The sequence below is a fragment of the Girardinichthys multiradiatus genome, chromosome 24, assembly GCF_021462225.1.
Source record: "Girardinichthys multiradiatus isolate DD_20200921_A chromosome 24, DD_fGirMul_XY1, whole genome shotgun sequence".
In the NCBI taxonomy this organism is placed as follows: Eukaryota; Metazoa; Chordata; class Actinopteri; order Cyprinodontiformes; family Goodeidae; genus Girardinichthys; species Girardinichthys multiradiatus.
The window spans coordinates 17155142-17396868 of NC_061816.1; the positions used below are offsets into that span (position 1 = coordinate 17155142).

Consider the following 241727-nt stretch of genomic DNA (forward strand, 5'->3'; position numbering starts at 1 on the left):
CTTTTCCACTGGCTCGATTTGGCCCTACTCAACTCCACTCAGCTCGCTTTGCAAACTTTTCCATTACAGTTTTTTCCATAAAAAATAAAACAAACCCATAAGGCTTCTGCAAAACGACTGTTTCACCAAAACATCTATTATGGTACAGCAGTTAGTAACAAAAAAACTGAACTGAGCTTCCAGTAAGATTATTGTTTATGTAAAGCTCCTTTCTTTGCTGATGAGAGGAAACTTTGTAACACGGTTTTAATAACTTTTCTCTTTTGCCATTTTGTAAATTTAGTCTTTTTACCTTCGACTTTAGTAGTGTGTTTACATCTTGGTAGTGCACTTGCTACAGAGAAGTCACTGAAGTCTATGAAGTGCATCAGGAAGTACGGCTCTATTAAATGAACAACCCACACCTGAGGCGCTACTCGGCGAGTTGCCCAACAACCATTTCCGAACCTGTTCTGTTTAGAAGCATCGATGCTTCTGATGAAACCAAGAGCTGAAGTTCACTAATCTTTTTTCTCTTGGTGTGTTCTGCCTATGGTGTATAATAGGTACTCACTGATGCATGTCAATTGAGGGGATACACCTCTGTGTTCCACTATGTGCTGACTTCTAAAATTGGAGGAAATATAGACTCTGCACTTCAGTTTTACACATATACATGCTTCATTTCCACATTTAAGTTTGTGCATAGATGTGCATATATGCACACATGTATAGTTTCACCCCCACACAGTCTTCTGGTAATGCAAATAGGAGCACATTCTTACCTGTAAAAACATTACACAAGGAAACTTGTTCAGCTGTTTGCTGACTAAACACAGAATGGATCTCTGCAGCTAGTTTACATACAGAGCTTCTCTAGAAATCTTAAGGTGAAGAGTGATTTTATATTTCATCGTCCTAGTGAGTCCAAACAATGCATCCAAAGCAGAGTTGTTATATGTTACCAAGTCAATATTCAGACTAAAAGCTGAAATAAAGTATTAGATTAAGGGTGTACACACCTTTGCAGCTGGGTCAATTAAGCTTTTATAACAAATTTGTTTGTCTTTCATTTCAATTTTACAGGATAAAAGTCACATGTTTTAAGCGAATTAGTAAAAGTTCCCCTATATCCTATACTAGTTTTTATTGAGAAACAACACTTTGTGTCTGAAGCAGTAAATGCACTATGTGGAAAGGTGCAGGTGCTGCTTTGATTAGGCTGATGAGCTCCACCTGTGGACTTGGTCAGGGGCTGCAGCGAAGGACAGAGAGTTGAGAGGAATACCATAGACAGGACATACATAAAACTACTTCAGCCAAACCATTGAGTGGTTTCTAAACCAAAACTTTACACTTGGGTCTCCACTCAGTCGGCAATTTGATGGAGCTTCTTGGAGAAACCAGATGCGAGGCTCCTGCCATGACAATGAACACTCAGTGAAATGCGAGGTGAGCGAATCATATAATTATTTCCTTTCCTTTGTCAATGCAGTTTCAGTGGTCATTATTTCTAGTCTGGCGGTTTCCCATCTCGCAATTTATTAACTTTAATGGTCAGTTTAATTTTTTTACTTTGCAAAAACCTGGCCTTTAACAGAGGTGTTTTACCAATTCTACCCTTTTTTGAATGGCAACAATAACTACAGCACAACAGAAGGCCATGGTTCTATCCCCTTTACCTTTCTGGGACCACGGTAAGACACAGTGAGAACCAAATAATGCCATTGATATGCTCTAGTATATTTTAAATGGTATGTCAATTAATCTTTGTTGGACACATAGTTTATGCTTGTAAAGGTGTTGGTGCTACTTCCCCCTTAGTCTTCTATCACTTTCTGCAGACGTTTAACTTTTTTCCAAAACTAAAAAAGCTAAACTTATAAGCCATTGTGTAAAACACTTTTAGTTGGGCAGGTTATGCTCCACTCCAATAAAACCATCTGCAACAAAGGGATGGATGACTTCGATGCATGGACTGATGCACTTGTTCAGCTTCAGATTGGTAGACAACCAAATCTGATTTGTTCGCCTCCGGCTCGATTTTGGCTGTAATGCTAATTCGTATCCCTATTTTGAACCCAAAAATTGCCATGTCATCGCAACCTACCTCTTGTCTTTTATCTGTAAAGAAATAATTTCGTCCCCATGTATTTAACCATTGAGGATCTCTTCAACTCTCTAGGTAGTTACCTATTTTAATGAATCATAGTGATAAATACTTGTAAATATGCTCAAATGTAAGATGTGACATAACCTGTTTTTATATTCCTCTAGTTAAAGACACAGCTAGTTTAACAGAGGCAGAATATTAGGGGTAAGTTAAGTTTATTTTGTTCATGCCGCGTTCAGTTGGAGAGACATCTGTGTGGTCAATATTACTAAGCTACATCTAAATGAACAGATTCTCAGATCTTATGGAGCAGAGTCTAATCTAAGTTGAGTCTCATTTCTTTAAGACACGACTCCAAGTCAAATCTGATGCTTGTACAACATGAGTTAAAATCAAGTTTTAGAGGCCCGAGTCAGTCATGTCTCAAGTCTTTGGCGCATGAGTCAGAGTCAGATTCACATCTTTTTAGGGAACAGTTCCAAGTTTAAAGTCTTTTGGTACGAGTCTGAGTCAAGTTTTAAGTGTTTGTTTTTGCAGCTTAGTTAGGGATGGACAAAAATTAGGTTGAAGAACCGTGAGTTTAAAGTAAAACTATTTGCAACAATAGGGTTCGCTAACCCATTTCTGAAATTATTCACTCTTAAATCTTCACTGATTAAAGTATAGAATATTTACATTCTTTTTTTTTTCTTTTGGCAGCACTAGTGGTCTTTTTATTATTTTCTATTTAAAAGGAGGCAGACAGGAAGTGGGTTGAACAGAGGGGGAAGTGCCCCAGGATATTTACATTGTAACTGTCCTTTTTGCAAGTAAATGTCTGAAGGCAGATTGGCCATGTTTAGTGGTAATCTTTTCCACCACGGTTTATTATAGGGTAATGGAGAGTATAGGCATGCTGGAGAACAAGAGATGAGCAGGACTTTCAATATTTTTATGGAAAGGAAGTACTGCATGTAACAATCAGGGGACGGTTGAAAAGAACAGAGGAAACAGAAAGGGAGTGGATCAACATTAATAAATCGAGACGTCCCCTTTAATTGTAAGATTGAGCAATAAAAGTACAGGTCCTTCTCAAAAAATTAGCATATTGTGATAAAGTTCATTATTTTCCATAATGTCATGATGAAAATTTAACATTCATATATTTTAGATTCATTGCACACTAACTGAAATATTTCAGGTCTTTTATTGTCTTAATATGGATGATTTTGGCATACAGCTCATGAAAACCCAAACTTCCTATCTCACAAAATTAGCATATTTCATCCGACCAATAAAAAAAAAGGTGTTTTTAATACAAAAAACGTCAACCTTCAAATAATTATGTACAGTTATGCACTCAATACTTGGTCGGGAATCCTTTGGCAGAAATGACTGCTTCAATGCGGCGTGGCATGGAGGCAATCAGCCTGTGGCACTGCTGAGGTCTTATGGAGGCCCAGGATGCTTCGATAGCGGCCTTTAGCTCATCCAGAGTGTTGGGTCTTGAGTCTCTCAACGTTCTCTTCACAATATCCCACAGATTCTCTATGGGGTTCAGGTCAGGAGAGTTGGCAGGCCAATTGAGCACAGTGATACCATGGTCAGTAAACCATTTACCAGTGGTTTTGGCACTGTGAGCAGGTGCCAGGTCGTGCTGAAAAATGAAATCTTCATCTCCATAAAGCTTTTCAGCAGATGGAAGCATGAAGCGCTCCAAAATCTCCTGATAGCTAGCTGCATTGACCCTGCCCTTGATAAAACACAGTGGACCAACACCAGCAGCTGACACGGCACCCCAGACCATCACTGACTGTGGGTACTTGACACTGGACTTCTGGCATTTTGGCATTTCCTTCTCCCCAGTCTTCCTCCAGACTCTGGCACCTTGATTTCCAAATGACATGCAGAATTTGCTTTCATCCGAAAAAAGTACTTTGGACCACTGAGCAACAGTCCAGTGCTGCTTCTCTGTAGCCCAGGTCTGGGGAATGCGGCACCTGTAGCCCATTTCCTGCACACACCTGTGCACGGTGGCTCTGGATGTTTCTACTCCAGACTCAGTCCACTGCTTCCGCAGGTCCCCCAAGGTCTGGAATCGGCCCTTCTCCACAATCTTCCTCAGGGTCCGGTCACCTCTTCTCGTTGTGCAGCGTTTTCTGCCACACTTTTTCCTTCCCACAGACTTCCCACTGAGGTGCCTTGATACAGCACTCTGGGAACAGCCTATTCGTTCAGAAATTTCTTTCTGTGTCTTACCCTCTTGCTTGAGGGTGTCAATAGTGGCCTTCTGGACAGCAGTCAGGTCGGCACTCTTACCCATGATTGGGGTTTTGAGTGATGAACCAGGCTGGGAGTTTTAAAGGCCTCAGGAATCGTTTGCAGGTGTTTAGAGTTAACTTGTTGATTCAGATGATTAGGTTCATAGCTCGTTTAGAGACCCTTTTAATGATATGCTAATTTTGTGAGATAGGAATTTTGGGTTTTCATGAGCTGTATGCCAAAATCATCCGTATGAAGACAATAAAAGACCTGAAATATTTCAGTTAGTGTGCAATGAATCTAAAATATATGAATGTTAAATTTTCATCATGACATTATGGAAAATAATGAACTTTATCACAATATGCTAATATTTTGAGAAGGACCTGTATATTTTTCTGGTGTACATGTAACTTTAGAGTGACCACTTCCAAAACTTATTTGTAGCAGCTGTTTCTTGGTTTCATTCCAGGACCACCGATTGGTGTTTTACTTCTTCAGACCCAGCTTGATGTGTTGAATCAAAGCCAAATACAAAAGAATGTGTGCCATATGCTTCCAATTATCATGGTGAAATCCAAATTGCTGAGAGCATTTAATGTAAAACAAATAGCTTTGGGGAAAAATAAAATTAATATGAAATATTATAAACAGAATTAAATGTGTTCTTTTGTCATGTTGGCTACACCAGTTGGAGCTATGAAATCCCAGCATACTTTAACTGCATTAGAATTTAGTTTTTGCTTCCACCTCAGTTACACAATACTTTCTGGTCAATTACATACAAAGCCATTAATATAAATCTTACAAGTTTTCTTACTGTGTTGCTGTGTATTTAACAACATTCACCTTCTTATTAACTCTAATCAGCTTCCCTGTCCCTGCTGAAGAAAAGCATCCCCACATCATGATGCTGCCACCACTGTTTCACTAATTTGTTACAGTTTACATCAAAACTCATTAACATTTTACTTCCACCTATTTCTTATATTATGTGCTGCTTTCTGTATGGTTTATTATATAAAATCCCAATACAGATACATTTTAGGTTGTAGTAGGACAAAATGTGAACAAGTTAAAGGGGTGTCAATCCTGTTGCAAGGCTCAATAGGTGCGTATTTTCAGGTAATGTGTGACTGTAAGGAATGCAGAGAAAAAAGCACTTGTTGCCACATAGTCTCTCTCTCTCACTCACTGACTCACTCACTCGCACATGCAGGGCAAAGCAACTTGTAACTCCAAGCTGTGGTTTTTCACTGCTGAGTCATGTGCCGAGACGTCACCATGAAAACAGACATCCTGCTGGTCTGAGTTATAGTGATGCCTAATGATGTGATTGTGTTTTTCAACCAGGAAAGACAGAGCGTGGGAAGATGGAGCCGGGCTGTACCGATATCCCATCATCAGGGAGATGATCTGATTTAAAAATTCCCAGCTTTCTCAGTGACTGATGATAACTAAATTGGTATCAAATATTTATGCCCTTTTCTTCCATATTTGCTTATTTACGTACCTTTTGTGATTCTTAAAATAGGACATATCCAAAGCATATTTAGAACTGTCTAAAGCCAGTGCCTTGCAAAGATTTTGACATCTCTTGAATCTTTCCACATTTCCCACAATACAGCTACAAACCACATTGTGTGTTATTGGGATCTTAAGTTATAGACCAACACTGAGTAGTACAAAATTGTGAAGTGGAAGTAAAACAATAGGTGGTGTTTAATATTTTTTGCTAAATAAAAATCTGAAATGTGTGGCATGGCATTTGTAAGCAACTTCCTCACCCTAAAGCCAATGCAGGACCATTGAGTGTGTGCAATAACTGACTCTCACTGGAGATGTAACCAGAGATAACACACTCCTTAGCAGAATTTTCTAGTTTGTTTGAATTCAGCCAGGTTGCAGTGTATTTGAGTATGAGTAGCCTGTTTAGAGTTATGACACCGCATCTCAGTTGGTTTTAACTTTTGAGACTTTGAATAGGCCATTCCAAAAAAATCATTGCCCATTAAGCTCAAGGTGCTGAACTGATGGTTGGATGTTCTGCTTCTGGATTTTCTGATAGAGAACAGAATTGATGGTTCCATCATTTACAACAAGTTGTCCTGAGGCAACAAAGCAGACCCTGGTCATCACACTACCTCTACCATGTTTGACTGTTGGTATGATTTTCTTTTTCCAATGGATGTTCATTTCATGCTGGATGTAACGGGATTTACACCTTTCAAAATGTTCCAATGATGTGTTGAATTTTTTTATTTTAAAGATCCTTTAGCCTACTTCATGTTGTCAGAAAGGCTCTATTTAAAGTGCCTGCGACATTAAATTTTTATGATAAATCCAATTACTCCTTTGCGATTTTTGTTACACTCTTTAATGACGTGAAATGAGAACCCCGGCATGTAAACTGACCAGACCTGCAATGACTACAACATACACTAGCGAAGAATCTGCTTCTTTTGCTATATTTCAGTCACTATCAGGCTTCGTTCACACTGCAGCAAATGCACCCCATGTCCACATTTTCAGAACAGCCTAATTCCGATCTTTGTACCTGTAAACAAATTCAAATTGTGCCACATCCATATGTGGTACTAAATCGGATGCGTCCACAGTCAGAACGATCATGTCGCATTTTAGCCGACTTTTACGTCCTTGTCCTGGCTCCAACTACACATCCACACAAACTTCTCTACAGATGTAGCAGTTACTGCTCCACAAGAGGCCATTGTTAACAGTTGTGCTGTTTTTCTTCTTACCTCTTATCATCTTGTTATAATGTGGTCATAATATTGTTGCTCCTATTGCTCACCAATTTGATAACAGAAACGGCTGCATCTCTGTTTACATCTGTAAACAGATTGCTTCAGTGGGAGGTCTACATTCTCTATCTGCGCATGCAGGTCGCGTTGTGAACCACTCAGACTGAAGTCTGGTGGTTGCATTTAATTAGTAGTTTGACAGCTGCTAAAAAAAAAATAATCAGATTTTAGGAAAAGATCAAAATTGCAAATGAGCCTTTAAGACTTTCAGTGTGAAAATAGCCTCAGAGAGAGACGAGTCAGAAGGTCAGATGGCAGAGCACAAGTTTTTATATGTTGGAGCCACTGGCGGAGCCAACAGCGCCACACCGCAGTGAAACACGTGGAGGCGAAGCTGAGCTGCATGGAGCAGTAGCAACAGACATAATTGATGTTTCAAGATTTGTAGACACTACCTGGTGTGTAAGTTTTTAAAAACGTTATTAGAAATTTTAGAGAATCGTTTATTAAAATATATCGTATGCATGTATAATTTTTCATTTTTAATACAAAAAACATTTTCTTAGGCTATCTTTTCCCATCAGATGCTCTGAACAGGATGGCTATAGACTCTGCTTCAACATTCTCCTTCGTCTATCAGATATCCCGACCTATGGAATCATTTCTCTTGTAAATTCAGAGGTTTTTTGTTCGAAGCAGTTCGCTGAATCACAACTGGCTGTGCTTGGTGGGACCAGCCCATCTGTCCCACCTCAGTTTTCCAGCTCTGATCCTCTTCGCTTCAGGAAAGTAGTGCAGACTAACGGCTGCTGTTGTAGTTTTGCTACGTCCATCAGCAATGCACCGTTTCGCAATATTAACACTGTTTTTAACGCAACTTGGCTCCTACCTGAACAGCTAATTATTGACACTCACACAATGAATGACTGCAGACTTCCCCTTTCACGTAAACACATCACTGCAACTTTGGACTTTTGACAACAAAACATGCCTATTTTGTGCCGCAATTGTCGTTTATTGCATATTTATTCCTAATATAATGTCAATCACTGCCCAATTTCTTCAATACTAAGATGTTCTCTTTCTTTTTCTGCATTTGTGAGAAAGTGTGTCACAGGCACTTAAAGGGATTTGCCTGAGTGTGGCCAGTGAAACTGAAGACAAAAAAATCCATCAATGAATGGAAATCATAATTTGAAACAGGCATTTTTTATTTACCTAGGTTATCTGATATTAAAATTACTTTGATCGGAAATATATACATGTGACAAAAAAGCAAAAATAGAAGAAATCTGTAATCCTAAAACACCTTTATCTCTTGTAAAAAGTTTAATTTAATCAGCAGGACCTTTTCAACATTTGTTTTTCTTTGAATATTTTGTAAATTAGATTTTTAGGTCTTTATTATTATAGTTTGTTACTTTTAATAAGCTATCAAGCAAGCAATAACAATAATTAAAATTATGCTGACTGAGGATCTCGCCATCTTATAAAAAGTTAGGTTCTTTTACCGAGTCACCAAGAACACAAAGTGAGAAGTCCTCCTCCCATTTAGCAATCTTCTCTGGGATTCTTAGTTCCTGGGACGAAGAGCCATCTCTAGATGCATTGCTGCGGGCCCTGATTGTAAATGAGGCAAGAGATTAAGTAAAAGGGAGAGGGGGTGATTACTATTTTGCTTCACGCAGAGTATCAAGTTATGAAGAGGGCTCTTATCCAAGGCGCCAAAATCTTCAACAACAGGGATTCTTAAAACTTTACGGCCCTATGCTGTATACACGGTACATGCAAACTCCTGGTTCTGCCTGCTTGCTAACATCAGTCAGACCGTAGTTTCTTCTAACAGGACCCAGCAGGGACCACTGTTGTTCCCACCTGCAGTACTAACTGTTTGCACACAGAACATTTTATCTACATCTACAAAGTCTAACAGGACAGCGAAGATGTTTATCATGTTCAGTGTGGGTGAACAAAGAAGCTCTCGAACATCTTTGGTTCTTAACAAAAAAAAAAAAGCAAAGCAAACGGAAAAACACAAAGAGTGTAACATTTTCCTACAATTAGTATTGAATAGAAAAAGGTCGCTGGCTTTTAGCATTTTCTCATCACTCATCACACATTCTCATTACACACATCAAACAGATGTTGATGACTCATCTGTAGCAGTTTTTTAAATGAAGACAGCTCATCAGACTCATTAGAAAGTAAACATTTCTTAAAGAAAATAAAACATGTTAAAGCATCCATAAACCCAAAGCAAAATCAGAAACAGGAATTTATGAGCGCTTTTCTTTTAACACATTGCAGCTTCAAGGTTGATGAAATTACAGTTTTAGAAAAACTAGGCTATAATTCAAAAGAAACAATTAGGACCTCGATTAAGCCTTTGCCCTGTCAGACAGGAAATTGTTTGATTTACTGCAAAAATTCACTTTTATATCAATTTATATTTCTGATCTATTTTAGTTTGCTGATTTCTAACTCTTAATGTAGTGGCGGGAATACTTTTTTGATTCAGAGAAGATAAAATAATTATGCATCAAAACATCATCCTTCATTATGCAGTCTGTAAAATTACATTCTCCTTAAATTCGAGGGCTCTGTGTTCTCTATCATGTTTGGAAATTATTTAAATCTAACATCAACTAAACATAACCCAAAACAGATTCCATGCTGTCATTGTTTATAAAATGACAAATTACCTTTTATAAACAATAACTGTCAGTTATTTTCTGTGGGGCTTAATTTTTAATTTAATATTTTTACTGATTGCTATATTTTTTATTTTTTTTATTTTTTATTTGTATGTTATACTTAGTTTTCTTTTTGCTTATTAGGCTTCATAACCGGGACCTGAGTCCGAATGTCATACCTTACCATGTAAATGTGAGCTTGTATGACAATAAAAATCATTGAATCCTTTAATCCTTCTTTGACTCTTCTTTCCAGTGTTGCTTCAGTATATAACTGGCTCATTATTTACATTTTCTTTTTAAGTCATTCTGTTGTAGAATTGCTGCTGAGTCTTCTAATGTATGTAAATTTTGCTGCCGCATTTCTTTCACAGGGACATTCTCCTTCAACCCCCATAGATAAGCCAAATTTGTTCAGTCTTTTGTTTTATTTGTATTATCTTAAACTTCTGATCCCTGCTGATCCCTGTAGTGTAAGATGGGGCTCTTGTTTTCTTTTTGCAATTTCTCTTTGCATTGCACAGTGAGTTTAGGCTAACGTTGTTTTGACATTCACTTTTGGGAAGATTAAAAACTGTATAGAATGTTTTCCACTTCTGGAGAATCTTTTCTACCAAACAAATGACCTTATAACTCTTCGGAGATTGATGTGCAGGAACAGTTGTATCTCACTGCTGGTGTCTTTCTACCTTGTTACTCTAGTAACTGCACTGTATCATAGCAAAAGTTCTTAAGTAATTGTAAAAAATCAGACTGTCATAAACATACAAGGACTCTTGTATACCATTCTCAGGAAAGCATCAGGGAAATTGATGACATTAATCAGGAATAATAATAGGTTTATCATAAAAGAACACAAATATAAAATAAGGTGCTAAAAATCAGGTGAAATGGGCAAGCTGGAGGTAAATTAAAAAGAAATAAATGTCTTCCTCCAGTACGACAGATTTGACGCTACAATCAGTGAAAATAGTTTTTTTCACATACAAAATTATTTCTGATTGCATTTATTTTATTGCCTGGCAACCCTTACATTTTTTGGTGTGTATGCATTAGGGGTGTAATGATACACATATTCATACATAAAATATCCGGTGCCGCCCTGTCCTTTCGGTATGCACGTGTACCAGGCAAATAAAGCGTTGTTTAATACCTGAACATATGCAGGAGGATTATGTGTGCAATGCAACGATCTGTAGGGCAACTTTAACAAGTGACACCAAAACAGAGCGGACTCCCAGCTATCACTAAACTCTATTTGGGAACAATGAGGTTTCTCATTCAGCTACAGTGGAGAAAGAAAGATGAACCAAACCAAAACCTAATGTCATCTTGCAGCTTTTCAGCAGCAATAAGATATGTAGCTCGCTCTGCAGTAAACTGAAATATTCACCTGAAAGACATCAAGCTGAATGTAAACATCACTGGTACTGGAGAAAAATCATCTGATGTCACAGTGGCTCCATGCAGCCTCCAATCAGCTCCAAACTCCAAACATCATATAAAATTCAAGTCAGGGGAATCTCCATGGATGAGGGGAATTTCCCAACCGCTGTTCATGCTGCATTCAGGTACAGTTGGGACATTTGTCTGCATATCAAAACAACTTCAACGTGAGTTAAACGTGTTTTGTTCTCAAATGTGGGCACAATCTTTTTTTAAGAAATTCTAAACATCCACATTGACCGTTTACAGGTGGTTAGATTACTGCATTATCTATCTATCCAGGCAATAATGGTTCCTGATAATACTACTTTATTCAATGAAATAAATCCAACAAAATCTCAAGTCAGTTCTATACTTTTCACTTTTAACTTTTAGAACATTAAACTTATATTAAATTTAGAAAAAAAAAAACAACATTTTTTTAATTTCCTTGATTAAAGCGTACCAAAAACATACTGAATCGTGTCTTTAAAACCCGAATATGTACTGAACAGTGATTTCTATGTACCATTACACCCATGGTTTGCATTTAAAAACAGACCAATCAGAATATGCAGCTGTCAGTTCTCAGCAGTGAAAAAGGTGATAGTCTTCTGGCTGTGGTTGCTGCTGGTAGATGTTGAAACAACCAAAGATTCAGAAGCTACAGTTTTTAAAATCAACACCTCTTTGCCTGCAATCAGACAGCTGTTACATAACACACATTTGTGAGTGAAAAACAGGCCCCCTTGTGTGTTTGTTCTGGTCCCCGTCAGCTCAACAAACATGAGGAGCATTTGACATTTTCAGCTGGTTAGTGTGGCTCTCTGAAGTGGAGCACATGAATGGAGGAGTTTTGCAGGGTGAAAACTAGTGAAAATGTGTTTGGACTTGCAGCAGGGGGGTGAAAAGATGTGGGAACAGCACATAGAATCCAACTGAGCGAGATGACAAAACTCTTGTCTCTCCAAATCAGTTCTTGTTTTGTTCTGCTTTTTTTGCAAAACATCAGGCAAGCTTCTTTGATATCATTTTTCTGTCTGTGTTCATTGCGGTTAAAACAGATCAAAGGGGATTTTTTTTTTCATTTTCTTTTTACAAACACTTTTGTAGTAAAAATTGTAGATTTAGGGTAAAAAAAAAGTCATGTTTGTCCCTTGGAAACCTTTAGTCTGGACCAGTGACTTTTCACTCTTACGCAGAGAACACACACACCTCTTACCCGATCAACTTTGGACTATTGTCTTTGCCAGTTAGTCCAGATTCTGAACAACGCTTTTGTTTGTCTTAACTCAAATGAAATGCTAGAAATGAACAGATGCATTCTGGTGGGATACAGCCGGTCCTTGGTGGATATGTTGGTATGTTTTAGGTCATTGCTATGATTGCTATCTCAAATTTTCCTCAAGCTCCCTCTGATGCATTGAATTCATTGTGGATTCTACAATGGTGCACTGGTCAGGTCCTGCTGCTGGAATGGTTCCCCAAACCATGACACTTTCACCTCTATGCTTAATTTGGTATAAGGTTCTTTACTTGGAATGCTGTTTGGTTTATGCCAAAACTGTTTTGGTGTCCAAATATTTCAGCCTAATACATAGCTGTCTGAACAGCTATCTGAACATTATACTAGAAGACTTGTTTTTTTGCCAGTATCCTCTCTGGTGAAATTCAATTTTACAGAGTCAAACGTTCCTCCTTGCACACCTCCCATGGAAGGTAAACCTATCATATAAATTTGTATTCTTCTAGACCTCTTTAAATTTCCTGCCAGACTTTCTAAAGAGACATCAAACAGCTCTCTGGATCTCAGCTTGGTGTTCTCCCTCACTTTAACAATCAGGAGCATGCCGAACTAAATATGAGGCTAAAGAGGGCGAACTTCCAAATACTGAGTAACGACGTTCTAATCTTGCACGCCTGATGTTTTACACCTGAGTGATTTTAACCACTGGGAACAAATGTGGGCGGGTCCTAATTAATTCCTCACCAGAACTTTTGTTTCACATTTTTGTTTCAAGTTTTTTAATGTACTTGTCTTTCTTATTGTTTAATTTGACTTTAAATGTTCAGTGTTGTTAAACTGATGATAAATATTTGTCCAAATATGCTAGGAAAACCAGACTGTAATAGTGTCTTAAATATTTCACATGACCGATAACTTTTAATTTTTGTTTTATATTTTGGACTCTTTTTTTTTTTTTTCATGTATATGAACCTTTTTAATTCTTCAAAACAACAGATTTGTGGCCACCTCTCATGTTTAATATTGCACACAGAAGAGAGATTAAAATAAAGGAGGACATGATTTTCACACATTGCTCTACATGTTGCAGTGTAATGTTACAATTAATGCTGGTGATTGGAACCAGATCCTCTTCCAGCTTATGTTGCTTGAAATGTTTCTCAGGGCACGGCGTATGGTGTAGCAGTACAGCGTGCGACCCATGTAGGCCTGGATCCTCGACGCAGATGTTCCGGTTTTAATCCCCAACCCTGTGAGTACCTTGCGTCTTTTAACTAAAGTTAAAAAAATATATAAATCACACAGATCAGGCTCTATTGCCGATAATCTGTCCTTTGGTCTTGTCCACACTTGCTGTTTGAATGGTGTAAATTCTAAAATCCAAAGAGCTTCTTCTGACAGCATGCCTCCTTCTGAAGACGTTAATTATCATCAGAAGGCAGCAGGGAGGGAAGGCAGCTCAGTACATGCAGGTAACCGTAGGACAGCTCAAAGATATGTAGTCTAATCTGTTTAAAAAGTATTTTGACCATTAATTATGGAAGTTGTTGAAACATTGAAAGTAAAGAATTGTTAAGAAATGGCTTAGTTTCTAGCTATTTAAGAATAAACATTTTATGACGGTGTTGATTAATTTTCAATAATTTATGTAAATCTAGATTTTGAATGCAGTCTTGCTTTACATGTTGTTTCCTTGTGGTTCCTATTACATTGAAGGGTTACGTTTGACAGCACTAAACAAAAAATCTTAACATTTAAAGTAATTGCTAGTATTTTAACTGATCAGCTGTAAATAATTCAGTTTATTACAGTTTAAATGAGGGCCTTTTAATGAAAAGTCCTGATGGTGTTTCTACCTCTACTGGAACCGGTCAAGCCCATTCCCAGTTCAGTCCAAATTTATTCTGTTAAATCCTGTTGATTTCAGTTCTCAGTTTCAGATTTTAACCTAAATACAAAATTTTGTACCTTCTAACTAAATGTATAACACAGTTGGATTCAGTAGATCATACATAGCCAATTATTATACTGTTGTAGTCCAAGGAGGTGGTGTAGAGGGTTAAGCGCGCAAGCCATAGCCGGACGCTTTAGTTTTCAATGCAGCCGTCCTGGGTTTGAGTCCCGGCCCTGGCGACGTTTGCCGCATGTCTTCCCCTCTCTCTCTCCGCACCCCTTTTCCTGTCCAAATACTGTCAAAAGAAATACTGGGAGTAATCAAGCCCACTAGTGTTGCAAAAAAAAAAAAAATCATCAACTTTAATGTAATTTGTTGAAACTGGGCGATGGTGGAGGGGATCCCCTCCAGTTTTCCTAGTGGATTATTTCTATATGTGTTCCCACCACAGAAAAAACTTGGACATGTCAGATATCACAAGCTGATAGATTTGTATTAGAACAAAAAAATCTAATTCATGTGAATATTCATTTAATTACAATTTAAGTGAATAACCTGAATCAATTTAAACTGAGCTGAACTATATTGAATGTAACTTTACAGAAAAGTTATATCATGTGAAAAAAAAAAAGTTAATATTTGTATCAGTTTGAACCAATGCATAGGTCACATTACAAATGCCTTGATAAGACATTTGCTGTGACTTTGTGCTGTAAGAATTAAATTGACCTGATTTCAACTGACTTGACTTAAACTGAGCATTGCTGAAATTAAAATTGAATTGCAGAAACTGAATTAACCATGAACGAGCCAAACCAAATCCAATTAAACAGAGGTGACCGGAGTTTAATTGGACTGAGCTGAACTATGTGTCACAGTGTGTTTTCGGTTCTGTATTTGTTTATGTTTAATCAGATGTTTTTGACGTCTTTGAGTTCCCGTTTCTGGTGTTTTATTTCCTAGGTTCTGTTCTGATTGACTGTGTGGTTTTATTGTATTTTTTAGATCTGTTGTTCTCCCCGTGTTCTGGTTCCCTGGGTGTGTTTTACAGTTTGTTTCTTCATCTTGCTCCTCCATGTCCTCTTTGTCTCTGTCTGCTTCACCTGCTCCCTCTGCCTCCCTGTCTCCACGTCTCACCTGTTTCCTGTTTTCCTGATCACCTGCCCTATTGTTTCATGTTCACCTCGTCCCTATTTAGGTCTGTCTTGTCCTTTGTTCCACGCGGTGTCGTCATGTCTTTTTGTCACGTCTGTCACGTCTCGTTGATGCCTCTTTGGAGATACTCTTATATTGGATCCTGTTTTCAATGCCAGTGACTGGATTGTCTTGTTGCCCTGCACTCGCCTGCAAGTAGCGGACTCTCTTTATTAAAGGAGTTTTCCCACTGATCCCACTCTGCTTCCTCCGTACTTGTCTGCCTCTGGTCCACCACAAAAACCGTTATGACACTATGTTAGGTTGAAATTAGTTTAATAACAGCGGGCTGAATGTAATTGACTGTGACGAAACAAATTCCCACAGCTAAAAACAAAACAAGGCAAAAGCAAAAGCTGTTTTTTACCCAACACTGAAGGGGAAAACATTTAAATATTTTCCATTTTCATGTTTCCTGTTAAACATTTTTGCCAAAAACTGAGATACTTTAACACAGTGGCTTGTTTTCACAGATGTGCTGGAACTGTGAGATTTCACTCATCGGTTATCCTGTTGCAACATAAAAAAACAACCAAATACTTATTCTCTAGAATCAATTTTTTTTTATATTCCTTCTAATTTTCCTGTTTCTCACAATCCAGTTGAAGTAGGACTGGTGGGAACCCATCATGGTTTAATGACAATGTGAATCACCCCATGTGCAATATTTATTAGTACTGGTTGAAATGATTAATGCAGACGTCAGAAGTTTCCTGGATGTCATGTGAAGTTTTCTTTTGAGTGTCATTTTTAAGTTCCAGGGAAGCTTTGCTAAAATCAAGCTTTAAACTGTAGCTTTGAGTGAGCCGGGGAAAGTCTTTGTGGAGCTATTTTTAACTAGGTGCCCAGAGACTGACTGTTATCCAACATTCATGGGTTGGGCAATCTTTCCTCTGATTTCTTTGGACCAAAGGGGAAATCCCTCCAAAGCAACCACTCTCTGACAGATAAATACGATTACGCCATGTAACGTCGACCGTCTACAACTTAACGGTTGATCTCATTTGTTAAAAATCGAATTCAAAGTAATTGATCACATACAGCTCCTCGCCAGCCTATGGCTTGTTTGGATGTGTATAATGCAATGTTTAGTAGCAGCTCTAGAGTATTTTTTTAACAAAATAGCTTCACAATGTCTGCACAAACTTAAATCTTTTGGAACAATGTTTTATACATTTTCCTTCAAAGAATTCACACGCGTTTTTAAAAACCCCGTTTTTTGTTTAGTGGTTGCATCTTTTTTTTTTTTTACATTTTCTAGAGAATTTTACTGGGCCACAGAAGATATGTACTAGGGCACGTATTCTTGTAAAATTGTGCCTCAGTTGATGAGGCTTTCCAACCTAAGAATATTGCACCAACTGTCAAGCATGGTGATGGCAGCCTCATGCTGTGGGCTGTTTTGCTGTTAGTGAAACTGGTGCATTGCAGTAACCATCTACAAATCCTTTACTGAATTTGGACACAGTTGGGTGTGCCAGCAGAACAATAATCACTAAACACACATCAGATCTTTAGAATCAGAACAAACATAAAGCTTTAAGAAAACTCTGACCTCGACCATGCCAAAGATTAGTGGGTTATGCTTAAAGGCTGGGTCTGTTCCAGACACTGCAAACAATTCAAATATTCTGCCAAAAATACGCAACAAGCTTGTTTGACAGCAACAAAGTGTGTGTTGAGGTGACACTTGCAGAAGGAAATGTATACAGTGTGTGTACAGCAGGTAAAATAAATATTGAACATTTCAACATTTTTTAGTAAATCAATGGTGTCCAAGTCCAATCCTTGGAATCTACTATCCTGCAACTTTTAGATGCGTCCCTTCTCCAACCCACCTGATTTAAATGAAATGCTCATTACCAGGAATGACTGCTGATGAGGTAATTCATGTGTGTTGGATTCACACCAGATGTTGGCAACAACCCAAGTAACCCACACTTGCAAAGAAATCAAAACAAATTAGTTCATCAATTAAGTTTTGTGTAATGAGGTGAAATGGTACAGGGAATAAGTATTGAAGACATGAAGGGAATGTGCAAAAGGCCATGTAAAGTCTAGAATCCATTTGAAATCTGTGTTTAGAAAGCACCCCTGCTGCTATGTACAAATATATCAGCTGGTTTAGTATTAACTGGTGGCCTATTAAAAGGTTTTCCATCACACAGTATTGCGTTCCAACAAAAACGTAAAGTAGTGCCTCAATCCTAATGGCTTCTATGTGCACTCACTGCGCAAGACTCCACTGCTGAAGAAAAAGTATGTTGAAGCTTGTTGAAAGTTTGCTGCAGAAGATTTGGATCAGCCAGTCAAATACTTGGGGAATACAGATGAGGCCAAAGCTGAACTGTCTTGATGTCATTGCGCACATCATATTTGAAAGAAGAATGGTTCTGCACATCACACACATCATTGTATAATTTAGACACTGTGTGGATCAGAGAAAATCCAAAGTAAATTCAAACATTTGCACAGAATCTTGTTTTAGAAAATAATTAAAAATGTTAATTTTCGTTTATCATTCAGCCCTGATAAAGGAACTGCTCAAATCATTAAAATCCTGATATTAATGACATTCATGAACATGATCACTAAATAGTTTATACCAAGCTTTACCAGTGTAAAGCTGATTAGAAGTAGAAGAATATACGTGGTTTCATAGCAAGAATTTAGAGTTAGGAAAATAGTTATCAGTGTTTTAAAACCATTTTTCAAATAATATTTTGGCTGTGAAAAACAAATAGGATTAAGCTCAGTTTTTAATCATCAGAGCAGGAAAGTATGGCTGAGGTCTGGAACTGTTGATCAGTCTGCAGGGGAAGCAGTATCTCGTTGGGTATCTCCATGACAAAAATAAATGATTTCAGTTTGATAAGAAATCTCTATTGCTGCTTGCTAGTTCTAAAGTAGCTGCTGAAAACGCATTGCATTTAAACAGAAAAAATAAAATAAACAGAAGATGTGTAGTTGTTCATATTGAAAAAATAATCCCCAGTCTATATTTGTTTGTTAAGTTCATATGAAGATGTAATGGTGAGGAGACGTGAAAGGTCAAACCAAAACTGCAGCAAGTTTTTGTTCCTGCAGTTTGTAGCTACCAGCAGTTTTTCAACTTGTTAAACAGCTTTGAAAGTGAGTTTAGTTGGGATGAGTTGGACTATTGGTCTCACATCAGATTTGTTTGTGGTTTCTAAACGCAGGGATCAGTCAGTGTGACCATTGAACATCTGAGCATCTCCACGTTTCCACTTGTATATGACATGCAGGTGTGCAGAGGAAGAAAAGCGAAAACCTAATTAGCCTACACATTTCACAAAAAGTCTTAGTGTCATTGCTTGCCCACATAATACTAGAGTAATTACAGTCAGTACATTGCAAACATAATACCTCTTCTACTTTTTCTCAATTTTACCAAACTACAGTCAAGAAAACGGTTAGTTTTTACTGGGATTTTATGTCCTGGACCAACTAAAAGTGCTGCATAATTGGGAAGTAAAGGAAGCACCTTCTCCTTTAAGTTGAACAATAATTCTATTTATTTTATTATAAAATTATTTGGAATATGCACATCTGAATGGAAGAATAAAGATAAATCAGGGGTCTCCAACATGTGGTCTGTGGGCTATTTCTGACCATCCAAACAAGTTAGATGGACTTTTTTTAAGAGGAATGTTTTCATAAAGTATTTGTTTTTTTAAACCACATTTGTTGCTTTTATAGTAATTATCACCACAAATTTGTGACTTTTTCTGAGTATGAGCATTTCTGTCTTGTCTACTACAAGACCATCCTAATGTGTAAATAATCAGAATCATATCCGGTTGAGTTCCATCACACATTTAAACTGTCCATCCATTCATCCAACCACCCAGCCATCTGTCCGTCTAGCTATTGTCCATATCTGCTTGTCATTGCAGGGGTCCTGGGGGGCTGGTGCCTATCTCCAGCGGTCATTGGGCAAGAGGCAGGATACACCCTGGATAAGTCACCAGTTCATCTCAGGGTTATATAAAAACAAACAGGATAAATAATCTTGCATGCACACGCTGGACAATCTAGAGTAACCAGCTGACCTAAAAGTAATGTTTTTGGACATTTTAACAAGCAAGGAGATTTCCGTAGATTTCTCAGATTAGGATTTATTTAGCATCAATGATTACACTTCAGCTCTAAACACATCTCAGGTGTGAAGGAAAAAGTAAAATAACAATTTGCAGGAACTTATAAGCAAATTAGATTTAAGTAGTGTAGCGTACAACACAAATAAAAGCATCCCAACTAATTCATGAGTGGGTGATCAGTTCAAACTGTTTGAGCAAGACCTCTCACTCAGCTGACTGATTCTGTGCTCTGAGTCAGGACTCAGCAGCTCAGCTTAGGGTAGATGAAGATGCCAAGGGAGGAGTCGTCAGGAGGACTGATCCACCAATGGGAGGTAGACTTGCATAAAAAAAGACATACAAAAATAAAGATGGATTCTTTAGAGGGGCCAAAAATCTTTACAATCCATCATTGTAGATAAAACCATCTCTTCTTCAATTTCATATAATTGTTTTGAAAAACAGATGAGCTTGGTTCCATAATTACCACATCAATGTACACTGCTCAAAAACATAAAGGGAACACTTAAACAACAAAATAAAACTCCAAGTAAATCAAACTTCTGTGAAATCAAACTGTCCACTTAGGAACCAACAATGATTGACAATCAATTTCACATGTTGTTGTACAAATGGAATAGACAACAGGGGGAAATCTTTGGCGATTAGCAAGACACACTCAATAAAGGAGTGGTTCTGCAGGTGGGGACCACAGACCACTTCTCAGTACCTATGCTTTCTGGCTGATGTTTTGGTCACTTTTGAATGCTGGTAGTGTTTTCACACTCGTGGTAGCATGAGACGGACTCTACAACCCACACAAGTGGCTCAGGTAGTGCAGCTCATCCAGGATGGCACATCAATGCGAGCTGTGGCAAGAAGGTTTGCTGTGTCTGTCAGCGTAGTGTCCAGAGCCTGGAGGTGCTACCAGGAGACAGGCCAGTACACCAGGAGACGTGGAGAAGGCCGCAGGAGGGCAACAACCCAGCAGCAGGACCACTACCTCCGCCTTTGTGCAAGGAGGAACAAGAGGAGCACTGCCAGAGCCCTGCAAAATGACCTCCAGCAGGCCACAAATGTGCATGTGTCTGCACAAACTGTTAGAAACCGACTCCATGAGGATGGTATGAGGGCCCGACGTCCACAAATGGGGGTTGTGCTCACAGCCCAACACCGTGCAGGACGCTTGGCATTTGCCAGAGAACACCAGGATTGGCAAATTCACCACTGGCGCCCTGTGCTCTTCACAGATGAAAGCAGATTCACACTGAGCACATGTAACAGACGTGACAGTCTGGAGACACCGTGGAGAGAGATCTGCTGCCTGCAACATCCTTCAGCATGACCGGTTTGGCAGTGGGTCAGTAATGGTGTTGGGTGGCATTTCTTTGGAGGGTTGCATGGTCCTCCATGTGCTCGCCAGAGGTAGTCTGACTGCCATTAGGTACCGAGATGAGATCCTCAGACCCCTTGTGAGACCATATGCTGGTTCGGTTGGCCCTGGGTTCCTCCTATTGCAGGACGATGCTAGACCTCATGTGGCTGGAGTGTGTCAGCAGTTCCTGCAAGATGAAGACATTGAAGCTATGGACTGGCCCGCCAGTTCCCCAGACCTGAATACGATTGAGCACATCTGGGACATCATGTCTCACTCCATCCACCAACGTCACGTTGCACCACAGACTGTCCAGGAGTTGGCGGATGCTTTAGTCCAGGTCTGGGAGGAGATCCCTCAGGAGACCATCCACCGTCTCATCAGGAGCATCTCCAGGCGTTGTAGGGAGGTCATAGAGGCACGTGGAGGCCACACACAATACTGAGCCTCATTTTGACTTGTTTTATGGACATTACATCAAAGTTGGATCAGCCTGTAGTGTGTTTTTCCACTTTACTTTTGTGTGTGACTCCAAATCCAGGCCTCCATTGGTTAATAAATTTGATTTCCATTGATGATTTTTGTGTGATTTTGTTGTCAGCACATTCAACTTTATACAGAAGTATTCAATGAGAATATTTCATTCATTCAGATCTAGGATGTGTTATTTGAGTGTTCCCTTTATTTTTTTGAGCAGTGTATATTTAAAGTTTTTACAAAACATGGATTAATTTGGGATTATTTCAAAGCTTTCTGAGTGTTTAGATGAGCAAAATAGGATACATAATTCAAGGAATACTTTGACATGTATTGTCAGACATTTAAACCATATCTATATTTTTGAGAATAACACTTCTGCGTCCCTATCAGTGTGGGGTAAGACGTTGCTATAACCACACCTTTGGTGCGTCCAATATATTTTGAAGGGATTTGAAGGACAATTTAATTTCAAGGTTTCTCTACCAGTGATGCTGTCTGTGCTTCATCTTACAGTAACCAGGACCTTTTAGGTCAGTGCCTGCATGTGTATTTTTTTTATTTTTATTTTTTTACATTTGTGACTTGCAGCACTAGAGGAATATAACTAATTAGATAACTGAAACAAGCTCTGACAACAAACTCAAGTAAAAGGTGAAAGTCAATTGGGTTATGTCATGACTGAGACGTCTTAAAGGAAAATCCGCTAATCGGTTTACCTTTTAGCCTGTGGGCATAAATTGAATATAAGTTTTCTATAATAACAAACCTGCTTATATACAAGCAGCAGGATGGCCCAGAGTCTAAGCAAGTGTCTTTCAGCAAGTCCATAATTGCTTGCAGAGCATAGTAACGTATTGTATATGACCTTATGGATGACCTCCCTTGGGCCTACAGTTGTACATCTTTCTATACTGCTTTGCTCTCCTATTGCATGGAGAACACTCATCTTAATGTGGGATGTCACACACATGCCTCTAGACAAGTTTAAAAAAGGAAAACTATTTCCATTTTTAGCATCTCTTTTTTTTCCTTTATAACTTTATTCATGGAATACAGATGCTTTTTAAACCGCTGTGCCCAGTGGCGGTTCTTGCATAAATCTGCCCTTGGTGAACCCTTCACTTCCTTTTCTACTCCTGACCCCTGGGTATTCACACATAACCGACACCACTATGATAAGCCATAATTTTTTATTATGTAGAGTTTCATAATCGTTTAATTAAACATTGAATTCCATCTAAGGTCATACTGACACCAAAAAAAAGCATTGAAAATGCTCAGTTTTGTGTTTTTCATCTTACATCTACAAATGTCAAAGAATTTCAAGATTGTATTTGAGAAATCAACATAAAGTACAGCAAAAGACTTAAAACGTAAGTGTCTCTCAGTCTGTAGCACGTTTTCCTCCAGTGTGGTCCTGGATTTACCTTCATCCATCTTCCAATGAACTCTGACCAGCTTTCCTGTCCCTGCTGAAGAAAAAGAATTCCCACAGCATCATGCAGCCCCCACTAAGGCAGAAAGGGTTACGGCCTGGTTTTGACTTGCTGTCCATTTGAACAGAAAGAAACCTCAACTGCAAAAGAGTATATGTAGCAGTTACATTGGTAGTCATTTGACTAATGGGATTTAAAATCCTATGTAGACTTAGTTGGGGTAAAAACAGGAAGTTCACTTTGTTTCACTGCGAAAGGTTCATGTGAGTCTTGTATGGTGTCAAAATTAAGAGATGAACACCAACTCGCCATTTTTACTGACATACTTTTTTGGTCAAAAACTAAGTACAGCTATCGATCTAAAAGTATATTGAGCCGTCCACATTTTTAGATGTTCTGTTGTATATTTGCTTCTGTATTCGGGGGAATTGTCCGATTAACTGGCTGATTCTGGATTAAGGCTTAATGTCAGACCTACTGAATAGTCTGGTACACAGAGCAGTTGACCGTCAACACAGTAACTGCCAAACAAAGCCCAAATCATCATCAGCCCTCCCCCCCTGTGCTTGATAGTTGGTTGAGTGTTAGAAAATTCTGGGTCTGGTTTTCTTAGTGTGCTGCTTTAAATTATTCCAGAGTCTTCTACAGGGGTGCTTTTAGGGTCTCAAAACATTGGGGGCTTTAGCCCAAATCCAAAATATTTAGATTTCAATAAGATAATTTATAGGTAATTTAAGATTAAAATAATATAGGACATATTGTACCAGTTCTCTGTCTCGGCTGGTTTTAGACTGAATGTAAATTATTGTGAATCAAACAAAAAAGGTTTGCAATAATTTTACTTTTTATTTTTGTTAGAAGCTGAATGAAGGACAAGGAGAAACAGAGTTTAGGCCTGATGAAAAACCATTTTGCTGAAGCAAATAATGACACATTTTGAGGTACTTAGAAAAGAACTTAATCTGAATTTTTGCTGACAAACGTTTTTCTTAAACTCAGAGATGTTTATTATGGGCCAGATAAATATGCTTCTTTTGTCATCTACATAAATGACCTTTTTAAACGTTACATTCTCATCAAGTGTTACACTCCAGAGGCTCCATTGTCTTTATTCTTATATTTCAAAAAAGGAAAATGGTAAAATCCTAAAATACGTTTATTTTATTATGCCAAGAGCTTTTGAAACATTTTATAAAAATGGTTCCTTCTTTTATGAACCTGTTCTCTTTTATCACCATCTTTTCAGCCCTTCATTCCACTTCTGGAGAAATTTGGCCTGCCAAAAATAATAAATGAAACATTTTTCAACAGTCTTTTGTTCTGCACTGAACATGTGAGACATTATTGCAGTTCTTAATATTAAACACTTTGAGAGGAAAGGGTGTTAAGTTGTGGTGTTTAAAATATAGCATAGAGCCTCAACCTGGACCTCACCAGTACTGATATCACAGTTATTAATAACTGTAGACATATGGTATGTATGTCTCACCTTCAGTAAAACTGTATCCTTGTTTAAGTGGTTTAGTTTATATAAAATTACATGTGTAATTCAGAAAAATAAAAGTTAACTAATCAATGGTCCACCTGTGATTAATTGCTATGATTTATTTCTTAATTATGCTGCATCTTTAAACCCAGAGCTGCATGTTTAGAATCAGCACAGAAGATATGAAAGAGAAGAGGGAGGCTTACATTTGCTCTTTCTACTACGTCTTACTGGAACCAGGAGATATTTTCCTGGTTTACTGAGCAACACTTTTTCTGTCTACATGTAGAACTAGACTATATGACTGGCTGCAGCAATGATATGCAATGTGTTTATCTGAAGGACTTTTATTGTGTTTAGCTACGTTAGGATTAAATGCTTGTATTTTGACTGGAGTAAAGGACCAGATATTTTCACATCATGATGCAAATCCCGCAAGAATGCTGGATTAATCAGTGATTAGCTGTATCAGCCCATTCCGAGCATTCACCTTTTACCGCTATCTTCGTCTGGGTTATACCGCTCTGCGTCCACCTGTTCCTGTACACACACAAGCACCAGCCTCCCACTCTCTGGTTGGCTCCGTGGTTGCTCTGAAATGATCCCTGTTCGAGGCGCTCATTGTAACTTTTCAGGTAATGAAGGAGGCAGGTCGACCTGGAGTAAACTGCTGTTCTGGACTTCTCCAGAATGGAGTCCGTCTCTGGCTGTGCGCGTAGTTGATTCGCGGTGCTGCGAGTGCGCAAATAACTATTTTTTGTCTTCTCCTTTTAACTCATTGTCATGTTAATGTGGAGCGGGGCATGATTATATGGAACACAATTTAAAAAATCTGATTGTTTTTAAATAAAAATCTGAGGTCCAATACCATTTTGTGGCTGAATCTTTTTAATACTTCTAAATTTCTTCTATCAAGAAGTCCGGGGCTATTCAGAAAACATCCGGGCCTTCCGCCCCGGAAGCCCAGGTCTAACTACGCGCCTGGTCTTCTATAAAACCTTCTAAACAAGTGATACATTGCCATGCTGAAGCATTTAGTCTAGCTTGTTACAAAAATAACACCGTAGTATGGCATGTGATGTTAGTCTGTTGCTGTATTTTCCTTATTTAATAATCCATAGTCTAAAAGTTAGCTTTATATATCAGGACAAAATAATGATGTAAAATCCAAACACTGAAAGAAAACACAATTACTTTTTATGGGTGTAAAAGTTTTTACAATTTATACTCCCTCCTCTTCTCAGATGTTCTTTTACAGCAGTGCCAGTTTCCGCCATCCAACTCCATCTTTTATTTTTGCACATTTAATGACCTTATTCACATCGCACTTATTATATCAACCTCTGATCAAGTGAAAAGATTCATATAATCAAAATCAGACAAAAGCGAGCTCTGTCACAGGAAGTTATTGTGACATAGGCTTCCTCACAGGAAGTTTTTTGTTTTCAGAAGCAGATTAAATGGAGCGTTTAAGGCATTCAGTGACTGCTTGTGTTCACCAGAGAAGATGGATGTTATCAGAATACCAATGGCTGAGTATGTGACTAAAGAGAAACTGATAATCTGGAAATCTGTTTGATATTTCCAGGCATAGGAAGAGAGTACACCCTCTTTCAGTTCTAGTTTTACATAAAAATGATCTGGTCCTACCAGGTTCTGAAATGATTGAAATCTTCCACTGTTTCCTAATTCATAATTAAAAAAGATGAAGCCAAAATGGAAAAGATGTGTGGAAAAACGTATTACACCCCATGACTTAAAACCTAAGCCACCTTTACCAGTAATAACGCTCTGTCTGTTTCTGTCTGACTTTATCAGCCTCTCCTAATGATGTGGAGGAGTTTTGGCCCCACTCTTCTTTCCAGCATTGCATTAGTTCATTTAGGTTTACAGAAATTTTTTCTGACCACAGCATTTCTAACAGATCAAGGTCTGGACTTTCCTTAATTTTCCTGTTGATAACCCACATTTGGTCCAAGCTCCAGCTGTTAGACAGATGACATGAAATTACTCTCATGGATACTTCAGTATACAGAGAAGTTCAGATCCAGGTAATGTGGCAGCAAAAACAGCCCATATCATCACCCCTCCACCACCATGCAAGACAGCTGGTGTGAGGCGTTTCTGCTGATATGGTTAGTGTTTTTTTACCGAACATGAGTTGCACATTTAACCCCAAACCATCTTTGTGTCTGGTACCCATCTACGTCCTAAACAGGATGATTGTTGGATGGACATTCCCATATTTATGTTTTCTCAATTTATGTGAAGGGTTGGTAATGTAAGCTTCTGGGCACGAAGAATGTAATAAAACAGGAAAGGTTTGGTCAGGCTTTGTCACAATGAAGGGGAGAAAGGTATTTTTATAAAGTGCATGCAATTATCTGGTTTCAACTGTACCTTCAAAACCAGGATCTAAATCAGTCACTGGGTGACTCTACAATTTAGGGTAAACATTTTCTTTTCCCTCATCCTTGGCTGTAGAAAGGTTACACATTAGATCGAATTGCAGTTGCCGTCACTTCCCGCCCATTTGTCCCCCCTTGATTATGTTAGATGTCTCTCTGCATGCTTTTCAGTTCACCGCAAAGCTGGCGTCAAGAGATTTCCTGGTTTTGTTGATCTGTTTGGCAGTCTTCTTTGTTGGTTCCACTATGCAGAGTGAAAAATCCAGTCAACTGTATTATGGTGCTGAACATTCTCAACACACATGTAAGGTCCTTTCATCCTGCTTCCCTTCCTCTGACCTAATCAAAATGTCATAATTGAATTAACCTGACATGGTTAATTAATCATCTAATCAATAATTCGGATAAACTGAGTTAGGCTTCTGTGTTCCAAATGCCTGGTCTGTCAGTTAAGATGCTAAATATTTATCAGTGGGACATTAATTGGTAGAAAGCAATTAAAATAAATTACGGGGTAAGGGAAATGACATGTTTGCTCAAACATGTGCCTCATATGATTTCACTAATATCAATACCATGTTTGCACTGCTAGAGAAGGAGATTTTTAGCCATACTTTGTCAAATATCTTAAGCTTTGTCGGATTGAATGGACAACATACGCAAGCTTAGATTTAGTACGGGACTTTAACTGGACCATTCTAACGCATGATTATACTTTTGTTTTAAATTATCTCATTGTTGCTCTGAATGTACATTTAGAGTCATTGTTAGGGTGTCAAGTATTTGCAGTACTTGGAAGCTTTCCTACAGGATTGGCTTGTATTTAGCTTTACCTGCTAAAGAACAACATGAACCCTTTAGCAAGGCACTGCATATGCCTACTGTACAGTTTATATAAAAGACGGTTATCCTTCACTCATGTAGTGCATGACAATTATGAAGGTGTGAAGCTCATCATCCGTCTTCCCCAAACAGCTAAAAGTGTCTGCTGCTGTTACAGGAAACTGAATGTAGGTTACAACACAATGAACAGAAAACCACAAGAGTTTTGAAAATGGGCATTGTGGGTCTTTTAATAATCATCCAGCTGGTAAAAAGATAGAGTATATACAGAATATAGGTTTGCTGGCTAATTCAGCTAGAACAACCAAGTTGCACCTGCCGTTAAAAGTGAAAAATCAGATTTAATTAAAACAACTGACAGATAAATAAAAACCAACATAATTGGTGATGCTTTTATGGTTTTAGGCCAGATTGGCAATACTGCCATGCATCAAAAATAGAAATCCTAATCAGGGCCGTAGCCAGACTTTAAAAAATAGTGAGGTCCCCCCTGCACATCAGTTACCATGAAGACCAAACATAAAAACATAACTGACCTGAATGTGACATGTATTTGTGTGTGTATCCATGGGGAGTGACATCATCTGACGCAACAGGGTCTCAGGGCACAACCATGATGACTTGCTGAAATGACATGAATTTATATGAATGTTGATTTTTCACACTGCGCAAACTCATTCAAAACACAAAATCTGAGCATACTTCTTACCTCTGTACTCATACTCACTTGTCTCTCCTGACAAAACAAAAACAGACTAAAGTTATCTACCTGCCTTAGTCTGTTTTTATGTCTGAATTCATTTTAGATTGGACTCACTGAAATATTTTTCTAAAAGAACACAAATATAATTATAGCTGCAAGCAGCATTGAAGGCCCTCGCAGCCAAGCGCCGCTCGACCTGCGTAGCGACCACAAGAGGCTGGCACCGCCTCCTCCACGCCACCGAGGAGCCAGCCGCTCCATTCCACACGTTCCCACTAGGTGGCGCTGTGAGCCACCTTTCATACATTATTTGGTCATGTTAAGTTCTGCTCTGGCAAGAAACATTCCAAATTTGGCCGAAATACAACCTTCCCGATGGAAGCTGCACTCACTTGTTAGTTAGTGGGCGGGGCTAAAATAATGTCGTCAATTGATTGTGTCAACATGTCCAGCATTGATCCATGATGATGTACACTAAATTTCAAGTGGATCTGATGATATATGAAGGAGATAGAGCACTTGTAATGTCCTAGGGGGCGCTGTTGATCCAAACTCTATTAGATTACAAAAATGTAATCTAATAGAGCTGTTAAGTGCCTGACAAAGATCAACCATATTCAGTTTGGAGTGAATCGGACCTTCCATATGGAAGCTACACTAATTTGTTTATTAGTGGGTGGGGCTAAAGTGATGTAATCTATTGACTGTGCCAACATGTTCAGCATTGATCCCTGATCATGTATACTACATTTCAAGTGGATCCGATGATGTATGAGGGAGATATAGCCCTTGAAGTATCCTAGGGGTCGCTGTTGATCCAAATTCTAATGTAATCCAATAGAGGTGTTTGGTGGCTGACAAAGATCAACCATATTTATTTTGGAGTGAATCGGACCATGCATGTGTAATTTAGAGCCAAACGTATGGCTGTGGTGTGACATCAGATTTTGCCACGCCGTCATAGCCACACCCTCCAGCCAAACTTGTCAGTACTGGAGACCAAGTTAGACCATTGTGTTATCTGTGATTGGAGACAGTTTCATGTTGATTAGGTGAAGGAGATTAAATATGGCCCACACTAAGTGAAACAGTACACTTCCTGTTCTCAGGGGGCGGGGCTTCAATGATATCAACAGTTGACCATTGAATATTGTTCCAGTCATCATATGTATCAATCCCAGAAGGTTTCATGTGTCTGTGACTTTCCTTGTAGAAACTATAATAGTTGTTTCATGGCAAGAAGTCATATTTTGAGGCTTAGCCTCGCCCACATTCATGTAGCTAAAAGCTTTTGATAACTTTTGATCCCCAGTGCCTTAAGAGTATACTGAGTGATTTTCAAGTCTCTAAGTCAAAAGCTGTAGGAGGAGTTCGCTCAGATATGCAGGCTAGAAACGTCCAAAACAGGGTCAAAATGGCAACTTCAATCCAAAATGGCCGATTTCCTGTTGGGTTTGACCAATGCTCCAAGAGATCCCGACAAGTTACATATGTGTACCAAATTTCAGATTCCTGGGTCAAAGCATGGCTTGGGGCTGATTTTTTAAAATTTTCTAGGGGGCGCTGTGGACGAATTAGGCCACGCCCACCAAATATGTCATCAGATCTCTGTTGGGGACTGGACAAGGTTCAATCACATGGAATTTGGTGCAGATCAGATGAAGTATGTGGAAATTAGAGCCAAACGTATGGCCATGGCGTGACGTCTGACTTCGCCGCGCCACCACGGTCACGCCCTTTTATGAAAAGTCACTGTGCTTCAAACAAAGTTAGAACCACTGGTTATCAGTCACCTGACACAGTTTTAAGTGGATTGAGTGTAGACAGCCAGATAGCTACCTTTCCCAGTAAAAATAGTGACTTTCTGTTCTCAGGGGGCGTGGCTTTGATGATGTCAGCATATGACCCCATAGGATCGTCGAGAACCCGAAGGTCCTCCTTCATGCCAACTTTGGTGTGATTTGCCGTTTCTTTGGGAAAGTTATTGCATTTTTTCACTTTGGGCATGAACGCCATTTTCGTGCCCCGGCCACTCCCCCTGAACATGGCCGAAAACTCACGAATTTAGTAACTTTTAATCCCCCATGCCTTAACTGCATATTGACCAAATATGAAGCCGATAGCTTAAAATCCCTAGGAGGAGTTCGTTAAAGTTCGAGGTGAGTAAAAGTGAAAAACAGGCAAAAATTGGCCTTTGACCCAAAATGGTCGATTTCCTGTGCGTTTTAGGGCATACCCCCAAGAGACCTTTTTTTCTTGGTTGGAGGAGCTCTACCAGTGTGCCAAATTTCAGATCTCTACAACTTACGGTTTGGGCCATCTCACTTTAGGGGTGCTGTAGAGCCGTTTGGCCACGCCCACTGACAAAGACATTAAGGAACAAGAATTTCACGTGGGGGACAATTTTGGGTTAAATCTTTTGAGTTTTGGTGCATGGCAAAGTCCCCAAATTGCCCCGCAAAGACGCAATGGAAAAAAGACAGAAAGAATAAGAAATCCTACGATTACAATAGGCCCTTGCAGTTTTCCTGCTTGGGCCTAACAGCTTTCCTGCTTGGGCCTAATTAAAGTGTGCTTTAAGTAATACACATAACCTATAATTAAACTAATTTGTACTATATTTTCTGCAGTGAAATTTAGCCTGGATATCACTGTAATAACACATTACATCTACTGTGGTCAGTAGTCTAAAGTGAAAGGTTTTTGTCAGTTTTTGTTTGTTTTGAGCACCACAGGGACATGGGTCTCAGCAACGTATCCTGGCTGGAATGGATGGACTGCAACCATCTATTTAATATATTTTACCTTCATCACTTCTTTGTCATTTCATCACACTCTTTTCCTCAAAGCGGAACTTTGAAAATAACTTTGTCTTAATTTAATGGACTGAAACATTAGTTCTTGCAATAGAAACATCATTATAGCAGTTCAAAAATCAAATGTTGTCAATGGGCGGTAACTATTCTAACTAAACCTAAACAGTGTTATGAAGGGTGAAGACTAGTGAACTTTTATTTGGAGAAGAATGAAATTGAAGTAGAATATTTTTAACAAGTTACCCCTGTTACAAGTCACTGTCAGCTGCACTCTTCTACTTCTGGTCTATTTTAGCAGGAGGGTATACAAAGTTGCACACTTCTTTGTAGACATTGATTTTGGCTTACACAGTTGCAGCACCTCCTACAGTAACCTGGTGGAGCTACTCAGAAAACCACATCATTCGAAAGCATTGTTTTGACAAATGTTTTTATTTTATATACAGCAGAAAAATACTGAGGTCTGGACCTTGGTGTCCTTAATAGTAGCTACGGCCCTAATCCTAGTTTGTCAATAAATCAAAATGAAAATGGAAACATCTCAAAACAATTGTGACTGTGGTGAAGAAGTCTTAAGTTTATTGGTTTTTCAGTTCTTAAGTAACTTCTTTCAGTACAACACATCAGTCTGAGGTCATTGTATTATTAAAGCAGATCATCATGTTTTTTTCCCAGTGTCTGAGCCAAATGGAGAGTTTAAATTGCAGTTTTTGTCTAATCAGCGTTTTAACCTCTCTGATGCAGCAGATGTAAAACATCGTCTTGAAATAAGATTTTAGGGGAAAGGGAGACTTTCAGCTGCTTCCATTCACTACTGCTGTGTTTTCCAAAGCCACTTCAACAATGTAACATCAGAGTACAAATGCTGGTTTAGTGTGATCATTGACCACTGTTGTGAATTGCTTGCAGATAGGGGTCATCCCAGATCACTTTTAAATTCCTATGTAAGATGCAGATTTGTTAGGTCTCCAAGCTATCTCCTATGAGACAGTATTTCTGATTTTTCCATTCTTTTACCAGACCATATAAATCTTTTAAATCTTTCTTGTATGTGCTCACTGTCATAGTTTTCGTAATGGTTTTGACCCACATGCAGAGAGACACTCAGGAGGCAGGAGAAAAGTTTAAAAAGGTTAATTTTTACAGGGATGAATAGTGGAATAGGAATCGAGACTGAAAACACCAAACTGTTCAGGAGAGATGAAGGGAGTACGTTACTCAGAGGAACGGATGAAGACAGTAGAAGAATGATTTTAATTAGCTTACTGGAGCTGGGGTTGAGCTTGGTTGAGGAAGAATGATGTGGAGCCTGGGAGAAAGGTAATGCTGCTGCTGAGTCTGCGAGTCAGTCCAAGGAGGTGGTGAATTCTCAAGGGAAAGTTCAGGTGAAGTCTGGACAGTTTGATTTTTATGTGTGTTATCTAGTGAGGTTTCCAGAAGCTGCATGTGAAGGTAATTGTTAGAGGGTGAGCAGGGTGAGCTTACTGAAGGATGTAGGGTTGAGCTGTCAGCTAGTGCTTGAGCCAGGTAAGTTTCTGAAGGAATATGAAGCTCTGACTGAGGCAGGATCCAAAGCTGAGACTTTGAACCAAGGCAGAAAGTTGCAGGATTTTTGAGGCTTGGACTTGGAAGTCACCTACGAAAGAGCACACAAAGAGGTAAATAACTATGAACTTTGGCATGAACACAGAACTTAGAGCTTGGCTAGATGATGTTACCACAAAAGCTAGCACTCAGGCACTGGAGTGCTGACAGCTCCACCTTCTTATACTCCTCCAGATGAGTGAAGATGAGGAACACCTGCTACCCTCAGCACCAGGGGATCGTGGTGGCATCTAGTGCTGAGTAAGTGTTAGCAGCTGGCAAAAACAATACATGAAAACTCCCAGACTCAGACATCATCCCCCCCCTCAATGGTCGCCACCTGGCGGCCGAGAAGAGGAAGAAGGCAAAGTGGCAACATAATCAGAAATTAATGTGGGGTCGCCATTGAATGACCTGGGGACCCAAGTGTGGTCCTCCGGACCGTAGCCCTCCCGAGTGACGAGGTAATGCCAGCCAACGGGAGCCCACGATCCGTCGGACCGAGTAGACGGGATGTCCCTGGAGGTCCCGGGTGGGTGGAGGGGGTTTGGTCGGAGGGCACAAAGTGCTAGTGAGCACCGGCTTAATTTGGGAGACATGAAAGGTAGGATGTACAGTACAGACCAAAAGTTTGGACACATCTTCTCATTCAAAGAGTTGTCTTTATTTTCATGACTATGAATATTGTAGCTTCACACCGAAGGCATCAAAACTATGAATTAACATATGTGGAATTATATACTGAACAAAAAAGTGTGAAACAACTGAAAATATGTCTTATATTCTAGGTTCTTCAAAGTAGCCACCTTTTGCTTTGATTACAGCTCCACACACTCTTGGCATTCTGTTGATGAGCTTCAAGTGGTAGTCACCTGAAATGGTTTTCCAACAGTCTTGAAGGAGTTCCCAGAGATGCTTAGCACTTGTTGGCCTTTTGCCTTCACTCTGCGGTCCAGCTCACCCCATACCACCATCTCGATTGGGTTCAGGTCCGGTGACTGTGGAGGCCAGGTCATCTGGCGCAGCACCCCATCACTCTCCTTCTTGGTCAAATAGCCCTTACACAGCCTGGAGGTGTGTTTGGGGTCATTGTGCTGTTGAAAAATAAATGATGGTCCAACTAAACGCAAACCGGATGGAATAGCATGCCGCTGCAAGATACTGTGGTAGCCATGCTGGTTCAGTATGCCTTCAATTTTGAATAAATCACCAACTGTGTCACCAGCAAAGAACCCCCATACCATCACACCTCCTCCTCCATGCTTTATGGTGGGAACCAGGCATGTAGAGTCCATCCGTTCACCTCTTCTGCACTGCACAAAGACACGGTGGTTGGAACCAAAGATCTCAAACTTGGACCCATCAGACCAAAGCACAGATTTCCACTGGTATAATGTCCATTCCTTGTGTTCTTTAGCCCAAACAAGTCTCTTCTGCTTGTTGCCTGTCCTCAGCAGTGGTTTCCTAGCAGCTATTTTACCATGAAGGCCTGATTCACAGTCTCCTCTTAACAGTTGTTCTAGAGATGTGTCTGCAGCTAGAACTCTGTGTGGCATTGACCTGTTCTCTAATCTGAGCTGCTGTTAACCTGCGATTTCTGAGGCTGGTGACTCGGATGAACTTATCGTCCGCAGCAGAGGTGACTCTTGGTCTTCCTTTCCTGGGGCGGTCCTCATGTGAGCCAGTTTCTATGTAGCCCTTGATGGTTTTTGCGACTACACTTTCAAAGTTTTCCCAATTGTTCGGATTGACTAACCTTCATTTCTTAAAGTAATGATGGCCACTTGTTTTTCTTTACTTAACTGCTATTTTCTTGCCATAATACAAATTCTAACAGTCTATTCAGTATGACTATCAGCTGTGTACTGTATCCACCTCCTGCACAATACAACTGATGGTCCCAACCCCATTTATAAGGCTGGAAATCCCACTTATCAAACCTGACAGGGCACACCTGTGAAGTGAAAACCATTTCAGGTGACTACCTCTTGAAGCTCATCAACAGAATGCCAAGAGTGTGTGTAGCAGTAATCAAAGCAAAAGGTGGCTACTTTGAAGAACCTAGAATATAAGACATATTTTCAGTTGTTTCACACTTTTTTGTTCAGTATATAATTCCACATGTGTTAATTCATAGTTTTAATGCCTTCAGTGTGAAGCTACAATATTCATAGTCATGAAAATAAAGACAACTCTTTGAATGAGAAGGTTTGTCCAAACTTTTGGTCTGTACTGTATACGAAGGTTGGCAGGGAGACGGAGACGGCCTGAGGTTGGACTGATTATGGACTCGATTTCATAAGGACCTATGAACCTGGGCGACAGCTTCCTGGACATGGATTTCAGAGGTACAACCAAACTTTCTGACCGGGTTGATAATGGGGAGCAGGAGATCGATTTCTGTCGGCAAACTTCTTATTTTGCTGAGCGGTGTGATGGAGTGCTTGGGTAGCAGACCCCCAGATCAGTTTACAGTGGCAGATATGATTGTTGACAGAGGTAACGGCAATCTCTTTTTCATCGGCTGGAAACGGAGGGGGTTGGTAACCGAGATAGATCTCAAACAGGGCGAACCCCGTGGCAGATGAAACGTGTGCATTGTGGGCGTATTCCACCCAAGGTAGGTATTTATTCCAGTCTACAGGATTAGTGGACGTAAGGCATCTAAGGGTTGATTCTAGTTCTTGATTCATGTGCTCACTCTGACCATTGGACTGTGGGTGATAACCTGACGTGAATGATACCTTGGCTTCCACACCTTGGCACAGAACTGTTTCCACACTTGCGAGTTGAATTGGGGTTCGCGATCAGAGAGGATTTCCTGAGGGATTCCATGTAACCGGAATGCTTCACCAGAAGCTGGGCCATTTGGAAAGTGGAGGGAAGTTTCCTGAGAGAGATAACGTGACAGGATTTGGAGAAACGATCTATTACGGTTAATATGGTGGTCATACCTTGTGAACAAGGGAGTGCGGTGACAAAATCCAAGGCTATGTGGGACCAGGGTCTTTTGGGTATACCGAGTGGTTAGAGATAGCCTGCTGGGGGTTGATAAGATGACTTGTTTCTTGCACAAACTGAACCGGCTTTGACATACTCCTTTACATCTTTATGAACTGATGGTCACCAAAACCTCCTAGAAATGAGAGCTATGGTTCTACTGTTTCCAGGATGTGCTGAGAACTTGGAGGTATGAAACCAATGGATGAGTTTGGAATGGACTGCCGATGGCACAAAGGTACGGTTGGGTGGATCGGTTCCAGGATCTGGTTCGGAGCGTTGAGCCTGGGTTACCATGCCCTTGATCTCCCAGGTGAGGGAGCCTGCAATGCAGCTTGGTGGCAGTATGGTGGTAGGGTTATTACCCAAGTCGTGGGGGGAATATTGGCGAGACAGGACATCCAGTTTCACATTTTTATCACCAGGTCTGTAAGAAATGGACAGATTAAATCGGGAAAAGAACATGGACCAATGAGCTTGACGAGAGTTCAACCGTTTTGCTGATTGAAGATAGGCTAGGTTCTTGTGGTCCGTCCATACTAGCACCGGATGTTCTGCACTCTCTAGCCAGTGGCGCCACTCCTCTAAAGCCAATTTAATAGCAAGCAGCTTGCGGTCTCCCACATCATAATTTCGCTCAGCATTGGATAGTCTGCTGGAGAAAAAGGCACATGGGTGAAGTTTACCATCCAATTCTGAGCATTGAGATAACACAGACCCTACTCCTGTGTCTGAAGCATCCACCTCTAAAGTGAACTGCTTAGAGGGATCTGGGTGAGTGAGGATGGGTGCTTGGGAGAACCTCTCCTTTAACTGTGAGAAGGCTGTGTTGGCTTCGGTTGTCCATTTGAATTCTTGTTTCGTCGAAGTCAGTGCTGTTAGTGGAGCTGCGATCAGACTGAAATTTCTTATGAATCGTCGATAGAAGTTTGCGAATCCCAGGAAACATTGAAGCTGTTTTTGTGAGTCCAGAGTGGGCCAATTGAGTACTGCTTTGATTTTCTCTGGGTCAGAGCGAACCTGCCTACCCTCTAGGATGAAGCCCAGGAAGGTGACTGATGGCTTGTGGAACTCGCACTTTTCAGCTTTTACAAAAAGCCTGTTCTCGAGGAGGCGTTAAAGAACCTGGCGGACATGACGTTGATGTTCTGTTATATTTCTGGAATAGATGAGAATGTCATCTAGGTAAACGAAAACAAAGATATTCAGAAAGTCTCTTAACACGTCATTTACTAAAGCCTGGAATGCTGCAGGAGCATTACTGAGTCCAAATGGCATTACTATTCAAAATAACCAAGGGGGGGTTAAAAGCGGTCTTCCATTCATGACCTTGCCGGATCCGGACAAGGCGGTAGGCGTTGTGAAGATCGAGTTTGGTGAATATGGTGGCATCCTGGACTGGTTCGAATGCTGATGATAGCAGGGGAAGTGAATACTTATTTTTTACAGTGATTTGATTTAGTCGTCTGTAGTCAATACAGGGGCGAAGAGAGCCATCTTTTTTGCTTACAAAGAAAAACCCAGCTCCCAATGGGGAGGATGACTGGCGAATGTTAAATGTTAATGAAATGTTAAATAGACGACTGGAAGGAAGTGGTGCACCAGGAAGGAGACCTATAGCGCAGTCATATGGGCGATGAGGGGGAGGAGAAGAGGCCTCTAATTTACTAAAAACTTGTTTTAAATCCAAATACTCTTCTGGAACTTGCGACAAATTTGATGGCTCGGTTACCTCAGAAGCCGAAAGGGGGGACAAGGGCGTGGCTGCGGACTGAAGACAAAAAGATAAGCAGTTAGTGGACCAGAACTCAATGCGACCTTCCTTCCAGTTCAAATGGGGGTTGTGATGATGAAGTCAGGGAAATCCTAAGACCAAAGACAAAAATCTTTATTTTTTCACGTTGGTTACCTGAAATGATGAGTTCGAGAGGTTTGGTGCATTAAGTGACTCGGTTAAGTATCTTTCCATCCAAGACGAGAACCTGATGGGGTGGATTTAGTGGTTCGATTTTGATTCTTGCTTGTTGAACTAAGGTTTGATCTATTAGATTTTGTTCACACACAGAATCAATGAGGGCAGACAGACTTAACTGATCCTGGTTGAATAGGAGAGTTGCAGGCAAGGTTAATCTAGGGGTTTTCAGGTTAGTTTTTCAGTCCATCAGCCTCCCCTTTAAAGGTGACAGACTTTCTCTTTTGGTCGCATTGGGCAGGCTACAACAAAGTGATCTGGAGACCCACAATAAAGGCATTGGTTAGATTGTCTGTGTCGTTGTTTTTCTTCTGGGGTTAACCGGATCCTCCCAGTTGCATAGGCTCTGGTTCAGGCTCAATAGAGTTATTTTGTGGACGAGGTTGTTGGGGTGGCACAGGAGGTTGGGGTCTCACAACAGTCTGCTCTAGTCGAGAGTGCTTCCTTTCTCTGATCCGATTATCCATTGGAGTAGCTAGGGCAATATATTCATTTAAAGTCTTGGGTTCTTCTACAACAGCAAGTTAATCTTTTAATGACTCATCTAGGGCCTGGAAAAAGGCTAATTTCAGTGCACGCGAATTCCAGCTGGAAGCTGCTGTTAGTGTGCGAAACTCTATGGAGAACTCTGATACTGGTCTATTTCTTTGCTTATTAACCATCAAGTGACGAGCCACACTTGTCTGACATAAATCAAAAGAAAAAGTCTGTTTAAACTCCTGGATAAATTCATCATAGGAACAACCAAAATTGGGTAATCTGTGAATCTAGCTTCTGCCCAACAGAGTGCTTTTCCTGTGAGGAGTCCTATGATAAATGCTTTTTTGACATCGTGGGGGAATGACTGTGGGGAACGGTTAAAGACAAGGGAGCACTGTAACAAAAACCCTCCACAACTTATGTTCCCACTGGTTCGGTGTGAACGCACCACAAGATAGCTGAGTTTGAACACAAACAAAACCAAACTTCATAAACGAAAAAATGTTTAGATTATTTCATTCTAAACTACTTCTCTCTCTGCCCAAACCTAACCTCTTAGGTGAACCGTGCTGAGGAAAAGTTGTCCAGGGCGACGAAGTTTGAAGAAAGCATCCACAGTGAACAAAGGGTTGACTGCAGCTAATCTCCGGGGTGGGGCGGCTTGTTCTGTCGGCCGGCCAAACTGCACGTTACTGCTGTAACCACGGTGATGCAGTCCCATTGTCCTTCCTTCAGACCGGGAATACTGCTCCACTCGGCGTCGTAGAGACTGGGTTTCTGCTGGGAACTCTCTAGAACAGAGTAGAGTAGACCTCAGAGAGAAAGTCAAGAAACACTTTTACCTTAATTGCACCGTTCATGAATGAATACCGGATACACAAACAGCAATTCATTCCTACTTAACTTAGTGCATATGATCGCGTGATCGTATGACACTCTTCGATCCAGTTTGAAGAGTTATGTCTGTTTGCCAGTAAAGAGACCCTCCGTCCAGTTCCTTTAGGGACCCGTGTGGAAGAGACAGGATGTAGCTAAAGCGGCGATTTTATTTGGACAGTGACGTTACGGGAAGTCCGCTGTTACCCCTTTTCCTGGCTGTGCTGGAAGTAGGTTAATGCGATTTATTTAGAAAGTTCCAGAAAAGTTTATACTGGCCATTCATTTTGTAACCATGCCCGGGGTCCCAACACTGTTAATCATCCTTTGTAGCATAGGCAAAATGTACAACGGTAACTTATCAGAGGACTTCCCAAGGGGGGAAATCAAATTATATGGAGCACCAGACTCCATCTAATGCCACAAGCTTCTATTGGTGGTGCTGCTCCATCTGCAGGCCATACACCCCTAAAGGGTCACCACTTCATCTTTACCTCTATAGCTTTAAAATACCTCCCTGCTCATTGAACTGCTTCTTGAGTGGTGGTCAAAATCCACCAGGTGTTCTTCATTTTAGGTAAATTGCTCAGGATGCAATCAACTGCCATAAAACTGAAAACATGCAAATAAAACCCATACTAAGAAACATTAATCTTTTTCCTTGTTTTTCTACATTTCTGGAGTCAACGGAAAGGATTCATTTTTGGGGACCGATTTGTAATGTGGTCAAATTTCCACTGATTTAATGTCTTTTGGGTTGTTAATCAAAACTCAAATGTAAGGTTAAACATTATTATGCCGAAGTTAAGGAACCAAAGTTTGTGTGTGTGCATTACGTCATGCCCGGGCCTTGTAGAAACAGGAAAACAAAGGTGTGTGTGTGTGTGTGTCCTTTTGTGCATAGTGTTAGACAAGCAGGTTAGACAGAATATTTTAGATTAGATGTTTATTTACACAAGCCATCAAACTCCTCCATACATGCTTGAGTGCTCAGTGCATTCCTTTTTTTACCTTACAGTACTTGAAGAGTACATGACATCCACATAGGCAGTGTTCATTCATATTATAACTGCTGTTTGTCAGTCAGATACATTCTCACACACATTAAATGGATGACTGTAGCCACATTGACACAAGCATAAATACACACATTCACAAATTCACTGACACGTATAGCAAAAATCATCCATATTGCTGACATCAAGCAGTAGGTCACTATAGTAAACACTGAACATTTTAATTCAGAGCTCAACAATACAGCAACAGAAAAAATAGTACTGTTTACAGATATAATGGAATTAAATATCACAATGACCTCCAATTCCTCATGTGTCTCACCATACCAAGCCAATTTATCAATTTCCTGACCAATTTACTGCCAAAAACACCAAAACACTGTTCAGAAGCCTCTTTCATGTTATTCAAGCTTGGAGGCCAGACTGTTACAATTTAAATTGTTCCTCTGCTTTTATGTAACACTTGTAACACTAGCTCACATGTTTGGGTTTTTTCCTCCTCTGACATATTCATGGCAGAGAAGCCTACACCTCGGGCTTCTATTTAAACTTGACAACAATCTAAGAAGAGTTGCAGTTAGTAGTAAAGTTGTTTTGTGAGTTAACCCTGTAGGAAACATGTAAAAGGTTTTGACTTGAAAATACTAAAAACAAATAGTCTGTAAACTGCTTTTTCCATGAAACCCAGTAGTCTGTGGGTTATTCAGGCTGCAAGAGAGGGAGAGAGAGAGCAGACTAAAAGTAGATAACAGGAAGGCTGAGCAGAGGACACAAAGAAGCTGTTTTATCCTTTTGAGCTTTCCATTCTCTGGGGTCATTTGTAAGGATGTATATTCAAATAAGAGTGAGGTAGGTTGAGGTACAATCGATATCTGCTGCAGACAAGACACTAACTACTCTTAATTACTTCGCACAACCCCTCAACAAAAAAGGAATCCCTTTTTGTCAGTGTCGGTGCTGACGTCATTTGTACTAATTTAGTTAATCACAGAAATATTAGTTACACAAGTATTTTGTGATATCATACTAAGTGTTTATAGTCTGTGGTTCTAGAAAGCATTTTACAGTGCTTCTCATTCACTCGCACACAACAAAGCAGTGGAGGTGCAATGCAAGGTGGGGGACTACCTGGAGGAATTTGCTCCGAGACTCTTCAGCATGTAGAGGGTACACCTTGGATGCTACCGCAGGCTTGCTACCACCTGAGCCACAACTGTCAAACGCTGTTTCAGACGCAAGATTTTTTAAGTCGAAACACAATGAACATTTATGAACAGTTTAATTAAATACATTTATGCTACATAATAAACATGTCAATAAAAATGAAACATCGCATGAATCAGTATAAGTTGCAAAGATGTTCACTCATTCCCTGAGTGAAAGTTCGGACACCGAAAATTCTCTGAGCTTTTCTGGCCTTTGACCTTTCCAACTGGCACTAGCAGTGTGCAGCAAAGTAATAGTGAGGGAAACTGAGATCTCATGAAATCAACATTTTCACAAGAAGAATCTTGCAGAATTGTTGTATGAAACAGCCAAGTAAAGTATAATTACATCTCACTGATTTGTCCAAATAAATTCTTTGTGATTTCATTTTTCACAAGTAAATATTAATTGTGGGCTTATTGGTCACTGGCCCAGTAATACCTGTTTGGCCAGTAATGATCATATCTCTTGAACTGATCACATTTTGTCCCTCTACATCTACAAACTTCAGCCTATTTTATAGGGTTTTATTTGACCCACCAACACAGACTACTTTGTGAAGATAAAGGAAAACTATGCAGGTCGTTGCTTTCAACAACCCAAGTAGGGGATAAAGCAACGTGGAAGAAGATGCTCCGAGTGTGACTGGTAGAAAACCAACATTACCCATAACACACAATCCCCAAGCTGAAGCATGGTGGTGGTAGCATATGCTATGGGGATGGTTTGACGGTTTTGTTTGACAGCATTTATCTGGGTTTCCCTACTGACCAATGCACACACAAAGCTTTCACAGATCATCTGCATCATTTCAATATGAGCTTCGATCCTTTATCTCCAACCAGCAGGCTTTTACTGTTAAATTGATTCATTGATGGTAAATAGTAAAAGCAACTGAGACGTTAACATGACAGTTTCAGAAAACCCCTTTTGCATTCAACAATAATAGGCAGAAAACCACAAAGTGAGTGGGAGCAGTCTTTAATTGGCTGCTGGAGATTTTCTTGGTGCTTATCAGTTAAAGAGCAATGACCATAATGAAATGAAAACACCCAGAAAATAAACATGGGAAAGTCATTGCAGCCAGTTAAACATCTCCAGCACGTGAGAATTCCACAGGCAAGATTACACTCTTCCAAACAGTCTGTCCAATAAATATAAATGTGAAGAAACAAACTACACTGTTATTTTCATACATTTTCCTCTGTGTGAGGACGATCAGTCCACAGGCCCGGACGAGACAGTTCTAGAGGTGCACGGCAGTTCTCTTTGGCCAGTGTCGTCTCGGTCACAGAGCTCCTGAATTTTCCCAGCGGGGCCTTGCAGGCTCCCAAACAGAAAAAGTGCAGCACGCTGGGGGAGAGAAGGATGAAGACCCATGGATCGCTGATGGAGTTGAAGGAGATGAATCGCAGGGCTTTCAGGTCCAATTCATGGGACTTCAAATACAACCCTGTAGAGTTGACGTACACTCGGATCTGCGAGATTGATGGAGAGAGGTGTGTTAAATCAGCTTTAACGGTATGAACACCAGCCATGATGTCAGAGATGGGCACATCCTCACTAACATCCTCGTTACAATACGGCCCTTTAGAACAGTAGCTACACATAAGGGAGCAAGAGACCTTCGCCAGTGTCAAATGATCAAAATAGTGTTTAAATATCAAGCAAATACCCATCAAGTTTTGTTCAAAGTCTTAAATGTCAGATTTATTTTTCCACACTGAAGATGTTTAGAGATCGGTTTGATAACACATCAGATATTACTTTATGGAAATTACTTGTACAGAGAAACTGGATATTTGAGAAACATCCCTTTTGTTTTTGTTTGTTAGAGAAATACTGACCACATACGTCATTGTGACCGAAAACCACAGTTCACCTCGACGGCTCTTGCAAAAGTATTTACACTCCTTGCCATTTATCGCATTTTGTCTGACAAGAACTACAGAATTTAATGTATTTTTGTGGAATTTTATGAGACAGAATAAACAAAAAGGTTGCATAATTGTAAAGTGTTGCACAATTGTATGAATAAAACCAACGGTCATTTCATTCTAACTGCAGTGATCGTTGAATTTGGGGATGGCGGAAGTAATCTGTGGGCAAGACAACTATTAGTGATGGATGTAAGAAGAAAGTCATTATTGGAGAAAAGCTTTAAGATGTCAATTTAAAGTCTGCACAACTCATGTAGGAGGAACACCAAATGTGTAGAAGAAAAACAACTGAACTTTTTGGCCTTCGTGTGAGGCTACACATCATCCTGAACACACCATCCCTATAGTTGGTGATGGCAGCACCAGGCGGTGGGGATTGTCTCTAGATGTCTAAAGTTGGTATAACATACCCCAAAAGATTAACTGAAGTGAAAGGTGGTTCTCAGAAAACTGCCATCTTAAACACTGTTCCCACGGTGAAACATGGTGGTGGCAGTATCTTGCTATGAGGATCCAAATCACAATTTTCATTATGTACAAAAAAAACCATTTTCATTCTTGCTCACCAAGATGCACCTCTTTGTGTTGATCTGTCACATAAAACTTCAATAAAACTCCTTGATGTTTCTGGGTGTAACAGGAGTGAAATCTTTATAGGAGGGTGAATACTTTTGCATGGTACTATTAGTGAGCATGCACATGTGATAAAGGAAGACCTGTGGGCCTAGTGGGTTATAGTTTCACTTCTCTGTGGGTCTGAAAACGTGATCATCAGCACGACATTAATAATTTACATGACTAAAAACTGCTTTCGGTTTTCGTGCTAAAAACAGTTTTCTTTTCTTAGTACTACAAACATGCAAATCTCTAGGGAGATAAAGGGGTTCAAAATCATATCAGTGTCCAACTAGAGTCAGCTTTTGTCTTTATTCTCCACAAAATAACCACATGAAGGACATCTCTGTCCTAAAATAATTACTGCAATGACAGCCTCACGCAGCTATGGAGATATAATGGAGATGAATGGGAATGTCTGCCTTCCACTCACAAGCACTTTACACTACTAAGACCACAGTGGTCATTTCAACCCACTTGGATAATTAAGAGTATTTGCTTTAGGCTGCATTTGTTAGAGCATACTAAGAGCAACGCTTTTGTTAAAAAAACAAACGTAAAAGTGTCACAAAAGCCTCCTGATTTTATCTGTAATATGCCAACAGGATGTTTACAGAGCACACAATAATGTTCTTGGTTCAATCAGATATTAGAGGTTGTCTTAAGCCTACGACTGAAACACATATCTACTCATTTGAGTGTTTTGTGGATTTATAAGAGCCGGATGTTTATGGTGAGCTGGAAGGAAATTTACATTCCTCTGCTGATATCCATCATTGAGGTTTACACACAAGATACACATTTAAATAATTGGCTGCTATTAAACAAAGATTACGAACTTTAATCTACAGCCATCTTTAACTTTATCTGTGAATTAGCAGATATCACATTTCAGAAGATGAGGTTCATGTGCTTCATTATCACTTGCTGTACATTTTTCTTAATTTTAAAAGCTGATTACACTTAGATTTAAACATTTTTACAATACCAACATTTTGATTTTTGAAGCAAAAGCTTCTGGTACGCTAACAATAAAGGCTCACCACTTCTCTGAAAGTTTCTGGAGAACTGTTTAATCCAGCATCTGAAAATTAAAAGAGTTTGGTAGTATACCAAGACAAACTGGCTAAGCAATCTTCTATTAAGCACCTTTTCCAACCTCTTTATTAATCGATTAATCAAAAAATAGTCTACAGATTAATTAATTAGTAAAACAATCATTAGCTGCAGCCCTACAGAAAATCATGTTATTTTCCTTCCACTTTACAACTGTGTACTACTTTGTGTTGGTTTATTACATAAAATCCCAAAGAAATACATTAAAGTTTGCAGCTGTAATTAATTAAATTACTTTTCCAAGCCAAAGACATGCCTGTTAGGTTAATTGGTCACTCTAAATTGCCCTTAGGTGTGTGAATGAGTGTGTGCATGGTTGTTTGTGTGTTGCCCTGCGATGGACTGGCGACGTGTCCAGGGTGTACCCCGCCTCTCGCCCGTAGACTGCTGGAGATAGGCACCAGCTTCCCCGCGACCCACTATGGAATAAGCGGTAGAAAATGACTGACTGACTGACTGACCATTTAATTAGCCTTCCTGGTGTGGGGAATGAGCAGCAGGTTTCCCTGGTTAGGTCCCTCTTGCTGAGTGAAATAAATCAGCAGCTAGGACAACTTGAATGAGAAGCTGTAAAATTCCCTAGAGCCATGGCCACAAGGTTGGGAACTGGCTTTTTAATACAATCCATGGAAGCTATGACTACTTCGCAAGTTTAGAAACTCCCCTCAGGGGGGTCAGAAAGGAACAATATATGGTTATATTTGATGGGAAAAGCAACCTTTGTGGAGTCAATGTATTCTCTAACACTACTTTAATTCATTTCCTGCCTTCCATTTATCCTTTTCTTATTGTCCTCTGTTTCTTGCTGTCTTCTCTGTCCCTCTTTTATCTTTGCCTTTTCACTGCATTTTTTATCTACTTTGTGCATAAATGATGAAAAGGCATGAAGCTGAATTTGCTGTTTTAATTGCTGCAGACTTATATCCTGAACTGCATTTTCCACAGCTGTCTTGCATAGCGGTACATCAGCAGCTGTTAATGTGAGGTATAGAAAAAAGGTTTATAAGCTGCGTACGTTATAGAAACTGTGAGAAGATTCTGTAAACGCAGTGTGGACCAGCTTTTAAACAAAACCACATGGCATCATTTGTCTGTTTACTGTCAGTTCTTGACGTGTGAAAAACAAAAACGGCTTTTTTTTGTTTAGCTAGGCTGAGGTTCACACTGCGAAAATATTTTCCATTCCTCTCTGAGCAGCAACAGGAAGTGTAATGAAAACGTTAATGCAGTGAGGCTGTGAGTGCAGTGATTACAGAACAATGTCTTCTATTTTAGTTTTTCTGTATAAAAGACGGACTGAAAAGGCCTTACTAATACGTTTTCTCCACCTCTCCATGAGTTTCTTTCTTAATGTCTGAAAAGCTGCTGTTTGGCCTTTTGAATGATTCATGCAATCAAATATGACCACAGGATCATCACATTCAAGCGCATCATCTTGCTGCAGCTTCATATTGGAAGAAAAATGTATTATTCACCTTTCTGAGTGTGTGTGTGTAGACTGTGGTATCACTTTCTTCCACACCCATGAGTATTGATATAAGGGTGTTAGTGAATTATTAATCTGCTGTAGTAGGTCTAAATGTGCAGCCTTGGGCAGCTATGAAACAGTCATCATGGCTGAAATCTATCAGAGAAGCAGCTTTATATCCTGAAAAATGAAATGTGTGTTAAGGCAAGATAACCAGAACCATTTTCACTAACTGACTAAAGTTCAAGCAAAAGTTGTCATACCCCTTAAACCTGTTCATGTTTTGTCAAGTTTTCACCAAAACCTAAAACCTAATTTACAGGGAATTTCTTAGGGCTACACAATAGTAGGATAGTGTGACATTGTTGAATATTCCCATGATGAGATCAGTTTTAGTTAACCCACAAGATCAAGATATTCACACACATCTTGAGCTGTAGCAACAGGTTTGCACATCAAGGACAGTGGAAGATCATCCAACTGGCCAGATCTATGTTTGCTATGCAGGGAATGAATACACTGCCCTTGAAATATAATAGCCCCCAAAACCAAGCATCTAAACAGTCCTTCCTCTGATATAAATTCTGATATTGCACTCATTGAAACTTTGATGAGGATTTAAAATGAATACATAATGTAGTTCTAAAATGCAGTGGACAATTGTGAAGTGAACAGCTAAGCATACCTGGGTTTTACTAACAAAAATCTACAACATGTGGCGTATGTTGCTGTGCAGCTCCCCTGACTCAGTACTGTGTAAAACCACCTTTCACCTTAACTTCATCTGCGAGTCTCTGCTAGCTCTACATCTAGAGACCACCCCCCACAGCATGACCCTGCAACCACCATGTGTTACCATGGTGAGCCTGTGTCCAGGGCCATGTGCAGTGTTAGTTTTCTGCCACACATAGTTTGGCATGCAGGTCAGAAAGTTCACCTCTGGTCTTATCAGACCCGAGCATCTTACTTCACATGCTTGCTGCGTCTTCTACATGGCTTGAAAACTGGGCTACTTCTGGTTTGCTTTAAACATTGGCCCTTTTTTTTTCTTGACACTCTTCCATAAAGCATAGATTTGGGGAGTTTCAGTACTAATAGCTGTCCAATCAACAGCCTCCCACCTGAGCTTTGGATATTTGCAGCTTCTCCAGAGTTACCATAAGCCTCTTGGCTACTTCGCTTCACAATACTCTTCTTGGTGAGTTTTAGTGGAGTGCCATTTCTTGATAGGTTCGCAGTTGTGCCATACACTTTCAATTTTCAGATGATGGATTAAACAGTTCTATATGAGATTAATGATTTATAACCTCAACCTGATTTAAAATATTTTACAATTCGTATGCATTTGTCCCTAATGACTGCAACTTGAAAATAAAGCAGGAAAGTCGGGTAAATCGAATGGACCATAAATTGTCTGTATATGGCCCTGCTCATCCCCAGTAGCCTGAATGACTTAACATTATATGGAACATTAGGAGAAAAACGGGCATGGAAATTGCATTTAAGGCTGGATGGTAGCTGAGTGAAAGGCACCACCGCCGTTTCCGTGTAATCACGGGTCGTAACTTGAAATGAAATATTGGTAAGGCTCCTACATCCTACTGCAGGGCTACAAGTGGAAACCAATGTCAAACAGGTTAATTAGACAGTTGCTTGGACATATGAGGAGATTTATATGAATGATTTCAAGCTATCACCACATGATGAGATAATAGACAGGATATAAGCCAGACATGAAGACTCTCCAGTGTAATCATCAGTGTGTAAACAGAGAAACACAGGGAGGTGGGAATGTCTGTTGTTTCTCAAAGGCCTTGCCAAAGTCTAGTCTACTTCAGCATTACTGAACCCAGTCACCTGAGGCTTATACTACTCAGTCTTTTGCTTTTGATGTTTTTTATTTAATTTATTTTTGTTATTTTATGGGTTTTGTGTCTAAATTACAGGTTTTTCTGCCCCTTGTGGGTCACATGTGGCCTCATCTGTTTATTAAACATGGACCCGTGTCTCTATACCTCAGTAAATTTATACAGGATCTCAACTGTTGTCACAGAAGTCAGTTTTGTTTTTTTAAAGTTTATTTTTTCCTGAGCTAGCTGTCTATAAAACTTCAGCCTGTTTGGTTTCTGTTAGAAAGGTCAGAGGTTAATCAGACCAATGGTGACCCACTCTGTTTCAACAAGTTTTTATAGGAACCTGTATGACCCACCTTGAGAAGTTTAGCAGCACCAGATAATCCTCTAGATGCATTAAGACTTGCCCCCCATTGTACAATCTCTTGTTTTTCCCTTTCTTTGGACCAGGCTTTTTAGATCCTGACCTCCACAATCTGAAAAACATCCCACAGAAGATGCAGCTGCTAAAATACTGTAAGAAATTCTTCCTCATGCTCACTCATTCTACTTCCAACACATCACCTTGAATGGCAGACAAGCTGATATAACCTACCCACTCCGTTATCTTGGCTCTGCCCTGCTGCCATTACCCTGGCTGTCCTTGGTTCTCCTCACTCTACCCAGATCACCTATTATATTTTGCCAACCAATGAGATGGTGTTGAAAGCTGATCAATTTATTTGATCTTTTTTCTCTAATTGTTAGACCTACAAAAACTCAAAAATATTCATACTCCTTAAGCTTTTCTACATTTTGTCTAATTAGAGCCACAAAGGTATTTTACATGATGCAATTTTCATCTTATGGATGGTGTATTCATCTGACCAGAACACCTTCTTGAACATGACTTCTAATGGCTTTCAATACCCCCTCTTGCATGAACACCATACTTTTAAGAATATATGTTAAAAAAAATATGCGAAAACCACATTTCATTTTCCTTCCGCTGCATATTTACAGGTCCTTCTCAAAATATTAGCATATTGTGATAAAGTTCATTATTTTCCATAATGTAATGATGAAAATTTAACATTCATATATTTTAGATTCATTGCACACTAACTGAAATATTTCAGGTCTTTTATTGTCTTAATACAGATGATTTTAGCATACAGCTCATGAAAACCCAAAATTCCTATCTCACAAAATTAGCATATCATTAAAAGGGTCTCTAAACGAGCTATGAACCTAATCATCTGAATCAACGAGTTAACTCTAAACACCTGCAAAAGATTCCTGAGGCCTTTAAAACTCCCAGCCTGGTTCATTACTCAAAACCCCAATCATGGGTAAGACTGCCGACCTGACTGCTGTCCAGAAGGCCACTATTGACACCCTCAAGCAAGAGGGTAAGACACAGAAAGAAATTTCTGAACGAATAGGCTGTTCCCAGAGTGCTGTATCAAGGCACCTCAGTGGGAAGTCTGTGGGAAGGAAAAAGTGTGGCAGAAAACGCTGCACAACGAGAAGAGGTGACCGGACCCTGAGGAAGATTGTGGAGAAGGGCCGATTCCAGACCTTGGGGGACCTGCAGAAGAAGTGGACTGAGTCTGGAGTAGAAACATCCAGAGCCACCGTGCACAGACGTGTGCAGGAAATGGGCTACAGGTGCCGCATTCCCCAGGTCAAGCCACTTTTGAACCAGAAACAGCGGCAGAAGCGCCTGACCTGGGCTACAGAGAAGCAGCACTGGACTGTTGCTCAGTGGTCCAAAGTACTTTTTTCGGATGAAAGCAAATTCTGCATGTCATTCGGAAATCAAGGTGCCAGAGTCTGGAGGAAGACTGGGGAGAAGGAAATGCCAAAATGCCAGAAGTCCAGTGTCAAGTACCCACAGTCAGTGATGGTCTGGGGTGCCGTGTCAGCTGCTGGTGTTGGTCCACTGTGTTTTATCAAGGGCAGGGTCAATGCAGCTAGCTATCAGGAGATTTTGGAGCACTTCATGCTTCCATCTGCTGAAAAGCTTTATGGAGATGAAGATTTCATTTTTCAGCACGACCTGGCACCTGCTCACAGTGCCAAAACCACTGATAAATGGTTTACTGACCATGGTATCACTGTGCTCAATTGGCCTGCCAACTCTCCTGACCTGAACCCCATAGAGAATCTGTGGGATATTGTGAAGAGAACGTTGAGAGACTCAAGACCCAACACTCTGGATGAGCTAAAGGCCGCTATCGAAGCATCCTGGGCCTCCATAAGACCTCAGCAGTGCCACAGGCTGATTGCCTCCATGCCACGCCGCATTGAAGCAGTCATTTCTGCAAAAGGATTCCCGACCAAGTATTGAGTGCATAACTGTACATGATTATTTGAAGGTTGACGTTTTTTGTATTAAAAACACTTTTTTTTTTTTTGGTCGGATGAAATATGCTAATTTTGTGAGATAGGAATTTTGGGTTTTCATGAGCTGTATGCCACAATCATCCGTATTAAGACAATAAAAGACCTGAAATATTTCAGTTAGTGTGCAATGAATCTAAAATATATGAATGTTAAATTTTCATCATGACATTATGGAAAATAATGAACTTTATCACAATATGCTAATTTTTTGATAAGGACCTGTATGTGCTGCTTTGTGTTGATCACTCATAATGAAATCCTAATAAAATGCATTGAAGTATGTGGTTGTAACATGAAAAAATGTGGACAAGTTCAAATTCTTCCAGGTACTGTATAGCAAAGATCATTTTTAAAGTGTTTTAAAACATATCAAATGGTAAAGTTAGTAAAATTTTTGTTTTTGAAGGTTTTGGTTTAGAAAATGCTGAATTAATAAAAAGATTACTTTAACTGTGCGTGTTGTAAATAAGTCTCTGAGAGAATGCAGCTTGAACAGTTAGTTCAGCCTCCATGTGGTCTGTCTGTGGAATATTAACAACACTGTTAAAAAAAACAGGCTAAAAAAAACAGGCTCCAAGCAGAATTCAGCTTTCGCTGCAGAGATGATGGTTTCCAGCAGCAGCTGAGACAACGGTGTACAACATGGCACTTTGGTCCATTACAGCTGTCCACACTTAAGTGTACAGCGCTGCAGGGAAAACAGCATCGATTGTACATCTGATATCAGAAGTGTCACTTAAAAGCCAATGTGGTTCCATACGGATTACTCAGGAGACGCATTGAGACAGCATAATGGTTTGGTGATGAGTCATTTATGGGTACTCATTGATTCAGGCACCCAGATTCCCCTGTCTCTGCACCACAGCCATTAGACGTAGTCCAGTGAAAGCACCAAAGTCACCTTTTCTGTCAGCTAATCATAGGCTTGTTTCAGATATTTCAAATTCAAATTCAAAAATACTTTATTAATCCCAAAGGGAAATTAAATGTTGTTATAGCTCATTATGAAGGTTTCTTCAAAGAGTCGTTGTAGATGCTGATGGCTGTGGGCAGGAAGGATCTCCTGTAGTGGTCTGTCTTACAGCAGATCTGAAGAAGCCTCTGACTGAAGACACTCTGTTGTTGTAGGACAGTCTCATGAAGAGGATGATCAGGGTTCTCCATTATGTTCTTCATTTTATGAAGAATCCGTCTTTCCACAATGATCTCCAGAGGTTCCAGAGGAGTCCCCAGAACAGAGCCAGCCTTCTTTATCAGCTTGTTGAGCTTTTTTAAGTCCCTGGCTCTGATGCTGCTTCCCCAGCAGATGATGGCAGAAGAGATCAAACTCTCCACAACAGACCTATAGAAGATATGCAGCATCTTGCTGCAAACACCAAAGGACCTAAGCTTCCTCAAGAAGTACAGTCTGCTCTGTCCCTTCTTGTAGATGGCTTCACAGTTGCATCTCCACTCCAGTCTGTTGTCCAGATGAACACCGAGGTATTTATACTCCTCCACCACCTCCACCTCTTCTCCCATGATAGAAATAGTTTTTGACTTATTCCTGTTTCTCTTAAAATCTACAATCATCTCCTTTGTTTTAGTCATGTTCAAAATGAGATGATTGTTTCCACACCATGTCACAAAGCGGTCCACCACCTTCCTGTACTCAGCTTCTTGTCCATCTCTGATCCACCCCACGACTGCAGAATCATCCGAGTATTTCTGCAGATGACAGGAGTCTGTCTTGTACTGGAAGTCTGAGGTGTACAGAGTGAAAAGGAATGGTGAGAGTACCGTCCCCTGTGGTGCTCCTGTGCTGCTGACTACCTGGTTAGACTCACAACCCTTCAGTCTCACAAACTGTGGTCTGTTTGTCAGGTAGTCTTTGATCCAGGAGATTGTTGAGGCCTCCACCTGAGTCTTCTGGAGTTTCTGACAAAGCAAATCAGGTTGGATTGTATTAAATGCACTGGAGAAATCAAAGAACATGATCCTCACAGTGCTGCTGGCTTTGTCCAGATGACAGTGGGTTTGTTGAAGCAGGTGTTTGATGGCATCTTCAACTCCAACTCCACAGCAATAAGCAAACTGAAGGGGGTCCTGATGGTTTACTGTTTGCTTACTCAGGTGGGCCAACAGGAGTCTCTCTAGGACCTTATTTATTATATCTGTTTAACCAAACTTGCTGTTATTGTGCAGCTGAGAGGTTTACATACACTCATCATCACCATGAATGTTATAGAGCTGAACAGTTGTTTAATGGAGGTGAATCATGATACAAGAAACAACTGGAGTATATTTTAAAAACAAGAATTGGGTGCACACCTTTTAAAATTCATTGTGGATTTTTAAATTCACAGTGGGTTAAAAATTGGGTTACATTTACATTTACATAAATGACCTCATTCTTAAAGAAAATGTGTAGATTATGCCTAAAAGTGAGGTCAATGAATGAAAAACCTACACGATGGCTACAAAAATTGTGTAATTTCTGAACAACGTGCTGAGGGACATTCAACCAATTATTGGAGAGCCTGCATGTTTAATTCTGGCGATGTCTGGTTAAGCATGTGTACCTAATTCTTATATTTAAAAAACACTAAAACTGTATCCTCATTCCACTGAAAAAAGAAATGCTCATATGCATGATTACACACCCGGAAATGACATTCAGGCCCATGAGAGCAGGTAAACTTCTCACCAGCCAATCAAAATGATAAGGAGCGGGGTTTCTTACTCCTGTTCATCAGGACCCACTGTCCTGCATGTTTTAGGTGTTTCCCTGCCAATGTACGCCTAACTTGAATGAACGGGTGATTAACAGGCTTTTGCAGCACTAGATGGCATGTTGAGATCATGCAATCATTTGAATCAGGTGTGCTGGAGCAGAGATACATCTAAAACATGCAGGACAATGGCTCCTGAGGACCTGGGTTAAGAAACACTGATCTGGAGTGAATTAAAGTTCTGTAGTCACATTTACATGGTCACTACAGATCTATCAACCAGCCAAACTAAAATCAGCTCATTCCTTTTAGGTAGACGTTTGGGCCGGCGGTTATTTAGCTGATCCATCCCAGGTTGTTATCAGACACATCACAGATGTGTTGCGCATGTGAAATTTATTATTTCAAATTTCAAAGCCAGGCACCCTTATCTTCTCATTACAGGTCCCATCCAAACTGCTTCCTGATGATATTACTGATCACATCCTGGTTTCTCCAAACTTCAATTACAATTTATCTGCAGCCAGCTGGTAGCAAAGAGGTTCTCCTTCAGAACAAAAGGTTTGTTTTGTATTTCTGGTATACTCCCATTTTTACTCATCTCTTGTGTGTATATATATATATATATATATATATATATATATTTTTTTTTTTTTTTTTTTTTTACATTTTACCACAGTATTAGACATCTTTAAAACATGTATTGATGTATTTAAATGTTCTTTTAGGGAATAAATCTACAAACCTTACGCACAATTTAAAATTCATACCTATCTAGCATTTGATCTAGCATTCTCAATACAGAGATGGGCTTTGCCAGTTATCGGTCATTTCATAGTTCTGTTTTGGCCGTTTTGGAAGCGATGTTTTTCAGGTACAAAAACATGCAGTCAGCTGCAGGATGACAAGCCAGGCTTCTGGAAACCTAAGAGCTACTAGAAAGGTCTACATTTGGGGGTGGACAGTTCTGGTCGTCAAAGGCAGGTGTCCTGTGTCAGACATTTGAAACTGCTTGAACATAGCTGAGTTAAATGACTGCATTGTTAGCAGGCCCACGCCAAACTTGATGACAGGCTGAGGAAGGAATTTAATGATCAATCAGGTGTTGGAGCAGAGACACGTCTAAAACATCTGAAACCAGCCCTTGAGGACTGAAGTTGCCCACCTCTAGTCTGCATTCTCAAGGGAATGACGTTAATAATGCTAACTGTGCTAATCACTAATATAAGATGCTTAAGATTTTACAATGTCAACTATAAATAATTTTGTCACATAAACCCTGTTTTACAGTGCATGCTCTGTCTCACACACAGTGTGACATCACATCTGCTAATAATATTCATACGATTTTATGACAGCACACAGCAGGAGGGCTACAATGAAATATTATGAAGATTTTAACTATAATTAGAGAAAGTGGAATCTGCTAACATTTGTATCATTTGATTGAAGCTATAGATCAGAATTCAGTCAAACTCTGATTGGGGGATTTCTAATCCTGGCTGTTAGAAGCTCTGTTGAAGTACAATTTACTAGTTCATAGCATAGCGATGCTGATTGAATAAACTGGGTGGAAGACACAACTCACTGATCTTTGCACCACAATCATCCTGTGAGTCAAAAACTAAGCATTTTCTAAGTTATAACACCAAGGTGTGTGTAATCTGCTGTCATCTTACCACCAGGGGCATTGTGCAGACGATGAAGATGATAGTCATGAAGACCAGCGGGATTAGATGCTCCACTTCATGAGCCACGAACATCCTGTGCTCGTTGCTGGCTCTCATGCTCTTCATCGCTGAGCCTTGCTTGTTCCGACGCCGGTACATCCGGAACAGCTGGTACACCACAAATCCGTTGCAGGCTACAATTGACAGCACCAACACCAGCATAATTGTGGCGTATAAATTAGCATAGACCCGGTCTGCAACTTTCGTGGGGTTCATGTCAAAGAAGCACCATGTGCCAGGGCAGTATTGTACATATGTACCGAATCCCACAAAAGGAAGCAGACAGAATAAGGTACACATAAGAAACATAACAGGAATTGTAATATAAGCCCATTTCTTGGTGACAAGCCGGTTGTACAGGTAGGGGTGTCCTATGGCAAAGCATCTGTCCAGTGCTGTAATGAAGAGGAGCGACATGGTGGCCAGGCCGAAGAAGGTCATGCTGACACCACAGTACTGACATGTGCTGCTAGTGCTGATGATGGCAGCAGAACTGTTGGAATTCTTTGCCATCCCAATCAAAGTCATGTTCCTTGCGTATGCAATCAGCACGATGGGGCTGATCATGCATGTCCCAGCCAGGTCAGTAAACACCAGCGAGATTACAAAGATGTGGAACAACCCCCTGTGTCGCCTGTCATTAGCCTTCAAGTCCCTGCGCCGACGGATTTCAAGGATCACCATGGCAGCAACGTTGCCAAAGATTCCCAAGCCAAACATGATGGCACTGATCACTGGGGATTCATCACCATCTATAGTTTTCTTACTGGGGCAAACGTGGTAATCTGTCATGGCAGGAGCCTTTCTTCTTTCCCTTAATGAGAAGCGGGTTCTGCAAATCCAGCAGAAGCTTAACAATGGGTCTTTAAGTAGTTGCCTGGGGTCATCCTGTTAAAACAAAAGGAAAAATATTTTTGAGATTGCGAGCAGCAACAATTAAACTAATAGTCTTATCACCTAATCAGCGGATATTTAATCTTCTGTACCTCCGTTTTGCACTCAATCATTGCAGTTTCATCCCTTCCTACTTTCTTGTTGTACCTGGAAATCTAGTACCAATGTACCTAAACATTAAATATCAGTTCATTTCTCTTGGTAGTTAAATACTTCCATAAATTATAGAGATAGACTCATAAAATTAAAACAAGTCAACATCCTACTTTCAGATAAAATTTACTGAACTCAACCAAATTTTCTTACAGAAAATTATGAGAAGAATACTGAAAATTACTTTAAATCATCAGTTATCAAGGCAACAAAACATCACAATTCTGGTACAGATTGGCATATGACTGGTATAAAATGCCTCTTTTTCCTTCCCAAGTACCGAAATGTACAAAATGGCAAAAGGCTGAAATGTCTAGAGCCCCTTTTTTCCTTTTGCTGTACAAAAAAAAACCAAAAGCAGTTCTTGAAAAAGGGTAACGTAAACTGCAAAGGGTAAAACATTTGCCTGTTTTAAGAAGAAATTGGGAAGGCTAACTGAGAGACTCTCAAGCTACTGATAAATATTATTTTTAATGACAATAAAGCAATTCTGGTCACTTGGAAGTAAAATTTAAAGGAACATGGGCTGGCACAAGATGTTTTTTTGTAAGCAAGATGAATTCAAGTCTGACTAAACTGAGTTCAACTCAATAAAATTCCAGGTAATTTCACAGACTTGCATTTAGCATAAATGTATGTAAAATCATAAATCCTTAAACCAGAGCATTCTTGAGGCTGGGACCAGCAGTGAAGAGAAAGGTCTCCCTTTCAACAGAAGGAGACCTTATTGTTTGTAAATATCTACTATGAATACATTTGTATTATGGTTAAATTAAAGAAACACATTTTAATTTCTTGTAGGTTTTAGAACAATAAAGAACATCAACAAAAACACTTTCTCAAATGGAACATGCCATGTTTATGTTAAATAAAAGAGGAGCATAGTTTGCCGCTTAATGAGAAATAAAACTGAACAAAACAAAAATAATCATTGTACCATTATTAATATCATGCTGGGGAAAATATATTCAGATATTGCAGGAAACACAAGGAATACCTGCCAAAACTAGACTTATTAAGAGTCACTGTGGACGTTGTAAAGAGCCTCATCCTGGAGGTTGCAGACCCACTTACAGCCAGTCGGATCAGAAACAGCTCATGTGATTCTGCTCGAATGTCAGATACTGTGAATGACTGCCTTGTTCCAGCATTTTAAAACCTGCTTTAATATGCTTACTTTCCACTCCCTGAACAAAGCATCTGAGAGTCTCATCTGTTTGCTTCTCTTCCAGAGTTTCAAACTGTTTGGATTAAAAGTCAACAACTGTGACTCGGCTGCACCACTCCAATTTGAGGTTTTAAAACTTAGTGTAGACAAACTTGCGCTGTACGACTACACGGAACGGTAGTACTTCTGCTATTAAAACAAAAATGCTTTGCCATCCCGTACTTCAAATACTGTTCCAGTTATGGAGTTGTGAAATCCAGAATTGTTCCTCTTCTATCTCATGATTTAACCGACATCAACTGACAAACTGAACTGTGAGTTATTTATTTCCAGATTAAATGGATGACAGCATGTACACCAGAAGCTTTTTGCAGGGGGACACAGCATGCTCATGTATTCAAGAGTCCTGTTTCTAAAACAATTGTTGCTAGAAAATTAGGCCTGTAAATGTGTGCAGATGTAGCCATGCTCAGATTGTATCGATTCATGAGTATTCATACCCCTTCAACTTTTTTACATTTTATATTACAGCCAAAAACATCAATGGATTTTTCTTTTTTTCTTATGTTGGCATCAACAAAGTAGTGCATAAAGTTTTTGGACCTTGGGAGTAAGCTAGACCACATGTAAAGAACCGAAGCATGCATGGGGAGAGCATGCAAAGTCCATGCAGAAAGAGCGGAGGTGGGATATGAATTCAGAACCACCTTACTGCAAGACAATGCCACTTCACAGTTCCTGGTTGCTTTAAGAGTTAGCAATTGGTAAACAGTCCTGATCAATCCGTTGTCGAGAAATAAAAAAGGGTGTGGCACAACTGCCACACATGGTCATCCAACCTATATCCACGTTTGCAGTTCGCCACAAGGCATGCCGGGGACACAGGTCAGATTAGGCCAAAATGTAACTTTTTCACCTACATGCAAAAATGTTATGTGGTAGTAAACAAACATCGCACATACTTCTGAACAGTAAAATATGGTAGTGTCTGTATCAACTTTAAGGAAAACCTCCAGATGGCTGTGAAAAACTTGAGAATAGGGGAGAGGTTCACCTTCAAGGTTGTCAGTGTCACTAAACCAACACCCAGAGCTACAATATGACAGATCAAAGTGTATTCATGTGTTAGAATGAATGACCCAGTCAAAGATAGAAATCCAATTAGGAATCTGGGGCAAGGCTTGAAAAATGGCTTTCAGCGATGCTTTCCAACCAATCTGCGTGAGTTTCAGCAATTTGGCAAAGAAGAATGGGCAAACGTTTCAGTGCGTAGATGTGCTAGGCTGGTAGAGACATACCCCAAACGCAACTATATTGGTTGATTCTTCTACCACGTTTTGATTCATGGATGCTGAATACAAAAGCCAGCCACACTTTTCAGTTTTTGTAAAAAATTAAATAAAATTGAAAGCCATGTATTCTTTCACTTCACAATAGGAAATTACTAAGTGCTTGATTATCACATAAACTCCAAATAGATATAAAAATGGGATATAAATATTTTGCAAGGCACTGGATAGCCAGACTGGGTTTAGGAAACTCCTATTTTCAGACTGTTAAAACAGATCTACATAACACCACACATGGGTTCCAGTTGCATGACACTGCGTGGCCCTGTGCCCACTTAGCTCACTTACTATCTTTTTTCTCCTGCGGTTCCTGCTGAAGAACGGGACATCAGGCGTCAATCAATATATAGTGGATGAATTTCCACCAAGTTTTAACCACAAAGACCGCATCCTTGACAGATGTGTCCATCTGAATTTGTCCATACTCTTAAAACAAAAAAGATATTTTTACTTTGTTAAAGCAAGTAAAGCTTAATAAAAAGTTTATACCCTTGGTTTCATTATACTTTGAACAAAGAGCACTTTTGAGTGCGGTACTCAGGTCAAAATGTCGCAAAATTCGTTTAAAACCTGGAATTTCGTTTGAAATAATTACGATCACTGTGTTACAAACTAGTACCAAAGCAAAGAGCTCGAAATAAAACTCGTATCCCTGGTTGTAAATGCGCGGTAGATTGTTTTATTTTCATCAATGAAATGTTTACATGAAGAAATATTTACACGGAGCGAGTCCCGGACTGTCAGATCCGCGTGGACCTCCCAGCGACAAAAAGCATCCAAATAATAAAGTTCTCACCTGCTTTAAAAGTTGCTCCCAGCGTATTTCTCCTGTTGTTCTTGTTGTTGTTTTCCACTGTTTAAAAGAAATAGCACGTCTAACTTTAGGTCCCAAATATTCCGATTTATCTTGTTTTTTTCCCCCTCCGGAGCCGTTCTGCTGCTGACGGGGTTTGAGGCGCGAGGCGATGTGATGAGGCGGGCATGAATTGACTCGCATGGAGCGAGGCGGTGACGTCACACAGCCACGCCCACAGAACTGTGCAAGTTGGAACTGGTTAGCTCCCCAACACGCCTTCACATTGTTCAGCTTTTAAATCACTGCTGGGTGGATGAAGATCTCAGTGTTGTACTTAAGTGGTAGAGAAAAGCCGAACCACAGCATTCAAAGGGAAATCATATTTATTGCTTCCCAGCAGGGGCGTTTTTAGGGTCTCAAAACATTAACAGTAACTGCCAAACAAAGCCCAAATCATCATCAGTCCTCCCCCCCTGTGCTTGATAGTTGGTTGAGTGTTAGAAAATTCTGGGTCTGGTTTTCTTAGTGTGCTGCTTTAAATTATTCCAGAGTCTTCTACAGGGGTGCTTTTAGGGTCTCAAAACATTGGGGGCTTTAGCCCAAATCCAAAATATTTAGATTTCAATAAGATAATTTATAGGTAATTTAAAATTAAAATAATATAGGACATATTGTACCAGTTCTCTGTCTCGGCTGGTTTTAGACTGAATGTAAATTATTGTGAATCAAACAAAAAAGGTTTGCAATAATTTTACTTTTTATTTTTGTTAGAAGCTGAATGAAGGACAAGGAGAAACAGAGTTTAGGCCTGATGAAAAACCATTTTGCTGAAGCAAATAATGACACATTTTGAGGTATTTAGAAAATAACTTAATCTGAATTTTTGCTGACAAAAGTTTTTCTTAAACTCAGAGATGTTTATTATGGGCCTGATAAATATGCTTCTTTTGTCATCTACATAAATGACCTTTTTAAACGTTACATTCTCATCAAGTGTTACACTCCAGAGGCTCCATTGTCTTTATTCTTATATTTCAAAAAAGGAAAATGGTAAAATCCTAAAACACATTTATTTTATTATGCCAAGAGCTTTCGAAACATTTTATTAAAATTGTTCCTTCTTTTGTGAACCTGTTCTCTTTTATCGCCATCTTTTCAGCCCTTCATTCCACTTCTGGAGAAATTTGGCCTGCCAAAAATGATAAATGAAAAATTTTTTTACACAATCTTTTGTTCTGCACTGAGCATGTGAGACATTAGTGCAGTTCTTACTATTAAACACTTTGAGAGGAAAGGGTGTTAAGTTGTGGTGTTTAAAGTATAGCATAGAGCCTCAACCTGGACCTCACCAGTACTGATATCACAGTTATTAATAACTGTAGACATATGGTATGTATGTCTCACCTTCAGTAAAACTGTATCCTTGTTTAAGTAGTTTAGTTTATATAAAATTACATGTGTAATTCAGAAAAATAAAAGTTAACTAATCAATGGTCCACCTGTGATTAATTGCTATGATTTATTTCTTAATTATGCTGCATCTTTAAACCCAGAGCTGCATGTTTAGAATCAGCACAGAAGATATGAAAGAGAAGAGGGAGGCTTACATTTGCTCTTTCTACTACGTCTTACTGGAACCAGGAAATATTTTCCTGGTTTATTGAGCAACACCTTTTCTGTCTACATGTAGAACTAGACTATATGACTGGCTGCAGCAATGAGATGCAATGTGTTTATCTGAAGGACTTTTTAATGTGATCAGAATTAAATGCTTGTATTTTGACTGAAGTAAAGGACCAGATATTTTCACATTATGATGCAAATCCCGCTAAAAGCTCACAGAGAAGGTTGCTACTGTTTTCTATCACAGACAGATCATTTAACATCACCTGTAGCTCAGGTGAAAGTTCCTCATCATGACCCTGATGATGCTCATTAGAGTGAACCTCCACCTCATATCTTGCTGGGTGAATCAGTGATTAGCTGTAATTTACAATTAGCCCAATCCGAGTCAGCATTCACGTTTTACCGCTATCTTCGTCTGGGTTATACCACTCGGCGTCCACCTGTTCCTGAACACACAAACCCACCAGGCTCCCACTCTTCGGTTGGCTCCACGGTTGCTCTGAAATGATCCCTGTTTGAGCCGCTAAGTGTAACTTTTCAGGTAATGAAGGAGGCAGGTCGACCTGGAGTAAACTGCTGTTCCGTCTTGGGCTGTGCGCGTAATAACTATTTTTTGTCTTCTTCTTTTAACTCATTGTCAGGTTAGGTGGAGCGGGACACAATTGAAAAAATCTGATTGTTTTTAAATAAAAATGTGAAGTCCAATATCATTTTGTGGATGAATCTTTTTAATACTTCTAAATTTCTTCTATCAACAAGTCCGGGGCTATTCAGAAAACATCCGGGCCTTCCGCCCCGGAAGCCCAGGTCTAACTACGCGCCTGCTTCCCAGCACCTCTTGTGGGCTTTCCAAATGTGGTCTTACCTGTTGAACCTTTTTATATTTTGGTCAAAACCAGTTTTTCTTTTTGCTTTTGGTATTAATTGTGATAGACAGTCATACAGCCAGCCATGTATGTGAAGAGGAAGGGACATCTGAAAGTGTCACTTACATAAATATTCAGCTCTCTTTACTGTGATAGCTCGGAATAAAATCCAGTGCAACAACTGCCTTCAGAAGGCACCTGATTGTTAAATGGAGAATGAAATTTAATCTCTGTATAAATCCAGCTGTTCTGTGAAGGCCTCAAAAGTTTGTTTGAGAACATTAGTGAACAAATAGCATCATAAAGACCAAGGAACAAAGAAGACGGGTCAGGGAGAAAGTTGGTTATGTTATTTAACAATATCCAATTCTGATCACTGTTCAATCCATCTTCTGAAAATGGATGAAAGAGAATGGCACAGCTGCAAACCTACCAAGAAGAAAGCCATTGGTAAACAAAAGCCATCACTTTGCAGTTTGATTCAAGGTGATCTGGTGAGATGGGACTAAAATAGAAATATTTGGCCTACATACTAAGCAGTATGTGGGAGAAAACTGACTCTCCAATCACACCATCACTACAGTGAAACATGGCACTGGAGGCATCATGATGCCTTCTTCAGGAAGAACACTCGTTGGACTTCTCTAAAGACTTGAGATTGGGGCAGAGGTTCACCTTAAACATACAGCCAGAGCTACAACACTGTAGTGTCACAAGGGGTCGGAAGATCTCATCTGGGTACCTAATGGCAGTCAGGCTACCTCTGGCGAGCACATGGAGGACCATGCGGCCCTCCAAAGAAATACCACCCCACACCATTACTGACCCACTGCCAAACTGGTCATGATGAAGGATGTTGCAGGCAGCAGATCTTTCTCCACGGTGTCTCCAGACTCTGTCATGTCTGTCACATGTCACATGGACACTACGCTGACAGACACAGCAAACCTTCTTGCCACAGCTCACATTGATGTGCCATCCTGGATGAGCAGCACTACCTGAGCCACTTGTGTGGGTTGTAGAGTCCGTCTCATGCTACCACGAGTGTGAAAGCACTACCAGCATTCAAAAGTGACCAAAACATCAGCCAGAAAGCATAGGTACTGAGAAGTGGTCTGTGGTCCCCACCTGCAGAACCACTCCTTTATTGAGTGTGTCTTGCTAATCGCCAAAGATTTCCCCCTGTTGTCTATTTCATTTGTACAACATCATGTGAAATTAATTGTCAATCAGTGTTGCTTCCTAAGTGGACAGTTTGATTTCACAGAAGTTTGATTTACTTGGAGTTATATTGTGCTGTTTAAGTGTTCCATTTATTTTTGAGCAGTGTAGCTAAATCAGTATAATTCACTGAAGGGGGTAGCTTGGTTTCCGTCAAGTGCAGTTATATATAATACATACTTGTAGTCAGAGTCATACCTGCAGTAGGCAGCAGTCAGAGTGATCCCAGTTTAGAGAAGTTCTCAAGGAGGAATCAAGCTAAAAGCTATTCAAACCAGGCCCAATTTAAAAGAAATGGTCTGACATTTGAAACTATACAAACTAAAAACTGTCCTAGCAGTTTGAGGAAATGCATTAAGTATTTTTACACACATTTTTGCATGAAACTTTTTATAGTATCGCTATTTTCACAGTTGTTTCGAAGTTGTGTGAACTGTTGCTTAGGTTCAAGCAGCAGTAATTATTAAAATTTTTACAATTTTTCCTTTTCAACTGTGATCGGGCTTGTAGCTCACCATATTTAAAAAAGCAAGAAAGAGGCCAAGGCATTGAGACAATCGAGGACGCAGCTGAAAGATGCGGAAGCGAGATGACATTACACTTGAAAAGCCGGAAAGTTTGGGTATTTATTGCATTGTCCGCCCAACACAGGCAGTGACGGCAAAGCCTTTCGCATGACTTTTCCAAGGAGAAGAAGAAAGTCATGGGAAATGTTGTGTAGGTACCTTAGCTTAAAGATCAAATTAAAAAACTACAGAGTGATTTAAAGCCACTGCCAAACCAGTCATGCTGAAGGATGTTGCAGGCAGCAGATCTCTCTCCATGGTGTCTCCAGACTCTGTCACGTCTGTCACATGTGCTCAGTGTGAACCTGCTTTCATCTGTGAAGACCACAGGGTGCCAGTGGTGAATTTGCCAATCCTGGTGTTCTCTGGCAAATGCCAAGTGTCCTGCACGGTGTTGGCTCTGGACACTGCGCTGACAGACACAGCAAACCTTCTTGCCACAGCTCACATTGATGTGCCATCCTGGATGAGCTGCACTACCTGAGCCACTTGTGTGGGTTGTAGAGTCCGTCTCATGCTACCACGAGTGTGAAAGCACCACCAACATTCAAAAGTGACCAAAACATCAGCCAGAAAGCATAGGTACTGAGATGTGGTCTGTGGTCCCCACCTGCAGAACCACTCCTTTATTGAGAGTGTCTTGCTAATCGCCAAAGTTTCCCCCTGTTGTCTATTTCATTTGCACAACAACTGTGAAATTAATTGTTAATCAGTGTTGCTTCCTAAGTGGACAGTTTGATTTCACAGAAGTTTGATGTACTTGGAGTTATATTGTGTTGTTTAAGTGTTCCCTTTATTTTTTTGAGCAGTGTATTTCGTTGTATTAAAAATTCATTTTGACTACTTTCACTTTCAGGTCTGTAATTCAATTTCAGTTCCAAAGTTCAGTTTTTTGTGTCACACATCCGGGTCCTTGAGGATAGCCACAGATTAATCAAACACAGATTCATCGATTTACGTTTCACCTCAGGTTAAACTTCCTTTACGGCATGTTGAGCTGGAGCAGTGCAACTACATGAGTTTGGCGGATGTCAATCACCAAGTTAAATGAACATCTATAAGAAGCATCATGTAAATAAATGATGGTCAAACAGTAACATTTATGCTACCTGTAGCTATTAGCTAAACATGCCAGATTAGCTTAGTTTGCCGCCGGTGTTACATCGGTCTGCGTTTCTGTTGCCCTTACCTTAGCATAACTTCTGTTGCCTAGCAACCATGTTAGCACACGGTTTTTATTTACCCTTTTACATATTGCTGATGGCTTATAATGCTGTTTTGTTTTAAAATGTTATTGTTTTATGATCTTGTTCATTATTCAACCATTTAAAATGTTGAAAATATTTTTTTTTTGTTCATAGATATAAAAATCTAACACTAGATAAAATACATTGATGACAAATATCATTTGTTTAATTTATTTGTAAAGCTTTAAACAACTTAAACACTAACATTAAGTTTAAATCAGTTTATTTGCAGGGCATAATAATAATAATAATTATTATTATAAATAAACCAAAAACATTAATATTAGATTTCATTTGACTGAATTATATCTGTTTAATCCCATTGGGGAAACCCAGCGGGATTATGAAAACAACGTGCCGGGAGTCAGCTGTTCTCTTGGGGTTTAGCGCACCTCAACCACCCGGTCAGCTGACAGCTGGGACAGCGGACGAACATATCGGCGCATTTGTGTAATTAAGTGATATCTTGATAAACTGATCAGATATTTCAGGTTTACACAACTACATTCTCGTCTAAAAACATTGTAACAATTCAGCTGTTTCACAGAATGCGCAATATATCCAATTTTATTCACAGCTTTTTTCTCTCCTCCGGCCTTTGCTACTTCCGTTTGAAGAATCTACTTCGACCCGCAATGAATCATGGGATAGGGTGGGACACGGAGGATACACCTGACCCATCCTTCAAATCTGGGATAGGAAGGACGCATTTCTTGGAACCTTGGAGATTGGACAGCATTCATCCAGGACGTTATAGGCCTACAATCCTTCAAAGGATGCAGTCTTGAATTTGGACACAGCAACAGTGAACGACATCCGTGAGTCATTAAATCTGTGTTTGATTAATCTCTGGCTTCAGGAACCCGGATGTGTGACACAAAAAAAATTGAATTTCAGACCTGAAAGTGAAAGTAATCAAACGGAAATTTCAATACAAAGCAAAGCAATTTTAAAACAAACAAGTTCAGTTTTAAACCATTATATTCAGTTTCAGTTTAGTGAAATTCATTTTCAAACCAATGCATTTAATTTCAAATTACACAAATAGAGATTCAGTCTGAGCAAATCAAATTCAGTTTCTGATGGCACAAGTTTCTTCCCATAGTGGGAGGACCTTGGAAAAATGTTCCTGAGGTCTCAATCTTTATTTCTTTCATGATCAAGTGAGGTTTATAAAGTAGATAGATGAGTAAATGGAAACCTTTGCCTTTCAGATGAACTCTTTCTTCTCCAAAACAGACCGGGTTAGCATTTGGATTACTGACTACATCAAGTTCGCCTGTTTTATTAAAATTTAGTTAAAAAAACGAAATTTAAACAATTGTTTTTCTCTAACAAAAAATTATCCTTTAACTTGTAACCAGCTAGAAATGATCCATTCCACAGATAAAAAGGAAAACTAGCAATGTGTCTTTTACGCAAAACAAAATTACCCTTTAAATAAGCCATCTCTCTTGTCTGAGAATGTTGCATCTGCTGCAAATTGCTTAGAAAACATTCTATCCTATCCAGGTCACAAAATGAAATTAATGCACCTTAGGTCAATAATAGATAATATTAATGTAGGCTACTTTGTTATGCACGCTGTAAGCCTTTTAAGGTCCTGAGGCAACAATTCTTTAAATAACCAGCTTAGATTATACATGCCACAGCGAAACATATCTCCAAAAACCTTCTGCAGACACTGTTTCCTCTTTGCAATGCGATTCTTTGAGGATATGCAACATTTGGTATGTGCATGTGTGCATGCGCCTCCCCTCCCGGGTAAAAATGTGTTTAAACTGGAGTTTGAAATATCTGTCTTTGTTTCCTATTTGTGTCTCATGGGTTTCCTCTTACAATTTAGAACTGAGGCTCTCATTTCCTTTCTGGATTAATATGACTTTCTTCTCTCTATGATATGTCCCTTATGAACCGAAGATATAATTAGTAACCTGGCCCCATTTTGCAATGGCAACAACAAAGTAAAGAACAAATCAAGTGACTAAAAATAGTAGTTTTTTGGAAATATTTATTTTGTTTTTCAGGGTCCTGTTCTGCTATATTTCTTTTTTATACAACAGATGGTTTTGTGCAATCATCGTGATATCAAATATAAAGAAACAGAACATGTGCTTAATGAAACATATTAAGTGCTCCATAATGCATTGAAGTGTTATTGTCACATCATTTCCCCTATTATCAAGAGCAAAATAAAGGCCTGTCTGGGTTCAAAATGGGACGTGATGTATGCTGAAAGCATTTAAATGACAAAAGTGCTTTCATTCAGGCCCATTAATGAATCCCTAATGGTTCTGCTGTATTTTTGTATCTTTGTCCCTGGTCTCTCTTCTTTATACTGCACTCATTTCTCTTTATGCCCAGTTTCAGTTCTTTAGGACATTCACAGTTTTCTGAGCTTATCTGAAATAAAAATCTAAAAAAGTGTGATATCGAGATGCATGCAGCCTTCCTATCTAGCCTCAACTGACACGACACATTATCTGAATAACATTGTCCTTTATGGTGGCAGTTTCATGCTTTGGGAGACGTTTCTTCTGCAGGGACAGGCAAAATATGATTCTATAAAGTATCAAAGACTGAATGAAAATGTACACCACACTTTTCAGATTTTTGCTTTTCAAAACAATTTATGACCATGAATCATTTTTCTTTCATTTTGCAATTATGCGCTACTTATGTTGCTCTGTCATCTAACATCACAATAAAATCTATTAAAGTTGTGGTTTTACAATTACGAAAATGGTGAAGGGGTATGAATATTTTTTAGAAAGCATAGGTTTCTCAGTAATGTATATAATAAGGGTTTTATAACCGGACTCTTTCTGATTGTACAGATTTATGTCTCAAAATCTAAATATAAATCCTGATCTTTCCACTTGTTTATCTGCATTGCTGTTTCCTTTTTCCTTTGCTCTATATTTTCTTCCTTTCACATCAGCACCTCTTTCGCCTCATCCTCTGCCCCAATGACATGGAACCATATTTCACTTCCCTTACCTTCACCTTTCCTTTTCCCTTCCTTGCAATATTTATTTTTGCCTGCCTTGTTGCTTTTTTCTGGCTCTTCTTGGCTCGGGCTCTACGTGTGCGCCGTTACGCTCCTTCTTTCTCCCGCTCTCTGTTGCAGTACACGTCAGCCCCCGCTCAGTCTGAATTATTAATGCATTCATTGATTTTTATTGAATATCAGATGTCTCTGTTAAGACCTGGTGCACCCAGCATCCTGTAATTACACAGGGGGACGAACAGAGTGCTGTTACACAGAGATATATAGCATGACTTTAGGTATAATTCAAACGCCACTTCATAATCCAGTGTATTTGGCTTTATGTCAAGTTTTATTGAGTGAACAGTCATTACAGTATGTTTAACTCAACATGATCAGCTACAAGTTTAGGGATGTAAATACAAGGAGTTATAATTCATCTCAGAACAAATATATGAAAACGCTGTTTTGTTTGTGTCAAAAAGCTTGCATTTGGCTCCACCTATAGGTTTCTCTACGTAATTACACCATGAGCTGACTGGTTCATGGAAATTCAACGTTTTAGTAGCTAGTTACAACTAACTAACCTTGTTCTTTGTTCTTTGATTTTAATTTCTTTAGTTTTGTCTGGCAGGTCAGATGGAAGACACTCAGATGTGTTTCATATTGACGTTTTGTCACATTTACACTCCCTAACATTATTTAATTGCAATTGTATTTAAAAAAATCTAAGTTTGTATTTACATTTGTATTCACCCCAGCGGAGTCAATACTTAGTAAACCAAAGTATGAAATCAAATATTTGCCCATTCTTTTTTTATATAGCTGAGGTTTAGTCCGATTGGATAGAGAGCATCTGTGAACGTCAAATTTTCATCAGGTTTTCCTCCACTTCGTGATTATGCACTACTTTCTGTTGATCTATCAAGTACAATCCCAGTAAAAAATGTTGTATTTGTGGCTGTAACATGACAATAACAAATGTTTTAGACATCAAAATACTCTGGCAAGACAAGGTGTCTATGGTCACTGTGCTAACATGTCTTCTGAGAGTTTTAGATGGGTCATAATTGACATGTGTAACAGTCATGCTGACTTGAAACGCACAGCCTGCCAACTTCAGTCTTATTCAACATGTCACATTTAGACTGATGGTTCACATCCTCTTTACGATACTTTTGCTTTGTTTTAAAAAAAAATTGAAATGTTTTTTTTTTTTAATTGAAGTTATCTTTAGTCATCTTTTGCTTTATCAGTGCAACCATCAGCTTGGTGATTCGGGCAAATCGTTGTCTAAATCACAGACAGCGCTCTCTGCTGGAATCTGTTATTTTTAAGCATTACTCCAAAATTTGTCTGGCTTCAGCTTGATTGATGTAAAGCTCTTTTTTCACTTAAAACTGAAACAAATATGGAGGTGCTTCTCATGCTCTGGCCATATGTAACAACTTATTTATCCTAATGTGACCTTTTAACTAAGATGCATATTTGGATCCTACCGTTACTGAATTTGCTAGAAGCAACATTCAAGACTGAGAACACAAGGAAACGATTTCCTAATCTGGTGAGAGACAAATTCCAGGCACTGCAGGGAGGTAGCCAAAAAAAATCAACTCCGAAGTACACACTGGATATCACTGAGAGGACTGGGCCTGAAATCCTGGGAGCATCTTTAGAGAAACCTAAAAAATTTGCCTCATTTGAGTTTGACGGAATTAGAGCCAATTTTAAAAAGTTTTTACAAAATGTGGTTTAAATGCTGGAGGCTAAATGTGGAAACATTCAATTTTAGTATTTGAGTTTGCATTTCTGTGCTCTCCTTCACTCCAGTAATGTAGATAAAGTGGTATAAATTGAACAATCATTCAAAGTGACACATTTGATGTCTTTAAGGCAGAACTGAAGGCAGCTCTGTATTTCAAAAAGCAGTTATTCTGTATACTTTGGTGCGTCCCTGCTTTTTTAATTGGATAGTAATAGGTTGACATTATAGTGCACACACTATAGAAGATACCTTAGAAATGTGATAAATGTATGCCTTTTGAGGAGCTAAAAAGCAAACATTTTCCAAAATGTCACACTAAAAATTGTGCCACATTATGGTACACCTCTGCAAACCAGCTTGCAATTTTCGATGCAGTAACTTGATAGTTGGGAATTATTCTATGTGGAGGTGTCATGTCACAGCAACAAGAAGAAGGTTCACATAGTGCAGTTTTATACACTGACTTAAAAGTGTTTTTATCTCTCGTGTTACCTAAAATTTTAAATGAATTTGCATTGGCTAATAAACGCTGCATGGTTACCGCTTTGAAAGTGCAAAATCATTTTAGCTGTTAAACAAGACAAAATAAAAATCAACTCTTCACTTCCTGTTTTTGTACAAACCAGTGTTAGTTCTGCAGCTTAGCTAGGTTAGAAAAGTAACCTTTTCAAGGTCTAACGATTCACCAGAAAATTGTTGCAGAGACAGTTTGGTGTTGCTCTGGATGTTGCTGAAATGTCACCAATTAACAGCCAACATGACAAACTGTCCTTTTGCAATCAGTCAAGACTGAGTCTGAAATGGAAAGCTTGCCCTTCTTGTTTATTTACAAGCTAGCATTGGCACCACAGCGAAGCAGCAGGAAGTTAGAAAAGTAGCAATTTTGAAATCCAAGTAGTTATAGCTTCAAAAATAAGTGAGAAGTCAGTCATAGTGACTCAAATATGTTCCCTGAAAATGTTGTGTTCTCGCTTGCTTAAGCCCCACAGTACAATTATGTTATCACCATGCTTTAATTATGGGATTCTCTTGGGTGGGTCCCCAGATGTTTTAATTATCATTTTTTCTCCTTAAAGCAATGAATAAATCACCATGAAGTTTGACTTTTGCAGATTTATAACCTCAAATGCTCATATGTCATGATACATTAATCTCTTACAGTGTTCTCTTTTGCCTTTTGGTTACTTTCATTGGTTTTATCCTTATTTGGGGTTGTTGCCGAGTCTTTCACAACAGCTTTTCTGTACAAATATACTGATATCATTTAACATGTGTGACAAAGAGAATGAAGTAAACTAATTATGTGACTTGTGAAGTCTTATCTTGATTTATGACTACAAATTGAAAAGTGTAAATCCATGAGCAAATTCACAATAAAGAAAAACTACCAAATCCAAAAGTGGGATTATATACTTCAAAAAATTGTAAGATAAAACTAACAAGGGGTAACTTTTTCATTAAAAAGCTTTAGAACACATCAGATTTTTTTCCTTGAGTGTAAATTGACAAAGACTTGCAAAAAATACTCATACCCCTAAATTATGACATTCTTCCATGTTACAACCACAAACTTCAGTTTATTTTATTGGGATTTTAGGTGACAGACCATTATGTAGCACACAATATGTTTCGCATTTTGTTTAACAAATAAAACTCAAAATAATGTGTCGTGTGCATTTTCTTGGTATTCAGCCCCCCCGAGTCAATACTTTGCTGAAGCACCTTTGATGCAAATATTTATGCAAGTCTTTTGGAGTATGTTTCTACCAGCACAACTAGAGACTGAAATTTCTGTTCATTCTTTTGTGAAAAACATTCAGTCAGAGCGGATGGAGAGCTTCACGGGACAAACTCTGACCTAGATTTACATTTTTGCTCTAAATCATTTCATTGTAGTTTTGGATGTATGTTTAAGGTCATTGTCCTGCTGGAAGGTGAACCTCTGTGTTCCACACTAAAGTCTCTAGCCGCCTCTAACAGGTTTCCTTCCAGAAATGACCTGTTTTTAGCTCCTTTTATTTTCCCATAATTTCTGACCAGCTTTGATGCCCCCCTGCTGAAGAAAAGCATAATGCTGTCACCACCATGGGTCTTTGTGGGAATGGTGTGTTCACCCGTGTGCTGCTAGGCAACTTCTGAAAGCAATTGTTTGCAGTGGAGGTTATTAAGGTGTATCATAGTAAAAAGCTGAATATAAATGCCATGTTTTTTGTTTTAGTTGAATTTGCAAAAAAAAAAAACAATCATGTATTTTCCTTCAACTTTACTGATTGTAAAGTCACATAAAATCCAAATAAAATAAATGAATGTCTGTTATTGAACTTTAAAAAATGTGGAAAAGTATAAAGAGTGAGCAAAGATTACCAAAGAGGTTGTTAAACCTGGACACTGCAATACACTGTTGGAGACGCTAGGTGGCATAAATGAGCCGGGATGATGGGGCCACCTTTAATTTGGGAAAGAACAATAAACGGATGAATAAAAATATACATGAGAGATTAAAGTTTGTGATTTTCCTCTCTATTATTAGTAATGTTTTAATGTTTCTTTGTATGTTGAACAGAGTATTTTAATCTTAATAGTTAAAAAGTTTCTAATTCATAAGTGAGCCAGGGACTCTGTGTGTGAGAGAAAAGTGATTAAAAAGTTACACAACCATATGTCTTCATGAGTGTTGAGAAACAGTTACTGTTACATCCGGATTAAAAATGCTCCATTTCTCTTCTCTCTAATTCGAGCCAGATGTTACTTCCAGCACCGGGCCGCTGTCACTCAGCGGGCCTGTGACCAATCAGAGCAGACCTAAGCTCCTCCCTCCAGCCCGGCTGCAGCTGCAGGGTCTCGCCGGGGTTCTCCTCTTTTCTCCTGCTCCGCTCTCTGAATCCGGCTGCACCTCATCGTCCTGTTTCTGCTCCGTCCCAGAGCTCCCCGGCCTGCCCATGGACAGAGGAGCGATGCTGACCGCGGCTCTGCTGTGCTGCTGGAGCTGCTCCGTGTTTGTGGTCTCAGCCATCCGGAGGACTGATCTGTTTCCTTACGGGATTTCACAAGGAGATTTAATTCTACCAGAGGGCGACGACGAGACGTCCAGAGCGCTGACCCTGCCTAGACCCCTTTACTTTTTTGACTCTTCTTTCTCCCAGTTGTATGTAAGTTGAAAACTCATCACTTTTTCCTTTTCCCTATTTTTACCTCCACAATAAGTTTCTTTCTTACTTTAACACCCTAAATTTGCTGTTGCAGAAAACGGTTAATCCCATGTAACCTAGATTCATATTTGCTCCAGTCTGTCATTTCTCTCACAAGGGAAACACGACTTACATTGAGGAGATGTAAAAAAAAAAACAAAAAAACAGATTATTGGCTGCTTAAATAGAATTGTACATCTGTGTGAAAATAATGGTACCAGCCCCAAATTCAAGATATTTTTTTATGTAAAATACAAAACGTTTCCCTGTAAATCTTAAACAAAACAAAACACAAACTTAAAGGCATTTCCAGTTCTATTTTATGTGATTAACACAAAGCAGCGTGTGAAGTGTAAGGAACAGGATACGGGGTTTTCAAAACACTACACAGAACCCCAAACACACAATACCCATGCTGAAACATGGCGGTGGCAGCATCATGCTGTATTTTTTTGAATAAAGGTCTGAAAGGTATGATTTGTATTTGGCCATCAACTGACATCAGCTAGGCATTTCTGTCCACACAAATGCTTCTCGGTGAGTTTTTTCTCTTTTTGGGACCATTTTCTGTAACTAAGAAATTGTTGTGAGTAAAGATCCAAGTAGATCAACAGTTTCTGGAATATTCAGACCAAATAATGTGGCAGCAACAGCCATGCAACCTTTAAAGTCACTTAAATCCCCTTTCTTTTCCATTCTGATTCGCACCTTGAACTTCAGCAAATCCTCTGAAGGCATATACACGTTATGGGTAATTGTTGCCACCTGAATGGCTGATTATTGTTTTTAACATTCAAATAAACAGGTGTACCTAATAAAGTAGCTGGTGAGTGTTAATAATTACTTAACAGAATGCTGTGCATAGTCATTTACCTATCTCCAGTGTTAAAGGAAATATTTGGTGTTTTAAGTCCCTCAGTGAGAACAGTGTGAACTGATCATCCTATATTCTTCTGATTACAGATATTCAAACTTCAGATGCACTTTTTTGTATCTCATCTTAAAGGCTTTATTTATCATGCTCTGTCATCTAGGATAATATCAGGACAATACTGAAAGTCATTAAAAGTGGTTTGCTGGTTTCCTGAACATAATCAGGTCAAGGCAGGGGATCCTTGAGGCTGTTCCAGTGGTTTATGGAGTTCATTATGTGGTTCCCAGGGTCCATCAGGGAGTTCCAGTGACTTATAGGGGATGTGGGTTCATTTGGAGGTGCCTTGGAGTCACATTTTTTAACACCAAAGCTACTTTGTCTCCTGGTTTAGGTGGCCACCAATGGCATCATCTCGTCCCAGGACCTGCCAATGGAAAAGCAGTATGTTGATGATGGCCTCCCTACAGACTTCCCTGTTGTGGCGCCGTTCCTAGCTGACATTGACACCAGTGGAGGACGAGGACACATTTATTACCGGGTTACTGAAACACCCAGTGTACTTAATAGATTCACCAAGGTATGTCAAGTTTAAATTTGCCTGATTTTAAACTAATAGCAAACTTCAGAACGCCGACCCTACCCACCATAACCCTAATCCTAAGTGTTTAAAATGTAAAAACCGTACTTCAGATCTGGATTCTTCTCTGTTTGGTTCATCCTCCATCAGTGCATTCCATTGTCCTTCCCTGTTTCATTTCTCAATCTTCCCCTTCTTCATCCATTCGTTCTTTCACCTATACTCCCAGGAGGTGCACCGGGGCTTCCCAGATGCAAAATTCACTCCCACACATGCTGTGGTGGCAACATGGGAAAACGTTGCTGCATATGAAGAACAAGCTCGAGCCACTGGCGCTTCAAACAAGGTAAAACAGACGAAGGCACTGAAACTTGTAACCTTTGTCCAAAATCTACCCCTTCCAGTGGACTTTGGTGTTCTTTAGACACACACTCCCAAATTCCTGTACTTTGAGTTTCATTTGTACTAAGCCTATTTGTAACGCCCACCTTTCCCCTCCTTATCTGCCTCTTAACCTTTTTAAAAGGTCAGAGGCCAACTTTAAGTGTCATCAAAGACTCCCCCAGCCCAACCAACCCATTATTCCCTCCTCCAGTTCCCACACTACCTTGCCTTGACCAGTCATGCATAGACCAACACTCCCCTCTCTCCATGTTAGCCAGTGTTCATAAAGCAGTTATTGGCTGTTTAGGAACATAGTTTTAGTATATAGTTTGGGGGTTTTGAAAGGAATGTAGAGAGGAAATAAGTTCCTGCAACTGGGTCAGTTGCTTAGCTGTAGGCTAGAACTTGAGTCATGTTTGTTTACCCTAAATCTGTTCTCATTTATGAAAACTTGCAATTAATGTATCAACAGTCATCAGTGGAGCTGTTCAATACCCCAGGAAGTGCTAAAATCATGTTTATCCTCAGACAAATTGAAGAATTTATCTTTTCTTTTGCTGTAATGTTCAATTATGTCCACTTGTAACACATGCAGCAAACACAAAGTGCAAAAAGTGTGTGTATTATGTCTGTACAGTTAGGATGTCAACAAAACAATCCAAATTCAAGTGCAAAAGTCCAGGAATTCCCTGCATAAGCTGTTTGGCAGATGTGTCCACTGCTTCAGCTGTTGCTCCGATGATAAATGGTGCAATAAGTGGGCCAAACTAGCTTCATGTTGTGCACCTGTTCCTTTCTTTCCACAAAAAAATAAAAACTCTGACTCATGATTTATTTTAATCTGCACAAACTAGTGGACCAGCTTTACAGGATTCCAAAATGTATAGGTACATACAGCGCCTTGAAAAAGCATTTTGGCACATAAAAACCACAATCTTTTATTAAAAAGGGTTGATGAAAAGAGTTTGGCCCAACTGCCAACCCACAAGACATGGGGGTCCACCTAAACTGATTGAGCAAGTAGAGGATTAATCACATAAGCATCGAAGAGGCCAATGGTAAATGTGGAGGAGTTGCAGAGATTCACAGCTGTGAATTCTTCAGCTTTTCTGTCCATCACATAAAATTCCAATAAAATACAATAATGTTTGTGGTTGTAATGGGGTGAACAAATTATGTTCAAGATGTATAAATGCTTTTGCAGGGCACGATATTTGAATTTCCCCTACAAAATGAAGCCTCTAATCTGCACCCAGTTATTAAGAGTATAGAACCTCCATCTGAAATGTTCCTCTGCTTCTTAAAGAAACGAGTCATAGTTACAGACCTATTAAAAAGGCTTGGCTTGAACTGCATCAGAAACTCTGTTTAGGTTAAATCCTGGGAAAGACTCCAAGTGAAGCTAGGCTGACTGAGGTAATCGATTGAACAAACAGTGCTTTGTAGTTCCTGGTGTGCAGCATGTGGGATGTTGGGATGAAGGGAGTAGCAGATTTAAGGAAAACCCCCAAGGGATCTTTCTGTGAGCATCCAACCTTCTCAGTGTTTGCTCTTTGTCTTTCCTTTCATTGCATATTTTTTTTTTAGATTTATTTCTGTCTTGCTTTCTGATCAATAGCCAAATATTGAAACTATTATCTGAGGCGGATATGCAGCATCTAGCGTCTTAGGACTCAATACCTGGTGCTGGGTATGACTCCAGTGGAGCCAGTGTATGTTTTTAGGTCTCAGTCCACTTGTCCCACCTGGTATCCACCTCTTAAAGAGCACAGTGGCTCTACAAGTTGCTGTTAAAAGGGTCTGTCTAGCATTGTAGAACCGAGTTGGGTCTCGGCTGCAATGTACCTCCATGCTTCTCACTTTGGACTAATAGCATCTTCTTGTGAAGAGATTAGCCAGAGGTGCAGGGTGGGGTTTAATGGGGGTAGGGCAGTATGTGTGTGTGAACTGATTAACCTGAGGTGTGTGTTTTTAGGGCTGTGTATAAGAAGTCATGGGGTGATGTTTTGGGGGAAGGGCCAGACTGTGGGGTATTCTACAGTTGGATGGGAAACAAGAAGTGATTGAGGAAAGAAATAACAGACCTAAAGACCAACAAAGCAGAACAGTCAACATTCACATCACTTTTGATTAAAAAGCTTGTTTTTTTTTTGCCTACATGCGAAAAGCCTTCTTAAAGATGCTGTTAGCATAAACGCTAAGCATTTATTTAAATCCGTTTGAACACAGGGAGATCGTAATATATCACGCTTGCTCAGTTTGATAATGACTGCAATGATTTATGCATCTCATATACGCTCTCAGTTTGTTGGAATTTTTTGGTTGTTTTTATGGAGTATATTTGCTAGATTGTACATTTATTTTAGTTTTGCTAAACCTACTTAGCAGAATAATATAGAAGGCTTGTTGGGCCAGCTTTCTTTGTACCATAAGTGTAGTTTCAAAAATACAAGTTTGAAAAAAAGAGGGATTTTAGCTTCTAATGTCCAAATTAAACTAGCAGTGATGTTTTAGCTTAGCTTAGCTTCTTTTAAAAGCCAAAAAGCGAGATATAGATGGGTTGATGTCCATGTTTATTCAAACATATATATTAATAGTTGAGTGTTAGTGGTTTTTTCCAAATGTGTTTTTCTCCTATTACACATAAGGCCAAAAACAATTTTAGAAGCCAATATCAAGCCATCATAGCTGTATTTGTTACTGCTTCTAGTCTGATATACGCTTAGCAACTGCGGGTTTTATCTTCTTATTTATGTCTTTATAATAAGGCATGTTCAATTATGTCGATGTTCATCATCCAGTCAAAAATCAACCAGTCTACCCAAAAATTAGCTAAAGAATAAATTCGTTACTTTTCCAGGGAATGACGTATATCACTTAAGAAAAATCTGGAGATTTCTGTATATAAAAAAATGATTGTATTTTGAATCAACACTAAACATCACCAAACTTCAGATACGACCAAACGTAATTTTTTATTATTCTAAAATCTTTTCATTAATTATTTTATTAAAAAAAGAAGGTTAAATGCCTAAAAAAGATTAACAACAAAATCATCTAAATACTAATTACAACTGGTGATGTAAACTGGGGAATAAACGTTCCAGATATTATCTAAAATGAATTAAGATCCAATATTTATCAAGAGTTTATTAGTCTCTCAGGAGTCTAAAGAAAAGTGTTTTATGGGCTGGTTCTGAGTTTTAATACCTACCTTAATCTGAGAGGGGAAATGAAAAATGACATGATTTACATTCAGAACCAGCCATGGTTTATCATCTTTCAGCACCAAAATCATCACAACAGAATGGAAACGATTTCTTTACTTGGGTCCGATATGGGCTGTTATGTCACCTCTTGCATAAACCCAATTTGGATGTGTTGATGTGTGATTCCTGAACTCCCGTCTCTTGACCTAGAAGATAGATTAGGTTACTTGGAGACTCAAAGGTTGTCCGTTATGTTACAAGCTCTGGTTGTGTAAAGTTTCCTCACTTTGGATCAAGACAAACTGAATTTCTGATCTTAAAGTTAAAAGCTCCGCTTGATAAGTTTACTAAGTAAAGCAGACAGAGCCTCCATGATGTGTTTGGAGAAGAAAAAAATGACAAAGTCCTGCAGGAACATCATGCAGAAATTGATTAATGTTTTGTAATTTTCTGAAAGGGTGATCAGGCCTCTCTCTGCCTCGGTTATGACAACCTTCTTGATCGAGGTTCGATCTGAGTCCAAACCCAGCTCTCCAGATGCCTGTACCTCCAGGGGAGGAAATGTCATGACGTACTAGGCAACCAATCAGAAGGGAACATGGGGTTAACATTAGATGACTAAGGGTCACATTAAACAGCTAATAAAAGGTTCTTCTAAAACTCATTATTTAGACTGAGAAAAATGTCAGGAATCAAATAATGTAGCCATGCCTCTATCATGATGATTGTTTTTAATTATGAAGTTTCAAACATATATTCCTTAAATAAAAGGCAGCATTCACATTCAAGGTTTGGGTTTGACACCAGCACAGAGTAATATTTCAAGTTAAATTAAGGCTGTTTTAAAGGATTAGGAAGGTCCTGGGTTCAATTCCCGGCCAGGGGTCTTTCTGCATGGAGTTTGCATATTCTCCCTGTGTATGTGTGGATTCTCTCCGGGTACTCCGGCTTCCTCCCACAGTCCAAAGACCAGCTTGTTAGGTTAATTGGTCTCTCTAAATTGCCCTTAGGTATGTGAATAAGTGTGTGCATGGTTGTTTGTGTGTGCCTGTAGACTGCTGGAGAAAAGCACCAGCTTCCCCATGACCCACTATGGAATAAGCGGTATAGAAGATGAATGAATGTTTTAAACCTTTTTGTCTTATTTTTTTACAGCATAACAGGCAAGGTTATATATTGTTCATATTCTGAGACATTAGGACTACCCTTGCATGCAGTAAGAGGTCATTTTGACCATACCTATAGTCATCTCCAGGAACCTGGAGAAAAGCAGGTAAAACTGCTGCTGTGTGTAAATAATATATTAAATATATTTATCTGCTTTTGTCTCTTTACATCGGGATTAAAACTAACACAGCATTTCAGAAAAAGAACATTATACAGACAGTCTAACATGGTGGTGGTAGTCTGATGTTCAGCGCTATTTTAAATTCTCAGGACCTGAAAAACTTGCTGTTCTTGGTGAAACCATGAATTTCACTTGCTACTAGAAAATCCTAAAGGAGAATGTCCAGCCATCAAGACTACCTCTGAATGGCTAAAAAACATCAATAATAAATGAAGGTTTTGGAGTGGTCTAGTTAAAGTACAAACTTAAGTATGACTGAGATGCTGAGGGAAGACCTTTAACAGGGCGTTTATGCTTGAAAGCTGTCAGTGCTGGCTGAAATAAAACAATCCTGCATAGAAGAGCCAGAGACCTTTATAGGAAGAGACTCAAAGACAAAGATTTTGGACTGTAAAGTTGGTGTTGGTAAAGAACCATCTTTCTAAGTCAGGATTTCTCCGTTACAAGGTTTTTTTAAACCAATTTTCTGACTTTTAACCTCAACTTTCTTGGTTCATATATAATTGACATTAGTTCTCCTGTCTCACTTATATGAAAGCCACAAGTGTTGAACTTGGTTCTCTCTTTAGCGCCATAGGAAATGTTTTAGGATTATTTGTTGTTGCTGAGGCCCCCCCAGCTGTAACAATGGGGGATGTTTCTTGGATTATGTTCATTCAGCCTCACAGCATGTTCTGACCGAACTTCAACTTGTTATTCTGGCCACATGCAGTGGGACTCCTTTAGATTTTCAGGTTTTTAAAAAGCGAGGATGACCAAAAATGACTTTGAATATGATAACCAGCCTAGGTTTGTGGGCAAAAGAAAGATGGTTTTTCTTTCAACAAACTTTTTAAGTACCAAAGAACATGTTCCAAAACAGTCTGAAAGGTTTAAAATCTGCTGCTCAACATTTAGGTTGTGTAATTTCTTCCTTTATGTTACAAGCAAGATTCATTTTAAGCAGACAAAAATGATAAATGGAAAAAGAAAAAATGTTTATAAGAAAAGAGTGGAACTATGGACTGTCCCTGACCAGAAATCTGGTTGGTAGTGTGTGTTAATGTGTGTGTGTTTGTGTGCCTGTGTTGCCGGTTCCCACGCTTCAGGCAGTTCTGGTGAAACTGGCAACTGGACCACAGCTGCTTTCTGTCTCTCTCTGCCTGTTTGCAGCTGCTCTGTGGTTAATGGGATAAACACCACCAACCAAAAACACACGTGTGGAACATGGATCCTGACCTCTTTCCACATTATGTTCCAGGACAGGACTTTGACTGGGCCATTCTAACACATGTTGATCAGAAGCCTTCCAGTCTTTTGCTGCCCCTGACAGGTGTTTTTTCATTATTGTGCTGTGTTTATCTCTTCCTATCAACTCTTACTAGCTTCACTGTCCTGTCTCAGGAAAACCAGCATGATGCTGCCACCACCATGTTTCATCACGGGGGTGGTATTTTCAGGGTGATGTGCAGGTGTTGTTTTTTGCCCTACATAGTTCTTTGCATGTTGGCCAAAACGTTTGGGTTTTGGTCTCATCTGACCAGTGCACCTCCTGCTTTGCCCGCTATATGGCTTATGACAAATGTTAAACAGGACTTTCTTCTTATCTTAGGGCTCTTGGCTGTTTCTTTGAATAATGCTCTCCTTGCCCATTTTGTCAGTTTAGGAGGATGGCCATGTACTGTTAAGTTTTTTGTTTTTTCATACCATTTCCAGTTTTGCTTGGGATATTGTTTTAAGCTTACTCTCCCTAAAGCTACTTTACAAATGTATCTCTGACCTGTCTGCTCTCTTCCTCAGCCTCCATGATGCTGTTTGTTCACTAATGTCCTCTAACAAACCTCCGAGGCCTTCACAGAACTTCTGGATTTAAAGTTATATTATTTTACACATAAGTGGACTCAATTTAGTAATTAAGTGACTTCTGAAGGCATTGCTTGGAGAGGATTTTATTTAGGAGTATTAGGATAAAGGGGACTGGAAACATAGCCCTGCTGCACTTTTCATATTTTTTGTTGTAAAACATGTTAATATCAGTGTAACATTTTTCTTTAGCTTCACAATCATGTCCTACTTTGTTTTTATCTGCCACATAAAATACATTGATGTTTGTAGTCATAATGTCAATGAAAAAGAGGTGTGAAGGGCACGGCGCTGGTGGTGTAGGGGTTGAGCGCGCAACCGTGTGCGGAGGCTGCTGTCCTCGAGGCGGCCGTTCGAGTCCTGGGCCAGGCGACATTTGCCGAATATCTCCCCCTCTCTCTGCCCCTCTTTCCTGTCTGCCTACTGTCAAAAAATTAAAAAAGATAAAGGCCACTAGTGCTGAAAAAATATCTAGAAAAAGAGGTGTGAATACTATTGCAATGCACTCTAACTGAATTAATGATAGCTTGTCAGAGTGGGCCCAATGTAAAAAATAAGGGGGCCTGTGCAGTCATATGTTACATTAAGCCTTATTGTAAATAAATCAGAATCAGAATTAACACACAGATCTTAGGTTGATTAAATGAAAGACTGTGACGAAATGTGGTTTCTTACATGTAATGTGAAACACGTGAAACATATGTTGCTGAACCGAACATACCAGAGAAAACCAAGCAGAAAAACGGTGTGATTCAAATCTAAAGCAGACATTTGAATTTGAAAAACAGAATACAACCCCTGAAACTTAAATCTTTGACAATCTCTGAAAAGAAAAACAGCAGCAAAAGGTCTGCAGTAATCACTGTCTGTGTTTGTTCCTGGTCAGCATGACTAGTGTTAGCACTCTGTCTCTAAAATAAGACAGAGGTGTGAGGGAATGCCTGCAGGGAAGTTGAGTACTGAGCGATAATCTCTGAAAGTCTTTCATCTCTGTTGGCCGCAATTTGTTTTCTTCCAGCTGCGAGTCTATAAAGAACACCAAGACGTCTTGGCCAAGGCAGAGAAACAGCACATGCCTTTGGCAAATAGCCAAACGGATTGAGGTGGGATTGGGGGGAAGACATGACTAAATGGGCCTTCCCCAATATACTGTTCTAGGTGAAGAGAACCAAAGAATGCAGCGTTAGTCATCCCAAAAACATTAGTTATTGTAACACCATTAACACAAAAGAAGTAGATTTCTAATAAAATCATTGTATTTAGTGTGGAAGAGTGAGGCAGTGATACTTAGTTAAACAATTAAACACAAAACTCACATCTGTCTCTCCTCCCAGTCTTCATAGGGGGACTTATTTGCTCGCAGTGCACAAAATGTCTTCATCAAAAATCCCAAACCCAGCCATAAACTAGAAATGTGTGTGTTCTGCCTGTGGAAAGATTTAATACTGAGGTTTATTTACTATAAATTATACTGTAAAGCTATCCTTACTACTGTAAGGCCTCTGACCACCCTCCAGTCTATGTAGCACTGACTAATTTGCATATTGTCTTGGACTCTAATTCTTGAGTAAACGTAGGTAGCAGGAATTACTAATCTGGGAGAGAGTAAAGTACAAAGTTGTTGATCACCTACCCTCATTGTTGTTTTAACATTGACTTAGTGCTATGTTGAACTTAGTGCTTATACAGGTTACCAGTCCATCACAGGGCAGCACAGGTACACACAGGACCAACAATTTTGACACACTTACTTCTATGGGCATTTAAGACTATTTAACATAACCCAAATGTTTTCGGACTGTGGGAGAAAAACTGGAGTACTAGGAAAGAGCCCACACAAGCACAGAGAGAAAATGCAAACTCCACATAGAAAGAAGCCATGCTGATTAGAACCAAGAACATTCATGCTTAAGGCAAATGTGCTAAAACTGCCCCACCATGTAGCCCCCACTATGAACCTCAAATAATGACTAGATAGTAAAAGGTTTTAGGCCAAGTCCAAGGCAGGTAGACAAGATAACGTGCATCTTTTGGCTTTCCCTTTAACTCCTCTGTCTTCCTGGTACAGGGGGTTAGAACTGGTGGGTCTGAACTTCTGCTCTGTATGACTATATGTGATAACCAGTGGCGTGCACAGACATTTTGGGGGGCAGGTGCTCAAGTGGCAAAAAAGGGCACCTTGTGTGGAGCTGTCGGTTGCCTTTGTAGTGTGAGATTTATTACAGGCACAGCATGAACATAATTTATATGTATTACTAAGCATCCCCAAAACAAACTGTCCTGTGGGATGTAGGGAAATGACCACCCAGGAAAAAAACTCAAAACAAGAATGCATTTTACAAAATTCTTAAGATTAATAAGGCAACAAAATTATCATAGATAGATTTAAAGTTAAATTACTGATTCACAACCTGAACTTCCTGAGTCAAATTTGAAACTTGTGTTAACCTTCATTTATTTTATTTTTACACAGTGAGCACAATGTGTTTGTCCCAGCGGAGCATCCTGATCTGTTATGGAAAAGAACAGAGGACAGTGGGTGTTGGCTCTGGTGGCAAAAATATCTACTGCTGCTGTCCCAAACAGACACCATATTTGTGCCACCACGGAAGGGTGAAGCCTCCACTCTCTCACCCAAGGTCCGCCTCTGGAGAGCAAATCTGCACCCAGATTCAGACGTCCCGGGACGTGAGTAGCTCTGATAGACAGAAAATGTATGCTGCACCACTGTAAGAGGGTGTGAGATAGTTTCAGGAGAGGAAGTGAACGAGTCCCTCCCTGTCTGTTTATGTATGAAATCACAGTGGTGTCTGTCCTGACCAGAACATGTTGGTTTAACAGAACCTGGCAGAAATGTTGCAGAGCCAGCAGAACCGCTAAGAGCTCCAGGTAGTTTATGTGGAGTTTGGATTGTACTAGTGTCCAAACCCCTTTCACGGCCATGCCATCGCACAACACGCCCCACCCCCTCAGGGAGGCATCCGTGGATACCACCTTGCGAAAGGTTACTCTCCCTATTGGCGAACCTCGGCACAACAGTCCTGGTTCCCGCCAAGGGCTGAGAGCCGACATACAGGCAGTGGTTATCGTTAGCTTTCTGCTGCGGTGACGCCATGCACACAACCGGTGAGAGCGGGTCAACCGCTGGAACGGGAGCATCTTCAGTAGACCGAGTGGTACTACTGCAATCATAGATGCCATCATACCCATCAGTTGTAAGATGGTCTGGAAACGCAGTTTGTGTCCCAACTGAAACTGAGCGAGGCAGCGGTGAAACGCGGCCACTCTGTGGTCGGAAAGACGTGCCCTGCTTGTAAGGGAGCATAGAAATGAAAATTGCTGACTTGGGATCAGCGAGCTTTTCTGAGAGTTTACCAAAAATCCTAGGGCTTGACTGTGCGACAGAACCCGAGACAGCTGCACTGTCGCCTGCACTCTGGAACTGGCTATTAAAGCCCAGTCATCCAGATAAGTTAAAATGCGGACCCCTGTCTCTCTGAGAGGTGCTAGCGCTGCCTCTACACATTTTGTTAACGTGCGAGGTGCTAGAGACAGACCGAAAGGCAGTACGAGGTACTCGTACGCCTTGCCCTCGAAGGCGAATCTCAGAAACTGTCTGTGGTCCTGGTGTATTGCTACGTGAAAGTAAGCGTCTGTCAGGTCGATCGTGGCTAACCAATCGCCCGGGCTGATAGCACTCAGAAGCTGCTTGAGTGTTAACATTTTGAACTTGTATGTTCGGAGGTATTTGTTCAGAACTCTCAAGTCCAGGATTGGACGAAGCCCGCCCCCTTTTTTCGGAACAACAAAATAACGGCTGTACCAACCTCTGTTCATGTCCGACTCGGGAACCGCACGGATAGCTCCTTTTGCCAACAGTGTATTTATCTCCTCTCTCAGAACCTCTGCTGCTTGGGCCATTACTGCCGTGTTTACCACGCCAACAAAGTGGGGTGGTCTCCGGCGAAACTGTAAACGGTAACCCATAGCAACGGTCCTCTCCACCCAAGGATGGAGTGCGCATGCGCGCCACATATGGAGACGTGAAGCCTGCGGCACTGTTGGTGGAACGGTGCTGCCCTCTCCCGACGTGCGAGAGAGGTGCAGCCTCATTTGGCTGTTGCCTGCAGCTCTTTGATTTTGACTTTTTTTCATAGAAAAACTGTCTTTATTGAAACATTTGGAGCATCCATACAAACATTTGGAACAACTGCAGTGCTCAGAAACACATTCAACGCACCCAAACTGGGGGTTTTTAGTGCAAATATATTTGTTGGGAAATTGTGCTTGGGAGACTGTGTGGGGGAAACGCAGCGCCTCTTGGGACTGGGATCCCGAACAACACCAGCAAAACCTCTTTTGGACGGCACCCGCCGACAACTGGCAAACATGTCCCCCTGCTCCCGAAACTCCTGAGTCCCGAGTCCCACAGCTAGGAGGACTGTGTTTTCTTCTTTCGGGACATCGAGTCCCTCTGGAGCCCCGGAGGAGGACCCCTGCTCCAGGCCGTCTTTCGGGGAGCTTGGCCGTGGTTTTGTGGCTGTGCCGTCTGAGGGTTCAAGCTCATGGGTCGCGTCATCCTCTTCGCTGGGGGTGGCGGTACAGCTGGTTTGCGAGTGCCCGAGTTGGATTTGGGTCTCACATCTCGCCTGGGGATGATACTGCGCAGTGCTTCGGTCTGCTTTTTCCTCTGCTTGAATTTCGCCTGTATGGCGTCGAGAGATTGTCCAAACAGCCCGTCGGCTACCAGCGGTTCATCCAGGTAGACGGCTCTATCCCTATCTGGGATGTCAGAGAACGTCAGCCACAGGTGCCTTTGGGCAACCACCGTCGATGCCATCCCTCTGCCCAGTGATAGCGCGGCACAGCGGGATACACGGAGGATGTAGTCAGCGGTGATTCTCACCTCATTCAAGAGTGGCATCACAGGGCTCTCCGGCGGTGTTGCGGCTCCAAGCTCCACCAAGCGCATAACTTGGTATGTTTGCAGCATGGTAATGGAGCTCAGGGCACGAGGGGTGGTCGCTTGAGCCTTGTAGATTTTCTCCAATTGAGCAGCGGAGAACCTACAGTGCTTAGACGGAAGCGATGTTGGACCACCCACACCGTGATTTTGGGATGGGGCCAGATATGCTGCCAAAGACGGTTCCATAGGCGGAAGATTCACCAGTTCGGCTTTTTCGGCGCCTTCCAGGTCCAGATACTGTCCCGGTACCGTGACGCGGGTGGACAGTGGTTTGTTCCATGAAGACGTCAACTCAGAGATAAAGTCTGGGAACATGGGTAGATGATGCTTGACTGCGGCCGGCTCCGAGGGGAGATAAAACCCTGCGAATCGCGATGGCTTCTCCGCAGGAGGTGGGGAGGGCCATTCCAGCTGCACGGCGGCAAAGAGAGAAGAAAGACGTGTCGCCCGGGTCTGCTGGCGCAGCAGCGGCAGCCTGACTCGGCAGAGACTCATCTTCATCATCGGACAGACCATGAACATCCAAACCGATGTCCAGTACGTCCTCTTCTCCCTGAAGGGGTTCTAGCTGAAGCTGAGACCGAGCACCTGCATTATCGGCTAACCCATCAACATACTCCATATGGTCTGCCCAGCTGGAAGCGGGGACTTTGACCGAAAAGCCGTCCTCGTCAGAATTGGACGAAACTGGGTTTCCCGCCTCGGAGAGCAGTGGGTCTCGCCGTGAGACAGCAGCCTCTCCCAGCGCCTTTTCGAGGAATTTAACCCGCCTCTCCAGGGTCGAGCGATGAAGCTGGCAACAGAACGGACATGCTTCGGGCTCCGCCAACGCTCTGCGAGCGTGAACGATCCCGAGACAGACGGGACAAGCCTCAAGCTGGTCCTTCTCATGAAGCGAGAAGCCGCACCCCTGAGGACAGGGACGAATAGATTACTTCTGCTTCGCTTGTGTTGGCTTTGTGCTCACCCCGAACCACAAAGCCAGACCGAACTGCTTGAAATCAGCGCTTCGCGGGCAGACACGCTTACCAGCAGGCAGCAGTGACTAACTCCAACAAAAGCAGTTGAACTAATTCCAAATAGCCCTTTGAAAAGAGACACAGAGCTAACCAGCAGCAGCTAGCTAGCCTGACTCAAAGAGGTGTTCTTAGCGAGGTGAAGAGCGTAAGAACTGAGTAATGACGATGATGACGGAGAGGTATATAGTGCAGGTGGGGCTTGTCACCTGTCGTCATCACATCATTTGCCTAGGAGGCGTGATTAGAGGTGGCTTCAGCCAGGACACGCAGGGCGTGATATCCCATACTCATGTGTTGTACTGAGTGAATCGACTGAAAGGGAACATGTCTCCACTGTTCTAGAGTCCAGTGGCAGCATGCTTTAAACGACTGCATTGGGAGCTTTGCATTGCACTTGGGGATGCAAAGCTTCTTGTAATGCTTCAATGCAACTGTTCGCCCATGAAAACCTTTTACATTAGCATCTCTTTGCTTTGTTCTGGAGGTAAGTAAGGCCACATTTAGTTTGTTGGTCTTTGGCTATTGATTTTCTGCACTATGTTTCTAAGCATCTGCTGACCTCTGTCTGTGATTTTACAGTGCCTTGCGAAAGTACTCGGCCCCCTTGAACTGGTCAACCTCTTGCCACGTTTCAGTCTTCAAACATAAAGATATAAAATTCTAATTTCTTGTGAAGAATCAACAAGTGGGACACAATCGTGAAGTGGAATGAAATTTATTGGATGTGTCAAACTTTTTTAACAAATAAAAAACTGAAAAGTGGGGCGGGCAATATTATTCGGCCCCCTTGCATTAACACTTTGTAGCGCCACCCTTTGCTGCAATTACAGCTGCAAGTCGCTTGGGGTATGTCTCTATCAGTTTTGCACATTGAGAGACTGAAATTCTTGCCCATTTTTCCTTGCAAAACAGCTCGAGCTCAGTGAGGTTGGATGGAGAGCGTTCGTGAACAGCAGTCTTCAGGTCTTTCCACAGATTCTCGATTGGATTCAGGTCTGGACTTTGACTTGGCCATTCCAACACCTGGACATGTTTATTTCTGAACCATTCCCTTGTAGATGTTGCTTTATGTTTTGGATCGTTGTCTTGTTGGAAGATAAATCTCCGTCCCAGTCTCAGGTCTCTTGCAGACTCCAACAGGTTTTCTTCCAGAATGGTCCTGTATTTGGCCCCATCCATCTTCACATCTATTTTGACCATCTGCCCTGTCCCTGCTGACAAAAAGCAGGCCCAAACCATGATGCTGCCACCACCATGTTTGACAGTGGGGATGGTGTGTTCAGGGTGATGAGCTGTGTTGCTTTTACGCCAAACAGATCGTTTTGCATTGTGGCCAAACATTTTGATTTTGGTTTCATCTGACCAGAGCACTTTCTTCCACATGTTTGGTGTGTCTTCCAGGTGGCTTGTGGCCTCTTGGCTGCATCTCTGATCAGTCTTCTCCTTGTTTGAGATGAAAGTTTAGAGGGACGGCCGGGTCTTGGTAGATTTGCAGTGGTCTGATACTCCTTCCATTTCAATATGATTGCTTGCACAGTGCTCCTTGGGATGTTTAAAGCTTTGGAAATCTTTTTGTATCCAAATCCGGCTTTAAACTTCTCCACAACGGTATCTCGGACCTGCCTGGTGTGTTCCTTGGTCTTCATGATGCTCTCTGCGCTTTGAACAGAACCCTGAGACTATCACAGAGCAGGTGCATTTATACGGAGACATGATTACACACAGGTGGATTCTATTTATCATCATCAGTCATTTGGGACAACATTGGATCATTCAGAGATCCTCACTGAACTTCTGGAGTGAGTTTGCTGCACTGAAGGTAAAGGGGCCGAATAATATTGCACGCCCCACTTTTCAGTTTTTTATTTGTTAAAAACGTTTGACACATCCAATAAATTTCATTCCACTTCACGATTGTGTCCCACTTGTTGTTGATTCTTCACAATAAATTAGATTTTTATATCTTTATGTTTGAAGCCTGAAATGTGGCAAGAGGTTGACCAGTTCAAGGGGGCCGAGTACTTTCGCAAGGCACTGTACGTGGCCAGTCTTTTTTATAATACCACTAACAGTTAAATGTGAAGTATTTAGTTGTGAGGAAATTGCACAACTGATTTACTGTACAAGCAGCATCCTATCAATTAACATGCTGGACTTCCTTGACCCCTTGAGAGCAACCCGTTCCTTCAAAAATGTTTGTAGAAGCAGTCTGCATGCCTAGGTACTAGATTTTATACCCCTGTGGCCATGGGGTGATTGGAATACATGAATGCAAAGGTCTCAAGGGGTGGACCAATACATTTGGCAATGTTGTATACTTCCTTTTCCTCTGATTTACCCACCTCCTAAATTGTGGCACACAAGCCCTTGTCATTATGTTTGAAAATAGCTCGGACCCACATACAGAGAACACTCAGGAGGAGGAAGTGAAATAAAGGTTGTTTCTTGAAGATATAGTCAGGAATGGAACGGATGAAATATCTCACTGTAAGGAGAGAAATGAAGAGAATGGATGAGTGTGGGTAACAGAGGAAAAAATGAAACTAAGAGCAAATAATACTCAATTGACACCTCTGGCTTTATCTGGGAAACATGGAATGTGGGATGGATACGAAGACTTGAAGGAAGGCAAAGACGAAGAGCAGACGGACTAATTACCGTTTCAATCTCATAGGGTTCAATGAAACGAGGCGAAAGCTTCGTAGACATGGATTTAAGGGGCACATCACGTGCCGACAACCAAACCTTTTGTCCAGGTCGATACTCCGGTGCAGGTCTGCGTTTGCGGTCAGTAAAACGCTTGTTTTGATCTGCAGTGGGATTGAGGCTCTGGACAGTTGAGTTCCAAATGGTCTTACAGCGGCAGACATGTTGGTGGACGGATGACACCATGATTTCTCTTTCATCAGCAGCAAACAAGGGTGGCTAATAGCCCAGTCAGGCCTCAAAAGGTGAACGTCCAGTGGCAGAGGAGATGTGAGAATTTAAAGCATACTCTACCCAAGGTAGATATGCGCACCAGTCAGAAGGGTTAGTGGACGTGAGACATCGTAGGGTTGATTCTAGCTGCTGATTTAATCTTTCGGTCTGACCATTAGACTGTGGGTGGTAACCTGAAGTTAATGAAATCTTGGCTCCGAGAGCTAAACAAAACTGTTTCCAAACCTGCGAAATGAACTGTGGACCTCGGTCAGACAAAATGTCCTGTGGAATTCCATGGAGACGAAAGACGTGTTTAGTGAGGAATTTGGCGGTTTGAAGGGCTGAAGGAAGTTTTCTGAGAGGGATGAGATGGCAGGCTTTAGAAAAACGGTCTACAATTGTGAGAATAGTTGTCAAAATCCAAAGCTATGTGAGACCAGGGACGACTTGGGATGCTTAGAGGTTGGAGAAGACCTGCAGGGGGCTGGTTACAAGACTTATTCCTAGCACACGACTGAACAAATTCCTTCACATCTTTATGTAATGTTGGCCACCAAAACCTCCTTTGAACCAATGCGATAGTTCTACTAACACCTGGATGAGCCGAAAACCTTGCTGTGTGCAGCCAGTTAATTAATCGAGCTTGTACTGTAGATGGGACGTAGATACGGTTAGGTGGCCCATTGCCAGGATCGGCCTCCTGTTGTTGAGCCTTTAACACCGTGTCCTCAATCTCCCATCTAAGTGCCCCAACCGTCCAACTGGGCGGTATGACGGGTGCAGGTTCCCTCACCGAATCGTCTGTGGCGAATTGTCTGGAGAGGGCATCGGGTTTAGTATTCTTAGGTCCGGGCCTGAAAGAAATACACAAGTCGAAACAAGAGAAAAATAAGGACCAGCGAGACTGACGTGGGTTTAGCCTTTTGGCTGACTGTAGGTAGGCCAAATTCTTGTGATCAGTCCAGACTTGGATGGGATGTTTGGCCCCCTCAAGCCAGTGGCACCACTCCTCAAGGGCCAACTTTATCCCCAGGAGTTCTGTCACCCACGTCGTAGTTCGTCTCTGTATTGCTGAACCTGCGAGAAAAGAAAGCACAAGGATGAAGTCTTCCATCTTCAGAGTTTTGCGACAGCACTGCTCCGACCCCGACGTCCGATGCGTCGACTTCCAGGATGAATTGTCTTGCATAATCCGGATGCACCAAGATGGGGGCGCGAGAGAACTTCTCCTTGAGGGTACAAAAAGCCGCTTCGGATGACCAGGAAAAGGAGATCTTAGAAGAAGTTAGAGCTGTTAGAGGTGCAGCAATGAGACTATAGTCCTTGATGAAACGTCTGTAAAAATTGGCGAATCCCAAAAAACGCTGAAAAGATTTGCGTGAGTCCGGCACCGGCCATTCTAGTACAGCTCTTATTTTCTCTGGATCCGAACGTACCTGTCCACCCTCAAGGATGTAGCCCAGGAAGGTGACTGATGACTTGTGAAACTCACACTTCTCTGCTTTTACGAACAGGCGGTTCTTCAGGAGACGTTGAAGAACTTGGCGAACGTGTTTGCGATGCTCCTGCATATTCTTAGAGTAAATCAGAATATCATCTAAATATACAAAGATGAAAATGTTCAAAAAAATCCCTGAGAACATCATTGACCAAAGCTTGAAAAACCGCAGGAGCATTACACAGTCCAAAAGGCATGACCAAATACTCGAAATGACCCAACGGCGTTTTAAAAGCCGTCTTCCACTCTTCCCCCTGGCGGATCCTGACCAAGTGGTAAACGTTACGAAGATTTAATTTGGAAAAAACCGTGGCACCATAAACGGGTTCAAAAGCAGAAGTGATGAGGGGAAGTGGGTACTTATTCTTAATGGTGATTTGATTTAAACCACTATAGTCTATACAGGGACGCAATGGACCATCCTTCTTCCCTACAAAACAGAAACCCACCCTAGTGGTGATGAGGAAGGACGAATAATACCTGCTGATTAAAAATCATTGATATAGTCTTCCATTGATTTCTGCTCAGGACGTGAAATGTTGTAGAGTCTGCTAGAGGGCAAAGGTGCGCCGGGGAGAAGGTTAATTGCACAATCATAGGGTCTGTGAGGAGGTAATGATAGAGCCTTATTCTTGCTAAACACTCCTCTCAAGTCATGGTAGTCTTGAGGTACACGAGTCAAATCGATTCCTTCGTCCTCACTGCTAGCCTGTGGGGGTAGACTTGGTGTGAACGCTGATCTTAGACACGATGAATGGCAGTTAGCGGACCAGGACTCTATACGACACCTTGACCAGTCTAGATGTGGATTATGTTGTTGTGACCAGGGGAATCCTAAAACCAGAGAACCTTGAGATGCTGGAAATACAAAAAGTGATGTATTTTCCCTATGATTGCCAGATAACATTAGTTCCACTGGCTTGGTTCGTTGTGTTATCTGTTGTAGTCTCTTTCCGTCTAAAGCTAAAACTGAACGTGGTGATTCAAGAGACTCCACTTCTATTCCTGCCTGGTTTACCAAATCCAGATCTATGAGATTCTGTTTGCAGCCGTAGTCTATAAGTGCAGATACCGTCAATGTACGCTGACCCACTAAAAGAGTCGCAGTTAAGCTGAATCTGGGGGCTTTACTATTCTGAGCTTGGTCCACCAACCCCCCCTTCAAAGCCGGTGGACCCTTTCTTTTAACGGCCCAGGGCAGGCAGGAAAGGTTGCTACGAAATGATCTGCGTAACCACAGTAAAAACACTGCCTAGAAACTCTTTGTCTTTGTTTTTCTTCAAAAGATAAGCGAGTTCCTCCTAACAGCATGGGCTCAGGTTCGGTAGCTGATTGTTGTGACGAGGCCTTGACAACGGATGGAGAATTACTCCTTAACTGGGGGTGAAAATATGACCTTTCTGCTCGGGCTCTTCTTTCTCTTATTCTGTTATCTATCCTAGTTGCTAATGAAATAACCTCATCTAAAGTAGGAGGATCCTCTACCATGGTTAATTCATCCTTTAGAGGATCATCTAAGGCGTGCAAAAAGGTAGTCTTTAGAGTCTCATTATTCCAGCCAGATGTAGCTGCCAATGTACGGAATTCAATAGAAAACTCAGTAATGGGTCTGTGACGTTGTTTTAAGGCCCTTAAACGTCGGCCAGCACTGGATTTGTCTAATACAGGTGAAAAAAACTTTCTAAATTCTTTAACGAAGCCATCAAAAGTACAACCAAACTCCCTGCAATCAGGGAAACAGGCTTCAGCCCACTGCAAAGCTTTGCCGGTGAGTAATCCAATTATATATGATATCTTTACATTATCATGAGGAAAAGAGTGGGGGGACCGGTTAAACACCAAAGAATACTGAAGCAAAAAACCCCCACAATTTCCTACCTCACCAGAGAATTTGTCCGGATTAGGGGATGTGACGTCACGAAAATGGGGTGACTGAAAGGATTCCGGAAACGCAGAAGCACCCTCTGGAGGAGTGGTGGATGAAGTACCTAGCGTTTGTTGTAACATGGTGGCGATCTGTTCTATCTGTTGGTTGGTTTGACGTTGCTGTTCTGTAAGGGAACGAAGAGAGGAATCATGAAACTGGATCTGGTTAGCCTGTTCAGAGAGAGTCCTCCTGAGTGCTTCTGCTGGGTCTTGTTGGCGAGAGTGTTCTGTCATTATGTTCGAAAATAGCTCAGACCCACATACAGAGAACACTCAGGAGGAGGAAGTAAAATAAAGGTTGTTTATTGAAGATATAGTCAGGAATGGAACGGACGAAATATCTCACTGTAAGGAGAGAAGTGAAGAGAATGGATGAGTATGGGTAATGGAGGGACAAACGAAACTAAGAGCAAATAGTTATTTTGATACAGAGATCGGCCTACTGAGTTATGATGGTCAGGTCGCCAAGGGGAATGAGATTCAGGGTCCGGGTCTTAAGCAGGTATATCCGTAGAGAGTTCACTTGGTGCTGTTCTGTGGAGCTCAGGTTACCGTACACAAGTTCGATGTGCGGTGGCTTACGTTGGAGGGTGGACAGGGTACGCTTGTGGCTTGGCTCAGGAGATGAAGAGCACAGGAAGCTACCAGCTTGATGCGAATCCAAACGAAGGTAGATCACAGGATAGAAATCCTCAGAACGAAGACAGGCTTTATCTTCCAGAGTAACTTTCAGAAACGTAGTCCAGAAAACTCAGTGAATTAGATCCAAAGCTTAGGCTTTCAAAATCTGCAGAGGAGCAAAAAACAAAGTTAAACGAGGTCGAAGAACGAAGCATAGACTTAGAGTGTGGCTCGAGTTTGTACCACTGTGGCAAAACACCCTCGCATTGAAACGCTGGCAGCCTCCTGCTTAAGTACTCCTCCTGGCAATCAGTGGAATAAGTCGCACCTGTCACCCAGCATACCTGAGAGCTCCAGCACCACCTGAGAATGAGCACATGTAGCAAGCACAAAAACACAAACACAACCCCAGATCCTGACAGCCCTATTCTGTTGTTTTCCCTACGATTCTACAGCAAAGGCTTGCAGGACTGTCAGAAAGTACTACGTCAAAGATTGCAAACATTATTATTTTCTTTCAAATCTGTCACAGCTTCCTTGTAAAATGTTCAGAAAATGACAGCCGGACCGTGTGTATAGATACCCAGCAATCATTTGGTGTATGTTGATCTGTATTTTGCTTTTCACTCTCTTGGTGTATATTTTTCTTCTGCCAGAGCCCTTTAATGATTGCAAGAAGGACACACACAAATATGCATTCAAACACACTTTCAGTACTTTATCCCCCTCTCTTCCTTGCCTTAAATACACCCCATTAATAACACGTATTAAAACAAAAACAAAAAACGTCTCATCCTCTTCTTCTTCTGCAAGCCCCCTCCTCAGTAATTACAAAGAGTCTGGACACTACAAAGTCCTCCCCCTCATACAAACAACAAGATAGGTTTAAGATGTTGATGTAAACAATTACAAGCAGACCCACATACATTCACTTGAGATGACTATAAGCTAAGGGACATCTGTGTTTGTCGGTGCCCTATGGCTCTCTGTCTAATGAGATCTGGTTTTCAAGTTATAACACCACCCTTTAAGACCTTCAGACTTATAGAAAGACAGCTGTGGAGCTCAACATCTGGGCTGAAGGTGGTCAGTACAAGGGTTGTTATATATACATTGGTTTCTGTGTGTCTATGTTGGGGTGCATGCAGGTAATCGGGAGCTGTTCCAAAGAAAAACAACGTAGGATTGTTCAAAGTGCTTCCTTCATTCATAAAATCTGAGTGTTGTTTAGTGTGGTTTGTAGTAGGCAGAGTTGCCTACGTTTCCTCATGCATCAGTCCGTATAGATTAAATGTTTGGAAAGGCAGATCAACAAATGGTTGTGGTGGGTACAAGAGGCGGAAAGAGGGGTGAGAAGCCCACAATACCCAGCAAAGCAGGAGATGAGAGAGGAAGGGAAGGAGACATGGAGGAACAGGAGTAGGAGAAGTGAGAAAATTAAACATTAGAGGTGAGTGTTTGAAACATTCAGAGGGTGACTGAGCAGAGGAGGCTGCCTTGTCACTCAGGCAATAGCAGAAAGTAGCAAAGGCTGATATACAATTGTTACTATATGATAAACTTCAATAAAAATGTGTTATTAACATGAATTGTAGAATATAAATCCATAACATGATCTAATTCTTTTGTGTACATTGACAAACATGTATATCTAGTGCCACTTAAACAATAAAGTATACTTGTTATTACTGAGCTCCTCAACTGGTGTTTGAAAACAGCATTATCTTAATGACTGTTGTGTGGCACTCCTTTAGTTTCCATGCCAGGACTCATTGGAAACATTTCCAAACTGCTACATTTCTCTTTTTTAATAAATAAAAGGAAAGAGCAGTAACCTTGTTTCAGCCAGCTGACTGGAAGTGCGCAGCAACATGTGAAGGATGGGAAGCTCTGCGTTACTCTGTGTTACACTGTGTTCCCTGCAGCCATTAAAAAATCCATCAGGTTTTCAGTGGTCTCCTTAAAAGCATTTAAAGCCATGGCAGCAGTGTGACAGGACATTTTTGTGGTTTTGAAACTGTAGCTTTTAGGAAGGTGGAGAGCTCCGGTAACTGGCCCTGGCCTACTATAGGCTAATACCTAACCTGATAAACCTAACACAAACTTCAGGAATCTTTATTTTTTGTAACACTAGCCCTTGGTCAACAATGAAAAAAACATTATTTAGTTTGTTTACCTACTATTTTAACTTGATGAATCTCTGTTGAACAAAACATTCTCTTATTCTTTCCAAACCAAAGCTCTCTATGACAACATATGGACTGAAGCAGTGACTATGTTGTTTGCAGATGACATTGTGATCTTTAGTAAAAGTTGGGAGCAGGTGAAGGAAAACCTTGGGAGGTGTTAGCATGGTCTCAAGTGAAGAGGAGGTTGAACAGAAGGGCAAGACAGAATATGAACAGGAGGGAGATAGGAGAATTGTGAAGCTGCAAGAAGTGGAGATACTTATACTGATACTGATATTGAGCTTTCTTAAGTCCCCGGCTCTGATGCTGCTATCCCAGCAGATGGCAGAAGAGATCACACTCTCCACGACAGACTTATAGAAGATATGCAGCATCTTGCTGCAAACACCAGCTTCCTTATAAGCTTCCTCAAGGAGGACAGTCTGCTCAGTCTGTCTGTTCTTGCAGATGGCTTCACAGTTGCATCTCCACTCCAGCCTGTTATCCACCCATTCAACATGCAGTGAACAACAGAGGTAAAGAAGAGAGTCCAGGCTGGATGGAGTGAATAGAGATGAGTGTCAATAGTGATTTTGCAAGACATTTAAAAGTCTTAATATGCTACACTGTAATGTGGCCAAATCAGAGGAAGTAATACAGTGTTCATTATACATCTTACAGATACTGACCTTAGTGGCCTAGGTGGTAAGCATACATCTACTGTTTCCTACAGAGCAATAATATGTAAAGGAAAGCTTTATGAATAATAGTTAAACTGCATCAATTTGTAAAATATGAACATGTTTGGGAATGTTTCTTTTTATTTTGCTCAATAAATGTTTACATTTTCTATCAGCCAAATTTGGATTTGGAGAAAAGGCCTCATCAAAGGTTACATTTTACTTTGACATATGTTCTGAATCCTATTCAGAGTCAGTGTCTCACTTCTTTCCATAAAGGTCAATACGTTCCAAGCTGTGATTGGATATGATGAGACAGACTCGTACGTTCTCTTCCTTTATCCCGAAGATGGACTTACATTTTTTGGGACACGGCCTAAGGTAACATGCTGGGCTATATGTGCATATGTACTGTATGTGTGAACTGCAGTGTTGTATACACACAGTTTGTTAATATTGTTTCTGCTAACAGTGGTTTAAAATCACTTGTATCATATTTTCCCCAGGAGTCCTATAATGTGGAGATAGAGCTTCCTGCTAGAGTTGGCTTCAGTAGAGGAGAAGTTTCATTTTTCATTATTTCCAAAACCGATGGACCTTTTTATACCGTTGCCCAAGATGAAAACAGTGTTAAAAGGCTTTCTCAGTAAGTAAAATCAGGATACATGTTGCTCTTAGAAGCAGCAACCTTCGGCAGCCATCTAGCATGTATAATGTAAAAACAGTTGAGTGAGTAAAACATTTTTAAACCTCGCAGGTTTGTTTTAAAGTTGAAATATGAAAAAATAACTTAATGTGACTATATGTTTGTGTCACGCATTACCTAAATTTGGCATTATGATTACCAAGAAAGACTGTAAAACAATATCTTCAGCTTTTAATATCTTATGGAGCAGTGTTCAGTCTCTGTAAATCTACCAAGACAGAGACCCCCATCAAAATTGACAGACAGAATAAAAAGAACATTTAATCAAAGAAGCAGCCAAGAAGCTTTACGATGGGCTTCTTCTCTGGAAGATCTGCAGTGATTAACAGCTCAGGTGTCAGTTGACAGGAAACCTGATAGTTGTGCACACAAGTTTGGTCTGTATGGGAGAGTGTCAAGATGAAAGCCACTGTTAAAACAAATAGACAGGAAGTCCTGCTTGAAGTTTGCCTCAAGCCATGTAGGGGACACAGCAAACACATGGAGAATAGCACTGAAAAAAAGGGCATGGGAAGACTGACATCGCTATTCACCCTGAACACACCATTGCAATAGTGTAACCTGCTGGGGGCAACATTATGCTGTGGGGATGTTTGTCTTCAGCAAGTACAGGGAAGCTGGTCAGAGTTAAACTGAACAGTACTGGAAGAGAGTTAGAGGCTGTAAAAGACTTGAAATTGGCACTTTTCATGTTTTTAGTCTTGGAAATAAGAAAAAATGTATTACGTTCCTTTTACTTGATAGGATGATTATAGTGTGTTGTTTGTCAGTCAGTCAGTCAGTCATTTTCTACGGCTTCTTCCATAGTGGGTCGCGGGGAAGCTGGTGTCTATTTAGCAGTCTATGGGCAGGAGGCAGGTTACACCCTGGACAGGTCGCCAGTCTATCGCAGGGCGATGTGTTGTTTGTAATATGATGAAATGTAGAAAAGTTCAAGAAGTGTGAAAACTTTGGCAACAGATAATAGAATTACCTAAAATAGGAATAATGTTGTGGATTTTTTGGACATGCCTGTCCTTATTTGGTTATTACCTCTCCTCCAGGGTTGGAAATACTGGGGTTCCAGGTGTTTGGCTTTTCCACACTGGAAAACGGTACTCTTTTCAAGCCATCATTCCTGCATCAATTGGTGGTCTCCTTGCTACACCATCTACTGTTGGATATGGCCTCTACCTGGTAATCTTATTGTCCGTTGTTTAGTCCAACTCTTAGATCTGTCTTACTATAGTTCTAACTTTTCACTGGCTTGGTCTTCAAGGACACAACCACCCCTGAATATGAGTTTGAGGATTATACCTTTGAGCCAGAGACCCAAGAAGAAGTGGATAGCTACACTCTGGCAGGCAAAGGCCCTGACTTCCAACCAGATTCTGCTGGTAGTGACCACTCAGACTCCATTCAACCTGGAAGTTCCGACTCTCCTCCTTCTCGTTCAGAAGATTCTGACCGCCAGTTGTCATACAACAGAGAAGATGTACCATTGACTTTGGAGCCAGCAGAAAGGCAGTACGCTCCACCTCGTTTTCCACTGACAGGCCCAGAAGGACGCACTCAGCGGCTCCAGGAACAGCAACCGCAGGTAACAACACCAAGTTCTGGCCAGTGATATTAAACATAAATGAAAAGTTGTCTTAATTTATTTTAGTGGTCATAATTATTTATTTTCCTGATTCCATGCTGTTTATTGAATTGCTGAACTACAAAACATAGTCAGTCTTTAAAAGCAGTCCCTCCTTTGTTCGTTCCGTCGTTTCTTCCTTCCTTCAATTATTCTTTTCCTAACATCCTTCTTAGATCCTCCCCCCAAAACTATCCTTCTTTCAATCCTATCTTATTTACTTTTTTCATCCTTCCCTCTTAACTTTATTATTTCCTTCATTCAGTCATTTTACTTTGCTTCTTGCAATCCTTCCCTCATTCAACCATTTTCCATCCTTGTTTCCTTTCTCCCTCCATTCCTTACATTAATCATTCAATCCTTCCTTCAGTCCCTGTTCTTTTCTTCAATCCAATCTGTCCATCCATATCAAGCTCAATCCTTCCACTTGTGAACAACACACCAAAATGCTTGAACTCCTCCCCTTGAGACAGACTCTGACACTCGACCAAGAAGAATTGGGCTACATTTATTCAGTTGGAAACCATGGCCCTAGACTTGGAGAAGCTGACTATTATCATAGCTTCTTCATCAGTTCAACCCACTCCAGTGGATGCTGCAGGTCATGGAATCACATCCTCTGCAAAAAGCAAAGATGGGAACCTGACGTTCCCAATCAGACAGCTTTTTCTCCAGGACCTCACCTTGAGATCCTTTTCATGAACACCACTTACAAGAGCAGTGACAAGGGGCAACCCTGATGGAGAACATGATCTGGGAACAAGCTAGAAACTGTGCATAGGTGTCAGGACTTGCAAAATGGAGGACCCCAGAATGCAGACGAGCAGGCAGCATGACGGTAAGTGAAGAAAGGATTTAATTAACAAAAAACTCACTCAAAAGAGGAGGCAGGAACCAAAACAATAAACGAGCAGGCAAGACAGGCAAAAACAGACATGGGCAGGCTGGCAAGACAGGCTTGGCATGAACAAACGGACACAGGTGACATGATCTGAAATGTTTCTGCGTGTGTATATATGGAGTGTGAACCAGGTGGAGCAAGGAGACAGATTTCCTTGGAGCAGGTGAACCGAATAAAGATAATTGACAGACAGAACAAAACGTGGCTGGAGCAAAACAGAGACTCTTGAATACAATCTAACAGAAACTAGAAAAACATGAAACTAAAGCATAACCAGATCCAAAAACCAAACTTGACAAAACATGAACTAGAAGACAAAAACTAAAGCATGACCAGGAAAATAATAAACAGAAGCATGATTCAAAAACTGTGAGAAACATATAAGAAAAAAACAGAAACCAAACAACCCCAAATCATAACACTAGGACGAGGTCACTGGTCTTGCTTTAGTTATGATGTTATCAAATAGATCTTAAAAAAAATCCAGATATCCACTACTCCTGCACCATCCCCTAAAATACCTTGAGGGACACAAGTGTGTGCCCTCCCCAGGTCCACAAACCACATGTGAACTGGACAAACAAACTCTCTTGACCCCCTTATCATGTCCATGAAGGGTAAAGATTCAGTCCACTGTTTTCTGGCCAGGATGGAAGCCGCAATGCTCCTCCTGAATCTAAGGTTAAAGAAGAACAGAGCCTCTTTTCCAACACCCACTTTCCCAATGGGGTTGAGAAGTGTGATCTCTTGTTGGTCTGGTCCCATTTCTTCACTCACTACAGAGGATTTCAAAAGAGAAAATTAAACTTTTGTTATGACAATTTTTAAAGCTGTAGTAGCTTTTCTCCTAATTCTGTGGGTGCAGGGCAATGCTGTTTTGGAATGTTTTGTTGTGTAACAAAACTGGTGTACTGCCTCCTGTAAACTAGATGTGAGGTTTACCCATGTCATTGTTCTGTAGTTTATAGTGTCTGGAGAGGGTTAATGTTCTGGTTTTGGTCTCAAAGGTACAAAAAACTTTTGCATTTGGAAGTTGATTAACTTTTGTTTCCATTCTGTCTCCTTCTGTAGTTTACTTTGGAGGTGGTGGACGTTTACCCCCCTCTTGGAAGCGAAGTACCCCTATCCCCTGGAGGTCACGTGGTCAGTGTGGATGAAGATGATGTTGAGTTTGACACAGGAGGTGGGATTCAAACCACATATGCATCTGTTTTTGTCATACTGAGAATAACAAGGAAAAAATAAGTCGGTTTTAGGTGTGGGCTTTCTCTGCATCATTATGTAACTCCAGACTGTTTCCACTATACTGAGATCAGACTGTTGCTGGAACCAAACAACTTCCCCTGGAGGATTTGTTTTGTAATTTGGATTAAGATGGTTGACTTTCTGCATGAATAAATAAGATGTTTTAACATTTTATGCAACACCGTCTCATGGTAGTTTGGTAAATTAGATCAGAAAGTTTATAAAAAGCAACACTCTCATAAAAAATCAATGACTATCCCTAAAGATTGGTGAGGATTTCATGATTAGATATAAAAAGAGCATACAGCAGATGTTTACTTTTTTCAAGCAAGGATGAATAGTCATTGCACACTTTGTGCCGAAATGATAAAAACTAAACGTATCAGAACTGTGTGGCCGACTTCTGATTTTTTTGAATTGCCAATTTCAAACTTAACAGATAGCATTTTTTTAAGAATTATAAGAAGATTCTCCTGAGATTTCCAAAAAGTTGAGAACATTTCCACATCAAACATGTTTTATTACAGAAGGGTTGAAAGAACAAGAGGACAAATAAATAGCAACTTTTCAGTACTGCATTCAGCCTTCATTTTATATGCTGAAAGTCTTCCTCTCTCCTGCAACCGGAATAAACTGAGGACATGTCTTAACATGTCATAGGTTTCCTTTTAAATGCTTAATTTAATAAAAATCTCCTTGCTTATTTGGAAAATCGCTAAATTCAGCTCTTCATCCCACAGTAATGACTTCCACACCGTAGAATGTAGACGTTAGAACAAAGGATCATGCTAAAAGTCAGACAATCACATGTGGAATTATATACTGAACAAAAAAGTGTGAAACAACTGAAAATACAGGGGTTGGACAATGAAACTGAAACACATGTCATTTTAGTGTGGGAGGTTTCATGGCTAAATTGGACCAGCCTGGTAGCCAGTCTTCATTGATTGCACATTGCACCAGTAAGAGCAGAGTTTGAAGGTTCAATTAGCAGGGTAAGAGCACAGTTTTGCTCAAAATATTGAAATGCACACAACATTATGGGTGACATACCAGAGTTCAAAAGAGGACAAATTGTTGGTGCACGTCTTGCTGGCGCATCTGTGACCAAGACAGCAAGTCTTTGTGATGTATCAAGAGCCACATTATCCAGGGTAATGTCAGCATACCACCAAGAAGGACGAACCACATCCAACAGGATTAACTGTGGACGCAAGAAGAAGCTGTCTGAAAGGGATGTTTGGGTGCTAACCCGGATTGTATCCAAAAAACAAAACCACGGCTGCCCAAATCACTGCAGAATTAAATGTGCACCTCAACTCTCCTGTTTCCACCAGAACTGTCCGTCGTGAGCTCCACAGGGTCAATATACACGGCCGGGCTGCTATAGCCAAACCTTTGGTCACTCATGCCAATGCCAAACGTCGGTTTCAATGGTGCAAGGAGCGAAAATCCTGGGCTGTGGACAATGTGAAACATGTATTGTTCTCTGATGAGTCCACCTTTACTGTTTTCCCCACATCCGGGAGAGTTACGGTGTGGAGAAGCCCCAAAGAAGCGTACCACCCAGACTGTTGCATGCCCAGAGTGAAGCATGGGGGTGGATCAGTGATGGTTTGGGCTGCCATATCATGGCATTTTCTTGGCCCAATACTTGTGCTAGATGGGCACGTCACTGCCAAGGACTACCGAACCATTCTGGAGGACCATGTGCATCCAATGGTTCAAACATTATATCCTGAAGGTGGTGCCATGTATCAGGATGACAATGCACCAATACACACAGCAAGACTGGTGAAAGATTGGTTTGATGAACATGAAAGTGAAGTTGAACATCTCCCATGGCCTGCACAGTCATCAGATCTAAATATTATTGAGCCACTTTGGGGTGTTTTGGAGGAGCGAGTCAGGAAACGTTTTCCTCCACCAGTATCACGTGGTGACCTGGCCACTATCCTGCAAGAAGAATGGCTTAAAATCCCTCTGACCACTGTGCAGAACTTGTATATGTCATTCCCAAGACGAATTGACGCTGTATTGGCCGCAGAAGGAGGCCCTACACCATACTAATAAATTATTGTGGTCTAAAACCAGGTGTTTCAGTTTCATTGTCCAACCCCTGTATGTCTTATATTCTAGGTTCTTCAAAGTAGTCACCTTTTGCTTTGATTACTGCTCCACACACTCTTGACCTTCGTTGATGAGCTTCAAGAGGTAGTCACCTGAAATGGTTTTCCAACAGTCTTGAAGAAGTTCCCAGAGATGCTTAGCACTTGTTGGCCCTTTTGCCTTCACTCTGCGGTCCAGCTCACCCCAAACCATCTCGATTGGGTTCAGGTCCGGTGACTGTGGAGGCCAGGTCATCTGACGCAGCACCCCATCACTCTCCTTCTTGGTCAAATAGCCCTTACAGAGCCTGGAGGTGTGTTTGGGGTCATTGTTCTGTTGAAAATAAATGATGGTCCAACTAAACGCAAACTGGATGGAATAGCATGCCGCTGCAAGATGCTGTGGTAGCCATGCTGGTTCAGTATGCCTTCAATTTTGAATAAATCCCCAACAGTGTCACCAGCAGCCTCACACCATCACACCTCCTCCTCCATGCTTCAAGGTGGGAACCAGGCATGTAGAGTCCATCCGTTCACCTCTTCTGCGCCGCACAAAGACACGGTGGTTGGAACCAAAGATCTCAAACTTGGATTCATCAGACCAAAGCACAGATTTCCACTGGTCTAATGTCCATTCCTTGTGTTCTTTAGCCCAAACAAGTCTCTTCTGCTTTTTGCCTGTCCTCAGCAGTGGTTTCCTAGCAGCTATTTTACCATGAAGGCCTGATTCACACAGTCTCCTCTTAACAGTTGTTCTAGAAATGTGTCTGCTGCTAGAACTCTGTGTGGCATTGACCTGTTCTCTAATCTGAGCTGCTGTTAACCTGCGATTTCTGAGGCTGGTGACTCGGATGAACTTATCGTCCACAGCAGAAGTGACTCATGGTCTTCCTTTCCTGGGGCGGTCCTCATGTGAGCCAGTTTCTTTGTAGCGCTTGATGGTTTTTGCGACTGCACTTGGAGACACTTTCAACGTTTTCCCAATTGTTCGGACTGACTGACCTTCATTTCTTAAAGTAATGATGGCCACTCATTTTTCTTAGCTGCTTTTTTCTTGCCATAATACAAATTCTAACAGTCCATTCAGTAGGACTATCAGCTGTGTACTGTATCCACCTCCTGCACAACACAACTGATGGTCCCAACCCCATTTATAAGGCTTGAAATCCCACTTATCAAACCTGACAGGGCACACCTGTGATGTGAAAACCATTTCAGGTGACTACCTCTTGAAGCTCATCAACAGAATGCCAAGAGTGTGTGGAGCAGTAATCAAAGCAAAAGGTTTGAAGAACCTAGAATATAAGACATATTTTCAGTTGTTTCACACTTTTTTGTTCAGTATATAATTCCATATGTGTTAATTCATAGTTTTAATGCCTTCAGTGTGAAGCTACAATATTCATAGTCATGAAAATAAAGAAAACTCTTTTAATGAGAAGGTGTGTCCAAACCTTTGGTCTGTACTGTACACTGCTCAAAAAAATAAAGGGAACACTCAAATAACACATCCTAGATCTGAATGAATGAAATATTCTCATTGAATACTTTGTTCTGTACAAAGTTGAATGTACTGACAACAAAATCATCAAAAAATCATCAATGGAAATCAAATTTATTAACCAATGGACGCCTGGATTTGGAGTCACACACAAAATTAAAGTGGAAAAACACACTACAGGCTGATCCAACTTTGATGTAATGTCCTTAAAAGAAGTCAAAATGAGGCTCAGTATTGTGTGTGACCTCCACGTGTCTGTATGACCTCCCTACAACACCTGGGCATGCTCCTGATGAGACAGCGGATGGTCTCCCGAGGGATCTCCTCCCAGACCTGGACTAAAGCATCCGCCAACTCCTGGACAGTCTGTGGTGCAACGTGACGTTGGTGGATGGAGCGAGACATGATGTCCCAGATGTGCTCAATTGGATTCAGGTCTGGGGAACGGGCGGGCCAGTCCATAGCTTCAATGTCTTCATCTTGCAGAAACTGCTGACACACTCCAGCCACATGAGGTCTAGCATTGTCCTGCATTAGGAGGAACCCAGGACCAACCGTACCAGCATATGGTCTCACAAGGGGTCTGAGGATCTTATTTCGGTACCTAATGGCTGTCAGGCTACGTCTGGCGAGCACATGGAGGACCATGCGACCCTCCAAAGAAATGCCACCCAACACCATTACTGACCCACTGCCTAACCGGTCATGCTGAAGGATGTTGCAGGCAGCAGATCTCTCTCCACGGTGTCTCCAGACTCTGTCACGTCTGTCACATGTGCTCAGTGTGAACCTGCTTTCATCTGTGAAGAGCACAGGGCGCCAGTGGCGAATTTGCCAATCCTGGTGTTCTCTGGCAAATGCCAAGCGTCCCGCACGGTGTTGGCTCTGGACACTACGCTGACAGACACAGCAAACCTTCTTGCCACAGCTCGCATTGATGTGCCATCCTGGATGAGCTGCACTACCTGAGCCACTTGTGTGGGTTGTAGAGTCCGTCTCATGCTACCACGAGTGTGAAAGCACCACCGACATTCAAAAGTGACCAAAACATCAGCCAGAAAGCATAGGTACTGAGAAGTGGTCTGTGGTCCCCACCTGCAGAACCACTCCTTTATTGAGTGTCTTGCTAATCACCAAAGATTTCCCCCTGTTTATTCCTTTTGAACAACATCATGTGAAATTGATTGTCAATCAGTGTTGGTTCCTAAGTGGACAGTTTGATTTCACAGAAGTTTGATTTACTTGAAGTTATATTGTGTTGTTTAAGTGTTTTCTTTTTTTTGAGCAGTGTAGCCAATGCAATATTCATAGTCATGAAAATAAAGAAAACTCTTTGAATGAGAAGGTGTGTGGTCTGTACTGTATATATATATATATACAGGGGTTGGACAATGAAACTGAAACACCTGTCATTTTAGTGTGGGAGGTTTCATGGCTAAATTGGACCAGCCTGGTAGCCAGTCTTCATTGATTGCACATTGCACCAGTAAGAGCAGAGTGTGAAGGTTCAATTAGCAGGGTAAGAGCACAGTTTTGCTCAAAATATTGAAATGCACACAACATTATCGGTGACATACCAGAGTTCAAAAGAGGACAAATTGTTGGTGCACGTCTTGCTGGCGCATCTGTGACCAAGACAGCAAGTCTTTGTGATGTATCAAGAGCCACGGTATCCAGGGTAATGTCAGCATACCACCAAGAAGGACGAACCACATCCAACAGGATTAACTGTGGACGCAAGCGGAAGCTGTCTGAAAGGGATGTTTGGGTGCTAACCCGGATTGTATCCAAAAAACATAAAACCACGGCTGCCCAAATCACAGCAGAATTAAATGTGCACCTCAACTCTCCTGTTTCCACCAGAACTGTCCGTTGGGAGCTCCACAGGGTCAATATACACGGCCGGGCTGCTAAACCCAAACCTTTGGTCACTCATGCCAATGCAAAATGTCGGTTTCAATGGTGCAAGGAGTACAAATCTTGGGCTGTGGACAATGTGAAACATGTATTGTTCTGTGATGAGTCCACCTTTACTGTTTTCCCCACATCCGGGAGAGTTACGGTGTGGAGAAGCCCCAAAGAAGCGGACCACCCAGACTGTTGCATGCCCAGAGTGAAGCATGGGGGTGGATCGGTGATGGTTTGGGCTGCCATATCATGGCATTCCCTTGGCCCAATACTTGTGCTAGATGGGTGCGTCACTGCCAAGGACTACTGAACCATTCTTGAGGACCATGTGCATCCAATGGTTCAAACATTGTATCCTGAAGGCGGTGCCGTGTCTCAGGATGACAATGCACCAATACACACAGCAAGACTGGTGAAAGATTGGTTTGATGAACATGAAAGTGAAGTTAAACATCTCCCATGGCCTGCACAGTCACCAGATCTAAATATTATTGAGCCACTTTGGGGTGTTTTGGAGGAGCGAGTCAGGAAACGTTTTTCTCCACCAGTATCACGTAGTGACCTGGCCACTATCCTGCAAGAAGAATGGCTTAAAATCCCTCTGATCACTGTGCAGGACTTGTATATGTTATTCTCAAGACGAATTGACGCTGTATTGGCCGCAAAAGGAGGCCCTACACTATACTGATAAATTATTGCGGTCTAAAACCAGGTGTTTCAGTTTCATTGTCCAACCCCTGTATATATATATATATATATATATATATATATATATATATATATATATATATATATATATATATATATATATACAGGGGTTGGACAATGAAACTGAAACACCTGCCATTTTAGTGTGGGAGGTTTCATGGCTAAATTGGACCAGCCTGGTAGCCAGTCTTCGTTGATTGCACATTGCACCAGTAAGAGCAGAGTGTGAAGGTTCAATTAGCAGGGTAAGAGCACAGTTTTGCTCAAAATATTGAAATGCACACAACATTATGGGTGACATACCAGAGTTCAAAAGAGGACAAATTGTTGGTGCACGTCTTGCTGGCGCATCTGTGACCAAGACCGCAAGTCTTTGTGATGTATCAAGAGCCACGGTATCCAGGGTAATGTCAGCATAAAACCAAGAAGGACAAACCACATGCAACAGGATTAACTGTGGACGTGAGAGGAAGCTGTCTGAAAGGGATGTTCAGGTGCTAACCCGGATTGTATCCAAAAAACATAAAACCACGGCTGCTCAAATCATGGCAGAATTAAATGTGCACCTCAACTCTCCTGTTTCCACCACAACTGTCCGTCGGGAGCTCCACAGGGTCAATATACACGGCCGGGCTGCTATAGCCAAACCTTTGGTCACTCATGCCAATGCCAAACGTCGGTTTCAATGGTGCAAGGAGCGCACATCTTTGGCGGTGGACAATGTGAAACATGTATTGTTCTCTGATGAGTCCATCTTTACTGTTTTCCCCACATCCGGGAGAGTTACAGTGTGGAGAAGTCCCAAAGAAGCGTACCACCCAGACTGTTGCATGCTCAGAGTGAAGCATGGGGGTGGATCAGTGATGGTTTGGGCTGACATATCATGGCATTCCCTTGGCCCAATACTTGTGCTAGATGGGCGCGTCACTGCCAAGGACTACCGAACCATTCTTGAGGACTATGTGCATCCAATGGTTCAAACATTGTATCCTGAAGGCGGTGCCATGTATCAGGATGACAATGCACCAATACACACAGCAAGACTGGTGAAGGATTGGTTTGATGAACATGAAAGTGAAGTTGAACATCTCCCATGGCCTGCACAGTCACCAGATCTAAATATTATTGAGCCACTTTGGGGTGTTTTGGAGGAGCGAGTCAGGAAACATTTTCCTCCACCAGTATCACGTAGTGACCTGGCCACTATCCTGCAAGAAGAATGGCTTAAAATCCCTCTGACCACTGTGCAGGACTTGTATATGTCATTCCCAAGACGAATTGAAACTGTATTGGCCGCAAAAGGAGGCCTTACACCATACTAATAAATTATTGTGGTCTAAAACCAGGTGTTTCAGTTTCATTGTCCAACCCCTGTATATATATATATATATATATGTATGTGTATATGTAAAAATCATCTTTTTCTAAACAATTGTGTATTACATTGACAAAGAAACATCTACGGAAATCACAGTCTGTAAAGGCCAATACTGAAAACCGATGTAGGATGTGTGTTACAGCCAAAACCTCAGTTTATATTGTATGAAACACCTTCACGTCCCAATGAACCATTGTTACTGAGCACTTTTTTGCTGCATCTAGAAAAGTAACCAGAAACAAGACGAAAGTCGTAAAACAGAAATACCAGCAGGTTTTCTGGGTGTGTCTGATCTTCTGTCAGTTGGACACAGAATCAGCAAACAGTATTGTACAATAGCTGCCAAGCTAATCTACATTTTCACCTGCCTTTGGGAAAAAAAAGCTAAACTGGGTTCAACAAGCCACCAATTAGCCAAATTCGTTATGTTCATACATCTCATGGAATATATCTTGGAGAGCCATGTGCTGAAGGTTCTTGGTATTTCATCAGAACAAACAGAGACATCTGCATAGCGTTCAACAATGAGGCTTCATGAACAGAGTGTGTGGTGCCTGGCAAGTAAGCCTGGACAGTGAACTGGATGACTTTTATTTTGAAATGATGCTTAGCAAATAGAATAAGTGAGTTTCAGATCTTTCTCCCAATGAAAATAGAAGCTACGTTACTGCGGTAATAGACTGCCACTGCACCCCCAACATTTTTTGATAATTTTTTGCTAATATGGGGTTCTAGGTTAAGCTATAGTTATTTATATTTACTCTAATAATATCCTTTACTCATAATTTACTTACTTGTATCTTGTTGTGTCTAATAAAACTTTCTTGAAAGTGAGTTCCTTGCAAAAGCTTTACAACCACAAGCTTAAATGGATTTTATTGGGATTTTATGGGACTTGTGGTTTTCAAAATTATTATTAATATTAGAATTGAAATTTATGGCCTACATGCAATACACTATGTCTGGAGAAAAACTAACAGTAAGCGCCACCACCTGCGGTTCAACATGGTGGTGGCAGCATCATGTTTTGGGAAGGGACAGGGAAACTGGTTAAACTGGTTAAAATTATCGTGTTTTTTTTTTTTTTACAACTGGCTTGCATCTGGGTCTACTAAATCAGCAACCCCTAGACTCCATATTCCAGAACACAAATGGAAGCAAATTATCTCATCGAGACAATCCGGTAATATTAGCTTAAAGCTACTTAAATATAACTGGATGATGCAGACATGCATAACGCCTGTCAAATTAAATACATTTATGAAAAAGATCCCAGAGACTGTTGTGCATTGTGTCTGGGAGTACAGCATTATTAGAGATTTGTGGATGGACATCCACGAACAATCTGTTAGATGCACAACAGACTTTGTTACACTTGAACAATAAGAACCTTAAACTAACACACCAGCAGTGCAAATTTATAGATTTTTCAATATTACAAGCCAAAAGAATCATAGCTTTTTGCTGGAAAAAATTCGACCCACCTACTATTAGAGCTTGGATTAAATATTTCAATAAAAACAAACGAGATTCATACAAAGAAATCAGAAAGCCATTTACAAATTACATTAAAATGACTAATATTGGTCATCTCCTACGGGAGGGGTTGAAAGGTATTATTTACATTCTTTTGTGCTCTACTTTTATGTTACTTTGAAATGTAATTAGTTTGTATAATGCATATTTGATTTTAAGGTACCTTGCAATACTGTGAGAGTGTTTGATGCTTTTTGTAGAATTTAAGTGTGAATAAGAGCTGGGTTTTGTTTTAAATTGTTCAATTTTAGGGTGGGAGATATATTACAATAATGTCCATTTATAAATTGGCTTGTAAATGCTGTAAATATAATAAAGATATTAATAAAAATAAATATTAACACAGGGGAATTGAAAACAAATGCACACTACACTTTTCAGATTTTTAAAATAATTTTCCTTCCAATTCATGATTATGCACTACTTTGTATTGGTTTAACTCATACAAGTCCCCCTCAATCTCTTAAAATTTTATTATTGTATTGAGATAAATTGTGTTCAGAAGTTCAAAGCAAAGCAAGCCATTATATGTATCTAAATATAAGTCCTCATGAAAGGAAGGTGAAAAGTAGAAGGGTAACAAGACCTCCTCTTTCTAGCTGCCCAGCACCTAGCAGTACAATACAGCCGTTGTGCAGGGCAACTCCAGGTGTGTGTTCAGCATTCCCTTCATTGCTAGTACTCCCCAAGGTTTTAGCCCTAAACAAGAATGTGTTCTCAGTGGACCTGTATGGTTACATACGATTTAAACAGTTGAACATATGCTTATGAAGTCATTTAGCTCAAATAGGAGAAAGATTATCTGGGAAGAGATTCATCAGTAAGCCTAAATATGTTCCACTGAGCAGTTTTAACTCTAAGGTATAAGGAAACCTAATTATTTCTTTCGGGTTTTTTTTTTAGTTTAGATATTTTGGTATAGTTCAGGAAAGAAGGACCTGTGTATGAAGATTCAAACCAACCAGAAGTCATAGTGTGAGGCCAAACAGGATGTATATGTTAAATATATAAGAGTTAAGCAGAGAAACAAGATTGAAAAAGCTAATTCACATTACAAGGAAGTCATACAGTCTGTATGATAATATATTTAAATATATTATCACGTTACTTAGACCTTTATGAGATAGACCAACACAAAGTAGTGCATAACAATGAAGTGAAAGGAGAATGAAACATGGCTTTCAAGATTTTTTTGCAAATAAACATCAGAAAATTGAAGACTGCATATGTATTAATCCCAGTCCATTATCTCTACCAGTTTTGCACATCTAGAGATTTTGCCAATTCTTTGCACAATTATTTCAATTCAGTGACACTGGATGGAGACACTGTGAGTCTGGTTAGCCTTGTCACACATTCCCAGTTGGATTTAAGTCTGGACCTTATTTGGGCCATTCTAACACATGGATAAGTTTTAATCAATGGTGGTTGTTTTATAATCACTGCTCTGGGGGATCAGCTCCTTCTGGTTTCACTCCCCACACCACATGGTCCCCACAAAAACAGTTACTCACATATTGTCCCAACAAACACCAGCTAGCCCTTTCATTCTGTCATGGAAGCTTGGTTCCCATGGGCTCTGACCCTATCTCTTTCCCTCTGCATGATGCTGCCACCTCCATGTTTCACTGTGGTGGTTTTCCAGGTTATGTTCAGTGTTGTTTTTCAACCACACATAGTGTAGGTCAAAGTTGCAGCTGTATTTAAACAAAGATTAAATCACAAACAGATGGACCCTATTCGAGGCCTTTCTGAATTTTAATTGGTTGTGTTGAATCACATTTAGGGGTATCCAAGTAAAGGAGGTGGAATACAAATGCCTGCTAGACTTCTTAGATTTTTATTAATAATACATTTTGAAATCCAGGCATCGTATTTCTATCATTCACAGTTATGCACTGTTTGAGGTGGTCTATTACATTAAATATCAATAAAATACATTGAAGTTTGTGGCTGTAATGGGAGAAAATGTGAAAACTTCAGAGGATATGAATACTTTAGCCAGGCCCTGCTTATTTTTCAGAGTTGTTACTGGTTTAAAGTTTGACTTCTCCTGCACTACAACAGAGATGTACCTACGCTGTGCCCCTGTGGGAATGAAGAATGCTGTGTTCTGGTTCCAAATCAGCCATTTGTATATAAACAAAATAGAGAACAGACACATGCAGAGGGAAAATAAGGGAAAGAGTCACTTGGAAGTATTGAGTGATGTTTATGTCACTTTTAGGTTTACTCAGCTCTAGGAAACTGTAAAAGGTTCCTAGAAATCAGTCTGTTTATTCCTTATGTTAGAAAAAAAACTCTTCAGCTTTTCCGTCTTTATGTTGACTACTACATTTTCTTTGCTCTTTGTTCAAATAACTTGCAAATAGATTGCTTGACTTCCTGCATTGAAGCATTTTCAGTAGTTAAGAATAAGCCCTGATCATTTATAGACTTGCAGCAAAGATGATCCTGTTGGCCATTTCATGATTGATTTAGGGGTTAAAACTGGGCTGTGCCGGTAAGGTTATTTGGTTCAAGGTTGAACTAAACCATTTAGTTGTGTCGCTAAAGGAACCAGAAAATGCCTTTTGCAACATGTGTTCACTAACAGAAAGGAGTGGTAGTTTGGGCTGCAGCAGCTGGTTTCTTTCCAAGAAGGGTCTTGATATATGTTTGTGTATGTCTACATATTTTCCCAGATCCCTTCTACATGTCCTGCCTGGTTTTCCATGCATGAATTCCAGCCCTGTTTATTTTTCATTTTCCCCCAATTTTATCTTTTAAGTTAATGTAATTATAAATGTCGTAATTAAGACAATAAATCTGGTGCTTATGGAAGTATACACAGGACTGCACTGGTCTCAAACAGGTTGACGGGAGAGTCAAGGCAAAAGCAATGAAATACAACTAAAAGATGTTGTATGTAATTAAAGCCTTTAATTTAACTATTGGATGGTTTGTGATATGACATCTTGCAAAGGTATTCATACTTTTTCCACTTTTTGTCCCATTACAGGCAAAAACTTCAACGTATTTTTATTTTCATTTTATTATGCGATAGACCAACACAAGGCATGCATAATTGTGAAGTTGAAGGATTTTTTTTTTTTTTACCTAGCTGCACAAACTAGCAACCCACGTAAAAGACAGCAATAATCCCAGAAGCAGCAGAGAAAACTATGGTAACTTGGGAGGAGCTGCAGAGATTCACAGCTCAGACAGGAGAATTTACCTCACGACTATTTGTCATCCACGCCAGAAATCTGACTTTTATGGAGAAGTAGCAAGAAAAAATCTGTTTTTGAGGGAAGGCAGAAATGAGATAACATGTGATAGAACAGGTTCTGGTCAGATGAAACCTAAATGAAACGTTTTAGGCTAATATGCAAAATTCCTTCCATTTCACAATTATGCACTACTTTGTGTTGGTCTATCACATAAAATTACAGTAAAATAGACTGAGGTTTGGAGTTGTACTTGTGAAAACATTCAAGCAGTACATATAACAGGATCTCCGTTTCTCTCCTCAGTGATTCAGTACACTACAGAGAATAAGGAAACATGTGCCAGGTTAGTGAAAACTCCATCATATGATGAAATCCTGATAATATCCTGTTTAGCTGGTAAAGTTTTATCCATTTGCTTCTAATGTTATAATAATGATGGTACAGCAACTTTAAGTCTAAATATGTACATATATCCTTGTTCCTTCTCATTGTTTAGGTTCCAGATGCAATGCTCCCAGAATGCATTCTGCTCAGACTATGCTACAGGATTTTGCTGTCACTGCCGACCAGGCTTCTATGGAAATGGCCGTCAATGTCTACCAGACGGTAAGAACTTATCTTCTGACCGACATTTTTTGGTTTTTTTTAACACAGTAAAACTCTTTTATCTATAACAGACTTCTTCGTCATTAAAAATTGTCCTGCTGTGTAATCTGTCTCCAGGTGCTCCTCAGCGCGTCAGCGGTAAAGTGAGCGGCACAGTGATGGTGGGTTCGACTCCAGTTGAGCTGAATAACATTGACCTTCATGCCTACATTGTGGTTGGAGACGGAAGAGCATACACAGCCATTAGTGAGGTAGATGATTCAAAACACACCCTTTAACCTGAATTAAATCAAGAAACAAAATGATTATGGAGTTGACATGTTTAACAGTTCTTAGCATCTTATATGAGTTATTAGCACGATTAGCAGCTTATCCTTTTGTTTGTATAGATACCAGAGCCAGTGGGCTGGGCCATGATGCCAGTTTCACCCATCGGAGAGCTTTTTGGATGGCTGTTTGCTCTGGAGCTGCCCAATAGCCAAGCAGGATTTAAAGTCACAGGTGATCTTGTTTTTGCCTGTTTGCTTGGACAGCTTATCCACACATATGCAGGGAGATGAACTGTTTTGTTAGCGAGGACATTCTGTGTCCTGCTGAGTGGTCACCCCGACCAGATGTATTTTCTCCAGAGATGTCATGTGACATGAAGCTTCTACCTCCCCTCTTTAATAGGAAACAGCTGCATATGCGTTTGTTTTGGAGAGCAGATTTCTTTCCCCCTTGTAGACAAATGCAGCACCATTCTGGACTTAAATCAGTGTAAAAACAGTAAACCCAACAGGGATTGATTGGTTGACTTTTTGTGTTACCAGGTGCTGAGTTCAGTCGTCATGCTGAGGTGGTGTTCAGCCCTGGCAACCAGCGCCTGTCCATCACGCAAACAGGCCGTGGTCTTGACGAAAATAACCACCTCAGTGTGGATACTGTAATTCATGGCAATGTGCCATTCGTACCACCCGGAGCCGAAGTTACTATGGAGCCCTTCAAGGAAACCTACCAGTACTACCCATCTGGTAAACATAATATTATAGACGAACTGAATTTAAACAATTTCAAGGCTTGCCTAAATCCTTTTTTTACATCCTGCAGTTGCCACCTCCAGCTCTGTCAGGGAGTTTTCCGTTGTTACAGCTGAACGTGGCATAGAGTCCTTCACTTTCCACCTGAAGCAGAATATCACTTATCGTGATTGTCGCCATGACAACCGGCCTCCCACCTCCGAAACATTGCGGATCAACATGGAAAGGGTGCTCGTGATGTACGTCAAGGAGGAGCAGATCCTGAGATACGCCATCACTAACAAGATCAGCCCGGTTGGAGGTGAGTAACATCTAGGTTTGTTGGTCCTAAACTGCATTTAAAGTTGAAGTAATCAGCACTAGCATCTTCAGCTTGCTGCCCAACAATCCAACTGACAAAAGATTGCATTCGTGTTTATAAGTGAGTTTTTGAGTTGTTTATAAGTGCTCACCAGCAGAGGGGTTTGAAGAAGATAAACTATATGTTTTTACGACTAAGGATTCTTCAGAAGAATGTTTCTGTAGTCTGCATTCATCCTTTAAGAATTACTGCACAAGTACTTGACATGAGCACTGCTTGGGATTAATTATAAATATGCTTGTTTGATAGAGATTATATATATATATATATATATACAGATAGAACCCAGGATGAGTATTTATACAATAATTAAGAATACATATTAATATTCCCAATAATTTGAAATCATGTATATGTAAAAATGTTCATAAACAGACCCATTCAATAAATTAATATATTAGTGATAATTTATTTCATCAGTTCAATTCACATGACACATATTATATGGATTAATTAAACACAGATGGATGTTTTCAAGACTTTATTTCTGTTAATTATTGTGCTTTTTTGCTAACAGCTAATGAAAGCACAACATTTAAGGCTAGAATATTACACTCATCGGCCACTTTATTAGGTACACCTTGCTAGTACCGGGTTGGACCCCCTTTTGCCTTCAGAACTGCCCTAATCGTTCGTGGCATAGATTCAATAATCTACTGGAAACATTCTTAAGAGAGTTTGGTCCATATTGATATGATAGCATCACACAGATGCTGCAGATTTGTCGGCTGAACATCCATGATCCGAATCTCCCGTTCCACCACATCCCAAAGATGTTCTATTAGATTGAGATCTGGTGACTGTGGAGGCCATTTGAGTACAGTGAACTCATTGTCATGTTCAAGAAACCAGCCTGAGATGATTTGTGCTTTATGACATGGCACGTTATCCTGCTGGAAGTAACCATCAGAAGATGGGTACACTGTGGTCATAAAGGGATGGACATGGTCAGCAACAATACTCAGGTAGGCTGTGGTGTTGACACGATGCTCAATTGGTACTAAGGGGCCCAAAGTGTGCCAAGAAAATATCCCCCACACTATTACACCACCACCACCAGCCTGAATTGTTGATACAAGGCAGGATGGATCCATGCTTTCATGTTGTTGACGCCAAATTCTGACCCTACCATCCGAATGTCGCAGCAGAAGTCGAGACTCATCAGACCAGGAAACGTTTTTCCAATCTTCTGTTGTCCAATTTTGGTGAGGCTGTGCGAATTGTAGCCTCAGTTTCCTGTTCTTAGTTGACAGGAGTGGCACCTGGTGTGGTCTTCTGCTGCTGTAGCCCATCCACCTCAAGGTTCGATGTGTTGTGCGTTCAGAGATGCTCTTCTGCATGCCTTGGTTGTAACGAGTGGTTATTTGAGTTACTGTTGCCTTTCTATCAGCTCGAACCACTCTGGCCATTCTCCTCTAACCTCTGGCATTAACAAGGCATTTGCCCCCACAGAACTGCTGCTCACTGGATATTTTCTCTTTTTTGGACCATTCTCTGTAAACCCTAGAGATGGTAGTGCGTGAAAATCCCAGTAGATTAGCAGTTTCTGAAATACTCAGACCAGCCCGTCTGGCACCAACAACATTCAAAGTCACTTAAATCACCTTTCTTCCCCATTCTGATGCTCAGTTTGAACCTCAGCAGATCGTCTTGACCATGTCTACATGCCTAAATGCATTGAGTTGCTGCCATGTGATTGGTTGATTAGAAATTTCTGTTAACGAGCAGTTGGACAGGCGTACCTAATAAAGTGGGAGGTGAGTGTACATCAGACCAATAAAAACACATTTTAACACAGAATTGTTGGCTTAATAAAAATTTTATTTAATATCTGCTTGGTGGTCAATATTTTCAAAAGGTACTTGTATTCACACCAGGAAAGTCCTTTGGTCCGCTTGTTTGGTCCGGACCAAAAGCGAACTTTATTTTTTTAATTTGGTGCGGTTTGTTTTCACGTTGTACTTTTTGCAAGTGAACTATTACTTGTAAACAAAGCCACGCGGGTGTCGATCATGGCTCCCATTGGACAGAAATGACGGGGGCGGGACCTAGCACAGACCCAGAAATTTAGGAAAACAGCTGTAGACGTGCTGCGTGCTGCACCTCTGTTCTGCATATTTTTGCTGTTATTACAGCTGCAATATTATTGCAAGGGTGAAGAGCAGCTCATTCAATTCAGACTTTGAGACATTCAATTTATAATTTTGGAACCCCGTCGGACAATGCGTGCTGAACGCCAACGTTCTCTACGTGCCTTGTCCCACAACAAGCCGGTAGCGTTGCTAAGCAACACACATCTTACCAGGTATGATTACCTTACAACACACACATTTGCTACCGGCTACGGTGGCTTTTTATGTCCGAAGAGACGTACGCTTTTTGTAGTTGGTTCGGATCGGGGCCGGTTTGTATTCAGACCATAAGCGAATCGCACCAGAGTCCATTTGGAAGCGGACCGAGACCACCTCAAAAAGTGGGTCTCGGTCCGGTTGTTTGGTCCGGACCAGGGTTTGCTTGAGTGTATTCACACCTGCACAAAAGATCTGGACCAAGGGGGGAAACGAACTCTGGTCCGTTTAAAGCGGACCAAAAGTGGCAAGTGTGAATACATCTGACAAACGACTCTCACCAAAACGCGTCTTCTAATTTATTGATAGGAATGTAAATTAAACACTAGAGGACCATGGTCTATGCCTTGTAGAACTCCATAAGTAGTATCTGAAGTTTTTATTCTTACATTTTCATGTTGGCTTTTGGCCCTAGGTCATACAAGGTCAACAACACGAACCACGGAAAGAAAACGTTGTTACACATGGAAGCGATTAACACACTGATAAAACGTCAGTGCACAGGCAGAGTGGGACCTTTGGCTTGACTGTTTGTTCCTAATTTTAACCTGGTTTATCCTGGTAGATGGTGGTCCAGATAACCCAATGGCATAAATGGTCCACCTAATAATGACAGTATGGATGCATGAATAAACCTGAGAATGTGGCTACAAAGCTCAAGATGTTCATATGTAAATCACCTCCGTCACTGGGATAAAAAGTCTTGTCTATTCAAAATAAGTAAGCAACCTGATTCTGTCTGTCTGTCTGTCTGATGGCTTCATCTGTTAAACTCTGCCTTCAACATCTTGTATTCGGTCCTCTGGTTCAGGACTATGGTCCTCCACTGTTTAAATCTGTTGTTTCCAGTCGTTCAGAACTTTGTACCATTGGGTTGCTTTGATGATCAACTCCTTTATCTGGTATCAGTGAAATTGGAGTAACACACGTTGTGGGCAGCGGCCTATACACAGCTTCAGTGCTAGTGAGTAGTCAATTCTTCAGAGCAGTTAGGAGTATGTCACCACCTAAGATTTTGCTGACAACCTCAGCAAAGAATTACGTTGTGCAGCTGCATTCAGTTGAGTCTTCTGGGCCAAGTGTAACCAGGTTTCTACACTCTTTCAGATTTCCAGGTTGGTGACTTTAGCAGATAGTTGGGAGCTAGCTTCTCAAATGCTGGAGCATGCTTCTTCAAGATCCCCCAGTTCAAGCAAGGATAAATGTCGGCCATGTTGTTCCACTGCAAAACAGACTATATCACACTTTGTTTCTAGATGATGACCAGATGTTCTGAATTTAGCCATCAGCTTCTCCAAAATACCATGCATGTACTCCATACCATCGCTTACTGAAAGTCATTTCTGTTCTTTGTACCACATTTTGAAATTGAATGTTAACAAAAGATTGCTAGAATAACTGCCTTACAAGCCAAAGTTTAAATAATATGTAAATATAAATTTCACTATAGACTATAGTGTAAAGTAGCTAATGGCCCTAACTAAACACTGTAGGTTTAACCTAGGGCATTGTGTTTGGCTTCCTGCTTAAATGCTTTCCAAGCAAGTTCAATGGCCAAGTGGACCAACACCCAGAATGGTAATTGTTGCAGTTCTACCACAGAAACCACAGCCAAACCACTGGGCTGTGTTGGATTGAGCTCAGGCTCAAACACACATGCATAATGCACTAATAACGGTGATCATTATACACTGAAACCACTAACAAAGTATATTTGTTACTATTTATATTAATGGGTTCATGTTCTATCAAAGGCTGCAGGCACAAGGATAGTAGATGAACCTTCAATGTTTGTGTCGCAGTTGACTTAAAGCCATTTACAGATTAACCTTTCTTCATGCATATAATTGCACTTACTGCCTGAGTGTTTGCTAACATTTCTAGGTAAAGTGATTTAAACAGTGTCGTGCCTGCAGGAAAAACAGCACAATTTGAAAAGGTTTGATAGGTGTGAATACTTTTGCAAGGCACTGTATATCATTGTACTTCATCAGCACTTATTCAAATATAAAATGTTTTTTAATTATATCACCAAGATTTTAGACAGTGTAGACGGGATGTGTCATGTTTTGTTTCGGTCAACACACAATCTTTGTTCAGTCTTTCTTTATCTAATCTGTTCAACAAAAAGGTAGTTAAAGATGAAGGCATCTTAAAAGATGAAGTTGAAAGAGAGACAGCCAGATAAATGCTGCTTCTTTCCACAGTGTTTGGACATAGACCATATTTCTGTCACTGGAACGTTACTGCGCTGGTTAAATGGTTGATGATGACACATGTCATGCACGTTCATGCTGACACACAGTGATATACTCAGAACACAGCTGGGAGAGCTTGCTGGGATAAGAGGTTCTATAAACATGGATTAAGTGGTGTGTGTGTGTGTGTGTGTGTGTGTCTGTGAAAGAGAGCTTTTTTTGTGTTAACGGATCTTCCACTTTCTGGGAAATAATATCTCAGACAATGACAGATTTTCTTAAAGAGGGGGGTTTCTCATGAACTCACAGGGCAGAATAGCTGCCCTGTGAGTTCATGAGAATGAGAGATTGCAGACATGCTTAAGGCACTGAAGTGATAACACAACCAGAGAACTAATTATCTGTACAGCACTATATATTCGCCTTTAGGAGACTTTGTCCCTTTGACCTAAACTATTCCGCTAAAGCTCTGGCTGTAGATTCAGGCTTCTTGTCCTGCTGGAAGGTGAACCCCTGCCCCAGTCTTTACTTCTTTGTAGCCTCTAATTGGTTTTATTCCAGGATTGCCACCCATCTTCCTATCAACTTAAACCAGCTCTTCTGTGCCTTGTGAAGACAAGCATTCCCACAGCATTATACTACCACCATTTTGCATGAAGGCCAGAAATAAAAAATGTAATCCACATGTTGACTGTGACACTGCAGGGTTAACGACCCAACAGGACTGTTTGTGGCTTTCCTCCTAGAATATCTTTATTTTTGCCTCCCTACAAAAAAGGTCTGATTTGATAACTAATAGTTATATTTTTGGCAGATTCTCCTACCTGAGCTATGGCTCTTTGCAACTCCTCAAGCGGTACCATGGTCCTCTTGGTGTCTTCTCTGATGTATGCTCTTCTTTTCTGGCCTGTCAGTTTAGGCGTACGGCCATGTCTAATTAGGGGTGTGGTGGTGCCATACTCACCAGGCATGGTGTGTATTTGATCTTCATGATGCAGTTTGTTCACTAATGTTCTCTAACAAACCTGTGAGGTCTTCTCAGATCAGCTGGATGTACAGGTCCTTCTCAAAATATTAGCATATTGTGATAAAGTTCATTATTTTCCATAATGTCATGATGAAAATTTAACATTCATATATTTTAGATTCATTGCACACTAACTGAAATATTTCAGGTCTTTTATTGTCTTAATACGGATGATTTTGGCATACAGCTCATGAAAACCCAAAATTCCTATCTCACAAAATTAGCATATCATTAAAAGGGTCTCTAAACGTGCTATGAACCTAATCATCTGAATCAACGAGTTAACTCTAAACACCTGCAAAAGATTCCTGAGGCCTTTAAAACTTCCAGCCTGGTTCATCACTCAAAACCCCAATCATGGGTAAGACTGCCGACCTGACTGCTGTCCAGAAGGCCACTATTGACACCCTCAAGCAAGAGGGTAAGACACAGAAAGAAATTTCTGAACGAATAGGCTGTTCCCAGAGTGCTGTATCAAGGCACCTCAGTGGGAAGTCTGTGGGAAGGAAAAAGTGTGGCAGAAAACGCTGCACAACGAGAAGAGGTGACCGGACCCTGAGGAAGATTGTGGAGAAGGGCCGATTCCAGACCTTGGGGGACCTGCGGAAGCAGTGGACTGAGTCTGGAGTAAAAACATCCAGAGCCACCGTGCACAGGCGTGTGCAGGAAATGGGCTACAGGTGCCACAATCCCCAGGTCAAGCCACTTTTGAACCAGAAACAGCGGCAGAAGCGCCTGACCTGGGCTACAGAGAAGCAGCACTGGACTGTTGCTCAGTGGTCCAAAGTACTTTTTTCGAATGAAAGCAAATTCTGCATGTCATTCGGAAATCAAGGTGCCAGAGTCTGGAGGAAGACTGGGGAGAAGGAAATGCCAAAATGCCAGAAGTCCAGTGTCAAGTACCCACAGTCAGTGATGGTCTGGGGTGCCGTGTCAGCTGCTGGTGTTGGTCCACTGTGTTTTATCAAGGGCAGGGTCAATGCAGCTAGTTATCAGGAGATTTTGGAGCACTTCGTGCTTCCATCTGCTGAAAAGCTTTATGGAGATGAAGATTTCATTTTTCAGCACGACCTGGCACCTGCTCACAGTGCCAAAACCACTGGTAAATGGTTTACTGACCATGGTATCACTGAGCTCAATTGGCCTGCCAACTCTCCTGACCTGAACCCCATAGAGAATCTGTGGGATATTGTGAAGAGAACGTTGAGAGACTCAAGACCCAACACTCTGGATGAGCTAAAGGCCGCTATCGAAGCATCCTGGGCCTCCATAAGACCTCAGCAGTGCCACAGGCTGATTGCCTCCATGCCACGCCGCATTGAAGCAGTCATTTCTGCCAAAGGATTCCTGACCAAGTATTGAGTGTATAACTGTACATGATTATTTGAAGGTTGACGTTTTTTGTATTAAAAACACGTTTCTTTTATTGGTCGGATGAAATATGCTAATTTTGTGAGATAGGAATTTTGGGTTTTCATGAGCTGTATGCCAAAATCATCCGTATTAAGACAATAAAAGACCTGAAATATTTCAGTTAGTGTGCAATGAATCTAAAATATATGAATGTTAAATTTTCATCATTACATTATGGAAAATAATGAACTTTATCACAATATGCTAATATTTTGAGAAGGACCTGTATACACAGGTGAACTCTGTTTTCGAATTAGATGACTTATGAGTTCAATTGGTAGAATTGCATTGGATTTCAAAGTAAAGGTTTCACGATCTTGTTTTGGTTTTCTTTTGGGTTTGTGTTTTGACGTCTTCGTTGCTGTTTATTATATTCTTAAGGCCCATCCTATTTCCCTGTCCTCAGTATTTCTTAATAGTTGTTACAGTATTAGTTCTCAGTTTATTCTAGTGTTCTTTGTACTTTTAGATCCTTTTCCTGTTAGATCTCTGGTAAACATTTTCCCTGGGTTTTCTTGTATTTCCTTTTATAAGCTTTCTGTTGGTTGTTGTTTGTTTCAGATCTGTTTCCATGCCTGAATACTTTTACAAGGTACTGTGGGCTTCTGCTGCCCAACAGTTGACCATAATGTTTTAGAACCTGCTCCTGCTGCAAACCCAGCCTTTCTCTAGATGAATCTGCACATTTGTGTTTGTTTGAGAGGAGGAAGAACCACGTAAAAAGCAACAGGTGGGAGGCTGCAGCCGTCACTTTGATGGTGTGCAGTGCAGGTGTGGGATGTGTGTTTTCCTCACCCCTCTGTCCTGGTCGCCTTCATTCTCTCCCTGTCTCTAATTATCCGTCAGCCATTTTCTCCAATCCATGTGGATCTCTGCCTCTCATCTGCCCTCCTTCCTGGCCACATTACACTTTGAAGACTCTTTCTCCCTCTCTGATAATGAGCCAAAATTGTTCTCTGGCCTGGGGAGATGAAGGGAAGCTGTGTGTTTTGTTTATGTTGTTAATAGTAGAAAAAGCTCAGATGGTTGCCTAAAACTCTTACATGTCATAAAAAACAGACATTACTATTTCTTCCTTGTTCCATGTTAAAATGATGTCTGAAATCTTTGTATTTAAAGTAGGCCCACAGTAATGTGCGGCATTCTTGAAAGTGTTGTGTTTTTATGTGGAACGACAAATGGGACACCACAATTCTGTTAAACAATTTTTGAGAATCACTCTCTAACGTGTCTTTAATTCTTAGCACATGTATACTTCTTAGATTCTTTTGTAATTATTTCCCAGTTTTCTGCTTTGTCAGTCTGAGGTTTTTTTTTATTTGCTTTTGAAATTATTCATCTGAAACAGACGGTAGTATGAGGAAACTCCAAATACCCCCTCTTCTGCTTGGAAGCCTATGTTGTCTCCTCCCTAATGTCCTGAACATTTGCATCTAACTTCATCCACATGTTATTTGTATTGAAAACATGACCGGAGTCCCCTTTTTGGAGAAAACCGTTGCATGGGAATTCATCTGGAACGTTTTACATGTGTCCCTGGTTAGGTTGTCCTGTAATCTCAATTAATCTGGAAAAGATGGGAGGTGCTGAGGTGGTACTATTGCATTGTTGCATTTTTTCTTTCTTTTGGTTAGTTAGGATCACCAAAGTTATTTCTATTTGCTAAATGTCAGAATTATGAGAGAGACATATGTTATTACTTTCTTAAAATGTTTAAGTTTACAAACACTAAGATTACTGTGCTTTTAAATGGTTTGGGAAAGCCCTGGTGATGATGATGCCATGCCTTTATATGATTCCTATTTGGTGGAATCACAATATTTGAGTTAATTAGAGGAACACCTGTGGATGTATTTTCAAGCAACATCTAAAACACATTGCTTCCTTGTATGACATGAAATAATTAGACATTAGCCAAGATATCATGAAGAGCTTCACAGGTTGGGTTCATCCTTGGGTGCACATTCCAGGCACCTGAAAGAGCCGTGCTCATCTGTTCAAACTGAATGACGTACTATTATAATGTTCAGGAAGGAGATGGGTTCTGTGTCCCAGAGGTGAAGGAGTTTTGGTGTGAAATGTGTGAATCAACCCCAGAGCAAAAGCAAAAGACCTTATGAAAATTCTTCCTGAAAGGCTGCTCAGTGAGGAAGGAGCCATTACTCCATAAGTAATATAAAAACCCAGATTACAGATTGCAAATGCACTCAGGCTCAGGCACAGAGATATGTCATTTGGTCTGATGAAACTAAAAATGAAGTGAAGCTAATGACCATTATTACACCTGGATGAAAAATCTGCACTGCACAATATCAGTGGTGCCATGAGGAAAGAACATTATATGGAACTATTACAGCAACATCTCATAACGCCACCCAGGAAGTTAAAGCTTGGGCACAAATGGTCCTCTAAATGGACAATGACTGTAACTATATGGTTACATTTGTTATAAAGTGGTTTAAGGACTACAAAGTCAGCGTTTTGGAGAGGCCATTACAAAACCCTGATCTCAGTCCAATAGAAAACTTGTGGGTGGAGCTGAAAAGATGCATTGTGAGCAAAGTGGCCTATAAACCTGTCTCATTTACACCAGTTCTGTTGGGAGGAATGGGATGAATGTCCAGCAAACTATTGTGGAAACCTTGTGGAAGGATCCACAAAATGTTTGCACAGTCATTTAGTTTCTACCAAATACTAAGAAAATGTAGGTAAACCACTGACTTTGAAGAAAGCATTAGAAAAACCTTTTATTGTTCTGGCTTTCAGCAAATAGTAATAATGTTGGTAATCCTAACTGACCTAAAACAGGAAATGCTTAGTCTATTTGTTTCATCATGTTAAATTCAGTGTTTTATTGTAACCTTTGCTGATCTTGTTCTCTTGTATCCTCCATATTATTTGTTGCAGATTCTTCTATGGTTGAGCTGTTGAACCCCTGCTATGCTGGGAACCATGACTGCGACACCACAGCACAGTGCATCCCACTGGAGGACCAAGCCTTCCGGTGCCAGTGTGCTACTGGTTATAGTGGAGATGGACAGAACTGTTACGGTAACACCAGCTCTCTGTCTTTCTGTTTTCGCTCATACATGTTGACATATAGTTCTGATCAGAAATTTCCATACATTCATCATAGGCGCAATGTCATGTTTAGTTTGGGCCTTTAATTATTTATTTGAACTGTTTTTATTCCAGGGTGGAAACATTTTAAAACATTCAAATTCAACATGAATTAGAAATATTATTTTATTGCAGATTTAGTAAGAGCATGATGATATTTTATTGATACACAACAACAACTCATTTAATTGTGTCTAATCATAATCTATAACATTTAATTAATAACAATGTCAAAGTACTAATTATGACCCTCTGGGTTTCATTTACATATACTCACACTCTGAATGTTTAAGACAATGCGCCTGAGCTTCTGCAACATTTCCCATTCTAGTGTTGAGGTTTCAAGTACAGTCCGGATGAATGGAACCAGAAGTATTATCTTCCTCTTCTCATTTCCTCTGTTAAAAGGGACATGTAAGACTGAGCTGATGAAAGGTTGGTCCTCAGGCCAGCAGGTGGTCTCTGTCTCCTGCTGACAACACCAAGAAGGCCCCTCAGCTCAGTCTTGGTTCCCATGGGTGGACATCAGTGTTTCTCACTGATGAGTTTCCTGTCTTTTGTTGTCTGTGTAACACAATGCATTTACAGCGAAGAATTCAGGTATGGGCCTGGTTAGTAAGGAGGGAGTTTATGTTACAGGGACAGTAATTACTCCTTTTATTGTCCCACATATGGCTTGGTGTTGGCTTAGGATGGGGTATTCCTGGTTTACAGTGTCTAATGTCTCCTCCCTCCCTCTGATGCAGACATCGATGAGTGTGCAGAGGGTTTGAGTTCGTGTGGCGATTACTCTCAGTGCCTGAACCTTCCTGGTACACACCGCTGCCAGTGCCAGAGCGGCTTTGAATCTGGCTACAACAGCCATACCTGCGTTGGTAAGATCAACAGAAATACTCTGCCTGTTTTTGACTTGTTAGGTCTAAATCATTTAAACAGGCAAGTCGTTAACATTCATTATTTTCCGCACATTAAAACCACAAACTCAAGCAAGTCAACACAAAATAGTGCGTAATTGTGAGGGGAAATCTTTGGCGATTAGCAAGACACTCAATAAAGGAGTGGTTCTGCAGGTGGGGACCACAGACCACTTCTCAGTACCTATGCTTTCTGGATGATGTTTTGGTCACTTTTGAATGTTGGTGGTGCTTTCACACTCGTGGTAGCATGAGACGGACTTTACAACCCACACAAGTGGCTCAGGTAGAGCAGCTCATCCAGGATGGCACATCAATGCGAGCTGTGGCAAGAAGGTTTGCTGTGTCTGTCAGCGTAGTGTCCAGAGCCTGGAGGCACTACCAGGAGACAGACCAGTACACCAGGAGACATGGAGGAGGCCGTAGGAGGGCAACAACCCAGCAGCAGGACCACTACCTCCACCTTTGTGCAAGGAGGAACAGGAGGAGCACTACCAGAGCCCTGCAAAATGACATCCAGCAGGCCACTAATGTGCACGTGTCTGCACAAACGGTTAGAAACCGACTCCATGAGGATGGTATGAGGGCCGACGTCCACAAATGGGAGTTGTGCTCACAGCCCAACACCGTGCAGGACGCTTGGCATTTGCCAGAGAACACCAGGATTGGCAAATTCGCCACTGGTGCCCTGTGCTCTTCACAGATGAAAGCAGGTTCACACTGAGCACATGTGACAGACGTGACAGAGTCTGGAGACACCGTGGAGAGAGATCTGCTGCCTGCAACATCCTTCAGCATGACCGGTTTGGCAGTGGGTCAGTAATGGTGTGGGGTGGCATTTCTTTGGAGGGCTGCAGGGCCCTCCATGTGCTCGCCAGAGGTAGCCTGACTGCCATTAGGTACCGAGATGAGATCCTCAGACCCCTTGTGAGACCATATGCTGGTGCGGTTGGCCCTGGGTTCCTCCTAATGCAGGACAATGCTAGACCTCATGTGGCTGGAGTGTGTCAGCAGTTCCTGCGAGATGAAGACATTGAAGCTATGGACTGGCCCGCCCGTTCTTCAGACCTGAATCTGATTGAACACATCTGGGACATCATGCCTCGCTCCATCCACCAACGTCACGTTGCACCACAGACTGTCCAGGAGTTGGCGGATGCTTTAGTCCAGGTCTGGGAGGAGATCCCTCAGGAGACCATCCGCCGTCTCATCAGGAGCATGACCAGGTGTTGTAGGGAGGTCATACAGACACATGGAGACCACACACAATACTGAACCTCATTTTGACTTGTTTTAAGGACATTGCATCAAAGTTGGATCAGCCTCTAGTGTGTTTTTCCACTTTAATTTTGTGTGTGACTCCAAATCCAGGATTGATTTCCATTGATGATTTTCGTGGGATTTTGTTGTCAGCACATTCAACTTTGTACAGAACAAAGTATTCAATGAGAATATTTCATTCATTCAGATCTAGGATGTGTTATTTGATTGTTCCCTTTATTTTTTTTTAGCAGTGTACATCAGTGTGTATGGTTAGCAGATGTGCTACACTGAACTTTGTGACGCTCATTATTTCCTTTTTTTGGAGATCTGATTTAATTTTTCTTTTTTTACTTAGACATCAATGAGTGCAGCTCTTCCCCATGTCACGTTAGTGCCAAATGTATCAATGAACTGGGGTCCTTCCAGTGTCAGTGCCTGCCTGGATTTAATGGTAATGGGTTCCAGTGTTCCCCTCTGGCAGGTTGGTACAACAGTTGCCCGCTCAGATCCTGATGTCACAACAGTAGCACTGATTAAGGTTTGTTTTCTTTGCTTCATTTTTAAAAATTTAAACAGATCGGCTGAGGAGCCAGTGTGAGCAGCACAGAGATGGTCTACAGAGTGGAGGACAAACAAGTGATGGAGCCTATATCCCTCAGTGTGATTCTGATGGACAGTATCGACCACGGCAGGTGGGCTTTAGCTAACAGATCGCTTTTATACATGGTTATGTGTGGAACCGAGCCAGGACTCAGGGTCATTACTCCACTTCTTGGAGTGCACTGAGCTGTTTTTTTGTTTTTTTGTTTGTTTGTTTTGGTTTTTTTAGTTTATTCCTTCAATTGTTAAAATGTCTAGTTTAGTTTTTTTTTACTGTCAGCCTAAGTCTAAGGATTATCTTGTTTTGTTGTTTGTTTCCTTTCTTTTTTTCCTTTTTCTTCTGCTATTAGATATTACACGGTTGGAGCATAAAGAGAGAGGGATCTTTACCCATTTCTCCTTGTGTAATCCTCTCGATTGTTAACGATAAGTTTTCTTTAGGTCTGGGGACTGAGATGGTCATGGAAAATGTTTGTCTTTGTGTCCTGTGAATCATTTTGGTGTTGATCTGTTGATATGATTTGGATCATTATTCTGTTTAAAAGACCCAATGACAACACATTTTCAGTTTTCTGGCATTTCAAAGAGCTTAAAATGTAATGCACTCTTACTAGTTTCCCAGGGCGTTTGGATTAGAAACAAATATTGTTAGCCTCATAGCATATTTTCTAAATCATATTTTGGCTTAGTGTTACAATATCAATTAAAAATATAATGTGCTTACTAAAACAAATGTTTTTTGTTGTTTTCTGAAAACATTCAGATAGGACTTAGGCAATTATGCTATGAGGCTAAAGACATTTAACAATATTTTAATATATTTAACAATGTCTAAACTGTTATTTTACTGTACATGCACCCAATACTAATACTAATTTTGAATGGGACTTTGCTTCAGAATCCTGTCATGGCTTGAGTTTTCCCTGTTGTGTTCCTGTTTCTACCAGTTTTTCCTTCCACTCAACTTTTCTTTGTTTGCATACATTATTCAGTGGACAGTCAGCCATTTAGCAATGGTATTTTTTGGCTTGTGAAGCATGTGACTTTTTGCTGGATAACTATCAAGTGATTAAAAATAATTTTTATTTAATGTGAATTTTGGGTTTTCATTTGCTTTAAGCCTTAGTCATCAAAACTAGTAGAAACCCCTTTTAATATATATCATCTGTGTCTTTGTTATATAAGTTTTACTTTCTGAATAAAGTTTCTGACATGAATAAACTTTCTGATGATATTCTAATTGTGTGAAATATGTGAAATTTTGAAATATAAATGTGTAGGAACCTTGAATAACCTGAGGTAAACAAATTTTGGATTTGAATGATTCTTTGCAGTGCCATGGTTCTACTGGACATTGTTGGTGTGTGGACAGTAGAGGACAGGAAAAACCAGGAACAAGGACGCCCCCTGGTACAGCACCTAAAGTCTGTGATATATTAGGTACAACCTTATTTACCTGGATAAATTCTTTAAAAAAACCTAATTTGTCTCTGGGTGTTAATCTCATATTTTGTTTTCTTTTACCTCAACAGTTGACCCAGAACGTCCTAAGACTCACTGCGAGCACCACAGAGACAGAGTTCACACCACCAGCTCTGATGGGCGTCCTCTAACTGGAGCTTATGTGCCTCAGTGTGATGAAAAAGGACAGTACAGACCACTGCAGGTCAGCACATAAAGAGTGATTAGTCAAATAAAGCCGATTGAACTCTTGTTAGGTTTAAACAGTAATGGATACAATTTTGTTTCTATAGCTCTTTTCATAAGTTCAAATGAAAAAACTTAAGAGCTAAGTGTAAATTAAATATAAAATATGAGTACTTAAAAAGAATTTAAATCCAGTTAAATGTTTTCTTAAATATAAAGGGGTTTGCCTTTAAAATTTTATATCTCCCTACAGATCCCCAGAAATGCTGCTCAGTTATTGACCATAACTACAAAAGTTCTTTTTTCTCAATTTAGGAGATTTATAAAGAGCAGCATAGGCTAAACCGTTCGGTCCAGAGGGTTCTTTAATCCAAAGCAAATCAGACAAATAACCTAGACTAAGACATTCAAAGCTTTGAATACCAGTGAAAGAATCCTAATATCAAACCTGGAAGAGAAAGAAAGCCCAGTCAGAGAGCTTGGACTTCAGATTAATGTGGCATTTCTTTTTGTTTTTGTCAACACATGTAGCCCAGTGTTGTTTTAATTGCAGTCATAAAATGTGTTTTTCTGGAAGACTAACAATAAGAAGATTACAATAATCAATTGTACAGGTGATTAAAGCATGGATGAAGGTCTCTCTGGTAACTTTCTTTAAGTCAAACATTGCTGTCTATGTAACATTACTAACATGTGTTAGAATTTAGTTGTGAATCAAAAATGACACCACGGTTCTTTACATTTCTCAGTGGGTGTTGTGCCGGAACACTTAATGGCACCAGCCACTATATTAGCTTCACCTTGCTGCTACCCGGTTGGACCATCTTTTGCCTCAGAACTATCTTTATTGCTCCTGTGGAAGTCTTTGGAGTACATTGAAAGTACTGCTCTCCTCAAAGCTGAGATGATTTGAGCTTTTGGCATGGTGTATCATACTGCTGGGAGTATCCATCAGAGCCTGGTAACACTATGGTCATAAAGGGATGGACGTTGTTGGTAACAATATTGATGAAGGCGTTTGGCTTTTAAAAGATATTTAAGGGGTACTTAGGGTCGCAAAGTAAGCCAAGGAAATATCCCCCACACCACCAGCCTAAACATGGCAGAATGCATCATGTATAAATTCTACTATATGAATGTCTCATATGGAATAAAATACTCATAAGACCAAGCAACATTTTTCCAATCTGTTATTGTCTTAATTGTGGTGAGCCTGTGTAACTTGTAGACAGGTTTTCAGTAATTGCTGCATATTTGACCTGCTGCTGCCTTTCTATCATCTTAAACCAGTCAATCATCAATACACAACTGTCTCTTACTGGATATTTTCTCTGTTTTGGAATATTATTTGTAAACTTGAGGGACTAACCCGTATGGTACTAACAACCCTGCTATTTTCAAATTCAGTTAAATTCCCTTTCTCCCACATTCTAATGCTTGTTGGCTTGACACGAGCCTGTCATCTTTACCATGTTTAGAGGGATGTTTGCTATTTGTGTTAAAAAGCAGTTGTTCAGTGTACCAAGTAAAGTGGCCTGTGACTGAAATTTGGCATCAAGTTTGTGTCTGTGTTCCTTTAGGACTGATGACCAAGACCTCTGTTTTTTCCTGGTTGAGCTCAGTTCTTTCATGTCTTGCGATTTAAGATTGAGATAAAAGGCAACTTTAATATAAACAGCATCATCTGCACGTTGAAACATAATAATTCCACCTTTTTTTAGTGCCACAGCTCTACTGGATATTGTTGGTGTGTGGACAGCAGGGGAGCAGAAAGACCAGGAACCCGTACTTTACCTGGTACACCCCCAATAGACTGTGACAAACCCGGTAAGTGAGACAAACGGCTCTCTCAATGTTCTCCACTTCCCATGACCCTCTGTAGGTATCTTATCATCTGGAGTATGTTCGCGAGTGTAAGCAGGTGTATTATGTCACATCTTTTTAAAGCTTTCTTGTTAACCAATGACCTGTGAACCCACTAATTCCCCAACTCACAGGCAACTTAGACATCTTGTTTATGTGAACTAGTGAGTTGTGTGCTGTTAAGGTCACTAGGTCATAGGCTTGGAATGCCTGGAAAAACAGGTGGGTGGGAATGAGCAAGGTTGGTGGTCAAAAGCAAAGAGCCCCATATTGAATATAAAGCTTAACAAATTGAAGAGAAATATAATAAGCGAGTCTTAAGTGGTTGTATGTTTGGGAGAAAAACTGAATCTACAAATTTCAAAGCACTTGAGTGGATATTTATGGGTTAATAAATGTCACAAGCATTAGAAAAGTAAGGAATGACCCTAAGGGTTAACATAGACCAACATGTTTTTTTCATCAACAGAAAACTACTTTACATTTAATTCAGTTTTATTTATACTGTACACTCACAGTTTATCCTGTTCCTCTTTTTCAACCTTCTAACTTAGAGCGGCCTAAGACTCACTGTGAGCACCACAGAGACAGTGTTCAGACCACCGGTCCAGATGGACTTCCTCTTCTTGGAGCATATGTACCTCAGTGTGATGAAAATGGACTCTATCTACCACAGCAGGTCAGACTATCTTTGCTAATTTCTTTTCTTTTAGATAATGTCTAGTTATTACAGTTTTAAAATTGAATCATAATAGTCAATCTATTTGATGTTTTATTATTTCTAGTGCCATGGTTCTACTGGACATTGTTGGTGTGTGGACGGTAGGGGACAGGAGAGAACGGGAACTAGGACTCCACCTGGTACACCTCGAGTAGACTGCAGCAGAGCAGGTGAGGCTCCAAACTATAGACTTTACACATAAAAATAGGAGTGTCATGGTCATTTGGAGCCAAAATCCATATAGAAATATAAAATGTAATCCAAGGCAAAGCCCTTGCAAAAACATATGAGAAACTTTATAAAGTGAAGCTTTTAAGCCAATAAAGCTTTTTACAGTAATCTAAAAGCAATGTGAATCATAACAACAACTGATGCTGCAGAGTTTGCAATAAACATAGTTTATGTTGCTGTCGGAAGTGGCCAGGACTGTATTTATAACCCTTTTAAATGTATACAGCATTTGTATATGAGGCCCCAGGTCCTGCGAGTGCAAAGTAATCCCTTATTAACAAACTACCACCACCATGCTAGACGGTTAGCAAGGTTTGGCTGCTCCAAAGAAAACATGTTCATTATGACTGAAACATCACTGCTTTGGTGTCATCTGTCCAAAGGAAATTTTTTAACCACCTCTTCTGCTAAGGCCATGCACGCTTCCCAATAAACTGTGTAAATGTGTGTCGCATTCTTTCTCAGATGAGCGGCCTAAGACTCACTGTGAGCACCACAGGGACAGTGTTCAGACCACCGGTCCAGATGGACTTCCTCTAGATGGAGCCTATGTACCTCAGTGTGATGAAAATGGACTCTATCTACCACAGCAGGTCAGACACATTTCACTGATCTTCATCGTTACCTAGTATAGTCACCAGTGTTTATTAGAGCTTCACTGAGCCGATTTTTTATTTTCAATTTCTGTTTCTGGTAAATCTTTGACCTGCTGGTACAGATTGTAGCAGTGCAATATAAGAAAATATAAGAACAACATTCAAAATACATTTTCTAACCTTCCTGTGGTGAACCGTCATTATTTGCTGTGGGAAAAATATTGCCCCCCTTAAAGAATAGTTTTGTCGCATTTAAAGATTTCAGAACATCAAAGAATTTTTTACATCACAGACAAACTGGGTAAATACAAAAAGCAGTTTTCAAATTATTTGATTTATTAAGGAAAAAAACTATACAAACCAACCAGGCCCTATGTTAAAAAGTCATTTCTTCCCTTGCATTAACGTAGATAAACCGCTTCTTTTTGGTTTAGGTTTACTGACCACAGCCAGGCCTGGTTACTGTCAGACCTACAGAATCAAGATTCACTTAAATTGAACCTGTCTGACCACTCAAAGTAGTCTAAAAGATCTTAAAAAGTGACATACCTAAAGAATTTTTAAGAAATGAGAAATAAAGTCACTGACATTTATCAGTCTGAACAAGTTATGTAGTCAATTCTAAGATTTGGGACTCCAGTGAACCACAGTTGGGAGCCATTATCCTCAAATGGAGAAAATATTCAACTGTGGCGAACCTACCAAGGTTCTTCCCAACCGTGCATCCAGGAGGTCACAAAAGGAATCCAGAACAACATCTAAAGCACGACAGATTTTCTGTACCTCAGTTAAGGTCAGTGTTCATGACTCAACAATAAGAAGAGACTGGGCAAAATCTGCATCTATGGTAGAGTTCCAAAAAACCCACAAAGGCCTAATTCAAATTCTCCAGAACATCTTAATGATCCCCAGAACTTTAGGAAAAAGGATCTGTTGACTCGCAAGATAAAAGGGAACTTTTTTGAAGGTGAGTGTCCCTTAACATCTGGTGGAAAAACACACTGCATTTCAGGAAAAGAGCATCATGCTAACAGTTACACATGTTAGTGGTAGTGTGATGGTCTGCTACCGTTCATGCAGAAAAATCCCTCAGTGTGGCTGAACAAAAAACATTTCTGGAAAGAAGAGTGGGCAAAGGTTCCCCCACAGCACTGTAAAAGTCATTTCTAGCCATTGGAAATGCTTAGTGACAGTTGTTGCTGCCCAAGGGGGCAGAACCAGTTATTAGATTTAAGGCACAATGACTTTTTCACATTTGATCAGGTTGGCTTTTTTCACCTCAAAATGAGAGGAATGCATTTATCATTTGAAAACTGCATTTTGTATTTTCATAGTTTATCTTTGACATTAATGTTTGTTTGTTTGATGACCTTAAACATTTGAGTGTGAGTAAAAAGAATATGACAGAAGTAATCTGTAAGGGGCATTACACCATGAGTGAGCGAGCAGACGCCGTAAAACTAACGTAATTAATACAGAGTTTAGTTTTTAAAATTGTGTTTAGCGCCCTGTGTTAGTAGTCTGCACAATTAACCCACCTAACATGGATAAATGAGTAAAATATAGATCCTTACCTTGATTGGGAATTTCAAAAGGTTATCCGCATTTCTAAATCCAGCTGTTTCTATAACAGGCAGTTTAAAAGACAGCCACTTTACTGTAAAAGGGTCAGCCTTACTGGTGTCTGCTGAAGTTCTTGCTCTCTCTCACTCTCCTGCAGTCTGAATGAACCCCAATCACACTCTGACATGCTGTGGAAAGCAATTTCTTTTTTGATAGTTTCTCTCATCTCTGTTTTCCTCTGACTTCAGTGATAAATTAGTGTTTTCTTTATTCAGTAATGGCTTACAAATCAAATACCGTTACCTTATAGCACTTACCTGTGGCGCTTAGTCAGAAAAATTCTGGATTTTTGGAGAATTGAACCAGCCGGTCAAACTAAACATTTTCAGAGACTGCTCATCAACCAATTTCTTAGTGAAATCTCTAGTGTTTATACTTTAAAATGAGACTCTTTATACCTACATGATAAATCTTCACTGTTACAGTGCCATGGTTCTACTGGACATTGTTGGTGTGTAGATGCTAGAGGACAGGAGCTGGCAGAAACTAGGACTGCACCTGGTACACCTCGTGTGGACTGCAGCAGAGCAGGTAAGATTTCACATTTCTTTGGTAACACGCTGAAATTAAAAATGTTTTAATATTATAGTCATTAAATGGTTTAAGCAGAGTCTTGAAATGCATTCATAGAGATGTACTTCTAATTGTTGAGCCTAATGATTTGAGACCATCAGAATTCGTTAGCCGTACCACCCTGACCCACCTATTCTGCTAATACAACGTCCTGAATAAATAGTGTAAGTGTGTGACTCATTCTTGCAACAGTCCATCCAGAGCATCCAAAGACTCAATGTGAGCACCACAGAGACAGTGTTCAGACCACCAGTCCAGATGGACTTTCTCTGGTTGGAGCCTATGTACCTCAGTGTGATGAAAATGGACTCTATCTACCACAGCAGGTTAGACTTTCCTTACTGATCTTTACTTCTTCACATTCATCTAACGCCTGACACGTGGAGTCATAATCCATTCAGGTACACTATATCATGTTTATTTACTGTTTCTAGTGCCACGGTTCTACTGGACATTGTTGGTGTGTGGACGGTAGAGGACAGGAGAGAGCAGGAACCAGGACTCCTCCTGGTACACCTCACGTAGACTGCAGCAGAGCAGGTGAGGCTGCAAACCTGTCAGAACATAAAGGGTATTATTTACAGTTATTTTTCATAGTTTCTCCTATTAACATGTTAACATTTTAACCTCCAAACCAAATCCTATCTAATGGTGACCCGTTCTTGTTTTGTTTTTTCTTGAAATTGATCAGTTTGCTGTTTTCTGTCTGCTGTTTGAGAACTGACCACAGGTTCTCAAGGGGATTAAGAGCTGGGGAGTTTTCTGACCACAAGTCCGACATGTAAATGTTCTGATTTTTCAGTAATCTTTACATTAAAACCATGGCACTTTTCCTCTGTGTGTTAGTCTGCCATTTGTGGGTTTTTTTTGGACACAAAAGGCTTTTTGCTCCCTTTTTTGTCACAGTTTGGTTCCCCTGAAGTATTTTTCATGCATATTCACTTCATAGTTATCTACTGCCCAGGTTGACCAAGCTCTGCACTGGTGGCAACGCAATTATGTTGCTCTCTCCTCAATTAGAAATAGTCATGCCACTTGCTGGACACTCGTGGACATCCTAAAGCTTTCCTCACTGCGGTTAAACACTTCACCTTGAAGTTATCCATGATAGAGAAAGCTACTCATTTGGGTGCATTGTTCTTAGCAGGATTTTCCTCACAGGCTACAATTAATGGAATCGATCTGCTGTTTAGATTGATGATAGATTCATACAGTAATTTGCAGGCGTTCTTCACAATAAGGAAAGGTCTATCATTTGACTTGAGTATTTTCCAGGTATGGATAAGTCTAGAAATGGAAATATACAGAAAAATATTCTTATTTACAGACCGTTCTACAGTCTGTAAATAAGAATATGGTCTCAATAAAGTAATTATATATATATATATTCAAAATATTCAGTGAGCGGCAGTTCTGTGGGCGCAAATGCCTTGTTGATGCCAGAGGTCAGAAGAGAATGGCCAGACTGTTTCGGGCTGATAGAAAGGCAACAGTAACTCAAATAACCACTCGTTACAACCAAGGCATGCAGAAGAGCATCTCTGAACGCATAACACGTCGAACCTTGAGGCGGATGGGCTACAGCAGCAGAAGACCACACCAGGTGCCACTCCTGTCAGCTAAGAACAGGAAACTGAGGCTACAATTCGCACAGCCTCACCAAAATTGGAGAACAGAAGATTGGAAAAACGTTGCCTGGTCTGATGAGTCTCGACTTCTGCTGCGACATTCAGATGGTAGGGTCAGAATTTGGTGTCAACAAGATAAAAGCATGGATCCATCTTGCCTTGTATCAATGGTACAGGTTGGTGGTGGTGGTATAATGGTGTGGGGTATATTTTCTTGGCACACTTTGGGCCCCTTAGTACCAATTGAGCATCGTGTCAACGCCACAGCCTACCTGAGTATTGTTGCTGACCATGTCCATCCCTTTATGACCACAGTGTACCCATCTTCTGATGGTTACTTCCAGCAGGATAACGTGCCATGTCATAAAGCACGAATCATCTCAGACTGGTTTCTTGAACATGACAATGAGTTCACTGGACTCCAGTCACCAGATCTCAATTCAATAGAGCACCTTTGGGATGTGGTGGAACGGGAGATTCACATCATGGATGTGCAGCCGACAAATTTGCACCATCTGTGTGATGCTATCATGTCAAATATCACATCCTAGATCTGAATGAATGAAATATTCTCATTGGATACTTTGTTCTGTATAAAGTTGAATGTGCTGACAACAAAATCACACAAAAATCATCAATAGAAATCAAATTTATTAACCAATGGAGGCCTGGATTTGGAGTCACACACAAAATGAAAGTGGTAAAATACACTACAGGCTGATCCAACTTTGATATAATGTCCTTAAAACAAGTCAAAATGAGGCTCAGTATTGTGTGTGACCTCCACGTGTCTGTATGACCTCCCTACAACACCTGGGCATGCTCCTGATGAGACGGTGGATGGTCTCCTGAAGGATCTCCTCCCAGACCTGGACTAAAGCATCCGCCAACTCCTGGACAGTCTGTGGTGCAACGTGACGTTGGTGGATGGAGCGAGACATGATGTCCCAGATGTGCTCAATCGGATTCAGGTCTGGGGAACAGACGGGCCAGTCCATAGCTTCAATGTCTTCATCTTGCAGGAACTGCTGACAAACTCCAGCCACATGAGGTTTAGCATTGTCCTGCATTAGGAGGAACCCAGGACCAACCTCACCAGCATATGGTCTCACAAGGGGTCTGAGGATCTCATCTCGGTACCTAATGGCAGTCAGGCTACCTCTGGCGAGCACATGGAGGGCCCTGCAGCCCTCCAAAGAAATGCCACCCCACACCATTACTGACCCACTGCCAAACCGGTCATGATGAAGGATGTTGCAGGCAGCAGATCTCTCTCCACGGTGTCTCCAGACTCTGTCATGTCTGTCACATGTGCTCAGTGTGAACCTGCTTTCATCTGTGAAGAGCACAGGGCGCCAGTGGTGAATTTACCAATCCTGGTGTTCTCTGGCGAATGCCAAGCATCCTGCACGGTGTTGGCTCTGGACACTACTCTGACAGACACAGCAAACCTTCTTGCCACAGCTCACATTGATGTGCCATCCTGGATGAGCTGCACTACCTGAGCCACTTGTGTGGGTTGTAGAGTCCGTCTCATTCTACCACGAGTGTGAAAGCACTACCAACATTCAAAAGTGACCAAAACATCAGCCAGAAAGCATAGTTACTGAGAAGTGGTCTGTGGTCCCCACCTGCAGAACCACTCCTTTATTGAGTGTCTTGATAATCACCAAAGATTTCCCCCTGTTGTCTATTCCATTTGTACAACATCATGTGAAATTAATTGTCAATCAGTGTTGCTTCCTAAGTGGACAGTTTGATTTCACAGAAGTTTGATTTACTTGGGAGTTATATTGTGTTGTTTAAGTGTTCCCTTTATTATATATATATATTTATATATATACATATATATAGGAAATAAAACTTGTTTTTTCTTGCAAATATGTATATATACGTTTTCAATTAAGTCAACCAGCTAATTTTAATGCCGGGCCACTGTGGGAAAAAAAATCCAGAAATTGATTGTAAATTATTGCAATTAAATATGAGCTTAGGGACAGAGAACTTCAGATATTAGAGTCTGGAAAACTGTAAAATGTTGATAATGTGTGAAAACCACACATCTGGTTTTGAAACATGACACCTTTGTCCCATGTCTGCAAAACCAGCCCAGATCATTAACACTCCACCACAGTTATCTGTTGGGTTGCTACAAGCATAACGATGTGCATCATGAGCAGACATCTCTACTATGGTCTAATTTATCCAAACAAAGTTTTGCCATCTGTCCAAAGAACATTGTTACCACTTCTTTTCTGGTCAGCTAAGAACATTTAGGTTTAATTCATTCTGCAATTGTGTGTCCTATTCTCACAACAGATGAACCAGAGCATCCTAAGACTCACTGTGAGCATCACAGAGACAGTGTTCAGACCAGCTCAAATGGAAATTCTCCAGTTGGAGCTTATGTACCTCAGTGTGATGAAAATGGACAGTATCTACCACAGCAGGTAAGACTATCTTTACCGATAATTACTATGAGCTTTCATGTAAATTAAAGTAGTGATACATGTTGTTTCTCATACTGTTGTAGTGCCATGGTTCTACTGGACATTGTTGGTGTGTGGACAGCAGGGGACAGGAAAGAGCAGGAACCAGGACTCCACCTAGTACACCTCACATAGACTGCAGCAGAGCAGGTGAAACCTTTATCTTGTTAATGTTGCAGCAGTGTGCCTGCTGAGAGGATCTATGTTTTTCTGAGGGTTGGACAGATTCTGCGGCATTCTGGATGATTTCAGTTATGAAAGAGCCATTTCAGTTCTCTTGCCACAGTAGTTGAATTTCATCAGCATATTGAGCAATTTTGAGAGTAGGCTGCAGTAGTTCGGCATGTTGCGTCCAAGCATCCTTAAGCCAAAAAAGCGTAAAAACTGTTGAAATATTTTCCAGATCAACCGGAACGTCCCAAAACTCCCTGTGAGCACCACAGGGAAAGAGTACAGGTCATCAGCTCACATGGATACCCTGTAGCTGGAGCCTATCTGCCTCAGTGTGATGCTGATGGAGAGTACATACCACTGCAGGTTTGCAAGCATAAAACTACTTCTTTGTATTGAAACTTTAAATACCTTTATGAGAATAAAGGTGTATGCTACTCATCTTTATTGATGTTTTAGTGCCACGCATCCACTGGTTATTGTTGGTGTGTCGACAACAGTGGACAGGAGAAAGCAGGAACCAGGACACCACTGGGTACACAGCCAAAGGACTGCGCAAAACCAGGTATGACGGTTGGGTTTAGTTAAATTATCTGTTAGAGGATATAAAGCAAACTTTTATGTTGAATTATGTGAGACAAAGGAAATCACTCAAATTCGTCAGAGACCAATTGACTGCTGTTAATGAAACACATAACACCCTTTTAAAATAGCTTTATTTCTGGTACTTTTTTCTTTGTGAACCAGATGCTCCTAAAACGCACTGTGAGGAGCAAAGAGACAGAGCACAAGCCAGCATTCAAGAACGCTATCCCATAGCTGGAGTGTTTGTTCCTCACTGTGATGCACAGGGACAGTACCTACCTCAACAGGTGACTATAGACTTTCTTTTTGCATCTCTTTGGTCTTTCATTCATTCATACTATGTGTTCCTTTGTCTTGTTCCTCTTAAACCTTTTATTGTCATCTATTTCAGTGCCATGGTTCTACTGGACATTGTTGGTGTGTTGACAGCAGTGGACAGGAGAGAGCAGGAACCAGGACTGCACCTGGTACCACACCTGTAGACTGTAGGAAACCAGGTAAGAGATGCTTTCAGCAGAGAATGGATTATAGCAGTGTGCTGTGATTTTTAAGACCATCAGATAATTAAAAATAGTCAAAAAATTGAAAACTGTGTGAAACACTGAGTATACTACCCCCAGGACAATAATAACTTGAAGAACCACTTTTTTGGCTAATTATCCTTTACAACATTGCTTCATTTCAATTAGGTTAATAGCTCTCCTATAAACCCAGCACAGCATTTTAATTGGACTGCCGTCTGGACTTTGACTAGACTGTTGCAACACCTGAATTATTTTTATTTTCTGCCCTTATGTTGCATATTTGATGTATTTTGGGATAACGGTTCTTTTGATGATGCAGTTTTGGCCAGACCTCATCCATTACACAGACCCTCCCACATTTGCCTCAGGAATACTAAAGTATCCAGAGGAGCTCATCTTACACTCAGAGACCACAAAGTGCTCAGGTCCTGCCCCTGCAAAACAAGCTCAAATCATCACCTCTCCTCCACCTTGCTTGACAGCTGGACTGAGCTGTTTGGTTTTCTCCAAACGCGTTGCTGCACATGAGGGCCAAACATCTCCAGTTTGGTCTCATCTGTCAGAAGGGCATTGTTCCAGAAGCCATAGCTATTTATTTATTTTTGCAGCACTAGTGGCCCTTATTTTAGGTAAGTAGGCAGACAGGAAGTAGGCTGGAGAGAGCAGAAAGACATGCAGCATACGTTTCTGGGGACTCGAACCCGGGACCGAAGCGTCGAGGACTAAAGTCTCCGTATTTTGGTCACGCGCTGCAGAGATCAGCTGCTGTCTTAATTGTTGTCCACTTGTGAATATGTTTTCTCAGAGTAGATTGATGGACTTCAGGTGGTTGGATATGACCTTATAACCTATCCTAGATTCATGGCTAACGGGAGCAATCAAGTCTCTAAGGTCATTGCTGATGTCTTTCCACTTTGGCATTGTTTTCACATATACAGTAACTATATGTCCTCCGGAGCAACAAACATCTTTAATAACTTTAATCGGAGTGATCACTGTGGTGATGATCAGTTATGGATTAGTTTTTTGCACCTGATGTCCTAGATTTGTTTTATTTTATCACCAAAGCAGAATTTTATTGTCAAGTTCTAAGCTTAGACCTACTAGTACAGATTTTAGCTGATTGTGTTTTTTTCTTTAAGGACCATAGTAGAAAGCAATGTAAGAACAGAATTTAAAATGTCTTTTTAGCCTTCCTGCTATGTACACTAATTATTTATTCATATCAGGAATAAATGTGACATAACATCTTGTGTGCGAGAAAGCAATTGCCGGAAAACAGTATTTTATTTTTAAACAAAAACAAAATTGATTGCAATGCTTAAACTGACTTTAGCACCTTATTTTAGCAATTAACAAATAGGAGTATTGTATTCCTTGAAGAATGCAGAACTTTGCCTTAACTTTTAGATTTTTAAAAGGTTGTCAACATTTCGAATTCCAGCATGCTCTATAATGGGAGTTTTAAATCTCAAGCGATGAGACGAACTGTTTACCCTTCCTGTTATCTGCTGCAAGACTGGCTCTCTCTCATTCTCCTGCAGCCTACATCACCGCAGACAAGACTTCATTCAAAACATGTTACTGACACTGAAAATAGTTAAATTCGTGCTTTTTTCACTCAGTTACATCATCCAAACCAAAGAGTGTCATTGTTAGTGGTAGCATTAACTGATCTGAAAGGTAGAGTTTTGAGTTTTCAAACAGGTGGACATCCGGTGCATCTCTAGTTTTTGCCTCCACCACCTTCCTTAAGTGTTTTAGGAATTTCTTATTCCTTTTTGTTTTTGGTTCGTATCTTCAATACTGAAGAATATTTATGAGGCTTTAACCCTCAGATGCCCCCCTTTTCAGTTGTATTCATCTTTAACCATCCATCTTTTGTGAAAACATATTTACTGGTTCACATGAGGCCCACATTAAACTCTGGTCAAAGCCATTTGAGTCATATAGCTCAGTGCCAACAAAGTACACAAGCCTGAGGGTTGAAACCTCCTCTGTGTGCTATTTGTTCTAAACCACTAAATGCAGTGGATTGTGAGGTTAAATACTATGTAACATTTAAACCACTACAATCAAACTTGCCATATTTCAAGAACCTCTGTATGAATAGGTGAGAAAACATAAGACCAGTTAAGTTTTAATTTGTCTTTCTCTTTTTCTTGGTCTGCTGGAGTTCTGACCACTGAACTGCACAGACAGAAGCAAAAGGCCTGTATATGTTAGCAGAAACCTAAAATTGTTTCAGGTTCAGTTATAAAGCTCCTCTGTACAGTGAGTTATTAAATGGCCTCTAGGCTGGCAAACAGTTTGGAATGAGGGGAGATGTGTGTGTGCCTCTTTAAACAAAGGGCATTCACACACCATTAATAAAGCACTCCACATCACATTGCGACATTAACTCAGAGACCTGGGAAACAGATGCTGTACTTAGTTGAATAAATACCAAAAACTGTCCACAGAGGAAGATCTGAGTTAGTATTTTATTAGCCTGTTGGGTGGTTGCTAGGTTTAAAACAGATTTGTGATCCTTAAAGACTCTGCAGTATCTAACAATCGACTGGAGAGCGTGTGTGAGAGATGGAAGGCCAGTGTGATCGAGCACTACGGTGGAAAACCAGACCCCAAGCATTATGTGCCCCAGTGCGAACCAGATGGAGAATTCAGGTACATCGATATGCAGTATCTCACAAAAGTAAGGACACCCCTCGAATTTTTGTAAATATTTTAGTGTATCTTTTCATGGGACAACACTGAAGATAGAACACTTTGATACAATGTAACATATTCAGTGTACAGCATGTATAACAGTGTGAATTTGCTCAACCTCTTTGGTCAACCATGGTGAGGCCTGTTCTGAGTGCAACCTGTGCTGTTAAACCACTGTATGGTCTTGGCCACTGTGTTGCAGCTCAGTTTCAGGGTGTTGGCAATCTTCCTATAGTATAGACCATCTTTAAAGTCTTTGTTTCAGATCCTCAGAGAGTTTTTTGCCATGTTGAACCTCCAGTCACCGGTATGAGAGTACGAGAGCGATAACACCACTTTTAACACGCCTGCTCCCCATTCACACCTGAGACCTTATAACACTAACGAGTCACATCACAGAGAGGGGAAAATGGATAATTGGGGACAATTTAGAGATTTTCTCTTAGGGTTGTACTCACTTTTGTTGCCAGCAGTTTAGACATTAATGGCTGTGTGTTGAGTTATTTTGAGGGCACAGCAAATTTACACTGACTGGGTTATATTGTATCTTCAGTCTTCAGTGTTGTCCCAAGAAAAGATGTAATAAAATATTTACAAAAATGTAAGGCGTGTACTCACTTTTACGAGAAGCTGTACATGCTAAACAGCATTAAACCATTTTAATGTAGCAACAATCATTCTGCTGGTTCTGATTGTTGTGCACTCTCAGTCCTGTCCAGTGTTACGGGGAGTCCACTTACTGCTGGTGCGTAGACCAGGAGGGGCGGGAAGTCCCTGGTACCCGTTCACATGATGATGTGAAACCTGCTTGTAAGTCAACCTCATTTTTTACTCTTTGATCAGGTCTTTAATACATAACACAGTGCCTTACAAAAGTAATGACACCCCTTAATTGTTTTTTACATTATACAACGTTGAAGCCTCAAATTTTATTGTATTTTTAGGGTTTATGTTTTAGACCAACACTAAGTGCTTAATTTGGAAGTGAATTGAAAATTATCTTTGCTTCTTAAAATGTTTACAATAAAAAGCCAATGCATGCCACTGAACAGTGTGGCATGCATTTGTATTCACCAACCCTAGGTCAGTACTTTGTAGAACCATCTTTCACTGCAGTTACAGCTGCAAGTCTTTTGGGGTATGTCCCAACCGGCAAACTAGCCCAAGCTCAGTCAGATTGGATGGAGAGTGTCTGTAAACATCAATTCTCAAGACCTAACAGATTATCATTGGGGTTTAGGTCTGTTTTAAACCATCCCATTGTAGATCGTATTATGTGTTTATTGGTGTTGTCTCATGCCATGTAGACCATCTGGTTCCACCCCTATGCTCCCTAACTCTAACTAGCTTCACTGTCCCTGATTTTTACTAACTTTACAGTATTTTTTACCTGTGCTGTACATTTCCCCTTACTGTACAGTCTTTTTGTTGTCTTGTTTCTCTATTTTTTACCTTGTGTATATCTGCATGCTTCCGTTTGCCTGCCACTTTGCTGCTAGTACACCTGAATTTCCCCACTGAAGGACCATAAAGGATGTTTGTATTGTATTCAATCAAGATGAGCATTCCCACAGCACAAAGCAGCCGCCACCATGTTTCATTGTTGGGATGGTGTGTTCAGGGTAATGTTCATCTTTGGTCTCATCTCACCAGAACACCTTCTTCTACATGTTTGCTGTGTTACCTACATGGCTTGTTGTAACTTTGAATTGGACTCCTTATGGCTTCTTTTAACAATGGTTTTCTTTCTGGAGTGCGCAACCAATGGTTGCTGTGTTGGCAGAATCTCCCATGTGAGATGCAGACCTCTGCAGCTCCTCCAGAGTTACGATGGTCATTTTCCCCTTTTCTCTAATTAATTCTCTCCTTGCCTTGCCTGTCAGTGTAGCTACACGTTCATGTCTTGGTAGGTTTGCTTTTGTGCTGTCCCTTTACCATTTTCACATGATAGATTGAGCAGGAGAGGAGATGGATTGGGATATTGTTGTATAACCAAAACTTGAGGAATAGGTTGCACTGGTATTTGTTTAAGGGTATTAGAGTAAAGTAGGCTAAATACAATTGCATGCGACACTTTTCAGATTTTCCTTCGCTAAAAGAATAGAAACTCATGTTGTTAGCCTTACAGCCACCAAGAAATAAATGTTATCTGTCCAATCTTGTGCCAGGCCTCCCATCAGTGGCCCCGCCTATCATACGTCCTGTGACCCGTCCAGATGTGACCCTTCCGACAAACACCGACGTTACTCTTCTCTACGCTCAGGGACAGAAAATAGGAGCTCTGCCTCTGAACAGGACCAGACTGGATGCAGCCCGGTCCAAAACACTGTTGACTCTACATGTAAGAGATGCTACCAGTTTAAATTTTCCATCAGATCTTTTTTTTCCAGAAGTAAAAAAGATATCTCTGATTTAGCCTCCATTTGTCATTTTTATCGGCTGTCTACACACAGGGTGTGAAGTGATGCAATGTAGGAGAAACATCTGTGTAACATCTGCTGCGGATGAGTTTTATATGCCTACTCTGTAGCAGACGGGTTCATCAGACAAATAACTTCTAAATGTTACATGTGCGAATTCAAGCTGGGAAATCACATGTTGCAACATATTAAAAAATAAGTGTTTCATCTTTCCATTCTAAAACGATATGTAATATGAAAGCAACATGTTAGATTATTAAAAATTACCTAATTACTCGTTCAACTGAAGTCATGCGATAATCATGAAGCAGTGAGTGTTTTGATTGGGGAGACTTTGGCTCAGTAGGAAGAGTATCGCAGTCTGAAAGTTGTGGGTTTCATTCCAGCTTCCTCCTGTCACATGTCGACGTGCCCCTGGGCCAGGCACTTAATGCTTTGAGAGGTCGATATGACAAGAAAAGCACTATATAAATTTATTCCATTTACCAATTATGTGTATCCTTACTATCTCCATGTGACTGAACTGGGCAAGTAGCATCTAGGTGTTGTTAATCTAATAGATTTTATTAAAATAAGAATATTAGTGTGAGCACATCTATTAAAGCAGGACTCTTCAGATGTGGCCTTACAGATGTGTGAACGCCAAAGCGGAAAGACAACGGCAATGGTCTTAGATAAGCAACTTTTGCTGCCCATTTTGGGAAGAGTTATAAGGTCAATTTCAAATTATTTGACGTCCACCATTCTAGAGAGAAAAATTATTCCTAAATAGAAAACATGAAAGGCAAAAACCAGTCTACGAAGCAGATTCACCTCAAGCTCAGACTGCTCAATGCTCAGAGAAGAATCTACAGGTCTCAGACTGTAAAGTGTTAAAGTTAATGACTTGGACAAGTATGTCTGGCAGGGTGGCCAGGCGAAAGCATTTTATATCAGCAGAAACAACTTATGACAACTATCAAACACGGCAGTGGAGCCCCTGTAATTCAGGCTTACTTTGCAGCTGCAGGCACCAAGCAGTCAGTTAGTGGACTATGGACTCCTCTGAGAACCAAAATATTTTTTGTGTCAAATGGCAACATAACGGGAAAAATATCTGCTCAAAACTAAAGGCTCTTGACGTTTTTTAAGCTGTGTTTAAGATGTGTTTGTTTATGCCCAGGGCTCCATAGTTGTTGGTATAGCCTATGACTGCAAAGAAAATAAAGTCTATTGGACGGATTTGTCAGCAAGAACGATTAACAGAGCTTCGATGGCATCTGGAGCTGAGCCTGAGATGCTCATCAACACAAGTAAGAGTTTCACGTAGTCTTCTTTGTCTGTTATATTGGTTTTGAACTGGTTTAAACAACAGTGAGTCCGCCTGTAGATCTCGTCAGTCCGGAGGGTTTGGCCGTTGATGCCAAACGAAGGTTGATGTTCTGGGTCGACTCGAACGCAGATGTTATTGAAAGCGCCGATCTGGATGGCAGCAGGAGGCGGACCCTGTTTGACTCGGACCTGGTCAACCCGCGGGCCATCATAGTGGTTTCATCCACTGGGTAAGACTTTTTCTCCATCATGTTTATTAATAATAGCGGTGTGACAAGATCTTGCATCAGTGTGTTAAAAAGTATTTAAATAGGACTTTTCAAATATTAATTTTGTGTTTTTCATCCCTTGGGTTTGATGAGAAGATCCATTTACTAAAACAGGGGGTGGCCTTCTTCTGTCACCAGGACCACCTCAGAACTAGACAAGCATAAAAATCATACTTTATACTATACACCTTTAAACTTTACTCTTTGTCCTAATTAATACTAATTCAAACTTTTTAAAAGGTTTGGAGGTTTAATGGTGTCGCTTATTCAGTGCTGAATGACTCAAACAAACAAGCGGCCAGACTCTTTCTCCTTCACAGAGGAGTGTGGCCTCCTGAAGTGCTCCACAGAGATGCTGTGACTCATCCAGGGTGATGCATCAGAGCAGGGAACACATGGTGTGGCTTATTATTAAAACCAGGAAATTTAACGCAGGGTCTCAAACAAGCTGTGAGTCAACAAAGCACGGATTCGGTGTAGAGAAGCACTGATGCATTTTCCACATCTTTGAGTCTTGCTGAGTCTGGTGTCTACGCATGAGACTCTAACCTAAACATGACTCCTTGATAAGAGACGGAAGGATATCTATGAACTGGAACCTCCTTGAAGTTTGTGTTTCATACGTTTGTTTAACGGTGTCTACATATGAACCAGGAAGACTGTTTGGCTTAACCAGTCCTGCATGCTTTTTGATTTGTTAGATCTGCGGGAATCACATCTACAATAACGAGCTCTTTTCCAAGTGTGTGTATTAATGTGACTCATGAAACTTGAAATGTATCATCATCATCATCATCGCCTTGACAGCTTTAGTTTCTTACTCAAGGCCAGTTTGAGTGTGTTCTGGTAGAGAGCCAAGTTTCCCATTAACACACACACGTAAACGCATCTGGACCTGACCTGATCAAAGGTGGCGAGTTGCTCACAGCCGCCCACCATAAACTTGTCAGCAGGAAACACAGTACTCTGCAAAAGTATTCATACCTCTTGAACTACAACAGGCACAAGCTTTAGCGTGTTATATTGAAATTCTATGTGATACCAGCACAAAGTAGTGAATCATTCTGAAGTGAATGGAAAATGACAAGTTTTCAAAGGTTTTTTGAAATAAAATCCAGAAAAGTATGGTCTCCGTTTGAAGTCATCCTTATGTGCTCTGTGCTTCTGTAACAAGGGTTTGCTTCTGTTCTTACCTTTTGATACCCAGGAGTCTATATTGGACTGACTGGAACAGGGAGGCTCCAAAGATCGAGACGTCCACTGTGGAAGGTCAGGACCGTCGAGTGGTTGTATCTGATGGCATCGGTTTGCCAAACGCTCTGACGTACGACTTCTCTTCTGGACAGATCTGCTGGGCTGATGCAGGTAAACATGACGCTTGTGTTTGAAAACTCTAGTGGGGCTCTGAAAGTCCATCTGAAAAGGCATCTCTTACCTTTTTGTCAGGCACAAAGCGTTTAGAGTGCATATCTCCAAATGGCTCCAGCCGAAGAGTGATCAACTCTGGCCTCAACTACCCATTCAGCATGGTCTACTACAGCAACCACTTCTATTATAGTGACTGGAGGAGGTAGCCATCTTTAGTTATCATCCTGTATCAGTAATTACCCAAGTCTGTGCTTTTATTGCTTTGTTACTGATTAGTAATCAGTCTGAGTCTTCACAGGGACGGCGTGATCGCAGTGAACAAAGACAGCAGCAAGTTCACTGATGAATACCTCCCTGAGCAGCGCTCTCACCTGTACGGTATCACCATAGCAACCACCCACTGTCTACCAGGTGAGATGTAGGTGCTGTTTAGACATAAGTATGGTAGGAGTTCACTCCTCTATATACAGTGCATTAGAAAAAATAAGTGCATCCCTTAAAATTTGTTTTGGTAAACAATTCTAACTCAGAGCTGTTTCATTGTCCTTGATGAAGAATAAAAACCCCCATAGCATAAGGCTGCCACCAGTAGGTTTCACCATTGAGATGGTGTGTTAAGTGTGATGTCCAGTGTTATTTTTGCATCATGTTTGGCATGTAAGCCGAAAGTTCAGATTTGGTCTCATCTGACTAGAAGGAAAATGATACATGTGGGAAGTATTTGTATTCAGCCCATTCAACCATATTTTACTGCAATTACAGCTGCTTCTTTTGGAGTATGTCTCTACCAGCTTGGAAGTTTTTACCTATTTTCCTTCACAAAATAGTTCGAGCTCAGTGAGATGGGATGGAGAGGGTTTTTACGTAGCAATTTTCAAGTCTTTCTGGAGATTCTTAATTAGAATGTGGGTAAGGACTTTGACTAGGTCATTCTAAGAGCTAAATATGCTTTGGTCTAGACCAGGGATCAGCAACCCCTATAACCCCAAAAGCCATTTTTGCCTTCGGTCCAGCTAAACAAAATTTGCTTCGAACCACAAATGTAACATGACTTTTTGAAAAAAATTGTTTTTTAACCACTATAGAAAATTAGCTTAGATTTTTAAATTAAAAAACAAACATTTTATTTCAATTTTTCGGTTTAATACATTGAATGTCCCACTACATCTGTAATGGGACATTCAATTTTTATAGAAAATGACATCCAAAAAAGGGTACATTGTTTGCAACCTGTTGACAAAAAATTACTTTATTAAAAACAATAATACTTACACTCTTAGTGTCATTCTTTGTAGAAACGTTATGCATATATTGTATGACTGCTAGGACACACTGCTAAAACCAGCATTTTTGGCATAATTACAGTGCCATCCCATTGTAGCTGTAGCTATATATTTAGATTTTTTTCCTCCTGAAAAGAGAATTTCCACCCAAGTCCTAAGTCTTCTGCAGCCTTTGACAGGTTTTTCTTCCAGGATTGTCCTGTATTTAGCTCCATGCATCCTTGTATTAACTCTGACCAGCTTCCCAGCCCCTACTGCTGGTGGCAGCATCATGCTGTGGGATGATGTTCTTCATCATCCCACAGCATGATGCTGCCACCATATTTAACTGTCAGAATGGTACATTCAGGCTGATGTGGAGTGCCAGTATTCTAACAGCTCATTTAAATTGAGCCCTTTGTGTTATTAATCATGTAAGATGTCAGTAAAGTATATTGGGATTGCAGTCGTGGAAAAAATTTGAAAAGGTTCCTGAAAAGGGGGTGATAATGGTGATGGAATTCTGCTGGGTTTAATGGGATGTTTGTGTTGTGACACAGTTGCTGATCTGAAAGTGTTGCCCTGATTTCAGCAAGTTTATTTTCAGGAATGTCATCAAATCTTCGCACCAGTGATAACTATCCATTTATGTCTTGTGGAAAAGGTGTGATGGCGCGCACCATTTATGAAGAAGACAAGAACCATCACGCATGTGAGGCGACCCTCCTGACTCACTGTGTGTGAACCAAAGAGCGATGATTACACAGTTGTTGACGACCCCTCTGCCTGTACTTTGGCTGCATGGTGTCTGATGTGTTCATGTCTGTAGATGTCCTCGGGTCCTTTCAAAGCTATGTTTTTAAAACACCTTCAAAGTGCGACGGAACCCTTCTAAACACAGGATAATCCTCAAAGTGGCACCCTGGCAGATGTTACAACCAGAGCCACACATCTGCACAGCGCCGAATCTGGTCACAATGATGAGATTGCTTGTCACTGTTGTCCCGGCCCCCCTTCAAAGGCACCCAATGACAGCTCTAAAGCACACTTGTTAGGGGTTTGAGAGATGGTTGGAAGAGGTTTAAAAGCCATCATTGTTGAAGACATGAATACAGAGACAACTCTCTCAGGGCTTTGTGTTTGTTCTGTCATTAAAGACAACTGAGGCACTAAAAAACATTTGGATTCACAAAGGAAGGCAAACCTGACTTCCTCATCTGGCTAATTAGATGTCACAGAAATAAAAAAGGTATTTTTGTGTTGTTTCACAGGGAGCCACTAACAACAGACCAGCAATCACAGGGTCCTATGGTGCTATAGATGTGGGAGCTGATCACTAGATGGAAAGAAGGCCGGAGCAGATCAACCATCAGAGCAGAGTCACAACCCTCACCCTCAAAATATAACCCAAAGTAAATGTTTTGTAAATTTGTTTTATACCTCATTTTTTCTACTGCTTTTTTTTATATTTTGTGAGTTATTTTGTTTTCTATCAAAGCTACAGAACAATGACACGAGTGTGCTGTTTTCCTATCACTTAAAGAGGTCTTTCAGGATTTGTGAAGTAAGTTTCTGGTAAAAGGTTGGAAGCAGCTAATATCTTACCTGCAGTGGATACGTCTCCTGCTGCCTTCATTTAGAATAGTTGACTGAAGCTAACTGCTAGTGTGAGAGGGGAGAAGACCAAAGCGGACATCCACCGTCTTGAAACAACTGTCTCAAATACGTCAAAACACTATTTTATGAATATTAAAACCAGCGCTACATTTGCATTTGGGGGTCATTAACACGGAAATCGCTGATTACTTGCACAGGAAATGGAGGCAAGAGGCAGTGCACCATCGATCATCTTCATGTGAACACATGCAAAGAACAGAACATATAAAGCATTTCGGGTCAAAGTAATCAGTTCACATAAAAATGAGGTAGCATAACACTAGATGGGGTTCACTTAAACCACTGTAATGTTTTTTGCTTTTTATTCCCTTTTACTTTTATATTGGACAGTTACTCTGACTGGAAACATTTGTGTTTAACAAAACCAAAAGAAAAAAATCAGCCTGTTATCGAACTGTGCGTCCAGCATGGTAGCCTTGTTTCATACGAAGGCTTTACTCTGTTCTCTGTTGCTTGCACCTCTGTTACTACCAGATTTCATCAACGTAGTTTGGTCTGTAACCACTCAATGCAAATATAACAATGGTTTAAAGGTTTATAAAATAGTGTTAAAACCCCTTTGAGCTTTTGGGCCCGACAGTTGTCTACTGCAAGTAAGATATTAACTGCTTGTTACTTTTTAACAGGAACTCACCTCAAAGATCCTACGTATAGCTAAAGAAAAACACGAAGCATCAGGGTTTTAAAAATACTGTCCAGTGTGACCACTTAAGTTTTATTTGACAATTTAGGACAAGTCATTCGAGTGCTTCCTTATTAAAAATGATTTGGACTCAGCAGTATTATTATGGCTCTAGAGCCAGGAGATGGTAACTTCCATTGCATTTCAACAAAGACTACAAGTGTTGGTTTTATTAAGATTATTCCCCCGCTTTAGCTTGCAGAGGTTTAAAACTTGTCTGGGTCCAGGATCAACTAAAACAAAAAACTGCAGCTTGCTTGTAAGGACATGATAACAGGATTAATTGGCAGTTCTGACATAAATGGCGCAAATAAGCCTGATTGTTTTTAAATACCCCCCCTCCACCCTGTTTTATTACTGTTAAGATAAATTTCTGAAATGAAAATAGCACAAACTACAGTCAGACTTCAGCAACCAGTTCTGGATTTATCACAGGAGAAAATGTCATGTTTTCTTTTTTTATATTTTTACATTTTAAACCTTTTGTTAACGAAGTGTGATATTTATATCAATAAAATGTGATTTGATACAAGTTTTTTTTTATAATTGTATTCAAGTCAAAGTGTGCTCTGTTGTATGAATCACATCCCATGTGATTTTCATCGTCTGAAAATTAACCTTTATTCCATCTACAGAAACAAAATAAAAATGAACAAATATGTCAGAACAAGAGATAACAGGACAGCTTTGAAGAGTTCAACAGAATCCTCAATCTTTGAGGAAATTCATTATTTTTCCTGAACTACAATAGTTTTTTCTACAGGTTTTTCCTCCCTTCTGTAAGAAATTTAATGTTTGCATCTCAAACTTGGACCTTTGCTCATAGTTCATCCGAATCGGCCCATCTCATGCAACAACTGAAAACAACAAACTTATTCATGTCCTTCAGACGTCTCAAAAAAAAAAGGCCTTTTTCTCAGCAAATTAACTTGAAAACTCCTGCAGCTCAGTCCTCTGCTCCCTCCAGCACCTTTCTTCGACCTCCCCTCTCATCTGCCGACCTTGCCCAGCCGGTGGTCCGTCTTGGGGTCAGCTATGATGGCCTGAACGGCAACAATGGCCTCATTGATCTTCGTCTGCAGCTCCCGCAGCTCCTCGATGTGCAGCAGGCGCAAGATCTGGGCTGCTTCGTTCAGGGTTGCGTCTGTAGGGAGAGGAGGAATTTTGTTACTAAGCAGGGCAACATCTTTAGAGAACGCATGTTTAAGACGAAAACAAAGGGCGATTTATCCTCCCTCACCTCCGGTGTCGAAACCTAGAACGTGCTTGCCCAAAGCGACCGGAACACCCTGCAAAGAAACATTTTTAAGCGAAGTTCTAAGTTCAAATATTCATTTGGGATTTAATGTGCACGTGTCCTCAGTTCACCTCTCTGTTCTGGTTGGCTTTAGCAATGGCCTCTGGTGAAAGTCTCTCCTGGATTAGAATACGGATGGCCTGCCAACAGCAGGAAGATGTGCACTGATTAGAGAGCACCTCAACAAGTCCTCAGAGTCAACCACCTAATTCTTCTGATTTAGAATCAAAACACCAACTTATTTCTTCGGTCAGTGTGCAAACAGGTTTTCCAACAGTTTACAGTACCTTGAGAATGTTTTTACACCCCTTGAAATTTTCTAACTTGTGCTGTAGCAAACAGCCTTCAATGTGACAGACCAACACCAAGTATCACATAACTGTGCAGTTAGAAGAACGATGTGCTACTTTGTGTTGGTCTATCCGGTAAATAAAAAATATACAATGGAGTTTATAGTAGCAACATGTCGGAATATTTAAGAAGCATAACAGAGATTATGTGGATATCACACACACTCACCTTTAGCATGATCAGGTAATCGTCATGCCGTTGTATCTTGAGGATGTTTGCTAATGCTGTAACTCCTGCTTTAAAATCTGGAGAATTACCTAAAGGAAAGGGAAAACATACAGAAACATGACAATAAACTGAAACAGTGAGAGACGGTGAAAGGAAAACCATGGTGAGGGTTTTACTTACTGTCAAGGTTGATGAGGGGATCCACGGCCTTATCGCTGTTGGCGGACGTGGCCAGCGTCGGGCAGTCCCTATACTTTTCAACTGCACAACAAAAAACAACTAAATTTTATTGTTCTAAATACTCACCACTCCGTAGGGCATCGCAACTTTCTATATTACACCTCCATCTAGTGGTCATCATCGGTATTCCAACTACGGGGCACTTCCAAGGAATTTCAAGTAGTGCCTTCAAGTATTCACACCCATTGAAAAGTAATGGCATTTTAATTTTAAATGAATTGTTGATGTGAGTTTATAATCTGGTGCTTTTATGTTTTCATATCCTATATAACCAAATTTGAAGGACTGTTTGTAGTTTGTTGCTGATAACAGTAAACAATACATCGGCACACAGAATGGAACAGAGTGCTGTGAGGCTAAATATGAGAATGAAGGAAAAGAAAAGTTAAGAGCCAGTGGAAAAGGGGGAACAAGACAAAAACAAATTATGCCAATGATTTGGTGTTTGTGCACATAAGCTTCAGTGTAATATATGCTGATTGTTGAAAATAAAGTAACGCACATAACATTCTCTGTTTTAGTGCGACTAGCTCTTAGCGTTGGTTGTGGAGGGATTGGGTTGATGTCGGAGAAAAGTTTCAACAAAGGAAAACTTCATACTGTCAGTAGGGTTCATCTTTGTAAGACTGGAATCTGTACCCCTTCAATGTTTTAACTGACATGTTACAACTACGATGGTTTTCATGTGACAGAACAACAAAATATCCATGATTGTGAAGTGGCAGGAAAAGGAAACCCTGGTTCTGTAAACTGCCTAAAAATAAAAAATTGAAGAGTGTGGTGTGCATTTGTATGCAACCCCCCCTATCCAAAACTTCACTGTAAGAGCCAGAATTATCTTTCTGCCCATTCATCGTTTTAAACTAGCCCAAGCTCTGTCAGATTGAATGGAGAGCATCTAACAACACATTTTAGGTTTCAAGTTAGAACATCCAAACACAGTGATGTGATCTAAACCAATTCATTGCAGCTTAGACTGTAAGGTTGAGGGTTGCTGTCCTGCCAGATGGTAAACCAGTCTGAAATCTAACAGGTTTTCTTCCAGGAAGTTTCAAATAAATAAAAACTGTTGGTCAATCACATAAAATCCCAATAGAATACAGTGATCTGGTATTAGTTTTGCAGGACACTATGTATCATCTGCTCTACGTCTTACCATTGTCTCCATATTCATAGCGTACAGCCAGGCCCAGCAACCAGTCCAGAGCCTCTTTCTTCTCCTGAACCCCAAAGGGACAGTTCAGATCCTGCAGGTACTACAGAAACACAAGCAGAAGGCTCAGACACAGTTCATGGTGTCCAGATTGTCCAACAGCAGCATCAGCAGTCTCACCTTCTCAAAGGCTTTGGGCCAGTCTAAGCTAGGGATGTTCCTCAGGTTGCCTCTGTCCTCGATCTTATAGTGTCGGATCTTCTGGTCCTCCAGCCACACGATACAATTCCTGAACTGGGTTTCATCTGAGCAGGGGTGACAAGCAGACGCTGACATACTAACCAAATGATTAAAATAAAAGGCTCCCGAGGAACTATTGGCTCTAAGCCGGTTATTATTAACGAAAGCAAAATATAAACCTGAGCACAGGAGTGGGTTGGTGCATTTATTAAAGGCATACCAGTCAGATTGATCAATTAAGTGGCTTTAATTATTTTAACTAAAAATGTTAAAGTTTCCTAACCTGATTATATAGATTTGGCCAATTAGGACGCCTTAAACTGCATTTATAATAATTTAAAGCTTAGAATACCTCCATATATTCCTATTTTTAGTCTGGCACTTCACTGTCTCCTTATAGTGACAGGGCTCTGAATACGTACACACGTTAGCTAGCTCCGAGAAAAAACTGAACCAAACCTGCTAATTAGACATTTTTTTCCTCACCTGAACACTCAAATCCGTTGGGGTCGTGATAATCTAGCGCAGTCAGTTTTCTGCGAAACATTTCACAATAAATGTTTTGCACTAAACGTCCGTTTTTCTTATTTACTGAAGACTTGTGCGGCTACTGCTCTGCTAACGCCTTGTGTTTAGCAATGCGCATGCGTCCCCGGACCCCACAAGTTCCTAGCTGCCCTTTCAAAGTAAAATCCTCAATGCCTTGCTAAACATTTGAGGTTTTATAGTCACACAAGAAATTTGAAATATGTAAAAATAAACTGGAATTTCCCTCCAAAAATAAAGCCAGTGACTGCTAAACCAAAATGGAGTAAAGCTGGAAAATAGTTTAAAGGAAGTACTGTGTTCCTTTTAAGAAGCCTTTTTACACCAGGCACAAGAGCACATGGCATACAGACATTGAATAACTTTCTCAATTCCACTTTGTTCTTCATGGGGTTTTCTAGAAATGGTGTTTTTATTTTTCCTTGACATCGAGTTTTTTCCCCTGCAGTCTTGATAGTAATCTACAAACAGGTAAACAGCCAAAATGACTTATGTATTTTTTTATCCTTGTAGCATCCCTAGTCCTCTGTTGTATAAGGTCAATATGTTTCAAGCCATTGTTAGGGGAAAATACACTCTTAATTTAAATTTTAAAAAAGTTCTTTCAATTATAAAAGGACCATCAAAGATTTAGGTTGATATGTCAGTCTATCAAAAACTTTATTTCAGAGGCTGTTTTACAGAAAAACACACTACTACTAATAATAATAATAAGAGACTTAGTTTTTTTTGGAAAAAAAAAAACAGCTTTATTAAACACCAAGTTTTATAAAATGAGGGAAAGCAATTTAAGATAACTGAAAAAAAAACAAATCAGATCCATCACTCTGTGGGAACACACTGATGTGTATGAGTGTATTCAGAAGGGCCTCATGCGCGTGCTGAGGGGTGGTGCTCTGTTTGGTGGTGTGATGGCTATATCCAAGTAGTCTCCGATCTGGAAACGCTGAGATTGCAGAGTCATGGAGTCATCTAGGCCCTTCCTTCCAGACATAGTGCTGCCGATCTCCTTCAACCTTAAAGTGATTAATGTCAGTTACCTATTAATCATATTTTCCATTTGTCTAATCAGCACAGATTCAACTAGACTTACTTGTACATCTTTGCTCTAGGATCAGGGAAGACAATGGCAAAACTGAAGTGGGTCCCCTTTTTCCTGGCTTCTGGATACACTTCCTTTACTAAACTAGTTAGCTCTTTCAATGTAGCATCCATCCTGAAAGACAGAGTCAAGAGTCCAGCTCTGATGTCATCTGCTACTTCTATGACAGCTAAAACACACACAAACCACGAACTCTTACCATGTGTATATTTGGAGTTCACTGGAGGGCACATTGCCCCGAGCAAATTCATCTGCTCTGTGGTGTCGCCCACTGTTGGTAGTAAATACTCTCAGTAGAAGGGGGCAAGTCTGCAGCAAACAAGGAAATCAAGCATGATAACTTTAATATAAGCAGTATGGATATAGTGAAAAAAACATTCTATACAAACAAATTAGCTTAGAAATATGCATCGGTATGCGAAGTTTAACTGGCGTTAGGAGCAGTTGAGCACTCAGTATTTGTCTTCAAGTGATATTTTGAAAGGTTTCACCGAACTTGTGCAAAATAGAGCCATCGTGACTGCCATCTAGTAGCAATACTAAGTTCCTACGACTCAACATTTTTGTTCAGGTCGGTAGACACTACTTCAAACTACGTACAATCGTTCTTACATGCAAAAGGTCAAAGGTTATTTTATAAACGTGTTATGGGGTAAATTACCAACATTTACTGGTGTTAAAGCACACCAATAACTTTAACAAAAGCTGATCAAGAGCCAATTAGCTCTATTTGTCACCTGTATACAGACATGTGGTTCGGGCGCATTGCCTTTCTTTGTGCACACGAACAGGTCAGTCAATGCAGATAAACTACTGTTCAACCATAATAAAACACACACAGACACCTATTAATACACATACAAAAAGAGTACATTGGATAAGACTTAAGATGTTAAAGTTCACATAGATTTAGGCATTTCAGTAAAGGGATATTTTGTGTTTTTAAAGAAATCCAGACTATATATGATCAGCTGTAGTTAAATAGCTAAACCACTTAAAATAGCCAAACGTAGGCATTCTATCCCCAAAGTGGTAGCAGCACCAAGATCTGGGGATACATCTGCAGGGTCAGAGAAGCTGGCATAAGGTGGTGGGAAGATGGACGGAGTTAAACACAGGACAATCCTAGAAAACCTGTTAAAGGTTGGATTATTCGACAATAAACAAGGATTCCACTTTATAGGAGTATTAGAAGGGTTTTCAAGTTAAAGGGGTTACATTTTATCTGCACTAGTTCAATTTAAACCAACAAGAATATCTGAACTTGGACACACCATCCCCATGGTAACACATGGCGGTGGCAGCATCATGCCATAGGTGTGCTTTCATTCAGCAGGGACAGGGAAGCTAGATGGAGCTAGATACAATGCTGTTACAAAAAAACAATTGTCCTAAAATAAGACTTCAGATCATTTCTGGGAGTTCTGATGCGTAGAATGCTTTTTTAACTTGGTTTAAAACCAAAATGGTTAAACTAGTCAACTCTGAACTAGATTGACCCACATATCAAACATCATCTTTTATGTTTCAGTTTAAGGTTTGTAAAAGTATCATTTTGATTTGTGAAATTTCAAAAATGACACATAATACATTGAAATCAGACAATTTATTTGTTTACAGAAAAAGCTTAGAGGTTTCACAGATCACAAACGCGCTTTCAAAGATAATGCAACCAGTATATGAACATAGTTAAGGTTTGAGTGTTTTAGGTTTTGAACCAGAGCTCAAAGGTATTTCAGATCGATTAAAACTAGTGTTAATAGCCCTGTATTGAAGAACTGATTCAGAAGCTAACTTCGGCGTCTTGAATAAAAAGAGCGCGTTTGGTTGTAATTTTAATTTATACGGTGCAAGTTTACATTGTCGGCAGAAAATAACAATAAGACGTGTTCTTTATGGTACAAAATGACATCAAGTCAACAAATATTTAGGTCTTTTAACGTCTTTTAAGGCTCACGCTTAATTAGCTAGTAAAGCATTAGCTAGCACGCCACAGAGGCGTTTCGTTGTTTGCCTGCCCTTATTTTCCGTAAGTGTTGAATAGTTTAACATTAACACAGCAAAATGTTTACATAATATAATTTTTTGTTGCAACTGACCTGATATTACAAATAATTTTAGAAAGGTTTGCTCTCATATTAGCAGCTGCTATTAGCAGCATAGGCTAACCAGGTTAGCTCGGGTCTCCAAAGATAAACAAGCTGCGGGGAATTCAGGAGTAAAGTCCGGTTGTGTACCTTTTCCCGGTCGATAGGTTTCTCGGGCTCCTTTTTTATTTCCTCCTGTGTAATCCGCGATTCAAGCGCCATTGTATTTTATTGTTATAATCATACAGCGAGGTCTGCCTTCGTCTTCTTTCTGAAAATGCAGCAACGAACAAGACAGTGAGCGACACGCTTCTTCCTTGCAGTTTGAAAGTAGGATGGAGCATTACGGCCCCCTGCTGGTTATTTCTTCTTCTTCTTTTCTTTGTTGGCAAGCTTAAACTTAAAGGTGCATACCGCCACCTACTGTACAAGAGTGTGTAGCTTTATGTTTTCCACCTACTATGTTCTTTTTCTTAATTTAGTATTAAGAAAAATACTAAAACAACGCTTTATTAATAATCCTGATTTCCTCCCTATGCCCGTCTGTTCCTAATATTCCCTTTAAACTCGATTCTCTCCCTGTTTCTCTTATTACTTCCCTCATCCTCTCTCTTTCAGCTTCATATTAATAGCATTTATCAAAACATGATCCACAATTTTTTTTCTCTAAAACCCTCACATTTATTGTTGTTCATTTTCCCTAGTATAAAAAAAAAACATTTACGTAGGTATGGCCTACTCTGAGTCTAGTCAGAATCACATCTTCCCTGTGGTTCTTTCTCCATACTTTTTTATTATTACAGATTCTTGAATTCTGTATAGTTTTCTTTCTTTCTTATCTTCATTCTATCTTTTTTTGCCACATTTCTGTTTCTTTTATTTTAATTATTGATTTACCTTTCCCTTTCCCAAATAGAATCTGAACCATCATCTCCTTCCCCAAAGCCTTTTTAGCAAGTATATATGCTGTTTGATTTCTTCTCACCCCTTCATGTGCTGGTACCCTGCAAACCTGGATATCTATTCCACACCTAGATAACCTGAATAAATTCTGATGGATTTCCAGGAATAAATCTTTTCTATGGTTTCCTTTTGATTGAATACTTTCTACTACTATTTTTGAGTCCGTGCATATCACAACCCGTCCGGTCTAACTTCCTCCACCCATTGTAAATTGATAATAGTTGCTACCATTTCTGCATTGTATACAGACAATGCACGAGTTAATCTTTCACAGATATGTAATTGAAATTCTGGATTGAATATCCCTATTCCCACATTTCCCTTTGTATTTTTATCATCTGTATACATTTTTAAATAACTTTAATAATATTGTCTGATATACATGCTGGTTTTAACCCCAACTTTACTATATTTCTATTCTCTTTTCATTTCGAATATAAATTATTCAATAATATAAATAATTATTCACTGATAATTTGAAGCCCTATATCTACATATAATGCTGATTTGATGTATTCATTTAGATTTGTAAATGTCATATATCACATATCATTAATCATAATATTAAACAGTACAGGGCTTATTACTCTCCCTTGTGGTGTGACATTTTCTACCTTAAAATCCCTTCAATGTTCATCCCCTACTTTAACTCTTATTTTCCTGTCTGTAAAAAAACTTGCTATCCAATTGTACATTCTCCCACTTATTCCAATATTTTCCAACTTTATCAGGAAATCTTCCCTCCACATTGAGTAGTACGCTTTTTCTATGTCAAAAAATACTGCAATCATCAATTCTCTCATTTTTTGCGCTTTTTCTAAATCATTACTATCTCTCACATACCCTTTCCATGTATTTGGAACTATACCTTCTATCCAAGTGTTAAATAGGTACACTAAATTTAATGTTACTTCAGGAAGCTTTCGGAACATAGCATAACATAGGTTAGAGTATCCTGCATCTTTCATTACTGTTTTAATTTATTTTATACTTATATCTTCATATAATGTTGACAAAGGTCTACCTTTTGTCTTGTATATATCTCTAAATTCTTTCAGTTTTTGTTCTTTTTGGAGCCTGTGTGTATATTCTAGCTGTTCCCTACTGTGCACTGCAACGAACCCCTCACCCAGAGCATCTGCCTTATCTTTATTTAATACCACTATTTCCTGACCGCTAACCAGTGCTGGTAGTCTAACTTGACTTCTTTTCATATATTTTGTAATTTTACTTCTGCTCCTATGGAAGAGCAATAATCTCTTCATGTTTTCATCTTGGCATCTTTAATTCTTTTACAAGCCTCTGCCCTTTTCTTCTTAGATTCAATAAGATTTTCTCCTGTCATATTTTTCTGTAATGTTTTAAAAGCTTTATTTCACTCTTTAATGACTCTACTACAATCCTCATTCCACCATGGTACCATTTTTGCCTTTCCTTTAATTGTTGCTTTTGGTATACTAAGTTCTGCAGCATTTAGTATATGTTCTGTTACCTGTTTAGTGCATTCATCAATGTTTCCTTTTAATGTTACTAAGTGACTTGTCTTTTCACATACTGTTTTAAAATTTTGCAATTTAGCTTTTTTAAAGCACCATCTTATTATTATGAATTCACCTTGCCTAAATAAATGATCTTTAATAATTGTGCTTACTAGAAAATAATCATTTTCTTGCATAGACTCTTCCCTCTCAACCCACTCACATGAACTAACAATTGAACAAGAAACTAATGGAAGACCAAGGCATGACATTGTACTTTTATTTATGTCAATTCTTGTTCCCTGGCCGTTGTTAAGGGACACCAGTGATCTTTCATTCATCGTTTCTTCCACTACTCTGCCATTTTTGTCTATCTGTCTGCTTCCCCATAGGCTATAATATGCACTGAAGTCACCACACACAATTTTTTTAAATACCTCACTCTCTACATTTTTACAGGGTTATAATAGTTAAATATCTTCCAATCCTTTCTAAGTTAAAGATTTCTACACTCATAACACATTCATAATCTCCTGGGATATGGTTTTCCTTTATATGCCAATCCATCTTAAATGAACGTTGCACACCCTCCTCTACTACAATTGTTACTTCTGTCTTTTCAGACTGAACTGTATCCTGGAATTTTAAAATCTAACTTTGGGTTTAATCAAGTCTCTTGAACACAAATAACCTTTGGAGCCGTTTCTAATTTATTCGTATATTTTTTAAAGTTCTTGACTATTTGCTGTTAGACTTCTAGCATTCCATTGAAGTAAATGGATAACCATAATTAAAATTTAAATACTTTTCTTGACCATTTTCCTTTGAACACAGAAGGTTATGCATTTGATCAGCTTGGATTTCCCAATCAAGATATGGACCTAAAATAAATCTGTGGCCAGACCTAAAAACTCACAGATGCTTTCCATCCAGTCCAACTGAGCTTGAGCTATTTTGCGAAGAAGAATGGTCAAATTCTGGTCAAAAATAGTGTATTTAGTCTTTAGAAATTCAAAGCTGGTGCAGAGCTTCTCCAAGAGATCTGCAGCTGTAATCGCAGTGACTGGTGGTGAAATATTGAATAACTGAGACTGAAGGAAATGCAGGCCCCACTTTTCAGATTTGCTTTTGTAACAAAAACTGTAAGCCAGTTTCCATTTTCTTCCACTTCACAATTATCCAGTGCTATGGGTTAATCTGTTGTATACAATCTGTGACACAATGTGAAAAAGTTCAAGGAGTATAAATACTTTTGCAAGACTTTGTTTATGTGCTGCATGAGTGTATCTCCATCTCTTATCCCAATGCAACAACAAAACTCTAGGATCCTACATATTGATCAATGTGTCCTTTCAGGTTCCTTTCTTCCTGACTCCTTAGTTCATCTGCAACTACAGTAGATCCAGTAAACCTCTTAGTGATTCAGATGTTCTTTTTATTTATGCATGATAATATGTATAAACCTCCCAAAACACTCTTAGTGTTTCAGTTTTTCTAGAAATTGTATCTTACTTTGCCTATGCAGACTCTCACACACGCGTGTTGCTGACCTGGGACAGGTCGGCCAAGTCCCCCACCAGAATAGAAACCTGCTATTCAGTCACATGCTACAGTCCCCCTCACTCATTAAATTGTCTGTGGGCGAGTGTGTTTAGACTTCTGGTCAACATATATGTGAGTGTATGTTTGTACAGTGCAGCTGCACGGTGGTGCAGTTGGTAGCACTGTTGCCTTGCAGCAAGAAGGTCCTGGGTTCGATTCCTGGCCAGGGGTCTTTCTGCATGGAGTTTGCATGTTCTCCCCGTGCATGTGTGGGTTCTCACCGGGTACTCCAGCTTCCTCCCACAGTCCAAAGACATGCCTGTTAGGTTAATTGGTCTCTCTAAACTGCCCTTAGGTGTGTGCATGGTTGTTTGTGTGTTGCCCTGTGATGGACTGGCGACCTGTCCAGGGTGTACCCTGCCTCTCGCCCATAGACTGCTGGAGATAGGCACCAGCTCCCCTGCAACCCACTATGGAATAAGCGGTAGAAAAGGACTGACTGACTGTTTGTACAGTATGTGACAGTGGTTGTGTGTGTGTGTTTCCTGACAGTGCCACTCTTTGTTCCCTTGCTGGCTAGCTGATCAGAGCCCAGGGACTACTCTAACAATCCACTCCCTTTCACACTCTTTCACCCTGATTCCCACATTAGCACTCATAGACCAGACTGAAACGATCCACCAAGCTTTTCTCAGATGTTTCTGCTCCTGTCCTGATAGAAAGATCAGACAGTGGCTCTTTGAGTCTGCCCCTGACATCGATACCATTCCCTGAAGCTGGGCCTTGTATTAATGACATTTGAATCATTCACGTTCTGTCAGATTACAAACTTACATGTGTTTTATTAGGATTTTATGTGATAGACATAGACCAACCCAAAGCGGAGCTCTTTGACCTATACACAAAACACTATATGTAGTGGAAAACTAACTGGTCAGCCCGAATACAGCAGCCACACAGTGACACATGGTGGTGGCAGCATCATGCTGTGGGGATGCTTTCTTCAGCAGAGAAAGGGAAGCTGATTAGAGTTGATGGAAAGATAGATGAAATTAAATACAGAATTAAATACATTCCTAAAGAAAATCTGTTATACAGGTCCTTCTCAAAAAATTAGCATATTGTGATAAAGTTCATTATTTTCCATAATGTAATGATGAAAATTTAACATTAATATATTTTAGATTCATTGCACACTAACTGAAATATTTCAGGTCTTTTATTGTCTTAATACGGATGATTTTGGCATACAGCTCATGAAAACCCAAAATTCCTATCTCACAAAATTAGCATATTTCATCCAACCAATAAAAGAAAAGTGTTTTTAATACAAAAAACGTCAACCTTCAAATAATCATGTACAGTTATGCACTCAATACTTGGTCGGGAATCCTTTTGCAGAAATGACTGCTTCAATGCGGCGTGGCATGGAGGCAATCAGCCTGTGGCACTGCTGAGGTCTTATGGAGGCCCAGGATGCTTCGATAGCGGCCTTTAGCTCATCCAGAGTGTTGGGTCTTGAGTCTCTCAACGTTCTCTTCACAATATCCCACAGATTCTCTATGGGGTTCAGGTCAGGAGAGTTGGCAGGCCAATTGAGCACAGTGATACCATGGTCAGTAAACCATTTACCAGTGGTTTTGGCACTGTGAGCAGGTGCCAGGTCGTGCTGAAAAATGAAATCTTCATCTCCATAAAGCTTTTCAGCAGATGGAAGCATGAAGTGCTCCAAAATCTCCTGATAGCTAGCTGCATTGACCCTGCCCTTGATAAAACACAGTGGACCAACACCAGCAGCTGACATGGCACCCCAGACCATCACTGACTGTGGGTACTTGACACTGGACTTCTGGCATTTTGGCATTTCCTTCTCCCCAGTCTTCCTCCAGACTCTGGCACCTTGATTTCCGAATGACATGCAGAATTTGCTTTCATCCGAAAAAAGTACTTTGGACCACTGAGCAACAGTCCAGTGCTGCTTCTCTGTAGCCCAGGTCAGGGGAATGCGGCACCTGTAGCCCATTTCCTGCACACGCCTGTGCACGGTGGCTCTGGATGTTTCTACTCCAGACTCAGTCCACTGCTTCCGCAGGTCCCCCAAGGTCTGGAATCGGCCCTTCTCCACAATCTTCCTCAGGGTCCGGTCACCTCTTCTCGTTGTGCAGCGTTTTCTGCCACACTTTTTCCTTCCCACAGACTTCCCACTGAGGTGCCTTGATACAGCACTCTGGGAACAGCCTATTCGTTCAGAAATATCTTTCTGTGTCTTACCCTCTTGCTTGAGGGTGTCAATAGTGGCCTTCTGGACAGCAGTCAGGTCGGCAGTCTTACCCATGATTGGGGTTTTGAGTGATGAACCAGGCTGGGAGTTTTAAAGGCCTCAGGAATCTTTTGCAGGTGTTTAGAGTTAACTTGTTGATTCAGATGATTAGGTTCATAGCTCGTTTAGAGACCCTTTTAATGATATGCTAATTTTGTGAGATAGGAATTTTGGGTTTTCATGAGCTGTATGCCAAAATCATCCGTATTAAGACAATAAAAGACCTGAAATATTTCAGTTAGTGTGCAATGAATCTAAAATATATGAATGTTAAATTGTCATCATGACATTATGGAAAATAATTAACTTTATCACAATATGCTAATATTTTGAGAAGGACCTGTATGCATCATGTTTTAGAATCACTGTAATTATGTTAGAATCACTGATGTCCTCTAAAACTATTGCTGCTCATTTTGCACCATTACCAAAAACATCTAACTACTATGCAGTTTAGCATATGGAAGTTTTGTCTCAGTTGGAGGATGGCTTTCCTAAAATCACAGTTTTTTGGTACTTATTTCCTAGATTGCATCCCTGACTTGAATTTGGTGCCTGAAGTCTTTCTTTGACTTTCAAGAGAACCCATAGTACGAACTGAGGAAGTCATTTTGCTCCCACACTTCAACAAACTGTGGGAAAAGCTCATATGTCCCAGTCATCAGCAGCACACAGAGCTGCACTGTCCCACTCGCTGGCCGCTGCCAAGACATAATTCAGATCTGAGAAGTCCTTCGGACGCTCTAGCTGTGTCCAGTTACACTCACAACAATCACACACAGACACAGTTTCCTACACACACCTACACACCACAATGCAACATTGTTCTTTCAACTGTCGGACTTCCAAACTGCTGGTTTGGGCACAGAATAATGCAACTTCTAGCTGCTTTGGTTTATTGTTGTTGAATAGTCTCTTCTGTGATAGCTATAAAGGCTGATTGTAACTGTTGTAACCATACACTGTCAAAAGAGACATAATTAAATATGAAAAATGAGGGACACTCTAGAGTGAAAGGGCCTCGTGCGCGTGCTGAGGGGTGGTGCTCTGTTTGGTGGTGTGATGGCTATATCCAAGTAGTCTCTGATCTGGAAAAAGCAAAAACTTCTATATAGAAACAGTAAATCTATAGAGTTATGAAAGCAAACAAAGTTTTGGCAGTTTCTGGTCTGGAGCATGAAGATGCATGTTAACATAATAAAAGACAACAGCATTATCATTTAATATCAGCAGGTCAAATCACTACTTCAAGACAGTTTTCTAATTCTCAAGATTGGTTTTATCTGTCCAACTTAAGTAATGGTACAACAGCAAATCCACTAGGACATGGCCGTCCATCTAAACTGACAGGCAAGGCAAGGACAGCATTAATTAGAGAAGCAGTGAAGAGGCCCACGGTGACTCTGGAGGAGCTGTAGAGATCCAAAGGTGGAACAGTCTTTTGGCACAAAATCTGGCACTGTACAAATCTAGCCTTTAAGGAAGAAAAAAATGTATGATTTAAACAACATTTAAATCTTGTAAACATGTGGAAGAAGGTGCTCTGCTGTGGTCAAACCACAATTTAATTCTTCATCTGGCATGTATAAATGCTAATGTGGAACAGAAAACTAGCACTGCACATCACCCTGAACACACCATGCTACCACCACCATGAAACATGGTCATGGCAGTAATGGTGTGGGGAAGCTTTTCTACAGCACAGACAGAGAAGCCGATGGTTGGAGCTAAATACAGGGCAATCCTGGAAGAAAATCTGTTAGAGACTGTAAAAAACTTGAAACTGCAGTGGTAAGTTCAACCTCTAGCAGGACAACAGCTGCAGCCCTGTAGCCCTACATCTGTCACTGCTCTGAAAAGTGGTTTTACAAAGTACTGACTTTAAGGGTCTGAATACATGCACACTACACTTTTCAGATTTTTATTTGTAGAATATTTTTTAAAAGGTGTGTGGGTATAATGTGACCAAATTTTTTAAAAGTTCAAGGGTTATGAATGCTCTCTACCATCCAGCACACACACTCTTATCAACTTTGGTTCTGTCCCAAATCAGCCCTGCCAAGCTCAAAAATTCACAGTACAGATTGCTTCCTGTCTACAGAAACGGCTACACATCCCAAACATGGCCCCCATGAATTTTATTTTGAAACTCCTTGAAGGAAGTCATCCTGTTCAAGTCTTTGCTGTTTTACGGTGGAAGGGGCATCTTTACTTAGAGGACTTAGGAGCTGCAGGTGTGTGTCTTTTGGCTCTGGAGAACATATTCAGATTTAGTTCAGTTATATTATGTCGGTTCTGTGATTTCATTTAGGTGAATGTTTTTTATTTTTGCAGGAAAAGAAAATGGGGACCTTTTTACAGCCAATAACCTGACACACTGTAGGCAAGGTGAGAGAATTGTTCTTGTTTTTTTTATTATTATTTTAGGCATAAATTAATAATTGTTGATAAACAATTTTCAAAACAATACATTTTTGGTATTTTTTTTCACTTTATAAAAACATTTTCTATTTGAGAAAATCTCTATTAGCTAAGTCTAGTTTTTACAGTTCAACCTGAATCATTTAGATTGTTCCTAGTTCAATAACTGTAAATGGGGAGACTTGGTGTATTTTTGTACAGTGGAGTGAGTTTGCTTTTTACAATAATGGGCTCAGTTTCAGTGGGCAGCGAGGTTCATCAGATGTTCACATGAATGCTGGCACTGGGCCTTCTCCATTCCTCCTCTCACTTTCATTCCTTTTCATCCCCTTCCTCTTTCAGAGATGTCTTTTGTTTCAGTGGATTTCACTGCTTTCATCTTTTGCCACTGAGCTCCTCAGAAATATCTGTATTCCTGACCCAAAGGATAATGAAATAGATTTTTGTAGTTCTGAGCAGAAGTCTGGAGTCATTTAAAAAAAAATACTAAACCTTTAGTAATGTAACCTCTAGTTTTGTGGAATAAAAAGTAACTTTTCTGAATATTCATGTTTCCCTTTTCTTTGTCTGCCCCTGCTCTAACAGGATGTCTTGGGTGGCTCTGTACTCTCAGCTGGTTGGTGCCAACCGTCATGCCACCTCCCTGGGAAAAGTCTGGCTCTCTGTGCTGTTTATTTTCCGAGTGATGGTGCTGGTTGTAGCTGCGGAGAGCGTCTGGGATGACGAACAGTCTGATTTCACCTGTAACACACTACAGGTAGCACACTCAGGGGCATCTGAACAGTATCATATGTACAGGGCCAGTGAGAAATGAACACACACTTATCATGGGAATGAGTTTGTCATGTCTTGGGCTTTTAAAGACACGTTCTATCTGTTGTCTTTCAATGGTGTAATGTAATGCAAAAAGTACAATCAGTAATATATCTAATGAAAAGGAGAGTCAAAAGGCAGATAAAAATATATAAACTTAACAAATGTTTCAAACATGCCCATCTTTGCTATCTAAGAGTATAACTACAGACAATGTTTATAGTAGTAACAAATAATAATGCTTAATGTCTAGTTTTCCTGTCCACTGTTGCCCAAGGCTTGGGTAGGATAGGGGAATGTCTTAAGACTTGATGCCTACTGCTGTTTTTCATAGATGACAAACATTTTATTGATTGGCTTGAATGGGTTTTTTTTTTCTGGAATTGCATTTTATTTGGTTATTGAATTGAATGTGAATATGGATGTTATGATTGAAATGAGAAGGAAATCAATTTGAATGTGAATTTAAATTGTTACTCTTTTTTGTAAAGTACCCGGAGGTGACTTTTTTTTTTTTTTTTCAGAACAATAGAAATCAATTAAATCATTTTTTCTTTTACTTGACCCCAGCTTCCAGTTTTTGAACTTGCTAATTGTTGCAGCCATTTGCAATAGTCTAAACTGTTGAATACCTCCCATTGCCAATTCCTGCTCCCCTTTCATATTTACTCACTTTTTTTTCTGCTCCCATTTAATGACTGTAAATAAACAACATTTTGCATATATGCTTAGTAAATTTCCTTACTTAAGATTTTAAGTAGAATCTAGAAAACAATTTGACTGTTGGTTGTTAAAGTTGGTAAAAACAAATGTCTCCAAAGAAGGGACTAATTGATGAATGGTTACCAGTATCCAGTCAGCACTGACACCTGCTGGCTGCAGGATACTATTTGGTTTATTCACTCTAAACCATTTATTAGAAACAAGTGCAACACTAGCTGCACGGTGGTGCAGGTTTTAGTACTGTTGCCTTGCAAGATGGTAGAGCAGCTATAGATGATGGATGGATGGAAACCTAATACAGATTCCCATCATTCAGTAATTTATTTCCGCCTTTTCTTCTACCAGCCTGGCTGTGAGAACGTCTGTTATGATCAATTCTTCCCAGTGTCCCACATTCGCCTCTGGAGTCTTCAGCTTGTCTTTGTGTCCACACCAACCCTCTTGGTTTCTATGTATGTGGCCTATCGTAACCACTACGATAAGAGACGACTCCTTCAGGTGGATGTTCCTTTTTTATTATTATAAAGCTAAGGTTATGTGCAAGAAACCACTGCTGTAATGAAGTGATCTGTCTTGTCAAGTGATGTCATGCTTAAATATTCCCAGTGCCTTAGAAAGTATTCATACAGGTGGAACTTTTTTACATTTTGTTACTTTACGACCACAGACTTTTAATGTGTTTAAATGTGGACTGATGAGACAAAAGAGGACAGTTTTGGAAGACGCGTGTCCTGCTTCATCTTGTGGAAGACTAACACAACATTTCTGAAAAGAATGTCGTACCCACAGTCAAACGTGGTGATGGTAGTGTAATGGTCTGGGACTGCTTTGCTACTGCAGGACCTGGACAATCAGTCATAATTAATAAAAAAACATAAATTCTGATCTCTACCAGAAAATCCTGAACATGAATGTCTGACCATCTGTTTGTGACCTTAAGCTCAATTGGAATTAGGTTATGCAGCAGGACAATGATCCAAAGCAAGTCCACATCTGAATGAGCCAAAAGAAATAAAGTGAAGTTTTTTTAAGTGGCCTAGTCAAAACCCTAAGTTAAATCCAATGATATCCTGCAGCATGACCTTAAACAGGCCATTCATGCTCAAAGAGAAATAAAAATCTCCAGGGTGTCTGAATTAAAACAATTCTGCAAAGAAGAGAGGGTCAAAATTCCACCGCCATGAAGCACAAGACCAGTTATCACAAAAGCTTTGCAGCAGTTGTTGCTGCCAAGGGTGGCAATATCAATTATTAGGTTAAGGAGGCAAATGCTGTTTTACTTAGGGACAGGCTGGTTTGAATCGTTTGTTTCTTGATTAATTGAAATTATCGTTTGAAAACGGCATTTTGTATTTTCTCGGGTTATCTTTGTCAGATTTTTTATTTGAAACTTGCAACTGCAGCTCAAACAGAAGAAATCTCTAGCAAGTGTGTTTTTACAGCACTCTATGTTTGGCAGAAAACTGATTCTTAGCTTAAACCCCAAATACTTGATTACAAGCTAAAACACTGTGGTGGCAGCATTATGCTGCGGGGATGTTTTTCTTTTACATGGAACCTACTCAGACTTAATACAGGAAGATGGAGGGAATCATGTTAGACATTTTCTACTTTCATTTGTATTTTCTTTTATAAACAAGTAAAATGTTCATTCTGTCCACTTCAAAGCTATTTATTACTTGTGTCAGTACATAACATGAAATCCTAATAAAATACATTCAATTTTGTGGTTATAATGTAACTAAATGTGAAAAACTTTACGAGGTATGAATACTTGTCCAAGGCACTGAACTTTGAGCGAAGTTTTATGTGATTTTATGTCTAGATTTTTCCCACATCAGCTCTTCACATTTGTGTTCATCTCAGAAGGTGTTGAGTTTTGTTTAGTGGTTGTCTGTTGTTTTATCTTCCCATGGACTGCCTTCTTGTGCGACAGGGTTCTGGTCGAGCAAGCATCATCAACAAGGAACAAGAAGAAGAACTGGAGAAGCTGAAGAAGAGAAGACTCCCGATAGCCGGTGCCCTCTGGTGGACATACCTCTGCAGCCTGGTGTTTAAGATGCTGTTTGAAAGTGTATTCATGTAAGATGTGGGATTCAGGTTTTCTTTCTGTCTATCGCCATACTGGTTTGGCTTAAGCAGGCAGTTTATCTCCTTCCCTCTCCAGGTACGCCCTGTATGTGGTGTACGACGGTTTCCAGATGCCACGCCTGGTGCAGTGTGATCAGTGGCCATGCCCCAACCTGGTGGACTGCTTTATCTCCAGGCCCACAGAGAAGACCATCTTCACTGTTTTCATGACTACTGCCTCTTCTATCTGCATGGTTCTTAATTTGGCTGAACTTGCATATCTCATCGCCAAGGCTCTCAATAGGTAGAGGTGTTGATCAGTCACACTATCAGGTGATAAACCAGAGATTTCATTGTTTTACATTTTTAGATTACTTTTATGTGTCTTTGTTTTAAGCTAACAATTGACAACATCTTGCTTTAAAGGAAGCCAGAAGGAGAGGAAATCAGCAATTCAAGAGACAGATTTGGGTTTGAACAAACCAGAAGTCCACCTGTGCCAGGACGAAGGTGCAGTACCATATAGTTCACCACAAAGCTTTGTAAATACAGATAAATACACTTCAAAGAGCAAACGTCTTCTATGAGCCCAGAAATGATGACCTGCATTCATCGTGTGGTGAAGAGGATGTTAGAAGTCAAACACTGGACTTTTATGAAGAATTGTTTGAGCATGAATGCCAGAAAAAATTTGTAATATGTGAAATAAACAAAAATACCATTGTGGAACCATTGGACCATTTATTGGACAATAACAAAACTGCATTTGTCAAAGTATTGACAGGCTCTCAAACTGACAAGCCCAACCCCAAGTACTGGGGGCAGAATTTAACTCTTGTTTTCTTCTACTTTCTTACTGCAAGTGCCATTAGTTAAACATAAACATATGTGGTATCCACAGAAATAGTAGAATTTTGGCAAAAATCTGATATAAACCATGAAAAACAAACACCACACACAGTTAAAACTTAAGGCAGCTGAATCAGAAAATAAACTCCACAAAATGGGGTAACCGCAAAACTCGGTCTCAGCAGTTCACCACACGGCTTCTACACACACAACCAGCTTGTCTGCTGTAAACAGAGAGCTCACAGATTCCAAAAAATACATTTTGTTACAATCCAAACAGGTTTTACTCAACCAGCAGCAAATGAAGGCCAGAATTATCACTCCCATTTGAAAAACGTAATTATTAACATAATGATTGTTTAGATAGAGTACAGGTCCTTCTCAATAAATTTGCATATTGTGATAAAGTTCATTATTTTCTATAATGTAATGATGAAAATTTAACATTCGTATATTTTAGATTCATTGCACACTAACTGAAATATTTCAGGTCTTTTATTGTCTTAATACGGATGATTGTGGCATACAGCTCATGAAAACCCAAAATTCCTATCTCACAAAATTAGCATATTTCATCCGACCAATAAAAGAAAAGTGTTTTTAATACAAAAAACGTCAACCTTCAAATAATCATGTACAGTTATGCACTCAATACTTGGTCGGGAATCCTTTTGCAGAAATGACTGCTTCAATGCGGCGTGGCATGGAGGCAATCAGCCTGTGGCACTGCTGAGGTCTTATGGAGGCCCAGGATGCTTCGATAGCGGCCTTTAGCTCATCCAGAGTGTTGGGTCTTGAGTCTCTCAACGTTCTCTTCACAATATCCCACAGATTCTCTATGGGGTTCAGGTCAGGAGAGTTGGCAGGCCAATTGAGCACAGTGATACCATGGTCAGTAAACCATTTACCAGTGGTTTTGGCACTGTGAGCAGGTGCCAGGTCGTGCTGAAAAATGAAATCTTCATCTCCATAAAGCTTTTCAGCAGATGGAAGCATGAAGTGCTCCAAAATCTCCTGATAGCTAGCTGCATTGACCCTGCCCTTGATAAAACACAGTGGACCAACACCAGCAGCTGACACGGCATCCCAGACCATCACTGACTGTGGGTACTTGACACTGGACTTCTGGCATTTTGGCATTTCCTTCTCCCCAGTCTTCCTCCAGACTCTGGCACCTTGATTTCCGAATGACATGCAGAATTTGCTTTCATCCGAAAAAAGTACTTTGGACCACTGAGCAACAGTCCAGTGCTGCTTCTCTGTAGCCCAGGTCAGGCGCTTCTGCCGCTGTTTCTGGTTCAAAAGTGGCTTGACCTGGGGAATGCGGCACCTGTAGCCCATTTCCTGCACACGCCTGTGCACGGTGGCTCTGGAGGTTTCTACTCCAGACTCAGTCCACTGCTTCCGCAGGTCCCTCAAGGTCTGGAATCGGCCCTTCTCCACAATCTTCCTCAGGGTCCGGTCACCTCTTCTCGTTGTGCAACGTTTTCTGCCACACTTTTTCCTTCCCACAGACTTCCCACTGAGGTGCCTTGATACAGCACTCTGGGAACAGCCTATTTGTTCAGAAATTTCTTTCTGTGTCTTACCCTCTTGCTTGAGGGTGTCAATAGTGGTCTTCTGGACAGCAGTCAGGTCGGCAGTCTTACCCATGATTGGGGTTTTGAGTGATGAACCAGGCTGGGAGTTTTAAAGGCCTCAGGAATCTTTTGCAGGTGTTTAGAGTTAACTCGTTAATTCAGATGATTAGGTTCATAGCTCGTTTAGAGACCCTTTTAATGATATGCTAATTTTGTGAGATAGGAATTTTGGGTTTTCATGAGCTGTATGCCAAAATCATCCGTATTAAGACAATAAAAGACCTGAAATATTTCAGTTAGGGTGCAATGAATCTAAAATATATGATTGTTAAATTTTCATCATTACATTATAGAAAATAAGGAACTTTATCACAATATGCTAATTGTTTTAGAAGGACCTGTATGTCAGTTCTCAGAAAAATTCAGTTAGATTTGCACATTATTTTGAGCTCAACTTCACAAAACCCACAAGAGGTTAATGTGATTAACTTGCTTTACTTTTCTGTTTAAATGTCAGTATTTTGATCATCATAATTATATATATATATATATATATATATATATATATATATATATATATATATATATTTATATTTTATATATAAATATATATATATATATATATTTATATTTTATATATAAATCTCATCGTTTCTGGAAATGCATTTAGAGATCAGTGTCAAAATTTATCTTTCTAATTGAATATTAATAAACAGGAGAATGAGAAATTTTGTTTAACGAGACTTAATATTTTTAGATAAATATAATTTCAGTGAGTTACTCCCATTTTTCAGACATGGCAAACATATGGAAGAACTCGAACCTTTGGGTCTACATGCTAAATTGTATGTGTGGTTTAAAACTAACAAGATATACAGTATTAAAACATAGTGGTGGCAGCACTATGCAGTGGAGCTACAGGGACATTGTTCTAAGTTTATGATATGATGGATGGAGCTAAATACAGGGCAATCCTGGAAGAAAACCTGTTAGAGGCTGCTGAAGACTTGAGACTGGGGTGAGGGTCGCAGGACAACAACCCTAAACAATAACCTAGAGCTTCAATGGAATGGTTTAGATCAGAGCAGATTCATGCGTTAAAATGGCCTCATAATGTGGCAAGACTTGAAAATCGATGTTCCCAAATCCTCTGAGCTTGAGCTAAATGTTTGTCCTAAAGAATGGACAAACATTTCAGCCTGTAGCTGTGAAAAGCTAGTAGACATACTCCAAACACTTGCTGCCAAAATTGGATCAAAAGGTGGCTCAGACCTGCTTAATGCACACACGTTTAACATTTTTACTGGTAAATAAATGGAAAACATTTCCAATTGTGTTGCTTTATCCCATAAAATGCCCCAACTCCCATTTTATTCGTTCCTTTCCCACCCTTGTTGGTTTTTCAAGAATGTGACGTCTGACTCGCCGCTACGCACACATTTACGCACGCGCGCAAACACACCCCATCGCCCCCCGCGTGCGCCCCATGCAGGGTTACACCAGTGTTTGCGACAGTGGCGGAGGGCCTTGGCCACGCGGGACGCAGCCGCTGCGCTTCGCGGGACGGCTTCCACACGCACCCTTCTTTAATCTTCTAACACCAGAAGTGGAGTCACGTCTTTTGAAAGAAAAACTTCTCCATCTTTCTCCCTGCGTCTCTCTCCATCCCCCTCCTCTCCCACCGTGCCCACCTACTACCGTCGTGGATCGAGCCCACCCGTGGGACTGAAATAACGAACAGAAAGAAGGGAGGGAAAGCAAAGAGAAGCCCGCCGCCCGGTGGGAGACGTACCTCGGAGGGGAGCGGTAAGCAGGTGGATGCTGGAGTGATGGGGTTTCCTGATGTGGGAGGGAAGAGGAGGGATTATCATCCTTCCACCTGCTGGATTATCAAATCCCTCATGCTGTGTTCGCTGCCTTTTGGAAACAGGAAGCTTCTGATACTCTATGGCACAGTGGCACAATTTTTTTTTAATTCAAGCGTATTTGATTTGAACCAATGAATTAAATATAATTATTAATAGATATTAAACAGCCTACTTTTTACATCAGTCCTCTAAAGGGAACATGTGTTATTGTAGGAAAAATCTAGAATGGCTTACCTACTGATGATGATAAGATGCCCTGTTTTGGTGCAAAAAGTGACTGCCATGAAAAGTCTTTCTTTTGGTTAAATTGTTCACGACTGCATCTGTAAACTCTTAACAGACCAGAGTTTTAACTGGTAACTTTTTAATTTGATGTGGCCTATTGTTTCTTCTTCGGCAAGGCTGTGGCAGCATGCTGTGGGGATGCTTACATGTGTACTTTTTAATGCTTTTAAATCTTTACATTCTTACAACTCAGGTATTTAAATACTAATCATGCATTTTATTGTTAGCAAACATTTGCAAAATGCAAGTTTTTCAATTCTGTTCAATTCAAAAATACTTTATTAATCCCAAAGGGAAATTAAATGTTGTTATAGCTCATATTATGAAGGTTTCCTCAAAGAGCCGTTGTAGATGCTGATGGCTGTGGGCAGGAAGGATCTCCTGTAGCGCTCCGTCTTACAGCAGATCCGAAGAAGCCTCTGACTGAAGACACTCTGTTGTTGTAGGACAGTCTCATGAAGAGGATGCTCAGGGTTCTCCATAATGGAGTGCTTTTGATATTGGTCTTTTGACTGCTTGTACACCCTTTTAAATAGTTACCAAAAGTGCATGTGCTTTATACATTTTTTCCTCACATTTATGCTTTGCCATAACCTATATATTGATTTCATCAGTTGCAATTTACATGCATCAAGCAATCTAGCAGAAAGGTTAATCAAACTACAGTATTTGTAAATACATGCGGTATGAAGCTAATTGGCTGACTGTCATAGGTGATGGCTACAGCTTTTATTGTGAGTATTTTGGGATGCAATCGTCAATCCAAGAGTTAACTGTTTGGGACGTTTTAGACAAAGAGCTCTGATCCATCAAAAGCGTGCACCAGCCTGGACAATATCCATCTGGCAGCTTCTCTATTGTCTTCCCTGACCAGTGGTATTTCATCACGTCAACACATAATGTACATCTACACATGCAGCTGCCAGACTGGTGTGTTAGACACTGTCAATGATCTGGTCAAATGTTAGCTGAGAGAAGGATTGAAGTAAAGGGATTTGGAAAACTCCATACATGTGTCCCTGGTTAGCTTTAGTAGGTACGATCTGACTGTTTTCCACCACTGAATTTGAAACATTTGTCATAAAAGACTGATGTGTTTAGAACACACTTTCACTTTAAGTAAGTTTTAGATTTTTTTCATGCGTTTTGCTTCTCTTTTTGAGTTCTTCGGTGCCTTGCAGGACAAAGATAAATGGTTTTCAAAAACATTTTACAAGTACAAATCTGAAAGCTGTGACATGCATTTGTATTTAGTCCCCCTGAGCCAATATTTTGTGAATTATCCTTTCACTTCAATGAAAGTCTTTTGTGGTATTCCTCTAACATTGTACATCCAGAGCATACAACCTTTGTTCTCTGTTTATTAGCTTAAGCTCAGTCAGATTGGATAGAAAGAGTCTGTGTAAATCAATCTTTAAGTCTCTCCACAGATTCTCAATTGGATTTGGGTCTGGACTTTGACTGGGCCATTCTAACACATAAATATGTTTTGATCTAATCCAGTGCTTCTCAATCCTTGTCGTAAGGAACACCCCTTTATGGCATGCTGATGAGGTAATTGAATCAGGTGTGCTGGAGCAGAGAGACATCTAAACATGCAGGACCGTGGCCTGTACCTCTGGCTGTATGGTTCGGGCTTTTGTCCTGCTGGAAGGTGAACCCCAGACCCAGTGTCAAGTTTCTGCAGCCTCCAATAGGTTTTCTTCCTGCCAACTGTGACCAGCTTTCCTGTCCCGGCTTTAGAAAAGCTTCCCGACAGCATAATGCTGCCACCACCATGTTTCACCCTGGGGTTTGTATGCTGAGGGTGATGTGCAGTTTTTTTTTATTTTTGGAGGAGGGGGACCAGATCAGTGAGAGTGTCTAACACACCAAACTGAAAGCAGGACCTCTTAAGGCTTTCCTTCAACGATGGCTTTCTCCTCGCCACTCTTTATAAATGCCAGATTGGTTGAGTGCCTGTCTAATGGTTTTCCTGTCAACAAATCTTTCCACCCGAGCTATGGATCTCTGCAGCTCATCCAGAGTTACCTCTTGAATGGTTCTTTGATTAACGCTCTCTTTGCCCAGCCTGCCTGTTTAGGTGGACGGCCGTGTGTTGGTAGGTTTGCAGTTGTGCCATACTCTTTCTACTTTTGAGTGAACAGATCTCTGTGAGTTGTTTGAAGCTTGGGATGTTGCTTTTAACCTAACTCTGCTTTAAACTTCTCCACATCTTTCTCCCTGAACTGCCTTCTGTGTTCCTTGGTCTTCATGTTGCTGTTTGTTTACTTATGTTCTCTGAGAAAAAATCTGGACCCTCTTTACTAATTTGACAGTAATTAGTGAAGCTGTATTTAACATAGGTGGAAGCAGAGTAAAGGGGGCTGAATACAATTGGATGCCAAAAGTTTCAGATTTTTATTTCTAGAAAATTGTTGAAAATCCTGAGCAGTTTTCTTTCTAATTGAAGTTTGTGGTTGTAGCATAACAAAATGTGGAAAAGTTAAAGGGCTGGTAATATTTTTGCAAGCCACTGTTCTTCTTATGAGGCGCTCCTTATTTAAAGCTTTCATAAATGTTATAAACCATTAACAGCCTCATTTTGAGGTGACATTTTACGCTCTTTGCACTATAAAGAGCTACATGTATGTTTGTGTGCATTCATATCATTGAATCTCAGGAAAACATTCGCTCCCCTCAGCATTCCTGGGATGTGATGAGTCCAGCATTCAACAGGGACAACCTGTTGTCTACTCATTCACTTCCCACAGATGGCGAGCCATTGTCCTGTCACCAGCCGCTCCTAGTGCACACAGTCACACAGTTATGGAGGGGCATTTCAGGCAAAAATACAAATTCAGTACGCTGAAAATGACGATTATTATTTTAAAATCCACCCCTCATCCAACACTATGTACGTACATGTGAAAAAGACAGGGTTAGCTAGTCCTGCTTTGTATATTGCCTGTTTATTTCACCTGTTACTTCTATAAAACCGCAACCTTACATCCTTGAGTATTACAGCATAAAAAATGCATTAATATCTAAAGAAAAAGAGAAGAAAGACATTTAAGGGATTAACTATTTATAAAAGTTTGAAATTTTCTTATATGTGGTGGCAGCCAAAGTTAATTATGGAATTCATAAAAAAATTGGGAGATAGATGTAGCAAAAAGTACAGGAACCCCAAGGGCAAAAAATGAAATCATTGTTCACTTGTCCAGAAGAAATTACTATAGCTGTAATTCCTTCTGCTGAAAATATCCTCTTAGATGATCAGAGGTTGCTGGTGCACACAGGTTGTGCTGCTTGTCTGGGATATTTGGGATGTAACGGAGCAATGTGAGGAGGTGGTCACATGTTCTAGTCGTAAAAAAATGTTGGTGAACCAACCAAAATTACTCAAAAAAACGAATCAACAACTCAGTCAACAAGGAAAGACTGGGCTAAAATTTTTCCCTTGGAGAGTTCAAAGGTCAAAACCACTGCTGACTAACAAGAAAACAAAGATCCATTTCATAAATTCCAAAAACCATCTTGATAATCCCCAAGACTTTGAGCAAAATATTTTGTGGACTGATGAGACAAATATGGAACCGTTTTAATACTGTTAAATCTAGTGTAAAACCTACACAGCATGGAGGTGGTAGTGTAATGTTCTGGGGCTGCTTTGCCGCTTGGAGACCTGGACGACTCGCTGTAATTGATGAAACCAGTAATTCTGCTCTTTAGCAGAAAATCTTGAGAATGTCCGGCCATAAGTGCGTGCATATTCAGCATCTTCACACAGGACCAGAGCCCTATGTAAACATGCTGGTGTAAATGTCAAAATGTGTTCTGCAATCGTCAGGATTTGCTGTGATAATTACTTTTGTCTTCCTACAGGCTAGAAAATTAGGTGAAGCATGGGTGACTGGAGCTTTCTAGTGCGGCTGTTGGAGAATGCTCAAGAACACTCCACTGTGATTGGAAAGGTGACTATCCATTAACATCCATAATTCACGTCCTTCATTCCTTTTTCTTTAGAATATTCTACCCTATCCCCCCACATCTTTTTGAAAAGTTATTTGAGTAATTTTAGGTTATTGTAAACTTTAAAAATATTCTGTTTCAGAAATATCAGAATATGTCAAAGGTTTTTTTTTAACTTTATCCAGAGAAGGTCTGCAAAACTGGAGAAACCACATTATTTAAATTTTACTGACCTACCTGAGGTGAAATGCTGAAGATGACTCTGTAACTTAAGATGATATATCATGCCATAAATTTGATTGATGTTGGAATCTTTACCTACTTTGTCCAAGGTTCAAAACATGATAAGTAGCTATCTACGTAATACAGATTAAGAAGACATTATTTTCATCCATTCCACTTCCATTACAAGGCAAAAGTGACTCGGATATCTTTTTCTAACTAGTGTTTTGTAATTGTTTCATCTTCCTTTTCCAGGTTTGGCTTACCGTTCTATTCATTTTCCGTATCTTGGTTCTTGGCGCAGCCGCTGAAGAAGTTTGGGGTGACGAGCAGTCGGACTTCACCTGTAATACCCAGCAGCCTGGTTGCGAGAATGTCTGCTACGATGAGGCCTTCCCCATCTCTCATATCCGTTTCTGGGTGCTGCAGATCATTTTTGTCTCTACGCCCACTCTCATCTACCTTGGCCATGTGCTGCATATTGTGCGCATGGAGGAGAAGAGAAGGGAGAGGGAGGAAGATCTCAGAAAAGCTGGACGACATCAGGAGGACCTTGACCCTTTCTATCACAATGGAGTCAGTGATGGAGGAGGAGGAGGTAGTAGAAAGGAGAAACTCCCAATCCGGGATGAGCATGGGAAGATCCGGATCCGTGGGGCATTGTTAAGGACCTTTATCTTCAACATCATCTTCAAGACTCTGTTTGAGGTGGGCTTTATCTTGGGGCAGTACTTCCTATACGGCTTTCACCTGAGGCCACTTTATAAATGTGGCCGCTGGCCCTGCCCGAACACTGTGGACTGCTTCATCTCCAGGTTAGAAAGTACACCTTTATTCTTCTTCACTATACTTATGCAAGTTTTATGTGCATGGTTTATATGTACAGGTAAAACTGAACATTACAGACACTTTGTAAAAAGACACATAACATTTTCTCATAACAATCCGGTCCCTGTACGAGCGGAGCAGGAGTTTGGTCCGCATTGCCGGCACTAAGTCGGACCTGTTCCCGCTGCATGTTGGACTCCGGCAGGGCTGCCCTTTGTCACCGGTCCTGTTCATAACTTTTATGGACAGGATTTCTAGGTGCAGCCAAGGGCCGGAGGGGGTCTGGTTTGGGGACCAGTGGATTTCGTCTCTTCTTTTTGCAGATGATGTGGTCCTGCTGGCCCCCTCTAGCCAAGACCTACAGCATGGGCTGGGGCGGTTCGCAGCCGAGTGTGAAGCGGCTGGGATGACGATCAGCTCCTCCAAGTCCGAGGCCATGGTACTCGGCCGGAAAAGGGTGGCTTGTCCTCTTCAGGTTGGAGGGGAGTTCCTGCCTCAAGTGGAGGAGTTTAAGTATCTCGGGGTCTTGTTCACAAGTGAGGGAAGAATGGAGCGGGAGATTGACAGACGGATCGGTGCGGCTGCCGCAGTAATGGGGGCGCTGTGCCGATCCACTGTGGTGAAGAGAGAGCTGAGCTGAAAAGCGAAGCTCTTGATTTACCGGTCGGTCTACGTTCCTACCCTCACCTATGGCCATGAACTTGGGTCATGACCGAAAGAACGAGATCCCGGATACAAGCGGCTGAAATGAGCTTCCTCCGTAGGGTGGCCGATCACTCCTTTAGAGATAGGCTGAGGAGCTCGGCCATCTGGGAGGGGCTCGGAGTAGAGCTGCTGCTCCTCCATATCGAGAGGAGCCAGTTGAGGTGGCTCGGGCATCTATACCGGATGCCTCCTGGACGCCTTCCTCGGGAGGTGTTCCAGGCACGTCCCACCGGGAGGAGGCCCAGGGGATCGCCCAAGACATGCTAGAGGGACGATGTCTCTCGGCTGGCTTGGGAACACCTTGGGCTCCCCCTGGAGGAGCTGGAGGAGGTGTCTGGAGAGAGGGAGGTCTGGGCGTCTCTGCTGAGTCTGCTGCCCCCGCGACCCGGTCCCGTACTAAGCGGAAGACAACAAGTACGAGTACCTTTTTCTCACTGTCTGACAGTAAATCAGATTCAACTTTTCCTATTTTAGGTCAGTTGGGATTACGAAATGCATTTATATTTACTAAATATCATATTACAACCCCAATTCCAATGAAATTGGGACATACAAACGTAAATAAAAATAGACAGTATATTTAATGTTCAAACTGATAAACTTTATTGTTTTTGCAAGCATCAAATTCAAAAGGAGTGAATATTTGCAAAAAAACAATAAAGTTTATCAGTTTGAACATTAAATAGCTTGTATTTGTAGTAGAATGAATTGCATATAGGTTGAACCGGATTCACAAATCACTGTATTCTGTTTTTATTTACGTTTTACACAACGTCCAAACTTCACTGGAATTGTGGTTCTAAGCTTCTGATTGGGAAATTCACAACATTTATGACTGCAGACCTGAACTGATAATATTGTTGGGCGATGGATGGAACACTTCAAGGATCTTCTTAAACCAGTCACCATTCCCTCTGTCCAGGTGTCTGACTGGTCAGGCAGGTCCATCACCACGGCAGAGGTCACAGAAATTATTATTAATCTTTCCATTATCAGGGTCCTTGCAGTCAGTGGGATTCATAATCAGGCTGTCATGGTTGAAATAACTCTTCACTGCCAGATGCGGAGTGGCAGACCAGGATGGTGGTCCCAATTTTGGTAACGTTGACTTATCCAACTATAGAGGGATCACACTTCTAAGCTTCCCCAAATAAGCTTCCTCCAGGCTGTTAAAAAGGACACTTGACTGATTGTCGAACCTCAGATTCAAGAGGGGCATTGTGACTTTTGTTCTAGCTGTGGAAAATGGACCAGATCTTAATCCTTGCAGAGTTGCTGAAAGGGTCATGGGAGTTAGGTTGTCCAGTCGATATGAGTATTCTGAATCTAGGAAAGGCTTATGACTGTGTCCCTTGAGGCATCTTGGTGCCAATGATGCTTTTAAGGGCTATCTAGTCCTTGCATAATCAAAGCAAGAGCTATGTTTGCATTCTGAATACAAAGTCTAGCTTGTTTCCAATGCAGGTTACATAACACCCGGGCTGCCCCTTGTCACCAATCCTGTTTGTGGTGTACTTCAACAGGATTTCAGTGTGTAGTCTTGGAGAGGAGGCTGTCTAGTTTATGAAGCTAAGGGTCCATCTTTGCTTTTTGCAGATGATGTGGTTCTTTGAGCCTCCCCAGTGCATGACCCCCAGTATGCAATGAACCAATTCAAAGCCAAGTGTGATCCGGCTGGGATGGGTATCAGCTCCTCTTAGTCTGAGGCCATGGTTTTCAACCTGAAAAGGGTGGACTGCTCCCTCCAGGTTTGGTGTTAATCTCTGCCTCAGGCGAAAGAGTTTAAGTATACTGGTGTCTGACTGTAAGGTGGAGAGTGGGATGGACAGACAGATTGGTCACTTGTCTGCAGTAATGTGGTGAGTTATCCGGTCTGTTGTAGTGAAGAAGGAGCAGTGCCAAAATGTGACACTCAGTTTTCACATCCCTTTGTGTTCTGAATCCCACCTATAGCCATGAGATATCAATCATGACTAAAAGCACAAAAACTAAAATGAGCTTCCTCTTTAGAGTGGCTGGGCTCAGCTTTATAGATAGGGTGAGGAGCACCATCATCCATTGGGAAATCAGAGAGGAGCAACTGCTTCTCCGCTCTTAAATGGGCCAGTTGAAGTGGTTATGGCATCTAATCAGCATGTCTCCTGGATGCCTACAATTGAAGGTTTTCCGGCAACATCACACTGCGAGAAGAAATCACTGAAGGAACTATAAGTACCTTCTGGTCTGGGAACACCTTGGGATATCCCAGAAAGAGCTGAGGGGTGTTGTTGAGGCAATGAATGTCTGGGTTTCCTACCTGGACCTGTTATTCCCAAAACCTGATTGTGAATAAGCAAAAGATGGATGGATGGATGGATGGATGGATGGTATTGCCATTTCGCTGCCCTCTCCTACTGTGGACTAAAGACTAGCTAGTTTAGCATCAAGGCTCCTATGGCCTGGCCTTGTAATAATATAGAATGGCGTTTAGCATTGACCCAACTGAAAGGGTGTTCCTGAACATTTGATGTTGTAGCAAAAGCTCTAAGTTGGGCAGGGAAAACATAGCTGCACCATTAGTAGTCATTGTTCTGGATGAAGCACTCAAGAAGATCTTCATATTACACTTTGTAATTTTTGTTATTTTCCTTTTAAATATTAACCCAATCTTTTTGTTTGTTGCACTAGGCCTACTGAAAAGACAATCTTCATAATTTTCATGCTTGTGGTAGCATGTGTCTCACTGGTCCTCAACCTACTTGAGATCTACCACCTGGGCTGGAAGAAAGTTAAGCACGGAGTCATGAAGGAGTTTGCTCCAGACGGTCTGTCACTGATAGGTGTCAATGGAGCTGGAGATGCAGAGACGATTCCTAAACAGACCTCTCCCCCGGTGCTCGAGTGTTTGCCAGTGTGTTCTAATGTGTGCGTGGCGGGGGCTGGTACAACTGGAGGAGGAACTTACAGTCCAACTGGAACCTCCCATACAGTAATCTCCTTAAACCCTAGCATGACTAGAATACCTATGTCTAAAGGGCTTAATGTAGATAGTGCTACTTTTCACCAAGATGATTTCCTGATGGAGTCACTGCCTGCTTCTGTCTACGGTGAGAGTGAAGAGAGCCACGGACACCTTGCAGAGATGCAGCAGAATTGGAGAAACACGGCTTTGGAGCTTCACAATCTAAATGAGGAAAATTCCCCCGCATATCCATCTCCTTTCCCACTTACCAACTCCTCTCAGGAAGAGTTGACAAGTCTGGAAGAGAAGAAACGCTCCACATTTCCAACACTTCCTCGCAATACACCTCTATCTCCACTCGCGCCTGAGGAGACAGCTGTGGATTCAGGATACACTAATTTCACAGCACCTAGCATTGAACCACATGATGACTTCACAGTGATAACAAGGGTGGAGATGCATCCACCTCCCACTTCTGTAGGGACAGACTTAAGGAGGCAAGGAAGCAAGATAAGTGGTGCCCGAGCTCGCCCCAATGATCTGTTCGTGTAGCTAAAATGTACACACTCACAGATTTGCAAAACAATCCACATTGTTTCCCTTTACCCATACGCAAATAAAACCAAACCACACTAGTTTATTTCAAGAAGCAAAGGGCTTCATGAAAGAAACACAATGAATGAGAGTAAGATTGGAACATTATTAGCATTCTCGTGTCTATGTGATAACTATGGAGATTGGGTGCTAATCAACATAGCATATTCATGGAAAAATTGGATATATCCAATATTGCCAACTGTAAAGCTTAAAAATACATCAAGAAAGATATTTCAGAGCTTATGTCTTTTTGTCCTTTTTTGTATTCCAAACACAAACTAATGTTTTAAAATTAAATTTGTAATTACTTGTTATATTTAGTTAGTAGGTCTTCTGATTCTGAGTTTTAAGAAAGAATGTGACAAAAATGCTGGTAGTTAACAAGCACGGGTAATTTTTAGACCAAGAGAACTTTTTTAAACTAGACAGACAATAGTAAACGTTTCATATTTAACTGACTCAAACTACAAAAATGTTAAGTTTTAAAATGTTAAGATTTATGAAAGACACGCTTTCATAAATCTTTAAACAAGATGGAGCAAGGGTGCAATGATTAATTATTATTATTGAAAAATGGGTCTTTTAATAAAAGCTTTGAATTCTAATTACAGTACAATTAGCTTGTAAAAATTATGAAAACTCTCTAATTTCACAAATGTGTTATTCAGTAACTTAACACCAAGCAAAACCAAAAAAAATTTTTTTTAAATAGCACTGTTCAGCCTCTGTTTGTGAAGTGTTTCTTTAGTGTTTCAGTGCATAAAGTTGTGAGAAATAGATTATTACTATTTGCGTAATAGCACCACAGCAATAACAAATTCCAAAGTTTTAATAACTTGCAATCAGGACGTGCTCAACTTGGAATGTGGCGTCGCTCCCAGCTTGAAACTCTGACTTTTATTACAATTTCAGGAAAGCAATATCATCCTTAGTCTACCACTATTTCCAATGAGGACCGTGGTAGATTGTGATCCATAACCTTGAGCAATCAATTTGACTAACAGATGTGTTAAGCGGATCTGCCCAAATGTATTTGCAAAAATAAAGCAATGTAAAAAATTAACTCATTTTACAGATTTTCAAACTCCCAAAAGATAAATGCACAATAGGAGTATTGCAATGCAACACTTTATTATTACACATCAATTTTGGCTTCACTGCATTAAAGTGCAACACAAACAACTGAACTTCAGCCATAGGTAGTTTAATCAAAAGCAGCAGCACTTGAAATTGGGTGGTGAAAAGATTGCTGGACCCAGCCCAGATGTTGTGGGTTGTTTAATTGAAATTATTAGAGCCATATTTTTTTGTGTCAATCATATATCCCTTATTAGTCTTCCATTAAATAGCTAATATGGTCAGATAGTTTTAACAATTTCTGTTTTGCAGTACATGTTTCAAACACAATGGGTACTGCTTTGGATGCAAATCTACCACCAGCTTTCTTATAAATAACCATAGATTTCTAAGACCATCCATTGAGATCATCATGGCAAATTAAAGATTTATAAAAATGGTTTGACATTGTTTGACCTAAAGTGTAATAGAAGCAAACGTCTCCCCCAAGCTAGTTTTCGTTAAGTAGACAATAAAAAGACAACCTTGCCAACTTTTAATTGATTTTCAGTTTCATTTTTTGGGGCACAATAAAGAAAAGTACTGGCCAACATAAAATAGCCAAAGATATCAATGGATAGACAGCTGCAATTACTGAACCATCTCTTTCAGAAATTAATTACATTTTATTTTTCTGTTCTTTTCATTGCTGCTCTTCATTTTCTCCACTAGCTAGTTTAGTAACCTGCTCTCAGCCTTTATGCCAACCTGAATTGGCCATGAGTCTATACCTTAACATGTTAAAGGATTGATCTTTCAGTCTAACTCTACAGTTAGAGATTAACTCAATTGACTACTTTCATTCCTATTATGTGTTGTTGCGACAATTAGTAATAACCTTTTCATTTTTCTTTTGTCATTTCACCCTAGTAAATATTGTTTTGATATCTGACCAAATCCCAGCTAGCTTTTTCAACTGCTTTTAGCATTTATGCTAGGCTAAGTTAGCCATGAGTCTTTTTTTGTAGATAATAGATAATAACATGTTAAATGTATTGAGCTTTCAATCTAACTCTACTCTTAAATATCAACTCAGTTAATATTCCTGCTTCTCATCCATTTTTTAACAATTGGCCATAAACAAGCTAGCTTATGTACTGCTTTTAGCATTTAAGATGATAAGCTAGCTAAGAGTAGGTTTTAAAACGTGCATTGTAGTTTAGAGGTACCCAAGTGCAGTCCTCGTGAGCTGCTATCCTATATCTTTAAGATGCATTCATTCACCAACACACCTGGGTCAAATGAATGGCTCGTTAACACTCTTCTGCAGAGCTGACTGATGAGGCAATGCAGCCATTTGATTCATGCATGTTGGAGAAGGGATGCATATAAAAGTTGTAGGATAGTACCACCTGAGACCTGGATTTGGGCACACCTGGTATGAATCTTTCAAGTAACGTTCAGGTCAGAGCTTTTCTAAATGAATTTCTTTGTGCTTTTTTGTCTAATATTATGTGATATTACTGAAATTACAGGCTGCACGGTGGTGCAGTTGGTAGCACTGTTGCCTTGCAGTAAGAAGGTCCTGGGTTCAATTCCCGGCCTGGGTCTTTCTGCATGGAGTTAGCATGTTCTCCCCGTGCATGTGTGGGTTCTCACCGGGTACTCCGGCTTCCTCCCACAGTCCAAAGACATGCCTGTTAGGTTAATTGGTCACTCTAAATTGCCCTTAGGTGTATGAATGAGTGTGTGCATGGTTGTTTGTGTGTTGCCCTGCGATGGACTGGTGACCTGTCCAGGGTGTTCCCTGCCTCTTGCCCATAGACTGCTGGAGATAGGCACCAGCTCCCCTGCGACCCACTATGGAATAAGCGGTAGAAAATGACTGACTGACTGAAATTACAACATAGGCCCCTAAATATGCATGCATACATTTTAAGTAAATACATAGCCAGCACAAACTAAAGTATGCATTTTGTTCTTGATGATGAGAATTATTACTAAATTGATTATTAAGCATTGGACCTTGGAGACAGCAGTACTCTTTCACTTATATAGAAGAAAAGGTTTGCACTTTTAGCTCTTTAATTTTTTTCATGATAACAAAGTTGATCAGTCTTTTGGGCTGAACATTTTCTCCATGTTTTGCTAGCATGCAGCCTGTAGTTTCAATGAAGAGAGGGATTGACCAGTGTTACACAAGAAAGAAATTTCGCAATCCCACCCTGAGACAAAGTCATTAGGCTTCTCAGGATGTGCTTGTAAATGGGCATGTGTGTGTGTTCAGGTGCCTTAATCTTCTTTTAATGTTTACAAAATGAAATCTCTGCAGTTGAATCAGGGTTAAACTATATAAAGTTTATAAATATGTAAATGATGAAAAATAGTGCTTTGATGTATCATGACTGCATTTTAACAAAGCTAGTCTCAGATCACGCTGCAATTCAGACTTTTACCAAGAAAACACAGAATGAAAAGTATTTTAGTTTTTTTCTGGGATTAACACAATACACTTTAGTGTTAAAGCAGTTGAGGATATTGGGAGTAAATAAAGGAGAGCTAAGACCTTTTTTATCATCCTTGCAATTTTACGTTTTGCAGCTTGAATAGAGGATAAAAATTGGTCTCTTTTTTTTAATGATTGTGTTTGCAGTGTTAGAAAACTATTGAGTGTTCTGTCTGGGAGGATTCTCAGTTCCTTTGCTAGATGAGCAGCAGAAAAAAAGTTGATTTATATTTTTTGTTTATTTTTGGGGGGGAAAAAAAACGTAATATGAACTAAAGATTTTTTTCTATTTGTTCAAACACTCCACTAAAGAATGGTATTTGTTTCCTATTTTTCTTATTAATTCCTGCCACAAAAAGTTAAAAAGAATATAGGTGATTAGATTGTGGTGTATGTTCGTTTCTGTTGTGAATAACCAAGGTTCTAAAAGGCTCAGATTTAGCCATCTTAGTTAATATTATTTCTTGGAGAGGGTTTTTTGGGTGCGGGTCATTATGTTGTTTTGCCAGTTTGTACCATTATAGTTTTGGTCTGTTTAGACCAGATGTTTTTGAGTATGAAATGGAGCTGTCTGCCACAGGACGTTTCATGCGAACCAGGCATCCATTTATTACCTGCCAAGACACTAAACACCCAGGAATGCATCTAAAAGTTTGGCTAGCATATTTGGTCTGTGTTTTACTCATTATGGTTTACCTGTAATACGGTGTTGTAGCTGTCACAAACTTGCAACATTTGGAGGTTATTGGTTATTAATTTAATGTGATCTGTGGACATCAACCAACATTTTATACTGTTAGAGGAGACATAATAAAGTAAAAATTGGACAAAAAGAAAGCCCAAATTTCACACACATTCAGTTAGGTGGTCTTGCTATTTAGTTCCCGTTTATACTATCTGTCATAGCTTTTGATCTTTGCAGCAAAAGTGCTCACTATATCCTTGTATGGTGTAGAAATGAAATCCATTTGAAATGTACCCATGTAGTCCTTCTTCTTAAGAAAACAATGTGTCTAATACACAATAGCCCATCAGACAGTTTATGCCGTTTGTTTATGTCTTTCATTAAACTTAGGTTGCAAATTAACAGTGTCAGCACAACGGAAAGTAAAGACCTTAATCTTAGTTGCAACAAGTATAATAATACCAAAAATGTTCACCAAAGAAATATGTGTTCCTATTAGTTGTAGTTCGAGTTTCAAACAATTGGTGAATGCTGGAGGAAGAGAACTGTCTATAAGACATAATGTTGAACTTTGTCTTAAAATGTGTTGAAGCAAAGTTTATTTTACTTATTCCTTTTGGTGAAATGTTCAGTTTTAACCAGTAGTAGTTTGTACTTTTCATATGTAAAAGAAGATTTAAACACTTAAGTTCTGAAAATAGAGTAACTGGGGTTTTCTATTTCCTATTGTTCATTTATGGAAATAGCAATTGTTAAAAACCACAGGGGCTGATATTTCCTCTATCCTGGACATGGATTGAATGACTTTTGCCCACTCTAGCTCTTACACCATAGATGTGCCTTGAATCATCGTCAGATGAAAAGATTTGGATATTGCTCAATAGCTCTCCAACAATTAGGTTCTCTTGCTTCTACTTGTTTTAAAGAAACATCACTCGTTACCATCTAGACCAAAAAATCCCTTATCTTTTGAAGCATGCCTTGCTGGCCTTTTGAAGTGCCTATCGGCTTAGCATTTTGTTAGGGAACATGTTGATTAGGGAACATGTTGATGTAAATGTTCATTTACCTCAAATGTTTACAGAAATGTTTCTGAATAAATTTTTTGTACCATAACTATGGATTTTGGATTTTGTTATTTAGATTATGACTCTCACAGTTGAAATGTACCTATGAAAATAACAGACCTCTTCATTCTTTGTTAGTGGGAAAACTTGCAAAATTGATGATGTACCCAAACGCTTATTTTCCTCACCGTATACAATAAGATAAAATTTAACAAATTTAGTTTAACATTATTGTCCTGGAAGAAGTAAATTCATAGCCGGTTTACTGGTTTGCTACTCGGACATTTCTCCTATTCCAGCACAGAACTGAGGCATCTGCCTCACAAAACTATCCAAAATGTTTTAATCTCACCTATCTTATTCACATGGAGCTGAAACTGCATGCACTCTGAAAAGACTCTCACAGTCTTACATTAATACAGAGTAAACCTTTTCTATTTTATGCCAGTCAGGATTGCCCAAATTATTTTAGCTTTCAGGATTTTTCTGAGATTTCTGATTTTTTTTATTTATTTATTATTCTACCGGCAATAGATAATTAGTCTGAACAGGACCAAGACTAAAGTGGACGTTCAACCATCTAAAAACAACTCAATATTATAACATCATAGTGGCTAATGCTAATAAGATTGAATGAACCTTCAAACTATCCTCATGTTTACATTGCAAGGTTACTGTGAAACCAATTATTATTTCCACTGGAAACGATGGCAGGTAAATACTTTACATGTTTTATTAGTAGGCCTATATGTTTTACACGGAAAGATGATTAGTGGTGCACTGTGTCCTAACTCCATTTCTCATGTCAATAATCACTGGCCACGTGTCCAATGCAAACATGATGGTGGTTTATAGGTTCATAAAGCAGTATTAGCATAAACTTCTATGATGTTTGAAATTGGAGTTATTTTAAGATGGTTGAAGTTAGCTTTGGTCTTGGCCCCACTATTAACTTCAGCTTCCATCATCAACTAATCTGGATTTTATAAAGATGCCTACAGTCTTATCTCCTCCAGGTAAGATGTTATCTTCTCATAACTTTAGTCAGTATCTTTTCTGCAGTTCACTCTGAATGTCTTACAGTTCCACTCTGACTAGCTGTTAGCTTTAGCCATGAAGGCTAAAGCTAACAGCTAGTCAGAGTGGAACCAATACAAAAGCAGATTTGTGCTATCTTAACAGCTTCAGTATTGAAAATTTGCAGCACTTCATGCTAAATTTGCTTTATAAATCTTTAAGCATTATCTTACATGGTTAAATATGTAAAGGTTTGTGGAAATTGTACATTTTCTTTTGAGTCCTTGGGAGTAAATGCCACAGTTAGATTTGTAGATTTGAAGTTAATCTTAGAACTACAGACATTGAAAGGAAATAACATTAAAATTACTGGTTGTGATAAATAGTTTTTCTGGGTTTGCAATGAAAACAGTCTGATCTGTCTACCATTCATGTGTACGTGCTGTTATGTCTCTATTTTTATGCATGTATGTGCACGTGCGAGTCCTCACTGTCTCGACTATGAATATGTGCTGAGGCCAGTGTTTCCTTTATGCTTGCTGAAAGTCACAGGGATTTTGACTGAACAAAGACCTCTCCAGGGAGTGAAAAGGCCTTGCATGCAGACTAATGCTGCCCTGACCCCAGGACAGGCTGAAGTGTATGGGTTCATGTGCTCCAAAATGGGCACAGGCAATGTGTAAAACCCTGCAAGTTGTAATAATGAGCAAGACTGGGAGGATAATACCAGTTTTGTTTTTAATCAAATGCATGAGACAAATGCAAATGTTCTTGGTCTGTTTAGTGGTGGAAAAGCAGGGTCAATGTTCTCACATCAACAGAAGCTTCACGCTAGATTCAAGCTCCTTCTTAATCTTCCTGAGGTTGTTTAATTTACCTAGGTGTGTTGTTGTTGTGTCTTAAAATAAAAATTATAAAAAGAATGTCAATTGGGTTTAAACTTTTTCATTTTGCCACATAAGCATTGAAGTTGTGCAGCTTTGTGATAGTTGTCTAAACACGTTCCAGCCTAATCTTTTAACAGTTGTAGGGTTTTGAATTTAGAAATCATTTTGTTCCAGTCATATTAATGTTTTACTGGGGTCTCTACAGGAAGGGCAACAGAAAGGGTAACAATATTAGTTCTCCCAGTTTCCTTTTTACCTTAAAGAACTAAAGTCAACAATATCATTCATAGATGCAAATTTTAATAGTGCTAAAAGAACTGCACCTATGTTAACTGGATTCTGACTTTCTCAGCCTTGCCACACATTTTTTATTTCACAATAACATATTTTTTCCAGACTAATCTTCAAAATACTCATTTTTGTTTATATGGCATGTATTAAAAATATGACAGCTAAATGTCCAACTGCACTGTCACAGAAAAGAAAGAAGAATAGAAGGAATAATGGAAGGGATGAATGGGAAACTGAATAAAAGATTGAAGGGAAGAAAGAACAAACGGCGATAAAGAGATTTAAGGAAGGATAAAATGAAGATGAGGAAGAATTAAATCAAAGATGGCAGTATTTAAGAAATTGAGGAAGGAATACACACAAGCTGTTTTTTTTTTGCTTTTTATTTGCCAAACAAAAAACAAACCCGTTTGCATGAAACAAGGTTTGTCCAAAGTTCCAAATAAGATGCCATACATTTTCCTCTCTTTGCACCATTCAACAGATGATAATTCAAAATTCATTCTGACTTTTTTGTTTACAGATAATTTATTAGCATTTTTAATTATACTTAAGTTTGTTTTTCAGAGATATTTCTTCACTGTTCTTCCCTAATCCTCGCATGGCATAATTGCTGAGGTGATGGCCACAGGCACAGGAGCGATCCTGCCCATCGCCAGTATCATGGGGCTCTCATAGCGATAAAACTGCGAGCCTCTGAATATTTTAATTCCGTCTTCACCGCACAGACTGGCATCAATGTTAGACAGCGGCAATGGCACAACTCGACCAACAACCCTGGGTGTGGCAGTGAGGACAATGTCACGCATCCTGTTCCCTGTTGGAAGAAATTTGTAAAGATATTTGTTTATCCTGGAGCCACCACTGAGCTTTGCTAGCTTGCTAACATTTAAAACATGTCACTAGAAATAAGTATTTAGAAATTTTACCTTGAATTATGTGAGCTATGTTTTCATTTGGACATACAAAAGCAGCATCCACAGGTCCCTCAATGCCCAGCTCCTCCGTGATGGTTTTAGGGTAGCCTTCAATCAAGGTGAAGTGAGCATCTGCTTTATAGATGTAAACCTGATCGCCCTGCAATTGTTGGATTAACAGCATTTGTTTCATATTATTTCCCATTTTAATGTCATTCTAACATCAAATAGGGAAGAATCTTGAAGATGAGGACTACCTTAATCAAGTAGATCTTGTTGTCATAGGAGAAAACCGCATCAACTCCGTCATTCACTTCCTCCCATGCCCTTGTTATTGGGAAAGCATGAAACCCATCACGGTGGCTGTCCACTCGCATGTAGATTGGACCTAAAGAGATTAAAAAGACAGCAGGTTTGGTTATTTCTTCAAATTCTTCAGATTGCATGTAGTAGATCTACTGTTTGAACTTCTTTGAATAATTATTTAGGGAGATGCTCGTTATTTCACATCAACACCATTAAGTATCTTTCTAGTTTTTGCTGTTTCATACTTGATTTTTGTCTTTTTTCCCATATCGTGTTTGCTGTAACTGGCAATAAGTATTTTTAATCCCCTCTTATATGGAGAATTTTTTAATTCTGCAACACTGGACAGTTTGTGAGAATGACCAGCCTGTTTAAGGTTATAGGACAGCATATCAACCCAAGTTACGTCCAGTTTTACTGGGCCACTCCTAACCTTTATCTTGTTTATTTTTTAGCCATTCAGAGGTGGACTTGCTGGCATGATTTGGATCCCTGTCCTGCTGAATGACCCAAGATCGATTAAGTCTTAGGTCACCAGTTAAGGATTTTCTGCCAAAGAGCAGAATTCATGTTTCCATCAATTATAGAAAGTTTTCCAGGCCCTCAGAAAAGCAGCCCCAGGCTATCACACTACCACCACTATGTTTAACTGTTGGTATAATGTTCTTTTCTGAAATGGTGTGTTTTTACACTAGATGTAATGGTATAACAGAATGTTCCACTTTTATCTCAGTCTAGGTAAGGTTTTGCCCAAGGTCTTGGGGATTATCAAGATGTGAAACAGGCCTTTGTATTCTTTATGGTCAGCAGTGGTTTCGGCCTTGGAGCTCTTTCATGGATGCCATTTCTGCCTAGTGTCTTTCATAGTGTTTAATCATAAATTGATTGTAACTGATGCTAAAAAGGGCTGTGGTGCGTAAAATGCTGTTCTGGGCTCTTCTGTGGCATCCTGGATGAGTCATCAGTGTGCTCTTGTTGTAATTTTGGTAGCAGGCCATCCTTGGGAAGGTTCACCATTTGCATTTTAGAGTTTTGGCTGCCAATGGCGTTATTTAATACTTGAGTAAGTTTTTTACCTTAATCAACAAAAAAATAAATAAATGACTCTACCATCATTATTATAATTGCATAAAGTTGCATACTGTATTTTAAAGTCATCATACGTTCATATTTTTAAACCGCCAAACCTCTAAGCCAGGGGTTCCCAAACATTACAGGCTGTGACCCCCAAAATAGCAGTACTACAGCCTGGGGACCCCCTACAAATACATATCATTCACTCTATATTTATTTATTTATTAAATAAATATAGAGTTTCATACCTGAATGATATATTTAATTATGTATTAAGTAAATAAAACGTACAATTAAATTATTTTGTAGGACATTTCATGGTACATTTATTTATTTAATTTTGTCCCATTTGGCCCTCCATACTCCTTAGGGGACACATAATCTTGTAACCCCCACTTGGTGTCTCATGACCCTACCCCAGGGGGTCCCAACCCCCACTTTGGGCACCCCCACTCTAAGCAATGATATTAAAGAAAATCGGAGTGCTAAATTTAAGACTCCGCCGACTAGTTGAGTTAATGATGGCTTGCACCTGTCTGAACTACAGTTTATGCATCCATCTTTCACTATATGACATACAAGTACGTTTTTAAATTAAATGGTATTAAACTATGAAGCTAATATGTCGCAGAAATTTAAACTTTTAATACCATTCTTGTGTTACCTGCAAAGAAATACGTCCTGCCTCCATCATCTGTGGTGGCTGCATTCAGCTTGACGTCACTGCATTTAAGGGGTTTACGATCACCTCCATGACCTGCAGTCAAACGCAAGAAATCCAACAAGTGTGGGGCGCAAATAAAGCAGTTACTTAGCTGTTATTTCTTTTACTAAACAATGAAAGTGGTGACATTTACTTGTTAAAGAACTCACCAAAGTTGGGGCAGTTTATGAAGTAATGTCGGGCATCTTTGGGGTAGGTTCCAGTCACCTCTCCTGAGACGGGGTTGAAGCGGGTAAAGTTGTGTCCGTGGAAACAGTAGTAGTGCTCGAGCCAGCGGAAAGCAGAAGTGCAGGAGGGCAGGTGGGACCATGTCTTGGTCTTCACTGTTTTTGTGGTAATATCATAAACATGCGCATCCTGTCCTGTGGGGAGAGATTTTGTGTTTCTTTAAATCTCTAGTTTTTTCTCTGTACTATTTCAAAAACTCCAGCTTGTCTTCTTAAGATGAATATTTTAGCTTTTATGATCAACAAACCTTTAAAAAACAAAACTGAATCAGTCATGCACTCTCCTTTGGGACACTCCACTGCCGCATCGAGGTGAGTGGGCACTCCAGGAAAATCCTCTTCAATTTGTTTTGGATACCCCTCCTCCAGATTTTGGTTAAAGTAACTGTACACTTTATCATCCTGGATGTCAAATCAGCAACAGAGTTCCTCATCAGGTACCATATTAAATGTGCCTTCTCTGCAGTCACTGCTGAATTTATTGAAGGACCTATACCTGGAAAAGGTAGATGTGATCATGATCATCTGGGTTTTCAGTGTTGTGCATACGGAAAGCAGCGTTAACAGGACCATTCAGCTCCTTAAAGTACAGAGTGGAGAGCTGAGCTGAACCAGTGAAGCCATTCCACAGATGGTCACCTGAGAAGAAAAGCATTTGAGGAAAAATACAGTTTTGACATAAATTACAGAGGGACAACAACATTAAGATTCAGTTTTTTTTCTCCATAATGGTTAGGACTGAAATGAGACTACAAGTTTCCCAAACCTTTAAAGAAGAGAGTTTTTCCTTTTTCATTAGGCGTGATGGCGTCGAACTCTACACCAGCACAACGGTCTACAACTGCAGGACTTGTATCACCATCTAGAGGATAAAATATAATCTGTTATTATTACAAATAACAGATTTATTTTAAATTTGTAATGGTACAACCAAAAACCTAAATGTATTTTCCATTGAAATTAATGTGACCGATCACCACAAAGTAAAATTTTTACAAAAAAAAACTAAAAAGTGTGCCATTAGTATTCAGCCCCCCCTGAGTCCATTTTTTGGATTTGGTGTTTAGCTCTATCCATCTTCCCATCAGCTCCATCCAGCTTCCCTATCCCCGATGAAGCAAAGCATCTTCAGGATCCTGTCATTGCTGTGATTCAAAAGATTTAGAGCGCCCACGGTATTTGTCCTTTTTTTCTAAAAGAAGGGGTATTTTGCAAACTGTATTTGAGATGTTTTTGCAGAAAGCTTCTAAGCCCATATCACTGTGAGGTCTTCTAATTTGTCCTGGGTTCATGTTGACAACCACTACACAAAAAATACCCCCCCCCCCCCCCCCACCCCCCCTAAAATAAATTTAAAAAAAAAGACTTATGTGTGTATTGATGGATTGACACATTTCTAGAAATATGTTTATGAGGAGATTCTTCGAAATTATGAGGATTGTTGGGACATACAATATTTTTATTTGGTCAAGGCCTGTCAATCTCTAAGTCTTATCTTACCTGACCAGAACACCTTCTTCCAAAGAAATAAACTGAAGTTTTTGGTTGTAAGGTGACAAAATGTGAAATAATTTTGCAAGGCACTGATGATGTGACTAATTAAAACCACAAGGACTCACCTTCTACTGCTGCATCTTGCCTGTGGATGATAAAAATCAAATTACCCTTTGGCGTTCTTCAGTGGAACATTAAATACCTTTTTATTTTTTAAAGGCTGACTCGTCAGTCAATCAATGATTCCAGCACTTTGACCAAAAGATGAGCAAGCACTCCTGAGCTTGGTTTATTGATCCAGCTTCTGAACTTTTTGAACCACTGAACAGAATTGCATAATGAATCGATGGTAACTTTAAACTTCTGACTAATACAGGAAAATAATTTAGAGAAAAGTGAAAATATTTTATGAGGAAAAGCTAAAGACACGTTTTAGCACTGTCATAAGGTTCAACAAAAAATAAAATGTATTCAATTATTTACACCTCACATTTAAGATTTAAAATATAAGATTACCTTTACCATACAAACTGCTGTGATTTTAACAGTGGCACTAACATAGCGTCTATCGGTACTTACAGTGGTGCTGCGGTGGAGACGGTAAACAGCACGCACAGAAACAGAGTTTTAGTGACCACCAGCTCCATGTTTGCTCTGCTGATGTCCTCAAATGTGGCGTCTCACACTGGAACAGAGCTGTGAAGTGTAGCTGAGACGTACTTGAACAGTGTTTTTATGCTGGTGTGTGTGTGTGTGTGGGTGTGTGTGGGTGGGTGTGTGTGTGGGTGGAGCAGTTAGGAAACTCTGAGATTGTGTGTGCTTGACAGTGTGTTTATTTGTACAGATAAACAGGTGGAAGTTTCGTTGTTGCATTATTAGGTTTTAATGTCAGTACTCAATGTACTCATGTTCTTTTACAGGCATTTGATTGTACATGTTTTGGTAATGGGGTAAAAGCAGCAAATCTAGTTACCATTTCTTGTAGCTTGCAAAGAAAATAATTGATCCATTTGGTTAATTTTTTACAAACTGTAAATTTGAAGTTTTCATATTGGTCAAGACTTGGGACATCGCTTTGCCCAACCTGTAATAATTATTTATTGCTTGTTTTTTTGATAAAATATTTGAGATTGTGGCAGGTTCAATTCATTATTTAGGTTTTCAGGTTGATAAATAAATATTTAACACCTTTTACATGGAGAAAACAATAGTGCATGTGATTAAAATCCTTTTCATGTTAAAATACTTTGCATGTCTGATCTTCTAAATAAATAACAAAAACACACAGACTCTTAAATCCATTTTAGTAATAATGTTTATAATATATTTTTATCATAACAAAGATACACATAAAATTCAAACTGCATCTAGGTCATCTCTGCTGTATAAATTAATCACTTATTGTAATTTTTAAAGTACAAAGGGAGAGCTATAGTGTTCAATTCAAAAAGTGTAATACTTAAGTTTACTTGTATCTTGTAGTCTTCTATACTACTGTTCACAGCTTAATCATAAAGGGCTACCATATGAGCATTATTTGAATTTAAAGGTTGTGGGTTGATTTGCTCCTTTGCCAATTCATGCCTCCTTTTCAAACCCAGACATGGCAATTTCATCTCTTCTTACTTCCATTTTGTACCAGTTAACAAACCAGTTCATACCCTTGTATTTCAGATGCTGCTTATCAGTTTGGTTTTATGGGAGTAAAGTATGTTTTCATGAAATATGGAGATAGATCTAATTTCATTAATAATTTGATCTATATCTATAAACCTGTATTCAAGTCCAGGTTCCAGGACTCGAATGCATCCCTATAATTTAATAAAACTACATGATATTTCCTGAAAACTTTGTATTGTTACCGCATATTGTGGTTCAGATTCTTTATGGCCCAGTTGAGTTTTGTGAAATATTAGAGATTATGACCCCTGATAAAATTCAATTAACTCTGATTGACCTCCTGATATTAAGGATGATTTATGTGAGGCATATAACTAAATTTCCTTCGAAAAGACTTGGATCAAATTAAAGAAAATTACTTTAAACTTACAGCTGCCAATGCAGGTATAAAACATCGCTCTCTCAGGTACATATTGATGCAAGGTTGTTGGGAAACATTCTTCTTATTTTCATTCTGGGAAGAAAAGTTGGGTACAAAACAACCACAACTGCAGAAGTCCAAAATGGCAAAGAGAAATCATCAGCCACTAGATTGAACTATTAACAAACATTTTTTGTTACATTTTGTTGTTTTTTTTTTATTTGTTTTTTTTTATTTCTGTGTTCTTCTGCAATTCATTTGTAGCGATAGATCTTAATGCAATGATTCATGCTGTCTGACACAACCATTTGGCCATCATGGAGAAGCGCCAGCCCTCGTGGGCTATTGAGGTTGTCTGTCACAAGAGGCCAGCCCACACCCTTTGATGGGTAGATGAGTACACGGTGGTGTTGCTTTCCCCAGTCGGCCACTAAGACATCCCCATCACGGTCTATACAAAGACCCCAGGGGCAGGTCAGGACAGGACCCAGGCCAGAGCAGACCCCAAGGATTCTGATGGTGTTCCAGCCAGGTTCCAGGACTCGAATGCATGGAACACGACCAGTTTCATTGCCTCTTTCTGAAACGGCCATAAGGCCAGTGGTGAGACAGGCTGCTACCAAGTAGGGTCTGTGATACCCAGTTACAACTGTATGTTGTAATCTAGTCCCAGTTTTGGGGTCTAAATTTAAAGCAGTCAAGGTGCCACGCTTAATGTCTGCAACTACAAATTCATCTTGACATGTAACAGTGACCCCTCTTGGAGCATCCAACTCCTCAGTTGTAGAACCAGTCATGGTGCCACCAAATGTTTGCAGAAGGCGTCCATGACGGCTAAAGACCAGCAATGCTCGTTCTGCAGCACAGGTCAAAGCAATGAGGCCTTTTGAATTTACAGCCACATCAAAATAGTTGCAAATTCGGGAAGACCTTTCTGAACCTGAGGGAGAGACTTGCTGCACAACGTTCTTCTGAAGATCTGTCACTTGAATTCGGGCATTACCACAATCCACCACAAACAACTGCCCTTTGGCAGTTGCATGGACACCACTTGGCAGGTTGAAGTCAGTTCGACCTGATCCTTGTTTACCAAACTGTTTGACCATGTAAGCTGAGTCTAAGGCAGCTGAACCAATCCTTTCCTCCGATACCCTAAAAGGCATTTCGACTGTGTCTTTCTTGTCCTTGTTGCATAGCACAGATTCTTTCTGTTTATTTATTTTGTCCCTATCGATGGCTGACATGGACAGAGATCTGCTGACACGGTTTACACTTAAACTATGCGTAACCCGAGTTTGAGATCTTGATTGCCTTTTAGGGCTGATGATGCTCTTGTTAGATTCTGTAAAGTTTACTTGGCCTTGCTCAAATGTTGACGGTTCTGAGGCAAGACGCATTCTGCTGACTCTTCTTATTTTTCTGCACTCAGTCTTATCGTTATTCAAAGGACGTTCATTACTGAAAAGATTTGTGGTGCAGCTTGAGCAACAGTGGTCCTGCTTAAGAGATTTATTCCATGTAGCATCTACAGTATAGGTGTTGCAGGAATCCTCACTGTCCACTGGGGATGAAGGACCTCTGCTGTCCACTGCTATTTCCCTAAAGGAGTTCTTCTTTGAGAGGCTTTGTTGTGAAAGAGCAAGATGTTTTGTTGAAAGGTCTACAAGACTGTGGCTGGAGACTGAACCCTTGCATCTAGTCTTTGAAAATGTCGTGGCATTGCTTCTTTTATCAACATTTTCTCCCAGAGGACATGATGGTTCTTCACGTGAGACCATAACAAGGGCTTTTTGCCTTCTTTTACCTTTCACCATGTTGCGTCGTTTTGTTTCATTATGTCTGCAGTCTGAGTCATCACCTTCAGATTGACTAGAGACAAGGGGAATAGCAAGAAAAAGATCTTGCTCTTGTGTTTCTGAACAGAGAGATTCTACCTCTTCATCTTGGGAAGATTCTGATACACCACAATGTCTTTGAATGGGAGAGGTTGTTGGTCTAGGCTCATCCTCGTTTTCTGTAGAGCTTGAAAGATGTAGCTTCCGGACAACACGAAAATTTTCACTGTTTGCCCTGATGTTATCCACTGGACTGCTCCTTTGCCCACCTCTGTTTGGTTGGGGTTCCTTTCGGATTTCACGAGGATTAATGTTTGAGAAATTTGTATCACCAGAGTGCAAGGCACATTTGTGTCCCTGGTCACCACACACTCCAATGTGGTAGGTCATACCTTGTTCATGAATATCAACCTCCCCAAAATTCAAAGTCTTATACTGGGACCTTGATAGATAACTGACCCTTTTCAGTGTAAGAGAGATTTCCCATGGTTGTGTCACCTCTACTACGCCTCTTTGAAACTGATTTTTGTTCGATCCATCAGCTGTAAAACCCCTTCTCTGGATCTGTTCCTTCAACTGTTCAATTTTACAAATTTGCTGATCAACAAGTGACTGCACAACTCTCACAGCTGCAGCATTTTCTCTCCTCACTTGACTAAGCTGTCGCTGGGCTTCCCTGTAGTCCTGCTCCACCTTTTGAAGAAGGTGCCGCTCCTCTCGCTGAGCTTCAATCACTGCATTGTCCAATTCACGGTTTACTTCCTCCACTTCAGTTTGCTGTCTCTCCCTTAGGCTCTGAAGTTCTTGTTCTCCTTTCTCCAGTGTTGAAAGTGCCTCTGTCACCCAAGGAGGTGATAAAGTAGGAGATTGTGGTGTAAAGATGGAGTCCCTTTGGGTAAAGTACATGGGAGATGAGAAGGTCACATCTCTCTCTGTTGGAGTGCTAAGTGTCAGTAATCCTGAGAAGCCGGGGAGGGCTTTTCTTTCAGAGTGAAACCTCATTAACATTGTGAATGGGAGATTTCAGAAGCCACTATTAAAGGGGGGTTTCACCTTTCCCTCCGTTTTGTCTGTGAAGATAAAGAAATGCAGCAAATTAAAACAGTGTAGCATATACAGTTCAGTTGTTTATACTAATAGCCGTGTGTTTTAAAAAAAGTGAGTAAAGCATCAAGTTTAAATCAATAAAAAAACAAAACAGGCTGTTCAAAATGGTAACACTGTTTGCATTTCTGTTCACAAGCTCAAACATTTACTGTGTAAACTGAAAAATGCTTAAACATTTAGCTTTAGTTTCTTGTGCCTGTAAACAGCTGTTCCAGTCCAGGACGATTGGACTACATTCCATCGCTCTCTTACTGATATGTTTGAGACGATTGTTTTGTCAAAACACCAATTTCAAGGCTGTTTCCTCTTCAACAAAGGGCAGGATGCCCTCTTCAACTATTTCACTGTATTCAAACTGATCCTCGATCCCTGGTATGCAGTAGATAAGCCCAACATCATAGAAACATCCCAATACCACGCTGCTTGAGCCACTATACTTTAATGTATTTGAAATACTCTTTGGCTTAAATTAAGTGTTTGGGCATCATCTGACAAACTATCTGCACCCCCTCTTCAGCCGATGTAATTTTTCTTCAACAATGGGACTTTGCGGGGGCTTATTGCCAATAGCTTAGCCTCTAATTGTTACAGTACTTACAAGTAACTGGAGATCTGCTTTGATCACCTTGGAGCTGATCATTGGCTAAGTCTTTGCCATTTTGGCTATTCCTTAATTCATTCGAAGGGCATTTTTTCTGTTTTCTTCCACATCTTTGTGGTCTTGTTCTATTTTATCTATTTTAAGGTAATTTTAGCCAGACTAATATAAATATTACTCATATACCAGTAAACCCATCTATGCCGTTAAACAATTAAAAGGTGCTCTAAAAAGAATAATTGTAAAACAAGAAAAAAAAACACCATTATTTGTAGCTAACAGGACTAAAAAATAAACTGTAACATCATTCCTCACCAACACACAGTCACCCTTTGTTAGGATGTGTATCTGTTTTAAAACTGGGCCACAAGCTTGCTTTCATTGCAACTTTACCTCACCCGGACAAGATTTGGTTTCTCATGGGGAAACTAAAGTGCTCTCAGGTAGCCAATGTTCTTTTTCTGAGAGGTTAATTATGTCTTCAGACCACCTACTGATCACTGTAACATTAAAGAAAATAGGGTTCAATATTTTGCATGCATACATCCAATTTGTATCTACGTTGCCCCAAAAAAGAGGTCAGTAGTTTCAACTGGTTCTTATTTTTGCTATTGTGACCACAAATGCATTCCTGTTTCAACATTTTAAAGTCTGGGCTTTGACTGGGTCATTCTAAGACATGATTTGACTCTGGCTGTATGTTTATGACTGCTGTTCTGCTTCAAGGTGAACCCATTTTCAACCTCTAACAGTTTTTCTTCCAGGACTGCGCCATATTTCATTCCATCCATCTTTCCATCACTCTATCAGTATTAGTATCACTTTATTGTGTCCCCTTAGGGAAATTCTCCTTACAGCAAGGTGGGACAAAAATAAACAAGGACAATACCCATGTACACAGAAACAATCACAATGTGGCAATCTTTCTTGCCCCTACTAAGAAATATGTGCCCCCGACATGATGCTGCCACCACCTTGTGTCACAATTGAGATGCTGTATTGAACAGTTCTAAATGAGATGCTCAAAGCTTTGGATATTGTTTTGCATTTACACAGAAATTGGAGTACGCACAAGCAGACTCTGTTTACTAATTGTTTGGACTGGATTTTAGGGTGTCAGCATAAAGGGGTCGGAATACAAATGCTCTGCAAACCTTTCTAAATCTAATTTGGAAAAATATTTGAAAACCACGTGTGTTCTTTTCCTTACACTTCACAGTTTTGCACTCCTTTGTGTTGGTCAATCACAAAAAATTCGAAGAAAATATTTGTTTGAGGTTTAAACATTAGAAAATGTGAAAACGTTTAAGGGGTATTAATACTTTTGTACATTACCACTCTGGATCTGGGTGTCTTCTAACAGTCTGAAGCAAATAATAAAGGCTTTTGCAAAGATAAAAGAGGCAGGTGTCAATTTACCTCCACATGCTTACACAAAGGGACCTTTGGAAACATGCGACCTCCTACTGTCAATTGATTATTTCAATGATTAAAAAATCATTTTATGTAAAATCAATTAAAGTGCAAAGATAAATGTGTTGATCAAAGTGAGAAAAACTTCAGTTTACATGTTAACAACAAATTCCTGTCGCCCCTCAGCATTGGAAAAGTTAGATCATCTGAAGTTACCCCACTTTCATGTTACATGAGAGGCTCCGGTTGCTACGTTACTGGGCAACCTTAGCTGAGGTGCTGGGACTGTAGCATTTATGATGCCATTCATAATTGAGGAGATTATTCAGAATGTGCAGAAGGGGTCCAGCACAGCAAACCTCAACAATGAAGCTTTTCACAGTGAGTTACACAAACTAAACCTGAGCTCAGGAAAAAAAACTGAAAATGGCAATTAAGGTCTACTTCAGTTAAATAGATAAAAGAAGAAAAGTTAATCATACTTAACTCCTTACACAAGATTATTCATTCACACCCTAGATACAGCACTGACACATATGTATGTTTGCAATTACTGCAAATTTATCTGGACGTACCTGAGTTCAAGGTATGTGCTTCTTCCTTTCCTGCTCGCTCTGCTCTGTGCTGCAGCCCCCTGTTTATCTTCCCTCCTCCCGTCCCCCGTCACACCCCCATCTCACCCTTCTACCCTCCCTCTCTGTGTCCTTGTATGCTGACACGTTGGATTACAGTTGCTCTAAAATGCCTATTTGTTTGACCAGTCTTAACAATGAACCTTTGACAATACAATGCTACTGAGAAAAAGTGGCAAGTATTTACATATTACACCACTGGATCATAGCGAGGTTGTAAAATCCAAAGAGAAGAGACCGGAGCACAGTAAATAAAAGAATAGAGGGTGGTTAGAGCCTGACCCAAACAATAAACTCCAAAACAAAACTAAGTGTCAAAAACGACTCAATGAATGGCCCCACCATTCTTGTTATCATTTCATAAATCTGTTCAGACATGCTTGATGCTAAGTAGGCAAAAAGAAAACCTTATTTGTTTCTGGAGTTTCAGCAAAAAAAGTGAACTGCTGACCCTCCAGCTAACTGTCACATGTCTGTGGAGTCTTAAATACAATCTGGCGTCAGTGATAAGTGCCTCTACAGCGTAGATCCTGAACAGACAATGCTGTCCTTGGTGTTTTACGGCAGATACTGGCTACTCTGCCTGCTCTGTTATCTCTCTGCACTTTTCAGAAACATTGTCCCTCAAAGTATCTCATTATAGTTTACAAGTTCTGAGCAATCAGTATCACACCTGCAAAAACAAGGCTGCTTTCAGAAAGGATACAAGCTTGTCAAGCTGCATCACCTCAGCTGTCTGCGCTTTATGCTCTTTCTGATCGTTACTTTAAAACCTTTTCTAGGTTAAGGATGACCCATAAAATGCTGAAGTTTGATGTTCGCACACACGGCCTCAGGTGACAGTGGATGTTTTGAAGGTAACTTCTTCTAGCACAACAGAGGACAATGGCCCTTGAGCAGTATATGAACAACAGTGGTGAGTTTGACTGGCTTTTAATCCATGTTCATAATAATGCTATTAATATATGTGGGGTGAAATAACATCAGTGAGGTGAGTGTCTTCTATCGAGATGTATTTAACAACTTCCACCCTGATATCAGACCATCTACACAGTTTTATGGTCAGGGGGATATCCTCATGGGGTATTAAAGTGCACTTAATACATCACATAATCTATATTGAAATACAGGATATAATAAAAATTGGCTGTCAGATGTCTTATTTAACACTCTATTATTATTATTATTATATTTCACTTTGGTCCTGTTCTACAACTCCAGGCACTTCTACACTGGCCCGAAAATAAAGTCAAATTGTAATCAAAAACCTGAACACAGCCTAGATTAAAAGCTGAGAAATTGTATGGTTTAATTGTGAGCCTACAGCCTTCTACTCTTTGAATACCTAAGTTTTTATGAATATCAAGATCAAACTGACTGTCCAGCAACATGGACAGCAGCTATCCCCTGAGGTCTGGTTCAACGAGACTAAAAGACTAAAGTGTATTTGCAGTATGTCTCTAGACTGAGGAACACTTTTACATATGTGGATATCCCATTTAAGGATGTATGAATTTTTTACCATAAGAAAGAAATCAGCACATCCATTTTAAGGTTCAGTCTTATTAAGTTACATTAAGTTCTTATGCCTGAAGGTATCTAGAGGAAGGGCATCAACAGAGCTGACATTTGTTAATGTAAACATCCGTGGCTATCCATCTCAAAGTTGTCAATGAGATTTAGATCAGGGGCACATGCAAGATGGTCCAAATGAGGGACATTACTCTCCTGGAAAACTGCCGTTGTGAACTGTTGAAAGACTCAGTGTCGGATGCCTGCTGCAATATCTCCACATAGGCCAGCTGTGGTTAGCCCCTGCACACCCTGAAGCTCCATTGCTCTATTGAATGAGAAAGCTCCCAGATCATGATAGAGCCTCCTCCACTGTGTCACTTAGATAACATTTCCAGTTGGATCTTCTTGTCACGTTAGTATCATTTTAACGTATCCAGACAGTCCATGTTGAATTTTTTCTTTTCAGTGTATGAACCCTACCTCCATGTTTGGTGCTCGTTTGCAGTAAACCTTTGGTCTTTCTCCTGCTACAGGAGGCTCAGGAGCACAGGAGTCCTGTAGCAGCAGTCCTGCTCAGTGCTGGCAAAATTCTTTGGGTCTACCACTCGACCTTTCGTGACAAAAAACAGCATAAAAGCCTGATTTAAGAGCAGATTTAAACTTTTCTTAGGGTATGGTAGACATTAATATTATTATAAGATAACAATTACCAAGACTAGGATAATGTACCATAACAAAGATCCGAAACATATGTGACAAAAAAGGAAACACTTTTTCACAGCACTGTAGCTGCACCCATCGAGTTATATTAAAATGTATAACCTTTACTGTCAACTACATGAAATCTTTTTTTTTCAACAATATGTCCCCTCTAGGTGAAGGTTAGCTGGTTGCTGAAATTAAAGTGAATATCTTAAAGTTAAAATGTGAAGTATAATCGCATGCTGAAATACATTGGGGTAAATACACTGCTCAAAAAAATAAAGGGAACACTTAAACAACACAATATATCTCCAAGTAAATCAAACTTCAGTAAAATCAAACTGTCCACTTAGGAAGCAACACTGATTGACAATTAATTTCACATGTTTTTGTACAAATGGAATAGACAACAGGGGGAAATCTTTGGCGATTAGCAAGACACTCAATAAAGGAGTGGTTCTGCAGGTGGGGACCACAGACCACTTCTCAGTACTGATGCTTTCTGGATGATGTTTTGGTCACTTTTGAATGTTGATGGTGCTTTCACACTCGTGGTAGCATGAGACGGACTTTACAACCCACACAAGTGGCTCAGGTAGTGCAGCTCATCCAGGGTGGCACATCAATGCGAGCTGTGGCAAGAAGGTTTGCTGTGTCTGTCAGCGTAGTGTCCATAGAGGTCATACAGTCACATGGAGGCCACACAATACTGAGCCTCATTTTGACTTGTTTTAAGGACATTACATCAAAGTTGGATCAGCCTGTAGTGTGTTTTTCCACTTTATTTTTGTGTGTGACTCCAAATCCAGGCCTCCATTGGTTAATAAATTTGATTTCCATTGATGATTTTTGTGTGATTTTGTTGTCAGCACATTCAATTTTGTACAGAACAAAGTATTCAATGAGCATATTTCCTTCATTCAGATCTAGGATGTGTTATTTGAGTGTTCCCTTTATTTTTTTGAGCAGTGTATATTGAATGATATAAAATACAACAAAATCAGTTGCCATAATAACGTGTGCTTAGCTACTTTTTAAATTTTGTTAAAATTAAAGTTGTAAAGGCCACAAAACGACACAAATAATGGTACGACCAACACAATTTATCCCTTTACTTTTTAAATGAAAATGCAAATAGTTACTTCTTTAGTAGATCTGAAATATAAAAACACAGACAGGATTATCACATCAGTTTAAAATATAACTGCAAATTATTGATTTCCCGTCAAATGAACTTGTATCACATAATATTACCATTTAGCCACTAGATGTCAGCAAATACAAACCACTAAACCTCAGCCTGATTCAGAATTTATTGTTTCAAATTACAAATTTAAAATAAGACACATTTACCAATATATTGATCCATACAGATGGCCAATAGTTAAATATAGACATAAAGCAAAAGCTATCATTGATAAGTGAGCCAAAAGTGCCTCTGATTGATCAGAAATATTTTTATTCTCACAAAAAGGTTTTTCGTTCAGTTCTTTGCCTTCTGGCCAGATGAACTATCTTTCTGTAAAGTCCACATATCCTCATGTTTCATTGTCACTCAAAAAGAAAAAGAGTTTGTAGGTGTACGCTATGCGTCACATTGTTCTGCACTGATTATTTAGATTTTTTTAATTGACGCGCGTGTCCAGAGCTTACTTTGTCTCAGCTTAATATTTGGTGGCAGGCAATTTCAGCATGTGCCCTGCAGTATTCTGTTTCATTGTGGGACTTTCACAGAAAGTATTTTCTATTCTCCTGAAATGTAACTTTGGTTGTGTCATTTTAAAACAAGGAAGAAATGCCTCAAAGAAAATATACAGTATAGAACTAAGCAAAACTATACCTGACTTTTCAATATTTTGTCATGTTACGACCACAAGCTCCAATGTGTTGTATCCAGACTGAGTGTGACACACAATATTGTTCATTGTTTTGAAGTTGGAAACCAATTTAAAGTTAAACACAGATAAAATTTGAAAAGTGCAGCATTTATTTTTATTTACCCTTTTTCCAGTTGCCTTTTAGATATAACTTAATTAGTAAAAAGAGTCCTCCTTTAATATAATTTTATATGCAAAACATAATCCCATTTTTTAGGTCTCATGGACCACTGTTCTATCCCACATGATGGTGACAGCATCATGTAATTGTTTACTTTAACAAGGCCAATGAGAGTTAAATACAGGATAATCTTGGAGTATAACCTGTCAGAGGCTGCAAACGACTGGAGACTGGGGCGGATGTTTACCTCCAACAGAACAAAAACATACAGCGGGTCCACTAAATGGTTTAGATCAAAGCATATTTGTAAAATTTAAGTTTTCTAGAACTGAAAAGTTGGTAGAAACTTACCCCAAAACATTTATTTGCATTAAATCTTGCTTCTACCAAATGTTTACTAAAGGCAGCTGCATATAAATGCTTTCCACCCTTTTCAGATTCTTATTTGTATGAAAAAATGAAAAACATGGACAATTTTCCTTCTGCTTTACATTTATACACTACTTTTGTTATGTGTCTATCACATAAAATCCCACTAATATGCATTTAAAGTAGTCCACCTGTCTTCCCATCAACTCTGACAGGGTTCCCTGTCTTTGCTGATTAAAAGCATCCACAGAGCATGATGCTGCCACCACCATGCTTTACAGTTTAGATGTATACTTGAACAGTGCTCCGTGAGATGCTCAAATATGGGTTTTTTGTTTTGTATTCATGTAGAGATTATTTAAGAGTATTAGCGTAAAGGGAATGGATACACATGCACTCCAAACTCTGATTTCTTCTTTATGTATAAAGAGCTGCGTTCAACATCTTGACCAATAACTCTTAAGATATTATAAATAATTTTAAAGGCTATATATGGGATGTTAAGTTTTTTCTTTATATCTGCCATGAGCAGCAAAAGTACCATCTTAGTGGATGATCCAACACCTTCTCACCAATTATCGTCACCCGCACTCTCAAATACACACACACACACACACACACACACACACACACACACACACACACACACACACACACACACACACACACACAGGGAGGGCTGCCCCCTGGACACAGATGGGTCCAGAGCCATCATTGTTGCTGGATGTCACACGGGGTCCTACAGGCTGTCTTGCTGGGTGCTGTGACTGATTATTTCCATCTCCCACTCTGTCAGGAGAGATGGAAAATCATACGGGCCTGAGGTGGCGCTCCGTTATTGATATCACTGTTAAAAGTCTCCGATCCAGCTGCTCGCCTCGCCTGCAACATCACTGCAATTAAATCTACATGCTGCTCCTAGCCTGTCTGTGTGGCAGAGAGTAATGGCCCCAATAGTTACTGTAACAAAACAATAATGGGATTCATCATGGCAGCATAACAACCATACATAAATGTATACATATATTTATTTGTGCCTAATATGACAGGGGATAATGAGTTTTTATTATCACTCCCAAACAAATGCGAGCAACACAATAAATTAGATACTAAGTGGACTTGTTGCATACAAACAATTAAAAATAAGTTTATAAGCTCCTTTTATTTATGGAATTAGAAAGACGGTAAAGAAATTCATACTACGCTCTCCTCTTCCACTTTGCATACAAAAGGCAATATTAGGTGATGAATATGGTAATGGTCCTCATTCTGGTGGGACTATCTCCTTTCAGAGGGGAAGATCTGGTTTGGCTGTTAGATTCGATTAATTCCTCCTCATGCCACTCCTCATTTCTATACCCACCCTACCCCCAACCCTCCACATCCTCTCTAACACTTTCAGGCCTATAATATTAGACCTACAATCGCAGAAACAAAACGAGCTGGAACAACCAGGATGGGAACAGATGGCACATAATTGCCTCGTGGAGGAAGCCAGGGAGTCAATTTTTACCCATCCTGGGGGAGTTGGAGTTGCAAGGAGGAAAAAAAAAGTGCAGGTGCATTTGTTTTGATCAGCTTTGGCCCGGAGGAGGCATCTGAAAAATATTCATCACCCGCACATTAAGAAGGGGGAATTTAACAAAAGCTTTGAGGGGTGCAACGGTGAGCATTCGTTGGGCTAAGATGGAGATGAGTGGCTGAGCTAAGAGCAACAGATGCACCGTGAATGAAAATTGCACCAAAGTGTTGCAGAAACTGTCAAACTCTCAGATGGTAGCAGTCTGCCCACAGATTTACCAAGCAAATTATAATTAAACTACCACCTTAATAGTTAATTTAAGACAATGATAGACAAAGACAGATTTAACAATACTTTTAATGGTATAAAATATTGCCTTTTATTTTCTTGTTGCGTTCATATCTTACAAATTATTTAACATATTTATATGAAAAAATCAGTAGCACAGCTTTCAACAGTTTATTGACAAAAGAAAACTTATGATTTAGGCTTTTGACTTTTAAAGGGGCTGTAGTATGTTGTGTTGCATTAATTTTACCAAGATGAGGCTTCAATAAATAAAAAATGGTTAATTAACAACAATTCCCTGAAGACTCAGCTGATCTGTTCACACAGTCAGTTTAGACACATGAACCTGTGCTGCCTGAATTTATTTGCAGTTACGTAAAAAATAAATATTGGTGTTTTTTTCTCTCTTTAGTAGAAGCTAAATTAGAGATTCTTCATTTGAATACAGCAAATAAAATTCATATAACTGTAGGTATTTAGTATGAAAATGTGTAAAATTACGTATAAATGATGATATTAATGACTCTGACCATTAGACGGCTGGCAATCTGTTTTCAACAAAATCCTATGTATGTGTGGAATATGCATTAGCCAGCATTAGTTAGATACATGAACCCCCCAAGCCTCATAAAGCTTGAATATCATGACTTTAGGTTTCAATGGATTTATAGACTAATACGCCAAATTCCCTGTTGATGCCTGTTTTACACATACCAAGGTTGTGATTTTCAGAATATTGAAGCTGTTTTCTGACTTATATGACAATGGACCACAGTGGACCACAATAAAAAGAAAACGTTTTTTAAGCACATATGGTCTTTATTTTTTAACATTTTTTTGAAAGTGAGTTGACAGAAAATAGGTTGGAGAGACAGGGGAGGACATGCAGTAAACGTCTACGGGCCGGGACTCAAACTTGCAAAAACCTACGTCAAGGACTTAGGCCTCTATATATGGGTTGTGGACTTTTACCCCTGCACACCCACATCGCCAGAAAATAAAAGTACTCGTACTCGTACTCGTACTCGTTGTCTTCTGCTTATCTGGGACCGGGTTGCGGGGGCAGCCGACTCAGCAGAGACACTCAGACGTCCCTCTCCCCAGACACCTCCTCTAGCTCCTCCAGGGGGAGCCCAAGGCGTTCCCAGGCCAGCCAAGAGACATAGTCCCTCCAGCGTGTCCTGGGCCATCCCCTGGGCCTCCTCCCGGTGGGACGTGCCTGGAACACCTCCCGAGGAAGGCGTCCAGGAGGCATCTGGTATAGATGCCCGAGCCACCTCCACTGGCTGCTCTCGATGTGGAGGAGAAGCGGCTCTACTCCGAGCCCCTCCCGGATGGCCGAGCTCCTCACCCTACAGCATGCGCTGTGGCGGTTCGCAGCCGTGTGTGAGGCGGCTGGGATCAAAATCAGCTCCTCCAAGTCAGAGGCCATGGTACTCAACCGGAAAAGGGTGGCTTGTCCTCTTCAGGTTGGAGGGGAGTTCCTGCCTCAAGTGGAGGAGTTCAAGTATCTGGGGGTCTTGTTCACGAGTGAGGGAAGAATGGAGCGGGAGATCGACAGACGGATTGGTGCGGCTGCCACAGTAATGGGGGCACTGTGTCGGTCCGTTGTGGTGAAGAGAGAGCTGAGCCGAAAAGCGGAGCTCTCGATTTACCGGTCGGTCTATGTTTCTACCCTCACCTATGGCCATGAACTTTGGGTCATGACTGAAAGAACAAGATCCCAAATACAAGCGGCTGAAATGAGCTTCCTCCGTAGGGTGGCCGGGCACTCCCTTAGAGATTGGGAAAATAAAAGTTTTCAAATTTAATTGTTAACCAATTCAGGTAGTAAGGGATTACACTGAAGATAAATACGCTAAACTGTGAACTGCAAAAGGGTAAACCAGTTTCCCTCTTGTGGTCTTGCTCCATCTAAAGTTTTGATGCTCGCTTTGGGTTGGTTTCTTCCTGTCTCAAACAGGATAGTTTCAATAGGAGTTCATGTTGATTCATCCTGCAGCAACAGTTCTGCCTATCAAAAGTGGTCCACTGCACAGCTTTAATTCGTAGTGTCCCACGCAGAAGGGTTCAAGTATCTTGGTGTCTTGCTTACTAGTGATGGCAGGATGAAGCAGGAAAAGGATTGATCGTCTGGGACTTCAGTAACAGTGATGAGGGTGTTGCTCCAGTCTGCCAAGATGAAGAAAGAGCTGAGCTTAAAGCCAGTGTTTTCCATTCATTGGTCGATCTACTTTCCAACCCTTCCCTATGTGCATCAGATATGAATCATGATGAAAAATATCCTGGTGGCATTAGGCTAAATTAATTAGGATAAAAATATGCATCCTCCATAGGGTGGCTAGGTGAAAAGGTTTGTCATCTGAATTTGAGCTTGGGGTAAGGCCATTGCTCCTCTGCATCGATAGAAACCATGTAAAGTAGTTCAGGTGATCCAGAGACCTCCTGGATTGTTTCATTTAAAATTTTCCAGCACCCGCTGTAGTGGTTTACATCCCAGTGTGAACTAGACAGAGTTAGGAGTATGTTCCCTTCTCTGCCTCATAGTTCCAACCAGAAAATGGTGGGCCACCCTCTTTGGTTCATGATTGCTGGTTAGATGGGGCAGAGGAGGGATAGACGAATTGGGACCTCATCTGCAGTAACGTGGGTGTGGTCTGTCTGGGTAAAAGCAGAGCAGAGTCAAAAACTGAAGCTATTTATGTACCGTTTACATTCCAGCCCTCACCTGTCGTTATGCCATTTGGATCACTGAAAGAATGAGATGGTGAATACATTAGGCTGAAACAACCTTTATCGCAGGGTGATCAGGCACTGCCTTAGAGAAAGTGCAAGGCGTTCAGTCACCTATTGAGTTCTCAGTAGAAACACAGCTCCACCACATTGGTATTTTTAGACAATAGGGGTATTCCATCAGAACTCCCTCTTGTGAAGGTTTTCTGGACTCGTCGTGCTGGGAGGAGACTCTGGGACATACCTAGAACTTGCTGGACTGTAATATGTTGTTGGGAAACTGGATGTGTGACCTCCAGTGTTGCCTCATAGTGAGTTGGGCTGCTGGCTTCAAATGTCACCTACGGCATTTTGTTTTGGAGATTGTTTGTTCTTACTTACAGTGCAGTGCCGTTTTTGTTTAAATGGGCAACACAGGCAGACCCCCAGGGCGGCATGAAAAGAGAGGTGCATTAGCACCAATTAAAAAATAAACCAAAAAGGAGTCTTTTTGTCTCTCAGTTGCCCCATGAATAAGTTTTGTCATTTTCTAAGTAAATTTGTGTCATTTTTTGCATATGCACTATGCAGCATTTATACAAGAAAGCTAGAAACCTAATCCATCTTTCAAGCTAGAGTGGTTTTACTTGTACTAGACCTCATCAGGAGCAACAGTGTAGCTTTAAGGGAGAGTTCATTGCCTTGATTTTTAGTGTGCAACTTGGAAATTACCTAGCAGGCATGAAAGGGTTTTCAAGACCTTATGCAAAAACATTTATCCCATAAAATGTCTAAGTCCCAACTCTTCTGGTTATTCTTATGAACCTTGTGAAATTTTTCCAATTGCTTGTGTTATTTTTGTTAAAATGATAAAAGTTTTGCATAGTACATTCATAGTAGGGGTTCAGTCTTGCCTGTAAAGCTGGATAACACTATTTGTCTGTAGCTACTTCATCCTTGGACATGAATCAGTCACATATTGCACTGAGATGAGTTCTTGTTCCTCTGTCCTCTGAGCACTGACCACATCTGTTCAATTACCAGAGTGGAAAGTGCATTACCATTGGCTTTGTTGTTGGAGATGCTTGATTTTCTTAGTAAAAAGCAGATGAATTTATAATGCTGTGATCTCCTCTGTTGTGAATCTCTTCAGTGGACCGAGGCCCCCGGATCCAAATAAGCATTTTGATGAGCTATAGACGTCTCTTCTTTTTACAATCCCAAACTTGCGCTGGCTGCCCAATACCAAACTAATAAATTACAGCCCCCGTCTCCCACATAACTCACTGATAAATAAAAAAAGGTCTGCCATCGTGTGCAGCTGTGACCCAGGGTTACCTAGCAACAGGTCATGCCCAGACGTGATACACAAGGTGGAGATACACCTCTAAGGAGCAGGAGAAGAGGCAGGGATGGAGGTAGAGGAGGGGGAGGAGGGATGGGTCTCATCCTCACTTTCTATGACCCTTGACAGATAGAAAACGCACTCAGAGGAAACGGTGTTTGATTGACAGGGATATCTGAAGAACCTGAGAGTCCTTAGTTCCTGTTTTATCGCTTTCAACCTGGACTCTATACAGTACAATTAAAATGTATTTGTCCCTTTCGGATTTTCTTCTGTTTTTTGTCATACCTAAATGCTTCTCATATTTTAAACATATTTTAATATTAGACAAATATGTCCTGAATAACTACAAAAAGCAGTTTTCATTTGTTGAGAGGGAAAAAGCCATTCAATTCCAACCTGGCCTATCTCAAAATAAACCCCCCTTGTTGTTAAATTACGACTTAGCTGCAACTGATCCCATTTTTTCGGACAGCCTGATTACTGCCAGACCTTTAAAATCAAGAAGTCCCTTTAATAGAAGCTGTCTGACAACATGGGCTGAGCTGAAAAGTCCTAAAATGCAACACATCATGCCCCGATCTATAGATATGCGAGAACACAAAGACACAAAGTCATTGACATGTTTGAGTCTGGAAATGATTAAAGGTTTCTAAGGCTTTGGGATTCCAGTAAACCATAGTTAGAGCCATTATCCACAAATGGAGAAAACGTGGAATGGTGGTGAACCTTCCCAAGAAGGGCATACCTACCAAAATTACTCCAAAAACACAATTGTAACTCATGTAAGAGGTCACAAAAGAGCTGAACCGCATCCAACCCCCTGGTGACTGAGCAGGACAAAAGTTCTGACTCACATTTACCAAAACAACATGACGACAAACTTTGAGAACATTTTCCGTATAATGACAAGGATAAAACGTGGTGGTGGTAGTGTGATGGTCTGGGCCTGCTTTGCTGCTTCAGGAGCTGGATGACTTGCCATAACTGAAACCATAAATGTTGCTCTGTACCATGAAATCCTAAAGGAGAATATCCAATCATCAGATTGTAAGGCTAAAACTCAAACGCTCTTAGGATATGCAGCAGGACCATGATCTGAAGCACATCAGCAAGCATGTGGCAAATAAAATAGGGCTTTGGAGTGGCCTTGTCAAAGTCTAGAAGCCTAAATAGACTTTCTAGACTTGAGATGCTATTGCATAACATTAAATAAGCCGTTCATACTTGGAAACCCTCCAACATGGATGAATTCAAATAATTCTGCAAAGCAGAGTGGTCCAAGATTCCTCTTCTGTGATGGAAAAAACTTACCAATTAGGTTTAGGGAGCAATTACTTTCTTTTAAATACTCTTTTAAATATTGAAAAATATAACAGCGAAAGGAGTTTTGTTTCAGCTAAAGCAATGGAATACAGAACAAATGTATCTTTGTGTCTTTGTATTGTATTTTACACGTGCCATAAAGAAAGCAATCCAATGTCTTGATCGTAATTCCTCCTGAAGAGCCAACTTGTGCTGTCCTCCATGCCCTGCATGCATACTTTACCATAGAGAGGAAACGCATCTCCCTCAGTGAAGTACACAATCAGCCTTCCAACCTTGCTGCCTCTGATGAAAACCCTAACTGACAGGCCTAAAAAGATTGAGCAATAGCACAAGAGACACCCAACTGCAGAGGTGTGCGATGTCTTTGCCAGAGTACTGTGGGATGGAAATAAGTGCTCAGTCGTCCCCCCCCCCCCCCCCCCCCCCCCAGCCGCTTGTTTCTGCTTTTCTTCTGTTGCCTGTGTGACAAACCCTCAAGGGGGCTCTGCAGCTGTGTGGGGTTAGCACATGGTCGAGTTAGGGGCCACACGAACAAACAAACATACACACACACTCACAAGCAGACAAATATAGATTTTGGTCTTTGCAAATATGGAATATTCATGCTATGTAAACTGTAATAACGTGTCCTTTTAATTAAAAGAAATCTTGTGGAATGTTTTCAAAAGGCTTCAAAATGCAGCTGCCAGGGTTATTCTCTCCATATTAACACACTTTCATCCATGTTATTATCCATGCAGCATACAAGGCTTTACCAGGTATTCATTCCCTTTGAACTCTTTCACATTTTGCCACTCTGCAACCACAAAGTTTAGTCTATTTTATCAGGATTTTTTGTGATGATAAATGTAATGAATTAAAACCTTCATAGCTTAATATGTATTTGTATTCAACTCCTTTTTTCTTAGATGTTGTTAAATGAAACCCAGTGCAACCCTGAGGTCTTTGGTCTGATCATGAAGCCTAAGGAACACAACTGACAGCTCAGGGATGAAGTTATGGAGAAGTTTAAAAAAGGATTACGTTATAAAATAAAATGTCCATCATCTGAAAATGGAGAGAGTAAGACAAAACTGCAAATCTACCAAGACATTAACGTCCGCTTGAACTAATAGGCCGTTCAAAGAGGACATTAATCAGAGAACTAGTCAAGAGGTCAAGAGGTAGGAGCTTCAAATTTGTCAAAAGGACAACTATTAGTTGTGCGGTTCACAAGTTCTATCAAGTTGCACCGTTGCTTCAGCAAGGAGAGGGACACTGGTCAGAACTGATGGGACAATGGATAATGGTAAATACAGAACAATCCTGGAAGAAAACCCGTTAGAGGCTGTAAAAGGGTGGAGGTTCACCTCAAGTCCTGACATAAATCCAATTCAGAATCTGTGGCAATTCTGAAAACCTTTGTTTAGAGTTTGACCTACTTTGCAGATAACAGTATGGCCAAAGTAAATGATTGAAAAATGTATTTATGACAGCAGCTTAACAGTTCCTAAAACAGAATTTGCATAAAATGCTTGAAAGTTTATGAAAATTGGGTTTTCCTAAGACTGTAGAAATATGCTTTTGTCTTGGTCGTGAATTGGCAGAACAACTAACATGCTCCATATCAAAATTAGGCTCATAAGAGAATTTTATTTACTATAGGTAAGTTAACTGCTAGTCACCTTTTTAAAAGGACCTCATTTAAAAAAAAAAAAAAAAAGAATCTGTTTTCCTTATTACACAGTAATGCAAATTGGGAGGGGTAAAGGAAACCCTCAGTGAAGAAAATGCTACACTTACCAAACATCTTCCTATGCACCAGGTGAATAAAGTTAGGTGTTACACAGGCACCCGGGGGGGTTGTACACCTCTTCATGCAGTTAATGGACAGCTCACACATGGTGATAATTCACCGCTAGCAAACGTGACATACACCATCAGATGCTCGTATGAGTAAAACCGGCATCCATCACAGCTGCTAACAACTCTGATTAAAAATACATAATCTGCAAACGGCCCCCTGGTACCGGCGTCAAGCCTTTTTGGGGATAATTGCAATTGGTCTCCGTTATGATCAAAGGCAAGTCACACCTGCTCGCCCAGCGCTTTCGTTTCACTGATTACACTTTCAAATTTCATCAACGTCAAGTGGAAAGATATGAAATTATGGCATAAACCTGTTTACTCCTGGTCAGCACAGCCACACTCCCCATCTTGGGGCTGGTCATTCAATCCATCCTCCCGCTTCTCACCTTGTGTTTTTAAATCTAATCAAGTATCATAGTGTGTTGGACAATGGAGAAAATAAGCAAAGGGGTCAAAGAGCAGCCCTGAAAGACAAAGTATAACTCATTGTCCTGTAGAAATGAAGAAAAATACACCACCGCTCCATTTTCTCTTTACCTTACCCTTCACCTGTATCTCTGAAGGGGGGGGGGGCATGAAGAGACAGAGCACCAAGCCTTCACTGAGAAGGCTTTGCACCCAGCGCTCACCCAATTTACACCTCTAGCTTTCCTGCAAACCCCACCCAGCATCCCCTGGTGACAGCACCATGCTAACCATCACCTCCCTGCTGGCATGACTGTGTGTGTGTGTGTGTGTGTGTGTGTGTGTGTGTGTGTGTGTGTGTGTGTGTGTGTGTGTGTGTGTGTTGCGTGCGTGCGTGTGTTAGAGAAAAGCGGGTGTGTTTGGATGTGTGTAGAAAACAGGAATGGAAGAAAGAGTATGTGTAGTATCCTTGGAGAATAAAGTATTGGACCTTCAGAGAGGGTTCATTTTAGAAATATTTAAGCAGGTTTTCATTTTGCTTTTTTTTCTTCAACAGAAAGGTGCACCGTATCAACTTTATTTCGCGAGTAAATATTGGAGTAGCCTTTTCATGAACGATTATGACCTTTTTCTGTTTTCAACAATCCTCAAACAAAAAGTGAAATAATTTTTTTAAAACATGTAATAGTTTTTCAAATGTCAGCTCAGGTGGACATGTGTTTGGATTTGGAAATGTGTAGTTCTTTGAGTTGGCTTTTAGCACCACCAATAAATAGAGACACGATCTGTGCATTACACAATTATAAAAACTGCAAGTTACAATTTTATCCCAAAAATAAATTTTCTACTGCTGAAACATTTACTGCTGTTGGAGTATTTTTAAAAACAGCCACATTGATCTTGCTAATCCTAGATAACATATTTCCAGTGGTGAATGATGACCACTTTAGTGGATAGATGATTATTTGCAATAACCTCTCAACAAAATTTTAGTACTTACACGTTTTATGAATTTTATTAGTACCAAGTTTTTTATCGTTGGTGCCAACATTTTTACCTCTTGGTAGATCATACTCTAGAACAAAGAAGCAAGATGCTTCTGAGGTGCTCAGCATTTCTCGCTAACTGTTTGACGGAAATTTTTCTATACCTGCACCGGCTGCCCAGTAGATGACAGTACATTCACAGGGGTACCTTTCATGATACAGCTTTATTTTTAAAAACCTCGTAAAAACACATTTACACATACCCAGCATCTGATGCTGCAGGTACTTACTCAAAATTTAAACAATGCAAGGAAAATCACAATGTCCGTCCTGTTTCCAACTCTAGTCATGACAGACCACAACACTGCCTCATCTTTTTCTAATGGTCTTCACCTAACGCCATGTTCCCATACACCTAGCTTCAAAGCTCCTCAATAGTAGCAAACATCAGAATGGGCCTTTTAAATCTTTTGTACCATACCAGAATAGAACTGGCACTGAAATTTAAACATTTGTGAGAAACCTACAATCTTGGGGGTGTACTTAGTTTGTTGTAAGACTTTCACGGTTGAATATGAATACATCCCATTTGACAACTAGCATCATATGATAAGGTGGAAGCCTAGCCCGTATCCATTAAATTTAAATGATGAACACATAGAAGAATAAAATATTCTTCTTCGAATGAGTAGCAGGGTGCAAAATCTCATCTCCAAATAAAGGTGGAATGCTCTGTGGTTCAACATTGATATAATTCAAGAAGAATTGTGAAGATTTAGCACCTTTTGGTAAAGTTAAATTTCCCTTACAATAAACTTTTCCTTAAGTATTTTGATCACTTTTCACCTTAAACTTACCAAGTATTTTGATCTGCATTGTGCACAGACATCAGGGGACATTGTTTACATAAGTGTGAATGGCCTTCAGAAATTCTTAGGGGAGTGTTACATGTCAGAGTAAAATCCACATGTTCTCCGGTTTCTCAGCAGAATATTTTTCAAAACATAGTGCATCCTGGTGCCATGTGTTTCCCTGGTGAGCGATATATGCATTAGACAATCCGTATGACATAAAAGAAATAGTGATTCATCAGACCAGGTCACTTTCTTCCAATGTTTCTTGGCCCAGCTCTGATTCTCTCATGCCCATTGTAAGCACCTTATGAAGGTGGACCAGAGTCAGAATGGACACTCAGTGTATGGTCTCCCACCCGATTTTGTCACTAGTACACTATTGTTCCTTTCTTGGACCAACTGTGATAGATACTGACCAATCCATAGCATATCTAGGGTCGCCTTTAAAGACAGGGTGAGGACCTCTATTATCTGGGTGAAGCAACAAGTAGAGCCATTGCTCCTCTTCCTAAAAATAACTTAGCTGATATGATTCAGGCTAGGATGCCTCTTGGGCACCTCCCTTTGAAGGTATTTTGAGTTATGTCCCAGTGGGAGGAGAACTCAGGGCAGACCAAACCTCGATGGAACAACTATCCTTTCTGGATAAACCATTTGTGGTCTTGGGATCCTGAAGAATGAACTGGAGATCTTGTCTGGGTTTACCCTTAAGGTACTGGATGGGTGATTCCACACCCTTTCCCAAGTTTTACTGGTTTCAAAACATGAAATTTAAAGGGAAAAAAATGCTGACTTGTTGCCTATTATGTCCCACCTACACATAGATGCTCTGATAATGAGATAATTGGTGTTAGCCACATCACCTGTCAGTGGTTATAATGCTTTGGTAGGTTGTGTGTCCGTCACAAAGTATCTATAGTGGACTATTTTCTGCTGGAGGACAAAATAAAAGACTACTTGAAGAGCTGACTGAACAGAAATAACGAAGCCAGCTCAATGTTGCAACTAAACTTTAAAAAGTTTGAACAACGGTTAAATTTTTCTTTTCTAAAATTCTTTGAAATGAGCTTTGTCTTCTGTCAGCCACATTCCAGTTAACCAAAGAGACAAACTGTGGGGGACACAGCTGGTGGTTATTGCACAAAAATTAATGTCGGATTTTACAGTTGCAAGCGATCAAATTTTGCAATTACGGTCAAGAGATAGATTTAAGATGGGCACATAAGTAGGGACTAAATGCACCAAAAAGGAATGTGATTACCAAACAGTACAGTGATATCAGCACCTAGGGAATCTTCATTCTAGCTTCCTCCTGCCTGAACCTAACCCCAAGTTACAATGATGAATAAAGGGTCATGAAAAACTCACTGACAGGTTTTGAAATGATGTACCTACTGTACGTAAGGCCTGTTTCAACATCTTGACAGGATTAGAGTGCAGTTAAACTGCTTTGCGGGTGCAGTTAATTGAAGCGGATGAGGTTTTTAATAAAGCGTGCAGTGTTAGCAGCTGACAAATGGCTTCGCTGACACACATGGGAAATTGCATTTAATGGCGTCAGGTATGTGCTTTGCTGGAGCTTATCACATTACACTGATGGGTGCACACATACATACACACTTTTACTCGCACGAACCTGCATAAATGTCCTCACACATGCTTTTATCTTTGTTTTGTGTGTGTGTGTGTGTGTGTGTGTGTGTGTGTGTACAGTGGCCCACATAAATCCTCAAACATTAATTCACGCTTACTTGACCACTCAAGGTGTTTTCCCTTGAGGATGACGATTCACTGGAATGCTCTAATCGGATGCAAAACGCTAGAATAGGTCAGTTATATAATATGGACAGATGAACCTACCATGAACTGCTGTTGGAAGTTGGTAAGAAGTTCCAACAACTGCATTTTGAACAGATTCGAGCAATATGGAGGTAATTTAGCAAAAGGATCATTTTAGTGCACATTTGAGGAACATTTTGTAGTCACTGGAAAAACAATGATTCAGTGGCTTGTTGAACAGCTACTGTATAACTTGAAGTAGCTGCACTTTCATTATATCATAATAGTTTTAATGAATGTTATTTTATAAGGCAAACGATATACAATGAACAAGCAATCTTTTTCTGACATTATTAATCTCTCACATGGTTGTGGAGAAATTTCGGCCCACTTTATTTGCAAAATTGATTCAATTTAAAGAGGTTTGTGGGACTTCCTTCTTGAATAACTCTTTTTAGTCCTTGTGGTGTGTTTGGGATCATTGTTCTGTTGATTAAGCTTCAGCTGCCAGAAAAATGGACTCACCTTTGGATTTGGAATACATGGAGAAGAGTATGGTTGACTCAGTGACTCCAAAGTGCTGAGGTCATGTGGCTGCAAAAGAAGCCCAAATCATTATTCCTCCACCAGCTTACTTGACAGTCGCTGTCAGGTATTCTGGTGTGCTGTCTGTTTTTTTTCCAAACATGGTGCTATGCTCTACTTTGTTCTTATCTTCATAACGGACCTGGTTCCAGATGTTTTGTGATTCATTCAGAGGACTGTTGCAAACCTAAAGTGAATACATATCAACAGTGCAGAGGTCCGTCTCCTCCATTTATTGTCCTTGGTTGGTGCCTTTAACACTCATTGGACATGACTTGCCAAGACTCAACAAAATACTTCAGATGTTGATTGTTTTATCAGAATTGCAGTGTTGCAGTGCTTCTGAAAAGAGCAGGTTCCAAAGGGATTGTTGGCTGCCACACCATGAAGTACCAGACGGCGACCAGACACCCCTTGTGTGGGTTGTTTGGTCACAAAATAAAAGGGGTGTGTTCTGCCATATTCTTTTCACAAAAGGCTTTTTCTAAGACTCCACCAAGCAGGCCACGCATTTTCAGTTAAACATGCTAACTGAGACCTCTCTGAATGATGGACTTGCAAATGACCTTAAACCCTTCCCAGGTTAACAAGCAACAACAGATGCTTGTTTTGGCAAGGCAAGTATATTTGTTATAGTAGCCCAGTCCATGTGCTAGACTGTAGATGGCTGTAAACAATTTCCCTTCAGGGGATTAATAAAGTTATCCTGAATGCTTGGTAATCCTGAATTCAAATTCAAAGTACTGTAAAGAATAAAGAAATGACAAGAGAATAATTGTTACATTGAGGACGAGCTTTAAAGTATAATTTAAACAATACATGAAAAGCAAGAAATAATCTTCTGCAAATCTAAAATAAATAATAAGGATTTGCTTTTTTTATTGGCAATAAAGTCAAGATTATTGCTGATGTCTTTGTCAACAAGGTGCCAAAGCTATTAGAGGTTCTCACACTGATGATGATCAGATAATCCAAGTGTATTTGTTTGGCAGCATCTTGTTTCTGCTTTCACTCTCAAAAGTATACATTAGCCAGAAACTGAAATTATGTATATTTAGTTTATATGTAGTTTATTTAGTTCCTTGGCTGGATTGAAAGTAATGGAAACTGTCTTTTTTTGGAGACTGTACAATGTACATGATATTTCCTTTAGATGGGATAAGTGAAAGGGAAATCTGATGATAAATTTGTAGCTACCATGTAGAGACATTTAGCTACTTTAAGATAAATAAATGATCATAAACCAATCAGTGTATGTCTAGCAAAAATTAATCTGAAGGATGAATTCTTAACCTTTCCATTGAGCGATCTGTCACACAAAAATAATTTCTCAAGATCAATGAAGAACCAATGCAAACATTAATTTATGCTTCATCTACAGATTATAGGAAAATTCAATGAGAACTTAGCACTAATAGAATGAAGAATTAATTTTATTATAATCAAACAAAATATGTTCACTAATGATTTCACTGAGCAAAGAAACATGCAAACAGACCTAACAAGATAACATTAATTCTTCTCTACAAATCTATACTGAAAGGACATTTTCTAACTAAAGAATAAACATTCAAAATATTATTGCCTGAAATGATTAAAGTATAAGAATCACAAAGAGGGTTAGGGTTAGGGGTTATCAGTTACCAGTTATCTGTTACCAGTATCTGAAAAGCCTGAGTTCTGATCTCTACTTGAAAGTAAAAAAAAGGTGACCAAGATTCAAAACTCACCTTTATCAGCTTTCAGGACCAGAACTACCACAACAGAACAGGATAAAACACCTTACATGGTTGGAAATCCCATCCCGAGTCAAGTCAGCTAGAAGGTCATAAAGCAGACCATCAGTTCTGGCACAGACTTTGAATAACTTCAGGTTCCCCATATTATCCTTACACAGATTTACTAGGTTAAGCGGGCAGAGTCACACAGGCACTGTGTGTATGGTGGAAAAATATTACAAAGTAATGCTGCAACTTTAAACAGAAATATAGGACTGTAACATGGTGGATGATGCAAACAAAAACATTTATTGCAACCGGATCTTGAAAGGTTGATCGGTCCTCTTTCTGTTGAGCAAAACATTCTTGATTGATTCTAACCTTCTTTCATAGCCGCAACTCTCTTGGAGTCTCCACTTTCTAGGGAGGAGTCACCATGAGGACGTGATCAGCTAATCAGAAACAAACTATGAGTAATTTGAGAGATATGTGGTGTTACACGGCCAATGGAAAATCGGTTCTGCTATTTTCTCTAGAACACTTTGGAAACACTGAAAGACTCCGTCATGTTCAAAAAATTTCAATCATCAATCATTTTGGTCATAATAAATGTCTCATGCCAGAAGCTGATTTCACATTCAAACTTTCAAACACTCATCCAAGGTTTGACTTCATCAACAACATTTGAAGTTACAATTAAACATGAATTAATTTAAATCTTTCTAACTTTGTAAATTACCAAAAATCATTTATAGAAAGACTTTGACATGTACTAACATGCATACAGGTAAATTTTATTCTCATACCAACTTCACAATATAATTTGCTTTCTTAGTGTGGAGATTCCAGGGAATAAAAAGTTGTTTTGACTTCAAGAACATTTTGAAGTGACCTGGAAAAAGGCAGTTCTTGTATGGTGCTGAGAATGAGAACCAGAGCTGTAAATACATTTCCTCAGTGGGGCAATGTGTTCAAATGACTCCATCTGTTAAGTCAAAGCAGCTATTCAAAACAACCTTGCCTTATTTAAAAAAGCCATGCCTCCTACTTGTTAAATCATAAAATAATAAAGATTATCCATGTTCCTTGGAAATCTCAGTTTAATTTCATTCACCCCTCACAGACATTATTACCAGATCTGTGGAATCAAGAAACCACTTAAGAAGAAACTGTCTGGTAACATTAAACGGCCAAATACTTAGGCAAACGGGGTGGTAGTGTGATGGTCTGCATTGCTGCTTCAGGACTAAGATGACCTGATGTAATATATGGAACCATAAATTCTACTCTCAACAAGTAAATCCTGAAGGAGGACGTCTGGCTATCAGTTTCCGACCTTAAAATGGGGTGCACTTAAATTATGCAGCAAAAAACAAAATGGAGGTTTTGGAGTGGCCTAGTCAAAGTCTAGAAACTTATATCTGACTTGGATGTCGTGGCATGACCTTAAACAGGTTGTTCATGCATAAACTCTCAAATATTATTCACAGGACATCATCATAAGAGAACATTTTTGTTCTCCCTGGAGGAAAGCACTTCTGAGAAGGGAACACCTTGATGTAGCTATTACAAAAATAATCAAAGCCCTAAAAAAACTCCAAAACCCCCCAAAATTATTATTTTAATTTCTTGTTTCTGTTTTTGAACTGACTGGATGCCATGTATGCAAAGAACTGTCAGAAAGGACAACAAACCCACATGAATTATTTCAAGTGATATGTTGGGAGACGACTGTAGATGCCCTTCAGGAGTTGTCAGTTTGATATCTCACCCAGCAGTGCACACCCACACACACACACACACACACACACACACACACACACACACACACACACAGATATATATATCCAGAGTGTAAGAAATTCCTCATATGAGAACAATTAGGGAGTCTCATTTTTTCCTAATATCAATCATGGAGCTCATGAATAAAGACAATTAGGTCCTGACGAATCCATACAATTGCATCTGCCCTTTGAGCTTCCCCCCTCCGGTTTAGGACTGATGCCTCTCGGGTATACAGCACTCTCATCACTGCAAACTCAGTGTGAGCCGCCGCAGTCAATAATAGGAGACAAAACAGAGGAGGCAAGGGCCCAGTTGCGGACTAGATCAGATCCTCCGGACGTGTGTCACTCTTCATTAGGGAGGTGGGGTAGCAGGGGACACCCTTAAGGTGAGAACGGTCGCAGACTGGAGCTGGGGATGTGGGCAGGGAGGGGAGGGGCAGCGTGGCAGCTGTGGAACAATGACAGAATCTGTGTCCAAGGGCCCTTCAGGCCAAACACCAGCTCTTCTCCACCCTGGACTGATCTCTCGCCTCTGGACCCACAGCGGGAGGGAGGGAGGGAAGAAGAGACAGAAATAGACCAGTCACACTTGGTGGACTTTCTATCCAGACTTGCTGTTTTGAAGACCGACAGACATTGATGGAAGACATCACATCAATGTGTCTAATGTCATATTCATAGAAATGTGATTGGTTTACCTCAGGCATGGGTGGTTCTCCCAGCAGCACAGCAGCTTGGGTAATGTCAGGTATTAATCTTTTATAGCCTCCATTAAATTAAGAACTTTGATCACCTATTATTAATTTATACTGATTAATGCAGTGTTGGTGAACATGCAGGCAAAGCCAGTTACTAAAGGATACCCCTCCCTGGTACTGCCCTTTTGGGAGACTGTGATATTTGCACAAGCAGGAATAAACATTTCTTAGTGTAATTTAGTTTGAGTAAAACACATAACCTCATAGTGCATGCGGTTTTATTTTAAATGATGTATTATAAGAAATATCAAGATTATTTAATCTTTAAAATTACATTAATGAACAAACAGCCTAATGAACACCAAGGACCACACCAGAAGAGGAGGTGTAGGTTAGTAACCATGATCCAAAAACGGAAAGAGTCCGACACAACCATAAGCTTACCAAGACATGGCCGTCAACCTAAACTGACAGGCCAGGGATTAAGAGCAATATGCAGAGATGCTGCCAAGAGGTCAATGGAAACTTTGGAGGAATTGAAGAAATCCACAGCTCATGTGAGAAACTCTGTCAACAGGACAACTATTACTTGGGCAGCACACAGTCGCTGGTCTTTAGTATAGAATAGCAAGTAAAAAGCCATAAGGAGTCTCTCTTGCAGGTTGCTACATGCCATGTAAAGGACCACATCAAATTTGGAAGAATGTCTAGTGAAATTTAAATGTATGGCATACATGCAAAACAATGTGTGGGGAGAAACTGAATTCACATCACCCTGAACACATCATACCCACAAAAAACAACATGGTGGTGAGAGCATTACGCTGGGGGGATGCTTTCCTTAGCAGGGACGGTAAAACTATAGTCTCAGGTGATGGAATATGAATGAGCCAAATAAAAGACAACGGGAAGTTTTAGATTTAAGCATATTGAGCTAGAATTGATGGAACTGTGAATTGTGCTTTCAACAAGAAAATCCTGAAAGAGAATGACTGAAGTCGTGACCTTAAGTTCAAGCACAGGACAATGATCCAGCACAGCTACAAGTCCACCTCCTCTACCTCCAACGTGATCTGGTCAAAGTCAGAATGTAAATTATGATACTGTGGCATTTCTCTCACAGCAGCTAGCAAAACATACAAATAATAAACTAATCAGCTGTCTTGGGATTGGTTGAGCACACATCTACAGGCAGAAACCTAAAGAAGTGATGCAGCTAGGAAGATAACTTGCAAAACAATGTTATGGTAGGTTTCATGAGCAAAAACAGGGTGTGAAAACATGTAATTGAGAAACTTTTGTTGAATTTTGCTATGATGATCAGACTGATGAAGATTAACCAACATTTTTCCTACTTTATTTTTTGTCATCAAAATGTTTTCATTACTTTCCATTAGCAATGGCATTGCAGACTGTAAACTTTCAATCAGGTTTGGCATCAACATCAGTTACAGTCCATATGGTTAGACAAATATTTTATGTATTGCATCACGCTTAAATTGTTCTAGTAAATATTGCATCCAAGCGGTCCTTTATTGCGCATGCTAATTCTGTGATGACGATTTCGATTCGATGTAGTGTACAGCTCTACTTTCTACCCAGCATAATATTGGTAAATTCCCAAAGAAAACATCAGATTTTACCCAACTTTATTCTGCTTTAAGTGAATATATTTTCAAGGCAACACATGACGATGTACACCCAGTAGTGATCCTTCCCTGTTGCCATATTTAGGGCTTGGCCTCCCACCTGAAAAGTTGACATTTTAGACTTGACAATTTTCTATTCCCAACGTCCCATCATACATCACACCAAGAGCTGCTGCATCAACGCATCCAATGTTTGTGCAACACATCCATTTTTGGCATCAGCAATACATCACACTAATAACCTCATCTAGAAAAGGACAATGGGCGCTATGACGCTCTCCTGCCACACATAGGTGGCACACGTTCGCCTTATTAGCCGGGTCAAACATAATCAGTGATAGACACCGCTCTGCTGCTTAATTATGGCTGGCAGCTGGCAGCGGGGGCCTTCCTTTAGGGGCCGGGTTATGCCCATGCATAAACCTCTCCCCTCCCTTCTGCAGCAAACGGCCCTTTGCAGCCTCCCACACTGCCCCAAATGAAGAATAAATCTAACCTCCCTTTTGTTTGCAGTGAAGCATGTGGCAACCCCTTCATTTAAGGCAGAAACAGAATTGTGGACAGAAGTCAGGATTAATGCAGGGGATGCAGTATTAAATTGGTGTAATTTTGTGATACCATTGCTATGAGTTTTATTTATATATTTGCAAAATTAATAGAAATGTGTAGCAGGCAGGGGCTGGTGTTAGATTCTTAGTATATGATAACCTGGAGTTTACTGGTACTTACACAAAAATGGAACAAAAAAATGTGACATGATGCAAGTACTCATATTTATAACAGTATATTGAGTTATTCGTTTGTTACAATGTCATCTACATATGCAGATACAGACTTGAGCAAAAATCTAGATTGATTAGTAGTTTTTAAGCACCTATTATGAACGATATTAGCACTTATGCATCTGTACTTGCTGTAGATTAACACAAGACATTGACCAGTTTCCAATATTAAGATCCACTAAGGTTTTAAAAAGTTCCAGTTTCAAAACTGCAAAATGTTCCCTATCACCCTTCCTACGGTTTAATATGTTTTTAATGCCATGCCAGAGAGAGTGTTGGATTAAACAGAATTATATACAGCATATGAGCACTGAACTACCCCTCCCTCACTTGTTGCTGCATGCCGTCATTCAACTGGCTAAGTAAAGGCTACAACGCTTTTCCCTCGCCTAGATGAAGGACAAATTTGGCTGTTTGGTGATGTTTGAATGTAATTTATCAGCAAGATAAATGTAAATAAATGTGGCTACCGCTTATTATATGTTTTTGCAACAGTCCGTGTCTTTCCACATTGTGGCAGTTTTTCACAGCCAGAAATATTTCCGGATTAACAACTTTGCCTCTCCTGTAAGCAAAGAGAAACTCTTATTTTTCAGCCTGACCATGTGCAGAAAGAGGTTAGAGTGGGGTAGTCTTTGTGCAGCCATCTTGTTATACCTTGATACCAGTAACCAGCTCATTCCTAATATTCACTATATTGCCAAAGGTCAAATCAATAAATTCTGGTGTTGCCATCACTTCCATGGTCGCAGGTGTATAGAGGTCGGTGTGGAGAAACTTCACTGGCCTGCACAGAGTCCTGACTTCATCCTTCTTGAACACCTTTAGGATGAATTAGAGCAGAGGCTGATATTCTGGTTTTCTGCATCTAACTATGAACACACCTAAACCTTGAGGAAGAAGTTCACAAAATAGTTAAAGTTGCTGTTGTTAGTAATATATTGCATGTCTTCAAAGTTCATGTACATGCAAAAGTAGACAGACAAATACTTTTGGTAGTAAATGTACAGGGGTTGGACAATGAAACTGAAACACCTGGTTTTAGACCATAATAATTTACAGTGGTCAGAGGGATTTTAAGCCATTCTTCTTGCAAGATAGTGGCCAGGTCACTACGTGATACTGGTGGAGGAAAACGTTTCCTGACTCGCTCCTCCAAAACACCCCAAAGTGGCTCAATAATATTTAGATCTGGTGACTGTGCAGGCCATGGGAGATGTTCAACTTCACTTTCATGTTCATCAAACCAATCTTTCACCAGTCTTGCTGTGTGTATTGGTGCATTGTCATCCTGATACACGGCACCGCCTTCAGGATACAATGTTTGAACCATTGGATGCACATGGTCCTCAAGAATGGTTCGGTAGTCCTTGGCAGTGACGCGCCCATCTAGCACAAGTATTGGGCCAAGGGAATGCCATGATATGGCAGCCCAAACCATCACTGATCCACCCCCATGCTTCACTCTGGGCATGCAACAGTCTGGGTGGTACGCTTCTTTGGGGCTTCTCCACACCGTAACTCTCCCGGATGTGGGGAAAACAGTAAAGGTGGACTCATCAGAGAACAATACATGTTTCACATTGTCCAAGGCCCAAGATTTGCGCTCCTTGCACCATTGAAACTTACGTTTGGCATTGGCATGAGTGACCAAAGGTTTGGCTATAGCAGCCCGGCCGTGTATATTGACCCTGTGGAGCTCCCGACGGACAGTTCTGGTGGAAACAGGAGAGTTGAGGTGCACATTTAATTCTGCCGTGATTTGGGCAGCCGTGGTTGTATGTTTTTTGGATACAATCCGGGTTAGCACCCGAACATCCCGTTCAGACAGCTTCCTCTTGCGTCCACAGTTAATCCTGTTGGATGTGGTTGGTCCTTCTTGGTGGTATGCTGACATTACCCTGGATACCGTGGCTCTTGATACATCACAAAGACTTGCTGTCTTGGTCACAGATGAGTCAGCAAGACATGCACCAACAATTTGTCCTCTTTTGAAATCTGGTATGTCACCCATAATGTTGTGTGCATTTCAATATTTTGAGCAAAACTGTGCTCTTACTCTGCTAATTGAACCTTCACACTCTGCTCTTACTGGTGCAATGTGCAATCAATGAAGACTGGCTACCAGGCTGGTCCAATTTAGCCATGAAACCTCCCACACTAAAATGACAGGTATTTCAGTTTCATTGTCCAACCCCTGTATATGCATGTACTTCTGCCTAATATTACACTTTCTCTGAACAAGCCAACAAAGCCCCTGAGCTATTAGAATGCTCTGATTTTTCAAATTCATAACACAGACTGCCTGACAGCTTGTTTGCTGCACTCTGTATGACACAACAGATGTATTCACATCCCAACTAGGCAGAACGCATCCTGAAAAGGCACCTCAGCTCCTGCCGCAAACGGCTTGTAAATCTGCTCTTAAATGAGAGCGAGAAAGAGCCCGGCTCCTGGCTGCCTGCCCGGTGGCTTGCCCACTGTGCCACGGAAGAGATACTGCCTCGTGAAGTTTGTAACAAAGCCGTCTGTAGCCAGACATTCTGTATGATTAGATTTTTGCTGCACCTAAATTTTACTCAAAACACTCTTCTTAAAGACAGAAAGAGAGATGCTGTATGAGGGCAGAAACGGCTGTGCGCTGTGATCTCCCAAGGCCGTCATGCACACAAACACAGAACTCTCACACATGCAGAGGCCCCCTGATTCAGTCCCCTCTGGTTTATTGATCCGCTTCATTCTCCCTCAATGAGATGCAGACAGCATCCCGGCACCCAGACCGCTCATAATCATGATATAACTCATGAGCGTATTGAAAGCTGCCATAGGTAGGGAGAAATCGGATAATGCCACAGCCAGGATAATGAACAATATCAGATGACATATCGATGTTGTCATGCACACCGGGTAATGAAACATATATGTGTGGTGTTAGGTTTGAATTGGCACGTTCAGGAGCAGAGACACAGCTGCAGACATGTTTTTATTTGCCTCTAACATGGTTTGGCATTTTCATGCTGTTGGGGGGGGGGGGGCAAAGCAAAGAAGCTGCTTACTTTACAAGCCTTGTTTTTTTCTCAATTCAAAGGTCAGGTTGGGGGGTAATAATGTACAGTTTGGTCTTTTATACATGTTGTCGATGGAAACTCAAAACCACCAGCCTCTCCTTCTCTGATCTCTTTCAATGCAGCCTCACACCGTTACTATGGCAACTCTCCTGATCGATCGATCGCCTTCTAATGCCGAATGTTTCTGCAAACTTAAACAATCAGACGGTTGTCAGTGACAGAGCGTCAAAGAAGGGGCTCCAACAGAGCAGGATGATGCATATGGGATTTACCTTTGTGAGTTAGAAGGCCCAAGCTGTTGTTAACTGCAGCTGCATAAAAATCATACTATAACAATAAAACCTCTTGGGAAAAAATTTTATAATTTCATAAATTATTAGACATTAAAACTTTAGGAGGGTGTTGCACAGGGTCCTCAGCACAGCTTCTTCTTCACTGGTTCTGGACGTTCTGTGCTACTACGCCACATTTCCACTTGTCCTTACGTGGGTCAACCACAATGGTATTGTCTGCCTAGATCAAACTGGAGAGCTGTTGTTGCAACAGAGTCCTCATTGTTCTATGTTACGTACCTGTACTATTGCAAGGCTCAAGGTAAACTTATCTAAATTTGTCGTGCAGAAAGCAATCACAAAAAGAAGCATAACAACAACATGAAAAGAAAAAGAAAAGTCTGACTTCATCCTCCATTGATGAGTTCGTCAAGCTAACAGCAGCAGAAGTTAACAAAAAAATCAGCAACCTTGTCTTAGTGGAGGTCACCTGAACATTTTTGGCAAATAGTCATTTGAGGCGAGGTCCAAGCCGGGTCAGTCAAGCATCCCGAAGAGCAACTTCATGCTCATCCCATGGAGTGATTAAAAAAAAAAAAGTGTTGTAGATTTTTAACTTTGATGGCTTTTAGTATCCTTTTGTTGCATATTACTCCAGTAAGTTCCTTCTATTTAAACCCTGCTATGGTGATCCTTTTCTGGGTTTCATTGAAGTTGTTCCCATCTGGCATGACCAGGTTTCCAAGGTGTTTGGACTCTTCTTCAACTAGTGGCCATCAATTTGAAATATCCCTCTTGCAACCAATGAATGGTCCCATACAATCCAAGCATCCACTGGATTATCTTCACTGCCATCAAAGAGAGTTCTTCAGAGCCAAAGTCTTATAAAGATTTTTATCTTGAGATGTTCAGGCATTCTTTCGTTGGACGTACATACTCCACCAGTTAGTTGCTTTTATTCTAGGCACGCCACGAGGACCCTTGTGTGGGTGTCACAGAAGGTGTTTCCATCTGACGTGACCAGGGATCCAATGTTCTTGAACTTGTCTGTTGTCAACTCTTGGTTGTCAAAGCAAATTATCCCATACACTTACAGGCCACATTAAGGTTACTTCATTTTTCCAGTGTTTATCATAAGTTGGACAGGATTGATGATTGGGTAACATGGCTCCACCAACTGAGCTGTCACTTCAAACAGTGAGAAACTCCTTTTGCAAAGTCATTCAACATGGAGGGCAGCAAAACGTACTGGCTGTTTCCAGTCAGACTGCATTTTTTTTTATAACTAGGATCTATTTGGAATGTCTGTGCTTGACTTGGAGTATCTATGATTTACTTGAATTGACTTTTTGTTAAAGTAGCTTGAGATGACATTAGTTGTGAATTGAGTGAAGATATAAACAAACTGAAAGGAGTTGATTTAAAAGGCAAAGATACCGGTGGACTAAAGTAGACGTCAGAGAATAAAATTCAAGTATTGCTTCAGATTCTTTGACTGGGCCATTTTAACAAATGACTACGCTTTGATCTACACCATTTCAGCTCTAGCTGTATGTTTAGGATTATTGTCCTGCTGGAAGGGGGATATCCACCTCAGTCTCAAGTCCATTCCACCATCGAACATGTTCTTCTTCAGGACTGCCATGTTGTTAGCTCCATCCATCTACCAATCAACTATGAAGGGCTTCCCTTTCCATAGAGAAGAAAAGCATTCCCACAGCATAATGCTGCCACCACTTTCACCATGGGGATGATATGTTAACGGAGATGTCCAGTTTTACTTTTCCACAAGATAACTTTGTGCATCTAGGCCAAGAAGTTACACTTTCGCTGCATCTAACCAGAGCACATTCCTATGGCATTTTTAACAAGCACTGTGTTCTTGTAACTATTTTATCAAGAAAAGATTCATTGGGTGCAGATTTAGTAGTTGTCTTGTTGATAAATTCTCCCATCTGAGCTGTGGCTCTCTGTAGATCCTACAAAGTTACTATAGGCCCCCGTTCGGCCTGTCAGCGTAGGTAGATGGTCATGTCTTGGTGGGTCTGCAGTTGTGCCATACTTCTTCCACTTTACCATGATAGGTTGAAAACATCTTTGTAATGCTCAATTACACAAACTCCTAGTAAAATACATTGAATTTTGTGGCTGCAGTGTGATAAAAGGTGGAAAGGTTCAAGGGATATACAGGTCCTTCTCAAAATATTAGCATATTGTGATAAAGTTCATTATTTTCCATAATGTAATGATGAAAATTTAACATTCATATATTTTAGATTCATTGCACACTAACTGAAATATTTCAGGTCTTTTATTGTCTTAATACGGATGATTGTGGCATACAGCTCATGAAAACCCAAAATTCCTATCTCACAAAATTAGCATATTTCATCCGACCAATAAAAGAAAAGTGTTTTTAATACAAAAAAGTCAACCTTCAAATAATCATGTACAGTTATGCACTCAATACTTGGTCGGGAATCCTTTTGCAGAAATGACTGCTTCAATGCGGCGTGGCATGGAGGCAATCAGCCTGTGGCACTGCTGAGGTCTTATGGAGGCCCAGGATGCTTCAATAGCGGTCTTTAGCTCATCCAGAGTGTTGGGTCTTGAGTCTCTCAATGTTCTCTTCACAATATCCCACAGATTCTCTATGGGGTTCAGGTCAGGAGAGTTGGCAGGCCAATTGAGCACAGTGATACCATGGTCAGTAAACCATTTACCAGTGGTTTTGGCACTGTGAGCAGGTGCCAGGTCGTGCTGAAAAATGAAATCTTCATCTCCATAAAGCTTTTCAGCAGATGGAAGCATGAAGTGCTCCAAAATCTCCTGATAGCTAGCTGCATTGACCCTGCCCTTGATAAAACACAGTGGACCAACACCAGCAGCTGACACGGCACCCCAGACCATCACTGACTGTGGGTACTTGACACTGGACTTCTGGCATTTTGGCATTTCCTTCTCCCCAGTCTTCCTCCAGACTCTGGCACCTTGATTTCCAAATGACTTGCAGAATTTGCTTTCATCCGAAAAAAGTACTTTGTACCACTGAGCAACAGTCCAGTGCTGCTTCTCTGTAGCCCAGGTCAGGCGCTTCTGCAGCTGTTTCTGGTTCAAAAGTGGCTTGACCTGGGGAATGCGGCACCTGTAGCCCATTTCCTGCACACGCCTGTGCACGGTGGCTCTGGATGTTTCTACTCCAGACTCAGTCCACTGCTTCCGCAGGTCCCCCAAGGTCTGGAATCGGCCCTTCTCCACAATCTTCCTCAGGGTCCGGTCACCTCTTCTCGTTGTGCAGCGTTTTCAGCCACAATTTTTCCTTCCCACAGACTTCCCACTGAGGTGCCTTGATACAGCACTCTGGGAACAGCCTATTCGTTCAGAAATTTCTTTCTGTGTCTTACCCTCTTGCTTGAGGGTGTCAATAGTGGCCTTCTGGACAGCAGTCAGGTCGGCAGTCTTACCCATGATTGGGGTTTTGAGTGATGAACCAGGCTGGGAGTTTTAAAGGCCTCAGGAATCTTTTGCAGGTGTTTAGAGTTAACTCGTTGATTCAGATGATTAGGTTCATAGCTCGTTTAGAGACCCTTTTAATGATATGCTAGTTTTGTGAGATAGGAATTTTGGGTTTTCATGAGCTGTACGCCAAAATCATCCGTATTAAGAAAATAAAAGACCTGAAATATTTCAGTTAGTGTGCAATGAATCTAAAATATATGAATGTTAAATTTTCATCATGACATTATGGAAAATAATGAACTTTATCACAATATGCTAATATTTTGAGAAGGACCTGTAAATACTTTTGTAAGGGTGCTGTTAGAAATCCTAAAGCACACAGCAGAAACAGAGTCAACTTTCAGGTTGGTTGAATAGTATTTTTTCCACACATTGCACAGGAATTTGGAATATTTGCATGTCTGTTCTTAAATGTGGAAGTGAATAACAAAAAATCTTAAAGCCAGACTGTATTGCCTTTACAATAGCTTGAGGCAATGGGTATGTGGGTACTGAGAGGTTCTCATGTGTCATGTTTTATTTTTGTCATCAGCCATGGACAGCGGTTTTTGGGTTCAGAGTTCACTCTGTGATATTTCACCAAGCCTCTGTTGTCTTCAACTCACTGGTTGATCTTGTGTCTGTGTCCAGAAGCATTGTGTCCTCTCATGCCTTTGTGTGTGAGCGCGCCTCGAGACGCAGAAAACACGGGGAACCTTTCAGAAACTCAAATAAACGCACAGAGGAAGAAGAGAGGATGAGCCAAAGCAGAAGGAAGGGAAAGCTTATTACCACAAAACAGATGGCACCCCAATTCACCGTGGCCCCACAGGGACCTGGAGGGACAACTCTTTGCACCTCCAGGTTACCAGCGCTGCCGAGAGGGGCGGGGTGCTTAAACACGTCTCTGTGTGTGTGCACTTTTGTGTGTTAACTTGTAAACAAAAAGCAAATTTGAGACATCTCTGGCAGGGTGCCACTCTCCGCTCGATTTCCCCAGAGTTCAGGCTTTAAAAAAGGATTCATTTCAAGTTTTTTTTTTTATTCTGGAAATGGATCACCAAAGAAAAACAGGCTGCATGCTTAGCAGAGTTTTGTTCCCTCTGTGAAGACTGAAAACTACCAGACTGGCATGTCCCAAACAGGGAAGTAATCCTTTTTTAACAAAACAACAGACACATTTGGCATCAAGTTTTACTGCTTCAGAGCCATCACTCAGCATCGTTTCTGGATGAGCTGATGTCACAACATCCGTAAAATGAGATCTCACACACGTCCAAGCGTTCGCACCCTTTCGAGGTGACGCGTGCGGCCCAATGGAGTGGACGCACATGCACTGGATGACAGGCAGCGAGTGGAAATGAAGGATTTGGAGTTCCATCCCGGTACATTATGCAGCAGATGGCGTTCAGGCCGAGCAAGGCCAGGCCGCTCCCAGGAGAACAGGAGTGAGAGAGGCGGCAGAGGGGAGGAGAGAACACAAGGGGGGAGGTGTTGAAGAAAGGGGTGAGAGACAAAGCTGATTTATTTTATTTATTTTTTTTGTTTGTTTCCCTTTCTCTTTTTTTTTATTTATTTACGCGAACACATGTTTGTTTCCCGGTTTCCTGATGGACTCCCTCATGGTTCATCTAAGCTGCCGCCACTTTCTCCTCCTCACCTCCCCTCTTCCTCTCTTCTCACCATCCTCCCCCCTCCTGCCCAGCTGAGGCTACACCTGAGCCCAGCCACGGAGGCCCCGACCCCAGCTGACCCACTGCTGAGACTGAGGAAGAGGAGGAAGAAAAAGGTAGAAGTGGAGTAAATGTAACAAATTAAGCTTTTTGTTATTGCCCAAGAATCTCCACCTAAAGAAGCAGCTGTATATTTCGATTAATTTGAGCTTCACACAGCACAGCTGAGTTGATAAAATGCCATAATCAATACACACACACAATGATACACACAAATACAAAGCATTCTGGTAAGTCCCCTAGATCCTTGCCCCTGGCGCTTTTTGTTTTGTATTTTCCGAATTAATTGAGCCAACGCTCTAGTGTGGGGCCAGATGTCACTGCAACCTGTGGGGATTATTAGAAATCTGTTTCCACCCATTGTTTGCGTGGACCCCTTCGAACCGCAACGCCTCACGCTCTTGCTGTTGAAGTTTTAGAGCAAATCGAGTCCCAAACCAGATTGCTAATGTACGAAATAATAGTCTCTGAGTTCCAAGAATAAACAGAGCCCACATATCGACATGTGGGACATTCGGGGACTTTTCTGACTCTACTCCAATGACCGTGGCCTGTGCCCATTGGCCACCAGGGTCCCCCCCGATGGCCTCCCAGTTTGGCCCAAACACTGCCATGCTCCTTGGCTGAGCTGTGGGCCTAATGAACTCATCAGCCAGCTGGAGACCCTAGATGGAGGGACAGAGGGCTGAAGAGAAAGAAAGTAAGAGGGGGTTACTGGGTTGCTTGAAAGATGGAGGTAGGTGATTGCGGAAGGTTCACCAACACCTTGAAGGAGGCAGGTGCATCTTCAGAGGGGGGCCTGAGGCCAAAGTAGGAGGGTCCGCTGGTTGGAGAAAGAGGTGTAGGAAGCTGTGCAGAATAGGGTGTTATGGAGACTATGAAAGATGAAGGCAAGAACTGGATTGATGATCCTTTGGCCCTTGCAAGGAGCCCAGATGAGCAGGTGATGGTATTATCCAGTAAAAAGGAAAAGTCAGAGCTTGGGCTAGCAAGTAGCTTCACATTCTGCTAAACTGAAGAGAAAACTTCAGAGCAAGTTTTCATACCCCTTGAACCTTCTCACATTTTGTCAGAATAAAACCAAAATGATTATGTGTTTTATTGGGATTTTATGTTACAGATAAACACAATCTTGCCACAGATTCTAGGTTGGATTGAGGTCTGGGCTATTCTAAATCATATTTTTGCTTTGATCTAACCCATTTCACTGTAGATCTGGCTCTATGTTTCAGGTCGTATCCTGCTAAAAGGTGAACTCGTGCATTAGTCTCAAGTCTTTTGCATACTGTGTTCTTCTTTTAGTACCTACTATTTAGCTCCATCCATCATCTTCATTCTACTCTGATCAGCTTTAACTTTCCCATTGAAGATAAGCATCCCAACAGCCTGAGGGGGCATAAAACAGGATGGTTTTCTCCACACATTGTGTTTTCTTTTAGGTCAAAATGGTAAATTTAGGTCTTGTGATCAGAGCTCCTTCTTCCCCATGTTTACTGTGTCCCCTGCATGGTTTGTGGCAAACTTTAAATGGGAATTCTTTTGGCTCTTTTTTTTTAGAATGGATTTCTTTGTGTCACTCATAAAAGTCCAAATTTTGGAATTGAAATCTGATAAATGTCCTGTTGGCAGATTCCCCCGCCTGAGCTGTGTAGTTCTTTTCACCTTGGTTGTATTCAAGTTCCTGTTTTCTGTCTCTTTGTTGTTGGGTTCCCTGTTGCTGTCTCCTTGGTCCCTGTGGTTCCTTCGTGCCTGTAAGTTTTATATTAAAAAGTATCCATCCACCATGCGCTTGCCGCCGTCCTGTTGCCGCTTTGGTCTTTCAACTGCTTAAAATGTGACACAAACCTACTTTAACCTTCTCCACAATTTTAACTCTGGCCTGTCTGCTGTGTTCCTCAAGATGTTTGTTCTCTAATGTCTTAGGCCTTCATTGAAAATCTGGTTCTATACTAACTAGGCAATTAGTTGCACTGAATATTTTTTAGAGGTGTTATTAAAAGGGGTTAAATGCA

The 241727-nt window shown here is 40.4% G+C and overlaps 8 protein-coding genes and 1 long non-coding RNA gene across 12 annotated transcripts; 4 read left to right on the top strand and 5 right to left on the bottom strand.

Moving 5' to 3' along the window:
- Positions 1-1197: 1197 nt before the first annotated feature.
- On the top strand, positions 1198-55089 carry LOC124861718. The gene is made up of 4 exons (XR_007036725.1): positions 1198-1431; positions 13627-13714; positions 48774-48839; positions 53867-55089. It is a non-coding gene; the product is annotated as an uncharacterized LOC124861718 (long non-coding RNA).
- Positions 40039-59751, bottom strand: ptger2a (prostaglandin E receptor 2a (subtype EP2)). Its single transcript, XM_047355642.1, has 3 exons — positions 59513-59751; positions 55102-56040; positions 40039-42809 (listed from the first exon to the last, which is right to left on the bottom strand). The coding sequence occupies exons 1-3, from the start codon at positions 59711-59713 to the stop codon at positions 42522-42524; spliced, it is 1428 nt and encodes a 475-aa protein (XP_047211598.1). The 5' UTR covers positions 59714-59751; the 3' UTR covers positions 40039-42521.
- A 6001-nt stretch (positions 59752-65752) lies between these two features.
- On the top strand, positions 65753-153585 carry nid2a (nidogen 2a (osteonidogen)). Of its 2 annotated transcripts, XM_047355367.1 has the most exons (43): positions 65753-65856; positions 72535-72941; positions 74246-74431; positions 74661-74777; positions 97294-97395; positions 97521-97660; positions 98764-98896; positions 98979-99299; positions 101311-101422; positions 114139-114178; positions 114332-114441; positions 114559-114692; positions 114831-114942; positions 115254-115454; positions 115531-115761; positions 125715-125858; positions 126674-126802; positions 128460-128585; positions 128681-128796; positions 130039-130144; positions 130237-130370; positions 132073-132178; positions 132769-132893; positions 133000-133105; positions 133632-133759; positions 135811-135916; positions 136151-136284; positions 136393-136498; positions 139906-140036; positions 140120-140225; positions 140479-140612; positions 140706-140811; positions 140994-141118; positions 141223-141328; positions 143893-144022; positions 144774-144874; positions 146233-146405; positions 147647-147776; positions 147854-148025; positions 149272-149429; positions 149511-149634; positions 149731-149843; positions 151966-153585. In XM_047355367.1, exons 2-43 carry the CDS (start codon positions 72732-72734, stop codon positions 151974-151976), a joined length of 5535 nt encoding a protein of 1844 aa, XP_047211323.1. In that variant the 5' UTR covers positions 65753-65856; positions 72535-72731; the 3' UTR covers positions 151977-153585. The 2 variants fall into 2 exon arrangements, with proteins under 2 accessions (XP_047211323.1, XP_047211324.1); XM_047355368.1 differs by lacking the exons at positions 133000-133105; positions 133632-133759; positions 135811-135916; positions 136151-136284.
- Positions 153586-153646: 61 nt separating this feature from the next.
- On the bottom strand, positions 153647-157186 carry rtraf (RNA transcription, translation and transport factor). The gene is made up of 8 exons (XM_047355369.1): positions 156989-157186; positions 156443-156567; positions 156266-156365; positions 155050-155130; positions 154870-154958; positions 154422-154490; positions 154294-154342; positions 153647-154197 (listed from the first exon to the last, which is right to left on the bottom strand). Exons 1-8 carry the CDS (start codon positions 157047-157049, stop codon positions 154043-154045), a joined length of 729 nt encoding a protein of 242 aa, XP_047211325.1. The 5' UTR covers positions 157050-157186; the 3' UTR covers positions 153647-154042.
- Positions 157187-157782: 596 nt separating this feature from the next.
- Positions 157783-160597, bottom strand: sap18 (Sin3A-associated protein). Its single transcript, XM_047355370.1, has 4 exons — positions 160388-160597; positions 158350-158459; positions 158142-158264; positions 157783-158064 (listed from the first exon to the last, which is right to left on the bottom strand). Exons 1-4 carry the CDS (start codon positions 160457-160459, stop codon positions 157908-157910), a joined length of 462 nt encoding a protein of 153 aa, XP_047211326.1. The 5' UTR covers positions 160460-160597; the 3' UTR covers positions 157783-157907.
- Positions 160598-168735: 8138 nt separating this feature from the next.
- LOC124861748 (gap junction beta-6 protein-like) lies at positions 168736-173293 on the top strand. Of its 2 annotated transcripts, XM_047355684.1 has the most exons (7): positions 168736-168774; positions 168875-168928; positions 169547-169718; positions 170843-170995; positions 172434-172579; positions 172665-172900; positions 172994-173293. In XM_047355684.1, the coding sequence occupies exons 3-6, from the start codon at positions 169548-169550 to the stop codon at positions 172873-172875; spliced, it is 681 nt and encodes a 226-aa protein (XP_047211640.1). In that variant the 5' UTR covers positions 168736-168774; positions 168875-168928; position 169547; the 3' UTR covers positions 172876-172900; positions 172994-173293. The 2 variants fall into 2 exon arrangements, with proteins under 2 accessions (XP_047211640.1, XP_047211639.1); XM_047355683.1 differs by lacking the exon at positions 168736-168774 and having other exon boundaries at positions 168799-168928.
- Positions 173294-176511: 3218 nt separating this feature from the next.
- LOC124861708 (gap junction alpha-3 protein-like) lies at positions 176512-186850 on the top strand. 2 transcript variants are annotated; one of them, XM_047355631.1, is made up of 4 exons: positions 176512-176810; positions 181017-181105; positions 181581-182140; positions 185526-186850. In XM_047355631.1, the coding sequence occupies exons 2-4, from the start codon at positions 181037-181039 to the stop codon at positions 186349-186351; spliced, it is 1455 nt and encodes a 484-aa protein (XP_047211587.1). In that variant the 5' UTR covers positions 176512-176810; positions 181017-181036; the 3' UTR covers positions 186352-186850. The 2 variants fall into 2 exon arrangements, with proteins under 2 accessions (XP_047211587.1, XP_047211586.1); XM_047355630.1 differs by having other exon boundaries at positions 176512-176802.
- Positions 186851-194270: 7420 nt separating this feature from the next.
- hpxb (hemopexin b) lies at positions 194271-199367 on the bottom strand. The gene is made up of 10 exons (XM_047355831.1): positions 199227-199367; positions 198773-198792; positions 197920-198015; positions 197650-197792; positions 197402-197555; positions 197076-197288; positions 196867-196959; positions 195080-195210; positions 194835-194982; positions 194271-194722 (listed from the first exon to the last, which is right to left on the bottom strand). The coding sequence occupies exons 1-10, from the start codon at positions 199292-199294 to the stop codon at positions 194496-194498; spliced, it is 1293 nt and encodes a 430-aa protein (XP_047211787.1). The 5' UTR covers positions 199295-199367; the 3' UTR covers positions 194271-194495.
- A 588-nt stretch (positions 199368-199955) lies between these two features.
- LOC124861873 lies at positions 199956-206254 on the bottom strand. The gene is made up of 2 exons (XM_047355830.1): positions 206217-206254; positions 199956-203593 (listed from the first exon to the last, which is right to left on the bottom strand). Exon 2 carries the CDS (start codon positions 203529-203531, stop codon positions 200943-200945), a length of 2589 nt encoding a protein of 862 aa, XP_047211786.1. The 5' UTR covers positions 203532-203593; positions 206217-206254; the 3' UTR covers positions 199956-200942.
- Between the last annotated feature and the right edge of the window lie 35473 nt (positions 206255-241727).

Coding starts and splice junctions, on each gene's coding strand:
- LOC124861708 (XM_047355631.1), top strand. CDS start 181,037: ATGGGTGACTGGAGCTTTCTAGTGCGGCTGTTGGAGAATGCTCAAGAA. Junction 181,106..181,580: donor ACTCCACTGTGATTGGAAAG/GTGACTATCCAT, acceptor TTCCTTTTCCAG/GTTTGGCTTACCGTTCTATT. Junction 182,141..185,525: donor GTGGACTGCTTCATCTCCAG/GTTAGAAAGTAC, acceptor TTGTTGCACTAG/GCCTACTGAAAAGACAATCT.
- nid2a (XM_047355367.1), top strand. CDS start 72,732: ATGGACAGAGGAGCGATGCTGACCGCGGCTCTGCTGTGCTGCTGGAGC. Junction 74,432..74,660: donor TACTTAATAGATTCACCAAG/GTATGTCAAGTT, acceptor CTATACTCCCAG/GAGGTGCACCGGGGCTTCCC. Junction 141,119..141,222: donor GACAGTACCTACCTCAACAG/GTGACTATAGAC, acceptor CATCTATTTCAG/TGCCATGGTTCTACTGGACA.
- hpxb (XM_047355831.1), bottom strand. CDS start 199,294: ATGGAGCTGGTGGTCACTAAAACTCTGTTTCTGTGCGTGCTGTTTACC. Junction 197,556..197,649: donor ATCACATCTACCTTTTCCAG/GTATAGGTCCTT, acceptor TTTGACATCCAG/GATGATAAAGTGTACAGTTA. Junction 196,960..197,075: donor CATAAACTGCCCCAACTTTG/GTGAGTTCTTTA, acceptor GTTTGACTGCAG/GTCATGGAGGTGATCGTAAA.
- sap18 (XM_047355370.1), bottom strand. CDS start 160,459: ATGGCGCTTGAATCGCGGATTACACAGGAGGAAATAAAAAAGGAGCCC. Junction 158,460..160,387: donor AACCTATCGACCGGGAAAAG/GTACACAACCGG, acceptor TGTTTGCTGCAG/ACTTGCCCCCTTCTACTGAG. Junction 158,265..158,349: donor GAACTCCAAATATACACATG/GTAAGAGTTCGT, acceptor TCTGTCTTTCAG/GATGGATGCTACATTGAAAG.
- LOC124861873 (XM_047355830.1), bottom strand. CDS start 203,531: ATGTTAATGAGGTTTCACTCTGAAAGAAAAGCCCTCCCCGGCTTCTCA.
- LOC124861748 (XM_047355684.1), top strand. CDS start 169,548: ATGTCTTGGGTGGCTCTGTACTCTCAGCTGGTTGGTGCCAACCGTCAT. Junction 169,719..170,842: donor TCACCTGTAACACACTACAG/GTAGCACACTCA, acceptor TTCTTCTACCAG/CCTGGCTGTGAGAACGTCTG. Junction 172,580..172,664: donor CTGTTTGAAAGTGTATTCAT/GTAAGATGTGGG, acceptor TTCCCTCTCCAG/GTACGCCCTGTATGTGGTGT.
- ptger2a (XM_047355642.1), bottom strand. CDS start 59,713: ATGCGAGTCAATTCATGCCCGCCTCATCACATCGCCTCGCGCCTCAAA. Junction 56,041..59,512: donor GGGAGCAACTTTTAAAGCAG/GTGAGAACTTTA, acceptor TTGTTTTAACAG/GATGACCCCAGGCAACTACT. Junction 42,810..55,101: donor TCTGCACAATGCCCCTGGTG/GTAAGATGACAG, acceptor TCAATCTCGCAG/ATCCGAGTGTACGTCAACTC.
- rtraf (XM_047355369.1), bottom strand. CDS start 157,049: ATGTTTCGCAGAAAACTGACTGCGCTAGATTATCACGACCCCAACGGA. Junction 154,343..154,421: donor AAGCCAACCAGAACAGAGAG/GTGAACTGAGGA, acceptor GTTTCTTTGCAG/GGTGTTCCGGTCGCTTTGGG. Junction 154,198..154,293: donor TCTAGGTTTCGACACCGGAG/GTGAGGGAGGAT, acceptor CTCTCCCTACAG/ACGCAACCCTGAACGAAGCA.